The 288,358-nt window shown below is 35.5% G+C and overlaps 2 protein-coding genes across 6 annotated transcripts; one reads left to right on the top strand and one right to left on the bottom strand.

The window, feature by feature from the left end:
- Positions 1–98,655: 98,655 nt before the first annotated feature.
- On the top strand, positions 98,656–176,379 carry FANCL (FA complementation group L). 4 transcript variants are annotated; one of them, XM_025353742.1, is made up of 14 exons: positions 98,656–99,116; positions 108,210–108,268; positions 110,443–110,503; positions 113,558–113,614; positions 118,295–118,395; positions 138,238–138,334; positions 143,606–143,674; positions 169,805–169,955; positions 172,159–172,242; positions 172,595–172,640; positions 172,723–172,804; positions 174,015–174,131; positions 175,468–175,539; positions 175,836–176,379. In XM_025353742.1, exons 1-14 carry the CDS (start codon positions 99,021–99,023, stop codon positions 175,869–175,871), a joined length of 1,128 nt encoding a protein of 375 aa, XP_025209527.1. In that variant the 5' UTR covers positions 98,656–99,020; the 3' UTR covers positions 175,872–176,379. The 4 variants fall into 4 exon arrangements, with proteins under 4 accessions (XP_025209527.1, XP_025209526.1, XP_025209528.1 ...); XM_025353741.1 differs by having other exon boundaries at positions 143,606–143,689; XM_025353743.1 differs by lacking the exon at positions 172,159–172,242.
- Positions 172,442–281,652, bottom strand: VRK2 (vaccinia related kinase 2). 2 transcript variants are annotated; one of them, XM_025353739.1, is made up of 13 exons: positions 281,397–281,652; positions 278,959–279,099; positions 246,068–246,117; positions 244,945–245,014; positions 243,500–243,587; positions 241,435–241,540; positions 240,163–240,255; positions 211,690–211,822; positions 202,681–202,801; positions 199,730–199,788; positions 195,666–195,832; positions 188,933–189,094; positions 172,442–176,278 (listed from the first exon to the last, which is right to left on the bottom strand). In XM_025353739.1, the coding sequence occupies exons 2-13, from the start codon at positions 279,092–279,094 to the stop codon at positions 175,940–175,942; spliced, it is 1,524 nt and encodes a 507-aa protein (XP_025209524.1). In that variant the 5' UTR covers positions 279,095–279,099; positions 281,397–281,652; the 3' UTR covers positions 172,442–175,939. The 2 variants fall into 2 exon arrangements, with proteins under 2 accessions (XP_025209524.1, XP_025209525.1); XM_025353740.1 differs by lacking the exon at positions 244,945–245,014.
- Positions 281,653–288,358: the final 6,706 nt, after the last annotated feature.

The raw sequence follows: 288,358 nt of genomic DNA, 5'->3' as shown, positions 1-288,358 counted from the left end.
AGCTGCCACTGCTAGAGTTATAGTTCTCAAAATATGGTCCTTGGCTATCAGCACTCAGCATTACCTGGAAATTTGTTAAAAATTTAAATTCTTGATCCTACCTAGACCTTCTGAACCAGAAATTTTGGGGTTTGAGCCCAACAATCTATGTTTTAACAAGTCTGTGAGATAATGCTGATGCAGTTTAAATTGTGAAAACCAATGCAGTAGAGAAGTCTTTATGAAACTCATATGAACCCAGTTCTCAGGACACAAGAATCTACTGAATAGAAAAATATTTTCCTAGATAGGACACATCTCTGTTCTATTTGCTCTCTTCTAACTCTGAAGGTTTACCTGATTACTTTCATAAAATAGTCACACAATCTTAACATGGACAAAATGTTTAATTCTCTCTCATTCATTTCTTTCTAAGCTCTAAAATTCTTAATCTTTCTATAATGATTGCTTACCATGTCCTTTAGTGCTACTGATTTATTTAGGGTTTTTTTCCTCCATAGTTTTCATGCATCTATATAGTTTGGTATTGAAACATATTAATACACTAAAATTACTTCACTCAACATATCAAATAAAGGGCATATTAAACTGAAAAATATTTTTAAAAGATAAACCACAGTTGTATTCTTACTCTTTTAGGTCAGCTCCACATTTATAAACTTTATCTTTTCATTGAGTCTTAACGTTGGTGCAGTGAGATTCTAGTAGAGAGTATATTTAGCCAATATGCTAACATTCTGGGTTTCGAACATTTTTATTTACTAAACAAAAACAAATAAAGAAGGTTGGTTTATAAAATAGGTAAATACTGAGGATGAAGAAGTGAAAGCAGCTCAAGAAAAATAGATGCAAGTGAACAATGAGGAAATAGCATTGTTCTCTGGGTTAAATACACTTGGTTTTGACTCCCTGCTCTGTTGCCTAACAAAGATAGACACCTGGGGCATATCACTTATACTCTACATCTCAGCTTTCTTTCTTTCTTTTTCTTTTTCTTTTCTTTTCTTTTCTTTTTTTTTTTTTTTTTTTGAGACAGAGTCTCTCTCTGTTGCCCAGGCTGGAGTGCAGTGGCACTGTATCGGCTCACTGCAACCTCCATCTCCTGGGTTCAAGCAATTCTCCTGCCTCAGCCTCCCAAGTAGCTGAGATTATGGGTGCCCACTACCATGCCCAGCTAATTTTTTTATATTTTTAGTAGCGACAGGGTTTCGCCATGTTGGCCAGACTAGTCTTGAACTCCTGACCTCGGGTGATCCGCCCACCTCGGCCTCCCTATAGCGTTGGGATTACAGGAGTGAGTGGTATTAACGATGGGAGATCATTTCTCCCTCTCTTCTTCATTTTCTGTTCTATTAATTTTGCCTTTATATTATGCTGTTTTGTATTGTTAAGTGGCTCTCAAGTATCCTATAAATTCATTGAGGGCAGTTAAGGTGTCTAAGACTTACTTATAATTTGTTCAGCCTGTTGTACAAAGCTCTAAACATCTAAATGCAGTAGGCCCCCCAATTACTGAGAGATATCCAGTATGCGATGGCAGTGGAAGAGAAAAAATGCCACCAACATTTGTCCATGGGCAACTTGCTGTCATTTCTGTTATAAAGGCTCATACTTTATCTGTGGTCCCTACTCTGTGGCTTTCTGAAACAGTCAGCAGTCGTAAGGTTTAGCCACATCAAAAGACCAAGAAAGGTTTTTTCTCTAAATAGAAACTGTAACTTGGTTTGATGCTCTCATTATACTTTACAGTGGTTCTCAAAGTGAAATCTCTGGATGAGCAGGATCAGCATGACCTGCAGAACAGTTAGAAATACAAATTTTCAGGCACCACCCTGACCTATTAAATCAAAAATCTCTTACCACAAGCCTTCCATGTGATTCTGATGCACTCTCAATTTTGAGACCACTGGCCTAAAACAATGTCCCTGTTTCTCCTTCCTGGTTATCAGGGTCCTGACTAATATCATTGATGTTCTTAAGGGGATATCTTAACCGAGGTAGATAATGGGATAGCAGTGTCTATAATGTATCAATCCAACCAGTAATAGTTACATAATGAACACAGAGTATGGAATTTTTCAAAGCATGTTTAATGGGTTAGAATTCAAAATTAGTAAGTACTGTTTAAAAAAAAAAAAGTATTACTTACGCAAATAAATTTAGACTAACTAGATTAAAAAAATTTCTAACCTGAGAAATTTTCAATTTTTTAATATATTCAAAAACGTTCCAAATCTTCACAATTTCCTCAAACTTATTTGAAACCACCTTTTCAAATAAAAATGTATTTTTTGCTGATTCAAAGGCCTCTTTTTGTGGTTTTATTTCCTACACCTGGATTTTGTTATAGCTTGTTACCAAAAGGTGTTTGATGTTACATTATTTTTACTCGGAGCCTTTCAAAATTATTATTCCAGTGGTTCCCAATGGAGCAATTTTGTCCCCAGGAATATTTGGCAATGTCTGGAGATATTTTTGCTTGTCACAACTTCGTGGGGGAAGTTGCTACTCGTACATAGTGATTAGAGATTAGAGATGCTGCTAATCATCCTACAACGCACAGAACGGCCCCCACAACAAAGAATTATCCACCTCAAAATGTCGATAATGTTGAGGGTTGAGAAATCCTTCATGAGTTCTTCAAGTAGTAGTGAGCATAGTGGGCACTTTCTGTGTACCTACTTGCACATTGAATACAGATTGTCATACAGAATTGTCTTTTTTATAGTGATAATTCCAATACCTACGACATCATTTGATAAAAAAAGGAGGCATCCAGTAAGAGCATATTGAATGAGTGAATTAATAAAGTAATTAATCATTGAGAGAAACAACTATCAGGAATGAAATTAACAGCAAACCTTGGAAGTCAATGTAAAAACCACATCATTTAACACAGCAAGTGAAATCCATATCGAGGAAGGCTTTGAGGAGGGAAAATTGCAACTGATCTTGACTGATCAGAGCAGATGGGGGAGAGCAGAGAGCAGTCCAGCCAGGGGGATATGACAGACCATGCAGAGAACGGGCGCATCAGGGGCTGTCACACGTCTTGTAAGTCAATGCCTCACAGCGTCACTCATGTGAATCTACCTGCAGGTTCTACTCCCCTTCTTTGATCCTGTCCCTGTCCTACAACAGACAGGTAGCAAGTGGTAGAAATCATTAACTGATGGCCTAAAAGCCACAAGGTTTGGTTTGCATCCCAAGATTTTGTTTGTCTGTTTGATTATTTTTAGGAACTTTGTTTTCTTAACTATTTTTATGATGTAAATAACCATGCATTATTATTTTTTTAAATTTTGAAACACAATGGTTGTACACATTTATGAGGTTCCTGTGATATTTTGTAATATGCATATAATGTGCAATGATCAAGTCAGTGTATTTAGGGTATTTATCACTTTGAGCATTTACCATTTTTATGTGTTGGTAACATTTCAAGTCCTCTCTTCTAGCTATTTTGAAACATACAGTATATTGTTATTAACCAGCCACTTTGCTCTGCTATTGAACATTAGAACTTATTTCTTCTATCTAAGTATATGTTTGTATACATTAGCCAAACACTCTTTATCCTTCCTCCTCCCCACACACCCTTTCCAGCCTATGGTAATTATCATTCTACTCTCTACCTCCATGATATCAACTTTTTTTTAGCTTCCACATGTGAGTGAGAACATGCAGTATTTGTCTTTCTGTGCCTGGCTTATTTCATTGAACACAATGACCTCCACTTCCATCCATGTTTCTCCAAACAACAAGATTTTATTATTTTTTATAGCTGAATGGTATTCCATTGTGTACCACATTCCATACCACATTTTCTTTATCCATTTATCTGTTAATGAACACTTAGGTTGATTCCATAACTCTGCTATTGTGAATAATGCTATAATAAACATGGGGATGCATGTATTCTTTTGTTATATTGATTTCTTTTCCTTTGGATAAATACCCAGGTGAGGTATTGTTGGATCATCTGGTAGATCTATTTTTCGTTTTCTGAAAATCTTCATACTGTTTTCCGTAATGGCTATGCTAATTTACATTCCCACCAATAGTGAATGAGTTCCCCTTGCTCTGTATTCTTGCCAGCATCTGTTTTTTTGGCATTTTCACTAACAGCCGTTCTAACTGGGGTAAGAAAATATCTCATTGTAAGTTTGATTTGCATTTTCCTGATGACTAGTGATGTTGAACATTTTAAAAATATACCTGTTGACTATTTGTATGTCAACATTTTGAGAAATGTCTATTCATATCCTTCACATTTTTTTTTTTAACAGGACTGTTTTTCTGTTGTTGAGTTTGAGTTCCTTGTATATTCTGGATATTAGTCTCCTGTCAAATGAATAGTTTACAAATATTTTCTCCCATTCAACAGGTTGTCTCTTAACCCTGTTGATTGTTTCCTTTGCTGTGCAGAAGCATTTTAACGTAGTCCTATTGGTCTATTTTTGTTTTTGTTGGCTGTGCTTCTGAGATCTTAGCCATAAATTCTTTGCCTAGTCCAATGTCCTGTAGTGTTTCCTTTATGTTTTCTTCTAGTAGTTTTATAGTTTTCAGTCTTATGTTTAAGTGTCTGATCCACTTTGAGTTGATTTTTTTATATGGTGAGAGAGAGAGGCCTAGTTTTATTCTGCATATGGTTATTCAGTTTTCCCAGCACCACTTATTGAAGAGGGTATTTTTCTTCAATGTATATTCTTAGTGCCTTTGTAGAAAAGCAGTTGGCTGTGAATATGTGGATTTATTTCTGTGTTCTTTATTCTGTTCCATTAGTCTATGTATCTGTTTTTATACTAATACCATGCTGTTTTGGTTACTGTAGGCTTGTAATATATTTGGAAGTCAGAGAGTGTGATAGCTTCAGCTTTGTTCTCTTTGCTCAAAATTGCTTTGGCTATTCAGGCTAATTTTGGGTTCTAAAAATTAGATTTTTCTATTAAAAATTGTTTTTTCTATTTATCTAAAAAATGGCATTGGTATTTTGATAAGGATTGCATTGAATCTGTAAATGGCTTTGGGAAGTATGTTCATTTTAATAAGATTAATGCTTCTGATTTATGAGCGTGGGATGCCTTTATATTTGTCTGTGTCCTCTGCAATTTATTTCATTAGTATTTTGTAGTTTTCTTTGAAAAGGTCTTTTACCTCCTTGGTAAAATTTATTCATAGGTATTTTATTATTTTTTGTGGCTGTCATAAACAGGATTGCCTTCTTGATTTCTTTTCAACTATTTCATTATTTGTGTATAGAAATGCTACTGATTGTGTTATTTGCATCATGCAACTTTAAGGAATTTGTTGATCATATTATAAGAGTGTTTTAGTGGGGTCTTTGGTACTTCTAAATATAAGATCATACCATCAGAAAAATGGGAAAGTTTGAATTCCTCTTTTCCAATTTCAATGTCTTTTATTTTTTTCTCTTGCCTCGTTACTCTGGCTAGGACTTTCAGTACTATACTGAGTAGGAGTGAAGAAAGTAGGCATCCTTGTCTTGTTCCAGTTCATAGAAGAAAGGCTTTCAGCTTTCCCCCATTCAGTATGATGTTAGCTGTGAGTTTGTCATAGATGGGCTTTAATATATTGAGATATTTTCTTTATAGTTCTAGTTTGTTGACAGTTTTTATCATGAAAAAGTGTTGAATTTAATAAAATAGTTTTGCTGCAGCTATTGAGATAATCATACGATTTTTGTTCTTCATGCTGTTAATGTAATGTATTATGCTCATTGATTTGCATATGTTGAACCATCTTTGCATCCCTGGGATAAATTCCACTTGCTCGTGATATATTATCTTTCTGGTGTCCTGTTAGACTCAAATTGCTAGTATTTTGTTAAAGATTTTTGTATGGGATATTGGCTACTACAGGGATATTGGCCTGTAGTTTTCTTTTTTTGTCATGTCCTCATCTGATTTTGGTATCAAGGTGGTATGGGCCTCATAAAACAAGTCAGGGAGAATTTGCTCCTCTTCAATTGTATTGGAATAGTTTGAGAAGAATTGGTGTTTTTTTAAATTATGAGTATTCACTTTATTTTTGATCCTGCCACACTAAGCAACCTGCCCCAATGCATTATTCTTAAACTTTTGATAACTGTTACTGCCTTTCTTCTATTTCACAAGAAACTTGTAGTAGATAATAACACGAATGGATGAGCAGAAATAAGCAGTAGTGGAAAAATGTCAAAGCAGTATATTATCTAATGATAATAGTAACAAATATTTAATCATGCTTATGATGTGGTACTTGGATATTCTAAGCACTTTTCATGGATTAATTTATGCTTACCTTATAGCAGCATCCTGAAGGGGAAAGACAACGTTTTTATCCTCAGCTGATAATAAGTCCATATGTTTGACAGTATGCATGCATGTGCTATTTTGTAGAGGTAACCTGTGGATGTGATTTTATTTTATATACACATACAATTATTCTTTCTAACTTTAAAAATCATTCCTAGTTAATATGCTAGAACAGCACTACTAGTATGGCAGCCACCAGCCACATGTGGTTATTGAACATTTAAGGCCAAGTCTGCTCATACTTGTAATCCCAGCACTTTGGGAAGCCAAGGTGGGAGGATCATCTAAGCCCAGGAGTTTGAGTCCAGCCTGGGCAGCATAGTGAAGCCTCCAGTCTTCCCAAATAAAACACAAATTTTTTTTTTTTTTTAAATTGAGATATGACCAGTGTGAAATGAGATGGACTGTAAGTGCATAGTGCACGTAAGATTTTGAAGACAATATTTTTAAAAGAATATAAAATACTTCTTTTTTTTTTTTTTTTTTTTTTTTGATACAGGGTCTCATTTTGTTACCCAGACTGGAGTATAATGGTACAATCATGGCTCACTGCAGCCTCCACATCCTGTGCTCAAATGATCCTCCAGGCTCAGCCTCCTGAGTAGCTGGGACTACATGTACGCACCAGCATGCCTGGCTAATTTCTGTATTTTTAATAGAGACAGGGTTTCACCATGTTGTCCAAGCCCATCTCAAACTCCTAGGCTCAAGCAATTTGTCCACCTTGGCCTTCCAAAGTGCTAGGATTACAGATGTGAACCACTGTACCTGGCCATACAATACCTCTTTGATATTTGTGATTGATTAGATGTTGTGTTTTTCTTTCTCTCTCTCTCTTTTTCTTTCTTTCTTTCTTTTTTTTCTTTCCTTCTTTCTTTCCTCTTCTTCTTTCTTTCCCTCTTTCTCTCTCTCTTTCTCTTTCTCTTTCTCTCTTTCTTTCTCTCTCTTTCTCCTTTCCTTCCTTCCTTCCTTCCTTCCTTCCTTTCTTTCTTTCTTTCCTTTCTTTCTTTCTTTCTCTTTCTTTCTTTCTTTCTTTCCTTCCTTCCTTCTTTCTTTCCTCCCTTCCTTCCTTCCTTCCTTCCTCCCTCCCTCCCTCCCTCCTTTCCTTCCTTCCTTCCTTCCTTCCTTCCTTCCTTCCTTCCTTCCTTCCTTCCTTCCTTCCTTCCTTTCTTCCTTTCTCTCTCTCTCTCTCTCTCTCTCTCTCTCTCTCTCTCTGCCTTGCCTTGCCTTGCCTTGCCTTTTTCAGGGTCTGGCTCTGCCACCCAGACTGGAGTGCAGCTCATTGTAGCCTCTACCTCCTGGGCTCAAGCCAACCTCCCACCTCAGCCTCTCAAGTACCTGGGACTACAGGCACACATCACCACATCCAGCTAATTTTTGTATATTTTGCAGAGATAGGGTTTTGCCATGTTGCCCAGGCTGGTCTCAAACTCCTGAGCTCAAGCGATCCACCTGCCTTGGGCTCCCAAAGTACTGGGATTACATGGGTAATCCACTGTGCCTGGCTTGATTAGATGATTTTTAATTTGCAATTTTTTTGAGAACTAGTGTTAATTCTTAAGTTTCGTAAAATTTGGCAGTGAAGCCATCTGGTTCTTGACTGACTTTGCTTTGTTGGGAAAGATTTTGTTACTGATTCAATCTCATTCCTCGTTATTGGTCTGTTCAGCTTTTCTGTTTCTTCCTGGTTCAATCTTGGTAGGTTTTATGTATCCAGGAATTTATCCATTTCCTCCGGATTTTCCAGTTTGTAATTGTCTCAAATAATCTTTGTGTTTTTGTGTATCATTTGTAATGTCTCCATTTTTATTCCTGATTTTGTTTCTTTGGTCCTTCTCTCTTTTTTTCTTGATTAGTCAGCTAGTGATTTATCGATTTTTACCTTTTCAGAAAAGCAACTTTACATTTCATTGATTTTGTGTGTGGGTATGTGTTTTTAGTCTCCATTTCATTTAGTTCTACTCTGATCATTATTATTTATTTCCTCCTACTAATTTGGGCTTGGTTTGTTCATGCTTTTCTGATTCCTTGAGATGCATTGTTAGATTGTTTACTTAACATCTTTATACTTTAAAAAATTTGTATTTATTTATTTATTTTGTAGAGATAGGTCTCCTGTGTTACCCAGGGTGGCCTCAAACTCTTGGCCCTAGGCAGTTCTTCTGCCTAAGTCTCCCAAACTATCAGGATTACAGGTGTTAGCCATTGCCTCCAGCCAAAATCTTTCTACTTTTTTGGTGTAGGCATTTATTGCTATAAACTTCCCGTTAGCATTGCTTTTGCTATGTCCCATATCTTTTAGTAGATTGTGCTTCCATTTTCATTTGTTTCAATTTTCTTTAATTTTTTTCTTAATTTTTTCATTTACCCAGTGGTCATCCAGGAGCATGTGGTGTAATTTCCATGTTTGTGTACAGTTTCCAAAGTTCCTTTTGTTATTGATTTCCAATTTTATTCCATTGTGGTCTGAGATGATACTTGGTATGATTTTGATTTTCTAAATATTTTTGAGACATTTTGTTGCCTTCCATATGATCTATCCTAGAGAATATTCTATAAGCTAATGAGAAAAATGTGTATTCTGTAGCTATTGGATAAAATGTTCTGTAGGTGTTTCTTAGGTCCATTTGGTCTAAAGTGTAGTTTAAATCCAATGTTTCTTTGTTAATTCTTTGTATAGATGATGTGTCTAATGCTGAGATTGTGGTGTTGAAGTCCCCAACTATTATTGCATTGGAGTCTGTCTCTCTCTTTAGATGTAATATTTGCTTTATGTATCTGGGTACTCCATTGTTAGGTGCATATATATTTAGAATCGTTATATCCTCTTGATGAATTGATTCCTTTATCATTATATAAGGATCTTCTTTGTATATTTTTTCTGTTTTTGACTTAAAGTCTGTTTTATATAACTGCTCCTGCTTACTTTTGGTATCCATTTCCATGGAATATCTTTTTTGTCCCTTTACTTTCTGTCTACATGTGTCTTTACAGGTAAAATGAGTTTCTTGTAGGCAATATATAGTGGCCATATTTTTCTTTACCCATTCCTCTAATTTATATCTTTTATGATGATGATTATGATGATGATTATTATTATTGAGACAGAGTCTCACTTTGTTGCCCAGGCTAGACTGCAGTGGAGCAATTATAACTCACTATAGCCTTGAACTCCATGTCTCAACTGTTCCTCCCTCCTCGGCCTCCCAAGGTGCATGCCACTATGCCTGGGTAATTCAGCCAGTCTATATCTTCTAAGTGTAAAATTTAATCTGCTTACATTCAAGTTTTTTTATTGACTTAGGGGGACTTATTCTTGTGATTTTGTTCATTGTTTTCTGATTGTTTTACTCGCCCTTCTTTTCTTTCTCTCTTGTTGTTTATCATTATGGTTTGGTTGTTTTCCGTGGTGTAACATTTGAGTTTTTTCTCTTCCTCATTTGTGTTTTTGCTCTACCAGTGAATTTTACATTTTCATGGGTTTTCATGATGGTAGATATCCTTTTGCTTTCAGGTGTGAGACTTATTTAAGCATTTCTTGTAGGACTGCTCTAATGGTGATGATTTCCCTCAGTTTTTGTTTGGCTGGGAAAGACTTTATTTTTCCTTCATTTATGAATGATAACTTGAGTATAGAATTCTTGGCTTGCAGCAATTTTCTTTTATCACTTAGAATAAATCACTCTGTTTTCTCCTGGCCTATACCATTTCTGCTGAGAAATCTGCAGTTAATCTGATGTGGAGGTGGGTGCTTTTCTCTTTGCTGTTTTGAGAATTCTCTTTTTGTCCTTGACTTTTGACAGTTTGACTATAATGTGCCATGGATAAGACATATTGAGTTGCATCTATTTGGGATTCTCTGAGTTTCTGTATCTGGATGTCTAAATGTCTTGCTACACTTGGGAAGTTTTCAGCTATTATTTTGTTAAATCGGTATTCTATGTATTTGGCCTTTTTACCTTCCCAAATACCCAGAATTTAAATAATTACCTTATGGTGTCCCATCTGTAATGTAGGCTTTGTTCCTTCTTTTAATTCTTTTTTTTTTTTTTTTTTCTGACTGGGTTATTTAAAAGACCTCACTTCAAGTTCTTAAATTTTTTCTTTTGCTTGATCTAATTTATTGTTGAAGCTTTCAAATATGTTTTTAATTTTATTCATTGAATTCTTCAGTTCTATGATTTCTGTTGGGTTCTTTTTTATAGTATTTATCTCTTTGGTGAATTTCTCATTCATATCCTGAACTGCTTTCCTGATTTCTTTGTATTGCTTAACTATCTTCTCTCACTGAGCTTCTTTAATTGATATCATTATTTTGAATTCCTTTTCTAGGATCTCATAAATTTCTTTTTCATTGAAATCTGTTGCTGGAGAATTATTATGATCCCTTGGAGGTGTCATATTTCATTGCTTTTTCATTTTCTTGTGTCCTGATGTTTATATCTGTGTATGTGGTATAACAGTTGCTTCTTCCAACTTGTTGGATTGGCTCTCATTGGGGGAGACTTTTTGTTGAAGTTCTATCTGTGGTGTTAGTTCAGTAGGGTACTTTAGCTTTGATTCTGGGTGCATGCAGCAGTATAGTCTCCATGTTATTTTTTCACTGTAAATAGCTTCAGTGCTGTCTGTGACTTCCTCAGTGGCTTAGGCTGTGGTTATTAGTGGAGGCTGTGGTAAGGATTTTCTAGGGATGTGAATGTCAGGCCCCAGTGGTGAAAGCAGCAAGCCAACTATGCCTGTTTTTGGGTTCCCAGGTTGTATACATAGGCACTGTTGTAAGCAGTCTCTAGCAGGCCAATTCTTGGGCTTCCAAGCAGCTTGCTTGGGTGCTGACAGTGGGTCAAGTGGATGGAGGGGTCCTTGAGCCCCTGGGCAGCGAGTGTGGCATGGATTATAGTAGTAGTAGTGATGGCTCCCAAGCAGCACATACTGCTTTTAGCATTGGCTGCAATCTGTGAGGCAGCCAGTCCCCAGGTTCCCATGTGGTACATGTAGGTGGGTGCTGGCTATCATAGTGGCAGGCTAGGTGGGTCTATCCTCAGGTCTCTGGGAGGAGTACTCAGATATCAGTGGTGGTCGATGGGTTGCAGTGATCCCCAGACTCCCAGGTAGTGTGCTTGGGCACTAGGATCGGATGGTGTCCAGCCAGCTGGGCTTGTCCTCAGGCACTCTGGTGGTGTGCACAGGCGCAGGCTGCTGTGGGCAGGCCAGAGTGATGCCAGGTCCCCAGCAGAGTACTTGGGGGATGGCAGCACTGGTGGCAGAGGGTGGGATAGCCAGCCCTTTGGTATGTGCAGGTATGCAAGGCCCTGCTGCTGGTGGTGGGGCAGGGGTGTCACTACTAGTGGCATGTGCTTCTGTCCCTAGTAACAGCAGTGGGGGTGGCTGTGAGCAAGGAGACTTTGTTCTCAGGGAGTGTGCAAGAATGCAGCAGCCCTGCTGCTGGTGGAAGAAGATTGCTATCAATGGCAGTGGCCCCAGGCAGGCAGGTTTCAGTCTCTGAAGAACACATGCTTTGGCTCCCTTTGTCCCAGACACAGCCTTTCAGTGCATGGCACCACCCCTTCATTGGGGTGCACAACATTGTCTGTGCTAGCTGGGGATCCTGCTGCTCTGCTGGATGCAGCTAGTATTGTGCCACTATAGCCTTCCATGAAGACAAGAGGGAATATCAGTGGAGCTCCAGGGATATGGAGATGCAGGGGCTATTGGGTCTCATGGCAGGTTGCAGTCTGGTGGGGACTGGGCTCTCCAAATGGCACCATGCTGCAGCTGCTTAGGACTTGCGGGGTCTGTGGAACCCTGTGTGAGCTCCCTTTCTGGAGAAATGCTCTTCATCGCCCCCTGGCAGCTCCTTATGCTAATCTCAGGGCCCACAAAGATCATGAAGCTCTCCCATGGCTTGGGTTGCAGGAATCTATGATAGGAATATGGACTTCTGGGTTCTCCCTTACCCTTTCCCCACACTGGGGATTATCTTTGGGGTCTCAGATGATCCTGACTGAGTTGCTTGCTCACTTACCCCTCCTTCCATGCTTCAGTTCTTTCCTGTCATTTCTCTATTGAATTCTAGTGTTCTCTCTTAGATGCTGTATTTGAAGTACGATTATCTACTTGCTATTCTGGTTCTTTGTGGAGGAGATGAGTGCTGGATGCTTTCAGTCAGCGATCTTGAAGCCCCTTCCATCTGTGAATTTTTAACAAACAATTTAAGTTTGTTAAATAAACCCCATCCTGCTTTTCAGTGCTTGAAACTTCTTTATTGAATCTACATGCATTTAGGAGGATATTGTGCAGTTCTCTGTGACTCCACCTACTGTTTCACCCCCAGCCCTACTGCAATCCACTGTATCACCTACCTGGCCCTGAGTTCATTTGCCATTAGAGTAAAAGCGCTGTACTTGGAGTCATTAGATAACTCTTATCTGAATGAACCTTGATTAGCTACTAAGAGATTGAACTTTACTTTGTTCATCTTTAAACCCTATGCTTCTTACACAGAGATCGTCATGCGAATCAAAGCCAATTATATCAGTGAAACCACCTGACTAGCCATGCTTTCTGAGCAAAAGGTATCCCAAGAAGGAGAAAATATAATTTATAGCAACCTATAAAATCTTTTAGGCCCATTATTTGTCTGTGAAAATAAAAGTTTCAATTTCATTATAAGTGACAGATTCTATGACAAGCAATAACATATATGTGTAGCACTTAGTCATTGCCAAGACAAAAGTGATTCACAATTTTAGTCACCATTATTAATGGTTTATATAACAAATAATAGTAATAGTCCCTGTTTATTTTTACATGTTTTAAAATATTCTAAGTAAAATTGATACTACAGAAAGATAAGTCATGTTTGTCCTACAGCTTCAAATCTTCAAATACTTTCCAACACCTTACAAAACATTAAAAAAACATGAAATGTTATTATTACCAGTCTTTCAAGACCCAGCTAAAGAATTCCTTTATAAAAAATTATTTCACAACCCCAACCTAAAACTTTCCCTCTGAATTCTAGCAGTTGCTGTTTCTCTTTGGTTTTCTTGGCCATTATGTGTACACATGGCCTTGTATTGCTTCTATTGTTGTCACACTGTTATTTAAATATTTGTGGAATTGAGATTCTAGTATTTAATTGTTCATGTGTTTATCTCACCTCTCCTCAATTCAATTATAGGCTTCCTTATGTCACAGGCCATGTTCTCTGCCATACTTTGCAACACATCACATACATAGTAGGGACCCAGTAAGTGTCTTTGATTTCATTTGAAGAGAGTGTTATATCCTAGAAGTGCCGTAAGAATGTGTCTCTTAAAACTCCTCATCTATAACCTTGTCCCTTCTGGAATGTAACCAGAGAGTAGCTTTGAAGTGAGGTTATGGTGTGTTTCTTTCTTACTTGTTTCTGGGAATGAAAGACCTTGTTTTCTACCCTGGCAAAGTAAGATGATTTGAATTTCTCTAATACACAATCCAGTATATGTTGTTTTTTCTATTGAAGGTCATGTGTTGAAATGTAAAAGTATCTGTTGGCAGTAATTATTTAAGTAGACTATCTCTAATCTTAAAAACATAGCCTGTGTTTAAAATTAATTTTCTTATTTGTCTATGGTTGCAACTTAAAACACTTTTCCTTATATACACTATAAAATGTTAATAGCTACATATAGAGTGACTTTACGACTGTAGTGTCATTTTTCTCAGCTTGATCAGCTCTTTTGAATGGCATCATTATGATCAAAGTTGTTTACAGTAATAAAATATGAATAGTTTCGATAAAAAAGTAGGCACCATTACAATTAAAAAGTATCTGGCATTTTAGAATGTGATAACCACTTATAATGCTGTCTTAGGATAAGCAAGTCTATAATATAAACATAATTAGAAGAATGACCTAAACAAGTCTTTGAAGCACAAAAAGAAATACAAATTGAGGGAGGTGGTGCTGCACAGTTGGGGGTATGCAGAATATTCAACACACCGGCATTATTTCAAAGAAATTGTGAGCAGTTTAACATTTTATTCATACTTGTATCCTTCATCTAGTTCCACCTGCAAAGAACAAGCAAATTTTAAAATTAGGACAACATGCCAAACGTTTCAATAAAAATTCGGGCTTAGTAGTTTGTTTGAAAAGGTATACTCCAAAAATCAGCAAATTCACATTTGTGGGGGTATTTATTCAATTATATTACATTGCTATTGGAAAACATAACAAGGAGGATGTATAAAATAACTCTGCAAATCTTCACACCGTGAACTAACACCTCTCTAAATGATAATGTTTTCTTCATCCAGACACTGATTTTTACGTTTCTGTTTCTTTCCCTTCATCTGAAGATTGATTTACTTCTGGTTCATGCATATGCTCATGGCCACTACCATCAGAGGGGTGGCAGGTAAGAGAAATTGAATAAAAGTCTAGGTCAGTTAATAAAAGTCTAGGTCAATTAATGTTGCTATCGCTGGTTTCTGAAACCAGGTTTGGAGAAGGTAAATGATGGTAGGCTATTTCTTTGGGGAATAAAAGGAACTGGTTTCAGCAATTTTATAACGGTGATTGTCTTTGTAATGTTTATAGTGAATAAAGTTGCGAGGGCTAACACAGAGGCAGCTGAATACAATGACTGTTTTGACTCCCTTATTGAAGAATGGAAATAAGCAATTTTTAACATAATTCCTGATGCACACAGTAATTAGGAACCTGTGTACAAATAAATAAAAGAATTGTCAAACAATTTACTTAAACATGTTGCATGTGTAATAGTAATACTAAAACATAACTCAAGATATGTAATCCCTTTACTAATTCATTATTTTTGGTGAATAATGAAGGTGTGTTCTCATGCCAGACTATTTTAATCCTGACATATATCTCCACCTCCGTTTTGGAAAACATACGCCTTTTTCATAAGGGTGAATGTTATCCTTTTCTCCATGAGACTGTCTATAGAATACCGCTTTCCTCTAGCAGTACATTGGCTCCAGAGTGAATTAATCAATACAGAAAATAAATTATGTAATATTAAATATGTATGTATCTTCTTTAACTGCATAAAAACCTAGACTAAATTTAAAAATTGCTCTTGTAGGTGCTTGATTATGTTTTTAAACAAACTAAAAGTCTATCAAAGGGAGAGTAGCTAAAGAAATTATGGATGCATATAATGGAATATGTTGCTGTTAAAAAAATCAGGTAATTCTGTATGAATTGACAATAAAATGTTATTGTGAAGTGAAATATTTTAGTTAAAAAAGAAAGTTACATAACATACACAGGTATTGTGTCATTTTTTCATAAAAATACGTATATTTATATATTCTAGAAAAGAGTCTCAATAAATACATATCTTTCTTGAGGGAGGAAAAGATTCACTGTTTATTTGTATTATTTTAATTATCACAATGAGCATTTTAAAAACAGTTTTTATGGTACAAAGATCAGGGAGGGTCTCAGAAAATTTCTATAGACTTCAAGGAAAATAGCATTCCTTTATTGTTGGCTTGTTTTTAAACAGAGAAGCCATGGAAAAATCCTTGGTTTGTTATGAGGAAATTTTTTTCTTTTGGTATTTGCTATCTATTTTTATTTCCTCATTTGGAAATTATGTATTCATATTTTTTTGGTCATCTATTGGAACATTAAAAATTGATGAAACAGAAACCTATACTGGCTTAGATATTCCAACCTGAGTCTTTGATCAGTGTATGGCATTGTGTGGCCTCTGGAATCGGCTCAGGATGGATGAGCAATTGCAGCCTCCTGTTTAACAGTTGTTTGGCTCTCCCATTGGACAAAGTTGAGAAATCACACAGCTGTGATTGCTGCTGGCAGCTACTCCATAACCCCAGGGGAACTAGCCTTCAGAGAAAGCTTACTCTGAGGTTGCAGGGGAGAGAGACAGAGAGAAATTAGGCATTTGGTGACATCATTGAGTTGATGGATAGACCAACCCTGAAACCTTTCCTATTCTGTATTTTCAGGTATAGTATCCAATAAATTTCCTTTATTCTTTAATCCACTTTGAGTCAGTTTTTGTGTTAGTTGCAACTGAAGACATCCCACTAATATATTCTCTTAAGTAAATAGGAATGTAGACAAGGATTTGTGTACAATAATTATTATCACAAATATTTAATGAGTAAAAAAATAAATGATTTAAATATTAAAATATTAGGAAAACAAGTACATAGATTATGGTTGACTGATATGACAGACTATTATATAGCTACTAAAACTAATGTTTTCAAGTAGTTTTTAATTAGCAAGGCCCTTCACAATCCAGCTCCTGTCACCTCCCTGACCTTGTATCTCTGGGCTCCCTGGTTCTCTGTCCACGTTGCACTGTCTTACTTACGTGCTTTGCCTAGTGTGGTTTTCTCTGCATAGGAAAGCTCAGAATTCTCCCAACTTGTAGCTTCATCCTACTCACCCTTTAAAGTTAAGCTCAGGCATAGCTCCTCCAGGAAGCCTTCCCATAATTTTTTTTGTTGCTCCCCAAGTTCGTGCCAGCCCCCTCCTCTATGTACCTGCAATAACAGTAGTCATTTCTGTAACTGATGGTGTTTTAACTATCTCTTTACGTGCCTTTCTTTCCCATGATACTGTGAGCTCTTTGAAGACAAAGACTAACTGCTTCTTATTAGTCTGTGTATTCTTAATGCCTAGTCAAAGTTCTGGCAGAGAATAGCTGCTCTATAAATATGTGTAGACTGTGTGCATACATAGTTAGATGAATAAATGAATGAATTTTCCCCATGGATATATCAAGAATGTAGGATGGGAAGCTTTGAGAATTTTTCACTTTTTGTGTGTTTTGCATGGAAATGGGGAAATTTTGTGATAAATAAGTCCTGGAGATTTACACTCGAAACAGCATAGCGCCTATAGCTAAGAATACTGAATTGTATAGTTAAAATTTGCTAAGAGGGTAGACTTTGTCTTCAATGTTTTTATCAAAACAAAACGGCAATAATAATAAAGGTGGGGGAGAAGACTCTGGGGATATGTCTGTGGCCTTGATGGTAGTGATGGTTTCATGGGTAGATACTTATCCCTAAACTCATCAAGATGTATATATTAAATATGCACAGCTTTTCATATTCCAATCATACCTCAATGAAGTGGTTTATAAAATAAAGGAAGGAGTAATAAAGAAAAATATTGCTTCTCCTATTTAGTTTCTAAATTTATAAGACATTATCAATGAGCTTGTAATGGCTGGCTAAATGATAAGACTATTTTGGGGGGCTTCCTGGAAGATTACAGCTTTATTTCCTATTTTTCTTTCATTTATATGACAATGACTAATCAAGACAACTCTTCTGCCTAGCTCCCTTACTCTTATACACAAATATTTATTTATTTGCCAAATAAGTATTGAGTACCTAGAATGTGCTAGACACTGGGCTATAAAGAGAGCTGTGCCCATTCCCACAAGGTTAACAGTTTAAGTAAGCAGACTGTGTTTTAATAAATACACAAATAAGTTTTCTATGCTAGTGAAGACACAGTTTCCACTGAAGGGAGGTGCAATTTCCTTTACCCTCAGGTGGAAAAAGAAAAGCAGCTGGCTATTTATGTAAAAAACAAGGCTAGACTTCAAAAAAATCCATCTTTTAAACTCCTTTTGTGAGAATTTATTCAACAACATTTATTAATAAATATTTATAATTGAGACAGGTGAAGACAAGGCCCATACTGTTATTCTCTCATGAAAAATTAAACTGAGTTATTCTTTTGATTAATTCTAAAAGCTTCAGTTTAAGGTTACTGAAGTCTGACAGGAAAATTGAAACCATGATTGATTTACATGACATACTTTTAGTGGAAAATACTGTAAAATATTGCAGAGCACTTTGACATCTTAAAAGATGAACCCAGATGAGATGTGCCAGGCTTGCGGGGCAGGGCAAAGGTATTCACGAGTAACCTTCACCTCAGACCACCCCCTTCCTGAGGAGCCCTGGTTGGGTAACGTGCTTTCACTTTCTGAATGGGTATCTCTTGGAAACGCAGAAAGGCCAGGAAGAAGCACTCTCCTATCATACAAACAATGTTAATACTAAGCTTTCTAAAAAAGACTTAAAAGAGCATGAAGAATATAAGATGAATTCTGAATCTGTACATTACATAAGGCTGGTAAAATCCCTTTTCTCTGCCCTCCTTTCAGGACAGATAGTAGGTATTAGTCATTTCTGTATTTATACTGCCAGCAGAGTAGACTGTATACAATAGGCATTCCTAGGAATTCCTGAATGAAATATTAATGGTGATTCTGTGTATATAGTGCGATTTTCTATGAGTGTTGTTTTCTCCTTTGCATTCTTTAGTCTTCACATTTTCTACAATGGTGATGTACTGGTGTTGTTATTTTCATAAATTCACTGTCAATGGAAAAGAAAAGAGAAGGGTGGAAGATGTTGAGATATTGATGCTGTAATTCAGCATGCCCCTAATAATTGGTGTATTTGCTATTTGTGGCTAAGAAAGATAAACAGGTCTCCCCACACTAGCCTTTCAGATGTGCAGCATACCTGATTTTCTTTTTCTTCCAAGTATCAGAATTTTTATTCTAATATCAACCTATGTAAAATACAAACTCACAGGAAGATTACAATGAAGAAAGCTAATAGTGTCTAGTGAGTTTGATGCATAGGTTAGCCAAAAATTCTTCTGGCTAAGCCCACATCTCAAGGTAGTGCCAATGAGTAACTTGAGTATGGGGTGATTTTTAACTTCCCTATAATTTCCATCACTTCAAATATACTTAAGTAAAAACCATTTATTCTTCAAATGCTGTTTCAAGTGGAATCTTTTAATCCGTTACCAGCAAGATTGCTATCCTCATGCCACTCCTATAATATTACCATAGGTAATATTATCTGCAATTTTATTTTATTTTATTAATATTTATCTTATCTTATTTTTAGAGAAAAGGTCTCTTTCTGTCACTGTGACTGGAGTGCACTGGCACAATCATGGTTCACTACAGCGTGACCTCCTAGGCTCAAGTGATCCTCCTGCCTCAGCCTCCTGAGAGTCTGGAACCACAAGCATGCACCACCATGCCTGGCTAATTTTTTATTTTTTGTAAAGATGGGATCTCGCTATGTTGCTAGGGCTGGTCTCAAACTCCTGGTCTCCAGCACTCCTTCAGAATCGGCCTTCCAAAATGCTGGGATTACAGGTGTGAGCCACCATGCCTGGCTTATTATCTTTATTTTTAGATGAGGAACAAATAAGTAAACCACTCAGGGGCATGGCTAGTGAGAGGCAGAGCTCAGAAGAGAGCACTTGTCTTCCTTACCCCCAAGTCTGTCCTTTTCTTACTATGTACCGTGTTGCCAGAATTTCATAAAACCACAAAATGAGATATAGAATCACAAGTTTAGAATTTATAGTATGGAGACACTATAAGCTTTATTACTTAGACAACTTAAGTAAAATGATAACAATTCAGGTATTAATTACTAAATTCCTTACTAGAGGATTTAGTGAGCCATCTGTAGCTAAAATAAATTTTTCTGTTTTCCCTGGTTTCAGATTGTTCATTCTGTTCTGTTCGTTTGTTTGCTTGCTTTTCACATTAACTGATCTTCCATGACCCATGCTATTCACATATTAATGATCTCTATGTTACAATGACTATTTTCTTATTTTATGGCTTAAATGTTAATTGCAAAAAGATTTATTCATTTATTATCCTTCTGGACATGACTAAAGGCCCTCATTTTTGCTTTAATATTAATCAGCCATATTTCTCTCTCTCTAACTAGCTCTGCTATTACTAGCTAATACATAGATCCATGTAATTCCAAGACATAGAAAGATATACGTGACTTCAATTTGCTTACTTCAAATGACTTATCTTGAAAATTAAATATCTATATTTAAGCCATTTCTGATCTTCTTTTCTCTGTGTCTGGAAGGAAAAATGTGTATAATCCCTGACTTTTTGAAAGAGTGAGAATAGTCACAATCTCATAAAGGAGTCTCACCTTGGAGTTGAGTTCATTTACCATTATCCCCAGTACAGCAACCTTATAATCCTACCCTGACCACAACACCTGAGTGTGTACCGTCTCTGGCTCATGAAATAAACAGGATTGTTACATGGAAAATTGTATTTGATACTCGTGCCACTGTTCTCTGTTCCCCTTTTCACACATTGCCACCGTTAATTTCTTCTTTAGAGCCATCTTCTTACAGAAGCAATGAATAAATTGTATAAGCCTCAATAGATTTTGGTCAGGAAAAACAATCCCGGGGATTTCATCTTGGAGACTCCTTCTTTGTTCTATACATATACTTGTGTGTGTATCAGTGATCACAGTGCAGTGAGGCACATGTGGGCTCCAGATACAAATCTGGGTTTGAAACCTGGCTCTAAAATCTATTAAGTATATTTTTAAAGTTTAACCAAGTAGTATTTATATGTACATATTTGTAACTATAGGAAGAAAAATAAAAGATGAAATATTGGCCCCTAAATCTGATTTAAACTGTTAGGAAACAAAGTTTGTGGGTTTTTGTTGTTGCTGCTGTTCTGTTCATTTTGGATTTTACCCTTTCTCCTCGTTCGTGACAGAAGTGATTTTTCCCGTTACATAGAGAATTAAAATTTTAAATAAAAGAAATGTGAGGCTACCTTTTTCTTTGATGAAAGCAGATTTTGAAGATCAAATGTTTGCTTTTCTTTGGTCCTTCATGGTATCTTGTAGAAGGAAGACTCTATACCAGGTGGAAAAAAGATGCCTGTAAATATACCTGAAGCAGTGACCACTTAATATTGAATATTTATTAAAATAGGTTGTGTTCTCCTGTTCAGTTTTAATTATGTTCTTACTAAACTATTACAGAAAATATTTTTAAAAGTATGCTATGAATCTCACTTATTAGCAGATATTTAATCCATATAAGCACCAAAAAAGCAAATTTTTTGGCTTTGTGTGGGGGCCATTTATTATTTTATTTAGGCACATGTATGTGTAATAGCTTTAATTAAGTGTAATTTACACACCATAAAATTTACCCACTTTAAGTGTAAAATTCAATAATTTTTAGTAAATTTACAGAATTGTGCAACCATCACCACAATCCAGTTTTAAAACATTTTCTTCGCCCAAAAAGATCTTTCATGCCCATTTGCAGTTGCCCTCTTTTCCCGTTCACAGCTCCAGTAGCAATTTTAACAAAAAAAGAAAATCTTCTCTTAAAAGTGATCCAACTCTCCCCCATTATCTATCTATCCTAGGTCAGCAGACAAAGGGACTAAAATTAATAATTCAAAACCAAAATTCACCTCAAAGCAAGCTAGGTTACAGAGTTCAGGGCTTCCCCCAAATTTAATTATTTGTTTCTTTTAGTTATTTATTTATTTACTTATTTTGCGTGAAAATGGCACTCTTTAGGCCTAAAATATGAAAATATGTTGGATAAAAGATCTAAGAAGTGGAACCAGCAGTTATTGAGGCTGTTTCTGCTTACCCCTAATTTAAATGCAATAAAAATACACTTTGAGAGGCCGACACAGGCAGATCACAAGGTCAGGAGATCAAGACCATCCTGGCCAACATAGTGAAACTCCATCTCTACTAAAATACAAAAATTAGCTGGGCGTGGTGGTGCATGCCTATAATCCCAGCTCTGTAATCCCAGCTACTCAGGAGGCTGAGGCAGGAGAATCCCTTGAACCAGGGAGTTGGAGGTTGCAGTGAGCCAAGATTGCACCACAGCACTCCAACCTGGTGACAGAGTGAGACTCCATCTCAAAAAAAAAAAAAAAAATTATATATATGTATATATACACACACACACACACACATATTTATTTCAATATAATTGAAATGTATTGGGCTATCAAAAGACATAAATTCTGTTTTAAAGATTTTTTCAAACTCATTATTTTTTATTTAAAAATTTCTTTTTTGAATAGACCTTTTCCCCATGCCTTTCCAATTTTCACAAATGATATACATTTATTTCAGCTAAAATGTTCAATTTTGAAGCAAAAGTATCCTAACCTAAACATCAAGGACAAGTGCCATTTCCCCTCCAAGTTACACTCAATCTGAACACTGTAGATAGTTAAAACATAACCATTTGAGTGGTAGACTGTTGATCTATTCAGTAAAGTCATCTGCCTTATGAACTTTGTTGGCCAGGCAGAAGGGGTTGCTTCTCCTTAGTAGTCACATAGACTTAATTATTACCTGGAAAAAAGTAATGAAAACATACATATAGGCCTTGTGTTATGATCCATCTCATATTTCTCCCTCCTGCTCATAGGTGCTCTAAGTGATTTCACTGGGAGTAATACCTTTCTTTCATAAAGAAAAGTATTATCATATCATAATGAATATATACACATATATACTTATGTCTATGTAGGTATATATATTCATCATGATACATACACACATTTATGTATGTGCGTATATATTCATTGACCAATACATAATACACAATAAAAGAGTCCATATTTCAGAAACAACCTTGGGATAACAGAAAAAGCATTTTATAGGTGGGAGTAGAAATTTGAATTTTGTTCCACACTAGGTAGAAAGAGCAAAAGTATTTAATCCTTCTGTAATTAATCAGGTTTCAGGAAGACAAATTTCAGAAGTTTGTTATAAGTACATGATGGACTCAGATATAAATTTGGATCCTAAAATGACAACAGAGTTTTAGTAATATCTAAGGAATGGAATCTTGTTACCAATTCAATTTTAGAAGACTTATTAAAAAATGAGTATTTTCAATTCAATTCCTTTCCAATCAAGTCTACAAGTATTTATTATGTGAAAAACACTGTGCCAGAGCCACAGGCAATATATTAGGCCATATAAGCAAGTGCAATAGGAGAATTTCAGCTCAGTTAGTGATCAGCAAAATCGAGTTCTGACCTAAAGCATACTGGTAACAATGTGACCCGCATATCTTTTGGACCCAAACTTAAAATTGTACAAAGTAAAACTGCACCTAATTTTTTCCTAGGCTGAACAATCCTGTCTCCAGATGTAGATCCTCCTCCAGGTGGTACTAAAAGTAACACAAGTAGCTCTGAATTTCCCTTCCCAATCTTGAAGCTCTGCAAGGTAACATTTTCCCATCTTTTCAAACTGTGTCAAATATGAAAAACTGAGCCATCAAATCCAAATGCAATTTTGAAATGATCCATTAGGGGAATTCCATGGATAACTGGTGATTCCTCTATCATATGCATGAAAGTTGCACGGTAGCATTGGTGCTGTTCAGGAGCTTTGAGTTCAGAAATGGACGAAGGGAAGAAACTGGTAAGAAGGAACAGTTTAGGTTTCTGACTCTGAAGGTAGGTTCCAGAGGCAACTGAAAAATGTGTTTTCACCAGATTCCTTGGTAATTTCTTCCACAGTTCAAACATTTTTTAGGTTACTTTGCTTTATACAGGAAAATCCATTTGGTACTGAATTATTGGCTTATAAGCATCTCCTTTTTTTAATATGAATAACTTTTAAGAGACTAAGAGGGCTAATAGTTACTCACAAATTAATGTGAATTAATTTGAGAATATTTAATAAGATTGTTTTTCTCCTAATAACCAAAAACAACTACACTTTCAGAATGGTAACTGTTCGTTTTGAGACAAGGTCTGGCTCTAACACCTAGGCTGGAGTGCAGTGGCACAACTTCTGCTCAATGCAACCTCTGCCTCCCAGGCTGAAGCCATCCTCCCACCTCAGCCTCCTGAGTAGTTGGGACTACAGGCATGAACCAGCACACCCAGCTAATTTTTGTATTTTTTGTAGAGATGGGGTTTTGCCATGTTGCCCAGGCTGATCTTGAACTTGTGAGCTCAAGTTATCTGCCCACCTTGGCCTCCCAAAGTGCTGGGATTACAGGCGTGAGCCACCGCACCTGGCAGAATAGTAGATTTTATTTATGAGTAGTTATGAAACACCAAATATGCATACCTGTTCATATCCTTAAAATTTAAGATTTGTCACATACATTATCTAGTTTGCTGCCCATAAATGCCATGTGATATGAAAGACACTGTTGGTTGCCTAAAAAGCATTCCCTTGTTCTGTCTTGTATGTAAAACTCTGAGCTGGGGTACACCCCACACCTCCATGTGACTCAAGTTCAAAATAAGATAAATCTAATCCAATCATAGTTTATCATTTGCCCTATCAATAAGTGATTTGGGGCGAGCATGTCACTCATTTCTGGTCAATAAGATATGGGAGGCCGGGCGCGGTGGCTCAAGCCTGTAATCCCAGCACTTTGGGAGGCCGAGACGGGCGGATCACGAGGTCAGGAGATCGAGACCATCCTGGCTAACACGGTGAAACCCCGTCTCTACTAAAAAATACAAAAAACTAGCCGGGCGAGGTGGCGGGCGCCTGTAGTCCCAGCTACTCGGGAGGCTGAGGCAGGAGAATGGCATAAACCCGGGAGGCGGAGCTTGCAGTGAGCTGAGATCCGGCCACTGTACTCCAGCCTGGGCGACAGAGCGAGACTCCGTCTCAAAAAAAAAAAAAAAAAAAAAAAAAAAAAGATATGGGAGAGGCCTGTTGAAGTACTTCCGGAAAAGGTTACTTTTTGCTCTAAGGAAAAAGAAGAAAAAGAATGAATAGGAAGAAATAAGTCCTCTTTCTTCCATTAGGTATAGTTATATTTGTAAGTGAAGCTATACTTCAGAAAAGGATAAAACCAGAATGGCAGAAGTCATCTTTCAACCAGGAGCTTGCTAAGTAATCATTCTGAAATGCCTTATAGAAAGGTCAAAAGTACTAGGGTCCTTTGCCGTGTAATTTAGTAACTAATTTAAATATTCCAGTACCTGTACACTCTTAGAATTTTGTGTTATATTGATGAATAGTGAATACATCTGCATTTCTGTTTTAAAAAATTGAGTCAGAATTTTGGGTGACTGTTAACTGAAATCACAATGATACATGAGAAATGGTTAGATCCCTAAGTTAGAGATACGGAGACTGTGGATGGAGGTTCAGAAATGTGACCAAGACCACATGGTAAATTACAGGTAGTTTATATAATTAACCATTCTAATGACATAATTAACCATTCTAAGCAGACATCTCTACTTTTGCTCCATCAACTATTGTCATAGAGTAATGGTCACATTGAAACATCATGGTCACTTCTACGGTAAAGGAACATTCTCGGCCGGGCGCAGTGGCTCAAGCCTGTAATCCCAGCACTTTGGGAGGCCGAGACGGTTGGATCACGAGGTCAGGAGATCGAGACCATCCTGGCTAACATGGTGAAACCCCGTCTCTACTAAAAAATACAAAAAACTAGCCGGGCGAGGTGGCGGGCGCCTGTAGTCCCAGCTACTCGGTAGGCTGAGGCAGGAGAATGGCGTAAACCCGGGAGGCGGAGCTTGCAGTGAGCTGAGATCCGGCCACCGCACTCCAGCCTGGGCGACAGAGCAAGACTCCGTCTCAAAAAAAAAAAAAAAAAAAAGGAACATTCTCAGAGAAGGAATTGGGGCTGAGAAAGTACCCTCAATGGAGTCCAATCAGTATTTACAACTTTGTTTTATTTTGTTTCTTAAGAAATTTAAAGTCTCTAATAGCCAACTTGTCAATAAAATTTTAGACATAGTTTGATCATAAGTAATAAACTTATTTCTAGTACTGAAGGAGAAAAAAATAACCAATCATCCCTGATGATGACGATTACTTAGTGTGAATAACAATAAGTGAAAAAAACCTTAGAAGTCATAATTGCTAGTGTATGTCACCATTTTTCAAAGTGCAATTATCTATAATTATGTGTAATTTATAATTATTTATTGCATTTAATATATATATTACTAATACAAAATACCTAGGTGTTTTAGAATTCTATATATGTATTCCATATGATATATGGAAAGTACATTAAAAACTAAATTCTTACATAATTTGATTGCATTCAAGTAACTCAGCAATATGCCATAAGGATTATAGAGATAATGTTAAAATTTTTCAGAAACAAGTTATATATATAATACTGTAATGACATCAGAAAATATTATATATATTTTAAAAAGGTGAAAATGAGTAATGCAAAAGCTAGATCACATTATAGATGTCACTATACATAAAAAATGCATAATTTAAGTCAAATTAAAAATGTTCATATGTAAAATAAATTGAAATTAAGTGTAATGAAGGTTAGGAAAGTACAGGTATAAAAACTGTTAAGAACTGTACAGATTATAAATTTTAATCATTAGGTTTTTGAAAGCTGAAATTCATGTTCTATATATGTCAACACTAGCATGAATTTTGTTTATCAAAAATGTTTTTCAAGCATCACAAATTTTAGGGACACAATAACTGAAATCATAAATTCTGACATGATATGTGAATCTATGAAAAATATATATTTAGTTATAGATGTGAAAATACATTAGGAAAAACCTAGCTAACATGAAATTCATTTTGTAAATTGAAGTAGGCAATAATATAGTTCTTTATGAGAACTTTGAGAGAACTTAAAAAGAAATGCTATGTTGAGTTCATCTTTTTAACAAGTAATGACTTAAGATTTCAGAATGCGATGACAAGAAATGTCAGAATTAAATCCTGTGGATTCATCTGTTGTATGTAGAAGGGTTTTCTAGGATGTGAGCTGTTTCTGCATAAAAATGAAAGCAAAGGCTGGGTGTGGTGGCTCATGCCTGTAATCCCAGCAATTTGGGAGACCAGGGCGGGCAGATCATGAGGTCAAAAGATCGAGACCATCCTGGCCAATAAGGTGAAACCCCATCTCTACTAAAAATGCAGAAATTAGCTGGGCGTGGTGATGCATGCCTGTAATCCCAGCTACTCGGGAGGCTGAGACAGAAGAATCTCTTGAACCTGGGAGGCAGAGGCTGCAGTGAGTCTAAATTGTGCCACTGCACTCTAGCCTGGCGACCAAGCAAGACTCCATCTCAAAAAAAAAAAAAAAAGAGAAAGAAAGAAAATAAAAATCATACCACCCATTTAGAAAAGTCAGAACCTCACAAACATTTACCAATACTACAAAAACAAATACCTACTATTTTCCAGAGGATAGTGCAGTTCTATTATTTTATTAGTTTCCATTTTCACTAATCTCTGTTCTACCTGGGTTGAGTGAATATGCCAAAATACTATGCAAATAGCTGCTCCTGTTTCAGCTGAATTGGGAACCAGAAATAGAGGACATCTCAAGGGATCTCTAACTGAGCATTTCAGGAGTGAATTGTTTGGAGTGTGATGATTAGGTTTTGGATAAGATTGTGAATTATGTTTATTCAAATACCCCTAAATCTCCAAAATCAGGCAGAGCCTGCCATGACTCTGACTGAGCAATGATATTTTACACCTTAGATAAGGCTGAGTCAACTGTGGCTGCACCAGAGCACTTCCTCTGCAAGCCTGAGCCTTCTCAATACCTCAATCCAGGAGCCAGTCATGGTCATTCCTGGGCCACGACATCCTAGATGATGAACAATATACAAATTCCTCTAGCCATCTTACTTCTTCAATACATGGTTTGTGCTTCCTTTTTTTATTTTTTGGTCTTGTTTTTCTATTCTAATTTGCCTGCTTTTTCTCTTGTTAATTCCTCATATTTGTTTTCAGAAACTTTGAATTAAGTCGCAAACCACTCTCCTGCATTATTTATTAAGTTTTTCACATTTACTCTGTGAAAAGGGATAATAATTGGGTCATTCTTGTCATACTCAAATAAAACAGAGTGGAGAATCCAGGTGGGGCAAAAGCCCTCAGGGCACATGATGCTGCTCCAATAATTTAATTATCTGCAAGACTGGCTGCTGAAACTGCTTGCTGTAACCTGAAACCAGTTTTATTCACTGGTTTCTGAAATAAACTGTTGCAACTCTAAGCCTCCTTTTACCCACCACCATCACTTGCCAGCTCTCAAAAACTTTACTAGTGCCATTGAACTTTTGAAACAATATCTAACATTTCTTCTTTTTCTGGAATTTCCAACCTTCTCTTTGTTCTTCCGACATACTGAAGACCACCTCATCTATATGTATGCCCTGAATTGCAATTCTTGTATCCCAAATAAATCATTAAAGATTTATCTTGTGATATCGTTTGGATCTGTGTCCCCATCCAAATCTCATGTTAAAATGTAATCCCCAGTGCTCGAGGTGGGGCCTAGTGGGAGGTGATTGGATCATGGGGGCAGTTTCTAGTGGTGTAGCACCATCCCCCTAGTGCTGTTCTCATGATAAAGTTCTCATGAGACCTGGTTGTTTAAAAGTGTGTAGCACCTCTCCCTGCTCTCTCTTCCTCCTGGCTCCAGCCATGTGAGACATCTCGCTCCCCTTTTGCCTTCTGCTATGATTGTAAGTTTCCTGAGAGCTCCCCCAAAGCAGAGCAGATGATGCCATGCTTCCTGTACAACCTGCAGAACTGTGAGCCAATTAAACCTATTTTTTTTAAGAATAAATTTTGCTCTATCACCCAGGCTGGAGTGCAGTGGTACAATCTCGGCTCTCTGCAACCTCTGCCTCCTGGGTTTAAGTGATTCTTGTGCTTCAGCCTCCCAAGTAGTTGGGATTACAAGCACCCGCTACCACACCCGGCTAGTTTTTGTATTTTTAGTAGAGACGGGTTTCACCATGTTGGCCAGGTGGGTCTCAAACTCCTGACCTCAGTGAGTTTGAGGCCATCTTGGCCTCCCAAAGTGCTGAGATTACAGGTGCGAGCCACCACCCCTGGCCTAAACCTCTTCTCGTTATAAATTATCCAGTCTCAGGTATTTCTTTATAGCAGTGTGAGAATGGCCTAACCCATCTTGTAACCAAAAATCAAATTCTAAGTCCCACAACCAACTGAATAGACCCCTCCCCTCAGCCAAGGGGATTCCAAAGTAAACCTGAAAATCTAGTTCAGGCCATGATGGGATGTAGGGGTTGGACATGCTTCATTATACTCTCCTCCAGTTGGAATTCAGGCACAGCTGACCAGCATTAGCATTAAAACAGAGATCTTAAGACCGACAAAACAGGCTTTGTAGCAATAAGATACCAAATTTCAACCAGACTTTAGTATAGCATCCCCCAACAGATTGCAAGCCCTGAAAGAAGTTACTTTACCCCAATATATATTTATTTGACATATTTTGAAATGGCCCTGCAAAGCTTTCTCTTGTGGGGGAAATTTGCATTCTGTAGAGAACCCCCTTCCCTTTCCAGGTCTTTTTCTGATCCTGAAGAAATTAGCTGAGACTCTAACACATTTGAAAGGTTTAAATACGAACCATTTGCCACTTATTGCCTCTAAGCCACCTGGGAGACTTCATCTACTGAATAAGAACCTTGTTGTCCACAACACCTTATCATATCCCAGGCATTCCTTCTGTTGATTCCAAGTCTTTAGATAATAACACAATGCTTTCAACTAATTGTCAATCAGAAAGTCTTTGAATGCACCTATGACCTGAAAACCCTGCTTCGAGTTATCCCTCCTTTCCAGACTGAACCAATGTACACCCTACATGTATTGGCCGAGGTTTGTCTGTAACTTCTGTCCCCCTTAAAATGTGTAAAATCAAGTTTTAACCCAACTACCTTGGGTGCATGTTCTCAGGCCCTCTTGAGACTGTGATTCTGGCTCAGAATAAATCTCTTCACATATTTTAGAGAGTTTGGTTCTTTTCATCATCAATCTACATTTTTATTTTGACCTTGATAGCTCCATGGTGGTATCGCTTTCTCTCATGTATGTTTGTCTGTAGTAATATTTTGAGGTAAAACTTACATTTTACAGAAGGCTCAGATTTTAAATATAGTTTTTTGAGCTGTAAATATCTTGATTACTTCTCTAATCAAGATCTAGAACACTTCTATCATCCCAGGAAGTTTCCATACGGACTTTCTAGTCAATTGATCCCCTTTCCCACAAAGCAAAAAATTAAAAATTTTCTGTTATCATAGATTAGTTTTGGCCTGAACTTGTACTTCATGTAAATGCAGCTATATAGAGTAAATTCTTTTTCTGACTTTTTTAGTTTAGCACAATATTTTGAAATTGTTGAGAATGTTCATGTTACTTGTATCAGTAGATCATTCTTTGTATTATTGAATACTATTCTGTTGTATGAATATTCCACCTAATATTGTTTTTGAGTTTTTTTGCTCCCAGGAATAAATCCATTATCAACATTTATGTACAATTATTTTGTGTAGACATATGTTTTTATTTTTCTTAGGTCTTAGGATTAGATTGAAAAGTCAAAGAGTAGCTGGTTCTAATAATAAATTTACCCTGACATTCAGGTTTAATAAATTAGTGTGAAGAGTTTAGTTAAGGTTAAGTTCACCTATGAGAAGTGGCTCCCTTCTAAGCTTGATGATAAACAGGATTTTCAATACTGATGGCAATCCTGAATTGTGATGAATTAATCATGGAAAGCCTCCCTGAGGAGCCATTTCCATATATGAGCTGGCCTTCCCCCCATGTTTTTCTTCTGCTGTGCTGTGGATCAGGAATCTGTTTATCTGAAGCTCTCTACTGTGCAACTGCTCTCTCTGCCTATCCTATGCCACACTCCCATCTCCAGTTGGTCATTCACTGTGTCCCTGTTGGGAGAAAAAAAAAAAATTCCAACTTAGATCTAGTGATTGGGGGCCTGCAAATTAACTGACAATAGCAAAGAATGACTTGTGAATGGGTAGCCCCCAAAGCAGAAAAGGATTAGAGATGCTCCAGCACAGCCTCGTAGTCAAAGGACATTTATGAACAAAGAAAGGAAAGTGACATACAGAAAAAATGGAAGTCAGATACAGAAATATTAGATTGGTTACAGCTTAGCCTTTGTCTTATTTGAATACAGTTTGAACAGTTGGCCACCTTTGATTGGCCAAAACTCAATCAAAAGAGTAGGTTATAGTCTGTTTACATAGTCTCTTAGGTTACAGTTCACTATGGATGGAGAAACTTTTAGGTTGTATTTAAAATATGTAAGGAAGAGTGCTTTTTCTCATGGCTAATGTTGGGGCACAGAAGCCAATATTTCAAAGTAAGGTGTGGTTTGACATTCTGAGTACTTCTTTTTGTAGAAACAAGGTCCCACTGTTGCTCATGCTGGTCATCAACTGCTGGCTTCAGGCCATCCTTCCTGCCTCAGCCTCCCAAAGTGCTAGGATTATAGCAGTGGGCCACAGCACCCAGCTCTGAGCAATTTTGAATAAAAGGAAATTGGAAGACCTTTGAAACTGCCTCAAACCAACAACTTTCTTTCTCTTATTGCCCCTCCATTTCCCCAAGTGCAGGAAGGGGAACTGTCTGACAGTTTCCTTATCTGACTGAGGAAAACTTCTTCCAAAAGAAATGAAATTCTCTTAAATTCCCCTCCTTAGGAATCTCATTAAATAATCTCATAGAACAAGACAGATAAAAGTCATCACCACACCCAGACATTTAATTTATTCTTCCTAGAGCAGCTCCAAGAGATTACTTGAGGCTTTATCTTTGTAATAAGATAACCTTTGTTCATAGTGCAGTTCTGCCCCTTACCTTCCCATAACTTATTGGTCCCATTCAACTTTCAAAGGGAATCATTTACAAAGTATTGTCTGCTCTTTGGGCTTGTTCATTTTCCCTAAAAATCATTTACAACTCCTCAAAGTGCCTACATTTTCCCCATCTCCCTTTCCCCTATGAAGCCGGTATATAAGCTTCAACCATCAGACCTTTCTTTGATTTTCATATCTCATATGGATCTCATGCTTATGCACATTCATAAATTTGTGTACTTTTTCTCCTGTTAATCTGAGTATTGTCAGTTTGTTTGAATCTTCAAAGTTTGAACTTCACTACACTCCCATTGCACCTATGCTCACCTTCCTTCTAGTAACTGTCACATACCATTTGGTCAGTTTTCATAGTTTGCCTCTTCGTGATATAAATTTCTTGAGGACAGGAATTTTGTTTTGTCTGCAAAGTATTCTCATCATCTTTTGCCTTGCAAAAAGTAGATGCCCAAGAAGCAGTCGTTGAATGAATGAATGAATGAATGAATGAAGTTCTTGAGCACATTGGAGAAAAAAGTTCCAGAAATAGATGTCATACTAAATGAAAATAGCATGTGCAGTAAGTGGAGAGCTTTTGCTTGAATGGACATCCTGGTGGTCTATGTATGACAGTGCACTATTATATAATCACTTATCATATAAGCTACCCTGTCATTCCTGCCTTCAGTGTCTGAGGAGTCTGGGATGCAAGTATAAGCCACACTTCAACCAATCTCTGATACTCATCTCCAGTTGACCTATTTCAGAGGAGGGACAATGGGAACCACCTTCTCACCCTTAGAAAGGTTAAGGGTCATAGATCTGGCTAGTAACAGACAGAGCTCCAACTCTTTGCCTAGAAATAATAATACATATTTCACTTTTTTCTGATTTTTAATAAGCTCCTCTTTTTAAACCTCATATTATTTTCCTTACCACACATACATAAACATGCAATAAATTAAGTCATTAACACTATATGAAACAGAGCTAGAAAGAATCTTATAAATCATGTTATCTGCCCCCTTATACTAAAAGTGATTATTTTTCTACTATAAGAAAAACATCATCTACATCAACTCATTTACTCTGAACAATTTCTCTCCTTGTAATTGGTGTGACTTCTCCAAAGCTATAAGTAGGTACCCTTTGGTGTCACAAAATCCTTAGGAGCAAGTAAATGCACTCCTCAAGGCTATACATTCCTGGCAATGCAGCACCTTCCTCCCTGGATTGGGATTTAAAAGAAGGAAACCTCTCTCCCTATGCTCTCCCAGCAACAAATGGCAGGAGCCAAAAAAACAAAAGCCATGTTTGACAGATTTTTATGGGCTCACCCTGGCCTTGCACCCACTGAATGAGCTATTTGGGGCAGCCATTTAACTTGAGGAGTACACACCAAATGTTATCCTGTTATTCCTGCCTTCAATGTCTCAGAAGCCTGGAAGGCAAGTGTAAGTCACCACTTCAACCAGCCTCTGAAACTCATTTCCAGTTGACCTATTTCAGGGGAGGAACAATGGGAACCACCTTTTCACCCTTAGCCACATCACCTCCCGGAGTCAAATGCAGTCAAGCACCTCTCGCAGAATAAACATGTTGGCAGAATAGACATGTGGCCGTAATGGCCAGTTTGTATTGTTACCGTTGTTTTGTTTTGTTTTTGATTTTGCTTGTTGTCTCATGTTCCTTTCCCCACTGTTAGTACAATTCCAACCCAGTCATAGATTGTGGTGGCCAGAGTAAAGTGTTTTAACCCAGCATAAATCAAACAAAGTGAGCATGGGTGGATACAAGTAATCTCTGGAAAGAAACAAATACCTAAAATTAAGCCTTGAAGGGTAAACATATATTACTGAAAAAGACAACTCGGGAAGGCAATGTTATGCTCAAAACCCAGTAGCAAATTTCGTTACCACTCATGACTAGATTACGATAATTGTAAATAAATATTACCTCTTAATCAGCAAAAACATGAATTTTCTTTGTGTGTTTTATTTCTGCCCTTCAAGTTCCTCTGTTTTTTGCATTTAACATACAATGTCTACTAATACCAAACAGATTGTTATAACTATATAATGTTTGCATATATTCACTGGTTTTTATGGGCACCTGGGCTTTCTCAACACAGTGGTGAGGAGAATTTAGAGCAGAATTTGAAAATGAAACAGATATACTTGTTATACTTTCAAAAGTATAGTATACATGATTGTACTTTTCTGCAGGTGGAAAAAAGATTAAAATATAAGAAGTTTTTTTCTGATAAATTCTACCTCTGTATTATGGAAACAACAGAAAAATAATTTTTTTAATTGGTTGAATAAAATTTAAAAGTACTATTTTTATTTGAAAATCTAGGTGTGATTATTCATGATTTTCAGGAAAAAACAAAAGCTTTCTGTACTTTTTATATAAGAGAATTACTATTCTATATTCTTTAAAATATAAACATCCAAACTGGTAAGAGTTTTGAAAAAAAGAATTAAAAAATGAACCCAAGTAGTAGACAATTTTAGTATCTGAAGGCAGCCTAATTATTTATTATAGACTACAGTCATTAATTTTAATTCAAGTCTCCCTATATAATTTTTAATGTAAGTTTAATGCAAAGAACAACATTAATACAATATAACTTATTAAAGTTAATAAAACCAATAAAAGCTGAATTTGTATTTTAGACTTTAAAAACCCAAATTTATATAGAGAAAGTGATACAAAGCAACGACACAGTCATACCCCTGTTATCAGAAAACAACACAATTGAATTGCACTGGACCCACTCAAGTTGTCATATCATGTTGCTATTGTTTCTTTTGAAATAAATAGCTTTGTTTTTCATGGGCCAATGTTACATGCCAGTGCAAAAATTATATTCCCTGCCATGGCAGCAGGGAAGAGAATAGATGTCACCACTCAACTAAACCTGAATATCCTTTGGAATTCATAATTATTGAACCCACATACTCTACACCTTGTTCACGGGTCACTCTGCATCTTCTGCAGTCAAATTTATAAATATCTTCACTGATAAACCAATAGAAATGCCCACCCAGAAAAATAAAGGTCTTTCTTAAGAAATACCGGAATACAAATCAATTTCACCAGGAGCAACACAACTGCACTGGGTCATAAACATTTACTTATAATCAATTAACCTGCACTTTTGCCACCATTAAAATGCAGCATTTAAAAACAGATCCCCTCCTTTATATATAAAAGTACAGTACAGAAATCTTACAATGCACCGTTCATAATAATAATTTCATTTACCTGTTTCTCTATTAATACCTCCTCTTGATTTTTCTCATTTTCTCCCCAGCATTTTATGGCTTTTCTTTTGTAAATTGCATTATAGAACCTTACAGTGAGGGCGTGATAATAAAGAAAAACAAAACTAATGGGAAAAAATTATAATTAAGCAATCCGTGCCACATTTCTGCATGAAGCATTGGAGGCAATTTACAATATTGGTCATACCTGTAGGAAAAGCTTTTGTTGTTCTAAGTTAAATTTTTATGCTGATGAACTATTGAACATAGAGTGCACTCACAATGATTTCCTTATAATATAACTATACCCTGTGTCCTGAAGTGAAGATAAAAATTAAAAAAAAAAATCAAGGTAAATTGATCATGGGAATACTTTTTTCTCATTGAAAAATGGAAAAATGCATTTACTTTTTTGTGGCCTCTAAATAAATTGTTATTTTCCTTCTTTATTTTGTATGTAGTTTTCTGTGTACATATTTGTATATATAGTGCATACATATATTGTGTATATATTATATATATATATATACACTTGTGTGTATGTATGTAAGTGTGTGGAGGTGTATGTGTATATGTATGGGGGTGTGTGTGTGTGTGTATATATATATATATATGTCCATTTTCATACTGCTATGAAGAAACACCTGAGACTGAGTAATTTATAAAGAAAATGAGGTTTAATGGACTCACAGTTCCACACAGCTGGGGAGGCCTCACAACCATGGTGGAAGGCAAAGGAGGAGGAAAGTCATATCTTTCATGGAAGCAGGCAAGAGAACAGGTGTAGGAGAATTGTACTTTATAAAACTGTCAGATTTCATGAGACTTATTCACTATTACAAGAACACCGTGGGAAAAACTCACCTCCATGATTCAATTACCTCCCAACTCCTCCTTCCCATGACATGTGGGGATTATGGGAGCTACAGTTCAAGATGAGATTTGGGTGGGGACACAGCCAAACCATATCATTCCACCCCAGGCCCTTCCAAATCTTATGTTCTCATATTTCAAAACCAAACATGCCTTCCCAACAGTCCCCAGTTCTTAACTCATTTCAACATTAACTCAAAAGTCCACAGTCCAAAGTCTTACCTGAGACAAGCAATACCCTTCTGCCTATGAGCCTATATAATCAAAAGCAAGTTACTTACTTCTTAGATACAATGGAGGCACAGGCATTGGGTAAATACATCCATTTCAAATGGGAGAAATTGGCCAAAACGAAGGGGCTACAGGCCCGATGCAAGTCCAAAACTCAGTGGGGCAGTCAAATCTTAAAGTTCCCAAATGATCTCTTTGACTCCCTAAATTTTAAGGATATGAACATCCAGGTCACTGATGCAAAGGGTGGGCTCCCATGGCCTTGGACAGCTCCACCCCTGTGGCTTTGCAGGTTACAGTCCCCCTTTCAGCTGCTTTCACAGGTAGCCTTGAGTGTCTGCAGCGTTTTCAGGTGCACACTGCAAGCTGTTGGTGGACCTACCATTCTGGAGTCTGGAAGATGGTGAACCTCTTCTCACAGCTCCACTAGGCAGTGCCTCAGTGGGGAATCTGTAATGGAGCTCCCACTCCATATTTTCCTACTGCACTGCTCTAGCAAAAGTTCTCCAATGAGGGCTCTGCTCCTGCAGCACATCTGTGCCTGGACATCCAGGTGTTTCCATACATCCTCTGAAATCTAGGCAGAGGTTCCCAAACCTCAATTCTTGACTTCTGTACACCCACAGGACCAACACCATGTGGAAGCTGCCGAGGTTTGGTTGGGTCTTGCACCCTCTGAAGACATGGCATGAGCTCTGTGTTGGCCCCGTTTAGCCACAGCCGTGGCTGGATTGGCCGGGATGCAGGACACCAACTCCTAAGGCTGCACACAGCAGGGGACACTGGACTCAGCCAAGAAACCATGTCTCCCTCTTAGGCCTCTGAGCCTGTAATAAGAGGGGCTGATGTGAAGTTCTCTGACATGCCCTGGAGACATTTTCCCCATTGTCTTGGTGATTAATATTTGGCTCCTCATTACTTATGCAAATTCCTGCAGTTGGCTTGAATTTCTCCCCAGAAAATGGGGTTTTCTTTTCTATGGTATAGTCTGACTGCAAAGCTTCCAAACTTTTATGCTCTGCTGCCTCTTGAATGTTTTGTTGCTTCGAAATTTCTTCCTCCAAATACCCTAAATCATCTCTCTCAAGTTCAAAGTTCCACAGATCTCTAGGGCAGGGGCAATATGGGAGCTGCCAGTCTCTTTGCATAGCAAGAGTGACCTTTAATCCAGTTCCCAGCAAGTTTCTCATCTTCATCTGAAACCACCTCAGCCTGGACCTTATTGTTCGTATCACTATCAACATTTTGGTCAAAGCCATTCAACAAGTCTCTAAGAAGTTCCAAACTTTCTCACATTTTCCTGTCTTCTTCTGAGCCCTCCAATCTGTTCCAACCTCTGCCTGTTACCCAGTTCCAAAGTTGCTTCCACATTTTCGGGTAACTTAATAACAGTATTCCACTCCACTAGTACCAATTTACCAAATTAGTCCATTTTCATACTGCTATAAAGAAATACCTGAGACCGGGTAACTTATAGAGAAAAAGAGGTTTAATGGACTCACAGTTCCATATGGCTGGGGAGGCCTCACAATCATGGTGGAAGGCAAAGGAGGAGCAAAGTCGTGTCTTACATGGTAGCAGGCAATGTGTAGGGGAACGGCATGTGTAGGGGAACTGCCCTTTATAAAACTGTCGAATCTTATGATACTTTTTCACCATCATGAGAACAGCACAGGAAAAACCCACCTCCATGATTCAGTTACATCCCACCAGGTCCCTCCCACAATATGTGGGGATTACAGGATCTGCAATTCAAGATGGGATTTGGGTGCAGACACAGCCAAACTATATCTATCTATCTATCTATCTATCTATCTATCTATCTATCTATCCATCCATCTATCTATACATATGTGCATAGTATCTTGGGGAGGGAGGACTATAAGAGAAAATATATTAAGTATTGGGTTCATATTCATAGTAAACTTTCTCTGCATAAATTTCTAGGGAACTTTTAAAAGGTTAATGTTGAAAGTATGATCACTTTTTATTTCCTGATTGTAGAGATTAGAGCTAGGCTGGCACAGTATCCACTTCTTGACAGTAGCATCCCAATTCTTTGCTGTCTCCCATACCTCATTTAACTTATTATTTGTGGTACTCAGAAACCAACATGTGGGCCTATAGACCATGTCAGGTCAATCAAAATCAAATTCTTCATGAAATTGTAATCTCAAGCAGAGTGTCATCAGAATGGAAAATAGTTAGAATTGACTTCTTCTAATTACAAGACCCTGGAAAAATTGCTTACTAGTTCCTGTATACCAGATTCCCATATTTACCATGGGATCTGACTTTGCAAGGCTTGATAGTTATGCCTTTCCTCCAGTTCCATGAGCTGCCTTATACACTTCCAATAAGTTTCTAATGTTTTCTTTTGGCTTAAACTAGCCAGAATACCTTTCTGTTTTGTGCTCCCAAAGAACCCTAACAGAAATTGCAATATTTTCTACCCTGTGTACAAGTCACTGGGCTGCTCTAGAAAATTATTCTTTTCCAAAATGTAGAAAAGGCTTTCAGAAGTATAGATATGATCTAATAAATAAAGCCTCAGTAAAAAGTTATGAATCCCTATTCTGATTTTGTCTTGTTAATTCTGGACCTTTTTCAAATCATTTTATATCTCTGAGCATCAGTGTTGTTATGGGTAAAATAGAGGTATGTGTTCTATTTAGTGATGTTGAGGATTAACTGAAAAATTAATTACAGTATTTGAAGATTCTTCAGAAATTGTGAAATTCATCCAAATGTCAGCTGTTATTAGTAACTCCTTCATTACAGCTCTGCCACTTATGGGCTATGGAGCCACTTACATTTCTACACCTCAGCACCTTCATCTATCAAATGAAAAAACAACCTCATAGAATTGTTGTGTTATTAAATAATTTAATAAATGTAAAATGCTTGGTACAAAGTAAGTGTTATAAAACTGTTACCTGTTATTAACTGGAATATTATTGTTCCAGTGTAAATTCACAAAAACCTACATATGCATGTTTCAACATAGTATCTGCCTTTTTACCCTTTCCTTCTCTTTTTTCTCTCAATTATAGAATATTTTTTAATAAGCCACAGTAGAGGCATTCAGATTGGGAAGGAAGAAATAAAACTATTTTTATTTCTTAATGAGACAAAATTAATGAGAATTAATGAGACAAAATCAGATGACACGGTATTGTGTGTAGAAAATCTTAAGAAACCTACTAAAAATTATTAGAGCTAATAAAAGAATGCCATAGGTTGCCAGATATAAGATCAATATACAAAAATCAGTTGTATTTCTAAAAACTTGTAATGAACTATCTGAAAATGGAATTTTAAAAAAATTCATTTAAGATAGCATCAAAAAGAATGAAATACTTGCAAATACATTTAATGAAAAGTGTGCAAACCTTATACTCCAAAAACTATAAAACAGTGTTGAAAAAAACTAAAGAAGATCTAAGCAAATGGAAACAGACCTCATATATATAAACTGGAAGGTTTAATACTGCTAAGATCGTAATACTCCCAACACAAATCTACACATTCAGCAAAATCCCTGTCAAAATCTCAGTGGATTTCCTTGTACAACTTAGCAAGCTGATTCTAAAATTTCCATGGAACTGCAAGACACCCAAATTGGCCAAAACAATCTTGAAAAAGAAGAACCAAGTTAGAGGTTATAAAACTCATTACAAAGCCACAGTTATCTAGAGAGTGCAGTACTGGCACAGTGATAAACATATAGAGAAATGGAATGGAATTGAGAGTCCAGAAATAAATCCATGTGCCAATGGTCAATCGATTTTTAACAAGGGTCCCAAGATCATTTAATAGGGAAATAATTGCCTTTTTGACAAATGTTGCTGGGGCAAATGATGACCACATGCAAAAGAATAAAGTTGGAACCTTACCTCACACTGTATACAAACATTAATGCAAATGGGTCAAAGACCTAAATGTAAGAGCTAAAACCACAAAACTATTAAAAGAAAACATAGATGTAAATCTTAATGACTTCAGATTTGGCAGTGGTTTCTTTGATATAATAAAAATTTTGATGAAGTCCAATCTATTTTTTCTATTATGGTACAAACAAATTATTTTAGATTTCATCAAAATTAAAAACTTTAGTTCTTCAAAGGACACTACAAAAAGGTGAAAAGACCAACCATAGAATGGAGGAACATATTTACAAATCATGTATCTGATAAGAAGCTTGAAACTAGAATATACAAAGAAGTCTTACAACCCAGTAATAAAAAGATAAACAACCTAATTAAAAATGGACAAGCAATCTGAATTTCAGTTTCTGTAAAGGAGTTGTAAAAATAGTCAAAAAGCACATAAAAAGTTGTCATTATGAGTCACTGGGGAAGTACAAATCAAAACCACAATGAAATACCACATCACCCTTATAGGATGACTAGAATCAAAAAGTCAGATAATAACAAGTGTTGGCTAATATATAGAAAAATTGCTGGTGGGATGTTAAATTGTAGATCCACTTTGGAAAACAGTCTAGCAGTTTCTCAAACAGTTAAACATTGAGTTACCATAAAATACAGGAATTCCACTCCTAGGTAAATACCTAAGATAAGTAAAATATATATCCATACTAAAGCTTTTACACAAGTGTTTATAGCAGCATTATTTATAATAGTCAAAAGGTTCCCACCAATTGGTGAATAAACAAATGTAGTATGTCCATACAATGAAATATTATTTGGCCATAAAAAGTAATGATGCATTGACACATGCTACAACACAGATGGACCTTGAAAACATTAATGGTTGCTTGGAGATGAGGGAACTAAGAGGGAGTGGGGGACATATCTAGAGGGATGCAGTTCGAGGTGATAAGAATGTTCAAAATTAGCTGTGGTAATTATTGCACTTATCTGTGTGTATATGAAAAACAATTAATCATGTACATTAAGTGGGTGAATTGTATGGTGAATTAAATTTTTAAATGCTGGGTTTTTTAAGCCATTATGGAGAAAGGAGATTATGCATCTTCAGGTAGAGATCTTCAATAAAAATAAATAAAATACTTTTGGTGAAAACCCACAGTGGTGTTAGGATATATTCAATTTTATTTATATATTTATAAAGGATTTTATGCCTAAAATGTGTATATAAGTCTATAGCTTATGTATAGGGCGGTATAGCAAAGCCTATGCTCCATAACTCTGTCCTCCGTTTTGAGTATAGGACTCAATTCAGGACAGATACAGCACTCCACTTTTCTAATATTACATAAATATTTCTCATAGTGAATGGAAGTAACCAGGGAGAGGTAATGTAATGTGCTCTTTGCTTCGGGTTGTTGACCTTTCTTACTTTTTATTCATCCTCCAAAAAGAAACAAAAAACAGGAAGAATTAACTCCTGGCTTCTCTATTAAGTTTGTCTGCTTCTCCTTTATTACCACCTCCTTCAGAATTGAATATTATCATGTCTTCTCAGAGATCTTTCCATCTAACTGCATCACAGCATTTATTCTGTCCAGAATCATTTCCTTATTTTCAAGCACTTGTTATCCCCACAAGATGATAAGTACCTTGAGGTCAGAGATTATGTTTTATTTATCCTTATTTTACCACAATTATAGACCTTCGCTAAATTTCTGCAGAAGGAATGAAAATTTTACATTTGTGGATTCTAGAAGATGAGCTTTTCTAATAACTATAACATGAAATCATAAAAATTTAGAGTTGAAAGAAATCTTAGAAAATATTTGGTCTAATATATCAATAAATGTAAGAAAACTTTTCATAGCATTTCTTAAAAACACTTTATTCAAGCCGCTATTTGAATATTTCTAATGCCATGGAATCTGCCCCACAAAGTGATTCATTGCATTTTCAACTAGCTTTTATTGTTGAAAGGTTCATCATTAATGTTAAATCTAAACTTGTAACTTTCTCTCTTTGGATGGTCTAAGATCTATCATGTATGGCTATGCATTATCTAAATAATCTTCCATGACAATATATTAATTATTTAAAGACTCTATCATAACACCCTTTGTTTTCTCTGTGCCAAGCTTTCCATTTTATTCAAATGTTTATCATAGACATGATTTCTGGACCTTTCACCATGTGGATTCAGCTCCTGTGGACATCACCAGATTTTTAATATCCACTTTAATTTGTACTTCCTGGAAACGGAACCCACTACATGTGACTGGTGTCAAGTACACAAATGCCTTTTCCTTCTAATCTATACTCTGGGCTTTGTTAATGGGACTAAAGCTATGTGAGTTATTTTAAAAGCCATATCACACCAGTCTTCTACTAAGCTTGCCATAAACTGAACTCTTCTGACATTTTTTTCCATGCAAGGATCCTGTGAAATCAGAGCTCTTTAGTTCTTAAACTTGCAATTAATCTTTTCAACCTTCATACAAGATTCTACATTAATTTATGAAATAAACAAAATGCCTTACACAAACCAGGTTTTCAGCAGATGTCTGCACCTCCTTTTCACAGCACTTATTACAGAAGTAATGTTGTGTTTATTATTTGATTATTCAAGAGGAGGGTCTGTGCATATCTTTAGTCATCACTGTATTCTCATCACTTAGCAAAGTGGCTAGCATAGAATAATTGCTCAAGAATTTCCATAATTCTTTGACCACATTGCCATGATGCTGAAAACAACAGTGAATTCAGAGAACTGATTTGATTGCATTAGTGGTCAATTCAGCCAAAATAATTGAGTGACCACATGGTGACAATGTTTGAAATAATCTTCTTAATAATAAATCTATTATGGCCAGTGCCATAAAAACCCAAAGCCAGATTTCCAAAATATGCCCCATCTTACCTAAGAATCTAACCTTTGTGTCAAAAAACTGAAGTCCTATAACCTGAAAGATTATTATTTTTTGCTGAGTATAATGACTCTTCATATGCCTAGTCTCTACAACATTAGCTTCTAATTTTAGGTTCATTATACTGATGCCATTGTTGCCACATGTAAGGTTCAAAGGAAAAAGGGTAGTGTTTTATTTTCCTACTTTCACTAACTCATGAAATTTAGATTTGAGTGTGTATAATTTGTAAGATATGTAATCTTTTCTTGTTTCCTTGATTAGGTAAAGGTAAATGCAAAGACATCTCAAAAAACTCCTTTTTTTTAGAGTACAAAGATGACTGATAAATAAATCATAGGTACTTTGGAAGAGATGAGATTCTCTGCAACCTAAAATTTCTAATTAAAATTGAGCTGTCCCTATTGTGTAGTATGTGGAGGCTAAAGTTTACCTTTTATATCATACACCAACTTGAACACATTATTTCATAAATTAAGCATGAAATTCCAATTGATTTTAGAATTTGGAAAGCTTTTTGTCATTTTTGATAGCCTCCTATTTGTGGACAAATAGGCAGGCAAACCTCCCGTTCTTTAATAACATAACATTAAGTACTTCTTGGAAACAGGACACAATAGAGAGAAGGACTGTTTATGAGTCAGAGGAACATGTGCTACTATCAACTTGAATAACAGGCATCAGATATTTCTGGTGATGAAAACCTTTCAGTGAGGTGAAACAGGCCACGTTCCATTTCTTTTATTTTCAGAGATGAGATGGATTTGAAAACCATAACCTGGCTTCTTGATGCAAGGACTCGCCACATGAGATAATCTCCAGCACATTACTATTGGCAAGCAGATCTTTCACCCTTTTGTCTCCATGCATTACAGAAAACGTTAAATCAGTTTGGTGTCCATATAAACTTTTGATCCTAGGAATAGCCTAGGGTACCATCATTATCTTCCCGAGGACCATGTGTAGGCCTTCAGTAGGTAGTACTAATTTAATCTCTTTGCTAGAGGAAAAAGTAACTGATTTTCTAGATCAATATTTGATTGAATATGTTTGAAATGTTGGCAGATAAAGGCCCCTTTTCTGGTCCAAAGACTTTTTGAACCACAGAGGTATAGCGTTCTAGCTCCCCTGGGATTTGAGTGGAAGGAGGTCTCAAAGATCTGTAAGAAGCCTTCCTGCCTTTCCTTGTGTTCTTCCAGCAAGACTCTCTAAAGGTTGAGATGAGAAAAAGATAAGATCAAGAACTGGAATGTCTTTATTCCATTTTTTTAATCTTTCCTGGGGCTTCTCTTAACTAAAAATAATCGTTTATACCACTAGTTTACAAAAACCTCCTGTAATAGGATGTTAGAAAGAAAGCCCATCTGATCAGCTTTAAGGAGTTAACCCAGTGACTTTGGCAAATAATTTGACACTTCAGAGTCTACCATTCATACCACTAATTAAACAAGAATATCAATATATCACCAACAGGGAGATGAATACAAATTAAAATGCTAAGGTGTTAGATTAGAACTTTAGTTGTCTAGTTATATCGATAAGCAAAAGAGTTTTCACAAATTATACTGATTTTGAAAATGGAGACTGGGAAAAAATTCCATCCAAATGATATTTGACCATACAAACAGAAAATTTAGTTCAGAAGCACATAGTTCACTGTAATCATTATATTTGCTTTTTAAAGTTTTAGTTAAATTAGTAACTCCCCCCCAAAACAAAACATTGAAAAACAGCTTACATCTGACTGAAAAGTATTACTCAGAATAAATAGCACTAACAATACTGTTTTCTGAGTCTACATATGAAATTCAAAGAAAGATTCTTGAGGAGAATGTTTTCCTTTAATTTTCTTCTTTGCTGCAGAAATGCACATGCATTCCCTAAGCACGAAGAGAAAAAAATACTCACAAATTCCTATACTTTCTTTCTTATCATTGAACTTTTGTTTAGCTGAAGGATAAATTTGCTTTCCCCTAGCTACAGACTTTGAACACAGAAGTATGCTTTATAAAGGAGTAGCCACCGCATGCAAAGCCAATTGCAACTCCTTGGAAATGTGGACTCTAAAGAACTTATTTTCCACAGCTTAAGCTAAATCACTTCTCTAATTTTGAGATGAGAATATTATGGTCATTTAATTTTTTTTGAGAATTTCTCACAGTTTTAATCTATTTTTGTCAAATCTTCTATTCAGAGTAATGATATTCCCAATATAAACTGAATAACTCTTCAGGGCATTAGATTATATTTCTTACTGAAAACGGTAAAAATTAGCCTGTAAAAAGGGATATCGTTTTTGTATGTTTTATTTTATAACACCTTGCTCGTTGCTTGGTATGGAATAGGTATGCAACAAATACTTAAGCCAATTATGTAGATAAACTGACTTTTCAAGTTTTGTTTTTAAAGAATAATCATAATTTGAATTAAATATACCAACTTTCTATCTGCAATTACATTATGAAACATACAATGCTAATGTCATTAGAGGCTGCAATAGAATATTTCTTCACAGTGCTTATACGTCAATTGAACATAACATATAAGCTACTGCTATAGGCAGAAGGATCTTAAATGCAAACTCAGATTGCCCCTGAATCTTTGATGTAGAATCCTTGCTTCAGGGTCTTCTTGCAACCGTAACGTCCCTTGTCAACCAGAGAGCTCTGATTGTTAGTCCTTGAGAGAGTTTCCATTTTTTTCATGACCTAAAAAGAAAGAAAGAAAAAAAAACACTGAGATGAGTTATTGGATGGGAAAATTTAAAGTCATGCCAGCAAGAAATAGAAAGTATTTAATATACCTTTCCTTAACATTATCATTAATAAATGTATGACTCTATATTTTCCCAACATTTCTTGTTTTATAAGGTTCAGTTTACACATCTTTTATTATTATTACTGTAATAGAATTCCTTTCATATACAAGATTTAAGGTTTTAGATTCCCTGATAATTTTCCTAACTAAAATGATGGGCACTGGGCTAATACATCTCATTGGTACATGTGAAATCTAACCTGAAAATTCTGTCTAATTCTATAATGCACTAATACTGATTACCTATCAGATTCCCCATTCATTCAGAAACAAGAGTTTGTTACCACACATTCTCACTTATAAGTGGGAGATAAACAATGAGTACACATGGACATAATGATGGAAATAAACACTAGGGACTCCAAAATGGGGGATGGTGAAGGGAGGAGGAGGGTTAAAAATTACCCTCAATATTCACTGTGTGGGTGATGGGTACACTAGAAGCCCAAATCTCACAATTATGCTCTATATCCATTGAACAAACTTGCACTGTACCCTCTGAATCTAAAAGAAAAATAAATAAGAAATTGTGTTTGTGGGTGGGGAGGTGTTACATATCTATATAATCCTTCCCTACATAATCCTTACATACTCCTTCACTATATAATCCATAATTTTAGGGAAAGTTGACCCTCTTCCCAGTTCTGCGAGAGTCCTGTAGACTTGCTTGAAAACTTTTTCTCCCATGAATTGAAGCAGCATGGAATCCCACTAAAGCTGGAAGCATCATCTCACCACAGTGGGAAGCAGCCATGGGGTAGAGCCCTTCCTGGAACCCACAGGAACCGACTGGGGAGGTAGAAAAGCACTCAAGGCGAGCTGAAGTCTCTGGATCAAGTGGCCCTGAAGTTTGCCCTACCTCTTTTCCTTGCTTGAAGAATCAATCCTGTTTCTCAGTTAGACATTCCTGAGTTGAGTTTCCTGTTACTTGCACCTTTACAGGTGCTAACTGATTCTCTAACTTTTCATTATGTAAGTATATTTTCTTTCTTATTTTGTTATGCCACAAGAGACATAAATCATTTCTGGCAAATCCTAAGTTTTGTGTGTTTTTGTGGCAACATAGCTGTGCCCCAAATTCCACTATTTGAATATTTAAACTCCAAATTCATTTTCTCAGTTGAGTTTTCATTAGTTTTAATATCATAGTCAGTATGGAATTATACTTTTAAAAACATCTGTTTTAGACCTGACTACCTCCCAAGCAACTCTGATGTGAAGGACTCTGATGGGGATGTTAAGGTTTCATAAAAGATACAGCCCTGATAGAGAAATCCTCTAATAAGAGCAGAAGGTTTAATCCAGACCATGCACATTCTGTGCACAATAAATCCTTTTACTCAAGCAAAGAGTATAAGCAAAGTAACATTATTTGAATATTATCCTTAAAAAATTGATATATATATTATATATATATATACACACACACACACACAATTTCATTAAGGTACATTAAAAAATATATATACATGTCATTAAACAAAGTGGCATTACAAATAGCCATCTTTAAATCATTCCATTAATCATATCATAAAAACAATATTTGTATTGATAGGAATCAAGGAAACACTTTTCCAAAGAAACTGAGTGGCTATTACATTTTTTATTTTTAAGCTCCTCAACTGACTAATAACTTGGTTTTTTATATTTTTGCTGATAACTTTGCAAGCAACTTTAAGAAGACAGATGAATGTTACAAATGAAATTAACATGTGGCAGCACCGTGATGCACTTAGTATGCTTACCATTTGTTTTGATTATTTGGTTGGCATGTTCTTATTTGCCCTTACTATAATAAACAGGACATGGTTAATCACATGACTTTTAGCAACAATAAGAAAACACAACAAAAACCTGCCTCCTATTTTTTCTATATCTGTTACCGTTACCTCTAGAACTCTCTTTTTGGTGATGAGGGCTCAATGCTCTTAAAATAGAACAAAGATGAATCACAATGAATAGAATACATTTACTCCTAGCATTTGTGGTAAAGAAATAAATATAAGACTGACTGGAAAATTTTAGCAAACTGTGATATATCTATAAACTATTCTGTATTTGTACATATAAAACATCAAGTATTCTGAATAATTTTAAATAGTTTGAAATCAGTCATTCTTTTTCTTGAGATTTGCAATCTGGAATAATTACATTAGTTATCAAAGTACTAGATAAATAATCCTGAGCAAAAAATATGTCATGATTCAACATTCTGGGTGTATGTTGCCTATGACTGAGGCATGGTGATTCTCCACTTACCAGAGCAAGAAATTCCCAGGAGCACGAGGAACAGAGATATGGTTCAACAAGAGCAGAAGAGAAAAAACAGGGGACCCTTTCAGGCAGAGTTGGCTTAGAGATTGTGCCCAATGAATTAAGACCTGTGCACTGGATCCTTCATTACTCCAGAAAGCACTGCAACCAACAAGTCTAATCATGTAGACAGAGGACAGTTGCCAGAATGCAGAAAGCAACCTTCTCTAGAGTCGAGCAAAAGAAGCTGGTCATCTGAGAGGTGTCCATCCTTTATCTTGGGGATGAAGCTTCTGGATAAAATCAAGGCAGGATGACACCATCTCCATCAATAGATGAGGATTCAGGGCAGTCTTTCAAGCTAATAATAACACAGAAACTGCAGTTAGGTAATATAAAGAAAAACAGATGAGCCTAATGTCTCAGGAAATCGACCTAAAAAGTGTAACACTTTCTACCAGGAAATTAATGCTGCTACTTACAGTATAATGCTGAATGATTTCTCCAAAAACTACAAATTGAAGAATATTTTAGATAACAACCTGATGAAGCTGTATTAATAAAAGCTATGATACAGGCTTAAGGAAGCAGATGTGAATTGTGTAGTTCTTGTAGTTATCTGTGTTCACATATTATAGACTGAACATGGTATACTGAAGAGAGCACAAGTCATAGATTCTGCTTTCCAGACTTAGCTTTTGCCAGTAATTGCATTGCTTTGCGAAAGCTAGAGCCAGTATGAGCCACAATTCCCCCATTTATAAAACGAAAATGAGGAATTCAGTCAGAATGATCTCTAAGATCTCTCAAAAATTCCATGCTTTAAACATACCTGGTAGATTTCCTGAAACAATAGGTATCATCTCTATATTTTCTTTTCTCACCTATCTTGTAGTCATGTCAATATTCATTATTATATATAAGTTGATTTTCCTAAATCACTTGTCTTTTAAAGATTAGCAGCTCTCCCACTCTTTCCACAGCATCCTAAAGGAAGTTGATCATATCAAACAGTGTTGAGCCACTACGGTGATTCTAAACAAGGAGAAACGAAGCATCCAGCAGCGATGTTGGATAAGAAATAGTCTCTAAAAGGATAAAAGTAAGCCTGGCAAAATCATTGTTTTGTACCTGCCTCCAATAAGTTTGCAAGGGGGTGTTAATGAAAAATGAGAGTGATGTTCCCATCACACATTTTTGGATTACTGTGCAGCAACATCAATTGGAAACCTAATGAAACAGAGACCACCTACAGAGGAGGGATAGTGTGTTCCTCTGTCTTCCTGCATCCAATTTACCAACTGACTCTATAGAACAAGCTGCTGGTTTGTTTGTGGCCTTCATACTGATTGGTCATGTATTTAACATTGATAATTGGCAGTGCAAATTTCCACTATCTTTCACAAGTAAAAGAATGTTGTAACGCATTACAATTGTGTGGTAATTGTAACAGGTAACAGGCATATTTTCTTCTACCCAGGTGATCTTAAAATTCCAGCACTGATATCATCTCATAATGGTGGACTGTTCGAATTAGACTAAGTCCCAGATGAGTTGGTCATTCCCCCTATTTAATTGTTTTCATTGACTAAGAGAATATGCTATGTATTCATCAAATAGAACTTCTCCCAATCAGGGAAATGGCAATAAGAAACTTAGTAGGTGAGTTCCCACAAAACATATCAGCGACTACATAAAGAGCTGATGTTCCAAATGGAAGTGTTCTGTTCTTTGTTTTTGCACCTGTTCAAACTGGCATCTGGTATTAGGCTTGTGACTAGTCAAACATTACTACTTTCTGTCAAGCTGGCTGGGAGAAACAAAAGAAAGAGAATACAGTGTAAAATATTAGTTCATCCTTATGTGTTATTTTGTGACTGCATTTTCCTTGTCAGCCTCCCTCCCTGTGCTTATCATCAAGTGCAGTTTATTCTTTTTTCTTTTTTTCTTTTTTTCCTCAAATTTGACTTCTAGAAGCCATCTGGCATTCATTCTAATTCCCACATTACAGCTCTCCATAAGTCAATCTGATGACTGCCTGTCAGGTTATAGGATTAAGTTTAAGATTTTCCTAATTCATTGTGAGGTTCTTCATGGATTTGATCTATTATATCTTCCTAAGCTTGTCCAGTTGTAGATTTCTGCATGTGATTTATGTCTAACAGGTGTTGGTTTGCTACAGTTTTCTAAATATTGGCCTCCCAATGCAAGGGAGGCTTGGGAAGACACTAGAATTCAAATTGTATTCCTACACAACTGGAGAATGGCCTCCCTGCTGAAATTCAGTGTTGCAGAACCATTTATTAAGCTAAAAAGATTGATGTTTCAATATATGGAAAAGTAAAGAGACTCAAATTCCATCATCAACTCACCAGTTGCACCTATGTATCTGTGGTTCTCAGGATACAGTATATTATTTAACAGGTGGAACAAGTAGGTGAGTTTAAAAATACAGATTTACCCCTTGCTATGAGTTACTGTGAATTTGAGTGTTGTTTTCTAAGGTCTTACTTTTAAGCTGAATGCCTTTGTATAATTTTTGTTTTCCTAGTGTAAAGTTAAAATGCCTAATGGAAACCTATGCATTTTTAGGGAGAGAAAAAGAAAGATTTCTTTTAAAGACTGTATCTAGTAAAGCATTTTAAAATTCATTATTATACTTTTGAAAGATGTATATAGCGCTGAAGAAAACAGAATACGAAATAAAATTTATTTAATAATGAATGTCCACATAAGTCTGACACCATTACAAATGTTTATTTCTTATGCTAAGTACATTTTAATAAAATTTCTAGATTGAGATATGGTGATTTCCATAGTTTTCATGTTGGGCCATTTGTCTTATCTTTGTGTGAATGACATAACACTTACGTTTATTAAACCCATAAAATCTTTAGCCTCATATTGGTCTTTTGTGTGATATATATAGTGCTCTTTAATTTTAAGCTACTCTGTGCTTCATAGTTATTCCTCACTTTAGCTATAGCAAGAAAATTGTTGCATTCATATTATAGATGAATAATCCAAGATACAGGGAGATTAAGGCACTTGCCTGTGGTCACACTGAGAGTTAATCAAAATTAAAATGCACAGCTCTGAGTTCCCAGGCCACTGCTCAGCCCCTGGAGCAATGCCACTTTGCACTATAAATTGTTCCCATAATTTTAAAAATTTATAATGTGCTCATCAATTTGCATATCTGAGTATGAATTACAAACATTAAAATTGGCTACAACTCCTCATCAACCAATTACTAACAAGAAGCACCTAAAAGGTCAAAGTCATGAAATACCAAAGTAAACAGATATGTGTGCACCTTTTGCTAAGTACTAGTCATACAATCCAACATGTATTCATTATATTTTTGACACTAGGAAACAGTTTAAACCTTGGTTTATTCATTGTAGTTGACCTTGAATTATCAGAAGAAACTAAACTGATATTTTAAAATATTACTTTCATATGATTCAGACACGATATGATCTTTAGATAGCAAATATTATGGGAGTTACATATAGATGTCAGTATTAAGATATAGTGTAATTTGTCAATTGGAAATTGGTACTATTAAAAGAAAAAAGTCAGTAATATATATTTTAAAAGCTATTCAGGATTATAACATGTATTAAGTACTGACTAAGTACGTTCTGTTTGGGGAATTTTTGATTTCTAACAGCATTTCTTCTATGAGAAGAAGTTTTCTACAATTTTCCACCTTCAGCTGTTGTTATTCTCATTCTTTGTCCCATTATGTTTCCATTGTTTGGTTTCTCACAGTCAGCCTTAATGGGGCAATTAAACATATAGCATTGATAAAAATACTAACTCGGGAAAATTGTCGAAAGAACATAGAACATTCAGGATTTTTTTTAAAGGCTAGCTGTGTCACTGAAAACTGTAATTAAAGTATGTGTGATTTTGCTTGTGTGTTTGTTACACAATTCTCCTGGTCTACGGTTAAAGAAAATGTGGGCCCCTACAGTAGACTGCAATGGGAAAGCACTTTTATTCTCTAGTCAGTGATAATAAAGCATAACTCCTTGGGGAGGGACTCTTTCCCTATAGTATTTACACTACCTTTCTTTTAAATGCTGCTAGGTGTGACATTAGTGTTGTCCCTGAAAGTGCATAAGATTAATTGTTAGTAATTGAACACAGTTTGGGGGCTAATTATATAAAAATTGATATTAAAAGAATACTACCAGATTGATTGAGTTTTACAGTTTGCATTTAGTTTTCAAATTACATGAGTTGAAAGGCAGTGGTAAGAAAAAATAAAAATCCATTCAGAGCTGCTAAAGCAAATTAAGGTTTACTAGTCTTTGAAAGACAAAGGAGTCAAATGCTGTAATATAGGGAAATCAGTAAAAATGGTTCTAAAATTAACTATAGAATTAAAATATCAAAACTCCTAAGATTGTATTGGTTGACCACATTTTGTGTAGGTGACCTGACTTTCCCTGTGCACCTGACTAGGTAAGGTAGAGCAAACCAGGAAACTAGGGCCATTCCTTGAAAATATAAGTTATGATTATTTGAAAGAAAGAGAGAAAGAAGGAAGGAAGGAGAGGAAAGAAAGAAAGGAAGAAAGAGAGAAAGAAAGAAAGAAAGAAAGAAAGAAAGAAAGAAAGAAAGAAAGAAAGAAAGAAAGAAAGAAAGAAAGAAAGAAAGAAAGAAAGAAAGAGAAAGAAAGAAAGAAAGAATCGACTTGATATAGTGTGTGTTTGTCTCCTCCAAACATGTTGAAATGTAATCCCCAATATTGAAGGTGGGGACTTGTGAGAGATGTCCGGGTCATGGGGGCAGATCCTTCATGAGTAACTTGGTGCCATCCTCACAGTAGTGGGTGAGTTCTCCCTCTATGTGTTCACATGATATCCGGTTGTTTAAAAGAGTCTGAGACTTCACCATTCTCATAACTCTATACTAATTAAAACAGTAGAATTCTGGAATAAAAGTAGACAGATAAGTCAATGGAATGGAAAGACATCCCTAAAATAGAATCTCTGATGGGTAGTAAATTAATATATAAAAGGCATTTTCCAACTCAGTTAGGAAAAAAGGGCTTACCAATAATTAATTTTTAGATAATTGGTTGGCAATTCAGGAATAGGATCAATTTTGACTTTTACTTTATACCATATACCGAAAACTGTTTCTAATTTTACTTCTGAAAAACTAAAGATACCTCAAATATAGGACCATGGTTGAAAGAATCAGATAGGCTGATTGAATTTGCATTCCCACACCAATTCACTTAGACCATTCCACTTTACTTTTTTTTTTTTTTAATTTATTTATTATTATTATACTTTAAGTTGTAGGGTACATGTGCATAACGTGCAGGTTTGTTACATATGTATACTTGTGCCATGTTGGTCTGCTGCACCCATCAACTCGTCATTTACATCAGGTATAACTCCCAATGCAATCCCTCCCCCCTCCCCCCTCCCCATGATAGGCCCCGGTGTGTGATGTTCCCCTTCCTGAGTCCAAGTGATCTCATTGTTCAGTTCCCACCTATGACTGAGAACATGCGGTGTTTGGTTTTCTGTTCTTGTGATAGTTTGCTAAGAATGATGGTTTCCAGCTGCATCCATGTCCCTACAAAGGACGCAAACTCATCCTTTTTTATGGCTGCATAGTATTCCATGGTGTATATGTGCCACATTTTCTTAATCCAATCTGTCACTGATGGACATTTGGGTTGATTCCAAGTCTTTGCTATTGTGAATAGTGCTGCAATAAACATACCTGTGCATGTGTCTTTATAGCAGCATAATTTATAATCCTTTGGGTATATCCCCAGTAATGGGATGGCTGGGTCATATGGTACATCTAGTTCTAGATCCTTGAGGAATCGCCATACTGTTTTCCATAATGGTTGAACTAGTTTACAATCCCACCAACAGTGTAAAAGTGTTCCTATTTCTCCACATCCTCTCCAGCACCTGTTGTTTCCTGACTTTTTAATGATCGCCATTCTAACTGGTGTGAGATGGTATCTCATTGTGGTTTTGATTTGCATTTCTCTGATGGCCAGTGATGATGAGCATTTTTTCATATGTCTGTTGGCTGTATGAATGTCTTCTTTTGAGAAATGTCTGTTCATATCCTTTGCCCACTTTTTGATGGGGTTGTTTGTTTTTTTCTTGTAAATTTGTTTGAGTTCTTTGTAGGTTCTGGATATTAGCCCTTTGTCAGATGAGTAGATTGCAAAAATTTTCTCCCATTCTGTAGGTTGCCTGTTCACTCTGATGGTAGATTCTTTTGCTGTGCAGAAGCTCTTTAGTTTAATTAGATCCCATTTGTCAATTTTAGCTTTTGCTGCCGTTGCTTTTGGTGTTTTAGACATGAAGTCTTTGCCCATGCCTATGTCCTGAATGGTACTACCTAGGTTTTCCTCTAGGATTTTTATGGTATTAGGTCTAACATTTAAGTCTCTAATCCATCTTGAATTAATTTTCGTATAAGGAGTAAGGAAAGGATCCAGTTTCAGCTTTCTACTTATGGCTAGCCAATTTTCCCAGCACCATTTATTAAATAGGGAATCCTTTCCCCATTTCTTGTTTCTCTCAGGTTTGTCAAAGATCAGATGGCTGTAGATGTGTGGTATTATTTCTGAGGACTCTGTTCTGTTCCATTGGTCTATATCTCTGTTTTGGTACCAGTACCATGCTGTTTTGGTTACTGTAGCCTTGTAGTATAGTTTGAAGTCAGGTAGCGTGATGCCTCCAGCTTTGTTCTTTTGACTTAGGATTGTCTTGGAGATGCGGGCTCTTTTTTGGTTCCATATGAACTTTAAAGCAGTTTTTTCCAATTCTGTGAAGAAACTCATTGGTAGCTTGATGGGGATGGCATTGAATCTATAAATTACCTTGGGCAGTATGGCCATTTTCATGATATTGATTCTTCCTATCCATGAGCATGGTATGTTCTTCCATTTGTTTGTGTCCTCTTTTATTTCACTGAGCAGTGGTTTGTAGTTCTCCTTGAAGAGGTCCTTTACATCCCTTGTAAGTTGGATTCCTAGGTATTTGATTCTCTTTGAAGCAATTGTGAATGGAAGTTCATTCATGATTTGGCTCTGTGTTTGTCTGTTATTGGTGTATAAGAATGCTTGTGATTTTTGCACATTAATTTTGTATCCTGAGACTTTGCTGAAGTTGCTTATCAGCTTAAGGAGATTTTGGGCTGAGACAATGGGGTTTTCTAAATATACAATCATGTCATCTGCAAACAGGGACAATTTGACTTCTTCTTTTCCTAACTGAATACCCCTGATTTCTTTCTCTTGCCTAATTGCCCTAGCCAGAACTTCCAACACTATGTTGAATAGGAGTGGTGAGAGAGGGCATCCCTGTCTTGTGCCAGTTTTCAAAGGGAATTTTTCCAGTTTTTGCCCATTCAGTATGATATTGGCTGTGGGTTTGTCATAAATAGCTCTTATTATTTTGAGGTACGTTCCATCAATACCGAATTTATTGAGCGTTTTTAGCATGAAGGGCTGTTGAATTTTGTCAAAAGCCTTTTCTGCATCTATTGAAATAATCATGTGGTTCTTGTCTTTGGTTCTGTTTATATGCTGGATTATGATTATTGATTTGCGAATGTTGAACCAGCCTTGCATCCCAGGGATGAAGCCCACTTGATCATGGTGGATAAGCTTTTTGATGTGTTGTTGAATCCGGTTTGCCAGTATTTTATTGAGGATTTTTGCATCGATGTTCATCAGGGATATTGGTCTAAAATTCTCTTTTTTTGTTGTGTCTCTGCCAGGCTTTGGTATCAGGATGATGTTGGCCTCATAAAATGAGTTAGGGAGGATTCCCTCTTTTTCTATTGATTGGAATAGTTTCAGAAGGAATGGTACCAACTCCTCCTTATACCTCTGGTAGAATTCAGCTGTGAATCCATCTGGTCCTGGACTTTTTTTGGTTGGTAGGCTATTAATTATTGCCTCAATTTCAGAGCCTACTATTGGTCTATTCAGGGATTCAACTTCTTCCTGGTTTAGTCTTGGAAGAGTGTAAGTGTCCAGGAAATTATCCATTTCTTCTAGATTTTCCAGTTTATTTGCGTAGAGGTGTTTATAGTATTCTCTGATGGTAGTTTGTATTTCTGTGGGGTCGGTGGTGATATCCCCTTTATCATTTTTAATTGCGTCGATTTGATTCTTCTCTCTTTTCTTCTTTATTAGTCTTGCTAGTGGTCTGTCAATTTTGTTGATCTTTTCAAAAAACCAACTCCTGGATTCACTGATTTTTTGGAGGGTTTTTTGTGTCTCTATCTCCTTCAGTTCTGCTCTGATCTTAGTTATTTCTTGCCTTCTGCTAGCTTTCGAATGTGTTTGCTCTTGCTTCTCTAGTTCTTTTAATTGCGATGTTAGAGTGTCAATTTTTGATCTTTCTTGCTTTCTCTTGTGGGCATTTAGTGCTATAAATTTCCCTCTACACACTGCTTTAAATGTGTCCCAGAGATTCTGGTATGTTGTATCTTTGTTCTCATTGGTTTCAAAGAACATCTTGATTTCTGCCTTCATTTCGTTATGTACCCAGTAGTCATTCAGGAGCAGGTTGTTCAGTTTCCATGTAGTTGAGCGGTTTTGATTGAGTTTCTTAGTCCTGAGTTCTAGTTTGATTGCACTGTGGTCTGAGAGACAGTTTGTTATAATTTCTGTTCTTGTACATTTGCTAAGGAGTGCTTTACTTCCAATTATATGGTCAATTTTGGAGTAAGTACGATGTGGTGCTGAGAAGAATGTATATTCTGTTGATTTGGGGTGGAGAGTTCTATAGATGTCTATTAGGTCTGCTTGCTGCAGAGATGAGTTCAATTCCTGGATATCCTTGTTAACTTTCTGTCTTGTTGATCTGTCTAATGTTGACAGTGGAGTGTTGAAGTCTCCCATTATTATTGTATGGGAGTCGAAGTCTCTTTGTAAGTCTCTAAGGACTTGCTTTATGAATCTGGGTGCTCCTGTATTGGGTGCATATATATTTAGGATAGTTAGCTCTTCCTGTTGAATTGATCCCTTTACCATTATGTAATGGCCCTCTTTGTCTCTTTTGATCTTTGATGGTTTAAAGTCTGTTTTATCAGAGACTAGTATTGCAACCCCTGCTTTTTTTTTGTTCTCCATTTGCTTGGTAAATCTTCCTCCATCCCTTTATTTTGAGCCTATGTATGTCTCTGCGTGTGAGATGGGTCTCCTGAATACAGCAGACTGATGGGTCTTGACTCTTTATCCAGTTTGCCAGTCTGTGTCTTTTCATTGGAGCATTTAGTCCATTTACATTTAAGGTTAAGATTGTTATGTGTGAACTTGATCCTGCCATTATGATATTAACTGGTTATTTTGCTCGTTAGTTGATGCAGTTTCTTCCTAGCCTCAATGGTCTTTACATTTTGGCATGTTTTTGCAATGGCTGGTACCGGTTGTTCCTTTCCATGTTGAGTGCTTCCTTCAGGGTCTCTTGTAAGGCAGGCCTGGTGGTGACAAAATCTCTAAGCATTTGCTTATCTGTAAAGGATTTTATTTCTCCTTCACTTATGAAACTTAGTTTGGCTGGATATGAAATTCTGGGTTTAAAATTCTTTTCTTTAAGAATGTTGAATATTGGCCCCCACTCTCTTCTGGCTTGTAGAGTTTCTGCCGAGAGATCTGCTGTGAGTCTGATGGGCTTCCCTTTGTGGGTAACCCGACCTTTCTCTCTGGCTGCCCTTAAGATTTTTTCCTTCATTTCAACTTTGGTGAATCTGGCAATTATGTGTCTTGGAGTTGCTCTTCTCGAGGAGTATCTTTGTGGCGTTCTCTGTATTTCCTGGATTTGAATGTTGGCCTGCCCTACTAGGTTGGGGAAGTTCTCCTGGATGATATCCTGAAGAGTGTTTTCCAACTTGGTTCCATTTTCCCCCTCACTTTCAGGCACCCCAATCAGATGTAGATTTGGTCTTTTTACATAATCCCATACTTCTTGCAGGCTTTGTTCATTTCTTTTTCTTCTTTTTTCTTTTGGTTTCTCTTCTCGCTTCATTTCATTCATTTGATCCTCAATCGCTGATACTCTTTCTTCCAGTTGATCGAGTCGGTTACTGAAGCTTGTGCATTTGTCACGTATTTCTCGTGTCATGGTTTTCATCTCTTTCATTTCGTTTATGACCTTCTCTGCATTAATTACTCTAGCCGTCAATTCTTCCACTTTTTTTTCAAGATTTTTAGTTTCTTTGCGCTGGGTACGTAATTCCTCCTTTAGCTCTGAGAAATTTGATGGACTGAAGCCTTCTTCTCTCATCTCGTCAAAGTCATTCTCCATCCAGCTTTGATCCGTTGTTGGCGATGAGCTGCGCTCCTTTGCCGGGGGAGATGCGCTCTTATTTTTTGAATTTCCAGCTTTTCTGCCCTGCTTTTTCCCCATCTTTGTGGTTTTATCTGCCTCTGGTCTTTGATGATGGTGATGTACTGATGGGGTTTTGGTGTAGGTGTCCTTCCTGTTTGATAGTTTTCCTTCTAACAGTCAGGACCCTCAGCTGTAGGTCTGTTGGAGATTGCTTGAGGTCCACTCCAGACCCTGTTTGCCTGGGTATCAGCAGCAGAGGCTGCAGAAGATAGAATATTTCTGAACAGCGAGTGTACCTGTCTGATTCTTGCTTTGGAAGCTTCCTCTCAGGGGTGTACTCCACCCTGTGAGGTGTGGGGTGTCAGACTGCCCCTAGTGGGGGATGTCTCCCAGTTAGGCTACTCAGGGGTCAGGGACCCACTTGAGCAGGCAGTCTGTCCCTTCTCAGATCTCAACCTCCGTGTTGGGAGATCCACTGCTCTCTTCAAAGCTGTCAGACAGAGTCGTTTGCGTCTGCAGAGGTTTCTGCTGCTTTTTTTTTGTTGTTGTTGTTGTTGTTGTTGTTGTTGTGTGGCTGTGCCCTGTCCCCAGGGTGGAGTCTCAGTTGAAAATGCAGAAATCACCGGTCTTCTGTGTCGCTCGCGCTGGGAGTTGGAGACTGGAGCTGTTCCTATTCGGCCATCTTGCTCCCAGATCACTTTTTTTCTTTTTTTTAGACAAGGTCTCACTCTGTCACCTAGGCTGGAATGGAGTGCAGTGGTGTGATTATGGCTCACTGCAGCCTTGACCTCCTGGGTTCAGGTGACCTCCCACTTCAGCCTCCCGAGTAGCTAGTACTAAAGGCATGTGCCACCAGGCTCCTCCGGTTTTTAGTTTTTTTAAAAAGGGGGGTCTTATGATGTTGCCCAGACTGGTTTCGAGCTCTTGGGTTGAAGCAACCCTCCTGCCTCAGATTCCCAGAGTGTTGGGATTATAGGCCACCACCCCTGGCCAACTTTCCAATTTTTATAAATTAAACTTCCATCTAAGATTCTGTTTGAAAAACAATTTTCTACTAAAAAGAAAATAAAAAGGCTTGAAAATTTGCCAATACCAAAAATACATTTAGACAGATGAAATACTTATTATTAAAAATAAAACACTGAAAATCCAAAGGAACACGTAATTTACCCAAAGCAAACATCTGAAATAAGAAGAATTTTCCAAATATACATTCAATAGAAGAAAAATATGTATAGGAAAGACTGAGAGATGACTACATGAAATTTAAAACTTTCTTTACATCAAAATAAACCAAAGTAAAAACATGACAAAAATATTTGTATCATATATGAACTTATATGTGTCAATTCCTTAATTTTAGAAAGCCAATGAATTAAAGCTACAAACATCTTAATTTGAGAAGGAAAAAAAAAGCACAATCTTTAGGCAACAATATCCCAGAAGGAAAATCCAGGTAAATATCACCGTAATAAAGAGATAGTGGACGAGAAATTTCAACCAATTTTTGCAAAATAGAAAGTGAGTGAAAGAGTGGTTACTGATGAAAAAGCAAAGGGGGAGCCTGAACCTAGAAAGTACAGAACAGACTGACTGATCTGCCCTACTGAGCCCCAGAAAGAAGCTGGCCTCCAGGACACATGGCACTCTAAAGACAGGGATTCACAGCCAGGGTGTACACGTAATTCAGTTACTGTTGTCTCTCTCCACCCCCATCTCACCCTCTTCTTCATACACATACACATGCAAGCAGAATCCTCAGAAGTCAAGCTTCTATTTCCCAAGTTAAAATGAAAACAAAATCAGTGTTTCCTTTTCCAAAGAAAAATGAATCACTTCTCTGGGAAGAATTCAGGAGTGTGATAAGGCTGTTCCAGAGCAAAGACTTCTTTTGTTGCTTTAGGGCCTCCCAGCATGATGGCTGGCTTCCATCCTACTCACCCTAAAGCAAAGTATGCCAGTGGATAAACTGCTCATGTGCACAGCACACAGTCACTTATTTTTATTGTCGCATTCTGAAACATCAATGGATAAGAAGGAATCACTTGGAATTGAGTGAAGCATGTAATATGTAAGAGAATGGTCAAGAAGTACAAGCAGAAAGAAATGATCATCAAAGAAGAATAGGGTTCAAGCTAAAGAAAATAAATAAATAAATAAAATCTCAATAATACCTCACACATATTTCAGAAAATACTGTAACCATAAGGTATAGACAGAATGCTATTTAAAAAGGAGGGTAATTCTGAGAACAGAAAGAACTCATGAAAATTAAAATATGATGGCAAAACAAAGAACTATCACTAATAAAAAATATATGGGAAAATGAACAGCATCATGAGTATGCAAGTTATCCAAATTAACACACAAATGCTCTGCTCTGTTTCACTTTAAGCATTAACAGGAGCAAAAGAAAATGTTAATAAAAGTACTCAGTGTTGGGGAAAATGCAGTCAAACTCTGCTTGTGGTATTATAGATTTGTATGACTCTGGAAATAATTTAGCTATATGCATATAAAAAGAGAAAGACATAAAAACAAACTTTTGGCCTAGTGTAGAACAGTTCTCCAAGTGGCCGTATACCAACCGAGTTCTCCACCCTTTCTTTCTTGTAGTTCTCAAGAATAACTGTACAATGATCTGGAAATGCAACATCCTAAGATAGGAAAGGATTCACCAGAATAGCCCAAGCTCTGTTGCAGTCCAATCCTAGAAACAGGATGTCCTTGAGTGCTTTAGCCCAGTGTGTCACATGTTCCTGAGGTACAAACCCCAGGGCTAGATGCTTTCTGGAGTCCCTCAGCTGTGGCACAAGTGGGACACCTGCAGGTGAGACTCCATGCTCCCCAGGCAGCTTTCCTGAGCCTTGAGGGAATGACTGGTAATGAACCCAAGGCTTCTGTTGTTCCTTGCTGCCTATCTATAACTAATAAACCCACTTCATGTAACTTATGCGTGGTGTTCTGTCTCACTGGACTCAGACTACTTGGTAACCGGTTCACAGTGAATCTATTTCACAACTAGACATTTTTTGTTCCCAAGTGAAAGATATAAGGAAATGGAAACAAAATCTACAAGGAGCTAGGTGTGCAAATATATTACCATAATAGCATTGAAGAATAAAACACTGCTTTTGCAACAACTGTTCTTGAATGAGCCCCCAATAATCAATGCGCGTTTTTGAAACACCCACAAAGGAGCAATGAGGATATTTAAAATATTGGCCTGGGCGTGGTGGCTGACGCCTGTAATCCCAGCACTTTGGGAGGCCTAGGCGGGTGGATCGCTTGAAGTCAGGAGTGTGAGAACAGCCTGGCCAATATGGTGAAACCCCATCTCTACTAAAAATTATAAAATTAGCCGGGTGTGGTGCCAGGCATCTGTAATTCCAGCTTCTTGGGAGGCTGAGGCAAGAGAATCGCTTGAGCCTGGGAGACGGAGGTTGCAGTGAGCCAAGATCGTGCCACTGCACTCCAGTCTGGGCAACAGAATGAGACTCTGTCTCAAACAAAATAAATAAAAATAAGATAATAAAATAAAATAAAATAAAAATCACCCAACACTAGGCTTGCAGATCTTGCCCTTGGAAGTAAATCGCTTAACTTTTCCTGTTCTCAAAATCACTGGTCAATAAAAGTTGTTTCCCAGATGAAATAATGTCTGGGATTTTAAAAGATTAATAAGAACTATACAGAGTAAGAAAAGTTGGAATAGCATTTCAGGCTGTAGAAAAAGCATGAACAAGTGTCCAGATCATAAAACAACAGAGAGAACATGAAAAACTATAAGTGGATTAGAGTTCCTAATGTTTAAACCATGAAGCTGGGAGTGGCTGGAGATGGGACCAGGGAAATTGGTAAGGAAGTGCAGATCAAGGAGGGTCTCATGACATACCAGTTAAGAAGTTCTGATTTTAGGTAATGAAGGGCCAGGAAAGGTTAAGCAGAGGCATAACAAAATTAGATTGTGTTTTGGATATAGCATCATTACTGTAGACGTGGCAGGAATAAATAAGAAATATGGGGGGGGGGGTGGGAGTTGAGTTCAGTTTAGGACATGTTACATATATTGTGATTATAAGACATCTAAAGAAGTATGTTTGATAGGCAGTTGCATCTGTAAATATAAAGGGGAGGGAATAGTTTAGGATTGAAGATACATTTATTGAGGTCATTAGAATTATAAGCAAGAATTGAAGTCATGAAAATTATGAGATTGCCACAAATTTACACAAAGAATTTATAAAAGAAAAAAATAAATAACTGTGAGTAAAAACTGGAACTTTGTGGGGCATCAGTATGAAAGAGACAGGCAAGAAGAAATAATCCCAAAGAAATGAAGAAGGAATGAACAGAGGTAGGAGAATGAAATAACAGTAAAATGTCAACCAAAGGGTAGACAGTTTCAAGAAAATGTCAATAGTGTTAAATGGCATAGGGGGATTCATTTAGACAGGGAACAAACATGACCATTGGACTTGATTATCTGGACATCACTGGTAATTTTTTCCAACACTAGTCCCTACAGAACTTAATTGCAGGAAGTTTGAGTATTAGAAAGTCATAGAGGAAGCAAGAATTATGTCCTCTTTAAAAGCAGCTGATAAAGCAATACAGGAGAGTGGGAGAAGTAAGTAGGGGAGAGCATAGGATGTGGGATTGATGGTGGGGGGTGTGTAATTTAAGACTTGGAGATAGTTGAACATATTTATAGGGCAATAAAAACATATAAGAGAAAATAAAGCATGGAAATAACAAAAGAGTACAGTTTTGGAGTAGGCAATAAGTACTAAGATCTAAAGAATAAGAAATGTAGGTTTTAAACTGGGGAAGTAGACTTTAACCTTTGACAGGGTTCAGGACACACTACCCCAAATTTGGCACCCTGGCACTTGAGAAAAGAAGGAAGGTCTTTCTGACCTTCTCCTGTGGTTCTCCCCTGAAGCAGACCGTAAAAGAATTCTCTGACCATCCTTTAAAGTAGGTCATAAGACACTCATTCTAGAGGGGTCCTCCCTATACCCAGAGGAAAGAACGAACACACAGAGATACAAACAAGAATGTGTACAAATAGGCCTTGCTAAGTTCCCCATGGTTTATTACTATTAGATCATACTTCCTTTTGTCCAACCATAATTCCACTCTTAATCAAATCTAAACATAAAATAGATAGTGTATTCGTCCATTTTCATGCTGCTAATAAAGACATACCTGAGACTGGGTGATGTATAAAAGAAAGAGATTTAATTGACTCACAGTTCAGCATGGCTGAGGAGGTCTAAGAAAACATACAATTATGCCAGAAGGGGAACAAACTCGTCTTTCTTCACATGGTGGCAGGAAGGAGAAGTGTTGAGCAAAAGTGGGAAAAGCCCCTTATAAAACCATCAGATCTCGTGAGAACTCACTCACTATAATGAGAAGAGCAGCATGGGGGTAACTGTCCCCATCACTCAATTACGTCCCACTGGGTCCCTCCCACTACACATGGGGATTATGGGAACTACAATTCAAGATGAGATTTGGGTGGGGACACAGCCAAACTATATCACATTGTTTTTTTCTGTTTCTTTAGGTCTTTATTTCCAAAAGCTTGTGAATCCCATAAAATTTATATTAAATAAATTTGTAAGTTTTTTGCTTCTCAGTCTGCCTTTTATTATAGATGCCTGAACCATGAGTCTTGTGATGGGTAAGAAAAATATGTTACTTTCCCCCACTACACCCCTGAGACTTCAGAAAAGCAATTAAGAATGAATGGCAGGTATAGATCAACTAGTGGTCATGAGGGTAGGGGATGGCCAATGAATTAGTTGGGATCTCATACCTCATAGCTTTATTTTTTTCTGCAAAATAGAAGGCAAGTTCATTTGGGTAAGAAAATTAAAGAAAATGGTAAGATGTTGAAGAGTCATGGAATCCAAATGGGAAATGGAGCTGGTAGGGTACAATTTAAGAACTGTGAGATGACATTGAGGTCCTAAGCCTCAGTGGAACCTCTAAAATCTGAGAGCGTTTAAAAAGCAATACTACAGTTGGTCCTCTGTATCTGTGAGTTCCACATCTGTGGATTCAACCAACTGTGATTAGAAATATTTTGGAAAAAAATAATAATGATATGACAATACAAACTAACACAAATTTCCAAGAAGTGTAACAACTATTTACAGAACATCCACATTGTATTAGGTATTTTAAATAATTTAGAGATTATTTAAAGTGTACGGGATGGTGTGTGGTGGTTATCTGCAAATGCTATGTCATTGTATATAAGGAACTTGAGCTTCTGAGGATTTTTATATAGGGGTTTCTAGAACTAACTCGCCAAGGATACCAAGGGTGAACTGTAGTGTGCATATGCCGTATATTATGCTAACCTCTTTGTATGGTCTGGGGAAGCACTCTCATAATCAAACAAACATTTTGCTATTTCTGCAAATAAATGTATAGGTCAAGTTTTACCCCCAAATAAATTTGCACCAAATGAAAAGGCTTCTGGTTTTTAGAGTTTTTTAGATTTTATAATTGCAGGTAAGAGACTATCATTCTGCAAAGAGTAAGATGTCCACAAGTTGATAAGGGAGCACCTAGAAGCCAAAAGAGGAAGGAGTTAGGAAAAGTTTCCCAGCTATGGTGAATTTTGAGCTAAGTTTTGAAGGACAGTGAGTAATTAGCTGCGTGAATAAGGAGATAATAGTGTTCAAAACAAGAAATCTATCTTTCATCTTCTGGAATTATTCATGTATTCATAGGTTAATCTTAATTTGGGTCTTCCCTGGGTTTCCTTAGAAATCATTTTATTTACTTATTTAGAGACAGAGTCTCACTGTATCTCTCAGGCTGGAGTGCAGTGGCAAGACCACAGCTCACTGCATCCTCCATCTCCCGGGTTCAAGTGATCCTCCCACTTCAACCTCCAGAGCAGCTGGAACTAAAGATGTACACGGAGTCAGGGTCCCACTGTGTTTGTTGCCAAGGCTGGTTTCAAGCTCCTGGGCTCAATCAGTCTTCTTACCTCAACCTCCCAAATTGTTGGGATTACAGTGTGAGCCGCTATGCTCTGACTACAAAGCATTTAACAAGAGCTTCTACAATGGATCAATTTACACCTGATGTTTTGGTATTAAAATCGAGTAAAGCCAATGACTTCCGGACTCCTGATAAAAGCTATCTGAATATTAAAAGGAGTCCTCTATTTAGGAGTAAAATTCTGAGTGAGAAATGGCAACAATAGACACATTTAGATCATATACAGGTATGGATTAATTAAACTATTATTAACTCAAATATTCGAGTACCTCATTACTAGAATTTAACTGAATCAAAGGATGCTTATATTACAAACAAAGTTTTTAGCCTGGAAGAAATAACTTTTTAAGGGGAAAATTGTTTATCTATCATTTTGTACACCAGTATTAGCATTTGCTAGTTCAAATCTAATAAAGTCCTCTCCATGAATACATCATTAATAAAATCTTCAAAATGGCTTCTCTCAACATTTTCTTTTTTATTTTTCATGATTTAATTAGAAACATCTTTTAAAAGGCTGGTTTTACTATGGTAGTATCACATCTGCATTTTCAGCAGTATGCTGTTTAATCACAGTGGGTTGTAAAGTGAAACTCCCAGTACTTATTGTATTATCTAGTAGAACCCACACATTTTGTATTTTTAGTGCCCCTGAGTCATCATCTTATATTTGTTCATCAACATTTTAACTGCCCCTCTTAAAAAAATGTAATTTGATAGTTAATTTTCTAAACTTGCCATCCTTTTATTTTTTCAAAGTAATGACATTTCATATGCCTTTGATATGCTTCATCCTGCACCTGAACTCTTTTCTCTAATAAGCCAAAATTTATTTCTTTTTTTCTACCTTATATTAACTTTTGCTATTTTTGTTTCAAGATTTCAAACTAAATTCTTCTAAGGTTTTATGACCCTCAGTAAAAATGAGTTAGCTATCTTATGCCACATCACTGGATAGTTTTAGAATATATGTAAATGCTATGGTGGTAATGTTGAAATTTGTAGTGTAAGATTAGGAAAAAATGAAATATATTATACATACATATAAATGTAAATATATTATACACATATAAAGTTGGTGTTGGGTTTTTTGACAACAAAATTATTTTCTTTCAAGTTATTAACAAAGGACAGATTCCCTTTTCTAACAGAGACGAATTCTCCCATTAAAAGTACCGTCTTAAACTAACTAATAGTAATTCTATGCATTCTTAGGGTGCATAGTGATGTTTTGATACATATAATGTACAGTGATCAGATCAGGGTAACTGGCATATCCATCATCTAGTAGACTCCCTACTAGTTCTAGTTTGAGTGTATAGCTCATGTGCTGAGAACTATATACTTTGATTGTTTCTGACTTATGGGGAAGCAAAATGAAATTGTCCACAATAGTTTTAAAAGCCAATTTTAACTCTTTATCTATGGCAGAATAATAATAATAATTGTCACCACCACTTAAATAGTGCCTTTCATCCTTAGACCTCAAGACACTTCAACATTGTTCCTTTACATTATTTGAGTGAATATGTTTTGGAAGGAGGGGGCAAACTGAACAACACATAATGCATGGTTAGTTATGCTAATTTTATCCCCTCCCCTCCCCTCTCCTTCGCTTTCCTTTCCTTTCAGAATGAGTCTTGCTCTGTCACCCAGGCTGGAGTGCAGTGACGCGATCTCGGCTCACTGCAACCTCCACTTCCTGGGTTCAAGCAATTCTCCTCCTTCAGCCTCCCGAGTAGCTGGGATTGCAGGTGCCCACCACCTCACCTAGCCTTGTTTTCTTTAACAAATGCAAAATAAATAGCCCTACTAAAAAGCCAAATAATATCTTGAAGATAAACCCTTTCAAAAGTAGGTTATTCTAAACAGATGTGTTCAATGTAAGTTTTAAAATTTTTATTCACATATACACAAATCCTGAACTTGATTAACTAATACTGAATTTTTGGCTTCCATTTTATCAAATACAGAAACAAACAACTTGCTTGTACACAGAAAAATGGCTTTAATGAATAGTAAAACTACAGCTTTTTAAGGCTTTATTGCCTTCTAAATTTTATGAGTAAATTTTGTGGAACACTGTGTAAATAGAGCATAATTATTTTGAAAATAGGAGCCTTTGTTATTAGTCATCTAACTGTCATAGTATACGAAGCCCCCTGCTGAATAAACAAAAGATTGAAAAAAGTTACCTGTAGAGAGTTTTTGCTATTGAAAGAATAAAAACTAAAGCAATGGGGCGAACTTTTTCTTCTTCAAAGGTGCAAATACTGAATGCTAAACCTGGCTGAGAAAAAAATCACTTTAGCCTGATAACCGGATTACTTAGAACAAAAATAGAGAAAATTAAGAACTGAAAGCCAGAAAATTAAGGTGGAATGCAATTTAAAGAGTAAGTAGATGATGTAGGCTTTCATTTTCTTCTCCCCCTGTGTCCAACTAATTAAAATTACAATCAAAATGAAAGAGTCTAAACTTGTAAATATCTTTAGCTAATGATTTTGTCTTTTTAATCATCTTCACATTCAAAGTCTTCTTTTATTCATTTAGGTCTTCACAATAAAATGAAATTGTTTTTCCCCTGTAAAAATCCTTCTTTTAATTTGCCTTATCTGCTTCACTTTATATTATACACTCTCTAGTTCTTATTTCTCTTTCTCTCTTTATGTCATATTTTTTCAACTTTTACTTTGAACATACTTTACAGAAGGCAAAATCTATATTAGTGTAGAGTTTGTATTTTATTTTAAATTTAAGTGCTGATCCAAATACAATGCGTCTAGGCTCTGTCACATGCAAAAATACTCATTATAATGTATACCTTATAAAATTAAACTTTCAAAAATTAAGTAGATTCAATTTTCTTACTATAAATATTTCTTTATTAAACACTAGGAAAAGTCTTTATATTCCAAAGCAAAATCACAGCTAAAGAGCCTACTGATTCATGGAAATTTTACTTTATATCTATGTTTACAAATGTATATGCTTCAAGTTGTCATGGAATAAGTGTGTCTGGGGATCCAAAAAAATTAAAGGCACCTAAGAACCATGAAGTCCACCACGGTGGAATCCTTCAAGTAACCAGGTCCAGTACACATTAATTAGTCATTGCCATCCACATCCTTTATTGGAGGACTTGTGTCCAAACCTGGAGGCCAGATCTGGGCTTTACATAGCATCCTGTGTCTGTCTTGATCAGTTTCTGCTCTAGCTGCTTAGAGAGCTACTTTATTTTCCTCCATGTTAGTGCTAAAATATCATTTAAACCCTGGCTACTCAAAGTGTGGTTCTTCGGTCAGAAACACTCACATCCCCTGGGAGCTTTCTGAAAATATAGAATCCCAGGCATCTCATCAGATGTATTGAATCAGAATCATGTGCACATTAAAAGTTGAATCCCCAGTTCATGTGCATGTTAAAAGCTGAGAGTACTGTTTGATGAAATCACCTCTAAGCACTCTAGATATATTTCCACTCCTTTATTTTTTTGCCTTTGTACTTCTCCAACCTCCACCTATGAATAGACAGCATATAATGTCTAAGGTGGAAATGAGAGGATTCGTTTTCATACCTTATCAGCATAGTATTTGACCTATGATGTCATTTCCCATGACTCAGGTCCCTTCTTGATAAGCTGGCTAGAATGCCTAAACCATTCAGCCTGATTTAGGTGGTGATGATGATATGCCAACTAAGGCCAACTTGTTGGCCAACAATGCCTACCTCCTGGATAAGGAACCAACATGGGCCAGCCACACCCAAGACCAAGCACAAGGGCAATAAAGGCACATGTCTGGAGCTGAGGGTATTGTACTTCTGCTTTCTATAGCCAAGGATGGATTCTCCCAGCAGGTATAGATACCTCTATACCGTATGTGATATCCAAGTCTACTGCCAGAAATACTTTGTTTGACTGATAAGGGAGGAATCTAGCACTATGTTTCCAGCATTCTTTCTCATTCATTCATTCCATAAATACATAGGATGATGTTTTCACCCTATCTCTCTGACAACTTATTTTCAATATCTTTTGCCAGCCATTTTCTTCTCCCCAGTCTTGAAATGTTTGAATTCCTCAAGGCAACCCCTTCTTTATTCACTCAATATATTGTCTAGATTCCATTCTCTCAGCAGTCTGGTGGCTTTAATTACCATCCGTATGCCAACTACTCCCATTTCTGTCTCTAGCCCAGATCTTTCTCTGATGCTCAAAATCTGTATATCTAGTGTTCATTTTACAGGTCATTTGGATGCCTCACAAGCAACTCAATCTCAATATGTTCAATAGCGAACTCACAATTTTCCATTTCAAACCAGTTCTTTCTCTGGTGTTCATCGATGCAGTAAATAATTCAACTCTGCTTTCAGCTATGCTTATCTTAACTCATAGCCAATTAATCAGCAAGCCTTATTGATTCTATTTTCTGTCTTTTGAATCCTTCTACTCTTCCTATTTCTATTACTCCACCTGAGTCCCAGCATCAACATAGCTTACTCAGGTTCTTCAATAGCCTCTCAAATAATATTTCCGTATCTACTCTAATGTATGAAAAGCACAACTTACAGACTTAGGAAAGTTCATTTCAAAATATCACTGGAGAATTCAATGGGCTAGCTAGAAGCTAGCAAAAGTAGTTATCTAACTAGCCTCTTAACTGATCCCTGCTCCTTCTATATTTATAACACAGCCACTGAGATTTTACATACCAAGCAATGCTATATATATTATAGTAAGTGATTTTCCCCCTAAAAACTAGGATCTAATCATATCATTCTCCTGCTTAAAGTCCCATAAACTCTTCCTATTTCCCTTAGTCAAAGTTCTTTACATTGACTCATTGACTTCAGGATTCCCTAAGACCTGTCTCTTGCCTCACATATTAGAATCATTTCATTCCTCTGCATATTCCTATTCTTTACATTCTAGTTTCTTGAAAATACTGTGTGTCTTCCCGGTTGGTACTCCCATATTGAGTATCCTTTCTTACCTAGCTCACTCCTACCCATTTTTCAAATCTCAGATTAGTCACTTCCTGTGAGACTTTATGTCTTACACTTTAGACTAGGTCAGGTCAAGGTAATATGCTTTCTCATCAATTTCTATTTCTTTTTATGATAGATATTGCAATGTATGATATATCTGCCTCTTCAGTTAGATGTAAACTCCATCCCGGAAGGATTATGTTGGTTCCCTTTCGCTACTTGTCTTAGTCTGTTTTCACACTGCTCTAAAGAACTGCCCAAGACTGGGTAATTTATAAAGAAAAGAGGTTTAATTGACTCAAAGTTCTTCATGGCTGGGAGGCCTCAGGCAACTTACAGTCATAGAGGAAGGCGAAGAAGCAGCAAGTATCTTCTTCACAAGGCAGTAGGAGAAAGAGGAAGAGAGAACGAAGGGGGAAGAGCCCCTGGTAAAACCATCGGATCTCATGAGAACTAACTCACTATCACAAGACCAGCATGGCGGGGGTGGTGAACCACCCAATGGTTCAATCACCTCCCACCAGGTCTCTCCCTTGACACATGGGGATTACACTTGGAGATGAGATTTAGTTGGGAACACAGAACCAAACTATATCACTATTTTAGCTCCAGAAGTGCCTTATACAAGTAGGTTCTCAATAAATATTTCAAATGAAGAAATAAAGCACCGAATGAATGAATAAGTAGAGTATACTAGGTTCTAGGGATGCAGAAGAATCAGACATGACTCTATGCCTGGGTGAGAGGGCTTTGAACTCCATCATCCCGCTGATTGCCAAGTTTGGTATGGCTGGTGTGGCCAAACATCCTTCTCATCCTCCATTGTTCTATATGAGCCCCACATAAAGTTATAGACTTCAAAGGATTCTGGCATCTGGTGTAAATAGGTGTGTAAGAGGCCAGGTTGTATTTGTAAGTTCATGAAGCAATGGCAGGCTGTGAAGGGTTGGATAGCTTTATCAAGTAGTATACTTTGTACTTTATCAAATTAGTACAATAGGTTCAGTTGCCAATATTCCCTAAGAATATGTCATGACTAATTTTATCCAACTGATGAATGCCTTTTACATCAACTCATGACCCATGATTCAGGAAAGGTCAGAATAGTGAATGTCTAAAGCCTGCAAGTGATGAAGTCCTCAACAATGGTCACCTGCATACAGCATTCTTTTCCATGAGTGAAGGCCTGGGTTAAGTTTGTAACCATTAGGCCCAACTGATCGACCAAACTAATTTAACTTTTTAAAAATTCGCAATCATCTGTATCTGAAGGTAGTTATCTTATAGCCAGAACAATTCCCAGTTCAACTGCAGTTTGGCAAGTGTGAGGATGAATCGGACTTTCTCCCATCACCTCAGGGCCATAGGTCCTGCTCAGAATGGGTATTTGTGTGATTCGTTCTGTTGAATATGTTCCTCAAATATGTTCAAGGTTCCAATATATTACAATTTATAGGAAAATGTGGTACTCAATATTTTATAGCTCATTTATTCATCTTTTCATTAATGTTTCTGTGTTTCTAACATTAATGAAAACTGATGAAATTCGGCAAAATTTCTATATGTGATAATTCTCTAAACAATTATTTATTTGAGTTTGTATATGTTTAAGGGACTAGAATAAGTGCTGGAGATATGACAGAAAATAAAGCAGAAAAAAAATCCTGTTCTATGGAGTCTATATACACTATTGAGGGAATATAGACAATAAGCAAAAGAAACAAGTTACATTTATAGCTGTTGGAAGATAATAAGTCTAAGGGGGAAAAATCAAGCAAGCTAATGGGTATGAGGTGTGGTGGTAGAGAGCTACAATTTTAAACAGAGTTAACTGAGAGGTGTTTTGAAAAGATGACATTCATACAATGACCTGACGAAAGGCACAGAGGGAGAATCCATCTGCGAGACAAACTTTCTTGACAGTGGGAGTTACCAGTACACAGCTGAGACAGGAATATGCCTGGGATGTTTAAGGAATAACAAGGAGACCATTGTGCCTGGAACAGTGAGCAAGAATAGCAGATGATGATATTAGAGAGGAAAAAGAGATGGTGAGAGAGATCATGTGGGGCCTGTGAAATATTAAGAAAACTAGTTTTACTTGATTGAAATGGGAAGTTATTGGAGGGATTTGAGCAGTACAGTGACATCATATGATTTCCATAAAAATGATCTTAGCAGTGTCCACATTGGTAATAGAGGGACAAGAGTGGAAGCAGGAATCAGTTAAGATACTAGTTAGGGAACTATTTTTGTTAACTTCCTGGTGATGTTAAGAATTGCCTTAAGTTATTAATTTTAAAACTTATTTTTTATATAGTGATGGACCTGATAGAAATGGATTAAACATAAACTAAATAAGCTTAGCATAACTATTCTTGCCTTTCTAGAAGTGGTAGAATTTCCTTGTGGAACCTGAGAAATGTTAATAGCAGTTCTGTGGCTGGCAGATATAGGCCACTGCTGGGTTAAAGCACATAGCCATGTTTTGTACACTGCAGAAAGGCTGTCACTTATCATTCCATTCCGATAGCTTGGAAACCTATGATAGTCATTCATAAATTTATTATAGTTATTTCTTGAATTTTTGTTATTGCATAACACAGTTTTAGTTGCTTTAAGAAACAGAAACAAATTTAATACATGTCTGCAGCCTTAAGAAATGTATTTGTAACAAGCCAATTAATCAACAAGCATTATTGATTCTATTTTCTGTCTTTTGAATCTTCCTACTCTTGCCATCTGTATTACTTCACCTGAGCCCAAGCATCACCATACCTTACTCAGGTTCTTCAATAGCCTTTTAAATAGTCTTTCTGCATCTGCTCTAATGTAACGTAATTTCATGAGATAAGGTTATAATGGAAAAAGAATAATTTTTGTGGGGAATCAGAATTATTACCTACTTTATGATGACATACCACATATGTATGAGCTGATATAGTCTGATTTCCTAAAGTTTTATATGAAAAGTTAATATAATCAATTTGTTTCAGTGAATAATCTCACCAGATTTTGTGCCTAACCATTACATACAGCAACAGAAATTGACCTTCAGTGTAGATATGGATTGCTCCTGCAAGAATAAAAGGCATAACTGTTAAAAAGTACCTGCTGTTTATAGGAGAGATTAGAAATAGTCTTTGCAATGTTTTATTAAAGGTTAAATAAAAAACAAACAGGTCTACACTAACAACATAAAGTAGCAACCTGGAGCAATTCATTCATAATTTTCAGACTTCAAAGTTAAGTTCTAAAATATCTTAAAATAGCTAAAATTTAATATAAAATTTTAAATTTAATAGAAGCCAAATAATGAAAATGTTTCTAAGCATTGGTGAGTGATCTATATTTTGTTAATCTCATTTTAACACTTGATATAATAAACAAATTTATAATAAGCACCAAACCACATCATAAAAATTGATGCATGTACCACAAACATTTTTCATATATATCTATATATTTATATTTGCAAGGAAGATCATGGCTTAACCTGGGTTTCATGATGCCTAGCCTGGTGCCTTTTCTCACTTATTTATAGAACTCAAAGCACAAAAGGATCAGAAGAATCATCTATCTTGTCCTTCTTCCTGTCAATGTCACATTCCCTCTGCAAAACCCAGCATGAATGAGTAATCCATCCACAATTTATAACTGGCCACATAAATTATGTTAAATAGCTTTTCAAAAAATATTACTCTAGATCAGACTTAAATAATCTTATTTGGAAATGGTTAAAATGGTCCAGTTTCTTAAATGCCAGATTATTTTTAGACCTATACATGCTGCCATTGAACAAGTCTTGTAATATGTAATGCTCAGAATCTTTGACATCGTCCATGAAGTATATAAGGCTAAAACAAATAACATATTATTTTGAGGGTTGTTTAAAAATAGCTTATCAAGCCCTGACAGAATATTTTATGAACAGAGTAAACAAAGTATTTTTTCCAGAGGAAATATTTTCTGTGACATTACAAAACAGTATTTGTCAAAATGAAATGTATTTGAACTCAAGGATTCAGTTCATAAGAAGGCCCCATGAAAAATGTTAGTATTAAATTAATTAATAGTGTCAGTATTAAAACCATAAAACAATTTATGGTGTTAGAACTATTCCAATGGCAGCATAGATTAACTTGCATTTGTTTATTAACAATTTCAATATTTCAATATTTTTCCATATAATTTTCAATTATGGATGATATCTCCTCTAAAAAATGATTACTATTACTTCTTCTCTGGTATAGTCTTTTTTTTTTTTTTTTTTTTTTTTTTTTTTTTTTTTTTGGAGACGGAGTCTCGCTCTGTAGCCCAGGCTGGAGTGCAGTGGCCGGATCTCAGCTCACTGCAAGCTCCGCCTCCCGGGTTCACGCCATTCTCCGGCCTCAGCCTCCCGAGTAGCTGGGACTACAGGCGCCCGCCACCTCGCCCGGCTATTTTTTGTATTTCTTAGTAGAGACGGGGTTTCACCGTGTTAGCCAGGATGGTCTCGATCTCCTGACCTCGTGATCCGCCCATCTCGGCCTCCCAAAGTGCTGGGATTACAGGCTTGAGCCACCGCGCCCGGCCTCTGGTATAGTCTTAATTGAATACAGTTCATACTCCCCCACTGAATCTCAAGTTAAATTAAAGCATTCTAAAGGTGCATTTTATTGGTTTCAATGCTTCTGGGTTTTAAAGTTCATTTAATGTTCACGATTTTTATTTTTTGGCAAAAATAGCTTTTCAATATGATTCAGTTTTGAAAAAGCAAAAGTGCAAAACTAACATTTAAACTTTTACTTTTCATCTCCAATAAAAATGTAAAATTAGATTTATCAGTAAAATCTTGGATTCAACAATTCAGAACTTATCCATCCATATGATTCAAATCAAATAAAACATTTTTAACATCTCTTTTGTATCAACATGCACACTGGTGAATGCACCAAACCAGAGTACTTGCCAGCAATAGTTTAGTTTGGGTAGGGAAACAGAACAAATGAGATAGATAAAATGGAACAATGAAACAAGTAAAAACATAGTTTCATAGAAACATCAAGTCAAGTTAATAAAAGGCAGAGTCTTCATATAGTGTGAGATTAAGGATGGATTAAAACTAGGGTATAATTAGGATGATTTTGGAGATGAGTTTTAAGAATGGTTTTGAAAAGTTTTAGCATATGAATCAGCAAGAATTTCCAGTGAGAAGAGTAGGGTGAAGATATGGAATGAAACAATTGTAATACTGGTCGAGAAAATACTAACGGACAAAGCAGAGTGGTCAAGAGTATACCACTTTGACCCATGCATTGCTCTCATCTTTTATTTATTTATTTAGTCTACCACTGTTTACTATGACTATTTGGCATAGGCCCTGTAGTATAACATTGAGATCACTGTGTGGACAGAACACTCAGTGCCTTAGATCCTGTCTTACTCGACTACTCTCAGGCATGGCCAGTTTCAGACATCAGAACAAATTTTGTAGTCCTGTATGGTGGATGCTTGTGAAAAACGGATGACTAAACTTGAATTATCTTTCTAATGTGAGTCACAATCCTACTCTCAAACTACTTCCTCATGCCTTTTCATCATAATCTTGACAACTTCCAAGTCAAACTACTATCTCTACATATTTTTTTTTTTTCAAAGAGCTACCAATGTTGGAAAACAGAGGATTTTTCTCAGAGAGAGCAATGGCTCTCCTACTTGCTCTCCAACTCTCACCTCAGGCTGTGCTACTAGTTATAGCCACCTGTGAACTCTGAAATTTGGATCAATTCTGCTTTTCTGTTCCCACACTCAGGATATTGAAGAAAAAATTATACCTGCTCCTGCCATAGCTACAAATCCATCATCTCTGGATTCATCTAGGTTTTCAGAGGCATTTGGCAGAAATTCCACATGTCTCCTGTGTTTTTCAAGGTCCTCTCCCATTTTCCATTTTCTCCTTTCTACTGTCCTCAGATCTCCTATGCTAACACCACTCTATTGATGAGATCATTGATCTAATTGAGTCCAAAGATAATACTGCCACTTGATTATATAAAGTGGGCTCATTTCCAGTGGGGGCCTTCTGGTGAGTATTTACTTGAGGCATAACCATTTTTAAGCTCTAGGACAATTTTTAGAAATCCACCTTCTATATACATGTATTCCATAAGTTTGCTTTTTACTAACCCTTTGATCTTGTTTCTTCCAAATACCCCATATCATTAATACCTGCCCAGGAATCACTACATGACCTGACTTATGGGCCAGACCTCCTCCCATGAAAAATATCTAACATGTAAAGCACAAGTTCTACCTACCAAACGGATTTCTATTCTTCAATTTTCTAAGAGCCAGCAGTCTTGTTCCGTCTGGTATACGAATATTGTATGTGGAGCCATTCTTAAATCAGGCTTAAGGCTTGACATTCTCAGTCAATTGCTTGTAGGACACTGCCTTTAAGCTATAGATGTTAGTTGAAGCTAGTGTGGGAGTTTGGAGAAAGCATGGGAGTGTAGGACCTGTGCAGTTATCTAATTTTACAGGGCACCACAAGCTTTATAGCTGTGTTGATTGGGTAGCACCCAGTTCACTACTGGCAGCATAAGCCAAATGGAATCCCATGGTAAACAGTCCCCTGCAGAGATATTATCAAGTCAGGAAATGTATTAGTCCATTTTCACACTGTTACAAAGAACTACCTGAAGCTGGGCATGGTGGCTAATACCTGTAATCCCATCACTTTGGGAGGGAGAAGTGGGCAGAAACTATCTGCTTAGGAAATAAACTAAGCTTAGGAGTTTGAGACCAGTCTGGGCAACATGGTAAAATCCCATCTCCACTAAAAATACAAAAAATTAGCCTGGTGTGGTGGTACACACCTATAGTCCCAGCTACTTGGGAGGCTGAAGGGGAAGGATTGCTTGAGCCCAGGGAGATGGAGGCTGCAGTGAGCTGAGATCATGCCACTGCACTTCAGCCTGGGCAACAGAGTGAGATCCTGATTCAAGAAATAAAAATTAAAAAATTAAAAGGGAAGAATCCTCAGTTCCAGGAATTGCCCACGTTTAAAAAAAAAAAGAGGCTGGGCGTGGTGGCTCACACCTATAATCCCAGCACTTTGGGAGGCCGAGGCCAAGGCAGGAGGATCACGAGGTCAGGAGATCGAGACCATCCTAGCTAACACGGTGAAACACCGTCTCTACTAAAAATACAAAAAATTAGCCGGGCATGGTGGTGGGCGCCTGTGGTTCCAGCTACTCGGGAGGCTGAGGCAGGAGAATGGTGTGAACCCAAGAGGTGGAGCTTGCAGTGAGCTGAGATCTTGCCACTGGACTCCAGCCTGGGCAACAAAGCAAGACTCTGTCGCAAAAAAAAAAAAAAAAAGAAAAGAAAAAAAAAAGAAAAAAGAAAAGAAAAAAAAGGTGAAAGGTGAAGGGAATGCAAAGCACATCTTACATGGTGGCAGGAGAGAGAGAGAGTACCAGGGGGGATCTACTAAATATTTTTAAACCATCAGATCTCATGAGAACTCACTCACTATCAGGAGAAGAGCATGGGGGAAACCCGCCCCATGATCCAGTTACCTCCCACCTGGTCCCTCCTTCAACACATGGGGACTATAATTCGTGATGAGATTTGGGTGGAGACACAGAGCCAAACTATATGTTGCCTACTGAAGAGGGCATGGTCTTTGTCCAAACATGAGAGTTCTTCTCTTTGTATTTCCTACCTGGAGTTACTAAGTCTCCCTTCAGTATCTCAGTTTATTGCAGAAAGTTCAAGCACCATCAGAGGTCATAAGGACCAACTGACAGAGTTACTTGCACTGAAACCCTGGACCAGGTGCTAAGCTTTCTTTTACTGTGGACCTCAATTATAGATGGACAAAATCTGGATCACCTTGTTTGTGGTAAGAGTAATGCAGGCAAATATGTTGCATCTAAGATTTAGATACCATTTTGAAAGCAGGAGCCGAACATGCCACAGATCCTCAAACACCAGGCCTGTTACTGTCACATCAAATCTCTTTACTTTTACAGAATTTCATAGTCAAACCTATGACTTAAGAAGGCATTCAGAATTTTTTCTACTTCCTGATCTTCATATCCTATCAGCATGATGTTTTGTGGGTATTGGATCAAAGTAAATGGTAATGTGGTCAAGGTCTCAGCAAACTAGACTGTAGACTAGAGCCAGAAAGCTGACATATCCCTGAGGCATGACAGTAAAGCATTATGGGTTCCTCTGTCAAAGATAGCAAACTTCTGGTGATTCATGTAAATCAAAATGGGAAAAAATGTTTTAGCAAGATCAAGAACTGCACCATAAGTGCTAAAAGATACCTTAATTTATTTTAACAAGGAGGAAAAAAAATGCAACAGTAGCCACAATTCGAGCCTCAACTAATTTTGTTTCCAATAATCTGCTATCTTTCTTCAAGACCTATCAGATTGCAAAAGCCAAGCCAGCCTATTAAATTCATCACCATATCTTCCCCTTTCAGGAAGCAGCTTCCAGGGTTGTAGTGCTCCTGTTCGTTCTCTATTTTGGCAGATAAGGAGAGTCAAACGACTACACTTGGCCCTTCCTAAAACAATAGTCCTTACTTTAAAGGTCAGGGAAACTGTGTGGGTATTCAGAAAACTGCCAGTTTTCTAAAATACCAATTCCAACAATTCACTCAGGATCTGATAACATGTTTTGGAGGGTCCTACTGGGCCTACCATGAAATAAACTCAGATCAGAACTCCACTTATCACCTGAGCTCCATAATAGTCCCCAACTCTGACCTGCTGACTACAGTGGAATTATAGGTCCCTAAGAATCAGTGATAACTTTGAGCCAATAACCAGTATTTCCTAAGTTTAAGTGTTTCCCTTTCCTCAATGCACAAATATTCAGGTTAACAACCGCCAGCCCCATTAGGAAAGACAAGGCAAAAGGTTCACAGTGTGCCTGTGTAGTGTCACAGCAGGATCTTTCCTCATAGGTACTAGCCTTGCCTGCATTGGGTGGTGCCGGGTCTGTGAACCCAAAATTCTCTAGCACATTGGCTCCAGTGAGGCCTCTGTTCACCAGACCTAGAATAGCTTTGGTTAAATAAATCAAGACACACCTTAATTGGCTGTCTGTCTATTTCATTCCTGGGGACCCCATGATTAATTAACCACAGTCAGAGATTTCTGCTACTGAAGCCATTCCCTGATCCCTGAGTGTAGCATCTGGCTATTAAAACAATACCCACTTTGCTTCAGACTGTTAACAGTCATCACCTGGGCCATGCCTCAGCTGGCTTCTCACATCCCCGCTGAGATCAGGAATACAAATTTTATTGCTGCTCCTTCCACAAGCATTCCCAGCCCTGAAAAAAAAAAAAAAAAAAAAAAAAAAATTCAGCAGAGCACTTTTTAAATATTTGGGTATTTCTCTTTTTTGCTCTATTTTTACTGGCAAGGGAGAGAACTTTTTAGGGTCCTAGCAGGATATAGGTGTGAAGCACAAGACCCATTTAATCTACTTTCTTATCTCCCAAATTCTTTACATTCTTTCTTCTATGCTTTGCCAAGAACTTTCTGGCCCTTTATTTCACCAAACGAGGACAAGGGTTTGCTTTAGCAAACCAAAAACAAAACAAAACAAAACAAAAAAACCTGAAAATTACAGCCAACTGCTTGAGCTACCATATTGAATGTAGTATGTCTTATGAATGAAGCCATCATAATGATTACAGCTTATTTGTGTTCTGGGGAAAAAAAAAGAATTCTTAGATTTCAACACCATTTTAATGTGATTGCACATTAAAATAATAAAAGGAGATTTTTGTTGTTGTTGTTGTTATTTTAATATGATGCTAGTCACACTCCCCACTCCCAAAAATTTCAATAAGAATTTCTGGGGTTAGACCAAGCATTGCATTTTTTCAAACCTGCCCAAATACTTTTGATCCACAATGAGGTTTGAGAACCACTGCCATAGAAATTCTCCTTCACTCTTATTAAATCAAGTTTAGCCTAAGGCTAAACTCATTACATATTTTAAGTTCAGCCTAAAGGTTTCTCCGTTCATCATGAACTATAACATCTATGGAGGTATAAACAGACTGTAGCCTACACTTATGCCAATCACTGAGTTTTGGCCAATCAAATGTTGCCAATTGTTCAAACTGTAAGCAAATGTTGAGCTATATCCAATCCAGTTGTTTATGTACCTTACTTCTGTTTTCTGTACATCACTCTCCTTTTTCTGTCTGTAAATCTTCCACTATGTGGCCGCGCTGGAGTCTCTGAACCTATTCTGTCTCAGAGGCTACCCGATTCATGAATCATTCATTGCTCAATTAAACTCCCTTAAATTTAATTCAGCTGAAGTTTTTCTTTTATCAACTCCCAAGGTTTCTAGTACCACCTATATGCTGATAACATACATTTATAAATCCTCCTAAGATCTTTCTCTGAGCTTCACTCCTCAAAACAATACGTCTCTTTGCCTCCTCCCCCTAATTTTTCAGGAATCTGGAGGCTTACACAATATAAAAGAGATTATCAGATATTTTCACACTTACCATATGCCAGGATCTGTGCCCAAGCTCACAGCAAATAAACCAATCCTAGTCCCTATCTTCTTTGTGCTTACATTTGATTGCTTATTGAGTGTTTCCTAATTTTGGTACTATTGACATTTTGGGGTGAATCATTCTTTGTTGTGGTGACCCTCTCATGCATTGTAGGGTGTTTAACAGCATTGTAGGCATCTACCCACAGGAAGCCATTAATATTCCCTACACCCCCATTATGACAAACAAAAATGAATTGAGATATTGTCACATTTTCCCTGGGGGTTAAATTTGTTCTCAGCTGAGAACCATTGGCTTATGGCTATCTGTACATAAAGGTTTCCCAAGAACCTACATTTTAACTTGTTACATGCAAAATATATTCATTTCTCCTCCATTGTTTCTAATCTTAGATGTTTATACCATTATCAATACTTCACCAATCCAGAACTGGGACAAATGAATATTCTCTCAGAGCTGATATGTTCAAATCAGGATTCAAACAAAGTTTCTGTTATGATTTAAATGTCCCTTTCAAAACTTATTTGAAATTTAATTGCCAACCTAATGGTATTGGCAGGTGAGGCAAATAGGTCTAGAGGGCTCTGCCTTCATGAACGGGTTCATACTGTTGTCACAGAGTGGGTTAGTTATCATAGGAGTGGACTCCTGCTAAAAGAGCCCTCATTTTCCCTCTGCCTCTCCTGCTCTCTTCTGTCTTTTTTGCCTTTCTACCATGAGATGACCCTCATAAGATGCCAGTACCATGCTCTTGGATTTCCCAGCATTCATAACTGTGAAAAACTAATTTCTTTTTTCTCTCTGTTTTGTTTTTTTTTTTTTTTTTGAGATGGAGTTTTGCCCTTGTTGCCCAGGCTAGAGTGTATGGTCTCTTCTCACTGCAACCTCCGCCTCCCGGGTTCAAGTGATTCTCCCACTTCAGCCTCCCAAGTAGCTGGGATTACAGGCACCGGCACCCATACCTGGATAATTTTTGTATTTTTAGTAGAGACAGGATTTCGCCATGTTGGACAGGCTGGTCTTGAACTTCTGACCTCAGGTGATCCACCTGCCTTGGCCTCCCAAAGTGCTGGGATTACAGGTGTGAGTCACTGCGCCCGGCCAATAAATTTATTTTCCTTATTAAAATTACTCAGTCTATGGTTTTCTATTATAGCAGCAGAAAATGGACAGTTTCATATTGTTTTTGAGTCTCATGTTTCTTAAGTTTCCTTTAAACTAGAGCAGTCCTTTCCCATTCTGCTTTTTTCTCTTCATGCCATTGCCCAGATGAAGGAATTGGGTCAGTTGTCCAGTTGTATATCTGACATTCCAGACTGGCCTGATTACTTCCTCTTGATGTCATTTAACTTGTTCCTCTACCCCGCCCCCCCCTTTTTTTCCTGTAAACTAGGAGTTATATCCAAAAGCATGATTGGATTCAGGTCAAATCTTTTTTTGGTGCTGTACTTTACATTGCAGCATATCAGTTAACACATAATGTCCTGCTTTTAGTTATAGAACATTATGTCCTGATTACATCATTATAGAGTTGATAATTTTTTATCTCATATGTATATATTTCATCCCAACCTTTCATGTAATGGTTTAAGCATCTCTTGAGGCTGATTGCCTAAGTCAATTATTTCTTCAGGAGTTATTAAATGGTCATTTTCTGAAAGTTCAATTTTGACACAGACAATTTGAGATGACAGTTAGACATCTAAAGTAATACCTAAAGTAAACCTTAAAAACCATGTACGATAAATAAAAATTAAAAAAAAAAATTTTCCTCTTGCTCCTTCCTCCTAATTTTCCAAGGTTCCAGAGGCTTACACAATCTAAAATGGGTAACCAGAAAGATATTCACTTTACAATAGTCATTAGAGCTATTAACCAAAATACTGGTTCTCCACAAAGGAGTATGTACTTTTCTGCTCCCCTAAAGAAAGAAGTGGCTATAGTGCTTGATTTGATCAATGAAATGTGAGCAGAAATGACATGTTTCACTTCCCTGAAGAAGCCTTTAAAGCCTACTACTTGATTTGTACTTCCCTGCCCTCTGCTGCTGTGGTGGTGTTTTAACCTGTGTTGGAATGCAGCATGAGCAAGAGATAAACTTTTGTTGTACAAAGCCACTGAGATTTAGAATTGTTTGTTAGCACTGAAAAACAGAGCCAATCCTGGCTGACATACACACCAAACAGGGAGAACCTAGAGTCTGATGATTGTCGCGAGTAAGGCTAGTGACCAAGCCTGGCATCTGGAGAGTCTTAATGTACATCCCTATAGTGCAGGGTTTCTCAGCCTAGGCACATTTGACTTTTTGGGGGGATTATTCTTTGTTGAGGGAGGTCACCTTGTGCATTGTAAGATGTTTAGCAACATCTTTGGCTTCTATCACTAGACACCAGTAGTACCCCCCCCCCACATAAACTGTGATAACCAAACTGTCTCTAAGCATTTCCAAATGTCTTCTGGGGGTCAACATTGCCCCAGTTGAAAACCATTGTTTTAGGGCATTCAGGTCTGCTGTTGTTGAAACACTGTACACAGGCTACTATAGATCCTAGAGAGAGAAATATCACCCTGTCAATCCTGAGTTCTGTCAGTGTGCCTTTGATTGGGTTCCCAGATTCAGAGTTTTTAAGGTGTGGCTCTTCCAGTCCATGGGGTGAAAAACACTCCCTTCCCCCACTCCACCCACCCCAGAATCGTGGCATTAAAACTGGTTCTTCTGTCTGCTTCTTGTGATCCTGTATCTACTACCCTTAGAAATACATATCATCAGGGATGCTGTATTATTCTCACACTGCTAGTAAAGACATACCCGAGACTGGGCAATTTATAAAGGAAAGAGGTTTAATTGACTTGCAGTTACACATGGCTGGGGAGGCCTCAGGAAACTTGCAATCATGGTGGAAGGCACCTCTTCACAGAGTAGCAGCAGACAGAATGAGTGCCAAGTGTAGGGGGAAGCCTACCCTCATTAATCAAACCATCAGATCTTGTGAAAACTCACTATGACTAGAACAGCATGAGGGTAATCACCTCCATAATTCCATTACCTCCAACTGGGTCCCTCCCACAATGAACACGTGGGGATTACAGGAACTACGGTTCAAGATGATCTGGATAGAGATGCAGCCAAACCATATCAGATGGTATAGATATCATTTTTGACTCTGAAAAAAATATCTAATTGATGTATATCCTTTTCAGGAAAGTAGATGTACCAAGCCATTTTTGACTTAGCTAACCTTATGCGACTCCAGATAAGTCAAACACTTCCCTTTGAAAAATGGAACTAATCACAATACCTCAGAGTGACTTGTTTTCTGTGGGCATCTCTCTCAATGGGAAAGAAAGAAGAAACCTTACAAGTTTAATTTCTGGTGGGATATCCTAATAAATATAATAACTATAATAATACTAACATTATTTTTAATAATTGCCAATATCTCTTGAGAGCTATGTACTAAGCCATGTTACATGTATCTCATTAATCCTCCCAACAGTCCTGAAGGTATATATTTTGTTATTCCATATTTTAAATATAAGAAAATAGGGGGACAGAGGAGTTAAGTAATTTTCCCACAATAACACACTAGTAACTTTCAGAGTTTGGACTCAAGTCCATTCATTCAGTTTGACTTCCAAGATCCCCTCTCTGAACTCCTTACATTAAAAATATAATCAAGTGAGAGTTCCATTTCTGGAAAAAAAGGCAGGAGAACATGTTGGGGACCATTCCCCAGTGATACTACCACAACTGGTGAAAATTATTTTAAAAAACAAATCATTTAATGTTTCTGGAAATTGTCTTAAGGGTATACAGTTTCCTCTTAAAGTAGGAAACAGTTATTCAAGAAAATCTACTAAATCTCAACAATGATGGCATCCGTGTTACTTGAGCCATAACACATTGTTTCTCTCCTGCTTTCTAGCTCAGCATGACGGATGTTCTACTTTGGATGGTTATCACCAAAATGGTGCTCCTTCTCCCCTCAGTTCACAGTTATGGTATACAAAATCTCACTGGGAGAGGTAGGCCACCGGCATTTCTTTTTTTTTTCTTTTCTTTTCTTTTCTTTTTTTTTTTTTTGAGAGGGAGTCTCACTCTGTTACCCACGCTGGAGTGCAGTGGCGCCATCTCGGCTCACTGCAAGCTCCGCCTCCCGGGTTCACGCCATTCTCCTGCCTCAGCCTCCCGAGTAACTGGGACTGCAGGCGCCCGCCACCACGCCCAGCTAATTTTTTATTATTTTTATTTTTAGTAGAAACGGGGTTTCGCCGTGTTAGGCAGGATAGTCTCGATATCCTGACCTCGTGATCCACCCGCCTCGGCCTCCCAAAGTGCTGGGATTACAGACGTGAGCCACCATGCCGGGCCGCCACCGGCATTTCTTACCCCCTCTAGCTCCAAGCTGCTGAGCTTAGATTCTGGTGAGTGCACCTAAGAAGTCAGACTCCCTTCCCACATCCAGTCCCTACTAATAGGGTAAAGGTCCTACCCTAGCTACAGCATGGCAAGGAATACTGGGGTCTCTGATCATGCACTTCAGCTTGCTTATACCGTGTAGGTCTCATAATGGGAGCCATAAGCTAAAAATAAGGTATACAAATGCCTAATAAGCATATGAAAAGATGCTCAATATTAGCCACTGGGAGAATGCAAATAAACCACACTGAGGCATCACTTCACGCCAACGAAGATGACTATAATCAAATAGGGATATAATAACAAGTCTTGAGGAGTAGGTGAAGAAATTGGAACTGTCATATATGCTGGTGAGAATGTAAAACAGTGCAGCATTTTGGAAAACAGGATGACAGTTCTTTAAAAGGTTAAATATCTCCACAATTACTTTATGACCCAGCAGTTTACATTCTAGGTACATACTCTAAAGAAATAAAAACATATCTACATAAATCTTGTACATGAATGTTCTTAGCAGCATTATTCTTAATAGCCCAAAAGTGGAGACCACCCAAATATCCATCTACTGATAAGTGGTTAGTATATAAAATATGACATATCCATACAATGGAACAATATTCAATCATAATTGAAGGACTGATAGAAGCTACGACATGAATGGACGTTGAAAACATTAAGCTAAGTGAAAGAAGCCAGTTGCAAAAGGCCACTTATGGTATAATTCAATATATATGAAATGTAGAGAATAGACAAATCTATAGAGACACAAAGTAGATTATTGGTTGCCTGGGGGTGCAGGTAGGGGAAATGGGGAGTGACAGTTAATAACAATGGTGTTTCTTTGGGGGGATAAAAATGTTCTAAAATTGATGATAGTGATGGTTGCACAACTCTGTGAATTAGTTAAAATACTTGAATTATACAATTTAAAGGGATGGTTATATGATGTATGAATTATGTATCAATAAAACTGTTATAAAATACAATCAAGTGTTAGAGTGTCTTCCTGATATAGGAAGACATTATATAGTATAGTGAAAGTAGGAGTATAGTAGAGTGTAGTTAGAGAGTAGAGAGTAGGAGCTACATCTTATTTATCTATTTTCTTGTATCATAGAGGTCTAGTACAGAGGCAGAGAGCATGGGTTTCGGAATTAGATCAACCTAAGTTTAAGTTCCAGTGTTGTGACATACTAGTTGTGTGACCTTGGGAAAATCATTTAAGTTCTCTAAGCCTCAGTTTCCTCATTTATATAATGGAGATGATACAACTAACATCAAAGAGTTGTCAACAGAGATTCAATGCGATAATGCATGAAAAGCATTTACTATAGTGCTTAGCACATAGTAAGTTCTCAAGAAATGTTATGCTGCATTTATAGCAGTTGCTTAATAAACATATGATAAAAATAAATGGAAGAGGGCAATGTAACATATGTGGACAAATAATTGGGAGTAAGATCTTGAAAAAATTCAAATACTGTTATGACATTGAATTTCATACTTGCCAGCATGAGTAGGAACTTACGATGCATTCTTGGGTTGGGGAATATGATAAGAAATTTTGAGCTAGAGTTTTACAACAATTAGGAATAAAAGTCTTTTAGAGAAATGGTGTTATAGGCAAATAATAAAACTAGGAGAAAATAGAAATTATGTCTGCCTGGAATCAAGAAGCCACTTCTCTCCAAGCTTCAGTTTACAAAGCTGTAACATGTATAGTAATCTTTGCTCCAGCTACTTCACAGAATAATTGGCAAGCCCAAATTACATGATGTATATGAAGGAGTTTTGAAAAATATACAAATGAAAGTAATTAGCCTTATTAAATTATTAGTCTTAAACAATAGCATCAGCTACCCTGCACATATGTTTATTCAAATATTATTTTATGATCGTCACTAGTTGGATTGTCTGTGAAGCAGACTGTGAGAGAGAATGTTCAGGCCAGGTGTAGTGGTTCACACCTGTAATCCCAGCACTTCGGGATACTGAGTTGGAAGGGTTTCCTTGAGCCCAGAGGTTTGGGTTAAGCCTGGGCAACATAGTGGGACCCTGCCTCTACCACAAATAAAACATTAGCCAGGTGTTATGGTGCATGCCTGTAGTCCCAGCAACTCAGGAGGCTGAGGTGGGAAGATTGCTTAAGCTCAGGAGGTCGAGGCTGCAGTGAGCCATGATTGTGCCAGTGCATTCCAGCCTGGGTGACAAAATGAGAACCTGTCTCAAAATAAAAAAAAAAAAAAAAAAAAAGAGAGTTTCTTAGAAGGAAGTTTCTTGGGAGCGCTGGTGGAGTCAACACCTGTGGGAAAAGGGAAGGAAGCAGGGTTGGGTGGAGGGAGAAGCTGGACTGGGATTTAGGCACAAAAAGTCATCATCCGATTGTAAAAGGAAATCTGAAGCTGAGATAGCCCTTCAGAGTTATTCTCTATTGGAAGGAGGGGGCAAGGCCTTCTTACTCCTGCACTGGCAACCATTAAGTAAGTGCCAACCTGGGAACAGTGCATGACTTTGAGCCATTCAGCTCATTTTTCAGCCAAGGGCAATTCACAGAAAAAGCTGACAGCTGAGCACTGTGGGTGGACAACCTTCTCAGCAGGTGAGGCAATGTCAATCAGTCCTGAGGAGAATTGGGGCAGCACAGCACCTCATCCTTAAAAATAATAAAGTAGAAGTTTGCCAGTCATGAGGTAAATTCTACCAAAAAATTTCCCATTTGGATAAATCAGGCCAATTGGTGCTGTTTTTTTCTCAATTATCTAACTCAGAAAAAACCCACCTTCTTCTTATGTAACTCAATGACTAAGATCATTTTAACTATGTCCATTTTTGGTAATGTTTTGAATAGAAAAGACTGGCCCGGCATGGTGGCTCATGCCTATAATCCCAGCACTCTGGGAGGCCGAGTTGGGAGGATTGCTTGAGCCGGGGAGTTGGAGACCAGCCTGGGCACCACAGGTAGACCCTGTCTCTACAAATAATAAAAAAAATTAGTTGGGCGTGGTGGCCCACGCCTGTGATCCCAGCTACTCTGGAGGCTGAGGAGGGAGGATTGCCTGAGCCTGGGAGGTTGAGGCTGCAGTAAGCCTGATTGTGCCACGGCACTCCAGCCTAGCCAACAGAGCAAGTCTCCGTCTCACAAAAAAAAAAAAAAAAAAAAAAAAGACGATTATTGAAAAGATAAGTAGTCAAAATATCTAAATGTAGTCATTAGATCATTTTAGTTGCTAAAAAAAGAATTTCCTGTCATGAAATAAGTTCATTAGGAAGATTTGGAACAGAGAAATTATTGATTGCATCAGATATATATTTTTATTTTACCGGCATTAAGTTACTTTGATGTTCAAGTTTTGTATACATCTGGAAAACAATATCCTTTAAGATCATTAGAATAGCAAAATAATGTGGGTTTTAAAATACTTCGATAATAAACAAATCTGAGGCACATAGAAAATTGATTATATCATAAGATAAATTAATTTACTTTTAACACAAAAGCCTTTTGCCTTTTTCTTAAACAATAAAAGTATGCTAACATATTTGTCTGTTGGAATCATCCACTTGCACTGCTGTTGCAAAGATTTTAAAAGTCAGTTTAAAATGCGTTTTTTCCCCAAAAGCTTAAAAACTTTTAATTCTTGATAAGTTTTTTTCTCATTTTAATGACTTTTTTCTACCTTCTGGGGTTTTTATTTTTTATTTCATTTTATTTTTATTTATTTTTATTTCTTTGAGACAGGGTCTTGTTCTGTTACCCAGGCTGGAGTACAGTGGCATAATCTTGGCTCACTGCAACCTCTGCCTCCTAGGCTCAAGCAATCCTCTCACCTAGCAGAGTAGCTGGGACCACAAGCATGCACCATCACGCCCAGCTAATTTTTTGTATTTTTTATTGAGGCAAGATTTTTCCATGTGTCCAGGCTGATCTTGAAATCCTGGGCTCAAGTGATCCATCGGCCTCGGCCTCCCAAAATGCCGAGATGACAGGCATGAGCCACCATGCCCGACCCTTTCTGAGATTTTTAAATGTTCAGAATTATTGACCTTAGAAATAAGGAATAAAAAAAGCAAGAGCAAACTTACGTGTAATAAAATATTCTAGAAATTCAGCATGAACTTGTTACCAGTCTAGTAATTAGTGATCTTAAAGGTATTCAGTTTCATTACTCCACAGTAATAAGAGGCTAATGAAGTGTTTTCAAATGGAAGTTCAACAGAAAAAAACTTTGATAAATAGACAATATTATTTATAATTGTTTATCTCAGGGTAGTTGTTTCAGACTCATTGGATGTGTTTGAGTGTGCATCCTTAATCTGCACTATATCATTCAGGCTTTCTCACAGAAACAAATTGAAGAATAATTATGGTGCATCAGAGCAGTGGTCTTTAAATGTTTTCAGTCACATGAAAATTGAACAAATTTTAAATGTAGAAAATAACTTCATATTAATATGTTACTAGATTTTATTTATGTTTGTTTACTAGAATAAATATCAATATTCTAAGAGTCCTAAAACTTGTATGATTTTATCTTTTATCTTTGTCGGTCCGGTTTTAATTTAGAAGCCCAGCTGTAAAACTTGGACTAGTCAGCCTTGACATGTGATATGTTTTCCTTTGTGCCTTTTTCCTTTCATAATATGTTTTTCTTTGTGCTTTATTTTTTAGGCCATAAAGGAAATGAGATTAAATTGAATCCTCCTCAAGTGGACTATTTGAAGAATAACCATTTGTCTTTTTAATAAAACAACTTTATATACTTAGGAAGAGTTTAAAGAATATTTTTAAATTCCTGTTAATTTTCAATAGTTACTTAAAATGTTTTTGTCACTTTAAAATGATAATATATAATCATTTTTGAATGATATAAACCTACAGAAAGGAAATTATCTGTATCTGAATTTGTAAGGTTTTTATGTTCATAATTTGAATATAAGCATCTAATAAATTTGGGAATTCTCATTTCATCAAACAAAATAGTAAAACTTTATGTAAAGATATTTTGCCTCAATTGCTTGTTGCTGCTCACTCTATACTGAACTGAACTTCATCTTCCAGTGCAGTAATTGGTTCATAACTTTACAACATCATTTCCCGTAAGTACTTATTTTCCAACTGAAAATGTATAAGGTTAAACTTTCTTCTCCGTTGTTGACAAAATAATAAAAATATCCAATGTTGGCATTGCACTTTAGATTTCACAAACATTTTTATTAAACAGAGTAACAAACAATATGAATAACAATTTCAAAGTAAGTTCTTTTTTAGATTTATCTTTCAGATAATTCCTATTTAACTGTAATTATTTTGTAAAACCATTTTTCACAAATGCATTTTTAGAGTTGCAAACAACCTTAGAAATCATTAAGTAACTTTTCCAAAGTCAAGCATTCAGCCACATGTAGTGGCTCACGCCTGTAATCCCAGCATTTGGGGAGGCCGAGGCAGGTGGATCATTTGAGCCCAGGAGTTCAAGACCAGCCTGGGCAACATGGCAAAACCCCATCTCCACAAAAATAATACAAGAATTAGTTGGGCGTGTTGGTGGGTGCCTGTAGTTCCAGCTACTTGGGAGGCTGAGGTGGAAGGATGATTTGAGTCCAGAGAGGTTGAGGCTACAGTGAGTCATGATCTTGCCACTGTACTCCAGCCTAGGCACCAAAGTGAAATCCTGTCTCAAAGAAAGAAATAAATAAACAAAACTCCCCAAAACTAAAGTCTAGCATTCATGAAAAGAAGGCCAACTCACAATAGAAAAATGAGCACCCCCTCAAAAAAACTATGGATAATTCAAGAGAAGGAAATATTAATGGATCTTATATAAAAGATACTTGGCTTTATCATAATAAAAGAAATAAAAATTTAAACGATAACACAATGCCACTTTCACTTACATATTGGTAAAGATCAAAGCATTTGATGACACATTTGAATTGATAAGGCTATAGAAAAGCAAGTACTCATAAATTGCTGTGGGAGAGTGAACTGGTACAAGTTCTCAAGAGGGTAATTTTGCAGTATCAATAAAAATTACTGTTGAATGCATACATTGGTCAAAATTTATGCACACTAAAAAGGGTAAAATTTATGTAAATCATACCTTAATTTTTTTAAATGAGAAAAGTTAGTATTAGTCTTCTCAAAATAAACTTTATATTACCTTTAGAGAGAATGAGGTTGATTTATAGTTACTGGTGTGCAATAAACTCCACGATACATTAAGTGAAAACAGTAAAATCAACTATTTGAACCCAAGTTTTTTATTCTCTTTTCATGTTACTGTGCTTTCTTTAATTTAATAGATGATTTTAATTCTGACAGCATTTAGATATCTAAAACTCTTTGCTAATGTCTTACTTTTAAAAATTCATTGAAATGTTAAGTAACTTGCTTTACATAGAAAAATAAGAGATCCTTAACTTTTAAAATATCAGCTAATTATATATCCTTCTCTTCATCTTGGCATTGTTTTGATCTTTTTCACACATTAGTATCTTATACATACTTTTTATGTACCAATATTGTATGCCTATGTGTAATTTTAATGGCTTTTAGACATTCTACCATATTACTATAACTTAGCCATTTCCAACTTATTGGATATTTGGTTGTTTCCTATTTCTGGGAACATTTCTGGATTATTTTCTTGGTATATACTTCTATATGTGGCACTTGCTCAAAAGAAAATCATTTTTCTTTCCTGCTATATTTAAATAGATTGCTTTTCAAAAAACCTTTTGCCAATTACTCATAACCATCAGCAAATGCATAATTTTATCTGCTAATAATGACTTTTACATACTTAAGATTTTGAAGAATATAAGAAAGTTTTGCTAAGATACTTGAAATATTTTTGTTATTTTGAAATTACTGTATGCTTATAAAAATCCATTTTAAATTTTGGAACAAAAGTTAATTAGCTTTTATTCATTTATTTAACAACATTTCATAAAGCCAGGTATTTTCACATTACAGGTAATATTGTTATTTTATTTGTTCTATTTTGTTCATAGATAGAAACAAGCAACATTAAATAGAAACCAAATTGTTATTTCAGCAAATCCTATCCCAATTGACAAAGGATTGTTTAAAAGAAATGGCATAGACCATAACCAAATCTTATTTATTTTTCATAGATGAAGGACATTTTAGGATTAAAAAATTATAATTTCATTACCTCCTTATTTATTTGAGTATATTTCATTACTGTATAGATCATACATTCTCTAAAATGTAAAACTGGTTCCTTATTGCTTCTTATAATGTTACCCATCCATCTTTAGTATTTTCAAAGATGATGTTCACTTTGGTTAAGCATCAAAATATAAATTAATTTTAGTAGTCTCACGAAAGAAAAAATTGTTTTGAAAAAATAGAAAATAACCGGAAAGCATACTGCAATATCTTTGGAATTGCAGTGATCATATTGGATCTTCAGTCTGAAAATTTGTCATATAGGGTATAATTTTATTAGTAATGCTATGCCAAAAAAGTTCTAATTTTTGTGTGCGTGTTAGAAGGATTTCATAGTGTTGCAGAAATGGAGAGTAGTGCATCTCGTAAACATTCTCTTCTTTATTCTTACTAACAGAACTTTAGGTAAAAAACAAAAACAAAAACAAAAACAAAAAAAACCACTGCATTTCCCAGCCCCTTTGCATATGAGAATGGTCAGTGTTCAAAAGGACCTCTGAGAAAGCTATTATTGTCCTTCCCTCTAGTGATGGTTAGAGTTCTGGCAGCCATTTGGGACTGTAACGGATGGGTCAATAAAATTTCAACTCCCTAATGTCTGATCCAAATTGTGATTGATTTTTTAGCTTTAAAAAAAAGTTTATCTGTTTATAACTAAATAATTTTTACATAATTTTACATAAGAAGTTCTTTTAAATAACGGTTCGACACTAACAAACTACATTCATTTAGCCGATATCCTCTAAGCCTTAACTATGTGCCAGGCTAACTCTGAGTTTGGCACTGTAAAACTTCTGTCTGAACAATTATTCATTTGATTAATGCAATGACTTTCAATTATAGCAGCACAATAGAATCAGATATGAGAATTTAGGTTTACTAAGTCTAGGGTAGTGGTGTTAGCTTGTATCAGATTTGCCTAATTAAAACATAAATTTTTATTTTGTTTTGTTTTTTATTTTTTATTTTGAGACAGAGTCTCACTCTGTCACCGAGGCTGGAGTGCAGTGGTGTGATCTCGGCTCCCTGCAACCTCCGCCTCCCGGGTTCAAGGGATTCTTGTGCCTCAGCCTTCTGAGTAGCTGGAATTACAGGAGTGCACCACCATGCCTGGTCAATTTTTGTATTTTTAGTAGAGATGGGTTTTCGCCATGTTGGTCAGGCTGGTCTCAAACTCCTGACCTCAAGTGATCTGCCTGCCTTGGCCTCCCAAAGTGCTGGGATTATAGGGATGAGCTACCGCACCTGGCCCATGAATTTGTTACACACATACTTGTTAAAACAGATTGTTGAACCCTTCTTCCTGAAATGAGAGATCCAGTAGATCTGAGTTGGTGTGTTCTTTTAAGGTGATGCCGATGCTGCTGGTCCAGAGATCATACTTTTGATAACCTTTCAGCATCATCTAGGCACCTATATATTAAAATATTTTAAAATGATTTTGATGGTTTAGGGACAGTATTGAAAACTTTTATTGAGAATGAGTAAGATTAAATCTGTTTCCTCTCATTCATTTTGATCTATTAGCTCGAGTTTTCCAGAGTAAAAGTGAGGGATTTGTGCATCTTCTTTCCTCTTTGGATGTAGAAAGTCCTTTTCTCAGGGATGGAATTGCTTTCCTTTTGGAGTCTTCGGGCAAGTGGGATTGATTAGCTTCAAGCAGAATTTCAAAATAAACATACAGTAATTTTTCCCTTTGATTTCTCTTGCTGCATCCTTCATCCTCCTCTTAACAACTACTCTTCTCTAATCCTATGTACTTATTATTCTCTTTTTTCTCCTAACCTCTACAACTGTGGCCTTTTCAAGTTTGCACCCCCTGTAAATAGGTCTCTTCTATTCTGCCACTGTCAACTGCAACATTTATTTCCTGAGTTGTAATTTTTGTTAGATGCTAGTAATCTGAGGACATTTATCCCAGTTGCTCATTAAAAAGTACAAAAATACACTGATTAATCTCTCTAATCAGTGGCTTTCGCTGGGTGTGGGGATGATGTTTCCTGGGAAGAGGGTCCTTGTACTTTGCTAAGAAGAGGGTTGTTTAATAATCTGGATTCTTCTATACTTTTGAACAGCCTGTTTACCTTCTTACGCTTTCTTTAGATGATGACCCTATAAATATTCTTCTGATTCCAGGCTAATCTTTGTAACCCATCAACTCTTTTAGCAGACTTAACCCTTAAATGGTCTTTTGTTTACCTGTAGTTGGGTTGTGGGTATCATTGCTCCTCAAGTCTACAGCTCAGAGTGAAGCAGAAATTGTTATTCTGTACCTGCAATGGATCTAGACTCATTGTCGGTAAAACCTACCTACCACGGGAGTGTGCTCCAAAAGAGTTGGGGTAGGGTTGTAGGAGCCAGATTATCTTCTTCATATATCACTGTACCAAACTTTGGTCACATAATTAAGTCTTTGTAGTTTATTTCTTATGAATATGCTCTTCTCAAGGCTGAAAAATTATTCACTACATCACAATTTATAAACTGCTATTTAGTGTCTTGATAGAAAAAAGCAAGAGCAAACTGATCTTTCAAATTAATAAATGCTTTTGCATGATCAAATCCAAAGGCCTCTCTATAATTCTCAATTTTTTCAACCTTTAGGTAGCATTTTACACTCCTGATCATACCTTAATCTTGAATATCTGCTGTCTTTTCCATTCTATGACACAGTGTTGTAGAGAATAGGATATTATTGGCTTGCTTTTCCAGTTTTTTTGAAAACTTTTAAATGGCTATTCTTCCTCCACTTTCTCCTAGTTTTCATTTTCCCTTGATTTTCACATTTCCTAAGGTTCTCCCTTCATCTCTCTTCTCAGCAGACTCAAACAATTTCTCCCTTATTAATCTTATTAATGTTAATGGCAGGCATCCTATCTTCTTCCATTACTAGTGGGAACTGGGAGAAGAAACTCTTGGGACATAGCTGAACATTTGGGCTATATAATAGGGATAACAGATGCTAATTGGAGTGGTATAAGCATTTTAAATTTTAATTTTTAATTTTAAGACTAATAATTCTCCTTTAAAAAATTAAAATATAAAAGTCTCCAAGGGTCATTATCCCCATTCTTGGTTCTCATCTCCATCCCCCAAAGTAACTATTCGTAGTAATATAGTGTGACTTTACTTATTTATTTGATTATGAATGTTGTAATAGTAAGCATACCATTCTGGAATTTGTGCTGTTTATTTATCAAAATGTTTGGATATTTTTCTGTGTTAGAATATACAGTTCTTCCTCAGGCAATAGCATTTAAATAGTAGTAATTTTGGTGGCAAAGTATATAAATGAAATCCTGTCTAGCATATCTTGTGGAACTTGAACTTTAATGAGGGTCGTTGTGCAGTTTGTCAGAGTGATTCCAAAATGGAAATCATGCTGATGGTGGTAGAAGTAGTTCCTTGGCTTTCTGATCTTTAAACATATTGAGCATTCTTTTTTTTTTAATTCTGGGGCGGCTGACTTCAAATGGGCTATATATAGACAATGGTTCCAGCATACCACATATGAATTGATGATGGTAGTGAGTATCCAACTTTCAGTCTTGAACACCTAAGGATAATAGTCGAGTAATTGAATTAAAAAGTCTTTATATGGTATCTTATCTTGTTCCCTGGTCATTGGATTTCTTCAATTATAGATTTTATTGATAAGGAATGCTCATTTACAAGTTCAATTACCAATAACAGTGACTTGGATATCTTTTCTTTAAAAACTAAGATGATAAATTAGCAATAAATATTCTGGAAATCTTTAAGTCTAATAACCTAGTTATGGGGATTCCGAATCAAGGAGTCAACTGCTTTTGGCAAGTGATTACACTGTGCAGACTATCAGTGGTAAAGGTGAGTATGATGTAAGGTCACAGCCAAAAGACTGTGTTCTAGGAAATGACTCCTCACCGGACACCAAATCTTGTCCTTGCATCTTGATTTTGAACTTCTCAGTCTCCATGACTGAGAAATTAATTTCTGTGGATTACCTATCCAGTTTATGGTATTCTGTTATAACAACCCAAATTAAGATATTTAGTAAATAATTTATTAGCACCTACAATGCAACAGGAAATATGCTAAATGATTAGGGAGAACAATAATTTTCAGAAGATTCAAAAAGATTTCCAAAAAGACATAGCACTTGAGAAGAACTTTCAAGAAAGGGTAGAAGTTCCAAGGGGGAAACTGTGGTGGTGGGGAAGTTTAAGGTACTGGATACAATAAAGGTCTTAATTTACAGATAAATTATAAAGTGCTTAAAGTAAGGGACTATATGTCCTCTTAATCTTTGTGTTGATTCCACTTTTGCGCAGCCTTTACTTTATTCTTATTAGAGAAAATGTAGCATTGCCATCCTTAATCACCAAGTTGCAAAATAAAGCAGGTGTTATGTCCTGACCCTGCAGAGATACTCAAACCTTAGCATGCATCAGAATCACCTGGAGAGCCTGTTAAAACACAGACTGCTGGGCCCTATTCCCAGAGTTTGGGATTCCCGAGGTTTGAAATAGGGTCCTGTAGGGAATGAGAAACATCTTTCTTTCCTGTAACTAGATTCCTGTTTGAGTCCCTTATAAGAAAAGACAGATTAATAAGAGAAAAGCATGCAAATTTACTTAAGTTTTATGTGGCATGGGAGCCTTCAGAAATGAAGCCCAAAGAAACAGAAAAACCCGTGCATTTTTTTTTTTTTTTTTTGAGATAGAGTCTCGCTGTGTCTCCCAGGCTGGAGTGCAGTGGCGTGATCTCGGCTCACTGCAAGCTCCGCCTCCCGGGTTCACGCCATTCTCCCGCCTCAGCCTCCCAAGTAGCTGGGACTACAGGCGCCCGCCACCACGCCCAGCTAGTTTTTTGTATTTTTAGTAGAGACGGGGTTTCACCATGTTAGCCAGGATAGTCTCGATCTCCTGACCTCATGATCCACCCGCCTCGGCCTCCCAAAGTGCTGGGATTACAGGCTTGAGCCACCGCGCCCGGCCAAACCTGTGCATTTTAAGAAGGAACAGTGGACAGTTGTGGGGAAGTACGGTTGGACAACGCAATAAACTGGGGTAAGCTGTCAAAAGTCTTTTTGTTCAGATTCTTTTCTATGTCCCTGTTTCTTTAGAGATAAGGATATTTCTTTCCTGTGGGTATAGGAAGAGCACCTCTGGATTGAGGATCCAATAACCTGCCTCAGGGCAGAAGGATGGGAGAAGGTCAGAGAGTGATCTTAGGTTTTGCTGTTTTTCTCAAATGTCAAGGAGCCATATTTTGGGGTAGCATATCCTGAACCCCATCAGCAGTGAAAACTTGTATTTCTACATAGTCCCCAGGTGATGCTGTTGCTAGGTTCTGGGATCATATTTTGAGAACCACTGCTTTAATGTAATTTATATCTAACCACTGCTGCAGCATTCTTTTCTGTAAGCATCCAGAATGCTGTGACAATTCTTGTCAAACTTTAAGAATCTTCAGGATATCAAATTCTGTCTTGAGGGCAATAAAGATGGGTAGGGGACAAAACGATCTTTGCACAACCTTTGGCACATTACAATGATGTTTTCCAAATAGTAGGGCTCAAACACGTGATGCATTGGAAAATTGGAAAATCAGGTAATCATATGGTAAATATTTTAGTAAGTTTCTTATTTAATCAGCTCTCAATAAGATGGGACGGATAACATTCCTGAGTTAGAAAAACGTATTGCACGGGCTGTCAGAGGAAAATTAAGTTCAAGTCCATCAGCAGTCTTCACTCATGTTTTGCTTTTTGTATTTGTGAGTGCCATACACAGAACTGAGTCCACTGTTGACTTGAGTCTAGTCAATACATATATATACGTATATACGTGAGTGTGTCTCAAATATATCTGATTAAACTTAGTAAGCTACAGAACTGTAATGTATGATATAATGAATGTGTTATAATACATATTACTATAATGATACACAAAATAATACATTATTCTGTATGTTAAGGGAGAGAGGACAACAGCAAAGAAGGGGGTGCGAGAGGTTTAAGACAGAAGTGCTACAATGTCCAGGCTGTAAAAGTCATTTTATTCTGGAGGAAATGTAACACCAAAGTTGTAAGTCTTTCAACAAAGTCAAACAGAATCATCAAAAGGGCTCCTGGGACAATCGAGGTTAGAATGACGTTGGTCAGTCAGTCCTGCGGACTTGAGCGCAATCTTCCCTCCCACTACCGGTTGGGGAGCCCCCATGTTGCCTCCGGCAGAGCGCCATTTGGCCTGGCCTGCGCTTTACCTTCATTTCCGCCCGCGGAATCCTCCAGGATCTTCCCGCCAAGGCTCGGGTTTCCGCTCCGCGGCGTCTAAGCGCAAGCGGACTGCGCATGTGCAGGACCCAGCAGGTCTAGAGCTTCTCTGTGTCTCTCCGGACTTGGAGCCATGGCGGTGACGGAAGCGAGCCTGTTGCGCCAGTGCCCGCTGCTTCTGCCACAGAACCGGTCGAAAACCGTGTATGAGGGATTCATCTCAGCTCAGGTACCCGCCCAGTGGTTGCTCTGTAGCTAAGAGAGCCTCTTGCAGCGTAGCTGCGCGCAGAAGTCTGTGACAGGCTAGGAGGTTAGGGGCCCAGACTTGTGGGGATTGAGAAGGGCGGCGCGTGACGGCTCTTGGGAGACTGAAGGTTTGAGAAACGCCGCTGTCGCCGCTACCCCTGTGGTCTCCGCGCGGGATGAGGAGCTAGGAGGCGCGCGGCGTGGAGCGGGGCTGGGGCCACGCCTCCTCTCTCCCTCGCCCTTCCCTGAGTTTGGGCTTCCTTCTTCGTTGTGTCCCGTAATTGACTGTTCTTTGATTTTTTTTTTTTGGTGGTAAATTTTGACCTAACTCGATTTTAACATTCTTCACCTCCACGGATGTTGATGAGTTCACTCGGGAATCTGGGCTAATCATATTCGTGTTTCCTGTAGAAAGAATATTTGGGAAGAAAACCTTATTTTGGCCCTTTGCCAAGTCGTATGTACCTGAACATCCACAGTTACAGTATTTTTTAGGAGAAGCATGACAGCAATGGAATTAATTACCATTGCTGATTCCAGTGGCCTCTCTTACGGAGTTTATTACACATACTAACACATGTGTAGGGTTTCGAAGTTTACAAAACTCTTTCCAGGTAAATAGCTCACTTAATCCTCAGCCCTTTGAGGCAGAAATTTTTAAAAGAATCATCATTCCCGTTTTCTAATTGAAGAAATCAGGGTATGGGAAACCGGAGACGTTATTTGCTGATAATGACATCAGAATCCCTTAAACGCAGTTCAGTCCTGGATTTTTTTTCTCTCTACATTGCACCAGGGTACCTTAGGTTAGGATTTTGAGTGTAGACTTTTCCTTTCTGACCATTACACCAAACTTGTGCCCGCTTCCCGACATCACGCATAGTCTTTGAGTATATGTGGAATTACCATATGACCATCACAGAAAGTAGAGGTTAAAATTCATTATTCCATATGGAAAAAAGTTAATCCACCTTTCCCTCTCCAATTAGAAGTATTCTTCTTGAATTACCTAGCTGAAAATATGATTCTCTTTTAGACAACATTTAGAAAAGTGGAAAAATTATTAAATTATATATATATATTTTTACAGGAAGCATGTTATACCTAATTTTAGGCACTTTAAGGCAAATACTATTATGTATGTCTATGTCTGCTAAGGCCTCTTAGAAAGCAAGTGCAGCCGTTAGAATTGAGATTAGATGAAAGTTTTTTATGACCATTGCTGTAGCTACAGTTCCAATTTGTACCTGCCTTAGCAGTTTGTTTAAATCTTAACCTGAACATTGTACGTGTCTAAAAATATTTTGTGTGTATTTCAAATTTACAGAAAACTAGCAAGGATATACAGCACAAGTAATTCCAGTATACCCTTTACCTAGATTCACCAGTTTACATTTTCTCCATTTGATTGATCGTTGTTAAGTATATGTATGTGGGTGGGCGCGTGTACACATCATTTTCCTGAACCATTTGAGGTTAAATCAGGCATAGTTCCCTTTTATCCCCAAATACTTGAGCATAAATTGCATAAGAACAAGGACACACTCATACATAACCACAGTACAATGATCAAAATCAGGATATTTAATGATATACTATTGTCTAAGAGTCCATATTTCAAATTTTGTTTATGATACAGTTGTATGTTTTATACCCCCTATCCCCTACCATCTGTCGTTAAGATCCCGCGTTACATTTAGTTGTCATATCTAACCTGGAACAGTTCTCAGTCTGTGTTTTTTATAAGCTTGACATTTTTAAAGAGTACAGGTTGGCTATTCGGTAGATTGTATCTCAATTTGGGTTTGAATGATATTTCCTCACTATATCACATAATGCATTTTTGGCAGGGAAACTACAGAAAGATTGTTTTGTCCTTCTTAAGGCTTGTGAAGTTACCTGATTGGTTCCATTATTGATGATGTTAACTTTGATCACCTGGTTAAGGTGTCATCTGCCAGAGGCTCCTTTTGTAATTCGTAAGTATTTTTGGGGAGGTACTCTGAGGCATCAAACTTTCACACACATTCTCGAGTTTTAGCATCCATTGACTTTTACTTGAGTCGACTGTTACTATCATGGTTGCCAAATGATGATTTTCTAACTCTTGTCATTTCTGTATTTATGAAGTGGCAATTTATTATAAGGAGTAGCATTGCCTGCTTTCTCATTTATTTAATTATATTAGAATGGATGCATGGACTTTTTAAAAAATTATTTGATTATAATCATTATTTTGATCCTCGAATTGTCCCAGATTTGGCCAGTGAGCAGGTTTTATGTATATAAGTTTTTAAGGCTTTGCGTTTCCTCTCATCACTGTTTCAAAAGTATCCTATAGATGCTGACATGTAGTCTTGTCACCACCTTTCTTAGAAGCTATATGATGTCAATTTACTATGCACCTTAATAGGTTTTAAAAATTTTCTCGTGGAACGTCCTTTTTGGTTTTTAGTTTTGTTGCTGATTTCTAATTTTTCTTGTATTGTAATTAGACAGTATTGTTTATTAAAAAAAAAAGTCTCCATGGAAGTTACTGGTATTTTTTCCTGTGACCTAATATATAATCAGGTTTAGGTGTTGTCTCTATTACCAGATTTTCTCTTTCCTTTGAGTGAGCTTTGGTAGTTTGTGTCTTTCAATGAATTTGTTAGTTTCATCTAGGTTTCTGATTTTATTGGCTTAAAGTTATTTATAATAGTCCCTTATTATCCTTTTAATGTCTTTAGGGTCTGTAATGATGCTCTCTATGTTGGTTGTCTTTTGCTGCTATTTACTTCAAACCTTAGTGGCTTAAAACAAAAACAATTATTGTCTCACCATTTCTGTGGATTTGAAATTTGAGAACAACTTGGATGGTAGTTCTTGATCAAAATCTCTCATGATTTTGCAATCAAGATATTTGCCAAGACTTTGATGATCTAAAACAGGGTATCCAATCTTTTGGCTTCCCTGGGTCATACTGGAAGAAGAATTGTCTTGGGCACACATAAAATACATTAATGATAGCTGATAAGCTAAAAAAAAAATCACAAAAATCCCATAATGTTTTAAGAAAGTTCACGAATTTGTGTTGGGCTGCATTCAGAGCTGTCCTGGGCTGCCAGCTGGTCAAGCTAGAGGTGAAGGATTTGCTTCCAAGATTGCTCACTCACGTAGCTATTAGCCATGAGGCCTCAGTTTGCTACTGCTCTTAACAGGAGGCCTTAGTTCCTCACTACATGGATCTTTATAGTGTTGCTTGGCTGTTATCACAACATGGCAGCTAGCTTTCCCTGAGTGTGTGATACAACAGAGAGATCAATAAAGATGCACATTGTCTTTAATCCCTTAGCCTCTGAAGTCACGCATATTTACTTCTGCTTTATTCTTTTAGACGCAAGTTTCTTAGTCTGTGTTCAAAAGAAGGGAAATTAGGCACCAACTCCTAGAGGTAGGAGTGTCAAATAGTTTAGGGATATAAGTAAAAAATGCCTTTCATCCTCATCTGATATAGGTAATTTATGTCTCCTTTTTTTCCCCCGATACATCTAGATAGAGGTTTATAAATTTTACTGATTTCTTTAAAGAAGCTGCCTTTAATTTCGTTGATTTTTTTTCTATTATTTTTATGTTTCTACCTGGATAGTTTTTTGATCTTAAGTTTCCTGATTTCTTCAGATGGAAGATAATTGATCTTTCTTCTGTTCTAGTACAGATATTCAGTGCTTTAAATTTTCCTTTGAATACTGGTTTAGCTATGTCACACAAATTTTGGTGTGCTATAGTTTTGTTTTTATTCAGTTCCAAATGCCTTTTAATTTCTTCTTTGATCTATGGCTTACTGAGAAATATGATTATCTTTCTCAATGTTGAGGATTTTCTAGATATCTTTTTGTTATTGATTTATAATTTAGTTTCATTTTGGTCACAATATAACTTGTATGATTGAATTTTTAAAATACTTATTGAGCCTTAATTTTATGACCAATAATATAGTCTATCTTGGTGAATATACTGTGTGTACTCTAAAGAGTGAATATTCTGTTGCTATTGGGTAGAGAATTATATATTAGGTCAAATTGTTTCAGAGTGCTACCCAGGCCCTCACTGGGTAGCACTATGCTCACTGACTTTTTGTCTGCTTTTTCTATCAGTTAGTGAGAGGGGATGTTGAAATCTCCAACAATCATTGTTGATTTTTCAATTTCTATTTAATTTCTATCAGTTTTGCTTCATATATTTTGAAGTTTTGTTATTAGGTGCATAAACTTTTAGAACCGTTAAGCACTCTTGATGAATTGACTCCTTTAGGATTATGAAATGACCTTTCTTATCTTTAGTAATAATGTTTTCTCTGAAATCTGTATTTTCCAATATTAACATATAGATTCCAACTTTCTTTTGATTGATGTTACCATAGTTTATCTTTACTTCTTTGTTTTAAACTTATTTGTGTTTTACTATTTGAAGTGTGTTTCTTCTGTGCTTTGCTTTATTATGCAATATGATAGTCACTGCCTTTTACTTGGGGGTATTTAGACTATTTACATTTAACATGGTTATTCATATGGTTGGATTTAAATCTACTCTTGCTGTGTGTTTTCTGTTTGTCTTACATGTTTTTAATTTTTTCCTATTTTTCTGTATTTTGTATTATTGGAATTCTTTTTTATAATTCTGTTTTATCTCCTTTGCCAGTTTATTGGCTGTGTGTTTGTTTTTTGTTTTTTAACTAGTTGCTTAAAGGGTTTATAATACACATATTAAATCTATCATGATCTGCCTTAAAATAGTATTAGGATTCCATTTTTTATGCACTATTGGTTTATCAGCTATACAATTTTGTCTCTTTTGATACTGTAAAGATGTTACTCCACTGTCTTGCACTGTTTTCTATGAGAAATCTCTGCTCTTTTCTTTGTTCCTATGTAAATAGAATATTTTTTTCCTCTGGCTGCTTTTAAGATTTTTCTTTTTGTCCTTGGTTTCAGTCACTTTGATGTGTGTTGTACCTTGGTGTAGCTTTTTTCATGTTTTTCCTCCATAAGGTCTGTGGAGCTTCTTGGATCTGTGAGTGTATATTTTCATTTAATTTGGAAAAACATCTGCCGTTATTTTTTCTTTCTTTTCTATTCTTTTTTTTTGTTGTTCCTCCTTTTCTGTCCTCTGTGTTGGGGACTCCAAACATGTGCTTTTAGGTCACTTTAAGTTTTCACAACTCACTCATGGTCTGTTCACTTTTTTTTCCCTCAGTGTCTTTCTCTTTATTTGGGATATGTCTTCAGGTATACTAATACCTTCTTTTGTAAGGTGGAATCTGCTGTTGATACTATGTTAAAAAAAAAATCTCAAACATTGTGTTTTTTGAGGGAGTCTTTCTTTAAATTTTTCCTGTCTCTATTTAGTACACTTGTTTTCCTTTACCTTTTTGAACGTATGAAATATAATTGTTTTAATTTTTAAGATCAAGTTTATTATCGCTGCCATTTTTAGGTCTGTTTCTCTTGATTTTTCTCTTCATTGTGGGTATTGCCTTGCTTCTTTGCAGGAAATGTATTTGCTTGGTATATCTTGATTGTATACTAGACATAATGAATTCTACCTGTTGCATGCTAGATGTTTTCATTCTCTAAGTATTCTTGAGATTTGTTGTGAGCTACAGTTAAATTACTTGGAAACAGTTTGATCTTTCCAAGTAATTTTAAGCTTTAAGCTTTTAAGCATTGCTAGGTAGACCCAGAGCAGACTTTATTCTAAGGTAAATAAGCTCTACAAGTGAAGCAACACCTTCTGAGCACTCTATTTAATGGCTCTTATATTACAAGGTTTCCACGCTGGCTGGTTGGAACATGGCTATACCCAGCCTTGTATGAGCTTAGAGATTGTTTTGCAGACTCTGTTCCTGTACGTTCCCACCTTTGGATGTTTTCCTCATATCCATGGAGCAAGCAGTACTCAGCTGAAGACTCCTTGATGAAGACTCCTTGTCAGGAATCCTCTGAAATTCGCTGGAGTTTCTCTGTATTTTTCTGTACTCTCCATGCATTTCTCTCCTGCTTGGTAGTATACCTTGTGAATTGTACAATTGTTGGCCTCTGCTTGATCACCCGTTTCTTCCCAAATCAGGGAGAATATTATGCTCTTATTTGTTTGTCCATCCCTATCTTGCAGCCTGAAAATACTCCCATCATAGACAGATAATTTTAGGCATTTTTACATTTGTTTCCCTTCTTTCAAGTATCACTGTCTGTTTAATATCTGAAAATCATTGTTTCATATGTTTTGTCCCATTTTTAAATAAGGAGGGAAGATAAATCCTGCCCCCTTTACTCCATAATGGCTAGAAGCAGTTCTCTTCAGTTTCTTAACATTTTCTATTTCATTCTTGCTTCGTTTTTTAATTTACTTTAAGAAGTCTGTTTCCGATTATATTTTGTTTCCTATATATTCGATCTTTTACCTGGAGACTTTGGACTTTTTTCTTGTTTTGGAAGTCTGTTAATTAAGATATATCTCAGAGTTGATCATTGTGAGTCACTTTTATCATGTGGCCTCTTACCCTTTTGGTATGTGGATCTCTAGGAAGTGTACTTGGATTATATTTTTAAATATTTTTTTCTACTATTTTATTTTTCTTTCCAAGATCTCCAATTATATGTAGTCTGGACTTTTTTGGGTCTGTTTTCCACTTCAACTCCTTTTCTCTGATGGTCTTTAGTTTTTTTCTCATTTTCTCATTTGGTAATTTTCTTGCTTTTTCTTTGCCCTTTATGACATTTGTATTTAATTTTGTTCTTCCTTGGACTCTTTTAAAATTTATTCCTTCACTTTCACATAATTTTGTCTTTTTCTTTATTTTCATTCCACCCTGAGTTTATTCAGCTCATTCATTTCTTCCTTTTCATTTTTAAAAATATAATTTCTCATTTTCATTTGAAAATGTCTGATATAAATGCTCATTTATTTCATTTATTATTATAATTTGTTTATGGTTTCTGGGTTTTGTTTGCATGGGATCTGTTATCACCTGAAATGTTGTGAGTCTCTTTTTCTTTCTTTGTTTCATAGTAGCTTTGCATTGATGAAGACAGTATCTTTGTATTCATGGACATTCTGGCTGTTTGCAATAGTTTATAAAATTCCTAGCTTAAGAATACCCTCTTCTGTTGGGGAAGCAAAGTGTAATTTATTTAATGGATGACATGTTGGTGAGTGCTGGGTGGGAAGGAGTTGTTTTTTTATTTACTCATATAAGAGCCTAAGTTTCCTACTCTTCTTTTACCTCCTAGTACGCAGTTTCCAAAAGGTGTCTCTACCTATTTTTTCTCCTATCTTCTACCGCTAAAGCATTCTTTCCCAGGACTGGCTCCTTGACTTTTGTGTTCACATTAAGTCTTCTCTTTGTAGGTCAGTGTTCTGATTTACCAGAGCTTGTTATTTATTTATTTATTTTTTTACACTTGTTCGTTCCTCCCAGTCTCTCTCCCATGCATTTTTTTTTTCCTGACCTTCCTAGCAGTCTAAAAATAGTTGCTATGGGAGTCCTAGAGTAGGTTCTGTTGGAAAGTGCTTTATATTTTTCTTCCTATAGCTAATTTGAGGTTTATAGTGTACCCTGTCTTTTGGCTGAAAACATGGGATTTTTGTGGTTTTATTTATTCTTAATATGTTAATTAATGTAGCTTTTCTAGATGATGTGTGGGGAGATGGAGGTTTAGGCAACTGTTAGTATTTCTGTTCCCTGAAAGCCTGGAAAATCCGTCTTTTGAGAACAATTAATATTTCTAGATGCTTTAACTAAAAGGCTAATTTTGGACATTTTCTTGAATCAGGAAAGTATTGTGGCATGTGACATGTTATTTGACCTTTTAAAATGGCTGGGCTTTGCAAATAAGGGACTTTGGAATTTTATTCTTTCAGATAACAGCACGGATTTCTATAGTAGAATAGTTCTTCTATTTTTCATGTAAAGTGTGAATTCCAAATTGTTCTTACACCTATGTGTGGGCTGTCTATAACGTTAGGTTAAAGTTACTACATAATACCTTTTAGTGCTTTAATGAAATAGTGAATTATTGTTACTTGACCTTTTGAAAAGGTCAGTAGTACATTTTGTTTCATTTTTTTTAAAGGACATTTAAATGTAATGAAAGTCAGAACTGTAATATTACCATGAAAGTAAAGGTTATGGGGTACATTTAATTGTGTTCCTCTGTTTTTGAAACTGCTTTGAGGGAGACTGTGCTAAAATTCCACATGGTAATTGTTTTTTTTGAGAATTTTATTACTCTTTTTCATTTTATTCTGTTGGAGGAAAAGATTACATTTCTGTTTGTCTTTTTCTGCTATTTTTGCTCAAATTTCATGTGTATTGTCCTATTTAAGTTACAAAGTTTAAACTACTTACCCGTTCACTTTTCCAAGAAAGTAAAATGGAGTAAATGTCTCAGAGGTCTTTCTTAGACTCTTGAGTAAAATTCTGTTTGTTCAGATACATAGTTAATATGTTAAGGATTTCAGAAAAATTAGAGGCCCACTAATGGGAGAATTAAATATACTCTGATTTATGAAAGTATTTCACTTATGTCTCTATAGATTGTGTAACTAAATATATTTTCATTTTATTAAAATTTAGAAACTAAGCTGCAAACATGAAGACTATATTATGTTATATATCCTTATTTTATATTGTGATGTTTTTCTTCCATTTTAAAGCAGTTTGAAGGAATTTCTTTTTTTTTTTCATAAATTTATTTCCTAAGAAATAACACTGAAATTTCTTCTATGGGCCTGTATTAATAATTTTGTATTATTTCTTGTATTTATGAGTGACTTTCTCTTTAAAAAGAAAGTCTTACCTGAGTGTTTTGATTTCCCAGTAACTACAAAGCTTCCGTAAGACAGTTTTGAGTTATTTTCCCTCAAATGCAATATTCTGTTGCATATATTTTAACAATTATAAAGATGTGGATCAAGTTGATACCTTTTAGAAAATAAAGGAAAGCATTGTCTTTTCTATGTGATTCTGTTTAACTTCTCTTAGCATTAAGTGAAAGATAAAAATTTGAGTGATCCTTTTCAATATTTTCCACAGGGAAGAGACTTCCACCTTAAAGTAGTGTTGCCTGAAGATTTACAACTGAAGAATGCAAGGTGATACGGTGTTTAGTTATAAACGTGCATTTTTGCATTTTGGTGGTACAGGCAGTACGTTTGGTATAAATTGATTCTAGTGACTAGAGTTTTGCCTAAAATGCTTATTAGTCATTTGCCCCAAAAGAAACATCTCTGATTTTTCCAAACCAATGTGGCATTTGTAAATATTTAGCTGTTACTAAAGTGCTTTTAAACATTACTTCTCTCATTTTTTTTTTTAATTTAAAGCAGTAAACAGCAACTGTGTATACTTCCCAAACAAATACTGAACAAGTATATAAAGGGAGAGTACAAAAGGATTAGAAAACATTTTTTCCAACTTTTGACTGATATTATTAATGTGTATATTCATTATATGGGAAGACTCACATCAGTTCAGTCCTGGCATAAATTAGGCACCAACATTGGGTGTTGGTAGATACAACTAGTCAGGATATGAGACTGAAAATTTAGGTACCACCCCAAATCTCAATTCTTCCTCTAAATATTTCTGAAGAAGAATGGAGGGAAAGGAATCCAGAGATATTTGTGAGTAGAATTGAGAGGATTTTGTGACCACTGGAAGTGTAGGTAAGAGGGAAAAAGGAATAGAGGATGCTTTTCAAATTCCTGGCTCAGATCACTAAGCTAGAGAAGAGGTCACAGATGGAAAAGTAGAAGAGAGATTGTTTTAAGTCATATTGGGTGTGAAATATCAAGAGCAGCTATTTAGTAGGTAGTAATATGGTGGTGTGGAACTAGGGTATGAGACCTGGAGTGCAGATGTATGTGGAAGTTACAACAGATGAAAGATTTGGGACCTTGATTATGAATAGGCTTTTTGGTGCTGTGTCTGGCGGGGAGTTTTGGTGGGGGTCGTAGAAGAGAAAGCCAGTGACGAGACCTTGGGGCATACCAACATTTAAAGTACTGGTCACTAAAGAGGAACTTAGAAGGAGACTAAGGATTGACCAGAAAAGAGGAAAATTTGGATAGTAGAGTCTTTCAAGCCAAATAAAGAAGGCCTAAGCAAGGCATGGTTAGCATTGCTGAGGACTGCAGAGAGATAGGTTAGATGCAAGTAAGTTTTGTGTGGTGACAGAAGCCATTTGTGTTGGATTTTGGACTGGATGAGTGGGAGGAAAGTATAAAGTATTTTGAAGAAAAAGAGGTGGTTAGAGAATGGTATGCATTCAAGGAGGAGTTACAGTGTTCTTTAAAGATACACGTATTTGAACAAGTTAATTCATTAAGTAGAAAAAACTAGCAGAACATAAATTAAGGATACCACAATAAAGGGATAATTAATTGAAGTCACCAAGTTGATAGCAAGGGAGAGAAAGCACATTTCGAGCAGGGGTTACCAATGGACGTTTGAATGAACTACCAAGAATGGAGAGAGTTGTGCTGGTTTGAAAAGGCCATGTGGGGGAAAACTCAGAGAGGCTTCCTACTTGTAGGTAAGTAAAAGTAATTCCTTAGAAGAAGAGTTACTTAATAGTATCAGGAGCACAGCAGAGGTTAGCCAGTAAATGGATGAACATTAACTTATCACTTCTTATACAATTAATTAAAAGTATGTATCTTTATAGCCGGGCTTGGTGGTGGGTGTCTGTAGTCCCAGCTACTTGAGAGGCTAAGGTGGGAGGGTTTCTTGAACCCAGGAGTTCAGGTTGCAGTGAGCTGCTGTTCTACTGCACTTCAGCTAGCCTGCCTGACAGAGCGAGACCCTGTCTCTAAAAAATAAAAAATAAAAATAAAATGTATCATTTTAGTTATATTAATCAGGAATTTGAAGGTAATACTGCTACACATGCTTTTTCAAATACATGTTTGATACATTATATTGGATGATACATTGTTATCAAAACTGTTGGTTTTATTTAACCTATCTTGGAAAAGAATCTACTTCAGTGGAAAACTTTGCTTGGGATGTGTTAAAGTTAAAAAACAGGATGTACTGTTTGCCTGTCATTTACTGATTGCAGTTATTTATATTTTGGAATAAAATTAGTACTGACAGTTTGAAGACAAGACTTTGAACAGTATCAATGGTAAAAATTTTATTAACTTGTCAAAATTATATTTGTCCTTCTTTTGTATGTACATGCATATTTGTGTTAACATACAAATACGTTTTTCCTTTTAATTCTGAGCAATGAACAAACCATTTTGTCTCATTAAAATTTTAGATTGTTATGTAGTTGGCAGCTGAGAACAATACTTAATGGATACCATCAAATAGTACAGCAGGTAAGTCCTGTTTAGAAGGTTTATATTTTAAGTGAAGATAAGAAATTACTAAATTTATTGTTCTTCAAAGACCTACTTTGTAGAATGTGGTAACAAACTGGTTTAATAGTTGTTGAGTTTTGTAGGTTTCATCTCTGTGTGTTTTTAAATCTCAGTGTCCTCAGGAGATCTCCAGGTAGCCTTTGTGTTGAAACCGATTTCCATACTTGAGACTTTAGGTTCTTCAAATGAATTCACCCTTATCCATATCCATCACTACTTGAGTGATTTTTCTTCTGAGACTGAATGGTGGTGATAGGGAAAAAAAAAATCAGACCCATTTAGAGCTGTGGGATATCTGTGGCAAAAATGGGATTTTAGTCCTAGATTAGCAACAGAAAAGATGTAGTAGAAATAATTTAGGATCATGTGTACTTGCATAATGAGGGGAGATAAAGGTTGCTTAGTGTGTTAATAGGCAGGATTAATTTCTTTATTCTTAATGTTTAGGTTCCTCTACCTGAAAATTCCTTTAAAGAGTAGGAAAAAAATCAGTTACTGAAGCAAAATAATGACATAATACAATTCTTCTTTTAGGAAAATAGTTGTTAGAATTGCGTTTCTTTTGATCCTTTATGCGTTTATGTGTTTTTTTTCCTGATTTTCTATATTTCTGTATCTTAAAGGCAGGTTATTATCTATGATAACTGATAGTCACAGTCACTCTCCCATAAAGCATTAAAGCTGCAAAGAAGTATAGGAGATAAACTATTTGATTTATAGAATGAAGGTTGTCATCCTGGCAATATAATTACAGAAGTTTTTTAAGGATATGTTCAAATTATTTGTCTGTTTTCTTTCTATCCCTGTCTCCATCCCTTTTACTTTTTATATTGTACACTAAACTTTAAGAAATGCATCTATTGACATATTGAGATAGCATGGGAAAAAATGGTTTATGTAGTCTAATATTAAGATCTATTACTCTGTTTTTCGCCAGCAAGTTATCAAGCGGATTCCTAGAAAAAAGTCCCAATTATTTATTCTTCCTTGCCCTCTGATTGGTTAGGTAGAACCCAGTGTTAGTTTAAGTCTTCTTTTTATTTTACAGTCCCAGTGAGTATTACTATTCTTTTCTTGTATCATGTTTAATTTTAGTAAATATGGGCCAGGGAGTCAACAGACTTTTTCTGTAAAGAACCAGATAATAAATTTGTCCTGCTTAGTAGGCCGTCAGATCTCTGTTGCAACTACTCAACTCTGCCCTTATAGCAACCATAGACGAGGTAAGTGAATGGGTATGGCTATATGCCAATAAAACTTTGTTTACAAAAACAGTATTGAGCTGGATTTGGCCTCTGGGCTTTAGTTTCCAGACCTTTCCAGACCCTGTCATTTATTGATCATCTGTTATAAACTAAGCGGGGTGGGGGAATACAATGTAGAAGAAGGGATAGTCAAGAATTTGCTCTACATAGACCCACTCAAAGCTAAGTTAAGATGTGAATCATAATGTGTTCATGCATTATTGAAAACAGTGTAAAACTTGAGAATATTTTTTTCTGTAGTTATTTTAAGAATGAAGGATTTCTAGGAAATGGAATCGTAACTCTTAAATATTTATTCTACTTTAGAGATTATTTCCTTTTTGCCGTTTTATTATAACAGGTTTTACTTTAATGAATGACTGTCTCCGTTTTGACTAATACGGATTAGTTGTGAGAGGACAAAAATCACAATTGTAGTAGTCTTTAAGGTCAAGGGAAAAATAAAAAAAGACTGTATTGTTAATTAATAATTGTTAATTTATTGCTCTAACTAGATTTTACAAATTATATAGAGTTGCCTGATTTTTATATTTTATACTCTTCCCACTCACATCACTCCTATACCTCTTCTTTCTCTTTTTTTTCTCTTCCTCCTCCTCCTTCTCTTTCTCCTCTTCTTTAAAAAAAGTTATGATTAGGTTGCTAGATTTGCTAGACATGGTAGTGATACAGAAGGGCGGCAGAGAAGTGCTGGGTAGAGAAGGATAGGTCCTTGGTGAGGGCTCCACCCCTGGGCCTGTGCCCATGGACCTAGGTGAGGACAGGCACCCCTGCCTTCATGCTCAAATGTTGCATTTCCCAAGACCACCATGGCCTGCCATACCCCTATCTTGTGCCTATAAAAACCCGAGACCCTAGCAGGCACACACACACAAGCGGCTGGACGTCGAGAGAAATATATCAGTGGAGGAACACACAAGTGTCCGGATATCGAGAGGACATCGAGATCGTGTCAAGAGCACACCGATAGGCTCCAGCAGGCCGGCAGGCCATTCACCGGCAGAATGATGTGGAGTTTGGCCGGGGTGGTTGTAGGAGAGCCTGGGCCACTGAACAGCCCGACTCCAGGGGAAAACCATTTCCCTTCTGGCTCCCACATCTGCTAAGAGCTACTTCCACTCAATAAAATCTTGCAGTCATTCTCCAAGCCCACATGTGATCCAATTCTTCCAGTACATCAAGGCAGGAACCCTGGGATACGGAAAGTTCTCTGTCCTTGCAATAAGGCAGGGGTCTAATTGAGCTGGCTAACACCAGCTGCCAATGGATGGCTAAACTAAAAGAGCACCTTGTAACACACACCCACTGGGGTTTAAGTAGCTGTAAACATTCACGCCTAGACACTGCTGTGGGGTTGGAGCCCCACAGCCTGCCTGTCTGTATGTTGCCCTAGAGGTTTGAGCAACAGGGCACTGAAGAAGCAAGCCAGACTCCCATCGCATGCCCTGCAAGGGGGACAAGGGATTCAATAGTATACAGTGCTCAAGAAACAGAGTAGTGTGAGGTTTTAAGTGACATTCTAACACAGTTTAATATATCTCAACAAAGTAGATTTGAGGACATTAATTACTCTTTCAAAATGAAATTGATAGGAGTAGTAAGGTTGATGACCAATACTTCTTATACTTTTCAGATGTAGATATAGCTAATCTTTTTTTCACTTCACTTGGACCTACATTTTATTACAGTTTTAGTGGATGGAATATTTATTGTGCAAATGAAATTAATTGGAAATGTTTTGATCTAGAGGATGCAGCACTCTCCTGATCTAATGAGCTTTATGATGGAGTTGAAGATGCTTTTGGTAAGAATTTTTTTTTCTGACGCTGTTACCATACTGGAAGTTTTTATTTCTTTTCTGTAACTCCTTTAAAAACTGACATTATTAGAATTTGTCTTCTTAACTCCCAGTCATTTAATGTTTTCTTTTACTGTGTACATAAATATAGGTGATGCATTTCTTGAACTGCATGAGGGACATAACTTTGTGAAGGAACCACTTTGATTGTATCATAAACTAGGTATTCTTGACACTAGTTTTGGGCAGGTGGTGAAGAAATAAAATGCACTCCTGGCCTGTCAGCAGGGAGTTTAACATCTAAGAAGAGATTTGGTAGTCCTACTTAAAGATATAATATGATGTGTAAATAGTTTTGTCTATAGCTACAGATATCTGAAAAAACGTATTAGGTTTCACTTTATGTGTACTGTTACATATATACTGTTTAATCAGCGTTGCATAAAATACTTGATTATTTAGTTTATCCTGTAGACATTTTTCTTAAAACCTAAGTTCATTTTATTACCCAATTTTCAACATAAACAAAAGAAGAGGGAAGATTATAGTAAATACTGCTGGGCCTGACCAGATTTTAACATTTTGCCAGTCATAGTTCCTCTTCTACTTTTTTAGAAGAAAGACACTGTAATATTTTAAAGGAAATTCTGGACATTGTATGTATCCCTCTGTAAATAGGTCAGTGTGTATCTCTTTAACAGCTAAGTGCTTTTTATCTGTTTTTAAATATACTGTTATAACCTCAACAAAGTTAATATTTCTTATAGCTGCTTTGTTTGTATTAGCATGCAAACAAGGTCCACACATTATATTTAGTTAATATGTCTCTTAAGCCTTATATAAGACTTACAAGGTACTTACGTATAACAGCATCTCCTCTTTACCTCACCCCTTTTATTCATGCCATGTATTTGTTGAATAAAACAAATTGGGTGTCCTGTAAAATCTTCTACATTCTGGATCTGGCTTGTAAGATATTCCTGGTTTATCTTTTAACATACTCTACTTTCTTTGTAATCTGGCATTTAGATCTAGAGGCTTCAGCAGATTCGGATTCATTTGTTCTTACGAGATTACTTGGTGCTCTGTATTTATTATATTACATGAGGATGCACGTGATGTCTGATGGTTCCTCTTTTAATAAATTTAAGATTGATCAATACGTTTAAATCCATTCAATATAAAGTTCCCCATCAGCCTATCACCTAATGATTTTAGCCTCTAATAATAATCATTGACTATATCTAGTGTTTCATTAGGATTTACAAATGGTAATTTAAAAAATTCCATCATCTGCATTTCTTAGTTGAAAATCTTCTGTAGAGAACTTCTCATCAGTTTTTTGGTTAATTTGAGGTACAGCTCATAATGGAGAGACTGGATAAGTGCTTGTTTCTTTTCCTTTTAAAACAGAAACCAATTTTTAGAATAATGAGTTGGTGCCTAGCAACTGTCACAGAGATCTAAAGTGATTTTTTTTTAAGTATCTTTATGAACTCATAGATTTTTATATATTTAATTTTTATTTATCGTAGTCATTTTCTTTTTGATGCTTAAATTGTCCCATTTTTTGGTCAGTACAAGCCCCTTCATGTTGGCTCCTGAGTTCTTTTAATATAACCCAAGCTTCTTTGCCTTCTGATACCAGTTGCTCCAGGCTCATTTATTCATTTTGTCCCATAACTGTAATCAGCCATTTCTCCAAAGAATCATGATTTCTTTTTAGGAAATAGTATTTGGATGCCTCAATCTGGAAACTTGAGTGTTTATTGCTGTTACTTCTAGGTTTTTTTCAGTGGACAAAGCTAGAAATGCTTTTTGGAAAGAATGTAATTATGAGTTTGTATTGATATTTACAATTCAAATGGGCATTATAGGGTTTTTACTTCTTTGCTTATATCACTTTTACTCTGAAAATGCTGTTTTCTAATGTTAACATCATTGTAGTATGGTTTTTTGTTATGTTCTACTTGTTATATTTCACTTATGCTTTTCCTGTCTACGTGTTTATGTTAGTTTATATAAAAATTACAATACTAATATTGCTAACAATGGAAAGTTTTGATATTTCTTTGTAATTCTTGTTGAGACCATTTTGTTCTTAGCAGCAACTACTACATATTGATAACTTAGTTGCTAGATTTTTTTCCTGAGTCCCTTTTCAATGCTAATAAGAACCTTTTAAGGTAGGACTTTGATTAAATGTGTGAGATTAGAATAATAGTTTAAAATTAATTTCTAAAGTTTGCATTTTGATTTATGAGTTTATAAAACCTAATTAATAAAGGTTATCAAAAATTGATTACAAATTACATCAAAGGGCTTAATGTAATAACCCTAAAAACATAAAGTGAACAAGTGAAGCATATTTGGTTTACAACTCCTTGACATTGGAGAAAAGTTTGAAACATTTATCTTTTTATTATAATTTTAATAAATCATACAAATACAAGGAGAGACTAAGGGAACCAGAGTAAAAGTGTAGGTATCATGTCCCATTAAACTCTTCTTATCAAAAATAACTTTATACATTGTAAGTCACGGCTCTCTTGGCCATTTAATTTTGAACAAACACTTACTAGTTTAAAATAAAATTTTGAGATCTCTGATTTACAGTATCTATTTATAGTACATTTATTCCATTTCTGAATAAAAATGAAATCCTGTATTTTAGCTTTCTTCAGAAATTACGGACAAAGTTGGTGATTTTATTGCTCATTTAAGATAGTATACCTAAAAATATAAGAATTATTAGTGTACTGTTAGGCTGTATTGTTAGTAATAGGGTTCCTATACTATAATCACCAATAACTATGTTGAGAGTGATGCTCACATGAAATCAGTAGTTATTGAACTTTTTCAGGAAATGTTGTAAATCTTCCATGGAGTTGCCTAGTAATAACTGCATATAGTGGGAGTTCAGTATATATTTAATAAGTGAACAATTACCTATATTTTAAAATAATCCTATGTGGTAGGTTATTTTATTTCTATTTTGGAGCTGAGCCACTGAACCCTAAGGCCTCAAAATAGGAATTGTTAAAGTCAGGATTTAAAACTTCTGTTTGTGAAGCCTTTCTGCTATGTACCTTTCCCTCTTTTCTGTGAAGAATGTGTTGCTTCTCTGCTTTTGCCTTTTTACCTGTTATGGTACTAGAGTAGGAGTAACTTGTCTGACTCAGAATAGAAGGTAGAGTGTATAAATGTCATAAACCTAGGATTGAAAAATGTTTTTACTATTATCCAGGTTTATTTTTACCTTCAATTTTTGTGGATAGCAATAATTAATATTTCAGAACAAAAACAAATTTCGAAAGAAGTACTATACTACATTAACGCATTTTATTTAATAACTAGTAGAGCACAATCTTCATAGTATTAGGTTGGTGTACAACCGTACAACCTAAATACGAATTTATTTTGGTGGACCATCAGTCTATTTTTAGTCAACATTAAGCATTTATATTATAAAAAAGGCAGCATATACCTTGTCTTCTAGGCGCTTACCCTCTAATTAAATCCATATTGATATTCTCAGCTATATGGATCTGCTTTCACAGTTTTGTTTTCATCATAAAGCAGATTCAGAACTAAATTGAAGTAGTTCCAGTTAATAGTTTTGATTTTGAAGTGCTGTCTTGTAGTATATATTCTTTTTAATATGATCTCAATTTAATAGTATCTTATCCTTGTTAAAAAAATTAATATATACTTAAAAATTAAGATTAAACATATACTTAAAAGAATAAAAGTTGCAACCTTTTATTAGGATTATATTTGTCAGAAGTGTTTATAATTTTCAACTTGTCCCTATCTACTTCCGTGATTTATTGTGGCTTATTTATTTATTTATTTATTTACTTACTTACTTTTTGTAATACCGTTTGATACTTCAGACCATATGAACATCTAAGTAATTTGTAGATACATTTATTTTTACTTTCCATATAAGCTGTTTGTCTAGGTTAGTAACTTCAAAATAATGGTAATTTTAGCTTCAGCAATTCTAGTGATATTTTTATATATCTTGTAAAAGAATTTAGTTTTGGTTGGGAGAACATAAACATTGTAAAGCCGTCATAGATAGGCCTAGCAAGGAACGGGACTGTAATCTAGCCAGATGGATGGCATAGTACTCCAACTTACCTGGTTGAAGAATAGTACAGAGTGTAAGTCAGTAAAAGAAATTAGCATGTAGATATTTGTTCTGATAATGAGGGGTTTTTGTTTGTTAAGATGTGGTTCATAATGGTGTACAAATATGTTAGTTTAGGTAATGTACTTAGAGTTCAGGCCTTTCTTTAGAGGTACTTTTTGAAAAACGTATATATCAAACATCATATTCATGGGAGTAGAGAGATAGTGAAGCCTTGAGGATGAATATAATAAAAAGTTTTTTTTTTTTTTTAAATCTCCAGTAGGCATAGTAGTCCAGGAAAATATTAAAATCATAAGTTCTTTTCATGGCATAAAAATTGACATTTTGCATGACCTTCAGTGCAGTCCTTTTAACTTTTTCTTGTTTCTTTTTCATGAGCAGGAGAATGAGTCAGCCAGATTTTCTTTAAAACAATGGATACTTTTATTAGGCACTAAGAAGATAATGAAATTATGTTTTGCAATCAGGTATTAACAGTTCATTGTCTTGCATTCCACAGCCAATTCAGGTTTTCTTCTTTTAAACAGGAAGTTGCCTTAAAGAATAGACAAGAGCTATATGCACCACCTCCTCCTCCCCAGTTCTACTCAAGCCTTATTGAAGAGATAGGAACTCTTGGTTGGGATAGGTATGTCTGTTTTAAAATATATTTTAAATGCCTTTGTTTTATACATTTTAACTGAATATATTTCTAGTTTTAGCAATTTATACCTGATTGTAGTCAAAGTGTTTCATTGTAACTAGAGTATTTGATCCTTATTGTTGCTGTGAATTAAAGAGAGGAATATCATCATAAAAAATTGACTTACAAAGTAAAACGCTAAATATAATTTGGAGAAAATGACATTTTTATGTACATAGTAAGATGTTACCGTAATAGATACTTTCACTGAACATACAACTGTATTCTAAATTTTCCATATTTGAAGAGTAGTGCTTGGACACAGGAAGGAGACTGGAAAAATTGCAGTATTTTTGAAATAATTGTAGTTATTTTGGTTAATATACAATTTGGCATGTCTAAATTTACATATATATAACATTATAAGTGCTTTTGTAATTTGAGTAGTAAATTTTAGCAACTAGGGTTTGGAAGAATCATCTAGCTTTCTTTGAAAAAAATGATTTTTTTAAAAAAAACTGATGCATAAAGAAACTTAAGTTCAGTAGACATGTAAGAAGGTTGTTAAAACTTAATCCACATACCACCTGGAAAAAGTATGTGATGATTTGCTTGCTATTCAGTTTCTGAATTTAGCTTCCTTCTTAGTGTGGATACTTTGAAACATTACATTTATTATTAGGTGTATTATAACCTTTCTACTTTGAGCTAAAGCAGCAGTAAAGATATGCCAATTTAGTTCTTATCACTTCTTAACCAGTATCAATAGTATTTTAGTATTCATTTGTTATTTCCATTTAGGTTGCTCTGTTACTAAGATAAATCAAGGGCTAACTTAGGTACAATGTGAAAGGAATGTGCAATTGTTCACCACTAAGTTTTTCTTATTGTGTTTAAACATCTTATTATTCATCTGTTTTTTAGCTATTTTCAATGAGTTGGCCTTTTGATAACTAACGTAAAAAACCAGAAAGTCAAATCGCCATTTGAAAGAGAACAAGGAACATATCTTAAGTGCAGAATATGTGTCCTTTAATATGTTTTATACCATTACGGATAACTAAAGAAAAACTAAAGACTTAAACATATTTTAGAGTTCCAAATTATTCCCATGTAAATAGTCTAAAATCGCCATTAGTTACGTGATTATTAGAGAAAGAAGAATTATTTTATTTGCCTTTGCCTTCTGCTTTCCTTTATATTCCTTAAAAGGCTTTTATTTAGAAAGTTTCTCTTCTTATGTATAGATCAATATTTTCCCTTTTGTTTTAACCACGAAAATTTGACTGAGTAGGCCATACCGCTTTTGGTGCACTTATGTGCAGAGATAGGTTAGCCATTCCTTCAGTCGTGACTTTATTTATGTAGACTTAATTTTTTATGAATACTTCTTTATCTTACCACCTCCCTGATTAAGAGTCAAAGTGTGTATGATCTGTACTTGAGCCAAGTTATTTAAATACTGGTCTTGATAAAAATTACAGCCTCAGATTTCAACTTAAAACCTTACTAAAATCCTGATTGCACGTAATAGTGTTTCACTGTAGATGGACTGCTTAAAGTCTCTAATCTTATTTTATATATTTTCTCAATTTTACCCATCGATCTTAGAACCTAACTACTTTCTTTTGCTCTCTTGTATAGTTGCTCTTGAGGATGCCACTGACTTGGATTAAAGGATGTTGTATGAAAGAGCCCTAAGAAATGCAGTAGGAATTTTAATTTTGGGTGTCTTCCATTTTATGATATAGCACTATCTTTATGAGAAGCCATGAGAGAAGTTTTATTCTGTTTCAGATGCTAGAAAAGTCGTGCTTTGCCTGACTATCCAACCTGCCACTTAAAGAATAATGTGAACTGTGTAATTGACTATGTTCTCTTTGACTTGGCCTCTAGGAAAGTTAGAGTCAAATTTTTGACATACTTTTTAGAGCCATGCTGGATATAGTATTTATATTTCTGTATGCTAATCTTATCCTGGCTTTTGTTCTCCTGTGATTCTTCTCTTCACATCAAGGGTACATGTTATCTATGTGACTCATCACTGTTGATTTTGATCTTGATTACCTGGTTGAGGTAGTATTTGTCAGGTTTCTGCACTGTAAAGTTACTGTTTTTTTCCCTCTCACTATACTGTACTCTCTGGAAGTCACTATGCGTAGCCCACACTTAAGGAGTGGGCAGTTACACTCACACCTCCTTTAGGGCAGAGTATTTAATAGATTTGGAATTTTTCTGCTCAGATTTTGTTCTCTCTCATTTATTTTTTCAGTCATTTATTTGAAATACTATGGACTCAGGGATATTTATTTTATACTTTGGGTTATAATCTAATACTATTTTACTTTCTTGTTCAATTTGTTCTAGCTTTGGCCATTGAGAGCTCTTTCAGTTGGCTCCTGTGTGCTTTTGACAGGCCCCATCATTGTGGATATATTTATATTTTTGAGCATTTCCTTACTTTCTGGCACTGAAAGAAATTTTGTGTATTTCCTGCCCTTGTCCTAGAATCGACGATTTTTCCAAGGAGTCCTGGTTGCTTTTATTAGTGAGTGGTATTAGAAACCAGGATGTGGGCACTATGGGTGCTTGTTGCTATTGGTGTGTTGTTGTTTCTAGACCTTCTTAGCTGAAAAACGGAAAAAAAAATGTGTTTATACTAACTTGTGCATACATATCTGTGAATGTTTTTGTATATAACCATTTGTGTCTCTATTAAGGTAAACATGATTTTATACTGATGTCTGCAACTCCAGTCCATTACCATATGTAGTTTTCTAGCCCACTCACTTGGTATATCTGAAATCTCATATTCCAACAGGGAGAAACTGAGCTCCCATTATCTGTTACCCATTTACTTACTTGTTCAGTTGCAGTATACATGGAGAGCACTATCAGAATTATTAATCTGTACCCCTGTGGGTAACAACTTTATCAACTATGCAGTGCTTGCAGTGCTTATTTTTATAAATTGTTTTTGTTTTTGTTTTTTGCTTTTATAGGCTTCACTCATTTTCACAGTTACTTAGGTTAGAACCATTTCCTCCACCCTCTTCAATGTACTTCTTTCCTGTATTTGTAACACAGATTGTTTTGTCACGTTCTCCGTTTCATCCTGCATTCATTTTAAAAAATGATTTTAGGATCTATAGTGATGCTGCCTTTTTCTTTCCAGATGAGTTTTTTGTGCCTTTTTAATTTTTCTTAATCAGTTTTGCAAGAGCCATATGAATTTTTTTTTCAAAGACCCAACTTTTTAGCGTTGTTAATTTTCTCTATTGTATGTTTTTTATCATTAATATCTACTTATTAAGAATTTATTTATTTTTTTTTTTAGTTTTGCTTCCTTTGTAATTTCTTGAGATGGATATGTAGGTCATTGATTTTTTTTCCAATTTATCTTATGTTATTATATATTAATTTAAGGCTGTAAATTTGTAAGCAATCTTAGCTAGATTCCATAAGTTTTGATGTTACATTATTACTGTCAGTTAAAAATGTTAATTTTCATTGTGATTTCTTTTGGCTTATTTAGTATATCTCTTAATTTTCAAACAACTGGAGATTTTTGGGTTATTGAGTTCCAGTTTAAGTCTGCTTTTATCAGAAATTATCCTTTTAATTATCTCAATACTTTGAAGTTTACTGAGGCTTGCTTTATCACCCAGCATCTTATCAATTTTGGTATGTGTTCTGTTTCCACTCAAAAAGAGTATGTAATCTCTTGTTGGGTATAGTGCTTTACTTTTATTCATTCCTCACATTTATTATGTGTGTCAGATATCCTATATGTTTAATGATTTATTTGTTTTTTTGTCTGCTTGTCCTAAGATCTCTGGAGAGAGCTGTGTTAAATTTTCCCAATATGATTGTTAATTTTTGGAATTGTTTTTGTTCCCCAAAATTTGCTTTATGTCTGTTTTCAGTCATGTTATTGGGTGCATACAGATTTATAATTGCTCTATCTTCCTTGTTGGTTTTCCCTTTTATTATTAGGACATGTTTCTTTTCTTTTCTGGAAATATTATTGTCTTAATGTCTACTTTGTTATAACTTCACAAGCTAATTACATATTTTAAAACTACTCTTTACCATTTGCATCTTTTAAAACAGATTTTAATGCTTTGTTGAAATTCTTCGTCTTTTTCTCTATTTTCTTTCATAGTTTTAAAATATTTTTCTTGCTGGCAGCCACCAGAAACTGGAAGAGGCAAGGAATAGATTCTCTCCTAGAGCCTCCAGAGGGAGCACATCTTTGCTGACATCTTGATGAGAGAATAAGTTCCTATTGTTTTAGCCAAATATGTGTGTGTGTGTGTGTGTGTGTGTGTGTGTATTTTTTTCCTAAGTCCTATCTTCTGGATTCCTTTTTGTTGTTTTTATTTCTCTTTATTTCAGTCCTACAGAGTCTGCAATTCCTTATTCCCCTCCTTAGTCTCTGCTGCCAAGGGTTAAATAATTTTTTTTTTTTTTTAATACTTTAAGTTCTAGGGTACATGTGCACAACGTGCGGGTTTGTTACATATATATACTTGTGCCGTGTTGGTGTGCTGCACCCATCAACTCATCAGCACCCATCAACTCGTCATTTACATCAGGTATAACTCCCAATGCCATTCCTCCCCATAATAGGCCCCGGTATGTAATGTTCCCCTTCCCAAGTCCAAGTGATCTCATTGTTCAATTCCGACCTATGAGTAAGAACATGTGGTGTTTGGTTTTTTATTCTTGCGATAGTTTGCTGAGAATGATGGTTTCCAGCTGCATCCATGTCCCTACAAAGGACGCAAACTCATCCTTTTTTATGGCTGCATGGTATTCCATGGTGTATATGTGCCACATTTTCTTAATCCAGTCTGTCACTGATGGACATTTGGGTTGATTCCAAGTCTTTGCTATTGTGAATAGTGCCGCAGTAAACATACGTGTGCATGTGTCTTTATAGCAGCATGATTTATAATCCTTTGGGTATATCCCCAGTAATGGGATGGCTGGGTCATATGGTATTTCTAGTTCTAGATCCTTGAGGTATCACCATACTGTTTTCCACAATGGTTGAACTAGTTTACAATCCCATCAACAGTGTAAAGTGTTCCTATTTCTCCACATCCTCTCCAGCACCTGTTGTTTCCTGACTTTTTAGTGATTGCCATTCTAACTGGTATGAGGTGGTATCTCTTTGTGGTTTTGATTTGCATTTCTCTGATGGCCAGTGATGATGAGCATTTTTTCATGTGTCTGTTGGCTGTATGAATGTCTTCTTTTGAGAAATGTCTGTTCATATCCTTTGCCCACTTTTTGATGGGGTTGTTTGTTTTTTTCTTGTAAATTTGTTGGAGTTCTTTGTAGGTTCTGGATATTAGCCCTTTGTCAGATGAGTAGATTGCAAAAATTTTCTCCCATTCTGTAAGTTGCCTGTTCACTCTGATGGTAGTTTCTTTTGCTGTGCAGAAGCTCTTTAGTTTAATTAGATCCCATTGATCAATTTTGGCTTTTGTTGCCATTGCTTTTGGTGTTTTAGACATGAAGTCCTTGCCCAGGTCTATGTCCTGAATGGTATTCCCTAGGTTTTCTTCTAGGGTTTTTATGGTATCAGGTCTAACATTTAAGTCTCTAATCCATCTTGAATTAATTTTCGTATAAGGAGTAAGGAAAGAATCCAGTTTCAGCTTTCTACTTATGGCTAGCCAATTTTCCCAGCACCATTTATTAAATAGGGAATCCTTTCCCCATTTCTTGTTTTTGTCAGGGTTGTCAAAGATCAGATGGCTGTAGATGTGTGGTATTATTTCTGAGGACTCTTCTGTTCCATTGGTTTATATCTCTGTTTTGGTACCAGTACCATGCTGTTTTGGTTACTGTAGCCTTGTAGTGTAGTTTGAAGTCAGGTAGCGTGATCCCTCCAGCTTTGTTCTTTTGACTTAGGACTGTCTTGGCAATGCGGGCTCTTTTTTGGTTCCATATGAACTTTAAAGCAGTTTTTTCCAATTCTGTGAAGAAAGTCATTGGTAGCTTGATGGGAATGGCATTGAATCTATAAATTACCTTGGGCAGTATGGCCATTTTCACGATATTGATTCTTCCTATCCATGAACATAGTATGTTCTTCCATTTGTTTGTGTCCTCTTTTATTTCACTGAGCAGTGGTTTGTAGTTCTCCTTGAAGAGGTCCTTTATATCCCTTGTAAGTTGGATTCCTAGGTATTTTATTCTCTTTGAAGCAATTGTGAATGGAAGTTCATTCATGATTTGGCTCTCTGTCTGTCACTGGTGTATAAGAATGCTTGTGATTTTTGCACATTGATTTTGTATCCTGAGACTTTGCTGAAGTTGCTTATCAGCTTAAGGAGATTTTGGGCTGAGACAATGGGGTTTTCTAAATATACAATCATGTCATCTGCAAACAGGGACAATTTGACGTCCACTTTTCCTAACTGAATACCCTTGATTTCTTTCTCTTGCCTGATTGCTCTAGCTAGAACTTCCAACACTATGTTGAATAGAAGTGGTGAGAGAGGGCATCCCTGTCTTGTGCCAGTTTTCAAAGGGAATTTTTCCAGTTTTTGCCCATTCAGTATGATATTGGCTGTGGGTTTGTCATAAATAGCTCTTATTATTTTGAGATACGTTCCATCAATACCGAATTTATTGAGAGTTTTTAGCATGAAGGGCTGTTGAATTTTGTCAAAGGCCTTTTCAGCATCTATTGAGATAATCATGTAGTTTTTGTCTTTAGTTCTGTTAATAATTTTTAAAAATATTTAAAAAGCTGTAATAAAATAACCTCAAAGGAAATGGGAAGAAGGATTGGGGGGGTCAGGAATCATGAAGGAGGGTAGAGAAGAGAGCCTCTTCTCACCCCCTTTATCCCCGTACTTGGATTCCAACCTGGGCAGTAGGGAGAACTACCCCATATCTCTCTAGGTACATCCCAGTTGTAGGTGAGGTCAGAGGTCAGGGTATGAAAGTGCCTGTATGTGACTGGGAAGATGGACAATATAAGTTCTGTTTTCATTTTTTTGTGTATGGTTTATTGTCATATGATCTTATATTTTGGCATCCCTAGTACTTTTTGAAAACTAAAGGGTTTTTCTCTACTTTTCTTTATTTTCATAACTGGTTCAATACAAAATGGAAATTTTCTGTAACAAAAAATGTCAAAATCTTAAATCTTGTCTCTGCCCAATAAGGTAACTATTCTTTCTTTCGAAAGAAACTGGTTAAAGGAGATAAATGAGGAAACTGGCTTAATTTGCAGCCTTTCTAGTTAGTGCACCTTTTCTCATTGCCCCTGCTGGCTGTTCTTCAGCATTTGCCCTTGGCCATTCAGACGTCAGTGCTATGTAGTGGTATGTTGACTGTTGGATATTGCACATAAAATAGTTTAGAGGCCCCAGATGATATTATTTTCTTCTATACAGGGTTTAGCTTTTCTCTTCCTGGGAAGATAAAGTGGGAACAGATTGGCAAAGGGCCCAAGTGGGTTCAGGGTGGGTTGTAGTTTTCATAGAGGTCAGTCTACCTCTGATTGCTGCCCTTCCTGTCCCAAGCTATAACTCTTCAGAGCTTCTAAGCAAGAGCCAGGTATATTCATTGGGATTTTCCCCTTGGTAGATCCCAAACTCTAACCTTTGTGTCTCCACAAGACCTCTCAATTAGAATCTGGTGTTCATTTTTGACAAAGCTCTATCTACTTTTTGTTTGCCTTGCTTTTAGGAGCACCTTTCAAGAGTTCCCACAGAGATCCTGGGGTATTCACTGAGACTTTGTGTCACTGGTAGGCCCTGAATTCCAATTAATTTCTCCTTGTATTATGAGATTTCTAAATAATCTTGTTTTTCATTACCTTTCTGCTTGACTTTTTATCTTCTTATTCCCTACAGTTTAAGGATTTATCAGAAGTTTTGAGGGAATATTGGCAGAATGTTAGGCCAGGTTCTGGGCCTACCTTTCCCCAGATTCTGGCCTTTCAAGTCTGTTATTTTTATCTCTCTATCCTCAAGAGATTGGCAGAAGTGCTGCTTTTGTTTTGCCACTTAATAGCAGCTCTCTCTCTGGGCTCTTTGCCCAGATCCTTCTCTTGCCCTGTGCCAGAATTGATAAATATGTTGAGGAAAATGGCTTCAGAATGTTGGCTTACTTCACTTCTGTTCCCTCTTCTTTAGGACTTTGGCCCTTCAGGGCCTGGTCAGTTTAGCAATTCTTTGATGCTTTCAACTTTTTTCCCCCCATTTTCCTTTTATCAGCCTACTTTAGTTGTTCACTGTAGAAGTGTTGGTCTTTAGCAAGCTATTCCATTTAGGCCAGAAATAGATGTTACATATAATTTTAAGAGTACTATATTATGATATTGAAGACTGGTTGATATTTATTAATGAGATCAGGCTTTATTTGTTAAGACATTAGTCTTGAGTAGGATTTGGGATGGTTGGAGGCTTTTAAATAAAATTAAGCTTAACAATGGTGAGGAGAGACAGGGAAGACAAGCAAAAAGTTGAGATGGACTAGCAGCAGTTCCCACTGAGGTTGTGATTAGTTTTGAGACATTGATGTCATGGACCTAGTCATTCTTTAGATATAGATTGATGGAATAAAGAAATATTATTTTGACTTATTTTCAGATGCTTAATGTTAATATTTGGTTTTTAGAGCATAGTTGGAAATGTAGAAAGGATTTGGCAAGGACAGAGGACAGTTTTATTTCTGTTGTATTGAGATAGTGAGTTTGAGGCAGTCTACCTAGTGGATCTGACATTGTTGAGAGAAGTCCAACAACAAAAATCAGTTAAAGCATTAAGGATGTGATATGAGATTTTTTAATCACTCATTTTTTTACCCAGCTAATAATATTTATGGACTTCCTATAATATAAGGCAGGAAGGATACATAAGGCAAGACTTAAGATTCCTCATGAACCAGGTGTGGTGGCTCATGCCTGTAATCCCAGTGCTTTGGGAGGCTGAGGTGGGGCAGATCACTTAAGCTCAGGCATTTGAGACCAACCTGGGCAACATGGTGAAACCCCGTGTCTACAAAGTGCAGAAATAAATAAATAAATAAGCCAGGCGTGGTGGTATGCATCTGTAGTCCTAGCTACTCGGGAGGCTGAGGTGGCGGAGCCTGGGTAGGTCGAGGCTGCAGGGAGCTGAGATCACACTGCTGCACTTCAGTCTAGGTGACGGTGCGACCCTGTCAACAAGAACAACAACAAAGATTCCTCATGGAACTTATATCTAGTGGAAGAGTCAGAATTTAGGTAGACGATCATAGTACTGAATTATGACCACGATAAGAAGGGTAGAGTATAATTATAGGATTCTTGAGAGTTAGAAATAGTGCAAGTATATAAAATATTTTATGGAGTAAGTGTTTTGTGAGCTAAATAGGAAGTATTGCCTTTGCTTTGTATTATACCCATTGTTCTAATGTAGGAGAAAAAGGAGTAGATTTCTAACTTTGATAATAGATGAAAACCAAAAATGAGGGTATGAATGTCTCTCTACCATGTCATTTATCACAATATTATTGCCTCCTTTTTTCACTAAGATTGTTAAATACAGGGACTGTCGTTCACGAAGTTTCTGTTGTGTGCCACTGACTGTGCTAGGTGCTTCATGTATTCTTATTTAATTTCTCAGGACAAATTTTAAGATAAATATTTTTATTTCCAAATTTTTCTGTAAAACAAGTGTATATAGACAGGGCTGGGTACATAACACCACTCAGGCATTCTGTGTGAATGATGCTCCCTGGAGTTGTCCCATAGGGTGGCTCCGATATGGAGCCTTTAATAGAGCCTTTAATAAATTCTCCCCAACTACTTGGAGATAGTCACACATTGAAGGTGAAACTAATAAAAAGTATCTTACCACGAGTAAAATGGACGATTTGCAAAATTAACACACCCTTGGAGAATTTCAAAATCTGTTGCATAGATTTGTGAAAGATTATAGTTTAATTATAGTTACTAAGGTGGATGAATGACTTTTTTTTCCGTCCCTTTTTTTTTTTTCCCCTCTTTTTTTTTTTTCTTTTTTTGGAGATGAGGTTTTACTGTATTGCCCAGGCTAGTCTCACACTCCTGGGCTCAAATGATTCTCCTGTCTCAGCCTCCCAAAATGCTGGGATTAACAGGTGTGAGCTGCCATGCCTGGCCTAGAATGGATAAATTACTTTTGATTTAGCTGCTGTTACTTAATCATTTGTTTTATACTGTTTAAAAATAAAGAATGTGTTAGCAGAAGAGAAGTGGTGTGTATGGATTGCGAGAAGCCAAAGAAGATAATTCTGTTAGTGTTAATCCTTTACTGTCTGGTAGAGTGACAAAACCTATCAACTTTATTTTTATGACTTAACTCTTAAATTAGGTCTGGTACACAGATACACTGATAAAATTGGGTTTCAGAACCTGCTGATCTAAAGCTGAGACCGGAACTATGCTGTCCACATACTAGAATTGCTACTGTTTAAGGCCCTGCCTGAGGAGCTGGCTAAATTCTTAATTTAAAATATCTTTTGAAATGACACACACAATGATTTGCATGACAGATTGATTTAAATGTATTTTCAGAATCTTAATAATTTCTAGACTCTGTCAATAAGTCTATATTTTCCTTATATTCTAAGTAATTTGTAGATTTGTCGGTATAATCATAAAATCTGATAAAGAAAAATCGTTGTTAGGTAATGCTGGCCTTGCTGTGTTTTTTAATTTCATGTTTGGCATTTCTAATCAACTCTATAAGATTAGACGTTATAAAAGTTCTAAATTGGAAAAGAAAAAAATATTTAAAATAAGATCAAAGCTTCCCTTTCTTTCCTTAGAAAGAAATATGGAAATAATATTGAGAATGAGTAGCTGACCTTAAGTTTGATTGCTATTGTTATAATTTCTGTTCTTGTTTCAAGTTCTATAAAAACACAGTCAAAATAGCAACTTCCCCAAAGGTTAAGATGAAGATGGTATGACAGGTCTGGGTTATTTTGGGTATAACACTGACTCACAAAGGTAAGTGATACAAAATGATGTCTTGGTGGGTTTCTGTTAACTTCTGTCCATGTTGTTTTACAGAATGGCCTATTAAAAAAATAAGAATTAAACAGTCCTTTGTATTTAACAAGATTTTCTGTTTCGTATTAAGAGTATCCTAGAGTTGAAAGTACCAAATATTTTTGCTTTAAGTAGCTTATCATGCCTCCCATTTTGCCTAGGACAGCCTTAATTTATTCTTTTTATCTTGGCCTCTGTCAGTCTCAAAAATGTCCCAGACAAGTGAGAGAAATGCATATCACTTTATGATATGGTTTGGTTCTGTATTCCCGGTGTCCCCACCCAAATCTCATCTTGCATTGTACTCCCACAATTCCCATGTGTTGCAGGAGGGACCCGGCAGAAGATAATTTAATCATGGGGGCAGTTTCCCCCATACTGTTCTCATGGTAATGAATAAGTCTCAGGAGATCTGATGGTTTTATCAGGGGTTTCTGCTTTTGCATTTTCCTCATTCTCTCTTTGCCTGCTGCCATCCATGTAAGACAGGACTTGCTCCTCCTTGCCTTTCACCATGATTGTGAGGCTTCCCCAGCCACGTGGAACTGTTAAGTCCAATTAAACCTCTTTCTTTTGTAAATTGCCCAGTCTTGGGTATATCTTTATCAGCAGCATGAAAACAGACTAATACAGTAAATTGGTACCAGTAGAGTGAGGCACTGCGGAGAAAATACCTGAAAATGTGGAAGCGACTTTGGAACTGGGTAGCAGGCAGAGGTTGGAACAGTTTGGAAGGCTCAGAAGATAGGAAAATGGGGGAGAGTTTGGAACTTGCTAGAGACTTGTTGAATGACTTTGCCAGAAATGCTGATAGTGATATGGACAGTAAGGTCCAGACTAAGGTGGTCTCAGATGGAGATGAGGAACTTATTGGGAACTGGAGCAAAGGTTACTCTTGTTATGTTTTAGCAAAGAGACTGGTGGCATTTTGCCCCTGCCCTAGGGATTTGTGGAACTTTGAACTTGAGAGAGATGATTTAGGGTATCTGGTGGAAGAAATTTCTAAGCAGTAAAACTTTGAAGAGGTGACTTGGGTGCTGTTAAAAGCATTTAGTTTTAAAAGGGAAACAGAGCATAAAAGTTTGAAAAATTTGCAGCCTGACAATGTGCTAGAAATGAAAATCCCGTTTTCTGAGCAGAAATTCAAGCCAGCTGCAGAAATTTGCATAAGTAACAAGGAGCCAAGTGTTAATCCCCAAGACAATGGGGAAAATGTCTCCAGGGCATGCCAAAGGTCTTCACGGCACCCCCCCCAACCCCCGCATCACAGACCCTGAGCCCTAGGAGGGAAAAGTGGGTCCAGGGTCCTAGAGCTGTGTGTAGCCTAGGGAGTTGGTGCCCTGTATTCCAGCTGCTCTAGCTGTGGCTGAAAGAGGCCAATGTAGAGCTTGGGCCATGGCTGCAGATGGTGCAAACCCCAAGCCTTAGCAGCTTCCACGTGATACTGAGCCTGTGGGTGCACAGAAGTCCAGAATTGAGGTTTGGGAACCTCTGCCTAGGTTTCAGAAGATGTATGGAAATGCCTGGATGCCAGGCAGAAGTTTGCTGCAGGGGTGGGGCCCTCATGGAGAACCTCTGTTAGGACAATGTGGAAGGGAAATGTGGGGTTGGAATCCCCACACAGAGTCCCTACTGAGGCACTGCCTAGTGGAGCTGTGAGAAGAGGGCCACCATCTTCCAGACCCCAGAATGGTATATCCACTGACAGCTTGCACACTGTGCCTGGAAAAACTGCAGGCACTCAATGCCAGCCCATGAACTCAGCCAGGGCAGGGGTGCCATACCCTGTAAAATCACAGGGGCGGAGCTGCCCAAGGCTGTGGGAACTCAACTCTTGCATCAGTATGACCTGGATGTGAGACATGGAGTCAAAGGAGATCATTTTGGAGCTTTAAGATTTGACTGCCCTGCTGGATTTTGGACTTGCATGGGGCCTGTAGCTCCTTTGTTTTGGCCAATTCCTCCCATTTGGAATAGCTGTATTTATCCAATGCCTATACCCCTGTTGTATCTAGGAAGTAACTAACTTGCTTTTGATTTTATAGACTCATTGGTGGAAGAGACTTGCCTTGTCTTAGATAAGACTTTGGACTGTGGACTTTTGAGTTAATGATGAAATGAGTTAAGACTTTGGGGGACTGTTTGGAAGGCACGATTGGTTTTGAAATGTGAGGACATTTGGGGAGGGGTCGGGGTGGAATGATATGGTTTGGCTCTGTGTCCCCACCCGAGTCTTATCTTGAATTGTACTCCCATAGTTCTCATGTATTGTGGGATGAACCCAGTGGGTGATAATTTAATCATGAGGGGTTCCCCCATACTGTTCTCCTGATAATGAGTAAGTGTCATGAGATGTGATGGTTTTATTAGGGGTTTCTGCTTTTGCATCTTCCTCATTCTGTCTTTGCTGCCATCCATGTAAGATGGAACTTGTTCCTCCTTGCATTGCATCATGATTGTGAGCCTTCTCCAGCCACATGGAACTGTGAGTCCAATTAAGCCTCTTTCTTTTGTAAATTGCCAAGTCTTGGGTATGTCTTAGCAGCATGAAAACAGACTAATACACTTTGTAAGATACATTTATTTTAATAATCATATGTTCCTAGATAATTCAGAAGTTAAATGGTTCTAGTAGAAATGTGCTGATACTTTTGTCCTTTTTAGACAACATATATTATTTATCATTTAGAGTGAGTACCATTCAACTAGTTGAACTTTTCAAGTTTGTCTTGGGAAAGAGCTGAGTTTTATTAAATCTGATGTGCAAACTGGGAGATTGTCAACATATATCGTTAGGTTTTTGATTAAGCCCACTATCTTAGAAGCTGATTAATGGTGATATTTTGTATAATTGTTAATGCACTTTGAAGATTTATAACATATTGGGGAAATGGAGATTTCTTGTTCATACTAAATTCATTCCAATAATTATACCAGAGCTTTAATTCTGGCTTATCTGCTGTGTGATCTTGGGCAAACTTAATCTCTTTAAGTCACATTTTTTCATTTTTTAAAGGAAGCTAATAATGCCTAATAATAAAGATTTCAAAGAGGCATGTTATGTGACTCATACAGTTCCTAGTGTAAAGTAGGTGTGTCAGGTTGTTGAGATACTAGTTCAACTAACAGTGTCAGATTGTGTCTGAGTTTTATAGTACTTAATTAGTGTTATGACTTAATTACAACCAATAATGATAATTTTGGTTGTGTAAAACATAAGAGCATAGACATTAAACTGAAAACCTTTATAAATAGGATGATTTTTCTTCATACATAAATCCATGTCATTGAATAACTGCAAATTATCTAGTAGTAAAAAGAAATCATGTTTTTATAGGTTGGTAATATGTTTACAATATTTAATTAAAACAGTTTGCATTCAGCTGTTGTTTAAAACTTACACATGATTCACTAAACGTGAACCAGTCTGACAACATCTTCTGCATTTTCATGTATACATGGAACATGGTATACTGACACATACATAGAAATATAAAACTTTCATATTATTAAAAAGTTTATTATGTGCTTGGCAAGCTAAAACTTACATGAAAAGGAGCAATATAAGTTTGGAGAAATTTGAAGTATTTTGGGCTACAAATAATTTAGGAGTGTTCTTAGAGAAAATGAATGTTGGGATAAGCTTTGAAGGAATATACAGAGCCTTTAAAGGGAAGGAATGGTGAAGGCAAGGTTGTAGCAATAGAAATGTGCAATTTATTTTTTGACTTTGGAGTATATCAGTTGCTCACGTAAGGGGATTAACATATTAGGGCTAATCTGAGGGGTCTTCACTGCTATGCTAATGATTCTCTATGTGCAGGTGGTAGGGACTCATTGAATATGTTTGAGCAAGGGATTGATATGATTAAACAGGTATTTAGGAAGATTAATCTAGACACAGAAGGCAGAATGGATTGGTGTACAGAGAGGAAGTAAAGACACCCATTAGGAAGATTGTTTCTAGTAATCTAGATATGAAGTAGTTAATGCTTAAACTTGAGAGTGGCAATAAAAATGGAAACTTGGATGCTTTATTAAAACACAGAGGTCTTCGGTCTGTCTTTTGAAGCAGTCTGCCTGTTGATGTTAATACTACTTAAATGCATCTAGTTGACTAAAGAAAATAAAAGCTAAATAACTTAAACTCTTGGTCAGTATTCAATATTAGTATTTTAAGAGCTATAAAACACACTTCTTCTGCTTTGTTATACTTGATAACATTCAGCTATTAACAGGGACAACAACAAAACATTACTGAAGCTTTATTATTAACAAATATTTTAAATGTTTAAAAAGCGATTTTATAAAGTATAGCAAATGATAAATACAAAGTGGAGTGCCAAAAGTAAAATATTTTATTTCTTTAGATTTTATACTTCAGTTTTATATTTTCTTTGTCAATTTTAGAATATGCTTAACTTAGTGATAATACCTAAACTCCTTCTAAATACAAATCTTAATTCTTATTTTGTGGGCCTTTTGCTAGCATTTTATTTAAAAGTTTGAGCTTTCCACTGGATAGTTTCCTAAATCATTATTTGAATGATTTATATTTCATTTAAATGAATACAAGTTATTTATTCCCTGTTGTCTAAGGTGAGATGTCCAACTTAAAATAGACTGAAAAAACGTTTAGTGACATGGTCTCTCTCTTTTACCAAAGAGTGCAGTGATGCCATCCTAGCTCAGTGCAACCTCAAACTTTTGGGATCAAGCAATCCTTCTGCCTCAGCCTCCTGAATAGCTGGAACTACAGGTGCATGCCACCATGACGAGGTAGTTTAAAAAAATTTTTTTGTAAAGATGAGGTCTTGCTGTGTTGCCCAGGCTGGTCTTGAACTCTTGGGTTCGAGTGATCCTCCCCTCAGCTTCCCAAAGTGCTGGGATTATAGGCATGAGTCACTGTGCCCGACATGAAATAGATTTTCTTAGACAAACTGATTTGATTTCACTTGTAAGAGTTTGTCACTTTTTTTTCCTTTAAGATCTCATCCATACACCAAACACCAAGATACTTTTTTCTGTCATAAATTGATATAAATAGTCTCTATTAGTTATATCATATGCTAGGCTGCTATTAACAAAGAGAAATGTAAATCCTCAGTAGTTGAAACAAGGTAGAATTTTATTCATCTCTCATGTAACAATTCAGAGGTAGGCAGATGGTCAAGAGTGGGTTGGTGCCTTTGTTCCACAAGGACATTCAAGAATCCAGGTTTTCTTTTGTTTCTCAACCATCCGTTGTGACTGCATTGTTCAGTAGCCACGTGCGTCTATTGACATTTACATTTAAGTTAACTTAAATAAAAAAACCCACTAGCCACATTTTAAGTCCGTTATAGACACGTGGCTGGTGGCTACCATTTTAAACAGTGCAGATATCTCATACCTCCATCATCACAGAGTGTTTTGTTGGTTAGTGCTTTATAGAGTGTTGTTCCTGTCCTCATGATCTTTGCTAGCTCGTATTGGCCTGTCCAAGTTCTAGTCTAAGGGAAAGGGGAATAAGAGGAGGGAAGAGAGGATAGCATAGTTCTGTTATAAATGATCCCCCAAAAGCACACATCACTTGTGCTTGTAGTCCACTGGCCAAAATGTAGTTATATGCCAACACCTCCCTGCAAGGGCAGCTAGGACAAGTCACTAGCTGGGTGAAGTGGATCCTGCTAAAACTTGGTTCTGTTGGGAGTTGGTTGGGGGTAGGGATCCTGTTACCAAACTGGAGAAGTTGAGTTAAATACTAGAGGGCAATTGACAATCAAGGTCACATATACTCAATCTATTAATAATCACAGCAAGGTTTCTTTCCATCCCCCAAAGTGACCAAGAAGCACGCTGAGTAAAATGTACTTTGATTTTAAATGGCCATGCTGATATTAACGTGGAATTATAAATGTTTTTTACTGCTTTATTTAAATTACATCTTAAAGTGTAACAAAATCTACCTCATGGCCAATTTGGCTTACAGGCCATATTTTTGAGTGTGACACTTTTTCTGTAATGTATTACCTCTCTGACTTACATTGTGGGATGATGATAATTTTATGTTATGTGATTACAAAGAACTAAAGAGCTTTTATTTCTGTGTTATTTTATAGATGTTAAAAATGATTTTAAACATTGTGAAGGTGAGCAACAATGTGAAGTACAGAAAGTAGTAGGTGGTGGTTTAGTTTTTTCTTCCACCCATCTTAAACATGCATGCCTTCTCTCTCCCTCTGTATGTGTTCATCATGGTTATGAACTATTTAAGGCTTGTAATGAAAAACAGTCTCCCATATCATTTTCTATCCCCAGTCTTATTCTTTGAGACAAATACTTTGAAATATTCATATTTACAACTTCCATGTTTCAAAATAATCTGCCTACATGCAATATTTCTTTATTTTTTAGGAATTATGAACTGATTACTATAATGAAAAAGAATTTAGCTAATGTATTATTTCTTTTTTCCTTCTTTTTTTAAAAATTTTTCCATAGCTTTACTGTTTCTTAAACCTCTTTCACATCCATTCAATTAAAGATGGTGTCTCTTGACTTTCAAATTAGCAATTACAGATTTTATTGTTTCTAATTTTCCATTCTGGTATCTTTCCCATTTCTATTTCCCAATTTTTGTCAGTTCTTCATTTTAAATTGCAGTAGTCAAATATATTTACATTAGTCTCTATAACTATAATTAAGTCTTTTAGCTTTGTGTATTCCTGGATTCTAAAAATCGTAACTAGTAACAGTTTAATTTTTTACTACTACATAAATATTTTTAACTGAAAAGTTAGTGGCAGAGTAATTAGAATTTTTTAACGCAGTTTTATTGTTGATAATTTGGTTTAAAATTTCTTCTTCCCCCTTTTATCATGCACTTAAAAATTCCTGTAATTTCAGCCAGTATGTCAGTCATACTGTCTATCCTGAACACTGCATTTTTGCAAGCTGTTTCTGCCTGGAGTCCTTGTTCTCTCCCTTCTTTTCTGTTTTGTCAGCCAGTGCTCTTTTAACTACTCTACATTTTCCTAAAAGTTGTTGAAAATTTGCTTTAATTAATACTATTCCTTTTTTTTTTTTGTAACTGTAGTTTATACCTTTTAAATATTAATTTTTTAAATGATTAATTTTTTAGGAAGTAGAGACTATAAATGCATGTGCTTAACATCTTGAATCTGAAGTGTAGAAGTTTTAAGAGTCTGGTATTGATATATCTGAACTTTAGAGACATATGGTAAAACATGATAAAGACTCATGCTAATTTTTTTTGTAGGTGAAGTGTTTACAGATACAGCTGAAAGAAAATATACTCATTGTTATTTTCATGTGTATAAAACACTTTCTAGAATAGTTTTACTTTTGTTTTCTAAGACCCTAGACTTTTTACAGATTAGGATAAAATTTCCATTCTGTTATTGAAGATAGATGTCTTCAGATTTAGATATATTTTTGTTATAGTGTTTCAAAACTTCATTGTGCATTTCTTGAAATTAGCCCATTTTATCATCATATAGTACCTGGTCAGTATCTAAATGGCATATAGTGATATTAAAAAATGTATTTCCTAAGTTAGGAGGTTTATATTCTGAACGCCTATGGGTCTTAGTATCAGCCTGGGTAGTAAGTTTTGCAATGCTCCTAGACTGCTTTTTATCTTTTTTTTTTTTTTTGAGATGGAGTTTCACTTTTGTTGCCCAGGCTGGAGTGCAGTGGCGCAATCTGGACTCACCACAACCTCCACCTCCCGGGTTCAAGCGATTCTCCTTCCTCAGCCTCCCTAGTAGCTAGGATTATAGGTCTGTGCCACCATGGCTGGCTAGTTTTGTATTTTTAGTAGAGACAGGGTTTCTTTTTGTTGGTCAGGCTGGTCTCGATCTCCCGATCTCAGGTGATCTGCCCACCTTGGCCTCCCAAAGTGCTGGGATTATAGGCGTGAACCACTGCGCCCGGTTGGCTACTTTTTATCTTTACAAGAAAATAGTATTGTAAAAATGTCAAAAATATCCATATGCCCAGTTCACTAGTAAATATACTGCTAAATTTGAACCGTTTTGGCAGTAGTTTATGCTACTCAAGGGACGATATTTTTACGGAATGATATATTTCAAAGGGTATTGGTTTCCATTGTAGAAAATTCATGCATTTAGAGTAACTTAAAGCCAAAACAGTTGTGCTTGTGCTATATGTTTAGAAGATTAGTCATCTTGAATACATGCATAGGTTAAGTGTCAGAAGCTATATATCATGCAAAAAGAAAATTTATTGTTAGGAGACCAGGCTGTACCTGTGCTTATACAGGATTTTCCTTAGAGGATCAATTTGAGTATATGAACAAATATCAGCTAGATTTTTGTACGGTAACATTATTGATAATATAGGAGAAATTCATTGAGGAGAAAAACAAAGGAAGCATAAAAGTCTCATACTGTATGAAACTACAGAAATGGATCAAAGAGTTTGACAGGAAGTTTAATGTGTACATAAGTAGAGGCTGACAGGAACATGCTGTGTGTGCCAAAGGTTCCAGTGATGGAAAACTGAAACATAGTGCTCACTGACCACAGCATGAGCCTTGACACACATTGTAAATAATCCAGAGATATATGACTGCATTAAGTGCTAGGCTGGTGTATGAACGGCAGTAAATCTATAGCAGCAGAAAGGGTTGGCATGCAGAAATTCTTCTGATTAATTTTTATAATGGATTAATAGGAATATAGCAAATATTTTCATTTCAAATTCTGCCTTCTCCAGTTCCCCTCTTCAGCTCTCCCCGGTGTGATCATTTTTTATTCTCCTCTACTCACCAGACTTGTGTATGTGGATACCTGCTTCAGTACCATCAAGTTAAAAGCAGAAGATGCTTCTGGTAGAGAGCATTTAATAACTCTCAAGTTGAAGGCAAAGGTATGTGCCTCGTTAAACTGTTATTGTGATCAGGAAATACTTTGTGAAATGAACTCTGTGAATGCTCTCAATGTAAAGAAGTGCTAGTTGCATCTAAAAATACATATATCATGCTTTAAAACATTGATTTTGGAAAGCCTCAAAGAATTTATTCACCACGTTTCCAAAAGCCTAGACAGTTTCATGTCATATTTTAGTCCAAATTTGATCAAAATATAGACTTTATGATAAATATTACAAATACAATTTTATAGCCTCAGAGTACCATGATGTTAATTTTGTAACATCCTGTGTAGAAGACAGTGGACACTTCCACTATCCGAAGTTGTACTGAGAAAATCTTTTGCATTCAACTGTTAGTATAAATTTCTTTTGTAGTTCTTATTCTTACCTATGATTCCCACTCCCTAACACAGACAACATATATGCATACTTTTTTATAGTTTGTTTGCTTTGGCTGGGTTTTTTTGACTTAAGTATTTTAAGAATTTGCAGAGGTTATGCCTCTGTTTATAGATCCCTTATAGGATAGTGATATATAATCACATATTTTATTGGCACAAAACATGGTTGTTTCATCTTTATTTTTTAGTTCTGAATTGTGAATTTGGACAAATAAGTAAAATAAACAAGTTCAGCATATTGATCATTTACTTAGTAATCACTGGGGAAACATGAGAATCTGAAGAAAACCAGGACGTCCAACTTTTTTTTTTTATTGTTCCTAGGAATCATCAGTCAGCTCTTTCAGAAGATTGTAGTGATGAAAAAAGATCAATTGTGTTTGTCCTTTTTAAAAATGTGTCTGGCATTTAAGCTTTCCACAAGAGAAAATTAATATATAAAGCTGTACTGGATGACACAGAAAAGTTGATATCTTATAATGGTTCTATAACAGACAGGTTGAGAAATAACTAATTATCTCTTTCACACACAGAATGTGTAGGTCTAATTTTAAGATCCATATGTGATAAGTCTTGGAGAAAATTAGTGGGATGGAAATCTTGTTATTTGTAAAATAAGTTAGATAATTATTTTTATTAAATTGAAAAAATTTTTATTTTCTTTTTTAGTTTGTAAAGGTGTGCTTTTTTTTTTTTTTTTTTTAAGAGAAATTTGCCTTTATCCTTCTGAAGGGTCACATGTTGCCAGTGGCAAGGGTTCTGTCATTTCCTTCAAAGCTCTATTTGTTTATATTTTGTACCTTAATAAAATTAGCCATTTTTCTATGAAGACCAAAACTAAAGATTTTAAATACATCCTGTCCTCATTTTTACAAGCTCTTCTACTTCCTAAGAAGATGATGCTGTAAATTTATGCTGCCTTTAACTATACCTACAAGATTATTAATCAAAGTTGATGACATTTAGTTCATTTATTGGTAGTATGCAGAGTGAAGATGTGACAATTTAATGTGGTCCATTTTGTCTGCTTTTTTCTATACTTTTTCAAGGTAGATAAGATGATGCTTTTAGTATTTCTCTGGAGAATATTTTCCAGGGTCAGTTTTGCAACATCTGTAGTTATGAAGCACTTTTATGGATACTCTGGCAAAAGAGAAGAGAAAGCTTTATTTAAGCTGGGAAGGAATTTGGCCAAAAAAAAAAAAATCTGTTTTGGAAAAACAAAAAAAAGCATGTAACTGAATCTTATGTTGGTATGATTTATTTGAATTTTATTTCTCAATGTAGTTTAGCTTTATATGTATACCACAGTTGTCTTTGAGATGTGACAATTTCTTTTTTTTTTTTTTTTTAGGAAAAAAATGTTAGTTCTAGATTGTGAATTTGGACAAATAAGTAGAATAAACAAGTTCAGCATGTTAATCATTTACCTAGTAATCACTACGGAAATTTGAAGAAAACCAGGATGTCTTTTTTTCTTTAGGAAAAAGGTATAGGTATATATAAAACCACCACCAACTAATTGTCAAAATTTTTACTTTCAAAAGTAATGTACAACAACAAAAGCTCCACATATAGGAATATTAACTGAAAAATATTTTAGGAAAAAAAAATTTTAGGAAAAAAGAAAAAAAGAAATTGGGCCTGGGATTGTTAGTCAACTACGTTAATAGCTGAAACGTTAACTGTCTATTAAGAGTATATGATGCAAAATCTTAATCCAAACTAAGTTTTAAATGGAATGCTGATTTTTTTTATTAATAACATACCTCAAAGCAGACTTTTCTCATAAATACACAAACCTTTATTTCTATTACTTGATTTTTTTTAATATACAGTAAATAAATGCATTTGTTTTATTTATTCTGGAATACATACTCTCCCAATTCTACCACTTCCCCTCACCATCTCCAAGAAACTCACAAAGAAAACAAATACACATTTTGACTAGATGTCCTTTATTAAAAATATATATGTAAATAAAAAATAAGTAGAAGTAAACCAGATAAATTTTGCGGTTTTGATAGGTATATTTTTATGCACTACTTACAATGCATTCTGTACTGAATTACCTTTGCTTTACAAAAGAAGTAGCCCAGGGCTTCCTCAGCTTTGGTCAAGATCACTACTACTTGAAAAACAAATTACAAATATGCGTCAGAGGGTGGGCACTCCGTCTCTGCTATAATTTGTATGTATTCACTTGGGGGTCAGCCTTACTGCTTAGGTAGTCCAATCGTAGAACAGACTTGGTTTGTCTTATATTAATACTATAGAGTCTGAAAAATATTGTGTATGATGAAAATATGTACTTAATATGTAATCATTCTATTTTTTTAGTTATTGATTTGATTTTCTGCAAATGAGATTTAGAGAACTATGTTTTACTTGAAAATAATTAAATACTATATTTATTTTTCAGTTAATATTCCTGTATATGGAGCTTTTGTTGTTGTAAATTACTTTTGGAAGTAAAAGTTTTGACAATTAGTTGCCAGTGGTTTTGTATATACCTATACAACTTACTATTGAAAAGTATCTTAATTTTGATCAAGTTACTTTGTTATATTGTAGTCCATCTACATTGTAGTTAATACTATTATAATTCAGAAGCTATTCTGAAAATGAATATCTAGTATGCTAGTTTATATTTTAATATTTATGATAAATCATCCAGACTTATGTAAATGTTCTTTTTAAGTTCTGTACTATTATGTGAAGTTTGTTATATAAACAAAATTGATTTTGCGCATGAATGTAATTAACACATGTAACAAGTATTCATTTAACTCAGATATGAAGTAAAGCCACTTGCATGAAGATCAGTCTAATTTATTATATACATATTGTATTACAAATATAAAAATATATTTGAAAGATGTTATTATCTCAGAAACTACATACTGCACTCATTTATATATGTAGAATCATATATTTACTCTAACTTGCTTTTTTGTTTAACTATTTGTGGATCTCTTTCCATGTCAGTACACTGATACCATTTACTATTCTGAATCCTACTTGAAGGTAGTATCTTACTCTTTTAGCATAATGAGCTGTGTATGTACTTAATGGGGCCACAAATACTTTACTTTGTGTATCTACTCCAAATACAGTAAACATTTCATTAATTTCTCTATCTAGATTGATGAATCATTTAAGTTAGAGAGTTGATATTGTTCATTGTCAGCATCACCAAGATAAATAGCAGCAACTCAAAATGAACTGAATTTTCCATTTTTGACCCATAGAGGTTTCAAGTGCACATTATTATTTTTAAAGAATTCTGACATTTTAGAAAAAGAGATTTTGTACACTTTCAGTTAAGTTTTGTCATTTTTACATGTCAAACAGCCAGAGAAATTAAATGACTTGTTCAAGATCGTACAAGTTAATTAACAGAGGTGGAACCAAAGAAAGCTGAGGTCTTTGTCTACATTTACTTTGAGATAATCATGATTTTTAAATATGGTGTACAAATTGTTTCTCCAGTGATTACAGCAATGATACTCTGAAGTATATCATCTGATGTTTTTAATTGTCTGAAATAGAACTTCCTCTTTTAATTTCAGCATGATCTTTTTTTCTTTTTTTTTTTCCCCAGAAGTAGGTCACTTGAATATTTTTATATGATTTCTTATATATTTGCCTTTGTGTTTAGTTCTACATAGCCAGATACCATTAGTCAGAGTGTATATTGATAGTCAGTCTTTTTAGCCAACTGATCATTGTAGCTAAATGTTTGAAAGTGTTGATTTCAAGTGTTTGTTAAATACTATAGTGATTTTTTTGTTCCCTTTTGCTTACCCAGCAGAGTACTGAAAAATAAGAGGCTGAAAAAAGTGAAAGCCTAAAACTTGTTTTAAATATTTTGTCAAATGAAAGTTTTCCTAAAATTAATTTTCTTTCAGTGCATTTTAGCTTTTTAATGGAAAGAAATGGGTATTTTTAATTACATGTGACTTTGAATAATCAGAATTGGATTATAGAGAAATCATTAAGTATGATTCTCTAATAAGGAAACTGATTTTAAGAAATTTTACCTTTTGCCTTTGTTAACTTAAAAACTTGGTTTGTCCTCATGACTGCCACTTTTGTATGACTAGTTGAAGAAATAATTTTGTATTTACCAATCTTTCAAAGGTATTTCTTGCTAGAAAGTATGTTTTATTTTTTCTTAATAAGCCAGAAGATATTTTATCTTCTTGCTAAAATTAATATCCTTAATGTAGAAAACAGATTTTTACATTGTCAGCTGTATGTATTCATTTTTGTGTATTTCTTAATTCCTTTAACTGATACTGCCTATTTAAATAGTGACTGATGCTATTTGAAATTAAATTTAGGACTAGGAGAAAAGTAAATATCAACTAATTTAACCTCTTATTTTAAAGATAAACAAAGATCCAGTTTAGTTCATTCCTCAAATCATAACTTCAGCGGCTGACCCAACACTGACTTAATTCATTACCTTTTACTCAACACTGATTGCTTTGGCAATTCCAAATCACCAAAGTTGCACCTCCATAGGTTGACTATAAATAAGCTCTTAACATCACTATGAAAGTGGAGCAAAAATAATTATATGTAATACATTTGCAGTTACAATAATATGTTTTCCCCTAATATACCTGGTTTTTCTTTTCCCTTTCCGTTCCCCTTCCCCTTCCTTCTTCTCCTTTCCTTTTCCTTTTCCTTTTCTTGATCTCCTGACCTTATGATCCACCCGCCTCAGCCTCCCAAAGTGCTGGGATTACAGGTGTGAACCACCGCGCCCAGCCCCTAATGTATCTAGTTTTTCTAAAATACCTCATGTGATATTAACACGCAGAAGCAAAAATGGTCTAATTTTATGCTTTTTAAATAGTATCCTGCAGAATCACCAGATTGTTTTGTGGATTTTCCTGTTCCATTTTCTGCTTCCTGGACACCTCAGGTAAATTCTCCTCAGGTAAATTCTTAAATTTGTTTTAAGTAATTAAAAAGTACAGTTGTCCCAGAGTATCCATGGGGGATGGATTGTTGGACCCTGTGTAAATACCAAAATCCATGGATACCCAAGATATGAAATGAGACTTTGTTTATAGCCTGTGCACAATCTTCTGTATACTTTTAAGTTATCTCTAGATTATAATACCTAATACAATGCATATGCCATGTAAGTAGTTATTATACTGTATTTTTAAATAGTTTTATTGTTATTTATTTATTTTTGAATATTTTCTATCTGCAGCTGGTTGAATCTGCAGATGTGGAATCTGTGGGTAGGGCCAACTGTAACTCTTTTTACTCAGGTAGTCTTTATAGGTTATGAAGTAATCTTTTTTTTTTTTTTCCAGTTTTCCTTACGCATTTATTTATAAACACACCTTCTATAATGCTTCTTTTATATTTCCTTACAGTTAATGTCCATTTTCTTTCTCCCTCTCTACACGCACACACGCACCCACTCACACCCACACCCACGCATACACACACACACCCCCACCATCCAGCCTGTAGATATTTATGCTTCATTTTCAGTAAACATGCAGAAGCACTTTTGACAGACATTTTCCTTTAAATTTAAATTCTGAAGAACTCTGTAGAAAGCAGTGAATGGTAACTGAAGAGTTGAGTGAAATTTTTCATATTGCTAAAACTTGTAACATTGATTACATATCAGAGAATCCTTTTCAGAGGAGAATGAATTGTGACTGAAAACATAAACCTTGCCATTTCGACTCCATTTTTATTGTTTTAAAGTATTTGTCCTTAGTTCATCTTTGAACTCGTATTATATTCTCTTATTTTGTGCTTTAGAACATTCAATATTTTGTGTAAAGAATACAGAAGATTCTCCTCTTCTGTCAGTTGAATTTCACAGTACATTGATGATATTAGCAAGATAATGTTTTATAGAAGTGCATTGTAAACTATAACATATAGATATAAGGAGGTATGATTATCAGTAGTACTATCACCATTTCATGTGTGTGATTTTTAAGGATGTGGCACAGTGTGATTAGTTAGGACATAGTTCTTCTTTCACCAAGTAAATTGTGGCAGTTGGTAATAAAAATGTTCTCTCCGATAAAAATGGAGAGAACATTTTTATTCTTAGACAAAGAGAAAAAACATTTCTAGTGACATTTTACAAATATTCTGTAAATAGAGGCTACTCATTTTGGCTATAAAATTTTGGTTAGATTTAAGTAGAAAATTATGCTTTTATTTTAAAATATAAATACATGAGTAAAGTAAATATATAAGAAATTAGTAAAAAATAAAAAGCCTAACAGGATTTAAATAGTCTTGTCAAGGCCAAAATGCCATTTTAATTATATATTGTATTTATTCAAAAATTATTTTTCTCATATTCTTTTTTTTGTTTTTTTTTTGAAGTCCCAATCTCCCCACAATGGAAGTGGAGAAAACATAGCAAAATAGAGAAGAGAGAGCCTGTAATTTGCTTTTGGTGTTTTGATGTATACAATAAGTAAGATACTATGTTGATTTTTTTTCTGTTAAAGAATTGGAATTATGCATACATTTTATAGTGTTCTTTTATTTTAAAAAAATTTTCATTAAACCCATGTCTCTTTTTTTAAAATATACATTTTCTATTGGCTCTGGAATTTTAATCTTGATGTTTTAAGTGAGATCATGAGAAAATATAGCTAGGTTGTGTTGCTCTTTCCAGGTGTTATTTCTAAATTATACTTTAATATTTATCACAATTCCAAGGTTGAAAAATACACCGTTTATGAGTTTCTTTGTGTTTTAGATGTACATAATTCGAGAAGTTTCCCCAGGCATTTGTCTGTGGAAAAGTTTGCAATGCCATAAAAAGATTGTTTAGTACTTACTTTATTTTGCTATTTAACAAAATTAGTTGGCGGCTGTCTACTAGACTGGAAAATCTTTGAAGGCAGTTTATCTTAAGTTTTATATCCACATGCTCAGTGCCTTATTCATATAAACATGGAATAAATATTATATTAGTAATATTAATTCAAATTTAAATTTCAGGTTTAATTGGGTTATACAAGTTTTCTGTTTTGTAGTAACTCTAAGAAAATGTAGAATTAGTAGTAATGAGTGTTATAAAATCTTTATTTGTGGAATATACTGAAATTCTTAGCGAAGTACAGATAAATTATGCAACCTTTTATCACAACTCAGATTTGACAAATGTTAATATTTTGTCATATTGGTTCAGATATGTCTATATTTCTCTTTCTCTTAAAAATAAAATGTTTTAAGAATAGCTAAGACCTGACCCCCTTTTCTGTCCCTCCTTCCCGTCTTTCTTTTCTTTGCTTCTCTCCCTTTAGTAACTGTTTACCCAAAATTGGGTTAAAAAAACAAAAAAAAAAACAAAAAAAACCCAGAAAAATAAAGATCTTCCAAGTTTAAAGTTTAAACATATATTTTGATACTAATTCTTTGTTAGTTATATGGGATATAAATATCCCTGTGGCATGTCTTTTAACTTGGTGTATATTTTGTCATACAGAGTTTAACTTTCAGTCTGGTCACATCCTTCTCTTGTGGTTTCTGTTGTGTTTCAAATAAGAATCTTTCATATATTTTTCTGAAAAAATATTCTGCTATAGTTCAGAAAGTTATTTTTAATATTTAAGTATTTAAGTATGAGATAGCGCCTATTTTCTATATGCTTATACAATTTGAGTGTGTCTTCTTCATTTATGCGGGTTGGGGGCTGATTTCACAGTTTTTTTTACACATGCCATTAATATTTAGAAAGTTTAAAAAATATATCATTTACGTATAAGATTCTGGCTGTACATCATAAGGACTTTGGATGGTACTAGCAGTGTGAACTCTGAGTCTTTTAGACATGGTAAGAGTGTTGATAGTTTATGTTTTGAAAATAAGAAGAAATGTGAGACTTCTTTGTTATATGTGTGATCCTTTTTAATTGGCTGACTCAAACAATTCTGCTTGTGGGAATTTTTTTTTTTTTTTTAATTTTTAAACAGTTGTCTCTCTTAAGCAATAAAAATGTTACTGTTGTAGTTTAGTAGCAGAGTTAGATTTAAGAGATGGTAAATAGATTTCAGATAATTGATTTTTTAAAAATCCCTTTCTGCTTTTGTGTATTTCCTCTTTGGTTTCAGTGTTTCTGAACTTTAAACTTGGAAGATCTTTATTTTTCTGTGTGTTTTTTTTTTTTTTTTTGGTAATATAATAGACATGGCTTTGTGGCATCCATATTAAAAATGGGTAATTTTCCTTATGGTCCCTGTCTTCCTGCTGGGTTGATAATGTTTTGATGTATTTTTCTTTTGCTCTGATGAGAGGTCTGCTGCTGCTGCTCTGACATATTCATTTGGATGAATAATTATAACTTGCACAATGTCAAGCTGAAGATGGTAGGGTTTTGTGCGTCATGACAAGCCTAGTAGCCAGTGCAGGTGTCTCACAGCATGATCAGCAACAGCCAGTGTATTCTGGCTCAGAGGAGACATTTAGAGTAGTAAGAAATCAGCACCAAGGGCAAGGCTGCTGCTACTATTGCTGCCATGATACGTGCCAAAGGAACACAAAGTGCTTCTCAAAGACAAGTGTCTAAGCACCTCTTTGTAGATATTTACTTTATTTGTTTGCTCAGTTAATCTTTTATAGATTTTAGCATAGATGGTAAGAACATCTCATGATTTTATTCTACTTTCTAACATCACAGATGTTCCAAAATATATCTTTAATAATTGTTTTAGACTTTTACATACAGGTCACATGTGTAAATACTCTTGACTGAGACTATAGAATTCCCTACTGTCAGATTTTAAGTGCACTGATATTATGATTATAAAAAAATGAAATTCCTTTTGTCTAGATCACTGATCAAGCAAAAATGGATGTTAAAATTGCAATTTTGCCTGAAAGTGTGCCACTAAATGCAGGCTTGGTGAAGTATTCTTGCCATGGGCAGTTGGAATCCTTAGGTTCGGTGTGGTGTAGTAAATAGTGGTCTTTATATTTTTTATCATGGAAATCTTATATTCTTGGAATAATGCCATGGATGCAAGAAGAGCAAAACTAATGATAAAGCCTCTGGCTGAAAATCTGATGGTGAAGGAAGAATTTGTAATTAAAGGAAGCAGTCCTATTACATAGCAGGGAGCATGATCCATTAGTTAGAGCAGCATACTAGCAGTTGGGTATTCTAAGTTCTGTTTGCAGTTCAGCCATTAATTTAATTGTATTAGTTCAGACAAGTCACATAACTGCCCTTTGCCTCAGTTCATATGTACTGTGTATGGAAATGGTGAACCTTTTTTCTTTTATGGATATGTAAAGAAAAATAATCTGGTTTAAAACAAACGCAGTGTTGGGGCAAATCCCCCCAGTTTTTCACCCTAATGATCCTGTGGAAGTTCTTTTGACCAACTGGATTTTTTTTCTTTCCATTTTTTCTCTGCTGTTTTTGTTGGAGGACTTAACAATAGTAGTGGAATTTTTTTCACTCTTAAATTGGTTAATTTCATATGCTTTTTCTTTCTTGGCAGTCTTACTGTTGCCACAGTGGTATGACTAAAAGGACATCAAAAGGATCAAAACAAAGAAAATTTATTATTGAGATTATGTGATATGGTAGAAAAAGTATCAGCGTAGGAGTCATTTGACCTATAGACTTATCAGCTGCCTTTCTTTTATTTTTCTTTCTTAATAGCTAATTATTTATTTAAAAAGTAGCCTGTATTGATTCTAAAAAAGAAGAGAAAGAGGGAAAATACAAGCAAGTAAAATTAAAATGTAAAGTTACCATCAATGCTTTTATTTAGGCAGTAGTATTGAGGTGTCATTGTATAATGGTTTTGAAACTATGCTTGTCACTTAACAAAGTTTCATTAAAAAATATCATTGATAATACTGTGCATTTGTTATTCCAAATAATTCTTAGAATTACTTGGGTTTTAGTTACAATTGGGTTTACGTTTATCCAGCAAATTAAGAATTAATATGGCCAAAGTCTAGAAAAACATTATCTCTACATTTACTTAGGTCCTTCAGTAAAGTAGCAATGATTTCCTAATCTACATGTTACATATTTTTGTTGAATTTTTTCTTAAGTTTTTAAAGATTTTTGTTATTTTTAATGTAGTCTTTTTAATTGTATTTTTTAGTTATCAGAATGTGGGCAAGCTATTAATTTTTTTAATGTTTTATTTTGATCAAATATGTGAACATAGCTTCAGGAGTTAAGTTTGCATGGTTTTTTTTGTTGTTGCTGTTTTTGCTTTCTTCTTTTTAGAAAAAACAGCATAGCCTCCATCTCACCTGTTTCTCCAGGGGCAAACACTTTTGACTGTTAGCTGTTTCTTTCAGTAGTTGTCATTACATGCTTTTGTGTTTATACTACTTTTTGTTTTGGGCATTATCTATTAACTTCCACTGTAGATAATGAGGAGTTTGTTGTTTTCTCTCCCTACCCTCACTCCATCCTACCTTCCTGCTTTCCCCAAATAACTATATTGTAATTTGGATAGTAATATTCAGTGTTTACATTATAATGAAGATATTTGTATCCTATGTAGATATAAGTAATGTGGTTATTTATATCTAATGTAATGTAGTTAACTATGATTAATTTTCCTTTGTCATCCTGGTGTTTATCATTCCTAGAAGTAACTTTTTTTTAAAACTTTTCCATTTCTTTAGTTTTCTAAGTTGTTATAACTCATTCAACCCCCATATACTAAAATACCAATGGTATTTCTAAGTAAATGTGTTTTATGGGCAGTGGGATGGATATGTGACTTTGAATTTCACTTACTTGCCAGATTAAAGAAGATATTATATCGCTATAGTTTCAGTTGATTTCTAAGATTATAAAAATTGGTTTAAGCTTTGTAGAAGATTTGAGATCTGTGCATTGTGAGCACATGAGATACTTGTGGAATGGCAAAGCTCTCCCATGAATTTAAAGACCCAAAGAGACTAGTTATATGGAACAGGTTTTTTTTAATCAAACGCCTTCATTATGAGGTACATTAATTGATTTACTTGCTGATGTTAATAAATATGACTTTATTATAGACCTTCACAGTAGGCTTCATATCTGCTCAGCCACTGTAGCATAGTGTAAAGAGAATACAGAGTCTAAAAGTCTGGGTCACATTCTGGCTCTGTCTTTACCAGTGCATGACCTTGTGTAAATCACTTATTTATAAAAAGAGAGAAATAATATCTGTGTCATAGATTACATATGAGAACAAATTGAGGTGTTGTATATGAAAATCCTTTCGAATTGTAAAATGCTGTACAAATGTACACAGTGATGTAGGGAGTTAATGCAGTTTGTAAATTGGTGAACTCAATATAGTGAGAGCTACTGTGGGCAAAGAAGTGATCTCATGTGTAATGATATTTGTGTATTTATACACACATACCTGTCCGACAACAGTTACTATCTATATATTGAATTACATATACGTTAAAGACTTTAAAGACAGCATTTTATTTATATGCAATAAACAAGGAGTTTTCTGTGTTCAAAAATGAAATAGGGATGATTAATGAAAAATCATGGTCAATCTCACCAGGCTACGTGGATGTGAAAGGTGACTACATATACATCGTACTATAAATAACAGAGAAAAGAGACGTTGAGAGAAATACTGTTTGGTTTCACAGTTTTATTGGTTAACATATTGTGAGTACTTCGATGAACTTAATGCTTAATGTTACGGTTTGGAGTAACTCAGTAAAATATTCTTATATAGCAGGTGTCAAGTAAGAGAAAACATATGAGTATCAGTCTCCAAATGACTCCTTTAATGTTGTGATCTATATTTTAAAATACTTTTGTATAAAAATTATTTTAGGTAATATCAGTGAAGCAAATTTATTTTAATGTGAGTATAATTTATTAACATTCTTTCTCTCATATTTTGTTCCTGACAGGGACTCTGGTATTTTGATACACTATGTCTATATCTATTTAAATTTTTTTTTAATAATCCAGGGGCTAATTTGGAATATATGGTTGTTTATATGCTTGTGCATGCATGTATGTGTGTATATGTTTTAAACCTTCATTTCTGAAAAACAGATGCCCATTGAAGAATAAAGATCTAATAGGTTGAAGACAGAAATGATAGATACTTCAGTGACAAAAAGTGTTAATTCAAATATGACCTCCTAGCAATGCTAATAAGTAGAGCTAGAAAATATTTCCCCCCATCTTGTTGTGCCAAGATAAAAGTTGAATATTAGAAGCCCAACCAATTTATTAGATAGCTACAGAGTTGGAAAATATTGGAGTTTGTAAATAGTAGAGACACTGAGACAGTATTAATTAATTAATTAATTAAATGATGTCACTGTTAGCAGTTAGTTCCCTGGCTCTGGCTATGAGAATAACATTGGCAGCTAGCAACAAACTGGTATTCTTTCTATTAGTTTTGAGCTTATCTGATGTAAAGGTTTTTATGATCATTTATTTTTTTATTTCATTGATTTTACAATGATGAAAAATTAGATATAGCTTACTTTTTTCTTTAGGGATGGTAACACTCTTTTGGGTATAACCTAACTGGAACAAAAAGCTAGTCTTTTTTCTTTTTTTTTTCTGGTCCACTAATTGGCTTTTTTTTTTTTTTTTTTTTTGAATAGTTCACAATATAGTATGCTAAGGATAAGATTGAAAGTACCTACTTATTTTCAACATGTGCTTGAGGAACTTTCTTTCGCTTTTCAAAAGTGGAATTGCTACAGTTACTCTGTGATGACTACACATAAGGTGACTATGTTTTATTTGGTCCTGTGGGCAGATACCCTTTTCACATGAATGAAAAACACTTGCAAATGTTTTAAATGATCAGTGATCAGTTATAGTCAAAGTAACTTAAGTATAGAAGAGGTGATATGTTCTTTATGGATTGCTTGACGGGTAACAGTATTTGACCAAATTCAGTTACAGATAAACCTGTAGAAAGAGTTGAAAACATCAATGAAGCATGTAAGTAATTTCAAATGAACTGAATATTTAGATTTATCACCTCTTTAAAGATACCTGATGGACATATTACAAGTAATACTAAAATTAAATTTCTTAAAAAGCTTTATTTCTTAATATTCTCTTTTTCTATTTATACTTTTGGAATCGCCAAAGATGAAGGAAAAAAAAGGATTATTAGAATATTTATCTGCAAGTATTATAGGGAAGAATAAAAAAAATCAGAATTGAAAGCAACTGTTGCAAGTACCAGAAAATTATGCTATTAATTTAAGTGTCATCAGAGCACAAAAGATCACATTCTGGCACTGTGTGGAAATTATTAAAATACTGGAAATAATAGTACTTAAGATGAAGATATTATACTCTAAGATCTGCTTAAGTGACATTATTACTTCACTTCAGGTATTATGAAAGTAACAAAATGCTTTTAAAGATAATAAGCATTACATTCTGAGATTGGCAGTGTTCATACTTTTCTGCTTAAGTGCTTTCCTTGCTTAACATAATTTAATAACCGTTATGGGGAAGTAGCTAACATCTTAGTTCCCACATGTATCTTCCCCCCTTCTCCAATATATGCACATTTATATATCTATATATACATATAGAAGTAATACAGTTTTATTCTTTTTAAGTGTTGGGTGTGTGAACTCTTCTGCATTCTTTGTCCTTACTGTGAGGAGTGTTACTATTTTGTGTTTTTTAAGTTCCTAATTGTTGAGAAAACTAACGAGAAGCTGTTAGTTTCTACACATCTACTGCTGTGTAGATCCGTTACTGTTCAGAAATCAGAACGACTGGTTTTTTTCAATAGCTTTATTGAGATGTAATCAACATACAGTAAACTGAATGTATTTAAAGTGTATGGTTTGCTGAGTTTTGACAAATATCTACACCCATTAAATTGTCACCTCAATCAGGATAATAAGCACATCCATCATATCCCAGTCACCTCCTTCCCCATTGTTGTCCCTCCCTTTAGTCCTTCCCAACCTTCCCCCTGGGCCTCAGGCAAGTACTGATCTGCTTTATGCTACCATTGATTTGTTTGCAATTTATAGAATCTTATATAATTCTGTGTACTTTTCTATACCAGTCTTTTTTTCCTTAGCATAATCACTTGGAGATTCAACCATGTTGTAGCATGTAATATAGTTCATTCTTTTTTTGCTGAATATTGATGGATGTGCCACATATTGGCCATTCACCTTTTGATGGACATATGGGTTGTTTTCAGAATTTGGCTAGTAAAATTTTCTCCAAATTGATCTAAAGATTCAATGCAGTCGCAATCAAAATCCCAACAGCTCTTTTTTCTTTTTTTTTTTTTTCTAATTTAAGAAATTGACAAAATTATGGCTGGTTGCAATGGCTCACACCCATAATCCCAACACTTTAGGAGGCTGAGACTAGAGGATTGATTGAGCCTGACAGTTGGAGACCATCTGGGCAACATGGTGAAATCTCGTCTCTACAAAAAATACAAAAATCAGCTCGGTGTGGGGGCAACGCATCTGTAGTCCCCCAGCTACTAAGGAGACTGAGGTGGGAGGATCAGTTGAGCCCAGGAGCTCGAGGTTGCAGTGAGCTGTGATCATGCCAATGTACTCCAGCCTGTGTGACAGAGAGACTCTGTCTCAAAAACTAACAAAAAACCAAAAAAACAAAATAAAAACAAAAACATCCTGAAATTAACAGAATTATTCCAAAATGTATGTGCAAAGGCTGCAAAGGTCTTATGATAGTTAAAATAACTCTGAAAAAGAATAAAATGAGAAGACTAACACAACCTGATTTAAATACTTACAACTCTAGTTTTTTTCAGGATAATTTGGTATTTTCGTAAAGGTAGACAAGTAGATCACTGGAACAGAGAATTCAGAAATAGACCCATACATATACAAACAGCTGTTTTCAACGAAGGTACAAAGATAGTTTAGTGGAGGAAGGACAGTCTTTCAACACATGGTGCTGAGACAATTGGATATCTGTAAGTGAAAATGAACTCATTGATCCATATACAAAAATTAATTTATAATGAATTATAAACTTAATATAAAAACATAAATATAAAGCTTCTAGAAGAAACACAGGAAAAAGCATTTGTAACTCTAGGCTAGGCACATATTTCTTGGTATAACACCAAATGCAAGGTCCAAAAAAGAACAAATTGATAAATTGGTCTTCATCAAAATTGAAAATTTCTGTTCTTGAAAGACATTCTTAAGAGAAATTAGAAGCTAGATTAGAAAATGTTTGCAAATCATATTCTGATGTATTTAGAATATATAAAGAACTCTCAAAGCTCAATAATAAAACTCAAAATGGACATTGTTTATGTACACACATTCTATATTTTTCAAGGATAACACTTTCACTACCATTGAAGCTGTATATAAATTTATTTCATGTGAAAAAAGTTTTCAAAATGTATTTACTAACTCTTAGAGAATTGAACTTACGTCAGTTGCTTATCTGTTTTTGCCTAGGAATCAGGTAATTCTTGCTTCCATCTTCACTTTCTTTGCAACAGTTTTTTTAAAAATTATTATACTTTTAAGTTTTAGGGTACATGTGCACAACGTGCAGGTTTGTTACATAGGTATACATGTGCCATGTTGGTTTGCTGCACCCATTAACTCGTCATTTGCATTAGGTATTTCTCCTAATACTATCCCTCCCCCATCCCCCAACCCCACGACAGGCCCTGGTATGTGATGTTTCCTGCCCTCTGTCCAAGTGTTCTCATTGTTCAAATTCCACCTGTGAGTGAGAACATGTGGTGTTTGGTTTTCTGTTCTTGTGGTAGTTTGCTGAGAATGATAGTTTACAACTTCATCCATGTCCCTACAAAGGACATGAACTAATCCTTTTTTTATGGCTGCATAGTAATCCATGGTGTATATGTGCCACATTTTCTTAATCCAGTCTATCACTGATGGACATTTAGGTTGATTGCAAGTGTTTGCTATTGTGAATAGTGCAGCAATAAACATACATATGCATGTGTCTTTATAGTAGCATAATTTATAATCCTTTGGGTATATACCCAGTAATGGGATGGCTGGGTCAAATGGTATTTCTAGTTCTAGATCCTTGAGGAATTGCCACACTGTCTTCCACAGTGGCTGAACTAGTTTACACTCCCACCAACAGTGTAAAAGTGTTCCTGTTTCTCCATGTCCTCTCCAGCACCTGTTGTTTCCTGACTCTTTAATGATTGCCATTCTAACTGGTGTGAGATGGTGTCTCGTTGTGGTTTTGATTTCTGCAACATTTCTTACTCAACCACATTGCTTCAGTCAGCTTCATGGTGGTGTATGTTGATGAAACAGTTCACGCAGTTCTTCCACTTCACTTCTTTTTGCCCCAGGGATTTTCTAATGCTAAGACCCAGGGATTTTCTAATGCTAAGACCAAGGATGCTTGTGGGAGCCACTAGGCATACATACATATCCACACCTGTAAGTGTGAGAGACTGAATCCCCATTAGGGCAATTCAGCCAGTGGTGTGGAAGCCAGAAAAAAATGCTCTTGCATTCTGGTTCTTGGACAGGAATTCTAAGGAACTTTCTCTACAGCTTCTTACAGAGCTACCATCGACTACAATAACCAGCTTGAAAGCACATCCTTATTTTGCATTCCCTACTGTGTTTCACTCTTTTCAGTTCCCACTCTTCATTCCCTGAGTTCACTTCCAATAAATTTTCCCCATACATGTCCTTGTCTCTGGTTTTGCTTTCTGGAGAAATTTTAAGCTTGGGCCAATTGTCATTGTTATATGCTACAGATGAAGATATGTAGGACAAGGTCCAAATATACCAAGCATACTTATAGCCCAGAAATTTACCTTCTTAGAGAAAATTCTGATGTTTGCTTTTTGATTATTTGACGTATTTTTCAAGATTGAACAAAACCTATGCAATTATATATGACCTCCTAAGCAGTATAACTTGGCAGGCCTTCTTTAAAATCAATTTATAAATCAAAGGCTGCACTAGGCTTCTTTCAAATTATTTCCTTGCCTCTAGAAAATTGTAATCTTCTTCACAGTTGCTGTCGGCTTCCTTTGACTTGTCACTATTTGAAAAATTTTCTGTGACTTCTATATAACTAACAGTGGGTAATAGGCACTGACTTCTTAGCTGCACTTGTACCTAATTTGTAGAATGTAAGAAAAGTGTTTCTCAATATTTCAGTGATAGGTACTAATACGTTTTTTAAAGTGTTTAGACCTAAGCGTACAAGTAATTCGGCAGTAAAAAACTACTGATTCCTTGACTAAAATTACATTCCCTAGTCATGGAACTAATAAAATTTTTGTTTATCTCCTTATTCATTGACTTGTGCTTCTTAAGCAATAGTTTTAAAATGAGATACATTTTAAGACTTTAGAATAATGATACCCAGTTTTTGCATGGTTTATTTCATTTATTAAACATGAGCAAGAATAACCAACCCTGTCCTTACTCTGCTTAATTATCGGGGTCTTTGACTCATTTATAACTTCCAGTATTAAAATTGGCAAGAATTGCCGAAAGCAAGTGATGGTGCTTCAGTGTTATAAGACTATTCAGGAAATAGAATAAGCCATTTAGTTTTTTTGTAAGGTCATGATTTGGTGACCTTTGAATGGAGTAACTTTCTAATGGTTCATGATCTCAAGGTTTAAATGTCAGATATGCTGGTTGGGTGGTTTGTTCAGAAATCTTTTCAGTATGTGTGTTCGGAAACTTTCAGGTGCATTAACACAGAGATCCCAAATACAGATCTTTTCACGGATGAGCCCTTATACGGAACAGTTCAGGTAATTCTGATTTAGGTACAGAGAATTTCATTAAGTGCCTTAGGAGAACTTATATTGGATTGATCTCTTAATATCTTTATGCCTGCTCTTTTCAAATCATGTGGAGATGTCTATTTTTTCCTTAAGATTAATTCTTTTTTTTATTCTTCTGACCTTTGGTTTTTCACCATAGGAAGATTAGACTCCATATCAGGAAATATTTCCCCGTTAAACTTAGCTTCTGTGCTCCTTCTGCATATAGTATTATAGAGGTAGTTTTCTAGTTTCTCTTTTGGCCTGTGCCTCTTTTTTCTCCTACAGTCCTACCCCACGTTAAGGTAGACCAACAAATAGATTTTTTTAAAGTCTGTGGTGGGTTGGTGTGCCTTCAGCATGGACCTTTGTTGCAGACCTTTTGTGGAAGGTGAAGTAGAATGTACTTGGCTGTTATTTATTCTCACCTTGTTTTATGTTTCCTAACTTTCTCACGGTGTTTCCTCCCCTTTTGGGGGACTTTTTAAGGACAAGATGGTGCTGAGAATCGTGTTCTTTTCCTTCTCATACCATGATAAGGCTTAGCTGAGAGGCGTCTGCATTATCTTGATTTCTAGGATACTTTTCTTCTCTGTAAGACAGTTACTGCTTTTGGGGCATGCAGCCTATGTATGTATGTTTAAGGATTGTTTTCTGTTGCTAATTTCTGTTGTCTTTAATTTTTTCTCTTATATTTTTATTCTTCATTTCCTTATTATTATTGTATGCATGCACAAAACAGATGGCATTTTCCTTTGATTAGCAGATCTGAAGTTCTGGGTGTAATTTTTGGATCTTCACTGTGTTTAAGCTATACAGTTGTTTTGCTATTCCTGTTAAGAATTTATGGTTCAAAACCTATTCCAAAACTCAAGAGTTTTTTGACTGTTGCAGTTTTTCTCCTATATTTTAGGCAATAATGGTAGATTTATAATGCATTTTTTACTTCTCCTTTAAATACATGGTGATATAAAGTATAATGTAATCCAAATATTTTGATTGTCATATAAAAGATTTTTGATTCTGATGTGAAAATTATTTTGATCAAAGTAAATTGTTATTGTATATTAAATCATATAGACATTTGTATTTAATGGATATATTCATATTTATTAAAATCCCTTTATAAACAATAATTGGTAATAAATGAGATTACATTGTAATAATTGGCATCTTGAAAGGGGATCTCGGTACTTTTAAGGGGAAAGCAGTACCTACTTCATGGATTTTCAAACAGTTATATTTAGAATTCTTGACTTTTATGCCTGGAAGTCACCTTAGAAGTTACCTTAGAAGTTGTCTACTGTACCATCCACAATTATAAGTACAATGTTAAAGCTTAGAGAGGCTGAGTATGTCTTGCTTAAGATCAAATACCTTGTTACCATCAATATGGGAGCTGTGATTTCCTTGCAAGCTGGGTACTTTTAACTTTATATTGGAGAAGCCAACATAGTCCCGTACATTGCTAAAACGTTAATTTCACTGAATCAACTTTAATGTACTTTCTGCCATACTGTGAGTATCAGGAAATGAAAGGATGGATAACAGATCACTTATTTTTATTTCTTTGTGTGCTTTTCTAGGATTATAAAAATGTTATAGGAAATATGGAAAGGTACAAAGAAGAGAATAAAAAATTGTCATTGTCATAAAAGAGGATTTTTAAAATGTAACCACACTAACTGGGGACCAGTAAAAGATTAGATTAAAATCACTGAAGCAGAGTGAGAACAAAACCACTCTTGATTATTCTGGAATGGATTAAGAGCATGGATAAAGATTCCATAGGACCTACAAAATGCTGACCTCTTCACTGAGGTTTGGTAATAAAAGCAGTAACTAATAAGGGGAGTGCTGTAAGAGAGGAGCCAAACCATGGGATTAAGCTATCTTGGTTAATGAAGGAAAAGCTACTTTGGAGAATTCAGACCTACACCCATATACTTAATTTTTTTTCAATATCCTCTAACTCTGAAGCTTTGCAATTTGTGAAATAATATCTAAACTTAAGAGTTTGGATATTTTTATTTGATCATGTATGTACTTTTTAGGAAATTATGTCTTCATTTTTTCTATTCTTTTTTTAAAAATATTTTTTAGTAACCTTATATAAAGGGTATTAATCCTTTGATATGGTACAGATATTTTGCTATTATTTCATTAGGCTGTGAACTTCTCTAGGACAAGTACTATAATATGTCTTATAATAATAGCTCCCAATTTTTAAACATTTAAGAAGTTAGCATTTTATCCACATTATCTCACTCAGATCTTGTGAGGATTAACACTATTTCCATATTACAAATGCCAAGGGAGGTAAGTAACTTGCTGAAAAGATGCAACTAATGTTAAGTGGTAGAGCTAGGAATGAGACTTACTTGGCTATAGTTTGTGATCTTAATCAGCATACTCTATTGCATTTTCTGTTTGCTTAGTATCACCAGTATCTAGTGTTGATTGTAACACTCAGTAGACACATTATTCAGATTTGCTGGATTGAGTTGTATTAGGATATCATTCATTTATGTAGTATTTATTTACTTAATTTTGTATAACCTGATGTGATGTAAGTGAGGACTTGCATTCTTCAATGCTTGACCCCTATAGTTTGTTAAATACGGTTACAAATTGACTATTTTAAGTTGAAGATAAAACTGTTTCTTCCATAGGTTAGCTGTATAAAATGGGTTTTATTTCTTACAAATTTATTGTATACCCCTCAAAAATTCCAGAATTTATCACAGGAATAAAATAGAATGTTATTTTAAACCTTAACAACAAAAGTCAAAGTTATGATGAAAATGTTCTTAAGGATGCCTTTCTTTTTGTGAATTGTATGGAAGTATGACTCTGGTAATAGGTGGACTGAAACAAGCATGGCTATTCTTCATTCTTTCACTAGTGGTTTCTAACCTTATCTGCACATTAGAATCACTTGAGAAACTTTTTAAAGTCCCAATATAAAGGCTGTATTGAGCTAACATCAATTAAAAAGGAATGGGTAGAATAGAATTTTTATATTAATATTTAAGTTCCTTAGGTGATTCCAGTATGATTTTTATTGTGGAGAAAGTTACGGTTACTGGTAATATTTCTGTGGTTTCTTATCTATATCCATAGTTGAAGGAAATGCTAAATTTTACTTAGAAGGTAAGATGTATTTTTTTTAACCTATTTAAGATTCTGTGGTTCAGAATGCTTATCATAGACATTTCAAAGATTATAATCTGTCTTATATAGTGAGCTTTTTTCTGAGAAGACATTTGTGTGTTTTAGAGAGGGTTTTAAATATATTATTTAAATGTATAGATTTGAAGATTAATTTTTAAAGGCTAGTTATTAAATATTTTTTAAAATGAAGCAAATTAGTCTATATCCTAATCCAGAAATAATAATTTGGGTCAACCTCCTCAGTTATGACAAGTAACTCACACATAATTTATGTCATTTATTTAATATTTTTGAGATTCATTCCCCCCTCCAATGTTTTATTACAAATTTTCTGACGTACAAGAAACATTGAAAAAGTTTATGGTGAATACCCATATATCCACCATCTAAATTTTATAGTTAATCGTTCTTATATTTCGTTTATCATATGTTTTTCCATTTATTCATCCTTTCTTCCACCCATAAATCCAGCCATTTTTAGTTCTATCCAAAGTAACTTGCAGGTATCTGAATACTTTCTTTAAAATATGTCATCAGCATGCATACATTTAACTAGAGTTCAGTTCTTTGTAAAATTTGGAAACAGTAAAGTGCATAAATCTTAAGTGTTCCGTAAGTTCCAGTAAATGGATACACCAGTGCAATCCACAGTCAAGATGCAGAACATTATCATCACAGGGTTTTGTCTCGTCCTAGTAAATCCCCATTATGTTGATTGTTTTCCACCTAAGTTTAGTTATACCTATTCCAGATATTATAAACAGAGGCATACAGTATGTACTCTTTCCTACGTAGGCTTATTTTACCCATCAAATTTCTGAAATTTATCCATGTTGTGACATGGATCAATAGTTCATTCCTTTTTATTCCTGAGTAGTAGTCCATTGCATGAATATACTGAGGTTTGTTTATCCTTTCGCCTGTTGACAAACATCTGGACTGTTACCAGTTTTTGGTGCTTATGAATGTAGCTGCTATGAGCATTCTGGTAATGGTATTTTTATGGATATATCTTTTCACTTTTTTTGGAGTGGAATTGCCAGGTTATAAGGTAGGAGTATATTTAATTCTTAAAGAAATTGCCAAATCTTTTCAAAACAGTTGTGCCATTTACATGCCCACTGACAGTATATGAGAGTTCAGTTGCTTTGCATCCTTATTAACATTTACTATTTTAATGTTATCTCATTAATATTAGTACTCTCACTTTTTTTTCTGAAAAGTTTCGATATCTTTTTTGATTACTTTGCACATTACAAATGGGCAAAAAAAAAAAAACAAAACAAACCCTTTAAACAATGGCACAGTAGCTCTGGTGAGATGTGAGACTGCTTATGTTAAAAAATGAGAAGATGGCTATTTTTATTGTATTTTATTTTATTTTTAAATTATACTTTAAGTTCTGGGATACATGTGGGGAATGTGCAGGTTTGTTACATAGGTGTATACGTGCCATGGTGGTTTGCTGCATCCATCAACCCGTCATCTACATTAGGTATTTCTCCTAATACTATCCCTCCCCTAGTCCCCCACCCCCCGACAGGCCCTGGTGTGTGATGTTTCCCTCCCTGTGTCCATGTGTTCTGATTGTTCAACTCCAACTTATGAGTAAGAACATGCGGTGTTTGGTTTTCTGTTCCTGTGTTAGTTTGCTGAGAATGATGGTTTCTAGCTTCATCCGTGTCCCTGCAAAGGACTTGAACTCATCCTTTTTTATGGCTGCATAGTATTCCGTGGGGTATATGTGCCACATTTTCTTTTCCAGTCTATCACTGATGGGCATTTGGGTTGTTTTCAAGTCTTTGCTATTGTGAATAGTGCTGGAATGAACATGTATGTGCATGTCTTTATAGTAACATCATTTATAATCCTTTGGGTACATACCCTATGATGAGATTGCTGGATCAAACGGTATTTCTGGTTGTAGATCCTTGAGGAATAGCCACACTGTCTTCCACAATGGTTGAACTAATTTACACTTCCACCAACAGTGTAAAAGCGTTCCTGTTTCTCCACATCCTCATCCTCTTCAGCATCTGTTGTTTCCTGACTTTTTAATAATCACCATTCTAACTGGCATGTGATGGTATCTCATTGTGGTTTTGATTTGCATTTTTCCAATGACCAGTGATGATGAGCTTTTTTTTCATATGTTTGTTGGACACTTTTGAGAATTGTCTGTTCATATCCTTCACCCACTTTTAGATGGAGTTGTTTTTTTCTTGTAAATTTGTTTAAGTTGCTTGTAGATTCTGGATATTAGCCCTTTGTCAGATGGATAGATTGCAGAAATATTCTCCTATTATGTAGATTACCTGTTCACTCTAATGATAGTTTCTTTTGCTGTGCAGAAGCTGTTTAATTAGATCCCATTTGTCAATTTTTGTTGCCATTGCTTTTGGTGTTTTAGTCATAAAGTCTTTGCCCATGCCAATGTATTGCCTAGGTTTTCTTCTAGGATTTTTATGATTTTAGGTCTTACGTTTAAGTCTTCAATCCAGCTTGAGTTAATTTTTGCATAAGGTGTAAAGAAGGGGTCCAGTTTCAGTTTTCTGCATATGGCTTGCCAGTTTTGCCAACAGCGTTTAATAAACAGGAATCCTTTCTCCATTGCTTGGTTTTGTCAGGTTTGTCAAAGATCAGATGGTTGTAAATGTGTGGCATTACTTCTGAGGCCTCTGTTCTGTTCCATTGGTCTATATATCTGTTTTGGTACCAGTACCATGCTGTTTTGGTTACTGTAGCCTTGTAGTATAGTTTGAAGTCAGGTAGCATGATGCCTCCAGCTTTGTTCTTTTTGCTTAGGATTGTCTTGGCTATATGGGCTCTTTATTGGTTCCATATGAAATGTAAAGTAGATTTTTTCTAATTCTGTGAAGAAAGCCAGTGGTAGATTGATAGGTATACCATTGAATCTATAAATTACTTTGGGCAATGTGGCCATTTTCACAATATTGATTCTTCCTATCCATGAGTATGGAATGTTTTTCCATTTGTTTGTGTCCTCTCTTATTTCCTTGAGCAGTGGTTTGTAGTTCTTCTTGAAGAGGCCCTTCACGTGCCTTGTAAGTTGTATTCCTAGGTATTTTATTCTCTATGTAGAAATTGTGAATGGGAGTTCACTCATGATTTGGCTCTCTGTTAATGTGTATACGAATGCTTGTGATTTTTGCACACTGATTTTGTATCCTAAGACCTTGCTGAAGTTGCTTATCAGCTTAAGGAGATTTTGGGCTGAGACGATGGGGTTTTCTAAATATACAGTCATGTCATCTGCAAACAGAGACAATTTGACTTCCTCTCTTCTTATTTGAATACCTTTTATTTCTTTCTCTTGCCTGATTGCCTTGGCTAGAACTTCCAATACTGTGTTGAATAGGAGTGGTGAGAGAGAGCATCCTTGTCTTGTGCTGGTTTTCAAAGGGAATGCTTCCAGCTTTTGCCCATTCAGTATGATATTGGCTGTGGGTTTGTCATAAATAGCTGTTACTACTTTGAGATACGTTCCATTAATACCTAATTTATTGAGAGTTTTTAGCATGAAGGGTTGTTGAATTTTATCGAAGGCCTTTTCTGCATCTATTGAGATAATCATGTGGTTTTTGTCTTTGGTTCTGTTTATGTGATGGGTTACATTTATTGATGTGCTTATGTTGAACCAGCCTTGAATCCCAGGGATGAAGCCAGCTTGATCATGGTAGATAAGCTTTTTGATGTGCTGCTAGATTAGGTTTGCCAGTATTTTATTGAGGTCTTTCGCATTGTTGATGTTCAGGGATGTTGGCTTGAAATTTTCTTTTTTTGTTGTTCCTCTGCCAGGTTTTGGTGTCAGGGTGGTGCAGGCCTCATAAAATGAGTTAGGGAGGAGTCCTTTTTCTGTTTGAAATAGTTTCAGAAGGAAAGGTACCAGCTCCTCTTTGTACCTCTGGTAGAATTTGACTGTGAATCTGTCTGGTCCTGGGCTTTTTTTGGTTGGTAGGCTATTAAATACTGCCTCAATTTCAGAACTTGTTATCGATCAATTCAGGGATTTGACTTCTTCCTGATTCAGTTTTGGGAGGGTGTACGTGTCCAGGAATTTTTCCATTTCTTCTAGATTTTCTAGTTTATTTGTGTAGAGGTGTTTATAGTATTCTGTGATGGAGGTTTGTATTTCTCTGGGATCAGTGGTGATATCCCCTTTATCATTTTTTTTTAATTGTATCTATTTGATTCTTCTCTCTTCTTTATTAGTCTGGCTAGCAGTCTATTTTGTTAATCTTTTCAAAAAACCAGCTCCTGGATTCATTGATTTTTTTGAAGGGCTTTTCGTGTCTCAATCTCCTTCGGTTCTGCTCTGATCTTAGTTATTTCTTGTCTTTTGGTAGCTTTTGAATTTGTTTGCTCTTGCTTCTTTGGTTCTTTTAATTGTGATGTTAGGGTGTCAATTTTAGATCTTTTCTGCTTTCTCCTGTGGGCATTTTGTTATAAATTTCTCTCTAAACACTGCTTTGGGTGTGTCCCAGAGACTCTGGTACGTTGTGTCTTTGTTCTCATTGGTTTTGAAGAACTTACTTATTTCTGCCTTAATTTTGTTATTTACCCAGTAGTCATTCAGGAGCAGGTTGTTCAGTTTCTATGTAGTTGTGCAGTTTTGAGTGAGTTTCTTAATCCTGAGTTCTAATTTGATTACACTGTGGTCTGAGAGACTGTTATGATTTCCATTTTGCATTTGCTGAAGAGTGTTTTACTTCCAATTTTGTGGTCAGTTTTAAAATAAGTGCGATTTGGTGCTGAGAAGAATGTATGTTTTGTTGATTCGGGTGGAGAGTTGTGTAGATGTCTATTAGAGCTGCTTGGTCCAGAGTTGAGTTCAAGTCCTGAATATCCTTTTTACTTTTTTGTCTCGTTGATCTGTCTAATATTGACAGTGGGGGTGTTAAAGTCTCCCACTATTATTGTGTGTGAGTCTAAGTCTCTTTGTAGGTCTCTAAGAACTTTATGAATCTGGGTGCTCCTGTATTGAGTGCATATACATTTAGTATAGTTAACTCTTCTTGTTGCGTTGATCACTTTACCATTATGTAATGCCCTTCTTAGTCTCTTTTGATCTTTGTTGGTTTAAAGTGTGTTTTATCAGATACTAGTATTGCAAACCCTGCTTTTTTTTTTCTTTTTATTTGCTTGGTAAATATTCCTCCATCCCTTTATTTTGAGTCTGTGTGTGTCTTTGCACGTGAGATGGATCTCCTGAATACAGCACAGCAGTGGGTCTTCACTGTTTATCCTTTTTGCCAGTCTGTGTCTTTTAATTGGGGTATTTAGCTGGTTTGCATTTAAGGTTAATATTGTTATGTGTGAATTTGATCCTGTCATTATAATGCTAGCTCGTTATTTTGTCCATTAATTGATGCAGTATCTTCATAGTGTCGATGATCTTTACATTTTCGTATGTTTTTGCAGTGGCTGGTACTGGTTATTCATTTCCATATTTAGCACATCCTTCAGGAGCTCTTGTAAGGCAGGCCTGGTCGTGACAAAAATCTCTCAGGATTTGCTTGTTTGTAAAGGATTTTATTTCTCCTTCGCTCATGAAGCTTAGTTTGGCTGGATATGAAATTCTGGGTTGAAAATTCTCTTCTTTAAGAATGTTGAATATTGGCCCCCACTCTCTTCTGACTTGTAGGGTTTCTGCAGAGAGATCAGCTATTAGTCTGATGGGCTTCCCTTTTGTGGGTAACCCAACCTTTCTCTCTGGCTGCCCTTAAGATTTTTTCCTTCATTTCAACCTTGATGAATCTGACCATTATGTGTCTTGTGGTTGCTCTTCTCAAGGAGTATCTTTGTGGTGTTCTCTGTATTTCCTGAATTGGAATGTTGGCTTGCCTTGCTAGGTTGGGGAAGCTTTCCTGGATAACATCCTGAAGAGTGTTTTCCAACTTGGTTCCACTCTCCCCATCACTTTCAGGCACACCAATCAAATACAGGTTTGGTCTTTTCATATAGTCCCATATTTCTTGGAGGGTTTGTTCATTTCCTTTTATTTTTTTTTCTCTAATCTTGTCTTCACACTTTATTTCATTAAGTTGATCTTCAGTCTCTGATATCCTTTCTTCTGCTTGATTGATTTGGCAGTTGATACTTGTGTATGCTTCACAAAGTTCTCGTGCTGTGTTTTTCAGCTCCATCAGGTCATTTATGTTCTTCTCTAACCTGGTTATTTTAGTTAGCAATTCCACTAACCTTTTTTCAAGGCTATTTGAGGCTATTAAATACTGCCTCAATTTCAGAACTTGTTATCAGTCTATTTGTTCAAGGTTCTTAGCTTCCTTGCATTGGGTTAGAACATGCTCCTTTAGCTCAGAGGAGTTTGTTATTACCCACCTTCTGAAGCCTACTTCTGTCAATTTGTCAAATTCATTCTCTGTTCAGTTTTGTTCCCTTGCTGGCAAGGAGTTGTGATCCGTTGGAGGAGAAGAGGCATTCTGGTTTTTGGAATTTTCAGCCTTTTTGCGCAGTTTTTCCTCATCTTCGTAGATTTATCTACCTTTGGTCTTTCATGTTGGTTACCTTCATATGGGGTTTTGGTGTGGATGTTCTTTTTGTTGTTGTTGATGCTGTTGCTTTCTGTTTGTTAGTTTTCCTTCTAATGGACCCCTCTGCTGCAGGTCTGCTGGAGTTTGCTGGAGGTTCACTCCAGACCCCATTTGCCTGGGTATCACCAGCGGAGACTGCAGGACAGCAAAGATTGTTGCTTGTTCCTTCCTCTGGAAGCTTTGTCCCAGAGGGGCACCCTCCAGATGCCAGCTGAAACTCTCCTGTATGAGGTGTCTTTTGACCCCTGCTTGAGGAGGCAGTCTGTCCCTTAGCAGAGGTCGAGTGCTGTGCTGGGAGATCCGCTGTTCTTTTCAGAGCCAGCAGGCAGAAACATTTAAGTCTGCTGAAGCTGTGCCCACAGCCACCCCTTTCCTCAGGTGCTCTGTCCCAGGGAGATGGGAGTTTTATGTATAAGCCCCTGACTTGGCTGCTGCCGTTCTTTCAGAGGTGCCCTGCCCAGAGAGGAGGAATCTGGTGAGGCAGTCTGGCTATAGAGGCTTTGCTGAGCTGCAGTGAGCTCTGCCCAGCTCAAACTTCCTGGTGGTATTGTTTACACTGTGAGGGGTCAACCACGTACTCAAGCCTCAGTAATGGTGAATGCCCCTTCCCCCACCAAGCTTGAGTGTCCCAGGTCTACTTCAGACTGCTGTGCTGGCAGCAAGAATTTCAAGCCAGTGGAATTTAGCTTGCTGGGCTTCGTGGGATGGGATCCGCTGAGATAGACCACTTGGCACCCTGGCATCAGCCCCCTTTCTAGGGGAGTGAATGGTTTTGTCTTGCTGGTATTCCGGGCGCCACTGGCGTATAAAAAAACTCCTGTAGCTAGCTCAATGTCTGCCCAAACAACCACCCAGTTTTGTGTTTGAAACCCAGGGCCCTGGTAGTGTTGGCACTGGAGGGAATCTCCTTGTCTGTGGGTTGTGAAGACAGTGGGAAAAGCATATCTGGGCCAGAGTGCACCATTCCTCATGGCACAGTCCCTCATGGCTTCCCTTGGCTAGGGGAGGGAGCTCCCCCAACCCCTTGTGCTTCCCGGGTGAGGCGACACCCCACCCTGCTTCGGCTTGCCCTCTGTGGGCTGCACCCACTGTCTAACCAGTCCCAGTGAGATGAGCTGGGTACCTTGGTTGGAAATGCAGAAGTCACCTGCCTTCTGCCTTGATCTCGCTGGGAGCTGCAGGTCAGAGCTGCTCCTATTTGGCCATCTTGCCAGCCACCGAGAATGTCGGCCATTTTTATTTTTAAAAATATTTTTTAGAGAACTCATCTCCCTGCAAGATACTTATTGAATTTTGATTTTAATTTTGGCCATATTATTCCTTGGTATTTGTGGTGCTGTATAAAGTATTTAATTTCATTGGTAATATTTAGAAATAATGTATTTTTTTTCAACTTGGGGAAAAAATTCAAAATAAGGGTTTTTAGTGATTTAATGGACAAAATAAGCAGTTTGAGAAAAAACTATTAGTTAATCACATAGCTTACTGATATAATAGTTTTGATGTCTATCCCTTAAGTTCATTGAAATCGCTAAGAGAAGTGTTTCTGTGTCGAACTTGTTACATTTTTGGTCTTTCTTTTCCCCATCTGGAATGTAAAAATACTGTTTAATATATATACCTCAAATGGCTAGCTAGTAAAATCATATAATGACTTTTAGGGTTTAAAATTCACTTTTTCTGTAATTACCAAGTAACTTCTAGTTCCAGGGATGTTTTGTTTTTGGCTGTTTTCTTAATTAAAAATGTATCTTTTTCTGTTCAAAATGCAATTAGGATTTTATTTGCAGTTGTGCATAAGAGAAATGGATAATGCCATTGGAAATAAATAAAGGATGCCACTGTGAAAATATTTTGTAACCTTTTTTTGGCAAAGGAGTTAACGTTTTCTTGGGTGTACAAAGGAATAGGTAGTTATGGATTTTAAGTACATATGTAGAAACAGATGGAGAGAGAGAGAAAGGAGAGACAGAGATACACTATTGTACTGATTTTAAAACTAGCTTCTTGGGAGTTCAATTTTCTGATTTCTGGATTCTGTCATCTTAACTTTTAGATAAGTAAAGCATACTAGAAGACAGCAGACATTATACCGTCAAGATCCTCAAAGGTTATCAGGTATTAGGCTTTACTTCCTACTTCGCACCACTATTTTTTTTTTTTTTTTTTGAGACGGGGTCTAGCTCTGTCACCAGGCTGGAGTGCAGTGGCGCGATCTTGGCTCACTGCAACCTCTGCCTCCAGGGTTCAGGTGATTCTCCTGCCTCAGTCTCCCAAGTAGCTGGGACTATAGGCGTGTACCACCACGCCCAGCTAATTTTTGTAGTTTTAGTAGAAACAAGGTTTCACCTTATTGGCAAGGATGGTTTAAGACTATCTCTTGACCTTGTGATCTGCCCACCTCAGCCTCCCAGAGTGCTGGGATTACAGGCGTGAGCCACCGCACCTGGCCCACTTTTTTTTAGTATGTGTAGAAGGTTAGGACAGTTGAATCCAGCTCAGTGAAACTGAGCCATGAATTCATCCAAGTGTAAACCTTGACTGAAATGACAAAATGGGATGGGTTTTCCTTAAGTATTAGGTATAAAATACATGTTTAAGGAAGTGGCTAGTTTCTTTTCATCTTAGGGTGTATCATATTCTTAAATTATTTGTGTGGCCTGTTATTTCAGATTGAAAACATTTGTAGTATGTGACTTTACATTTTGCTTACTTGAAACAATAACTAAACCCTGAATTCTTATTAAACTGTTATGATTGATTTTATATCAAAAGTATTTAGTAAGCAGTTGTATCTTTTAAACATACCACATTGTTTTATGGGAAACTCATTTGTTTAAAAATTGTTTTTCAAGTCAGTTTTGACATTACTTAAAATTTAGTGAAACTATATTTAAGCTAATTCCTATAGAGAGGATTAAAATATGAAATGCTGAATTTAGAGATTGGCTAAAAGTTAAATGTGTAAAAACATCGTTTGTACCTTCTGTTTTAATTCTTTAAAATTGTGTAACACCTTTTCATATTCTTTGCCTGATTAGGTCTCCAACGTTTTTAATAATATTTAAAGATAATCTCACTAAATTACAAATAGCACTGCATTTAACTTGATTGCTGCAGCAAACATGAAATTAAGATTTTCATACTAAAATTGTATAGACACTTTGTACAGGTCCAATGTTAGCTATATCGTGTACATTAATATTTATTAAAGTGTGTACATACATCTTGTAGTACGCATTACTATTCCATACATGTAATATATCAAGCTTTATAATAAAAATAATTATGATTTTTTAAAAAACCATTCTTTCTCAGGTGTATAGTGTACTGTCAATAAAAAATAATCCTGTTAACACTATAGGAAGAGATGTGAAGCAGGGAGAGTTGACTCCTGTTTACTGGAGTCTACTTTGTAGCTAAAATGAAACAAAGCTTAAAATTTCTAAATTGAGTGTATTTTAAGTAAAATATTATCTGCTGTTGGTAGAGTGCCATATAACTTATTCAACTTTCATTTTTTTACAGAGCTCCTTAATAAGCATTTATAGTCAGTTTTTGGCAGCAATAGAATCACTAAAGGCATTCTGGGATGTTATGGATGAAATCGATGAGAAGACCTGGGTACTCGAGCCAGAAAAACCTCCACGGAGTGCAACAGCACGTAGAATTGCATTAGGTAGGGACAAAGAGGAATAAGGGCTTGTTTTTAGGTGTTTATTTTGTATTACTTATGAAAATAAATCTAACAATGACAGTTGGACCCAGACTTCTTTATATGAAGTCAACTATTAAAATTTTCTGATATGAACTTTTTTTTTTTTTGCTACACGTTTAAATATAAATATTTTAGGTGAAAAGAAGTACTGAGGTGTTTCATTATAAAAGGTGATGATCCAATGGAGGTAACATTCAGGAGTAGTGTTTAATTAGCTGTTAATTAGCACAGAAATTGTGGAACAGGTAATTCAAAATTTACATTACTTAGAACAAGAAAAAAAGTGTTAGAATAAGGAAGTCTTCATTTGTGAAACTTAGAATCTTCTAAGATTAATGTGCTCAGATCTGGGAATATTTTCTGTTAGAAATACAGAGGAAGATAAAAGAACTTGCAGTAGACCATGCCACTGGAAAGAATTTGTAGTTTTATGTATTTTCTTCCCTACAAATACATGAAATTTATGAGTGAGATATGGTATAATCATAAATACCTGTGCAGTGTTATCATATTCTCTTGACTATAAAATGGTTATGTATTTTCTTTATAAGCAAGCAAAACATAAAGTCACTTTTAGAGTTCAGCCTCTCAAGATTTTAGATAAACTATGTTTAAGCTCACATGAAATACCATAGCTAGTTTTAAGATACCCATTTCTTTCTTTTTTGATAAATAGATACGTTGTTCAAGGGTATTTTGAAATTCTGATGTGAATCACATCCAAGTTAGTGAGCAATTTTTATACTTTATACCTAGGTATAATATAGATTATCTGGGGGGAGAATGTGACATGCATGGTATTATGAGAAGAAAGTATACTTGTACAGCAATTCTACAAATAGTATTGTTACTTTCCTGGTTTCAAAAAGTCTAACCATATTTAATTTGGAATAATTAACCAAATTATGCTATATTTGTGAACAAGTAGATAGTAAGAATGAAAATATTTTCTTCAAAGAAATGTAGTTATTCATTTTTTTCGTGGCCCCATTAAAATAATTATCAGGTTATGATTAAATATATTTCTCATTCAGCATAAATCGCCTAATTTTTAATTCATTCCCTATTTACCTGTTAGCTTCTTTTTTCTCAAACTCCAGGCATGACTTGCCTTCTTAAGACCCAGTTTTGAACAGTGAATGGAAAAATTAGTTAATATGCCCATATTAAATGAAAATACTGTCTGGAGCCATTACTAGATGACATTGTTGAGGGCTAGTAAGAGATTTATGTTCATAGTAAATAATGTGTTACCAAATGAGATTATAACTTTTTGTATTTTTATTTTTCTCATTGAATGGCTAGTCATTTTTTTCCATTAATGACCTCTTTTTGCCAGATGTGCAGTAATTGCATTTATGTTGATGTCAGCCTCAGTGAAAGGCTTATTTTACTGTATAGAATTTATCAAGACATTTTTTTACCATGAAAATGAAATCCAAATTGATTTTAAGCAATTACACTATGTACCTTCAAAAAATAGAAGTAAAATTTCTGAAACTTATGCTGTAGTCCAGTACAGTTAAAATTTATAAAAGAATCTAGTGCCAGTTTTCTTAGGTCTTACGAAATTAGGTTACTTATTGTTTTGGTTATTAATGAACAGTTGCCAATGTGAGTGAAATATTTTGTTAAAGTATAAGGGAGAGTTTCACATGCAGCAAAATAATTCAGAAAATGCTTTTATAAATTTTTATAAAACTTGAATCTTTAATGTTTGTTTTTACCATTTACTGTATTGCTGCTCTTTTTACATTTGGCCATAGTTCTATGAAATGTAAACTTTTTCAAGAAAGCCATGAAAAGTAATTTAAGTAATTATTTCTTAAACATGTGACTTGTGATAGTTTTGATATTAAAGACTTTTATCACTCCACAGAACATTTTTATTTAAACTTAAATACAGTTGACCAGAACTGCAATCTCATTAAATATATCAATTTGTTGATTGGCTGAAATTTAAGATCCCTTTAATGATAATCATATCAACATTACTTCTTTTGGTTAAATTATAATATTTACCATTACAAAAACTACAAAACATTTGGTTAATCTTTCCGTGGGTATACAGTGAAATAGGTAGCCAGACCAACACCTTTATTTTGTATTGGCTTGTTTGATGAGCTGTTCTACTTCTAAAAGATTTAATCTTGTTTCATTCCAGGGAATAATGTTTCCATAAATATAGAGGTAGACCCCAGGCATCCTACTATGCTTCCTGAGTGCTTCTTTCTTGGAGCTGACCATGGTATGACATCTGAGACTTAAACGTTTTTTAATAGAGTCATAAAATCCTTGCCTACCATTGTTAAATTATTAGACAATATTAGTATATTAATGGTAGTTTTTATTTTTTGTCTGAGACAGAGTTTTGCTCTTGTTGCCCAGTATGTAGTGTAACGACTTGGCTCACCGCAACAATGATAGTTATTTTAAATGAAAATGTCTCAGCGTTGTGAACTGTATAATTTTTTTAACATAATACATATAATTTTGATTTTTTAATCAAGTAGTTAAGAAACATTCTGTATCAAATGTGGCTTTACAAACCAAGAGTAGAGCATGCAATTATTAAACTTTTTTTTTTTTTTTATCTGAAGTGGTAAAACCCCTGGGAATTAAGCTGAGCAGGAACATACATTTGTGGTAGGTACCTTGGCAATATAATTTTTACTTTTTGGTGATTTTACAAAGTTCATAGCATAATTTTTTTTCCCCATGCTTTCAGGGATCCAGAAAATAGTGTGCTACAAAACTTGAAAGATGTTTTAGAAATTGATTTTCCAGCTCGTGCTATCCTGGAAAAATCTGTAAGTTTTATCAGTGCTTTGATATTCCAGACAGTATTGTATAATGAAGTTTAAATGCTTCTCTTAGTGAAAAATGATACTGAAGAAGGAGGGAATTGGAAAAATATTATAACGCAGACTTCTGAACTGCATCAAAAAACTTGTTTACCTTTGATTGGTTGTTAAGTACAATTGTCTCTTGGAACAGGGGGATTGATTTCCGGGCTGCCCCAAAATCCAGATGTTGAAGTTCCACAGTTACCCTGTGGGACCCATATATACAAAAAAGTAGGCCCTCTGTGTACACAGATTTCAGATAAACACAGGTTCTGCATCTTGTCAGTACTGTAGCTTTGATCGGCATTTGGTTGAAAAAAAAAATCTGTGTATAAGTAGACCTGTGCAGTTCAAACCCATGTTATTCAAGGGTCAACTGTACACTTTTTTTATGGTCTTCAGTAGTGAAGTCATTAATGACAGTCATTTATTAAAAATAAGGGGAAAGGTCCAAAGTAGCTAATGAGATGTTTGGCTTTTCTACACAGTCTGTTTATGGATGGCTGAAGTACTGATTAGCTTGATATAAGTGTTTGTGAAGCAGTATAGTTTCTCAAAATTGAATAGATACCACTATATTGCAAAAATAATAAACTTAGAATTGATTTTTGACAAGGCTGCTAAGGTTGTAGACTCCTAAATGGTGGTGAGTTTCTTTTTCCTTTAGTTACAGAATTGTGCTGTTTACTAATTACTAGCTAATGTCAATTCCTATCTTTAAATACTATCAGGGACATTATATCAATGTATGATATGGGAAAATTACTAATGCCCAAACATCTTGCCAGCCAAAAATGGATTCTCTTTTTTAGCCTAGCTGTGTATATGTGAGTGAAAAAGGAAACATTCTACAGTAGCTTTGCTAGGTGTTAAATAGTAATGTAATTATATTTCCTATAATACAGCAATATAGTCATAAAAAAGTGTATTTATACAACATTCTTCCTGATCTTACCTTGTGTTTTAAACACATAGGTGACTTCATATTCTAAAATAGGAGAATTGTAATGTTCCCAACATAAAAGGTAAATGTTGAGGTGATGAGTATCTTAATTATCCTGATTTGATAATTAAACATTGTATACATGTATCAAAATATCACACATACCCTCCCAAATATGTACAACGAATAAGTGAGACACATATGCTTTTTATAAATATTTTTCTTTTGAAGGATTTTACTATGGATTGTGGAATTTGTTATGCTTATCAACTTGACGGTGCCATTCCTGATCAAGTGTGTGATAATTCCCAGTGTGGACAACCTTTCCATCAAATATGCTTATATGAGGTAAAAAATAAAAACATTGTCAAGACTTTCTTCAGTTAACACAATATAGGATGTATTCCTGTTTGAAATACACAGAATCTAAAATCTGTTTAGTCAATAGTGACCCTCTCTTTTGCCATTAACTCCTTTTACCAGTTTATTCCAGATGCTTATGTGCTTCATTTCTTCATCACAGTTACTAATGAGTGGAGAAATGTCCTGAAGTATCCAAGAAGGGAGAAAATCTATCCAGAATATATTCATGGACTAGCTTATTAACACACAACAAATTAAATTGATGGTACATTGGAATCTTTCTATAAATACCTTGTTACCACAGTGTAAACTTCATAGATTTACCCAAGGTGGAGGTGGTTGAAAGTGGCAGCAATAAAGTGAAAATGAAATTAGCACTATGTAGTACCTATTACTTTTCAGGCTACATTTAAGAATAGAATATATCCAATAATACTACTTTTCATGTTGAGAAGAATGCCTTTTGTGATCTGAATATCTCACAGCACTCAGGCAATGCCACTTTATTTACTATATGTGAAGTCTACTTTCATTCCTGTCTTTAGTCACTTGCTTCACTTTAGGGCCTAGTTGATAGATGATAAATTGTGTGCAGCTATATACAGAACACCGTGCAATTGTATGTTGCCTTCAGTTTCAGCCTTCCTTTATATCATATCTTTACTTTTGTGATTAGAGGTAGCAGTTGGTGCCATCTGTACTTTGCCAATGGAGAACTGAGGCAGAGACATCTATTTACCTTATATAAAATCATAAAATATCAGGTCAAATTACAGAAATACTCTAAGGGAACACATGCTTTCTTTTGTAATTATGAATATTCATTTAATTTTAAAAAATTCACTGGCTCATGCTTGTAATCAATGGGTTGAAAATTAACCTACTGTTAGTGATTAAGACCAGAACTAAGAAGGAAATTTTCAAGAGCCTATAGTATCTTTTAACAGCAGGAGTTGTTAATTTGTGATTAATGGGTTTAGGGAAGGTCTATGAACACCAGGAAGTTGTATGCATTATTTTTATGTATGTCTATTCTGGGGATAAAGAAAATGCATAATTCTCATCAAATTCTTAAAGGAGCCCATAATCTGGTTATAAACCAGTGGTTTAGACCTTCAATTCCATGTTGATTTCCCTTGTTGTTCAACATATCAAAGTCTGCTATTGGCTCAGGAAATATACCCCTTACTCCTGCAAAACAAAAAAGCAAAGTCTTCTGGAATAAAAATATAATGCACTTTAAAACAAAGGGAATGACATTTGGAGTATCTGTAATTTGTAATCATGCTGACGCTTCTCCTTTATCTTTTAAAATTTGCAGTGGCTGAGAGGACTACTAACTAGTAGACAGAGTTTTAACATCATATTTGGTGAATGTCCATATTGTAGTAAGGTAAGCAAATTGTTAATCACATCTCATAAAATGTCCTAGCTTTCAATAATATGTTCTAGAATACAGATCTATATAGTATATCAGCTTATCTAAAACTTTTGAAACTCATTATTCTTTATTTTTATTTTTCAAATTCTCAGATCAAAAACATTACACTCCTTTTCTAGATTTCCTAGGTGATCTGAAACTTCAGAAAAGTGTTTTCCAAACTGTACTGTGACACTATTTCCAGTATAAAGCAATTTTATTTTTTAGAGTGTCCATAAACTTTCTTAAAATGTGTTCTCTTTTTAAAGCCAATTACCTTAAAAATGTCTGGGAGGAAACACTGAAATAAGAATATAACATTTTGATGAAGAGCTGGAAACTTAAAAAATTATCAAAAAGAATTTTGATATCTTCAGAGAAAATATAAAGCAAGCAATACTAACATCAAAAGGACAGGTATGATGATGCCATAATAATAAATATCTGTGTTTGTCTCTTCACTAAGAGTAAACTGGGAAATTGTAGGCCAAAGTCCAGTTGAACTTTCTGTGATCCCCGTGCTGACTGTAGAAGTGTATTTATACCAAGATGGAGATCTTGACTTCTTGAATATATCTGGACTGGTAAAATCTTGATGAGGTTCATAAAATGAGTTTGGGAATTGTCTATAATTGAGTTTTTGTGGGAAACTGTTTGCTTCATTCAAAAGTTCTTGAGACTCTTGATATTTCTCTCTTGTCCTTGTGCTTTCCTATGGAAAAAATACATGTATAGTTTGTTAGATGTGAGTTATCCAAGTATTTATTTTGTGTAATGTATAAGAATGCTAAATAAAATGTTACACAATATCAAGTTTTTGCGTGTTATTTTTACTGAGAAGTAATTTTTAGGTAAAGATCTTAGATTTTAAGATTTACACTTTTTGAGAGTTTATAAACATCCAGCAAGCAAATCTGGATATAATTTGAGTGGTTCTTTTAAACCACATAAGTGAGACATCTCTTAAATAATTTATAATCTAAAAATAGGATAGAATATGAAAAATGAATTTCCTTGGCAAAACCAAAAAATTGGGCTTAATCTTAAAGGTGTAAGATAGCCATAATTAGAAATATTTTGGTCATTAATGTGATTCTTAACCTTTTGATTCCATGGCAACTGAGAAGTGATGTCTGCTGTACAGTGAGTAAAGGATGAGGCTGTACATAGCCAAAGAAAACTGCCTCAGGGTAGATATAGTGTTATGTCTCTTGGAAAGCTATACAGACTAACCACTATAGACTGAATAGATAATAATATAAAACAAATTAAGTGATATTAATATAAAACAAATTAACTGGTTACTTATGCAAGTTTCGGGAGCTACTTCTATGTTTTCATCATTCCTGTTGGCCAAAGTCCCAGGAATCGGTTTCCTGATCACCACTTAACTGGCTGAAAGTCGGGTTTTTCTGCTTCCCTTTGGTGACCTCTGGCATGCCCTCTCAGCACCATTTATCAAGAGGAGAAATTTATAAAATAAAGCAAAATACTTTAAGCTTGTTCACTGTCCATCATTCTAATAGCTACTACCTTCTCAACCTTTAAACTGCCACCCTTCAAACAGCCCTCCTCTTTCTACATACAGGGTTTTCGAAGTGTCAGAAAGGAGTCCTACATAAAACAAAGGATGTTTTAAAGATTAGCTTTCCTATGAAAAAGAAATAAATTGAGAGTTAAATAACTCACTTTAAACTATTCTTTCTGAGCTAACAAAGTCACATTAATGCAGTTTTTCATAAGTTGGTCAGCTTTATTAACTAAAGCAAAAGAAGTGAATAATTACTCCAGTGGGCCTATTAAAGCATAATACAAATAAAAATAATTATGCTATCAAATAATGTATTTCTAAAGGGTAAGGTAACAAGAGCAGCATTTACATATAGCTCACATGTGGAAGGTTGGAAGATATCTCCACTTAGGTAAGGATAGAAGTCAAGCTACTGTAATTTTCAGAAGCATCTACTGTGTAACCTATACACTTAATCTCTCTTGAACATCAGCAAATGACATCATATGGGAAGGCACTCATCAAAGAATTTAACCACCTGTTGTCTTCAGTACACTGAGAGGTCTGATTGGGAGTCTATAACAGGAGTCGACAAAATTTGGCTTGGCTAGTTGCCTGTTTCTTGAATAAAGTTTTATTGGAACACAGGCACATCAATTTGTTTATGTACTGTCTATATGGGCTTTTGCACTACAATGGCATTGTTGAATATTTCTGACAAAAACTGTATGGAAAGTAAACTGAAAATATTTTCTTTCTGGCCTTTTAAAGAAAAGGTTTGCTGACCCCTGGTCTATGACATTTTGAGTATTAGAAAGCAAACAGATCATCATAACTTGTTAAAATGCAGATCTCATTCAAAAGGTCTAGGAGTATGACCTGAGATTCTGTATTTCTGAGAAGCTCCAGATGATGCTAATACAGCTGGTTTGCACACCCCACTTTGAGTAGCAAGGGCTCAAGGCAATGCAATATTCTCGATAGAGCATTGGTTCTCAGCCTGGGTTGATTATGCCCCACAGAGGAGACATTTTGGGTTGTTACAACTAGGAGGAGGTACTAGTGACACCTAATAAATACTAGGAATGATGCAAAACATCCTACATCACAGGACAGCACCCCCACAACAAATAACAGCCCAGCTCCCAAATGTCAATAGTGCTGCTGTCAAGAAACCCTGCATTAGAATAGTTATTAACTTTGAATGCACATCAGAATCAACTGGGAAGCTATGAAAAATACCAACACTACTTCCACTCTGGCCATGAAAAATTGATACCCGATTTCCCCTTCTGTTGTGACAACCCATAAATAAATACAAAACAAAATTAGTCAAAATATATGAAATAACTTAGGAATCTAAAACAAGGCCATGGTAGTGGAGGAAAGGAAAATAACACAGACCTAAGAAAGGCCACAATTTAAGATTTACTGCAGACTAGACCAAAAAGCCTGAACAGAAGTTATGAAATGATCAAGTTAAATCACCAGTAAGTTAACTGTCTGCCAGAACTAAACTCAAAATTCTTCAAAGGAATGCAATAAAATCTGGAGTCTAAAGACCACAGCATCCACAATTCTTCAGGATACAATAAAACTACTACACATGAGATGCAGAAAATATGACCCATAACCAGGAGAAAAAATTGAGATTCAGGGCTGATCCAGATGGTAAAATTATCAAACAAGGACTATAAAACATCTACATAAATATGTTCAAGGAATTAAAGTTGAACATAATTAATGAACAGATGGGGGAGGGAGGTGGAATCTCAACATACAAAGAAATACACTTGTGGAACTGAAAAATACAAGGTATAACATGAAAAATTCATTGTCTAGGTTTAACAGCTGATGTGATAATCTACTAGAGGTCAGGCAAAAAACAAAACAAAACAAAAAACCAACCTGAGGTACAGCAACATAAACGACTGATTTTAAAAAATAGTTATTCAGCTGCCTATGAAAAAGGTAAAGTATTCTAACATGCATGTATTTGGAACTCACAAATAGGGATTAAGCAAGAAACAAACTGATGAAATCATACAAAAGCTTTCCAGTTTGAAGATAAATAACCCATAGATAAAAGTAGCTCAACGAACCCAAAGCACAATAAACAAAGACAGCCATCCTTACAAAACCAAAGATAACAAGCAAATCTTGAAAGCCACATAAATACATTATAAATGGGTCAATAAGAATAACTGCTAACTTCTTAGCAGAGAAAAAAAAAAACACCAGACCTATGAAGATGGAAACATCCTTCTTAAAGTTCTGAAAGAAAAGAGTCCATATTCAATGAAGCCTTCAAAATCAAAGTGAGGGGCATCCAGTTCTAGACAAGAAAGAGTAAGCATCCTACCTTATTCTATTAATTAAAGAGTGGACAAAAAGCACCTATCAAAACACTGAAAATTCTAAAAATGACCCTCCCTTGAGTCTCCACCCACCATGTACTTTAGTACCTCCTATTACCCCAGCCTGGGCCATAAAAGAGCCTGCAGTGTGAAAACAGCAATATGCACAGACTGAAGAAAAAAAAAAAGCCATAAAAAACATGCTCTAACCAGTAGCCCTGGGGGAGGACAGGTCTACAGGACAGAATCCTTTTATACCTGCTGTACCCTAGGTGAACACCATGAAAGAAGCTGCAGCTTACTTCTCTCCAGGTGCTGTGGAAATGGGGCGGGGAGGGGGACGAGGGCGGAGGGGAAGAGGGAGGGTACAGTCCAGTTGAGTATCACCACTGTATATTAACCAGGGAGCACACCTACCCTTACCCTATCAAGCACTGTGGAGACAGGTAGAGCCCTGTTGACCGTCCCCACACTAACAAGGTGATACCCTATGCCATTGGGTGTTAGGGAAATTGTGAGATAGAGCTCTGACAACCTTTCCCAGCCTGTACCACTGAGATGGTCTCCCTTCCTTCCCACCAGAGACTACCAAAACTGTAAGGCAGAGCCATATAGCCTGTTCCTCCCCACCAGACACTGTATATACCGTAGTATAGTCCTACCAACCTTCACCTTGCATTGAGCAAGCATCAGAGCAACAGCAACCCTCCACACTGGCCTTAGAAACGAGAGGTGCTTGCCCTTTTGACCATGCCTGCTGTGCATTAAACAAACAGCAAAGAGTTGGCACTGCACATCTCCCTAACTAGAAAGCTCTGTTCTCAGTAATTGATATAACTACTAGACTGAAAATCAGCAGGAATATAAAATAAATTAGTAACATCACAAGATAATGGGATCTAGCTGATATTTATAGAGTACTTCATCCCAAAACAGGAAAATACATGTTCTTTTCAACTGCAACTGGAACAAACAGGTAGACCGTCATATCCTAGCCATAAAACCCTAACAGATTTACATTGTCAGACCACAATATAATTAAACTAGAAATCAATAACTGAAAAAAAATAAGATACTTGGAAATTAACACATTTCTAAATAATTAAGGTATTAAAAGTCTCAAGGGGAAATATAAAATATTTTGAACTGAACAAAATTAAAATGTATAAATATTTACAGGATGCAGTACTAACAGGGTTTAGCAGGACATTTATAGCATGGAATACGTACATTATAAAAAATAGTGGGTTCACATCAGTAGTCTAAGCTTCTACCTAAACTGGAAAAAAGGGAAGAAAATAGACCAAGATCAAGCTGAAGGAAAGAAATAATAGGAAAATCTCCAAATGCTTTAAAATTTAAAGAATGCTTTAAATGAGTCAGAGACACCAGGAAAATTAAAAAATACATTGAAGTGAATGGAAATGAAAATACAACATATCAAAATGTGGGACATAGCTAATGTCATGCTAAAAGGGAAATTTATAATACTAAATACGTATATTAGAAAAGACAAAAAGTCCCAATTTAATAATGTTTCCACCCCAAGAAATTATAAAAAGAAATGACAAGTATGTGACATGATGGATTTGTTAATTAGTGTGAGTTAAACATTCCACAATGTAGACATATATCAAAGCATCACATTGTACCCCATAGATATGATATATACAATTATATTTGTCAAAAAAGAATTTAAAACAATTTAAAAGAAATCCAAAGCAAGCAGAAAGAAATAGAAATTAGAGCAGAAATCAATAACATTGGCAATTAAAAAATACAGAAGAATCAATCAAAAGCTGGTTCTGTGACATGACCAATAAGAATGATAAATTAGCAAGACTGACAGAGAAAGAAAACACAAACTACCAGTATCTGGGAAGAAACAAGTATCACTACAGACCCCACAGGCATTTAAGGGATTTAAAGAAAGGAATACTATGAATAATTATACCAACAAAAATTTGATAGCTCAGATGAAATGGACCAATTCCTGGAAAAATCACAAATTACCAAAACTAACTCAAGATGAAATAATAAAAATGCAAGAGATAAATAGTTGTGACAAGAGTCCATATGACCTGCAAAACCTAAATTTTTACCATCTGGCTCTTTACAGAAAAGTTTGCCTACTCTTGAAATAAATATCTGAATAGTCTTACTAAAGAAATTGAATTCATAGCTAAAAAGGAAATCTCCAGACCCAGATGGTTTCACTACAGAATTCTGCAAAACATGTGAAAAAGAAACAAGTTCAATTCTATACATTTTCTTCCAGAAGTTAAGAGGAGGAGGAAGGCTTCCCAATTCATAAGGTCACCATTACCCTGACACCCAAACCAACAAAAACAGTAGAATAAAAAGAAAACAACAGACATCAGCTCTCATGAACACAGATGTAAACTTCCTCATTAAAATACTAGCAAATTAAATCCAGCAACATATAAAAAGAATAATATACAATGACAAAGTGAGGTTGATTCAAGGGATGGAAGACTAGTTCAATATTCAGCCACAAACCAGTGCCATCCACCATGGTAACAGCCTAAAGAAGAAAAATCATATGATCATATTGATACAGAAAGGGCATCTGACAATATTCAGCACCTATTCATGATGAAAACTCTCAGTACATTAGAAATGGAGGGGAGCTTCCTCAACTTTATAGAGAAAACATCTACAAAAATGTCTACAGCTAACCTACTAAACAGTGAATGGCCAAAAACTGGAAAGAAACCAAATGTTCTTCAATGGTATATCCATACTTGAGATTACTACTGAGCAATAAAGGAATGAACTGCTGATCTACACAGAACTTGGATAGATCTCAAGGGCATGATGACGAATGAAACAAAGTCAGTCTGAACAAGTTACATATCATAAGATTTGAGTTATATGATATAATCAAAATGATAAAATTATAGTGATGCAGAATAAACCCACTGTTTTTTGAGGATTAGGATTGGGAAGAGGGTGTCACTATAGCATGAGCAATTCCTACGTGGTCATGGAACAGGTCTGTAGGATAATTGTGGTTACTCCATACATGTAATAAAATCTCTAAGGAACACAGACATGCACGAGTATGTGTCAAAATTGGTGATATCCTAATAAAGTCTGTATTTTATGGTAGTATATAAATATCAATTTCCTGTTTTGTAAAGTTATGGTTATGTAAAATGTTTTCATTTGCAGGAGTTGGGTGAAAGTGTAGGTAAGGGTATATGTAGGCTGTATGTATTTTTGCAGTTTTGGAGTCTACAATTACTTCAAAATAAACTTAAAAAAAGAAATGCGGGAATAAAATATAAATCCACTACTACTACAAAAAATGTGAAGGTGAAATATAAATATTTTCAGACAGACAAGAGGTGACAGAATTAGATTCCAGGAAATATATACTACAATAAATGTTAAAGGAATTTGTTCAGGCTGAAGAGGAATGATACCAAACTAAGATCTATTGAAGGAATAAAGAATTTCAATAACTATAAATATTGGGGTATGTTAAGACTTTTTTTCTTTTTCCTTTCTTAATTGTTTTAAAAGGAAAAATAACTCCTTAAAGCAACAATAACAATGCATTCTGAAATATATTACACATGTAAAAGCAAAATGTATAACAACAATAGCACAATGAGGGATAAAGGGAAGTATATATTGTAAGGTTCTTACACATTAAGTCAAGATAGAATGTAATATGATTAGTTAAATGTGCACATGGTAATTTCTAGAGCCATGCTGTCTAATATGACTTGAGCCCTTGAAATATGGCTAGTTATAACTGAGATGTGCTATTACTATAAAAGATGTAAAATATCTCAGTAATATTATTCTGATTATACCATTGTGGATATTAGTTTAATCAGAGGATGTTATTAAAATAGATTCTACCTGTTTCTTTTTACTTTTTGAAATGTGGCTAGTATAATTTTTAAAATTGCATATGTGACTTGTATTATATTTCTATTAGGCAGAATTGTTCTGAGCAGGGATTTGTAAACTTGTTTTGTAAAATGCCTGAGAGTAAATATTTTAGGCTTTTTGAACCATACAGTTCTGTTGCAGTTACTCAGCTCTGCCACTATGGAACAAAAGCAATCAAATACAATATGTAAGTGAATGAGTATGGCTATGTTCCAATAAAACTATTTACAAAAATAGGTGGTTGGCTGAATTTGGCCCATAGGCTATGGAGTTGACTGACCCCTTGTTCTAGAGTGATCACCAAAAAAAAAAAAAAAAAAAAAAAAAAAAAAGAACAAGCACAGTCGCAGTTAAAAAAAAAATTCTCAATTAGTCCAAAATAAAGCAAGAGGGAGGTAAAAGGGGACAAAGAACAAATGGAGCAAAAAGAAAGCAAATTGCATAATGGTAGATTAAACCCAGCTATATCAATTGTTACCTCAAATGGAAATGGAGCAAATATAGTTACATGAAATAGAAATGGAGCAAATAAAATATAGTGTTTGCCAGATTTTAAAAATAGCAAGACTCAACTATATGGTAGTTACAAAAGCCATAGATAAAAAGCCATAGATAAAAAGGTGGATTAAACAAAGGATGGAAATGGATACAATGTATAAATATTAATCATAGGAAGGCTGGAACTGTTAAAAGTCAGATGAAGTAGAATTCAAGATAGAGTATTTAACAGATATAAAGAAAGATATTTCAGAATGATGAACAGGACAGTTAACCAAGAACATATAACTACTAAATCTCCATATACCTAATAACAGCATCGAAATCTATGAAGCAAAAATGTATAGAAGAGACAAATGGATAAATTCACAATTACAGTTGGAGATTGTAACATTCCTTTGTCATTAAATGATAAGAGGACAAAATAAAACAGTAAATATATAAGATTTGAACACTATTAAACAACTTAACCCCCAACTTCGTAAGTATACAAGGAACATTCACTAAACGAGGCCTTGTCCTGGGTGACAAAATAAGTTTCAATGAATTTTAAAAGATTGCAATAATACAGGATGTGTTCTGATGACAACAAAATTAAATTAGAAATCAGTGACAAGAAAGATACCTAGTAAACCTTAAAAATACTTACGAATTAAATAACATACTAATAAATAACCCATGGATCAAATGAATCAAGGGATATTAGAAAATATATTGAACTGAATAATAATGAAAACACAACATATCAAAATTTGTGAAACACAGACAGCCAAAGCACAGCTTACATATTTATAGGTTTAACTATATATATTAGAAAAAAAAATGAAGGAAGAAATTAGTGATTTAAACTTTCACCTTATGAAGCTTGAAAGAATAAATTAAAACCAAAATAAGTAGAATAAAGGAAATGATAAAGAATTAGTGAAATAGAAACCATATCAATGGTAGGATTTAAAAAAAAAATCAACAAAACCAAAGTTGATCTTTGAAAAAAAAAAAAAAAATACCAAAGCTGGTCTTTGAGAAGATCAATGAAAATGATAAGCCCTTAGCTAGACTATTAGGAAAAAAAGAAATAAACCAAAAGTTACCATTATCAGGACTGAAAGAGGGAACATCAATCTAGATATTGGTGATGGTAAAGGGATAATAAAGAATATTCTAACTTAGTGCTGATAAGTTTGAAAACTTAGATGAGATGGACAAATTCCTTGAAAAACACAAATATAAAACTGACACAAGAAGAAAAAATATCTAATGATCACTCTATATATTGTAGAAAGTAAATATGCAGTTAAAAAATTTCCTACAACAAATTATCGGCCCCGATGGTTTTCTTGCTAAATTCTATCCAACATTTAAGAAGGGCAAATCTTACAAAAACATTTTCTGAAAACAGAGGGGAACACTTCCAACTTGTGTAATTCATAATGACCCTGAAAACAAAACCATACAAGGATATTATGAGAAAAGAAATTACAGCTGCTCTATGAAGTAGCCATCCTTTTATTCCTTTACTTTCTTAATAAACTTGCTTTCACTTTGCAAAAAAAAAAAAAAAAAAAAAAAAAAAGAAAATTATAGACCAGTATCTCTCATCAGTCTAGGCATAAAAACCTTCCATGGAACTGAAATTCAGCAGGAACTGAGTTGGAATTCAGCAAACAGAATTCAGCAGGAAAACACATCATGCCTAAGTGGGGGTTTATCCCAGAAATAAAAGGTTGATTTAACATTCAAAAATCAATGTAATTCATCATACTAGTAAAGGGAAAAAATCATATGATCATCTCAAGAGATCTCAAAACAGTATTTAATACTCATTCATTATTTACATTTATTTTTCAACAAATACGGTGAAATTTCCTCAGCCTAAAGGGCATTTAGAAAAAAGCTAACAGCTAACTTAATGGTGAAAGAATGAATGCATTCCCTCTAATATCAGGAACAAAGCAAGGATGGCCACAACTTCTATTCAATGTAATACTAGAGCTGCTAGCAGGTGTAATAAGACAACAACAAAAAATAAAAGACATATACTGGAAAGGAAAAGGTAAAAACTGTCTCTATTCATAGACATCATTAACTACGTAGAAAGTCCTAAGAATCTATCTAAAAAATAATGAAACCTACTGGAACGAATATGTAAATTTAGAAAGATCCCAAGATACATGATTATATTGTATATCAAATATTGATAGAGAAAATAAATTATATTTCTATATACCAGCAACAAATAACTGGAATATGAAATTTTGAAAATTAGTACTTAAAATGGGATCAAAATATTTAGAGATAATTTTAATGGAAGATGAATAAGACATCTACACTAAAAACTACAAAACATTGTTGAGAGAAGTTAAAGAAAATCCACATAAATGCAGGGAAGTTCCACATAAATGCAGAGAAGTACCAGGTTTATGCACTGGAGTTTTCGACACTGTTGGATGCCAGTTCTCCATAAACTGATCTTTAGACTTAATGTACTCCCAATCAAAATCCCACTGTGCATTTTTTTGATGGAAACTAACAAGCTGCTTCTTAAATTTTATGGAGGAGAAGACCAGGACCTAAAATGGCCAATACATTTTTGAAAGAAAATAAAAGGATTAAATCAAGAACTATTCTAATTTCAGAACTTGCTGTAAAGCGACAGTAATTGATGCAGTGTGGTGATGGTGTAAGGAGAGACAAGTAGAAGAAAATAGAGCCCAGAAATAGGCCCACACTTACACTGTTAGCTCACTTTTGAAAAGGGCTCCAAAGAAACTCATTAGGAAAATCTTTTCAATAAATGATGGTGCAAGCTACATGAAAAAGAGAATCTCAACCCCCACCTCACAGGATACACATGAATTGATTTGAGATGGCTTGTAGAACCAACAATGAAAGCTAAAACCATGAGCCTTCTATAAAAATATATAGCAAAATAGCTTTGTGACCTTGAGGTAGGCAAAGGTTTCTTAGGTATCTTTACAGAAAAAAAAAAAACACAAACTATTAAAGAAAAGATTGATAAATTGAACTTCAAATAAAAATAACAAATAATATAAAAAGTTTCTGCTCATCCTAAGACACTATGAATTAAATGATTAGGCAGGCCACATGCTAGGAAAGGATGTCCATAATACAGATATCTGATAAGGACTCTATGGCTTAACAATAAAAAGACAAATATCCAAGTAAAAATTAGAACACTCAAAAAAGAAACTTTATAAGAACAGATATATGAATGGTCAGTAAAAACATGTGAAAGTGCTCAAACTTAAGTAGACATTAGGTGAATAATTGGAACCACAATAATACACTAATACACATGTTAGAATGGCTAAAATTAAAAAGAGTGACAATACCAAATATTGGGGAAGGTGCAGAGTGGCCAGAACTCTTGTACATTACTGGTGGGAGTACAGAATGGTACTTTCAAGAACTATTTGTCAGCTCTTTGTAAAATTGAACATACACCTGCCCTATGACCCAACAATTCTACATCTCAGGAGAAATGAAACACATTCATAGAAGGATTTGTGCCAGAATGTTCGCAGCAACTATATTTGTGATGGCCAGAAATGAGTAGTAGCCCAAATGTCCATTAATAGAAGAATGAACTTGTGAATTATGATGTCGTTATACAATGGACATGTGAACTATGATACAGTTATACGATAGAGTACTAATCAGCAATGGAAAACACAGATTACTAATACATGCATGAACACGGATAAATCTCAAAAAACACACTGAGTGAAAGAAGCCAGGCCCAAATGAATGCATACTATATGACTGCATGTTTATGAAATTCTAGAAGAGGCAAATCTAATCTAGTGACGAGAATCAAAATGGCAGAACATTCCCTGGGGGAAGAGGACTGACCGGAGAAAAGAACCAAGAGTTTCCGAAGTTATAAAATCTATATATACATATCTCATTGCCACCACAGCCAAAAATGAATCAATTTCTTTGCATCAGTATTTTAATAGTGCCTCCCTATCCCTGTACACCAGGTGATTTTGGTGGACTTAAGTAAGGGATGAAAAAAAATCTCTCAACCAGAGATTTTTAGAATCTCTAAGTTTTGTTACCAAGCACGATTTGCCTTTAATTTTACAAATAGGAACTAAAATATGCCTAAGTGAAGTAGTTCTTTACATAAATTTAAAATGAAACAACAAATAATGCCACTATTTTATACTAGAATAAATGTAAAAGATTGCTATTAGTACTAAAAAAAGCACTTCTGTCTCTGGATAAACTTGTAGGCTTGCTGGCTGGCTGAAGAATGCATAAATACTATGCTTCTAATTTTTGCCTCGGCTGTCAAGAAGTTCAGAGCCAAATTCAGTGCTCAGTTTAGTGATTAACATCCCAGCTGCCTGATATATCAATTTTTCTTGTGGTAGGGTATACAAGGTGGGGTATTAAATTATCCTGTTTCATACTATAAACTACCTCAAATCATTTGTGGGAAATGATGGTATATAAATCATAAAATGTTGGTCATTTCGACAAAATTAAATATTTTTTCACTGCAGATATAAATGCATTGTATGCTTCTCCTTGTTGTCAAAAAAGGTTAGATTAGGGAGGATTTTTGCTGTTACTTGAATGAGTCATCTGCTAAAGGTGAGTCACTATCCGCCCAAATGATTGAGTGATGTAAAAAGTACATCATTTTAAAATACAACCACATTGACAGGGAACACTTCACTTATATTTGATTATAAGGGTGAGACTTGAGGAACCAATGTAAAAGTATAGAATACGTTAAGAGTCCCTAATGGATCATAGATGGCAAAATAAATTTAAGTGCACTTCATTACATTCTTAGGATAAAGAAATCAGATCTGTACGCAAATGTGGTTACTGCTATTCTGTTTCTATGATAACTGGTGTTGGCCGCTTTAATTTTATCAGCTGGCTAGGATATTTTCTGTCCCTTCTCATTTAACAAAACCATATAAACTTGGCCCTCAGGAGAAAATAAGATGTTTTTATTCCCAAAGGGTATATTCTAATGTAACATTAAGTTAAAAAAAAAAAAAAAAAAAACCACACACACAAACAACCCTCTCACCTGAGCTGCTTCATTGTTCATCAATCCAATCAGCTTCTCCTCTTTCTGCACTTTTTTCCACGTTGTACAGGGCTCAGTGCTTCTCTCACTGTGGACTTTTTTTTTGATTAACCTATTGTGTGCCTCGTTGACTTGCCTTGTTGCAGCCTTTTGTGAATCAACCTGTTGGTGTAGAGTAAGTAATACTATATATAAAGAAAACTTTTGGTATTTCTTTAAAAAATGCATATATATCCAGATTCTTAAAAATTCTAAACTTGCCAAGCTTTAAAAAAGGAAATAAAGAAGAAAGCAGCAAATGGACATTACAGAAAAACTATAGTCATTGGCAAGATCCAGACCCTTTCTCATCAGTGGGACAAAACCAATTAAAATTAGTGTCACTGCATGCACACATATGTTTATTGCGGTCCTATTCACAATAGCAAAGACTTGGAACTAATCTGAATGTCCATCAATGATAGACTGGGTTAAGAAAATGTGGCACATATACACCATGGAATACTATGCAGCCATAAAGGATGAGTTCATGTCCTTTGTAGGAACATGGATGAATCTGGAAAGCATCATTCTGAGCAAACTATCCCAAGGACAGAAAACCAAACACCACATGTTCTCACTCATAGGTGGGAATTGAACAATGAGGTTACTTGGACGCAGGGTGGGGAATATCACACACCGGGTCCTGTCATGGAGTGGGGAGAGGGAGGAGGGAGAGCATTAGGAGATATACCTAATGTAAATGATGAGTTAATGGGTGCAGCACACCAACATGGCACATGTATACATATGTAACAAATCTGCATGTTGTGCACATGTACCCTAGAACTTAAAGTGTAATAAAAATAAAATAAAATTAGTGTCACTGTTATGTACTCTTTAGAAATTATCTCTACAGATAACTTGCTTACTGAAAACAACATTTTTAGAGAAAATTGTCACATTTTAAAATTGCACATGAATTCATTATTAACCTTTGCTGGGAGTGTATCCAGTATATCTTTGTAGTTTAAATTCTTATTAATTAAAATCTTAGTTTTCTATCATTGAAGTGAGCCTAATTAATGTGAATATATAAAAGGAGCTTGTGATGTTGCTTGTATTTTTGTGCAGGTAGTTTAACCTTTGAGCAAGATGAATAACAGTTCATGTCATCGAATACTGTGTACCAGTATCAGAGGTTAAGTTCTACAACAAGCTTGCTGTCTCTAAGGTTTCTTTTTCACACCATGGTGATATCTGAGAGATGCCTGACTGTCAATAACCTTGAAGTAGACTCAGAAATAGAAGGGCAGAACCCACAACACTGTTGGAAGATTGAAAGCTACAGTGAAGGTCCTTACATGAAGTATTTGTTCAGCAGCTTCATGTTTATAGCAGCAGAAAGTGCCATCACCTTTTTTTCATGAGTTAAATAGGGGGCAGAAGATAGGAAGAGCACAAAGGGGAAATAATGGAGGAGTCAGTGCCAAAATAGAGAATGAATTACATTGGCTGGGCAAGCAGAGCCTTAATTTGTAGTCTCTCAATTTTTAGCTTTTATCGCCAAGTGTGTTCACTCCTTCCCTTTAAAGAATGCTGGTGTTTTGTGGCTAAACCTAAATTGTCACAACACTACTCTATTCTACCCTCCTCCAGGATCCCAGCTTATAAAAGGATGGCAAAACCACTGCCTTTCAGTAACCTGAAAGTTGGAAATGTTTCTTAATCATGCAGGGATTCTTTATTTTCACCACTCAACCCCCTCAAACTATTGGGAAAATTTATGTCACCATCTTCTGAGCCACTTTCCGCTGAAGTCATCGTGGTAATAAATGTACCTGATACCATTAGTGTGAAACGAAGGGTCTCCCATGGTTCTTGCACACAGTTTTATCCTATTAAAACATTGACTTACCAATTATTGTGAAAATGTGTTCCATGTTATAAAGGGTTAGATGAGATTTGCCCTCCCAGCTTTATTGAGATATAACTGACAATAAAAATTATATATATTTAAGGTATACAATGTGATGTTTTGATACATGTATACATTGTGAAATGAATACCACAATCAAGTTATTAACACATCACCTCACATAGTCACCATTTTTTTGTGTGTGGTGAGAATATTTAAGATCTACTCTCTTAGCAGATTTCAAGAATACAATACAGTATTACTAACTACCGTCACCATGCTGTATATCAGATCCCCAGAACCCATTCATCTTATAATTGAAAGTCTGTACCCTTTGACTACCATCTCCCCATTTTCCCCAACTCTCATCCCGACAAATACTGTTCTACGCTCTGCTTTCATAAGTTTTTTTTTTTTTTTTTTGATTCCACATATAAATGAGATCATACGGTATTTGTCCTGTGTCTGGCTTATTTCACTTAGTATAATGTCCTCCAGATTCATCCATGATGTTGCAAATGTCAGGATTTCCTTTTTATGGCTGAATAATATTCCATTGTGTGTGTGCGTGTATATATATGTATATATGTATATGTGTATCGTATGTGTGTATATATGTATATATGTGTGTATATGTGTGCATATATACATATATATGTATATAAATATACATACACACAGACACAATATATATAAATAAAATACACTTTGTGGATAAAGAAAATGCATTCTATAACCACAAATAATATTGTGGTTATGGATCACACTTTATCCATTCACCCACTGACATACACTTAGGTTGTGCTGTATTTTGATTATTGTGAATAGTGTTGTGATGAACATGGGAGTGCAGATACCTCTTTGACATATGGTTTTATTTCCCTTGGATACATACCCAGAAGCAAGGTTGCTGGTAGTTTTATTTTTAGCTAAGATATTATTGAAGTTTTTAGTGCCTCCTAGATGCTAGGCATTTTAGGTATAAGAGTTTTTGCCCTGGAAGCCTCTGACGTATCAGCAAAATTTGGTATAATATATTCACTCCTCTGTGAAGGTTCCTGGAAGAGATGGTGCCTCCTGGATCTGCTGTTAGTTGGCTGAATGGTTAGGTTGCACTGCCGTGGGCACTTCTAGCTACTAAACGAAATGATAGCCAATTTATGGAAAATTCTATTTCTAAGGAAACTTTTAAAATTGTAAGAGTGAAGTGGATGACAGTGAACACAGTGAAACTTTTTCTCAAAGACAGAAAAGTAAATATAGAAAACACCCTGGGCATCCCTTATAATAGAAGGATACTATACAAATGTATGACATTTTCAAGAAAGTAGCTATGAAAATGAGGTAGTTTTTATTTAATTTTCCATTGGAACTTCACACTGTTCTATAAAATCAAGAACACCTTTGGACTCCTAAAAATTAATAAATCAAAAATGTGCTTCTAATTAAGAATCTGTATTTCACTATCCTCATATACAGAAAATAAGGAGAAGTTCATAGAATTATTTTGAGACTTAAAGCTTAGGAAAAAATTTTGTAAACTGTTAAATTCTATACAAATAATACTACTACCAATAATAACATACTCAACTCTAGATATGCTATGGAAGCCTCAGATGTAAGGTAAATGAAGGGACAAACTTTTATTGTCTGCCATGCAGTATAGCTTGAACATTTTAGCTCTGACCTGCAGCTACTTCTCTGCCTAGGTAAAGCATTTAGGAAGGATGGGAGGGCTCATTATGCCCAAGTGTCTGCACTATTACAACATATTATAGTATATGACTGTATATTGTATATATGACTCAAGCACCATAATAAGGTGGGAGTCATTGATAAATGGATAAAAGGACCCTCTGGCTCTTGAAAAGTAGCTTTTTCAAGGGTTGTAATGGGGCCTTTAGTAATGCTCTTTTCCAACTTGGCTTTAACATTCCCATCTGGGAATTCTAGAGCTTTAGCTCAGCTCAATAAGCATTCTTACTGAAATATTGTTTCTTTCAGTGAATTTTAGAAATTAAATCCTAGTGGGTGGCATAAAGAGACTGTGATGGTCTTGATGAGACAGTCTTCTAATTTGATTGGCGGTGCTAACTCAGGAGCCCCCAGAACTACTAGCAAGTTACTTCAGTTTTACATCCCTCATTTTGATTCAGGCAAATGCCCCCAAAGATTTGTTTTTCATGAAGAAATATCAGTATCACTACTCTCTTGACAAAAATTCATTTCCAATTTAACTCCAATAACAGTATTTGAGGACTTCCCTGTTCAGGTTTACAGAGAACAGTTTATAATGTCTAGTAAAATCTAGTATTGGAAACAAAGAAAAAAGCTTTTTCTTTTGCAAAAAGGTGATGTAAGTTTGGTGAGATTCTTATGGTAATGTGCTACCTTCTAATACCTAATCAAAATATGTTTTTCTTAAAAATACTATATTTCCCTCTGTATAAGTTTCACTTGTTATTAGCAAAATAACATTTAAAAATGTAAACAGTTATAACTTTTTTCCCTTGAATACTGAATGATGGTAACATTTTATTTACTTATATATACCTTTTCTGGTCCAATGTCTTCTTTTAAAATATCTTTTTCCAAAAAATATATTAGTCCAGAGTTCATTCACTAGTCTGTTAAATATCTCTATAAACCAAATACTTAACTCCATATAACTATAAACCCATTTATAAAGTAACAAGAAATGATTTTAGTTACTAATAAGGGGATTCTGTCTGTGACTAAAAAGAAATTTGGAGCCATGTGATTGATATGCATTTTGGAATGATTTTTGTTATGGAAGCAATCTATTGTGGAAATCATCCTATATGTGCATCATTCAGGGGAACTGGGAACAGGACAGTTTATACTGTCATACCTTGCATTTGAACATTTTCGGGTTTGGTTTTTGTAGCATTGCAAAATCTGTAAACTTTGAAAATTAAGATACTTAAAGTTTAGCCACATATGGTAAGCCCATATCTTATGCTATCATTATTAATGTGTGCACTTAAAATACTAGAGAAATAAGTAATAAATAAATATTGATCTGCTGCAAAATATATCCCGAAATCATCTTCCTGTCTACACATCCAGGCTGATCACATTTCTTAGCAGAAATTAGCATAGGTCTTAAAAGCATATATTATTTTTAAGTGTTTTACTCATAAGCAAAATTCTCCAATCAAAAGGAGTAAAATATTCTTGATGGAGGCTCACTGGAAAAAAGTGTTTTATGTTCTATTCTCTACATATAAAAATGGTTGCACAACAAACACCCTTTGAATTTGATGAAACTGAAAATTCTGGTGGATAATAATTAGAATTTTATATCAGAGGATATAGCTATCGGTTTTTAAAATGGCTTTTATATTTCAATTAAGTTTGTGAAACTGAAAAACTACAAAAAGGGAAAATCTACTTAAATTAGCATAGATTAAGTGGTGACCATTATTGCAACGAAAATACTATGTCAAGGAAATGGCTCTCTGTTTTGTTGCAAAAGTGATAAAAACACGAAAGTCAATAAAACTGTTAAAGTAAGTCTCAGTAATTACCAAGATCAAAATCCAGTGGCTTTTTATTAAACATGAACTTTTGTTCTGCCTTCTGCAATACGTAAATAGTGCTGACAATTGGTTTGTGAGGCACTTGCTACAATAAAATCTAATTGTATCATGAGAGAAAGGTGACAATCAGGAGATCATGAAAAAATTACATATTCTCACTGGTAGTTAATTAGCCATGCAAAACCTCCTCAAACAGATATTCTCTTCTATTAGGAATGATTACTATGCAGGCCTACAGATGTCAATACCACAGTCATTCAAATACTTCTTTTCCTACTAATTGAAGGTTGTAAAGCTCTGGTGCCAAGGTTTTGCTTCCAAAGAGCTAATTTATGACTAGAAGGATATTTTATGTCTTCAGTTGCAGCAACTACAAAATTCAGCAAATCAGAACCATCTGTGCACTGATACTTGACTCACCATTCATCTAGCAGCCTATCAGTCACATTAGTTTGCATCCCGCATTCTTGGCTCATGAACACATGTGATGATCCAAAGTTCATAAGAAATATTAAAAATGAATGGCATCCTGACCCTATCTTATTGTACATGCATCAGGAAAAAAATGCCATCCACACTTTATTTTTGCATATGGATAGTGGTCAAGGAAGACATGGATGCTGCGTTGCCTGTCCACTAATCTTGCTAATAATGGCAGTCTAAGATTTCCACCACCTGCTTAAAAATGCTCGAAATCTTAATTCTTTTTTTTTTTTTTAAGTTGGTATCGGTCTTTTGGAAGATGGCAGACTAAAAGAAGAGGTGTAACTTTTAAAAAATGTTTTTTTTCTTAACGTGGATCTCTGGCATAAACTCTTTTATTTTCTGTAAAGAATTGTTTCCATGGATTGAAATATCAGCACATACAAATAATATGCTTAAATCTAAGACTATTATCACCACCAAATTATGGCCAAATTGGTAGGCAAAAACAGACGGCAATATCTATTGAAAACCTGGAGAAAAAAAACAAATCATGGCTTTCTCATGAATAACATCAGATTAGCCTTTACGCTAGTCACATCTCTATGACAGTAGTGACTGCTTGCTTTCTTTCACAATACATAGTAGGCCACAGATCCTATTTTTCTCTGTGAGACAACAGGTCAAAATAACTTGGATCAAACTTTCTTGGTGCTGAGTTAGGGGAAATGGGAGTTAAATATAAGGAAGAAGAAAGCTGTCAGACTCATTTTGAGACCTAAAACAACTTCATTCGATAGAAAAGTATCATAGAAGGTAATCATAGGATAGCAGGGATTATGTTACTTACTTTTTGACTGTTTGGACTATGGACATTTATACTCTGTCCTTTTGTGGAAAAGTCCAGTGATCCCAAAGGTATTCCATCAGGGTTCAAAATTTTCTTGAGCGCTTGATAGTTTGGCTTTTCATCATAGGCTAAACTATGAGCACATACCAAAAATTGGGCTATTTCACCTGTGAATTAGTAAATTTTTTACATGTTATTCACAATTGGCAAGAATTGTCAAGACTCCAATAATTTCAAAATCTTTCTGTTATCTCTTTGTCTTTTACACATTTACATCTCCTGAAGAAACCAAAAATGAACAATTCAATGAAAATAACTTTTTAAATGATATTCAAAAATGACTGAAATATAGCGACCTACAGAATTGATGAAACTAGTAATGTTTTTAACATATTTTTGTTGATACGCTTACAATTCACTGATCTTATGAAGTCTATTTTAATAATTATAGTGATTATGATTTATGAGGTGCAACTAGTAAGGACTACATAAATAATACAATCGACCATACTTCATACTTTATGTTGAACTTCTAAAAGTTCAGTTAAAGTGTTACTATAAACCTCTTTACTTCAAAGGAAAAAAACCTGCAAATTTTTATTAAGGCTTTGATTTTGGGATTATAGCAGTATATTTAGAAATGACCTTGAATTCCATGTTGTTAGCTAAGATTGACTTTAGAATGCATGAAACCTCCCTCATGTCCTCCATACCTAGCTAGCCTGGTACACAGCCTTGTGTTTTTGATTTTAGAGCAGTGGGAGGAGAAGTTGCCATCTTTTATTTTTTCCCTAGTATAAAGAAATGTTCCCCTAGAACTACAGAGTAAACCCCGTTCCCCCAAAAAGGTTAAGAACTACCAACTTCTAAATACAAACAGAATTAGTAACCAACAGTTACAAACATCACTGCATTAAAATATTTGCAGTTTGCATTTCTTTTTCATGTTGAGGTTCAACCTAAAATTGGAATAGAAGTGGTGATAATACCAAATACTATTTAAAAACTGGCATGTTTTCATTTGTTCACAGAGATGTTTAGATATGCCTTTCCTTTTCAAAAATATATTACTGACTCAAACTCAAGTACTTCTTACTTTCTCACTTGGTTGCCTATATCCATGGTGGGAAAACCTGGGAAACTTCATGGGTTGGCAGGAGTGACTTCCTAATCCTTCACTTCCCCTCCAGGCCTACCTCCACTAAAAAGAAAGGAAAACTGCAGAGGCACTGGGTTTCACTCCCTATAGAGAAAAATTCCAGAAGGAATAGTCATCATCGCTTTCTCCCTATTAAAGTTAAGAGTGATCACTTTCACCATATAGTCCAGAGCTATTTCCTGGGAACATGAAGCTAACATGATTAAAATGTGAACTCTTGGCTCTGGGCTTTTTTTCCTGGACACTGTAGCAATTATGCAACCTATTTTTTCATCTCTGATTTTTTTTTTTAATCAAATTCTGTTATCTAGCATTCGGTCAACCAGATCTCTGTTAACTAGCAAGTGCTGCTATTTTATCACGATATTTATAAGTGATGCTTCATGCAGCCCCTTCACAGGGGCTGGGGGCTATCCAATTTCTAAAGGGATGATTAAAAAAAAGATTAACTTCACTACTACTTTAATATAAATATTGTTGTTTTATGGTCCTTTGAAGATTGGTAAGTCAAGTTTGGTACATATTACAATTCCATTAACCAGAATATCCAAAATGAGGAAGAGTTGAATGTGTTGGGAACAAATCACTGTTACAAGACAATGGAAAACTCCTGGCACTCCACCAACTGATAGCAGCTGTGCTGCAAAGCCTTCATGGGACTGGGGTTTGGAAAAATGAGGTACCAGTGAGGTAGGAGGGGGAGAAAATAAAAAGAGCCATTTCCATTATAAATTTATTATTACAAACCTGAAGCTTTGACTATTGTGATGTAATACTGGTTTAAATGTTAGTCTTTCAAGATCTGGATTTATTATATTAAGTACATTTTAAAATTTACGAGCATATTGCCAGAACTATAAAGCAAAATGCCTTGAGTATGAAATTACGATATTTTTAAATCATCTGCTTTTTAAGCCATTGAAATATTAAGTACCATTACTATCAAGAGATAGAAACTTTTGAAACTATTATTATTATGCTTAGTTGGACATGTATGCTGCAAATTTCTTGGCTGTTTTATTTCATAATGTTTCAGTAATAAACTTTTGTAAATCAGTTCCTTCATTTTCATGGTTTTCTTCCTAAGTACAACCTCCTAATTTAAGAGACCTTCATATAATATTAAAGTTTCAACACTTTTTGCTTTAGAAACAGAAATCTGCATTTTATAATTAATAGTACGGATTCAGTAAAATGGTTTGTACTGAGAAACAAAAACTGGGCGTGTCTCCCATCTAGATTACTCATCTGTCTCAAATCTTTTAACAATAGAGTATGACAGAATATACACTGCCCAGAAGCATTTGTCTTTTACAATTCAGGACAAAATATATATATATTTTTAATGACATCTTCCCATCTCTTTCTGTCCAGTTGACTAAAACATAAATTATACGACTTGGTAAAAATGCCAATAAAGGCCAGGCGCGGTGGCTCACACCTGTAATCCCAGCACTTTGGGAGGCCAAGGTGGGTGGATCACGAGGTCAGGAGTTCGAGACCAGGCCTGGCCAATATGGCGAAACCCCGTCTCTACTAAATATACAAAAATTAGCTGGGCGTGGTGGCATGTGCCTGTAGTCACAGCTACTTGGGAGGCTGAGGCAGAAGAATCGCTTCAACCTGGCAAGGGGAGGTTGCACTGAGCCGAGATCACGCCACTGCACTCCAGCCTCAGTGACAGAGCGAGACTCTGTCTCAAAAAAAAAAAGCCGTTAAGAATATTAGCCAAAAAGGAGTATTGCCATTTTGCCAAGTTATTGACAGTTATGAAAACAAAAATTTCATCTTGCAACCCATTCCCACAATGAGGATCTCTGTGTGTCTCCCTCAATCAGATGAAAAGTACTAGAGAAAGAGGAAAACAAAAGACTCACGTGAGGAAGGGCTTATTGGACTTGCAAATGGAGGGGGGAAGTAGAACTGGCTTATTCTTTCCTTACCTACACAAATGAAAATTTTGGTTTCTAGTGAAAGAAAGGCTGCGAATATAAGTTACTTAACTCTCAACTTCTCAACCAGATGGAAACAGATGCTATTTGACCTTAGCTAGAGAGGTCAGTGTATGTATCTACTTTCAGAAGTCAGCTAAAAGCTAACTTTGAGATTGCCCAATGTAAACAGAAAACAAGATTCACTCTGATTATCTGTCTTTGAGAAAAAGCAAGACTGATAGTGGGCACTGGCTTTTTCTTATAAGACAGTCTAACTCAATTGTTAAATTAGTGTTGAATAACATGTTGTGTATGCACATAAAAATGACAGGAATGTGGGTAATTACTAGTTGACATGCTATTTTATACAATATGTATTGATAACATTGTCAATTAAAAATTACGTTGTATACTAACTTGAAAATATGAAAATACAAAATATACCTCCAAATCCCAAAATTATATGCCTTTGCTAATAAAAAAATTTTTTTTTGCTGGCAGTTCAGTCAGCATAATACTGTTCTAAATAGCATTCAAGTGTTTAATGATTTGGTTTTTTAAATGACTGATTAAAAGTAGTTTTTCGTTAGGTCAACTTTATCTTCTTTCAACAGTATATAGATGAACAAACCAGGAAGTCTTAACTCTAGAAATACCAGACATAGTTGACTATTAAACCTGTGCATGATTCTCAAAATAGATATCTTTAAAAAAAAAGAGAGAGAGAAATGCACTAAGCAGAACCTAGAATTTTCCACCTCAATATCTTCTTTTGGGGTTCTTGTGTTCTAATGTTAAAGATGATCTAAACATTGTATTCTTTAGCAACTTATTTGCAACATGAAGTGTTCCCTCCTTTCCACCCTGATGGGAATAAGAGCAGGTGGGCTAAGCAAAAGCTACCAAACGAGAATGACAAATGTGGTGACCTGTAAATCTTAAGAGAAGGTTGAAGTTATTATTTGACTTACAGCAACTGCTTCCAGAAGGAGCCCATTTAAGCACTGACTGGGGAAGCTCATCCAATAGACTAAAACAAAATAAAGTAATGCACAATGAACATGTTTTCAACCCTGTGACTATTTTGACTAGAAAACAAAACTCTAACTCTGTGTTGGTAGCTTACCAAAATTCTGACTTTCAGTGCTTTTTTTTTGGTCATCCAACTATAATGGATAGGAAAGTAAGCAGAAGTAGAGAACCCTCAATGCCCATAAACTAATTTTATATCAATAACCTAGACTAATGTAGGGGCAGAAAGGTGTGATCTTTTTCCTCACCCACCATAAGGGTTGCAGCCAACATTCCTATAACAAAAGACAGGTTAACAGGAGAAAGTATAACAAATTTATTTAATTAAAGTTTTATATGATATGACTTCAGAAATGAAGACCAAAGACCCAATGAAGTCTATCTTTATGCTTAGGTTTGATGAAGAATAGTCAGCTGTGTAGGAATGTGACTGGACAAATGGGTATGTTCTAATGATACTGAACTGGGGCAGGGGGATCCAGCAAGGCCTGTCCATATTCTTGTTGATGTGTGTAGCATTTATTCCTCCTGGGGATGGGGCAGGACCCCTTTGGAATGAGGGTGTTCAAGGGAGAAGGGAGAGGGTGACCTTTCTAGGTTTAATGCCTTGCTTGGGGTACAGGGGTTCTAGTTTCTATAACCTGCTTTGGTAAAGAGGAATTCTGGTTTCTATGACTCTCTTCTTGGGAGGAGAAGGGATGGGAGACAAGAGGGCAAGAGAAGGTCAGAGAGAAACTTGGCTTCTGAGGTGGCTTCTGGGGCCATCCAGTCTTTCAGTTCAAAGGTCTCAGCATGCCAAAGCACCACACTTTGTGGTATTGTTCTCTAAGCCCCAATATTAAACAAAATGGAATTATAGGAATTATGAATGCTTTAACTCAAAGTTTATATATGCAGAAACACAGAAGAAGTAATATTTACCGTGATTTTTTTTCTCAAAAACAGCAATAAAAATTCATGCAAACATTGTATCTGAAGTATATATGTGCATTGTTCTCCACTGGGCAATATTTTATGCTGTCCCATGGTTAAACAGGTTTGTAGGATGCTCAACTGGTAAGTATAATGCAAATATTCCAAAATCTAAAAAAATCTGAATTCTGAAACACTTCTGGTCCCAAGCATTTCAAGTAAGGAATACACAACCTATAAAAACATTCAACTAAAATTATTTATGTGTGTGAGTGAGTCACCACCTCTGGCATAGGCAGTAGCAACAATACACACATTGATCCAGTAGCACGCTATGTCAGGAAAATCAAAGGCATAGGGAGATACAGTGTCTTGGTTGAATATACAATCACGCCCTTATGGGGAATTTCAGTGTCATACCTTCTCAGCAAGTTGAATAAATTATGATTATGTATTATGTACTATAACAAGTTTGAAAATGTCTATGGTTTATCTGAATTATAAACTTCATAATATGATACTGGCTTTACTAGTCTATAGGTTTATATTATTAATCAAGTCAAAATGAAGATATTAACATATGTAGGAGTCCCCAAAATGTAAACAGAAGTTACGTTTGATGTATTAGTATTATATTTTATTTTACATGACATCCTATTATACATAAATATGCATAAATAGGTATATTCATTATAGATACCTACAATGAATGTATCTATATATGCATATTGATAAAAAATTAAAGCAAGTCATATTAGTCTTATTAAAAAAACAAATATACAATCATTAGAATTAAAATGTTAGTTTTTTAAAATAGCATCATTACTTTGTTACATTATTGTAATTAGGTAAACTGAGTTGGAAAATTAAATACAAAAACTGTTTATATATTCCCATCACTGTGTTTTGACTTGACCCATATTTCGAAATGTTACATGAAAGTTAATATAGACACATCAATTACTGCAGTAAATAACTGATTTAGTTCTAATATAGACTTATATAAATACGTTTTAGTTTTGGGTAAGGGACTAGGATGATCAAAATTCTGAGTGGAGAAATATTTCATATATGTCAGTATTTACAAACGTAATACATATTTTTCTGAATCTGCAGGCTAATCTTTCTCATTATTAAGAACTGATGCTACACTGAATTTAAAGATAGATTTCTATGAATCAGTTAATTTTCCCCTAGCTTTGTACTCTTCTGTTGAGATTGTCCTACTTAAAACTTAGCTTAGCTGCTGCTTTTGCTACCTGTGGATAACTACTGTTAAGCATATCTTGGTATATAATGAAAAACTGGCTATTCCGTGCTCTATGCAATTGACTTTTTCTTATGCCTGATCAGAGAGAGAATTGTAGAACAGTAACATACTCTGTTCTTAGTCTGACCTAATTTTTATGCTAGCCAAATCCAGGTAATAAAAACTGAATGTAGAATATTAAAAATGTTTATGTGGCTACAAGATTATCTCATGTAAATAGCTCATGTAAAAATTTTCTTTCTTAAGAAAGAAAACTTACTTCCTCCAAGACAGAAATAAGAGGTATGTTGCTCTCACTTGAAAAATATAAGCCCCATTTGTCCCTTTTCACGTTGCTGTTTTACATAGTTAATATCAATCATACCCGGCTCAGACTACTTCAGCATACTTGTACAATGCTAATTTGAAAATACTCTTCCTTGAAAACACTACCACCTAGAATCTAAGCTTTGGAAAATACCATGTAAAGGAACAGATATTTCACTTTATATTTTGCACTGTAATTCAAGTACATATCTTTTTATAAGGTTATCTTAATGGATTTTATGTGATAGTTGTTTGGTTTTTTAAAACATATTTTTCAAACTAACGAAATTTGCTTTGGTTGTCATGTTGGGAGAATGCCAGTCTTCTCCATGTTGTTAGCTCCCTTTAATGTATCCCTTCAGACCTGCTGCAGTACATGATGAAATACTTGAAAATCTGTACTTTGTTTTAGCAGTCTGCACAGCCACAGGGTCCTTCAGGCTCTGTTCCCAGGGAAGTTTCCCACACAACCACCGCAGCATGCAGTAGCCAAGGATCTCAACGTCACTTCGTCTGGACAGGGCTATAGGAGTAAGCATTAGAGAAAGATGAGGGATAAGCAAGTCCTTGAAAAATGGAGAAATCTTTGGGTGAACTACTATTGATGAAATATGAAAAAGCCAAATAGGCAAAGTGTTTTATTTGTTCAGCTGGAATAAAACTTAAACGCCCAAGCATTTGGCCCCAGTCCACAGACAGGCAGTGACTGGTTGCTGTTGAAAGTAAGGGTCAGTTTCCTCACCTCCTCCAACTTCATCTTTCCTTAGTCTGGCCTGTCACATGAACTTGATCCCCATGGCCTCTGACATGATCCAGACAACCCATAACCCAGCACCAACACTTTCTCAAAGAGCCAAGCAGTAAAACAAAGAAATAAATGTCTGCAGCTAAATTGCTAACATATGTTCCAGGAAGTCCATAGGGTCTGCATTGGTCATGCAGAGACCCTCTGAGTGCAGACTAAACATTGATGGCCTTTCCTGTTCCACTCACACTAGCAGCATTTTCAGTTGGAAGAATATGACAAAACTGCCATCTAGTGTGCAGTATTAAAAAATGGGGTCTTTCTGAAGATTTTTCAATCACATGAAAATACAATAAAAATATGTCTCCTGCTTTGGATACAGGGTTCTACAATTTTACAAATATTATTTTTAGATATAAGCAGCAGCAAGCTAAAATTCTGGTCCCATATCTATATAAAAGTGAGGCAACGGTATTGGAGGCTGGGGGGAGAGCCAAATAGAGGCTTTCAAAATTTAATATAAGATGGCTTTTCATAAAAAGTACATTAAAAGCACATTTTCAGGCCCTTGTATCATTTGTATCAAGCTATTAAATGCTGTAGACCAATTTAATAATTTAATATATATTTGTAAGTACCTTATTGAGAAGATGGACAATGAAACCTAGGAAATGTATGAAATATAACTGATACTTATTAACAAACACTGAAATAAGGATTAAAACATTAGCAAATACCCATAAAATAAACTCATTTTTATAGTCATTCAAAATTGTTATAAAACAATAGGCTGGTATTTACATTTCTATCATTACTCGAATGTTCATCTGTGTAGGGATATATAATCTCCTAAGAGCAGTAAGTGGCTGTTAAACCTGCTATAAACAGGTATCCTATTTTATTATCTTTCATGAAATAAACTCTGAAAAGTTACTCAGTGAACTTAGTTTTTAATTTAAAAAGTCATCTACTAAGAACAATGATGCCAGCACATTGTAACTACTTTTGGTTACCATGTATAAGTTATTATAAAAGCAGAAGACATGATTAGCTCTTACACTCTAACTGCTATTAGCGTATTGGATTATTAAAGGCCCTTCAATCTAGCAGAATGCTACAGTCCCATGGGTGCCATTTACTTTCCGCACAAGCTTCAACAATGTCCTAATGCAAGACTTGGCTCTCACGTTAAAATAAAAACACAATCTCTACCACACTGTTCTGTAGTGATTTCTTCAGTAATAAATCTCCCATTAATAATGGAATGGTTCCATTTGTACAGATGTGTTCACAAGTCCCCTTTCTATTATGGCAATTCCTGATTACCATCACTTAAAAAAATTCATATCCTCTAATTTTCAAAAACTGATATTCTGGCACCATGTTTGGATGATATAAGCTACCCACAAGAGGCCCTTTGAGGAAAAACAATCAGAATTAAAATAGATTGAACTTTCCTAGCCATTTCCCCCACCCCCCAACTGAGGGATTAATTGATATGAAGCTGTAAGTAATGACAAGTCATTTAGATTTCTGAAGCCAATCTTTCATAAACTGGTCTTCATTTGAAATAGCCCTTTGAGAGTTAACTTTACTTCACCATTATAGTTTGGGCTTACCTAATTAAAATACATTATCACATTTTTCAATCTTTTATTTTCTTTTTTGCACATATGTATTAATAACTATGGTTAGGTGAATGTTTTACCACTGTTTACATCCAATAGTCACCCTTTCCTTTCCCCCCACTGAAGAGTGAGGGACTAAAAATGTTTCTAACTACATACCTCTACCTGAAATTCCCTCTCAGAAAAACAAATTGAAAAGTTTGACTTGTTTAGTGAAGTTAAAATCTTAGACTTTGACAATGATTGTCTTCTTTCTATCTACTGTACACAGAGGAGTAATTTTAATACCTGTTAATTAAAAACAAATATTCTGGATGACAATATTAAAATATATGTGTCCATGTATAGTTTACACAAAGAACTGATTATAGTCAGAGACTATTAGTGTCTAACTGTAAAAAAAAAAATTTTAATTTGAAAGTTGTTTCTTTAATTATACAATTTTCAAATTCATTTTAAAACATGTTAAGTGAAGCAGTAAATAGAGCTCTGGACTAGGAATGAGATCCAATTCTTGCCCTGCCACTAATATTTTACATTTTCAGCTCTAAAATCAGATGATACTGTGCAATATATTTCTTTTTAATATATTTTCATTCATTTGAATAGACAATACATTATGCATTGTTCTGTTTCTGAGTCACGTATTTGCATAATTTATTGTAATACATAGGGTTCTTCAGTGGCATTTGGTAATTAATGTAATTACTGACAGTATATTTTCATATAGATGTCCTAAAATGAAGTGTTTACTTATCATTGCTTGGAACTGTAATGAGATTTAGTTATTTCTAAACTTTCTCAAGTTAGTTTCTAAATATTATTAATAGCATCTAACTTATATTGAGCTTACTAAGATGGAGTAATATACATCACTCTTTTTGTTGAAAGCCTGTGGTATTCTTAATTGTTCAACATTTCTAAATTATAAAGTACTGCCAAAGTAAAAACAATTAGAAAGAAATAGGCACAGGTGGGGATTTAAATTCTATTTAACTAGAAAGAAAATTTTAGAAATGGCTGATAGTAGAATGCATAATTAAAATAAAAACAATTGACGTGATTTATGGAGAGCTGCTACTGTGCCTGCTACTGTGCCTGGCACTCTACCTTTTTATTATTTCATCTAATGTTTCAAACAATTTAAAGTAAGTATTAGTCCTACTGACAACAATATGGAGACTCAGAGAGGTTAAATAATTTGCTCAATATCACAGAGCAAAAATTAATAGAGCTCGTCACTGAAATCCAAGTCTTTCAAAAACCAAAGCCTGTGCTCAATCTTATAATTACTTTGCTGATGGGCATGGTGGCTCATACCTGTAATCCCAGCACTGTGGGAGGCTGAGGTGGGCAGATCACCTGAGGTCAGGAGTTCAAGACCAGCCCGGCCAACATGGCGAAACCCCATCTCTACTAAAAATACAAAAATTAGCCGGGCATGTTGGCACACACCTGTAATCCCAGCTACTCAGGAGGCTGAAGCAGGAGAATTGCTTGAACCCAGGAGGTGGAGGTTGCAGTGAGCCAAGATAGCACCACTGTGCTCCAGCCAGGGTGACAGAGACAGACTCCATCTCAGAAAAAAATAAAAACAAACAAAAAAAATAATAATTACTTTGCCTCCATCATTAGTTTTAACACCAAACAACATTAAACATATGACTTCCATAGTGAGGAAGGTATTTGAAGCAGGCATTTAAACTTAAAGCACCAATACATACTGACACAAAAATAGTGGTTTTGGCAAGGAATAAATAAGTGGAAGATCTGGATATCTAAGCTGCATCACTGACCAAATTTTTCATGTTACTATCCTTTCATGAAATTATTTCTTTTAAGTTATTTCATTCCAATGAAGAAGGATTAGTTAAAATATTTAACTATAAAGTGACAAATGGTCCTTCTGAACTGTTATAAGAACAACAGATAAGTTATCTTAGTGAACTAGTCCTTGGTCTAAAGACAAACTGGAATAAAACTAGCCCAATTCACCAAATGGACTGAAAGAGGAAGTGGGAGAAAAAGAAAAGTCTACATATTAATTCCAAGATTTATCTCCTTATTTGCCTAAAGTGTTTTCTGTTTCATTTTATTTCTTATACTGAGTAACATGGAGTATGAAGAAAAACAGGGTTCAGTAGGAAATAATAAAGTGAACTTGAAAATTTCTGCATCAAGCAGAGTTCAAATGCCCAAGATATTAATACATGTGCTCAGAACGACAGTAAGAAAGCAGAAAACATCTGAATAAGTGAAACAATCTGACAAAGTGAATGGTGACTATCTGCAGAACAAATTTAAAGTTTATTCGCAGTTTTCAAACTGGTAACCTATGCAATTCAGTATTTTGTCAATTCTGGTGTATAAAGATCCAGAATATTTTATGGTGATCATGACTTAACTGCAATTTCAAAAAGGATATTAGGAAATATTAGGATGTAATGTGTCATATTTCAGATAAAATATTAAACCCAGGCCTCTCTTATTTTTTCAGTACCTTTTAAATTTTAAGCCCTAGTTTTGTGGGTGTGAAACTTAGGAAAAGTCATTCAATAGAGCAAATGTATCTTAGACTTGGCCAATGTAAGTATTCTTAACCCAACCAAAAGGCCAAGACATAAGTATTGCGTAAACCATGTCATTTCCCCAAATTTGGTAGCATGAAAATACATTCTCAGTTTATTTCACATACATTTTGTAAGTCGGAGTGCTAGATTAGAGGGAAATGAAACCATGAAAAAATAACACAAGACTTGGATTTCACATATTGTAGCAATTGGCAAAAATAAAAAAAAAATATTCAATATATTTATTTCTTTGATACTAAATATATTGGATAAACAAATGGACATTTAAAATACAATTTAGATATATTTTATGGTCATCAAAGATGTCAAATTAAGATAGGTATTATAGACTCAATGCACAGGTCTGAAGTATTTAAAAAAGCTCAATATGTTAAATGCAGTGTATCTCTAGAGAAATTACGTATTGACTGCATGCCTCAGTGAGTAGAAAAATCTACAAAAATCTATACCACACATTGATTCAAATATTGCTTTTTAACATTACTAAGAATGTAACAAATTTTAAAATAGTATATTTGACACAAATATAATTCTCTTTAAATATCAGGCAATAAGCCCAAAATATGTCAGTGTTTATACATGTTAGTTTTTATAAAGAATAAAAAAATTAATAATAGAAAAAATAAGCCCAACATATATTACTCTAATTTTATATTAAATGAAGCACTTTAGCCACTTACAAAAGTGACCTAAAGGTCACACAAGAGAATTGAGTTTGGAAGAATAACCACATTTAAAAAAAAAAAATACAGATATGCAGATGTATAGGAGTTCTAGGAATAGTTATCCATCTATTCATCCATCTGTCCATCCATCTCTATACATCTCCATGCATATCTTTTGGTTTGTAATAACGTAATAGCTAATTTTTTTCCCTTTTAACTACCCTCCTTTTACGTAAATTTGAATTAGAAAATGCTTAGATGTAATGGCTGATTGGCAGCTTATACAAGTTCCTTCATTATAAAAACTCAATCCATAGAAAAATGAGATTTAGCTTGAGTTTTTTAATAACCTGCTACAAAAAGTAGCACAGAACAGATAGTCTGATCTGGCTAATAGTAGTCTCTATTGAGTGGCTAACTCATAAGTCAGTTTTACATTGAAGCTTGAGTATTTCTCTTCAGGTCTCTTGGTCTGACCAAGAGATAAACCTGACACTTGGCAAATGCTCTGGCACCTATAAGTTCTATATCCTAGTGAATTTTTTTTTTTTTTTTTTTTTTTTGCTCTTTATACTTTATTTTGCACTATTTTTCCTCAGTATTTGATCTCATAGTTGGACTGAAAAAAATTTTTTTCTAAGATTAAACTACATCGTGGCTGTATTGAAAGTAAACACATGAATATTTATGAATCTGACCTGCATTTTCCTATAGGCTTTATGGCATTGTTTATTCTGGTTTCTAGATATGGCTAAATGATTATTTATTTTCTAATAAAATCATCAACTGAAATGTTTTACTTTTGAAAATTAAATGTAAAATACAGGAGTGAACAGTATTCAGACATTTGAGGATATCATACCTTCCATTTTATATCCCAGACTAAAACGTCACATTAAAATGTCAGCAAATATATATGTGGGGGTGTGTGTGTATATATACATATATATATATATATCAATATGCCTAGAATTTTAGTGTAAATCCTGTTTAAAATACATTAAGAAAATCTGGCCGGGCGCGGTGGCTCAAGCCTGTAATCCCAGCACTTTGGGAGGCCGAGACGGGCGGATCACGAGGTCAGGAGATCGAGACCATCCTGGCTAACACGGTGAAACCCCGTCTCTATTAAGAAATACAAAAAACTAGCCGGGCGAGGTGGCGGGCGTCTGTAGTCCCAGCTACTCGGGAGGCTGAGGCCGGAGAATGGCGTGAACCCGGGAGGCGGAGCTTGCAGTGAGCTGAGATCCGGCCACTGCACTCCAGCCTGGGTGACAGAGCGAGACTCCGTCTCAAAAAAAAAAAAAAAAAAAAAGAAAATCTACTATTTTATAGGAATCTGGTGAAACCTTTGATAAAAATGAATATCCATTCTATCATATAACTTTTCAGCAAATCCCAAAAATATTTAATGTAGGTTCTTCCCTGAATATACCTCCCAGGGATGTAATACCATCTTTCTGTGATCATTCTCAGTTCAGTCTTCTCCCCAAAGACCGAGGGTGGTGAAATCTTACCAACATATTCAACATGCATTAAGATTTTGGAATGAAAAATAAAAGTAGACTAAAAAATGAAAATGTGTTCATATCTTTCAAGAAGACAACACAATGAAAACGACACTTAAGCAATGAAATTAATTGAATAGGTCTTTCAGATTTACCACAGTCCAAACACTGACCATACTAACACATAACAACTCCACTTCTCCTTCCACAATCACAGTGGTTTCTTAGCAATTCCACTACTCAAAACTAGATCAGAGCAGTATTAGAACTACCAGTTTAAATAAATGACTCAAACATAAGTTGGTATCATTATTAATATAACTGGACCGATGCTTAAGAACATGTATGATGAATTTCCAGTTATACCATTATCAAAAAAGTACTGTTCCTAAAAATTCTATTAGGTATAACAATAAATCTGGCAAAGATGAAAAACAAAATTTCACTGAGAGTGAAAGAACTTTAGATTGGAAAAAAACCCCACTATTCATGAGCATTTAATTCTTACATTTCTTGAGTACTTAATTCTCACATTTCTTAATGTAAGATACGTCCTATATTATCTTTAAATTCTCACTAATTTATGAACAATGTGAATACTGAAAAATCATACAACACTGCAAAATTTCTTACTGATCATTACTTTTCTAACCAAACTATACTTGAAAAAAAAAGTAGTCATTTTTTACTTTGATCAGAAATATAAAAGATAATTTTCATTTCAGAAAATTCAGCCTATGAATCTTTCTGAAAGAAGTTATACTTGTTTTAGTTTTGCATTGGCCTACCTTAAGCTAGTATGGGTTTTAATGCTCTGCAAAATGATCAAGACCCTCTACATTACATGGTCAATGGTCCTTTTAATAGAAAAGGCAATAATATACAGTTGTTTTCAACAACTAAAACTTGTTAGAAAGCATCAGTTTAGGGTAGCAGTTCAACAACCATTAAGAATTGCGAATATCTAACTGTCTTTTAGTGAAAACGTGGCCCTTTCAAAGCTGTTTAAAAATTATTTGTTTGGTTTAGCATATTTGAAAATACTTTGTAAACAAAGTTTACAAAGAATATAATTTTGAAAGCCAAAGTTTTTCAATAATCACCATTTTTTTCACTAGCATAACATTAGAATTGACTTTTTGTCTTGCTGACAGAGCAACTAAGAAAGTACAGTTGCATTGACCATATTGATTGTGAACAAAGCAACCATCAGTGGGACTCGGCACCATATATTTTCAATATTGACCTCCTACTTCCTTTTCCATGGCTTTCTGGGTCGGCTATTGGATTTGGACTGCAGTGTAATAAACAGCTAAGGTTTAATTAATGGTAAATGAATACAAGACATAGGTTATGACTTTAACTAATTAGGGAATTGTTGAATTAAGTCTGCCTTGGAATGCAAGGCAGTACAATCAATATCCAATAAAAGGACTATGTATGTAATTTACCTGCAAATGTGTTTCCAATACCATCAAAGTGAGTTTAAATAAGTAAGATATATGAAAGGCGACTGGGAGATTTCCACAAATTAACACTTTATAGTTTCAGAAAAAATATCCTTATTGTTGAGAGACGGTATCTTCTAAAGCTTTCGTAAAGGTACAATGGAAAAACAGGAATAATTATTCACATGTGCAATTTTTTTTTTTCTCTGAGGGGTCTTGCTCTGTTGCCCAGGTTGGGGAGCAGTGGTGTGATTATGGCTCACAGCAGCAGCCTCAACCTCCTTGGCTCAAGTGATCCTCCTCCCACCTCAGCCTCACAAGCAACTGGGACCACAGGCAAGTGCCAACCCTTTTGTATTTTTTTGTAGAGATGGGGTTTCACCATGCTGCCCAAACTGGTCTTGAACTCCTGGGCTCAAGCAATCCTCCTGCCTCAGCCTCCCAAAGTGCTGGGATTATAGGCGTGAGCCACTGCACCTGGCCCACGTGCAACTTTACCAAATCTGTAATATTCACTTCAGTATAAACATTCAGTGCTGACCTCCAAGTTTTACCTATACAAACTGAGATTTTCTGGCCAAAATGAGCAAGTTTTGCTTACTTGACACATTTTTGCTCCTTTATCACTTGTCATAGTCTATATTTCTTTCCACTGTTAGAAGAAATATTCATTGGCATAACAGGAATTCATTACTTTTGATAAAAAATCTCACCAGTGCTCTTATGCTTCAAACTGACTATGCAAAGGTCATTTCATGCAGCCTCACTACCCTTGTCTCTAACCATTCTTCTGAAATAAAATAAGAAAAAGAAAAAAGAAACCCACCTACTCCCTTGTGGGCATCCAAGCTGGTAAACTCTATTGTCCCATTATGGCCTTTTCTAGGATTTTCCTGATACTGTTTGTGGTTCCCATTGGGACAATATCTGTAGGAAAGTCCATAATCTGCAAGATAAACCTGGAAGACAAGCACAGACAAATGAATAATGCCTTTGTCCTCTGAAAACATAACCTTTATAATTAAGTCTTAAGAAACTGATAGGTTAAGAGCAGCCTCAGATCTACATTTTATTAAACCAAATGGTGCCTTAGGATAAAATATGTACAGCTGGGGGCCATAATAACTAACTTTCCAACTTAAATCCTTTCTTCATCATTGGCATATCTTATTTCTGAGTTGACTTAGATTTTTAATCTTTTTATTTTGCTCCTAAATTTCCTTCCCTCCAGGTGGGCATCTAGACATCATAAACCACAATATGTCTTTTTATTTGTATTCACACAGTTGAGGAGGCTCTGCTTTTCCTGTAACCCCTCCCTGAAACATAAAACTATTTCAAGCAGGAAGAGGAGGTAAGAGCAAACATTCTAAAAAGATAAACTTGATTTTGAACAACATGGGTTTGAACTGCACAGGTCCACTTATATGCAGATTTTCTGCTGCTTCTGCCATACCTGAGATGGCAAGACCAACCCCTCCTTTCTCAGCATACTCAACGTGAAGACGATGAAGACCTTCATGATGATCCACTTCCACTTAATAAATAGTAAATATATTTTCTCTTCCTTATGATTTTCTTAACATTTTCTTTTCTTTAGCTTACTTTATTGTAAGAATACGCTATGTATAATACATAGAACAACAAAATATGTATTACTCGATGTTTATGCTATCAGGAAGGCTTCTGGTAAACAGTAGAATATTAGTAAAGTTTTGGAGTCAAAAATTAAAATTACGCAAATTTCTGACTGTGCAGGGGAGCAGGGGTCAGCACCCCTAACCCTGGCATTGTCATAGGTCAACTGTAAACCTAATGTTATGAGTCCCCTTTAACAGGAAACATAATGATAGTGAAGAGACTGTAGGAGGTAATGACTCGACCAAAACACAAGAAACCCTATTATGTTATCTGTATTTATGAATGGAACATCGATGCAGAACTTTTGACCTTTCACATGAATCCATATTATCACTGTTATCTTTCTAAGTCAGTCAGAATTGCAAGCAGGGTCGCCAAACAGAATGCAGATTGTTAAAAGTCAGATAGCAATTCAAGTGAATTTACCTCAGATTACTTTTGGAGAGAAAAGGAAGGGGGAGAAGCAGTTTTACAGACAGAGCATATATTGAATGGAGAAGTGTTTTGACTAGACATTTACTGTGACATGTAGTCAGAAAATAGTAGTTCCCAACTGTGGTTACCATTCCCCCTCCCCAGAAAAAGAAAGCAGTTTCAACTTGGAAAATGTATCATTTCTTACACATTTCTTTTAAGATTAAGGGATTTAGGCAGTGTTTCATAATGCAGCTTCAAGACAATAGAGTATTTACCATATAATCTGCACTTTAAAATGTATCTATTAAGAGGAAATTCTGCATTTGAATTTTAGTTTAAGTTTTTGGTTTTAGGATAGGCTCAGTAAGAGATATTTTAAACTTTAAAATATAAACAGCACAGAGTTTTCTTCATTTGTTGGAGTAACTTGCAAGGCTGTCTGAAAACAAATATTTCAGTTTCTCTCTCTCTCCCACAGATGCTATCCCACAGATGCTTTCTTAACATGGCCTCAGAAGTAATTGACCTCTCTGCCCTAACTCAACTAGACACATCAGGATCAGATATGGAACAGGTTGCTTGCTTTCATTGTGTCTGATGCATTTTTGTCTTTATTTCAAGAACTAAACAGGCTTCACATTACAAAGCTGATATCCCAAAAATGAACATATTGGTAATTACACAAATGGAATTGTATTTTAATAGTTTACTATTTTAAAAAAGAGCCATCAAGCTTTTTTTATGTACTCACCAGTACAAAGAAATAAGACTTAAATTTTACGAGGTGCCTACTATGCACCAAGCAGTATGCTAAGTGCCTTACATCTACTGATGCTGCAAGTCCCATTATCTCCATTTTATTCATCTAGAAACTGAAGTTTAGTGAGGTTATGTGGCTTGTGTAGTAAAATGAAGTCAGGAATTTATTGCAATTCTGACTCTAGAGCTCTTACTCTCAATCACTGTTAAAGGGAAATAGTACCAGACGAGTTAAAAACATAAGATTTTATTCAAGACTATTGCAATAGGAGAGAGGCGAGTGCAATACGGACGAGAGTTTGAACTAAACTTCAGTGAAACAAAAGGTGGGAGTTTTAAAGCACTGGGGTGAGACAGCAGAAAAGTACCAAAGGATGTTACAGCATGGCTGGTCAAAGTGATCATGCCATCTATGTTTGCTACTTGGTACTAAGGCTCCTACCTACCACAATGATTAATACCCTGCAGAGGAATGACCATCTTGGGTTATACAACTGGCAGGTGGCTGATAGAAAACTTATTATCTCAAAGGGAAAGAAAAGAATTTATAATTTCAAGTATTCTTAAGTTAATGCTTTAAGAAAAGACATCAGGGGCCTATAGTCAGGAAGAAGCCTGTCAAGTTGTGTCAAGCTAAGGGGAATACTTAGGCTGTCTCTGTCATCACTAAGCTACAGACCTCCTTGTGCTAGGTTGCTCAAACATTGAAGGGCAGTATAGGGTTTACATTTAATATAAAGATGAAAAACTGGCCAGGCATGGTGGCTCATGCTTGTAATTCCATTACTTTAGGAGGCCAAGGTGGGCAGATCACTTGAAATCAGGAATTCAAGACCAGCCTGGCCAACATGGTGAAACCCCATCTCTACTAAAAATATAAAAAATAGCCAGGCGTGGTGGCATGTTGGCATACGTCTGTAATCCGAGCTAGTCAGAAGGCTGAGGCAGGAGAATCGCTTGAACTGAGATTGAGTGAGCTGAGATTGTGCCACTGCACTCCAGCCTGGGCAACAGAGCAAGACTCTGTCTCAAAAAAAGAAAACAACAATTAAAAAAAATTAAAAAAATAAAAAATAAAAAATAAAAAAAAGACAAAAAGCTGACAGTACAATAAAGAAGACTGACTATTTCAGTCCATGAGTATTTCAGACCTAAAAACATTTTACAACATGCACGGGTGCAACCTTGAGGAGCACGCACTCTAAGAAAGAAATCTCTCCAACAACACTTGTTGTTTGCCAATCAACGAGAAATGTTCTTGGAGGTCTTCATAGGAAGTTACAGGTAGGATTCAAATAATCATGAAAAGCTATTGAGCAAAACAGTAGAGTTAAGACTCCTTTAGCAAAATGAACAACCATCCATCTCTACCCTCAACCTTCGTATAAATCTTTTTTTCCTAGTTTGGACTTTTATCCACTGGCTTATCATACGGTTCAAAGTATTTATATAAATATAAATATAAAAGGATATAAATATCCTTTAGAAAATTCTAGGAAATATTCTCTAAGATTCTCATGGAAGTTTTGTCATTAGTATATATTAATATATTTTTAAAATATAAGATTGTGGGGCACTACGAAAGAGATCTAGGAATGACTGCCTTTGGTGAGTAGAAATTGTATGTAAGAATGCTGGGCGCGGTGGCTCAAGCCTGTAATCCCAGCACTTTGGGAGGCCGAGACGGGCGGATCACGAGGTCAGGAGATCGAGACCATCCTGGCTAACACAGTGAAACCCCGTCTCTACTAAAAAATACAAAAAAAAAAAAAACTAGCCAGGCGGGGTGGCGGGCGCCTGTAGTCCCAGCTACTCAGGAGGCTGAGGCAGGAGAATGGCGCAAACCCGGGAGGCGGAGCTTGCAGTGAGCTGAGATCCGGCCACTGCACTCCAGCCTGGGCGACAGAGCGAGACTCCGTCTCAAAAAAATAAAATAAAATAAAATAAAAATAACCTGAAATTGTATGTAAGAAGAAATCAAGTCAATAATCTGTCCCAAGTAATCAAAATATTGACAAATTAATTTGACTTGTTGGGGCTCACAAAATAATGTTCCAAATTATGGCACTTTGGCATGCTAAAAACTTTTTTATTTTTATTATATTTTATTTTATTTTGAGATGGAGTCTTGCTTTGTCACCCAGGCTGGAGTGCAGTGGTGCGATCTCGGCTCACTGCAACCTCTGCCTCCTGGGTTCCAGCAGTTCTCCCGCCTCAGCCCCACGCCTGCCTTTTTTTTTTTTTTTTTTTTGTATTTTTAGTAAAGCTGGGGTTTCACCATGTTAGCCAGGCTGGTGTCAAACTCCTGACCTGAAGTGATCCACCCACCTCGGCCTCCCAAAGTGCTGGGATTACAGGCGTGAGCCATGAGCCAGAACTTTGAATTAAAGGAAACTGAAAGGCCTCAGAAATAAGCCTCAGAACCAAGGTCTGTGTCTGTACTTCTGCTCGCCAGTCTCTGTGGTCCTCTTTCTTTCCAGAAGCAGCAGGAGGGGCTCTCTCTGAAGTTCCATCATCTGATTAAGGGAAGTTCTTCCAGAGGAAACGCAACTGTCTTTTTTCTTTTTTTTCTTTTGAGATGGAGTTTTGCTTCCGTTGCCCAGGCTGGAGTGCAGTGGCACAGCCTCAGCTCACTGCAGCCTCCACCTCCCGGGTTCAAGTGATTCTCCTGCCTCAGCCTCCTGAGGAGCTGGGATTACAGCCGTGTGCCACCACGCCTGGCTAATTTTTGTATTTTTAGTAGAGATGGGGTTTCACCATGTTGGCCAGCCTGGTCTCGAACTCCTGACCTCGTGATCCGCCTGCCTTGGCCTCCAAAAGTGCTGGGATTACAGGCATGAGCCACTGTGCCTGGCCTAGAAACGCAATTGTCTTAAAACTCCTCCCTAGTAATCTCATCAAATAATCAGGAAAGATTAGTCACCAAAGAGAAGACTAAAAGTCATAACCACACTCAGACAGGTTTTTAGTCTTCTGAGAGCAGTTCCAAGAGATTACCTAAGAGACTTTACCTACATATTAAGACAACTTATGTTCATAGTGAAGTTCCACCCTTCAGCTTCCCACAATGTGCTGCAATGTCCCCCAGAGCTCAGAACAACTTTGTCCAAGGCCAGTAGTCTGTTGTTTGGGTTCATTCACTTCCCCTAAAAGTCATTTGCTTCTAAAATTGCATATACTTCCCCACTTCCCTCTTCCATATGAAGAGGGTATTTAAGCCTCAACCATCTGGACCTTCTTTGAGTCTCGTATTTTCAGGACTCCCGTATCCATATACATAATAAATTTGTAGGCCTTTCCCCCCCCCCCCCCCCCCCCGTTACTATACTGTCAGCTCATTTCAGTGACCCTTCAGAGAGAATGGAAGAGAAGTTTTCTATCCACCCCTACAGACTACAATTAGGTCACATTGAGAGTTCTACTGAGATAACTTAGTAGAGAAAGACAGTCTAGAATTTTGCTAGAACAAAGGAGGTGTGGGGGAGTGAACACTAGAAAATACTATCAAATAAGTAAAGGAAAGGAAGAAATGAAGTAATATCTTTTGAGGTTCTATTTAATAATCACTGGGTAAAGTACCTTTCTCAAATTATTTCATAAAATCCAGACAAACAAATCCAGTCTGGTAGCACTGGTTTTATTTTACATACAAGAAAGCTGAGCATCCCAGCAGCTAAATAACTTGCCCAAGTCACAGAGCTAGTAAAGGATGAAAGCAGGATTTGAAACCTGGCTGATATGACTTCCAAATTCCATTCTCTTTTTTCAAAAATACAATATAGAATTGAGGGTTCTGTCAACTTCTGAAATTATGTTGAAGTCAAAAATGAGTTTGTGCAGAACTAAATCTATAGTAGGGGTCACAGTCTAGGTCCTATTTTTATACACCCTAAAGCTAAGAATAATTTTTACATTTTATGGAATTGTAAAGGGAAAGAAAAAGAGAAGAAAATGCAACAGAGAACCATATGTGACCCACAGAACTCATAAAAGCCTAAAATATTTGCTATCTGGCTCTTTACAGAAAAAGTTGCCAATCTCTAATCTAAAATAAAACTTGTTTCAGTTTAACTTTTTGAACATACTACCTTTTTTTCTTTTTCTGTGAAATCAAAAACAACTGGCTAATTTTTTCATTTTAATTGTAAATATATGTAATACCCCTAGTTTTAAACAAGCCTGTCTAGGGAACTCAAGATTTATACCCGGATCAGGGAGGTGTGATTATTTGCGTTGTAGTACGACTAGCCATAGGAATATATAAATAGTTACTCCCTATGCATTTATTTTTATTTTTATTTTTTAAAAATAGAGATGGGGTCTCACTTTGTTGCCTGAGCTGGTCTTGAACTCCTGGGTTCAAGCAATCCTCCTGCTTCAGCATCCCAAAGTGCTGGGTTACAGGCGTGAGCTGCTGTGCCCAGCCTCCCTAATGCATTTCAAATGATTGTCCTTTTATGCACTTTTTCTGAATGTAGCAATCATTTCCCCTCTCCATGAGTACAAGGGACAGCGCTATCTGCATCCCTTCACCTTGACACAGGGATTTTTCTATTACACTATATTGACTCTAACATGGTTTTCTCGCCTTTCTTAGACTTTTTTTTTTTATTACTTTGTGAGGTAGATAGGGAAGATGGATGTCATTATTGACATTTAACAGATGAAAAATATTATATTTCCAAATGATGTAAGCCACCCAACACTCACTAAGGCCAGCCTGTCCAAGGGTTTTGTTATTTTAGTGAACTTCTCAACTCCTCCAATAAACAACTAATTTTAACTAACGCTTTTATGGGCTTTCAATTTTGATATTTTATGATTGAAAAGGTAGTGTTGCAGCCACTGAGGTGTAATCCCATCAAGAAAGAAGTGGCCCTTTACTTGTGAGGAATGCAGTAAGCTGACACCCACTAGGGGGAGGACCACTGGGACTACCACAGCATGTGCACCAAGGCCACACTGTTCCTGGGCAGTTGATCATGGAGAGTGTGTGACTATTTCTGCATAGCTGGGGTCTCTCCTAATGGATAAGCTTTGCTTTGAGCTCCCCAGTGTTGGGAGCGAGCACTGAGATTTTGTCAGATCTGCATCATGTCTGAAGCTCTCCCTCCTCAATTCTGCCTCTTGTTCCCTTTCCTTTCACAAGTGTCAGATCAGCATCCCACTCTGAAAGCCTTCCCTGTTCAATCCTGCTTCCTCCCCTTTTATCTTTCATGGGCATTAGATTTCCTGCCTCCGAAAAGCCCTTGCCCTCCTAATTCTATCTCAGTATTGGCCTCCCCGAGAACACCATTCTTGGTAAACAAGGTAGGGAAATTGAGGAGAAACAAAAAAGTACTATATAATAATACAAAGCACAAATTTGTACCAAAACACAGTAGCATCTGTGAGGCTACATGTATGTTTTAACAGATATGAATGATTCCGGTGAACATAAACATGCTGCTGCTTCATTCCATGTTTCATTCTCTTTTGGTCATATAGTTATTTTCATAAATATGCATTTGATTTATTGTGAAGATTTTTTGCATTGTGGTATGTTGTTGGAAAAAATTAGAATAATTATGCCCTTTAAAATAAGATAAATGATTGCTTTTTGTTCTAAAGAAAAGCCTTTAAAGTTGCTGAATACATGTATGTACATGTTCTCCCCAATTTATGACAGAGGGGTCAATAAATCACAGCCTTGATTAAAGAATGGAATGAAGATGAAAAGCAAATTAGCCTTTGAGTATGATCATGAAAAATACAAGTTTCATATACTCAGCAGCCTGTCTAGAAAATCACCTTCCTATTTCACCTGGCCAGATTTATACACAGGTACAGGTATGCCATATTCTCAAGTTCTATACTTAGTTAAGCCTGTATTTCCAGTCTTCTTTGCTTCCTGATGCTTGTAGGCTTTTACACTGCTTTATTTTTCCAGATGGATGGGTAAAGCTAATGTTTAAAAAGAACTCTGTGATTTTGTGGGCAATAGAATAAGACCCCATCTCAAAATAAATAAATAAATAAATAAGTATATGTATATGTATATGTATATATAGAAAGAACCCTGTGAAATCTCTCTCTCTGGTGAGTTGCAAGAGAAGGGCCTTTATATGTAGAACCTGAAATGGTTTAGCTGTGTCTCCACCCAAAATCTCATCTTGAATTGTAATCTGAATTGTAATCCCCATGTGTTGAGGGAAGGACCTCCTGGGAAGTGATTAGATTATGAGGGCGGTTACCCTCCACTGTTCTTGTGATAGTGAGTGAATTCTCCTGAGATCTGATGGTTTCATAAGGGGCTTTTCCCCCTTTCCCTCTGCACTTCTCTCTCCTGCCACCATGTGAAGTAGGACGTATTTGTTTCCCCTTCTGCCATGATAGTAGTTACCTGGGGCCTTCCTAGCCATGCAGAACTGTGAGTCAATTAAACCTCCTTTCTTTAGAAATAATTAAACCTCCTATCTTTATAAATTACCTAGTCTTAGGTATTTTTTTTTTCATAGCAGTCTGAGAACAGACTAATACAGATCCTTTTAAGCACAAGGCAATTTACTGGATTTTCACCTTGTACACATGAATTTGCTATTTTAACAATGTACAAAGTTATTTAGCTTTTTTAAATTTATGCTTTGGCTCCACGTTTAAAGGCTGTAGGCTCCTAGGGGTTGAGGGACCAGGATAATGTCGTATATACATTTTTGTATCCATAATAGCACCTACTCTAAGGCCTTCTGCACAGTTGGTTTAAATAAATTTTTATTGATTTGAATTGATAATAATTAGACAAACTGAACTAAATTTTTTAACAGATACCTGAGTGCCAAGCATAATAAACAGGAAATGTACACTTCAAAAAAGAAAAAGAAAAATGAATGCATACTTATTGAATACTTGCTGTCAGAGCATTAAATACTTTACATAAATCAAATCATTTAATCCTCATGACCCTAAGAAGTTATTTTAAGATCTTTTGAAAATTAGAAAAAAAGGATGAGTAAGGCTAGGTTATCTATATAAAACAAATAAATTCTAGTAAATGGCAAAGCTGAGATTTGAACCTAAACCAATCTGACCACAAGTTCTGAGTTATTTTCCATATGCCTCATATAGCAGAAAGGGAGATGGCATAAGCACATCTACAGGCCTAGAGGTAATGTGTACTCTGACACAAACATAAAAGTCTATGAAATTGTACAGCAAGGAAAGGCTATTTCTAATAGGGAGACTCAGAGAAAGAAGCAACATTTAAGTTGGGTACCGAATAATTTCTAAGATTTCCACAGATGGAGGCAGGGAATAAGAAACACACAAGAGGGCAACCAGAGCATGTGTCAGTGTGTGTTGAGGGCACAGAAGTTGGTGGAAACACAACACAAGCCAGAAACAAAAAACAAACAAACAAACAAACAAAAAAAAACAAAAAAAAGGGAGAAAGAAAGAAAGGTTTGCATCAGTTTCCAGAGAGCCTTGGAAACCATGCTAAGAAGGTGGGGCACAATTTTTGTAAGCAAATAGATGTCATGGAAGGGTTTTTTGGCAAAGAATAATATTATCAGTACTGGCAGCATCATAAGAAGGAAATGGATGCACAGAGTCCATTTAGGAGAATATAACAATACAGGCAATCAACGGGAAGTCGGACTAGGACAGTGGTGAGCAGAAGGGAGACAAAGAAGAGATTCACAAGTTACTGGATAAGAGGGTTGAGAGAAAGAGAGTCAAAGACAACTCTGCAAACAGTGTAACTGGCTGGGTAAGTGAGGATTCAATAGAATAGAGAAAAAGAGAGTAAGAAGAGGAAGGGGAGACTTGGTAAGAAAATGATTCAATCACTTTTGTACCAAAAGCAAAGTAGCTGACTGGTGACTAACACCCTAATCCAACTAGTTCCTGGTTTGTCCGTTTATGGAGGACTGAGTGACAGAGTAAAAGTTGATGGAAAAAAGTAAAGGACCTCTTTCCCATCAAGGGTAAAATCTGCCGCTCTCCTGCTTCTCACGCAACCGAGAATCCTAAGTAGCAAGCAGCCAGACTGGCTCAAGTGGAAGCATTTCTCAATGCTTGATATGATGTTGATATAAGAAGCAGAAGAATGTAAGCTGAAGACAGGGAGAAAAACATTTGGAGCTGGCAAAGAAGCAGGACACTGATGTGAACAAATGTCATTGTCCACTGGGATGTGACCACACATTAAATCACATTTGTTCACTGTTTTATGTCCACCAGGAAGATTCATATGAGAGAATAGATGCATATACAGCTCTCAAAATGAGGTCACTTATGAAGAACAATATTAAGTAGATAAACTAATTTTTCCTGTTGTACAATATAATACCTTATAATTTAGACAATTTTGTACAATTAAATCTTTTTAATTAGCACTCCTTGCTGTAATGAGAAATGTGTCCATTAAGGTCTCATAATGGGAGACTGATGAAAATTATACTAGGCAGAAAGTCACTCATCATGACTTTTAAAAATGGCAAGCTAGACACCACTTTTAAAACTCCATACATTTTTCCAGAAAATATCATGTGTAAAGAGAGAAGACCTTGAAATTGAATGGATTAATTCACAAGAAACTGAAAAAGGCCAGTTACTTTGCAATATGAACAGCATTGTAGTTAACTGGTTTACAAATAAATAAAAGGTCTTCAACCAATAAAAAAGAAAAACCCACTGGGAAGAGTATATACATGTATTGAGCAACTTTAAAGCTTTTCTTTAAAACAAAAAGCCATCATTTATCTTATTTGAATAGGGAATAATATTTTCCTATTTTTCTACAAGATACCATAAGGCAAAAATCTTCACAATAAATTACATGCATACTTATGAAACCATTATATGACCAAATGAAGCAGCAACATGTGTATGTTCACAAGAATCACTCGTATCTGTTAAAACATGGATGTAGTCTCACAGATGCTATTATGTTTTGATGCAAATTTGTGTTTTGTATTATCATACAGTACATTTTTGTTTCTCCTCAATTACCCTGCCTTGTTTGCCAATAATAAAACCCCACAAATGATACTAGTGCTTTATCACAATTCCATCTAGACAAAGTAACAGAACCTTAAAGAGGTGCTGGCTTACTTTTCAAATATGAGGTTTATTAGAATAAGCATGAAGATACAGTTTTCAATCTATAGTTTACCCTTTATCTTTTAGTGAGCTGTAAAGAGCAGTTTCTGTTTTCTGATGGAAGCAACATGTGCTTATTCTTAAAAATAATCTGCTTTGTATGCTGGATCATTTTTTTCCTCCTAGATCTTATATCTATTCATATTTACAAACTGAAAATTTTATCCTTTCATATTTTTTGAGAGTGAAAGACTTAATGACATGCTCACGAAGTCATTTTATTGGATAACAACCAGAAAAGCTGTGCTTCTCTTACTGCTTCATTCTATCTTCTGCCCCATCAGGACCAAGACTACGACTGCCTTAAATACTACCATAAATTCAAGTATCAAAACAAAACCTTGATGTATATTTAGTAATATTCTAAATGATAATAGCATTTTGACCTCATGATCTGCTTTTCTATTCTAACCTGGTTCTTTTAGGAAAACATCAAAGCCTGTTTGATTAAACAGGACTGTGACTTAATAGGCTTCTCAGACTTCTGGGGAAAATTCCCTCAACAGTTCATAGGCTAGCAAGTTGCCTCTTTACTAAAAATACCTTCACCTATTATAGAAAGTCTTTCCAATTACAGGCTATTTCCAACTTGTTCTTTTGACACAAGTTCTCAAGGATTACAAGAAGAAACCTATGATACCCTTAATGTCTAATCAAGACACACAACCTGTGTTTGTACATTAACAAAATTTAAAAAGCAATGGAAGAGGGGAATCTGGATTGCATTGGCTTAATGGTCTTCCTCTTTGTCTGATTCAAATCTGAACCTAATCAAGACTTTTCAGTATATCAGTAAGCATTATCAGAGCTTGGCATACCTGTAAACAGCAGACACTCACGAAATGTTAGCTTATATAATTCGACTGCCATTGGTATATTATAAAAAGGTTCAACATACATAGGCTGTGTCTACATAAAACACAACTATCCAGCATTGGAAGTAGCCTACTTGGTTTACACTAACTACAAATTCTATTAAATTCAAAGACAGTATTTGAGGTCGCCAGCAATAGTGCTACCTGCATAGCCCCTTGGAGTTCCATGGTTTTTAACAGCCACTAATAAAGGACACCTTTTAATTCGTTTAATTTACACAGTTCAAGGAGTAATTCAAAATCAGAAATGTCATTTTCCCACATTAACTGGAAAAAAAAAAAAGCCTATATGTAACACTTTGTGAAGCAGGATGCTCAAATATTTTGGTCATAAACTGCTCTTTGGTCATGTATGCATCTGGCTTTTAGAAATAGAAGTATAACCACTGGACTCAGTGGACACTCAATAAACAGGTACTGAGTGTAGACAGTTAAACATTAACTTTTGAAAGCACTAACTTTCTTGGCAACTACATTTTATTACTGGGGATAGGTGATTTAAGTAGACCACAATCTACTTAAAGTACACACATTACTAAAATGTAAACACATTTCCCCTTATGATAGAAATTAAACCCTTATAGTTCTATTTCCTATAACTAGAGGGATATCTATCATCAAATCATACACCTGGGAAAAACTATATTTACTAAGTCTAGTAAATTACCATTTTCTTAATCTAACCAGAATATATGTCTTGTTTCATAAATCTAAAGAGTTCTTATAGGGCAAAATAAGAAAAGGTGTCTTTTGTTACCAGGATACCAATCATAAAAATATATTGTTTTCAATATATTGCTGTTACTGAGTGCTTACTACGTGCCAGATGCTGGTCGAAGACCTGTACATGTTTAAATCATTTGATTCTTCTAATGCCACTTTGAGTGAGATACTATTATCCTTATTTTTAGATGATGAAACAGATCAAAGAGGTGAAATAACTTGGCTAAAAACACAGGGGTAACAAGAGGTAGTAGAGCCAGGACTTAGATGCCATGACTTAGATCAGACGCAGGGAGTCTGATTCTAGAGCTCATATCCTAGACTGAATCCTGAAAGTTCAAAGTTACATAAAATACGACTCTAGAAAATAGTCCCAACCTTCTTCTATCAAACCTTTTGCCTGGGATTAAGAGAAGGTAAACACCCTTCTTCTTATATCTTCTTTCTGATACTGTATAAGAATACAACTTTAGAATAAATAAGTAGACTATATAATAAAGAGAAGATCCCAACACACATGTTAAAGAACTGCTTGCAGGCCTTATGTGTAAAACAAATCATTTCAGAAACACTAACTGGTCTGGTCCCACCTGGAGTGGCTATAGGCAAAATAAAAGTAGATCCCTATTTCTGCCCTCTGTTCTCACCTCTCCCCCTCCTTTCTCTTTCCCTATCCTAGTGCCCACAGAGTGTGTGTGTGTGTGTGTGTGTGTGTACACACTGGTATTCATGCTAATGTGTGAGGAAGTTTCATGGAACAGAACATTATCCTGAGATTTCTATTAAAATTACTTGGAAATTTTATATAATAAAACCCAAAGACTTCTAAGTTCCTGTATTAATTTTGCATGGATGCTGCAACAAGGTATCATAACCTCGTGGCTTAAACAATGACACTGTATTGCCTCAGAGTTCTGGAGTCTAGAAGCCTGAAATCAAGGTGTCAGCAGGGTTGGTTCCTTTGGAAGGCTGAGGGATGCTCTTTTCCATTCCTCTCTCCTAGGTTCTGGTATCTCAGGAATTTCTTGGCTTACAGATGGTACTTTTCCCACCTCTTCACATTGTCTTCCCATGTCTGTCTCCGTGTTCAAATTTCCCCTTTTTATAAGGACACAAGTCATACTTGTACCCAAGAAGTAATTTCTCATCTCCTCCTCTCTACCCTCCCAAATCTCTAATGACCGGTATTCCACAATCTATGTCCATGTGCAATATTATTTTGTATTTGACTATGTTTCTAAGTTGCTTCACCTGACAATAGTATCCAGTTCCATCCATGTTGCTGCAAATGACAGGATTTCATTCTTTTTACGGCTGAATAATATTCCATAGTACATGCATATCACATTTTATCCAATCATCCACTGATGGACATTTAGGTTAATTCCATATTTTTGCTATTGTGAATAGTGTTGCAATAAACATACAAGTGCTGGTATCTTTTTGATACAATGATATCTGCTCCTTTTGGTAGATACCCAGTAGTGGGACTGCTGGATTGAATGGTAGTTCTATTTTTAGTTCTTAGAGACATCTCCACACTATTTTCCACAGAGGTTATGCTTATATTCTCACCAACAGTGTATAAGCAATCCCTTATCTCTGCATCCCTGCTAACATGTTATTTTTTGTCTCTCTCATGATAGCTACTCTGACTGGCATCAGATGATATCTCAGTGTGGTTTTAATTTGCATTTCTCTGATGATTAGTGATGTTGAGCATTTTTTCCAGATAATTACTGGCTATTTGTATGTCTTATTTTAAATGATATCTGTTCATATCTTTTGCCCACCTTTTAATGGGGATTTTTTTTCTTGTCAAGTTCCTTACAGATTCTGGATATTAGCCCTTTGTCATATGCATTGTTTGCAAATATTTTCTTCCATTCTGCAAGTTGTCTGTTCACTCAGCTGATTGTTTCTCTTGCTGTGCAGAGGCTTTTCAGTTTAAATCCCACTTGTCTATTTTTGTTGCTTAAGCTTTTCAGGTCTTAGTCGTTATTTGCCTAGACCAAGGTCCAGAAGAGCTTTCCCTTGTTTTACTTCTAGTATTTTTTATAGTTTCAGGCCATACAGTTAGGTCTTTAATCCATCTTGAGTTGAATTTTGTATATGGTGAGAGGTAGGGGTCCATTTTCATTATTCTGCATATGGCAATCCAATTTTCCCAGCACCATTTATTGAACAGGGTGTCCTTTCCCCAGTGTACATTTTTGTTGACTCTGTCAACAATCACTTGGGTGTAGATATGTGGCTTTATTTCTCGGTTCTGTATTCTCTTCCACTGATCTATGTGTCTATTTTGATACCAGAACCATGCTGTTTTGGTTACTATAGCCTTGCAGTATAATTTGTGGTCAGGTAATGTGATGCCTCCAGCTTTGTTCTTTGGGCTTAGGGTTGCTTTGGCTATTCAGGCCCCCTTTTTAGTTCTATGTGAATTTCAGGATGGTTTTTGTCTAATTCTGTGAAAAATGATGCTTGTATTTGGACAGAGATTGCATTGAATCTGTAGATGGTTTTGGGCACTGTGCTCATTTTGACAATTCTTCTGATCTATAAGCATGGAATGTTTTTCCATTTGTTTGTATCATCTACAATTTCTTTCATCACTGTTTTGTAGTTTTCCTTGTAGAGATCTTTCACTTTCTTGGTTAAATATACTCTTAGGTATTTTATTTCATTTCTGTAGTTACTGTAAATAAAATTGCCTTTTTGATTTGGTTCTTAGCTTCATTGTTATTGGTGTATAGAAATACTACTGATTTTTATACATTGATTTTATACCCTCAAACTTTACTAAATTCGTTTATCAAAATTAAGAGGTTTTGCAGGAGTTTCTAGGGTTTTCTAAATATAAGATCATATTGTTGGCAAATAGAGATAATTTGATTTCTTCTTTTGCAATCTGGATGTATTTCATTTCTTTCTCTTGCCCGAATGCTCTAGCTAGGATATCCACTACTATGATAAATAGGAGTGGTAAAAGTGGGCATTCTTGTCTTATTCCAGTTTGTAGGGAGATTGCTTTCAACTTTCCCCCATTTAGTATGATGTTGGCATATATGGCCTTTGTTATTCTGAGGTATGTTCCTTCTATGCCTAGTTTGTTGAGGGTTTCTATCATGAAGAGATGCTGAATTTTATCAAATGCTTTCCTTCTGCATGTATAATCATACAGTTTTTGTTTTTAATTCTGCTTATGTGATGAATCACATTTATTGATTTGTCTATGTTGAACTATTCTTGCATCCCTGGAATGAAACCTATTTGATCATGGTGTATTATCTTTTTAATGCACTGTGGGATTTGGTTTGCTAGTTTTTGTTGAGAATTTTGCATCTATGATCATCAGGGATATTGATCTAAAGCTTTTTTGTTTTGTCCTTGTTTAGCTTTGATATAAGGGTCATACTGGCTTTGTAGAATGAACTAGGGAGGATTTCCTCTTCCTCGATTTTTTGGAACAGTTTCAGTAGGATTGGTATCAGTTATTCTTTATACTTTTGGTAGAATTTGGTAATGAAGCCATGTGGTTATGGGCTTTGTTTGTTGGAAGATATTTTATTATCGATTCTATCTCACTGCTTTGTTATTGGTCTGTTCAGGGTTTCTATTTCTTCCTGGTTCAATCTTGGGAGGTTGTATGTTTCTAGGAATGTATCCATTTCCTCTAGGTTTTCTAGTTTATAAGCATATAGTTGTTCACAGAAGTCTCTGATGCTCTCTTGCATTTCTGTGGTAGTAGTTGAAATGTCTCCTTTTTAATTTCTGATTATGTGTATTTGGATCTCTATTCTTGGTTAGTCTAGCTAGTAGTTTATCAATTTAGTTTCTCTTTCTAAAGAATAAACTTTTCATTTTGTTGATTTTAATTTTTAATTTTATTTATTTATTTATTTATTTGTCTCAATTTTACTTAGTACTGCTCTGATCTTTGCTATTTATTTTCTTCTGCTAGCTTTGGGTATGGTTTGTTCTTGTTTTTTTAGTTGAGATGTGATGTTTGGTTAATTTGTGATTTCTTTTTTTGAAGTACACACTTAGAGATATAAAATTCCCTCTTAGCAGTGCTTTTTTCTGTATCTCAAAGGCTTTGGTACATTGTGTCTCCATTTTCATTCATTTCAAAAAATTTTAAAAATTTTATCTGAATTTCATCATTGATCCAAAGATCAGTGAGGAATGTGTTGTTTAATTTCCATGTATTTGTATAGTTTCAAGAACTTTCTTGGTATTAGTTTCTAGTTTTATTCTACTGTGGTCTGACATGACACTTGATATGATTTTGATTTTTTAAAATGTATTGAGGCTAGTTTTGTGGCCTAACATACAGTCTATCTTGAAGAATGTTCCCTGTGCTGATGAGTAAAATGTATATTCTGCAGCTGTTGGAATATCTGTTTCATCCTTTTGATCTAATATTCAATTTAAGTCTAGAGTTTCCTTGCTGATTTTCTGTCTCAATGATCTGTCTAGTGCTGTGAGTGGGGTGTTCAAGCCCCCCATTATCATTGTATTGTTATCTCTTTCTTTAGGTCTCGTAATATTGTTTTATGAATCTGGCTGCTCCTGAGTTTAGGGCATGTATATTTAGGACCAGTATATCCTCTTGTTGAATTGTGTTATCATTATACAATAACCTCCTCTTTTGTTTGTTTGTTTTTTACTGTTTTTGATTTAAAGCCTGTCTTATCTGATATAAGCATGGCTACTCCTACTTGCTTTTGGTTTCTGCTTGTGTGGAATATCTTTTTCAATCCCTTGACCTTCAGTCTATAAGTGTCCTTACCAGCAAGATGAGTTTCCTGTAACCAGTATATAGTTGGTTCATTTTTTTAAAAAATCCATTCTGGTAATCTGTGTATTTTAATTGCAGTATTAATCCATTTATATTCAAGGTTAATATTAATATGTGAGGGCTTTTTCCTCATAATGGTTTAACAGCTTTTGAGAAGGTACAACTCAACCCACAGCAGTTCCCATTGTTGATTTCTCTATGTGAATGTGCTAATAGAGTTTTCTGCAAGGAAACAGTCATAGTGGCTATATTAAATAGTAAAGATCTTTTGACACATTGGGTAGATCTTTCCCAATGGGAATTTAAGAAATTTACAAATGACTTAGTTACTATACCTGGCGATCACTATATCCAGCTCTACTTGGTTGGCTTGACCTGTTACTCCTGAACATTGATTAGTAAATTCATTTATGCATTAATCTATTTAATTTCTCATTGTGCCCTCATCACTTACTGAGTGCTTATTATGTTTCATGCTCTATACCAGCTTCTGGAAATATAAGTTGAAATAAACACAATCCCTGCTTTCCTATTTATAAGATAAGAAACATGCTCTCCTGATGTACATATATATCAAAGAAACCACATTCACCTGGTTCTATACCAGTCATTTCCTAAACCAGATTTTAGCTAATAACCAGTTCTACCCAGTGAGTCAGAGGCTATGAGAGATAAAAGGGATCAAAGAAATCACATGGACTAGGCTGCTGGATTTACAGAAAAGTGTGGCACAGAGAAGTCCAGTAAAAAAAGTCACAAAAGAAAGAAAAAGAGAGCTTAAGTACAATTAGAATAATTATCTGTATTTCTATATTCTCATATTTTAGGATAAAGAAGAAAATGGGAGATAAAACTGTACCTGACATTAAGGAGTGACTGTGAAGTCTGTTACGAATAGTAATCACATTCTGATAATATAGTGAATTGTCCTTAGTTTTTGGAGCTGCATACACTCTAAAGTATTTAGGTAAAATGTAATGACATCTATAATTTACTTTAAAATATTTCCATCAAAAATAGATAAAACATTTAAAAGTGATAGTCATATGTAGTTCTCTATTTTTAAATAGTTCTCTATGTTTTAAAATTTTCAAAATAAAAGACTGAAAAAATCATATTTTTCTACAGGGAAAATTATATATCTAACAGCTTCTTACTTGCCTCAGAATCTTACAAGCACTGGAAAACAAGCCTCACAAAATATTTTAAATATCGAAACCATGAATTCTAAATCATAATTTTTATGCTGTTTTCTTCAATATTTTCCATCCATCACTACCTTCCAATAATAATAAGACTCTAGTAGCTATATTCAGATAGCTATCATTTACATAAGATTTCAAAACAAGAATTTTTTAATATGGCTCTAAACTGGTTTGGCTCATGTTAAGAATATATTTGAACAATAGGAACACTATTAAGCTAAGAAATGCATTTGATTACTTAAACAATTTTAAAATACTTTAATAAACAAATTGATGTTTAGTAAAATAGCAGTATTAACACATTACACAAAGTTAGATGGAAATAAAATTTAGGACAGAGTTTATTTTTATTTGAAAAATAATACTGAGAGAACCTTAAAACAGCTTATAGAACTGATCCATGAAATCTAGATATATAGGAAATTATCAAAGTTCAAAAACAATGTATTCATATGACAAACAGTTACACTGAAACAAAGAAAAATTCAGTGAAAGTATATATTTTTAAAATAATCCTATTAATGTAAAACTCATAAAATACTAATTTTAGAAGTCCACATAATTAAATTCACAGGAACTATTTCCAAAGTCTCTTTGCTTATCTGAAAACAAACAGCAGAACCTCACTAGGAAGGAAAGAGTAACATGCATATTGATCGATACTATAACCCTATCCACATAAACCCTATCCACTTTAAAGGAGTCTCACCAGCTATACCACCTAGTAATATTATAGTACCATTAAACTAAGATATATAACACTATTCTGGAGATAATAAAATATAGAGATATTACTGTAAGTAAATTTTATATTGTCTATATATAGAAGTGACTAAAACTAAATTTTACAGATGTTCAGCACAGGAAACACTACTTCTAAATAGTGACCATATTATATGCACATTCCATGCAAAATTCTTACATTCACACTCCATTTTACAAGCAACCTTGATTGATAAATGGATTGTGTTAGAATTGCCTTTAGCAAACAGTAAACAAGCAGATTTAATGAGGCTTATGACCCTGCCCTATGAATATCCTAGGAACTCTGAAAGTAAGTATTTTGCCAGCAGATACAGGTTAGGTATTACAATTGCTTCTTCCAGATCACTAAATTTCAATTTTTTTTTCTACTTTTCAATTTCCTTAACTGTACAACAATAGGTGAGACACTTTGGAAACATAAGAAACATTACCTTCTGCAATGAGCTTTAAGTATTTGGAGAACACATTTTCATAAAATCATAGAATTTTAGAGCTAGAAGGAACCTTTGCGATCACTTAGTTGAAATCTCCTATTTTATACACTAGAAAGCCAAAGCCTATACAGGTTAAGTAATTTGCAATTCTGCTTAATGGCAGTGCTGAAACTAGAACCTAGTCTCTTGACTCTTAGTCCACCACAATTCCCAGGAATCAAGAAGGCACTGTCACAAGCATCTTTAAAGAACACAGGTATACTAACGTCCACATATTGACATGAAGAATTACTCTCTACCTGTGAAGGCCATCCTCTTTGACCTAGTAGGCAGCTTTAGAACAGAAACACATGCAGCATAATTGGGCAAGGAGCTCTACAATCAAGGTACTCCTGGCACTGAGATGACAGATACCACATCAAGACTGGCCTCATGCCTTAAGCAGTCAATAAAGTATTTCTTGAAGGGTTATAGGAAAGGAATACAAATATACATGCTGTGAGGAATATAAAAGAAGTATAACTCAAGGAGTTCATTCTAGTTCAGAATGTAAGACAACATGAAAGCAAGTGAGACCTGAGCATTCACAGGCTTAAAATATACATTAGGAACTATGGGAAATTAGAAACAGGAAAAGCTCAGTATAAACCAGAATCATTAAGAAAGGTTTCATATAAGCTGCTGCATGAAAAGAATGTATCTGATAAACAAAGAGGTGCCTTTCCAGATGTAAGGAGAGCCTCTGCACCACTGAAATAAAAGTTGTAATCTCAAACTGCATCAACTTCCTCCAAATGACACTGGGAGATACAAGCAAGTGGGCATTACTCAAAACACCACTATCATTTTTGGTAATTCCATTGTAAGTGAGGAAATCAGAAAGATACATTTGTTTTCCAAATACTAGATCAGCACTCACAAGACTACCTTTGGAGCTATCAATTGTGCAACACCATATCATCAACTTCCTTCAAGTCATACAGAGAGATACAGGCAAGTGGGCATTACTCAAAACACCACTATCATTTTTGATAATTCTATTTTAAGTAAGGAAACCAGAAGGATACATTTGTTTTCCAAATACTAGATCAGCTCTCATAAGGCCACCTTTCTAGTTATCAATTGTGCAACACCATATCATATTCCAAAATCAGCAAGGTTTCAAAGAGAGTTTAAAAATTTAGGTTAGGTGGTCCAAGAGGATAATATCTACCTACCTATCAATGAAGCACAAATTTATAATTATAAACATAGTATTATTCAAGCATACAACATAATGCCTAACACAATAAATGATCAAAAAGTCAGTTAAAATGGATTTTTACTGTCTTTTCTAAAGACGAATCACTTCTGTAAGGACACGTTTCTTAATATAGTCATATATTGCTTAATGATAGGGGTATGTTCTAAGAAATGTATTGTTAGGTAATTTCATCATTGTGTGAACATCACACAATGTGTGTACTTACACAACCCCAGATAGTACAGCCTTCTACACACCTAGGCTATTTATGGTACAACTTATTGCTCCTAGGCTACAAACCTGTATAGCATGTTACTATAGTAAATACTGTAGGCCACTGTAACACAATAGTGTTTGTGTATCTAAATGTATCTAAACATAAAAAAGGTACATTAAAAATAAAAGATCTGAAAATGGTATAACTGTATAGGGCACTTACCATGAATGGAACTTAGAGGACTGGAAGTTACGCTGGATGAGTCAGTGAGTGAGTGGTGAGTGAATGTGAAGGCCTAGGAGGTTGCTGTATGCTACTGTAGACTTATAAAACACTCTGTGTACACTTAGGCTACATTAAATGTGTTTAAAAATTTTCTTGGCCAGGCATGGTGGTTCAAGCCTGTAATCCTAGCACTTTGGGAGGCTGAGATGGGTGGATCACGAGGTCAGGAGATCGAGACTATCCAGGCTAACATGGTAAAACCCCATGTCTACTAAAAAATACAAAAAACTAGCCGGTGGAGGTGGCAGGCGTCTGTAGTCTCAGCTACTCGGCAGGCTGAGGCAGGAGAATGGCGTAAACCCGGGAGGCGGAGCTTGCAGTGTGCTGAGATCCGGCTACTGCACTACAGCCTGGACGACAGAGCGAGACTCCGTCTCAAAAAAAAAAAAAAAAATTTTTCTTTCTGCAATAATAAATTAACCTTAGCTTGCCTTATCATATTTTATAAACTAGTTTTAAAAAACTTTTTGACTCTTTTGTCATAACACTTAAACACATTGTATAGCTGTACAAAAATACTTTATATCCTCATTCTGTAGGCTTTTTCTATATTTATTTTCTTTTTTATTTTTTAAACTTTTTGTTAAAAAATAAGACACAATCACACACACATTAGCCTAGACCTACACAGGGTCAGGATCATGACTATCACTGTCTCCACATCTCATCCCCCTGGAAGGTCTTCAGGGTCAACAACATGCATGGAGTTGTCCTCTCCTATGATAACAAACAATCTTCTGGAATACCTTCTGAAGGGCCTGTGTGAGGCTATTTTACTGTTAACCATTTTTATATAAGCAGAAGGAATATACTCTAAAATAATAACAAAAGTATAGTATAATAAATAAATATATAAACTAGTAACATAGTTGTTTATTATCATTATCAAGTATTATACAGTGTACAAAGAGCAGCAGAGGTTTGTTTATACCAGCATTACTGCAAACGCATGAGCAATGTGTTGCCCTATGGCATTACTATGGCTATGATATTACTAGGCAATAGAAACTTTCCAGCTCCATAATAATCTTACAAGACCACTGTTGTATATGTGGTCCGTTGTTGACTAAAACATCATACTATGGTACATGATTTAATAAAATTGAATAATTTAATTTTAAATTTTAATTTATATTTTTAACCAAACCAGTATAGGGGACAAACTACATTTCCTCTACTAAATACGACATGACCACTGTTGTTGTAGCAAGTACTACAATAAAAATTACAAACTTTCATAAATAGTCCCTCTCCCCCTAAAAAACTTGGAAAAATATAAGATTTTAAAAAAAACACATAAAATAAGATGAAAACACAACAAATATAGTAACAAATGTATACCAAATAGCACAGGAATAATTTTTATTTAAAAAAAAACTATAGGAGAACAAGGAGACAGAAACACATTACTAAGAGTAGACGTTTAAACACCTCTCTTAGCACAAAACAGCTTAGGTGGACAAAAAGTAAATAAAGATACAGATGACATAAACAATATAGTGAATAAGGTAGATCTTTTGGATTTTTGTTGCATTTTACACTCTGAAAATAAGACTACCTTTTTCTCAAGCAAACATGGAAGACTGACAAAAAATGATCAGCTTTTAAGTCACAATTAAAGCATCAGAGGATTCCAAAGAGTAAACTTATTATAAACAATATCATAATAATATTGTGATAAGTCTAGGCATTAATAAAAACAGTATTTAAAGGCCTTTCCACATACAAATTTAAGAATTTCCTACTGAACTACTTTTTTGGTGAAAGAAAAATACAACCTTTCCAAAAGAATAAAGAGAACAAAAGCATTATATATCAAAATCAATTAGATATAATATAAAACAATAAGGGAGGAAAATTCATAGCCTTAAACTCTTATAGAAGGATACCCAATTGGAGAACTAGAAAAAGAAGACAAAGGTAAAACTAAAAGAGTACATATGAAGACTTAATAAAGGAAAAATCAGAAATTAATAATTAGAAAAAAGAAAAAAATCTCATTAATGAATCAAAATTGAACTTTGTTGAAAAATTAACAAAAGGGACTACTACTGGTCACCTTCACCAGGATAGAAAAAGGAAGAAAACAAAATAAAATTTAAAATAACTAGAGAGAAACAATCATTGAAGTAGGAAAAATTTAAGTCATAAGAAACTACAATGCAGACCACCGCACGAATAAATTTGAAAAAACAGAAAACATGTATAACTAAAACAGACACCCAAATAGAGATAAAGAACTTAAACAACCAATTTCCATAGAAAAAAGTAGAGAATCACAAAGAATTACCTCACAGAAAAGCAAAAGAATCAAATAGTTTCACATTCAAAGACCAGATGGTTCCAATGTAACAGAAATAGTTCTAAAACACAGAAAATAAAAGCTCCAAATCCTTTACATGAACAAAATATATTGGTAGCAAAATATGATAAAAACAGAACAAAATTAGAAAACTATAGATCAATATCACTTATGAATATCAATATGAAATCACTTCATAAAATGTTAGTGAACTTCAACACTATACTAATATTATGCCATAACAAATTGAGATTTATTCCTTAAAAGTAAGGTTGGTTCAATATTAGAAGCTCAGCAATATAGCACATTAAAAGATTGGAGACAAATATGATGATTTCTATAGATGTTAAACAAAACTCTGAAAAAATTCAATACTCATTCCGTAAAAATTAAAAACATTCAAGAACATAGGAGTTGACAGATATTTTCTACACTTTATAAACAGATACACACACACTCATATTCACACATATATTCACACACATATACACAAACCTTAGCCTAAAGCCACCATCACATTTAATGGGGTTATACTTCAGGCATTTCCAATAAGATTAGGACGAGTAAAAGATGATTACTACCTTTCTTACTATTTAATACTGTATTGAATGTAGTAGACAATGCAATTAGACAAATCAAATACAAGAACTGTAAAAGAAGAAAAACTACTGTATCTACTTGCATATGACAGTTTTCTAAGAAAACTCTAAAGACATTACTAAAACTACTCCGAACCACAAAATAATGCCGTAAATTAACAGGATAGAAAATTAATGCAGGGAAATAAAATTTTTCATATATATAAACAAAAATCATAAGAAATAATAGAACAAATCCATTGACAATATCAACAAAAAGGTGTATTTTGAAACAAACATAATAAGAAATATGCAAAACTAGTAAGAGGAAAGCTTTAAAATAATCCTAAGGACCTAATGCAAAATTGATGGAAAACAAAAACATTCCTTGTTGTTATATGAACAACTATACATCATAAAAATGTCAGGTCACCCCAAATTAATTTTAAAACTTAATGCAATTTCAATGAAAATGCCAACAAGTATTCTTTTTAAATGAAACTAAACAAAATAATACAGAAAATCCAGTATAAATAGCTAAGATAACACTGAAAAAGAAGAACTACAGGGAACTACTAGTCCAATCCAATGTTAAATTACATTATAAAGCTTCGGAAATTAATGCACCAGTATTTATGGCTGGTATTGTTATATAAATAGACAAATCAGTGGGATTCAACAGAAAGTACAGAAATAAAACCAAGTACATGAGGAAACTGAGTATATAATAAAAGCAGCAACTAATATTACTGAAGCAAAGATATACTTTAAAATAGTGTTGGAACAACTGGAAAACCACTTATAATAAACTCTAATGAATAAGAGAGCTTTAAGTTTAAAAAATGAAACCAGGTGGAGCAAATGACATATCACACATTGCCGATGGGAATGTATAACGGCACAATCACTCCAGAAAACAACTTTGCAGTTTCCAAGTTTCCACACTTTCATATGACCCAGAAATTCCACTCCTAGTTATTTACTGAAAAGAAAATGAAACATATGTCTCCACAAAAGCCTGTATGTGAATGCTTGGCTTATAGCAACTTTACTTATAATTGTCAAAAACTGAAAACAACCCAGATAGCCATCAACAGGTGAACAGAGATCGTCGCAGTTTTCAGTAGAATACTACTCAGCAATAAAAAGGAATAAACTACTAATGACCTACAAAGATAAATCTCAAAAGCATTATGTTAAGTGAAGGAAGACAGACATACAACAGTACATACGTTATAATTCCACTTACATACCATTCCTGAAAATGTAAAAATATAGGGACAGAAATCATCTCCAGGGGCTGGGAGCAATGCCAGGAGAAGGGAACTAACAGGAATGAGAGAACTTTTGGGAATGAAAGAAATGCTCTACATCTTGGTGGCAGTTGTGGTTACATGATATATACATCTGTCAAAACATACCAAACTGCACATTTAAAAGGGTGACATTTACTGTTTGTAAATTATATCTCAAAAAACCTAATCTTTAAAAAGTATGGAAATATTGCCAAATTTCCCTTCCACTAACTTTATTTTCCTATACCCATTTAATTTCAATTCCCAAAGGGCAGTCTAAAAGTGCTGGTACCTTTATCAGCCTCAATATTATCAGACTATTATTTTAGACCTCTCCAATTTGATAAGTCCTTTAAAAAGGGTGTCTCGCTGTTTTGGTCCCCTTATCTTTTCATTTTTTGCAAAGGTGGCCTTTTTTCCTGTTTCTAGGACAGTCATATTTCTTCTCTGTTCTATTTATTCATTCCTTTCGATCACTGCTTTAACAAGGTATTTTGTGTTTTTCTTCTTATCATTTTTTTAGTACTGGCTAGATATTCTCAAATATTTGTTATAAATCTATTTTCCAGTTTCTCATTCACCTTTCATTTTGAAGAAATTTTAAATATACAGATATCTTAAAATTTTAAAGCTGTCAATATTTTCAGTTAAGATTTTTGTTCTATTTTTATTTAGAAATTTAACCCATGCAGGGATTAAATATTCAATTACATTTTTTCTAATTTTTTATAGACTCATTTAACTCTTTAAACATGTGATAATATAGTAACAACTAGGTATATTATTTAAATTTAAATTAAGTTAAAAATTCATATAAATATATAATTCATATAAAAACATATTAATATAAAATATTTAATATTATATTAATCATATTAATATAATAAAATAAATAAAAATTCATATAAATATATTAATATAAAAAATATTAATATTTTAATATTTAAAAATATAATCTATGTTTTTTAAACAGACTATATTTTTTACAGAAGTCTTAGGTTTGATTTAGGTGAGCAATGTAGGTAGAACTGAGTGGAAAATACAGCGAGTTCCCATATACCTCAATCCCACAATGCCTCTCCAACTATCAACATCTCTCACTAGAGTGGCACATTTTTTACAGTGAATGAACCAACCTACAATGACAATCATTATCATCCAAAAGCCACAGTTTACATTACGTTCACTCTTGGTCTTGTCCATTCTATGGATCTTAACGACCAAATGATGACATGTATCCACCATTATAGTAGCATACAGAATGGTTTCACTGACCTAAAAATCCACTGTGCTTCACTCATTCATCCTTCCTCTCCCTTCTAACCCATGGAGATAGTAAAAAATTGATCTCTTTACTGTCTCTATAGTTTTGCCTTTTCCAGAATATCATATAGTTGAAATTATATAGTAATGAGTCTTTTCAGATTGGCTTCTTTCACATAGCAAAATACATTTAGGTTTCTTCCATGTTTTTTCATAGCTCAAAAGTTCATTTCTATTTAGCAATGAATTTGGATGTATCAGTTTATCCACTCACCTATTCAAGGATATGTTGGTTACTTCAATGTTTTGATGAGTATGAATAAACCAACTATAAGCATTCATGTTCAGGTTTTCGTGTGGATGGAAGTTTTCAACTCATCTGGGTAAACACCAAGGAGCACAATTGCTGCTTGGTATGTTAAGAGTGTCTACCTTTCTAAGAAACTGCCCAACTGTCTTCCAAAGTGGCTGTATCATTTTGCATTCCCATGAGCAACAAATGAGAGTTCCTGTTACTCCAGATACTCATCAGCAGTTGGTATTGTACTGACCACGTTTCAAGTACTAAGCCGCATATTGCTAATGGCTACCATGTTGGACAGTCAAACAGAGTATTTTCATCATTACACAATGTTTTCATAGAAAACCTTCTCTGCTTAAAACCTTTTTTTTTTTTTATTTTTCTTGAGACGGAGTTTCTCTCTTTCCCAGGCTGGAGTGCAATGGCGCCATCTCAGCTCACTGCAACCTCCGCCTCCCGGGTTCAAGCAATTCTCCTGCCTCAGCCTCCTGAGTAGCTGGGATTACAGGCACCTACCACCACACCTGGCTAATTTTTGTATTTTTAGTAGAGACGGAGTTTCACCATGATGGCCAGGCTGGTCTCGAACTTCTGACTTCAGGTGATCACTCACCTCGGCCTCCCAAAGTGCTGGGATTACAGGCATGAGCCACCGCACCCGGCCTCTCTGCTTAAAACTTAATTGGTTATACAGTAGGAAATGATGAACTAATGTGACAGTGTTTTAACCTCTACATAAATCTATCTCTACTCCCACTGGATTTTGATGCTTCTTTGTTTATCTGTATTTGCTCAGAAATTCAAATTCCTGCTCAGCCACTTCTTAACTATGTGCCTATTAACATATTATTTAACCCCTCTGACTCTCAGTTTCTCATCGTAATTATTCATTAGTTTGGTACAAAGATTAAATTAGATAAGCAGGTAAGATAAATTACAACATTCATCATGTTACGCCCTCATTTGTAAACTCTTCTGGGTTAGAAGTTTGTTTTCTGAATGTTTCAGTTTCATACATTAAATTCCTTTACTAAAAGCAAAGGTATGTATTTACCCGGTCTGGATTTTTGTAACCCAAAAGTAGATTTGCTGCTTTTATATCACCATGAACATATTCATTTTCATGTATATATTCCAGTACATCCAACTGTGAAAATAAATAGATAAAATAAGGTTATACTGCTATTTATTTAGAACTCATGATCAATTCCAACATTTTGAATATAGAATAACGTAGGTTTTTTTCATATTAACAATGACAGAGCGATGTATTTCACAATTACTGATTATTCTAAAATATCACATCTTCTGGTTGCTCATCCTAGAAAAAAGTAAAATGATCCTCAAAAATCAAGTATTTTAGTTGAAGTTCCGATGGAAGAAAATCAGGATTCAAAAATGCTTATGCCTAATTCCTGATAGCCCAGTAGCCAAACCGCACTGCACAAAGAGGAAAAACAGCATAAAATCAGAGATCTATGGTGAAATAATATTGAAGCCCATTCAGCAATTCCTCACCTAAGAAATAATTATAAATCAAGCCTTGAGAATCTCAGGACAAAATGTCATGTCCATGAGCAAAGGGAAAGGTATTCTTCCTCTGTATGGTAATAGAAAACTCCTTAGCTTCATCTCTAAAGCCCTTCAGCCTTGCATGTTACATACACTTAGTACTAAATAAACATTTGCTGGCTTGGAGGATGGATAAACGAGAAAATTAATGCATTGTATTTGCTGCATCCCAATCTGGCATAAGCAGCTTCATGCTACTGAAAGTGAAAAAATGAGACTTAAACCAAATACAAACATATAAGACAAATATGTAGCATAAACAAATGTGTGCCTGAGTGCTACTGAGAGTGCATTGCTTTTGATTTGGCAAAGTATATTTTATTCATTGCCACAACTAATTATTGCCACCATCCCAAACTCATAATAAAAACTTTATAGCACCCCCCTACCATCACATGTTTAAAATGGCTGACAATATATTTTGCCATAATTTGCACTGTTATAACTGACAAAAGAAAGGTTATTCTTACAGCAATGAAAGCTTGTTCTGGTATGTAAAACAAAGCTCTGAGGAAAAAGAAGATCAGACTGGAGAACCAAAGCCTAATTGAGTTTGCAGTGCCAGACACAGCACATTCTGTCACTTACAGAGCCCATTGTTATCAATTTCACCAAAATAGCCTCTTCTCCTAACAACTGATGTCTCTAGGGCAATAATCCTTCATTCTCTAATAATTCCACAAAGGGAAAAGATTTCTATATTGTAAGAAGTAAATAATTTGGAAATGGAGCATGTGAAATAAGTAATTCTTACCATTCGGATACCTAATTGCAGGACAGTTGACTTTTTAAAGGCACCATTCTGGCCTGAGATCTTCTGTAAATCTATTCCTAGTCTTTCTATTACCATAAATCTGTAACTGTAAGAAAGAAGCATCAAAAAGAGATCATCCTGAGAAAGTAATGCTTGAAGCTGTCTATTTAATTTGAAACAAGAAAAATCACACTCAACCTAACAACTAGGTATAATGCAATCTAAACCCATTAGAGAATGAATGCACATTCATAATTCTGCTATTCTTTTGCAGAAACTGCTCAGTATTTACTTTGCAGCTGGTTTTATAGAAGAGAAGGCTGTACTGAACCATTCACACTGTTTTACATAATGAAAAAATCTTTTTAAATTAGAAAGTACTGAATGCAATTCATTTTGACTCCATGACTTTCTTGTCATATGGCCTTGAACAAATTACTGTCCACACATGATTTTTTTTTTTTTTTTTTGGTTTTGGTTTTTGTTTTGTTTTGTTTTGTTTTTTGAGACAGAGTCTCACTCTGTCACCAGGCTGGAGTGCAGTGGCACAATCTCAGCTCACTGCAACCTCCACCTCCCGGGTTCAAGCGATTCTCCTGCCTCAGCCTCCCAAGTAGCTGGGACTACAGGTGTGCACCACCACACCCAGCTAATTTTTGTATTTTTAGTAGAGACGGGGTTTCACCATGTCGGCCAGGATGGTCTCGATCTCTTGACCTCATGATCTGCCCGCCTCAGCCTCTCAAAGTGCTGGGATTACAGGCCTGAGCCACTGTGCCCAGTCACATGAATTTTATATTTGTTTCTTGATAAGATCATGTTTACCTTTTCTATACATTTATAAACATGTCTTTTATTAAGTGCACTTCTTCCTTTTCTGTTCTGTTTGGCACCTTCCATACCTTCTTTCCTTCCCTTCATTTATATATCCACATCAGCCCCTATTCTATATTTATGTATGCATACACAAACACACACATTTAAGAATTTGGTTTACAAAAATGTGATCATATTATAAGTACTTTCTCCATCTTACTTTTTTCAATAGTATCTCATATCAAAATCCTTCTAAGGCAACTAGTATAGCTCTAATGGACTTCTTTAATGGGCTACATATGACATGATATGGGTGTACCAAGATTCAATCAGTCATTCAGTCCCCTAGTGGCAGTCCTTTACTTCAAGATTACTGCTTGCTTATTTTTTTTATTTAAACCATTTACAGACCATTTGAACAAAGTACTGACATCTGAGCTTATTTTCTCATCTATGAAATAAAAACAATATCACCTATTTTAATAGGCTATTCAAAGGACAAAAAATAAAGTATATAAAAATCTCTGGCACAAAAGGGTAAATAAAAAATGACAGACTTTTTTTCTTCTTTCAAACACTATTAATAAATTATATACAGGACTAGCCATATTTGGTGGTTTTAAAGATACTTCTATAACTTATTTGTTGTGCTTCTCTTCAAGAGATAGAACTTAATTCTCCTCTCTCAGGACCAATGGATCTATCTAGTGACTAGCTTCTAGCAAAGAGAATAAAGCAGAAGTGATAATATCCCTTTTAAGATTAGATTACAAAAAAACGATGACTTCCTTCTTGAGTACACTTGTGTGCATGCTCTCTCCCCTTCCCCCCATTAATTGCTCTAGAGAAAGCCAGCTCTTTTTCATAACACTCAGGTAGCTTATGCAAAGACCCACATGGTCAGGAAGTAAGAAGGCCTGCCAACAATCACATAAGTAAATTAAAAGCAGATCTTCTTAGGCCTACCAGTAGCCACATGAGTAAGCTTGAAAACAAATACTTCCCCAGATGAGCCTTGAAATGAATGTAACCCAGCAGACAGCTGACTATATATTCTTATTACAGATCCTGATCTAGAATCATCCAGATAAGCCACTTGCAGTCTCCTCACCCACAGACACTAAGACAATACAAGCTTGTGGTTATAGGCCAATATGTTTTGGTAATTTGTTACATGGCAACAGTTAACTCATAGACCACATAAGGAATAGTTATAAAGAAATATTTGATTATAATAATTCCATTTTACCTTTTTCCCTTGAATTCAGTCAGACCAGATCCATAAAACAGAGGAATTCCCAAATAATCAAGTTGTTTGCGTTCTATCCACTTTTTGACTACAAAGACAAATTTATTTTTAAAAAGATTCATGTTATTTCAAAAGATACTTCTTACCTTTCTACAAATTTATTTAGCTAACCAAAAAAGTAATTAGATCTTCCTAGAATATAACTTTTTTTTTCAATCAAACATCTCTAATAGGCCCAAACTGTTACCACTATAATTAACAAAAAATTAGAAATTTTTAAATTAAATCAATAAAAACAAGTCATAGTCTTTGTATATTGATACCATATATATTAATGTTTCAGAAAAAGAATTCATTACCTTATATGCTAGCTAAATTTCTAAACATAACATATGTTAACTGCCAAAGATCAGTAGACAGATGGCTTTTTCTTCCCTATTACTTCAAAATCTAAAACTATAATGGACAAACAAACAAACAAAAAACAAATTGGGCAGAAAAACCATCCTACTTTGAAATTATTTTATACAAAAACTGGTTTTGATTAGTTTACAAAAAATCAAATCCACTTAAATAGTTAACTTTCATCATTTTTTCATGACTCTAGCCTATGTTTTTATGTTTAAGACAGGTCTACTGAAAACAATCAAGTTGAATGGATTCTATTTGTCACTCTGACATAGTTTAAGCAATTAGTAAAGACTACAGTCTTAATGTTTAGAAGACTTTATTAAGAAAAACTAAGTTAAATATTGAGGCCAGACCCATCATTCTTACTCTTAAACATGATGTAAAGGACCTTGACATCATGTCTACTTCATTACTCCTGTCTACTTCTTTAATGTTTTTCTTAGCCCATCCATATCACATGTATAAAATGCTGTTATTTTTCCTCTCTGCTCATATTCATTTCCCATTCAAATCTTCTAACTGGTCATTCTTAAACTTGGTATCCAGCTCCAATTAATTTTCCAACATTCAAGTTTCTAACATTTTCTTAAACATATTAAAGTTTAATCATTTTCACACACCTTGCCCCAATCCATTCTACAATCGTTCCTTTTTTTATACATTTATCTGCTTCCCATTTTAATGTATTTTCCTTATAGTCGTCCTATCCAAATGGTTTACTGTAAAAGAAATAATTTCATTCTACTATCTTTTACACTTAGGGAACTCTTGGTAGCTTAGATTAACAACCTAACATTTTATGTAAAGTAGTAGAAACAACTTTGACTTAAAATATATAACCCATTATGTATGTCATGTCAAGATTTGTATACCATCTGTCTTGCTTTTATATGTTGTAACAGTTAACTGTATCACTTTACAATAAAATTTCTATTGAAAAGAATTTTCCAGAAGGCCAGAAAAAGACCAAAATATCAACACTCACTTTAGCAAGCACATATATGGAAGTAGCTTGATTTGCTAATTTTACTTACTATAGTCTTTTTTTGCAACTCTCTGATAAAATTTAAGTTCTGAAAATAACGGGCCATTTTCTTGATATTCCTATAAAAAAAAGAATAATTAATTTTACTAGAAAAAAATAATCCTAAAGAGGGAATTGTCATTTCAACTGTGAAAATATGAACATATATATGTAGTATATAATAGTACTTGAATCACTTTTTATAAAACATAGGCACCAGATTTCCACTAAAAATCTCAGAAAACACTAAATAAACTTGAAGAATCTAATTTTTAAACAACATATTGTACAACTATCCCTATACAGTCTTACACATAAAAGTAGTTTTCTTACAGAAAACACTTATTAAAAGCACTGAGAACTGTATACATAAACATACACAGACACTCACTGTATACCAACATATACATCCGGGTGATACACAGCAAACTCTCCTTGCGATCCACTCACACATGATACCTTTACTGAATGGTCTACTGTATTTCATTCATTATACTAGGTACAGGGGACACAAAGAGAAATAAAATCCTATGCTTGCCTTTAAGGACCTTACCATCTTGATTAAAGCGGTGGAGAGGGTGGGAGGACATTTGGGAGGGAAAGAGAAAGAATAGCTAGATAGGTAACACACCAGGGTAATAGTTGGCAATACAGAAAAACAAAGGTTCTCCAGTGTCAATGTTTTAACAACGTGAAAATAGATCATAACATTAGGTTTACTGATAAGGCAATAGTTATAAAAATTAAGGTGAAAAACATTCTTTTTGGTGGGGGCGAGGGGGCAGGACAGAGTCTCACTCCGTCACCCAGGCTGGAGTGCAGTGTCACCATCTCGCCTCGCTGCAAGCTGTCTCCCGGGTTCACGCCATTCTCCTGCCTCAGCCTCCCGAGTAGCTGGGACTACAGGCGCCCACCACCACGCCTGGCTAATTGTTTTGTATTTTTAGTAGAGACGGGGTTTCACCGTGTTAGCCAGAATGGTCTCCATCTCCTGAACTTGTGATCCGCCCGCCTTGGCCTCCCAAAGTGCTGGGATTACAGGCGTCAGCCACTGCGCCCAGCCAAAATATTCTTAAAGCAGAAAAGGAAAAAGTCAAATATATGTGAAATACAAATCTATGAGCAACACTTACCACTTTTACTACATGTCTTGCATCTTTCTCTGGTTTATTTGTGGGGAAAGCTGCAGGAAAAAAAACACACACATACACACACAATGGAGAAAAATAGTTATTCCCAATTACTGAATACCTACCATATCCCAAACACTATGCAAAGCACTTTACATATGTAAGTTTATTATATCATCCCAACAACCTTTTATGGTAGTAGGAATAAATCATCTCCATTTTATACAAGATGCTACTGAAGTTTGAGACATTGAATGAATAAATTGCTCACTAAGATGAAATACATTAGAGATAGAAACTCAAAACTGCCTGACATCACAGCTGATACACTTTATCATAAACCATATTCAAGTATTTAAATACAGAATCAATAGCAGTATGAATCATATAGATCCAAAATGTGGGGGAAAATATTTTATACATATATGGCATTAAACCCAATATATAATACACAGTAAAATCCATTGATTCAATTGCACTAAATTAGAATCCACAATGATTCAGAAATAAAAATTGATTCAATTTAAGTAGAAAGTTCAAAACAATTTATACTTGACAAAATTCTAGAATAAGCAAAGTTAAAATGAGAATAAAGTCTTTAAAAATATCTTCTGAACCTACCAATCAATTACTTTTACATTAAAGAATACATACCTCATAAATTCATTTCAATTTCAAGTTAACCTTACTTCATTTAATTCTTATTTTCCATTTGTAGTTCAGATGGTATAATCCCTACTTTTAAAATCTCCAGTGTTCACATTTTAAAACGAATTAATCTTTTCCTCTATATTACCTAAATTATTAAAAGATTACCGTTTTCATATCTCAATAAGAGAAATTTACACTTATATTTATTTGTACTGCAAAAGACTAAAACTTTGTCATTCGTTCATTTGTTCACTCTCCATTCATTCATTCCTTTACTCATTCAAATAGCTAAAATATTTATCAAGAAGCTAGAATATGCCAGGCACTGTGTTAAGTGTCCAGATGATGTTTGAAGGAAAGAGAAAGGAAAAAAGGTGGAACTAGTATTGTTTACAATTGAAAATCAGTAATAAACAGACTTGAAAACAGGATCAAATTCTTGAGATACAATATATTTATATATATTAAATATATTTATTAAAATGCTGCGTCCTATCATTAATATTATCCTTTTCTTTTTTCTAATTCTATCAGCTGTTCCCTTTTTTCCAATAATTCACACCTTAGATATACATATGTCACAAATTTAATAAAATATATAAATTGTACATTACAGTTGAGCCAATCATATACAATTTTTTTAACCGTTCTCCAAAGTTTTTAATATCAGTAATGCTACTAGCCAGTTGAAGAAAGTATTATTTCAAATTCTAGCTAATATTAAATTGTAAATCCAGACCTCTTTACAATAACAAAGAAACTAAACTTACTTATAGTACTTAAAATTATCATTTCATCTTCATTCATGTTATTTCATTTTTACCCATGCAATAGTCCCAAGGAAACTGCAGGAAGAGTGGATTAGCTAGACCTACTTTCTTCTAAGAAGAAAAGTTAAGAAAGTATATACAGGGGACAGAGTCAAGTCTTGGTATAGAAGAAGTGGTGAGAAAACCTTTGTTCCCACCCTATGACAAACTATTTTACTAGTATGGTTCCCAAGGCTAAGGAGAAATACCCTGTTCCAACCTTGGCCCACATAAAACAGTACCTACTCTAGGCAAGTGTCTTTGCTACCTGAGGTAGATGTCAGTAGAAACTTTTGCCTCTTGTCTAAAAGCAAGTGACCACAGCAGCAATAAATCTTTAAGCCCAACAGAATGTAATAAGCTAAAAAGTACAGAAGAAAATTGGGAGTTTCACACAGATAAGTAACAGATTATGTTACCATAGGAAAAAAGAAAAAGATGTCCAACCAGTCCAAGGCGTGACTCCTTGCTGATTTCAATCATTGTATCCCTAATACTTTATAATCTGAATTTTCCTTTCACAATTATTTCAAGTGAACATAGTCATGTGTTGACACATACTTGAAAATCTCTACGGTCATCATTTGATAGCTACACAATAGTCTCTATAAGCTTCCACATCAGGTTATATTGGAGGGTCTAAATCTAAAATCAATAGACTAGAAAGCTCTTAGAGACGGGTGCTTCATATGAACAAAGAGATTGTTCTGGTCACCACACGGGTCTTTTTATAGTAGAATAAGTACTCAATTAACAAAACAATTATTTTCTACTGTAAGCCAAGCCCCATTATAGCTAGTGAAATTAAATGATGAAACACACACACGCATACAGGGACATGGTATATGCTTTTGCTGCCTGGTGGAGAAATCTAAAATGTCTTGGATTATAAGATGCATCATTAAATACATATATGCACACCCATGCTCATAGCAGCATTACAGACAATTAGCCAAAAGTGGAAGCAACCCAAATGGCCATGGACAGATAATTAAACAAAAGGTGGCATATACATGGAATGGAACATTAATCATCCTTAAAAAAGAAGGAAATCATGTCACATGCTACAACATAAATGAACCTTGAGGACATTAGGCTAAGTAAAATAAGCCACACCACACACAAAAAGACAAATACCATATGATTCTACATTTATGAGGTATCTAGAGTACTTAAATTCATAGAAACAAAAAAAGTAGAATGTTGGTTTCCAGGCACTGAGAAAAGAGGAAAATGGAGAATTACTGTTTAATGAATATAGAGTTTCAGTACTACAAAATGGGAACATTCTGGAGATCTGCTGCACAACAATGTGAATATACTTAACACTACTGAACTGTATACACAAGTGCAGTTTTAAAAATTCTGCAGCCTTATGGGCTACCAAAGACAAGGATTCTAAAAGAGGGCAACCTGAGAAGCTATCAGGTTGGCCTGAGAAGAAAAAGAGTTTTGTCCAAGAAATGACAAAACTATGTTGCCAGCTATCTCTTTGCCGGAAGCATAGAGACATCTAGGGAGTTAACAGTACTTAGACTAATTTGCATGCATGAAGAAGTAAGGGCGACAGAATTCTATATGGTGTTGTTGGCCTTATCCCACTAACAACAGAACTCTATCGTAAATTGTGGCAGTACACATATTTTTTTCAATAGGAAGAAGAATCACAGCAATAAGTTCAAGAGAACTGCTAGAGAGGGTATGGAAGGATATGACGAAGTGAGAAGTCTCCCAGAAAATTACTATGCTTTGATTATTATGGAAATATCTTTAGTTTAAGAGTGGTCACTTTTGGGGGCCAGATGACACTTCTAATCCCATTTAAACACCCAAAAATAAGGTAAAAAAAAATAGAGGAAGAGCCTTAGAGGTATGGGTTCTTTGCAGCCTAGTCTCACTTTCTCTAAGAGACAGAATAATTAACCTACGCAGATTGTGGGTAGGGGGCAGGAATTCTTCAGATAAGACTAGTCAATCAATTAGGATTTACGAAAAATATCCTGAGACAACGCACGCCTAGGATCAATTCAACAAATTAAGAATCCAAGGACTTGGGTGGGGGAAATCACGATTCAATGAACTGATAGGGTGTTCTAGGTTCTACACAATGTTTGTCCTCTGTATTTCAAGCTCTGTTTACACTAAGGTATTTAAAGTCTATAAAGAAAATATTTCAATAAATAATTTAGAGGAAAAAAAAAAGAGTGCTAAGCTCATAAAAGACAAAGAAAGATTGAAGAATTTTCCCAGAGGGAGTTACAGAGAAATGATAACTACACATATTGTGTCATCTTGGATTTTGAATCAAAAAAGGACATTAGTAGGACAACTGGCAAAATTTTAATGCAGTATATAAATAGGTTAATAGTATTGTATCAATGCTAATTTTCTGGTGTTGATAACTATGTAAGGTATTATGTGCTATTTTGTAATATATTACCATTTAGGGAAGTTGAGTAGAGAATATGGGAACACTCTTTGTTTTCAAACTCTCTAAAATTTAAAATTTAAAAGTTACAAAATAAAATTTTTAAGTATAAAAACTAAACAAACAAAACAGGTGATATTTAAGATTTCTCTTAAAAAAGGTAACAATCCTCTTACAAAATTATGTAAGCATTGGAAAGAGAGCAAAACCATAAATATGCATGAGATTTTGAAACAGATAAACTAATATGATAAACACTATCATCAGTAAACTTAAAAATTTAGAAAAAAATGACAATTTCCTAGAAAAAAAAATAATTTACCAAAATAATTCAAAAAATGAAAAACCTAAATAGAAACATAATCATTAAAGGAAACAAATCAGCTTTTCAAAAATCAGTATTTCAAAAAAATGTGGACAGTCCTCAACTTACAATGGTTCAACAGGGTGTTTCAGCTTTACAATGGTGAAAAAGCACTGTGCATTCAGTAGAAATCATACTTCGAATTTTTAAATTTTGAACTTTTCTCAAGCTAGTGATATGAGGTATGATATCTCACATGAGATATTCAATACTTTATTATAAAATAGGCTTTGTGTTAGATGATCTTGCCCAATTGTAGGCTAATAAAAGTGTTTTGAGCACATTTAAGGTAGGCTAAACTATGATGTTTAGTAGACTAGATGTATTAAATGCCTTACTGACTTACAATAATTTCAATTTATGATGGACTTATCAGGACATAACCCCATTGTAAGTCAAGGAGCATCTGTACATATAAGATGGAGGAGGAACACTCAACTGTAGCTCTCTCATTGAAAATAGCTATAAAATATAGACAAAAAAAAGAAGACAGTAGCTATTAGAAGGCTCTTAAAAAGTAAAGAGAGGTTTCTACTCAACATATTAAGAGCTTAGAGGTCCTTACTCCTGTCTTCTCAAGGGGGGGAAAAAAAGAAAAAAATTGAACAATCTGAAAATCAACAACTTTTCTTTAATCCATCAGAGACCTGAGGTTACAAGGCAAATCACTGCCCAACAACTGGAAAGAGAAGTGAATACGGAGAATCACATCTTCTTGGGGCAGAGTTTTACTATAAGCCCTCCATGTTCTCACAGTGAATATCAGAAAAATCTCCTGTTTCCAGCAGGGGAAGGGGAAACTACTTTGCCAGAACCTAATCAACATGGGAGAAGAAAAATAACCACTCCAGCCTCCTCTAGCTTTCCTATCTCACCTAAGTAGGGTATAGGACGCTGAGAAATACTGGTGAAGGTCACATCCTAGGGCACAGCCCCCCCCAAAAAACAAAACAAAACAAAACAAAAACAAAAACAAAAAAACAGACTTACACTAATCATTAGGTAAATCCAAATCAAAACTGCAAGATACCACCTTGTACCAGTCAGGATGACTATTATTAAAAAGTCAAAAAACAATAGATGTTAGCAAGGTTTCAGAGATAAAGGAACATTTATACACTGCTGGTGGGAATGTAAATCAGTTCAGCCACTGTGGAAAACTATATAAAGAAAGTGTGGTACATACACACTATGGAATACTACACAGTCATAAAAAGAATGATCATGTCCTTTGCCACAACATGGATGCAGCTGGAGGCCATTATGCTAAGCAAATTAACACAGGAATAGAAAACTAGACACTGCATGTCCTCATTTATAAGCAGAAGGAAAACACTGAGTACACATGGACACAAAGAAGGGAACAAAAGACAATGGAGCCTACTTAAGGGTATAGGGTAAGAGGAGAGTGAGGACTGAAAAACTACCTATTATGCTGATTACCTAAGTGACAAAATTATCTGTATACCAAACTCCCATGACACACAATTTACCCACGAAAGAAACCTGCCATGTACCACCTGAACTTAAAATAAAATTTGGGTTGGAAAGAAAGTAAATAATAAAAATAAAAAACAGATTTAGTCATAAGATTATAAAAGGCCTCATATTCTCCCACACCTTACCAGCACATCAACAGCAGACCCACCTTGCAAGAAATGTTTTTAAAAAGCTCTTGAGAGAGAAGGAAAATAATATATGTGTTATTACTCAGATCTGCATAAAGAAATGAACTGTGACAGAGAGGAAATAAATGAAGGTAAAATAAAAGCTTATTTTTTACTTTAATTGGCAAAACGTTTGTTCAAAATAACCATGTGTTGAGTTATTATAGCTTATGAATAAGTGAAATGAATTACAGCAAGAGATAGGAGAGAATAATTATAAGGTACCTGCACTAATTGTGAAGTAGTATAGTGTTATTTGAAAGTAAGCTTTGACTAGTTGTAAATGTTGCCCTGTAAACTCTAAATCAAGCACTAAAAATTTCTAAAGAAGAATTGATATACCAAGAAAGGAGAGAAAACAGAGTCATATAAAATGCTCATTTAAAATCAGAGAAGGCAAAAAAAAAAAAAAGATAAAAAAACAAGAAAGAACAAGCATAACAAATAGAAAACAGTTACAAATACATCAGATAATAATCCAAATACACTCATAATCACTTTAAATATTAATGGTCTAAATATATCAATTAAAAGATAGTGACAGAGTAGATTTAAAAAATAAGACAACTATATGATGTCTATAGGAAACCCACTTTGAATATAAAGACACAGATAAATTAAAAGTAAAGGGACAAAGAAAGATATATCATGCGAACACAAATCAAAAGAAAGCTGGACTAGCTATATTAATATCAAACAAAGCAGATGTGATAGTTAATACTGAATGTCACCTTGATTGTACTGAAGGATAGAAAGTATTTATCCTGGACCTGTCTGTGAGGGTGTTGCCAAAGGAGATTAGTATTTGAGCCAGTGGGCTGGGAAAGGCAGGCCCACCCTTAATCTGGGTGGGCCCAATCTCTAATCAGCTGCCAAGGCGGCTAGGATAAAAGCAGGCAGAAGAACATGAAAAGACTACACTGGCTTAGCCTCCCAGCCTACATCTTTCTCCCGTGCTGGATGCTTCCTGCCTTCAAACATCTAACTTCAAGTTCTTCAGCTTTGGGACTCAGACTGACTTCCCTGCTCCTCAGTTTGCAGATGGCCTACTGTGGGACCTTGTGATCATGTGAGTTTAATACTCCTTTATAAATTACCCTATAAGTATAAATATAAATGTATCTCCTATTAGTTCTGTCCCTTTATAGAAGCCTAATACAGCAGACTTAGAACCAGAAAAATCATCAGGAATAAAGAGGGATATTAAATAATAATAAAGGGGTCAATTCCTCAGGAAGACATAATAATCCTTAGTGTATATGTACTACCAACAGAATGTTAAAATACGTGAGGCAAAACCTAAGAGAACTGGAAGGAAAAATAGACAAATCCACTGTTGTAACTGGAGACTTAAACACACTTCCATCAGTAATTGACAGATGCAGCAGGCAAAAAGTCAGTAAGAATATGGTTGAACTGACAGCACCACCAATCAATGAATTCAACTGACATTTATAGAATACTTCATCCAACAACAGCAGAAGATACATTATTTTTTTTTATTTTTTATTTTTTTTTTTTTTTGGAGACGGAGTCTGGCTCTGTCGCCCAGGCTGGAGTGCAGTGACTGGATCTCAGCTCACTGCAAGCTCTGCCTCCCGGGTTTATGCCATTCTCCTGCCTCAGCTTCCTGAGTAGCTGGGACTACAGGCGCCCCCCACCATGCCCAGCTAATTTTTTGTATTTTTAGTAGAGACGGGGTTTCACCGTGTTAGCCAGGATAGTCTCGATCTCCTGACCTCGTGATCCGCCCGTCTCGGCCTCCCAAAGTGCTGGGATTATAGGCTTGAGCCACCGCGCCCGGCCAGAATATACATTCTTATTAAGCTCACAGAGGATATTCACTAAGACAGAAAACATTCTGGGCAAAAAAACATACCTCAGTAAATATAAAATAATAGAACTCATATAAAGTATGTTCTTAGACCAAAATGGAATTAAATTAGAAATTAATGACCAAAAGTCAAAATCTTTGGAAATTAAACAATGTATGTCTAAATAACACATGGATCCAAAAACTCAAAGTATATTTTAAAAAGTATTTCAAACTAATGAAAATGAAAATATAATTTCTAAAAATGTGTGGGATGCAGCAGAAGTAGAGCGTAAAGGGAAATTTATATCATTGAATACATATATCTGATTAGGAGAAAGATCTAAAATAAATTATCTAAACTCACATAGTAGAAAACCTAGATGGGTGGGCCTAGATGGGCTAACTGGTGAATTCTACAAACATTTAAAGGGGCAATAATACCAATTCTCTACAATCTCTCCTAGAAAACAGAAGCAAAGGAACATTCCACTAATTCTATAAAACCAGCATCACCCTAATAACAAAACTAGATAAAAATATTAAAAGAAAAAAAAAGTACGAATCAATATCTCTCAAAAAGATAGATACAAAAATCCTCAACAAAACGTTAGCAAATCAAATCCATCAAATTGATGGATTTGCGTTGCATATAAAAAGATTTATACACAACTTAATGGGATTTATTCCAGGTATACAAGGCTGGTTCAGCATTTAAAAATCAATTAACATAATCCAACACATTAATAAGCTACAAAAGAAACATCATATGATCACATTATAAAACATAGAAAACCATTTGGCAAAATCTAATTCATAATAAAAATTCACAGTAATGCTAGAAATAGATGGAAACTTTCTCAACTTGATAAAAAAAATCTACAAATAAAACTACAGCTAAAATTAAACTTACTGCTGAGAAATTAGATGCTTTCATCTTAAGACTGAGAACAAAGCAAGGATGTCTCCTCTCACTTCTCCTATTTAACATCATACTGAAAGTCCTAGCTAATACAATAAGACAAGAAAAGGAAGTAAAAGGTAAACAGATTGCAAAGAAAGATATAAAACCATCTTTGTTCACATATGACATGATCTTATACATTGAAAATCCAGAAAAATCAATGAAAAAACTCCTGGCCTTAATAAATCAGTATAGCAAAATTGCAGGATATAAATTTAATCTACAAAAGTCAGCTTCTTTCTTTTGTAACAGCAATGACCAACTGGAATCGGAAATTAAACACAATACCATTTATATTAGTGCCAAAAAAGAAATACTAATACTTAGCTATAAATATAACAAAATACATACAAATGAGGAAAACTACAAACATCTGATGAAAGAAAATCTTTATCATGATATGGTGAGATATATCATGTTCATAAATAGGAAGACTCACTCATATTCTGAAGATGTCAGTTCTCCCCAACTTGATATATAAATTCAAAGCAATACTAATAAAAACACAACAAGTTATGTTGTGGATATCAACAAATTGATTCTAAATTCTGTACAGAAGTGCAAAAGATCCAGAACAGCAAACACAATACTGAAGAACAAAGTCAGAGGACTTGCACTATTCAAGTTCAAAGCTTTCTATAAACAATTTTTAAGAAACCATGATACTGCAAAAAAAAAAAAAAAAAAAAAAGACAAATAGATTAATGGAATAGATAGCCTAGAAATAGACCCTATATAGTCAAATATATATAGCCAGTCAATCTTTACAAAAGAGCAAAGGCAATTCAATAGAGGAAGGGTAGTCTTTTCAGCAAATGGTACTAGGACTGGTCACTCACATGCAAAAATGTGAATCTAGACACTGATCTTTCATAAAAATTAACTTACGATGGATCATAAACCTAAATGTACAATGCAAAAATGATACGCTTCTGGAAGGTAACACAGATGAATATCTGGGTGACCTACGGGTAATGAGTTTTTACAGATATACCAAAAGCATAATCCATGCAAGAAAAGAACTGTTAAATTGGACTTCATTAAAATTAAAATTTTTCTGCTCTGTCAAAGACACTGTTAAGAAAATAAGATAAATCACAGTGTGGGAGGAGATATTTGCAAAACAGCTGACAAGACATATCAAAAATATACAAAATATTCTTAAAACTCAACAACAGGCCAGGCGCGGTGGCTCACGCCTGTAATCCCAGCACTTTGGGAGGCCGAGGCGGGCGGATCAGAAGGTCAGGAGATCGAGACCACGGTGAAACCCCGTCTCTACTAAAAATACAAAAAATTAGCCGGGCGTGGTTGCGGCGCCTGTAGTCCCAGCTACTCGCGAGGCTGAGGCAGGAGAATGGCGGGAACCCGGGAGGCGGAGCTTGCAGTGAGCCGAGATCGCGCCACTGTCCTCCAGCCAGGGGGACAGAGCAAGACTCCGTCTCAAAAACAAAAACAAACAAACAAACAAAAAAACCTCAACAATAAAAAAATGAACAACTCATCTAAAAGTGAGCAAAATATTTAACAGAAACTTCTAAAAAAAGATGTAAAGGTGTAAAATAAACACACGAAAAGATGCTCGACATCATATATAATCAGGAAATTGCAAACTAAAACAATGAGATACAACTACACATTGATTAGAATGGCTAAAATCCAAAAACACAGACAATGTTAAATGCTGGCAAGGATGTAGCACAACAGGAATTCTCATTCATTGCTAGTGGGAATATAAAATAGGACAGCCACTTTGAAAGACAGTTCAGCAGTTTCTTACAAAGCTAAACACAGTCTTACTCTACAACCCAGGAAATGCACTCCTGGGTATTTACCCAAATGAGTTGAAAGCTATGTTCACACAAAAATCTGCACATAAACATTTATACCCGCTTTATTCACGACTGACAAAAGCTGGAAGCCACCCCGAGACATACTTCAACAGGTGAATGGGTAAACAAACTGTGATATTATTTAGCCACAAAAAGATATGGAGGAACCTTACACACATACAGTTTTGTGAAAGAAGCTAGTCTGAAAAGGTTACATACTGTATGACTCTAACTATATGTCATTCTGAAAACGGCAAAAGTACAGAAACATTAAAAAGAGGGCCGGGCCCGGTGGCTCATGCCTGTAATCCCCAGCACTTTGGGAGGCTGAGGTAGGCGGATCACGAGGTCAGGAGATCGAGACCATCCTGGCTAACATGGTGAAACCCCGTCTCTACTAAAAATACAAAAAATTAGCCAGAGCGCCTGTAGTCCCAGCCACTTGGGAGGCTGAGGCAGGAGAGTGGTGTGAATCTGGGAGGCGGAGCTTGTAGTAAGCCGAGATCACGCCACTGCACTCCAGCCTGGGCAACAGAGTGAGACTCCGTCTTAAAAAAAAAAAAAAAAAAAAGAGAGAGAAAAAGAGAAGTGGTTGGCTGAGGTTTAGGGCAGGAAGGAAGAGGAATAAACAGGTGTAGCACAAGGCAATCTCAAGGCAGTGAGATTAGTCTTATAAGACTGTAATAGTGGACACATGATATTATGCATATATCAAAACCCATAAAACTATATAACATAAAACCTGGGCACAGTGGTGCACATCTGTAACCCCAATTACTTGAGAGGCTGATGTGGGAGGATCACTTTAGCCTAGGAGTTCAAGACCAGCTTGGGTAACACACCAAGATCCCATCTCAAGAAAAAACAAACAACAAAAAAAAATTATACAACACAATTAATGAGCTCTAGTTTAAATTATGGACTTTAGCGAATAATAATGTATCAATATTTGTTAATAAATTGTAACATATTTACCACACTAATTCGAGTTGTTAGTAATAAAGAAAACTATGACAACAGTGGGAGAAAGAGGTAGTATATGAGAGTTCTGTACTATCTGCTCAGTTTTTCATAAACCTGAAACTGCTCTAAGAGAGTCTCCTGATTAAAAATAATAAAACAGCAGGTAGATTATGAGAAAGGGTCACAATTCACAGTAACATCATACTTGAATCAGATATTCCACTTCTTCGCTTCTGGTATCCTTCGGTCAGAACTCAAGGAAGCCCAAACCTTGAAAGCTGACATTAGGGCAAACAAAAAATGCCCCAGTAGCAGCTCTCTAGTTAAGGATAGAAGAGTAGGAAATGAATATCCTAACACTCAGAGAGTGCAGAAAATGCCATTATTCTTTTTTCCTATTTTTCACCTTTTGGTTCTTTCCCATCCCAGCACCCAAACAATTCTGTGGTGATGACAGTGGCAGCAGCAGCAGGGACACACAGAGATCTGAAACTCTCAAGGAAGGAAACTTTCCTCTCCAATCAAATGAGTTGTGGTCTCAAAAGAGAAGGGTATCCAATAACTTTTTATACTCTACACCCTCTTGCCATTTTCCCTAGACACAGGTGCATGGCAAGACAGGGTAAATAAAAGCCCAGATTTCTGGTCAGAGAACCTAAAAAGGAGATTCCAGAGAATAAATACCAAGGAGATCATGGAGGAAGAAGAGCTTGGGAACGTCATCACAACAAGTTGTTTATAAACTCCTGGACTCATTCACAAGCTGTGTATACGTGGAGCTAACATTAAACAGCATATACAGAGTTCAATAAGTAAACTACCAATACCCAAGTCCCAGGCTGGTCACTGAATGGAACACACATGACCTGAACAATACTTTTGCTATTGAAAACTAAACGAACACTGTACCCCAAACACAGACCAGTCAGAACTTGAAGCCTGAATGCAACCAGGAAGATTACCTGCTAAAACAAAATATCAATGTTCTCCGTTAGAAGAGACCCAAATTCTTGTAACATAATATTCAACATATCCATGATATAATTCAGAGTTACTAGGCATACAAAGAAGCAGAAAAAAAACTCATATATGAAAAGGCAATGAATAGATAATGGCAAAATGACAGGGATGTTGCAACTATCTGACAGACTTTAAAACAATTATTATTAAAATGCTTCAACAAATAAAGACAAACACTTTCGAAACAAAGGGAAAAACAGAAAAATGCAACAAAGACAGAAAATACAATAAAGAATTAAATGATGTTTTTGGAACTAAAAGATACATAACCGAATTTAATTTTTTTTAAGTTCCTGAGGGGGTGCGATACAATTAGGGAGATGACATAAGAAAAGTCACTGAACTTGATAGATCAAAGGAAACTGATCCAACCTAACCAACAGAGAGATAAACTATGAAAAAATTGAACACTATCTTAGAAACTTATAGGCAGTAACAAAACATTGAACATGTGGAATACCAGAAGAAGAGAAGGAAGCTTGTGATACTGAAAAAACATTTGATGAAATAATGACTGAAATTTTCCAAGTTTTATATACACATAAGCCTATAGACTCAATAATGTCAAAGAACTCTCAATAGGATAAACCCAAAGAAATCAATGCCCAGACACATTACAGTCAAATCTAAAATCTAAAAACAAAGAAGAATCTTGAAAGCAGCCAGAGTGAACAATGCATTATGTGTAGGGGAACACTGACTCAAATGATTGCAGATTTATCATCAGAAATGATGAAGGGGGAAAAAAAATTATCAATCCAACATCCAGCAAAAATATCTTTTGGAAAAGAAGACTAAATGAAGACAATCTCAGGCGAAGAAAACTAAGAGAATTGATGGCCAGCAGACTTGCTGTGTTAAGAATTGTTAAAGAAAGGTATTGAAGTAAAAAAGCCTGTAATCCCAGCACTTTGGGAGGCCGGGGTGGACAGATCACTTGAGGTCAGGAGTTTGAGACCAGCCTGGGCAACATGGTGAAACACCATCTCTACCAAAAATACAAAAATTAGTTGGGCGTGGTAGCATACGCCTGTAGTGCCAGCTACTTGAGAGGCTGAGACAGGGGAATTACTTGAACCCAGGAGTTGCAGGCTGCAGTGAGCCAAGATTGTGCCACTGCACTCCAGCCTGGGTGACAGAGCGATACTGTCTCAAAAAAAAAAAAAAAAAAAGAAAGATATTGAGGTAAAAGAAAAGCTATACAAGGAAATTTGGAATATTAGGAATAAAGGAAGAGAAAACACGATAAATAGCTGGGAAAATATAATAGATTAGGTGTCTCTTCTTCAGTTCTTCAACATATATTTAACAGATGGAGCAAAACGTGTGACATGAACTGATGGGATTTTCAATGAATCGAGATATAATACATAAGACAACCACAATATAATACATAAGACAACCACAATATATAAAAGTCTGTGAGATACAGGCTAAGCAGGACTTAATGGAAAAAAATTATAAAGAAAATAACCAGAAATCAATGAAATGGAATAGAGTAAATGAAACCAAGAGCTATTTCTCTGAAATGGTCAATAAAACCTATAAACTCGTATCAAGACAAAAAAGAAAACACGATTTGAAAGAGCAACATCAAAAATGAGAGACTATCACTACAAAACCTAATTACATTTAAATATAATAAATATTAACAACTCTATACCCATAAATTTGACAACTATATTAGTTAGGGTGCTCTAGAGTGACAGAATTAATAGATGTATATAGATGTACATATGAAGGGGAGTTTATTAAGCAGTGTATTAAGGATTCACATGATCACAAGGTGAAGTCCCACAACAGGCCGTCTGCAAACTGAGAAGCAACAAAGCCAGTCTGAGTCCCAAAACCTCAAATGTAGGCAAGCCAACAGTACAGCCTTCAATCTGTGGCTGAAGGCCCGAGAGCCCCTCGCAAACTACTGGTGTGAGTCCAAGAATCCAAAAGCTGAAGAATCTGGAGTCTTGATGTCAGTCAATCTTCAAGAGCAGGAAGCATCCAGCAGGAGAGAAAGATGAGGGCCAGAACTCTCAGCAAATCTGCTCTTTCCATCTTCTTCTGCATGCTGATTAGACGTTGCCCACTCAGATTGAGGGTGGGTCGACCTCTTCCAATCCATTGACTCAACTGTTAATCTGCTTTGGCAACACCCTTACAGACACATCCAGGGACAACACTTTGCATCCTTCAATCCAATCAAGTTGGCAATATTAATAATCACAACTGATGACAAAATGGAGCAATTCCTGAAAAACCATGAACTACTAAGTTATCTGAAACAAATAACCAGATTAGTCCTAAGTAACTACTAAAGAAAGTGAAACCATTGTTTGTTTGTTTGTTTGTTTGTTTTTTAAATGCCTTTCTAGGCCGGGTGCGGTGGCTCACACCTGTAATCCCAGCACTTTGGGAGGCTGAGGCGGGCGGATCACAAGGTCAGGAGATCCAGACCATCCTCGCTAACAGGGTGAAACCCCGTCTCTACTAAAAATACAAAAATAAATTAGCCGGGCGTGGTGGCAGGCACCTGTAGTCCCAGCTACTGGGGAGGCTGAGGCAGGAGAATGGCGTGAACCCGGGAGGCGGAGCTTGCAGTGAGCCGAGATCGCGCCACTGCACTCCAGCCCGGACAACAGAGAGAGACTCCGTCTCAAAAAAACAAAAAAAAAAGCCTTTCTGACCTATACAAAACATTTAAAAAATGAATAACACTAATTCTACACATTCACTTCCAGAAAACAAAAGAAAGAATACTTCAGAACTCATTTTATGAGGCCAGAATTACCCTGATACAAAATTAGACAAAGATGGTAGGGGAAATAAATAAATAAATAAATAAATAAATAAAAGTATACACTGATAGTCTCCTTAACAAAGATGGAAAGATTCTCAAAATATAAGCAAGTGGAATCCAGAAATATATAAAAATAATAATACACCATGATCAAGTTAATTTGAGGAATGCAAGAATGTTTCAATATTCAAAACTCAATGTCATCTACCATATTAATAATCTAAAGAAGAACCACCTGATCACATCAATTGAAGTAGAAAAGGCAATTGACAGAATTCAACACCCTTTTATGATCAAAACTCAGTACATTTAACTTGACAAAGAACAGGTATGAAAAACCTACAGTTAACATCACACTAAATGGTGAGAAGCTGAATACATTCTCCCTAAAAATGAGAACAAGTCAAAAATGAGCACTCTTGCTATTTCTATTCAATAAATCACTGTAAGTCCTAGCCAGTGCAATAAGTTAAGAACATAAATGAAAAGCACACATTTGGTAAGAAAGTTTTCCCTATCCCCAGATGATGTGATTGTCTACGTAGAAATTCCCAAAGAATCTGCCACAAAAGAAAATCCAATCCTAGAATAACTGGGTTTACCAAATTCATAGGATATAAGGTCAACATACAAAAATCAATCATATTTCCATATACTACTAATGTACAAATGGAAACTGAAATTTAAAAACCAAGAACATTTTCAATAGCTCCAAAAAAATGTATATATTAATATATACCCAACAATATATGTATAGGACTAGTATGCTAATAACTACAAAAAGCTGATACAAGAAATCAGTGAAGACCTACAGAAATGGGGACACATGCTGTATATATGGTTTGGATGACTCTACCTAGTAGAAATGTTAATTTTCCCCAAATTAATCAATAGATTTAGCTCAATATCAATTAAAATCCCAGAAATTTTTGTTGTCGTCGTTCTGGAAATGTAAGTTAATTATGTATATGGAAAAGCAAAGGAATTAAAATAGCTAAAACAATTTTGAAGAAAAAGTTGAAGGAATCACACTACCCAAATGTCCTTCAGTGTAGAACATACTAACTCTGATACATTTATACAACAGATTACTACTTGGCAATAAAAAACTGCTGACACACAAAACAATTTGAGTCAATCTCAAAGGCATTATGCTAAGTGGAAAAAAAAAATTACAAATGACACATATCACCTGATTCCACTTAATAGTAATCCCATACATTCCCCAAAAAGCACATCTATACTGATGCAGAATAGATCAATGGCTGCCAGAGATTCGGGGTAAAAGGAGGCTATGGTCACGAAGGGATAGTATAAGGAAGATTTTAGGGGTGATGAATCTGTCCTGTATCCTAATTATGTTGGTGGGTATGTTAAAATTCACAGAAATGTACAAAGATTTTTTTCTCTTTATTTTTATAAGAAAAAAGATACAAGTACATAATCATAATACAAAATAGAATATGCTTAGTTATAAAATAGAAGCAAAAATATTGCAGAAAATAAATACACAATATAAAACTGTGGTAGAAAATGCACAAAGAAAAGCAGTAGGCTTCAAGGGAAGGTGGACTTGACATGAACACAAACTGAACATGTAGAAATGAGACAGAATGTAAGTGATAAAGAGAAAAACAGAACAAGCAAAGTCATACTGGTATTTGTTTCTAGGATTAGATTCCAAAACTATGACATGTTAAAAATTTTTATATTTTCTAAATCACATATATTTTTAAAACAAATTATTGTGTACTTGAAAAAAAAAGTATATTCTCTGTAACACTGTTAAAAACCCTCCAAACTAAAACTTTTTCTATTACATATTTCACTTTATCACTTATTATTATAGCACAATCAGTTATCTTCAAACTCTTAGTAATAGAATGTTTCTTGGGATCCTGATATTTTGGAGATACTGCAGGTTCGGTTCCACATCCATGCAACAAAATGAATATTGTAATAAAGCAAGTAGTGTGAATTTTTTGGTTGCCCAGTACATATAAAAGTTATATTTACACGATACTGTAGTCTATTAAGGGTACAACAGCAGTATCTTTTAAAAAACACTGTACAAGCCTTAATTTAAAAATATTTTATTGCTAAAAAATTTCAGCAATCATGTGAGCTTTTAGCAAGTTATAATCTTTTTGTTTGTGGAAGGTCTTGATGTGGATAGTTGCTGACTCATCAGGGTAGTGAGTGCTGAAGACTGGGGTGACTGTGGCAATTTCTTAAGATAGCAATGAAGTTTGCCACATCAATTGACTCTCGCTTTCACAAAAGATCTCTCTGCAGCTCACGATGTTGTTTGTTAGCATTTTATCTACAACAGACCTTTCAAAATTGAAGTCAATCCTCTCAAACCGTGCCACTGCTTTATCAGCTAAATTTATGTAATACTCTAAAACTTTGTTGTCATTTCAACAATGTTTATGGCATCTTTACCAGGATAGATTCCATCTCAGGAAACCACTCTCTTTGTTCATTCTTAAGAAGCAACTCCTCATAAGGTGTTACCATGAGATTGAGCAGTTCAGTCACATCTTCAGTTTTCACCTCTAATTCCAGTTCTCTTGCCATTTCCATCACATCTACAGATGCTTCTTCACTGAAGGCTTGAACCCCACAAAGTCACCCACAAGGGTTGGAAACAACTTCTTCCAAACTCTTGTTAATATTGCTATTTTTATCTCCTTCCATGAATCATGAATGTTGTTAACGGCATCTGGACGGTGAATCCTTTCCAGAAGACTTTCCATTCATTTTGCCCACATCCATCTGAGGAATCATTATCTATGGCAGCTGAAGCCTTATTTACTTCTTAAATAGTAAGACTTGAAAGTTAGTTACTCCTTTGATCCATGAGCTACAGAATGGACACTATGTTAGCAGGCATGAAAACAACATCACTCTCCTTGTACATCTCCATCAGAGTTCTTGGGTAACTAACGTGCATTGTCAACAAGTAGTTATTTATTTTGAAAGTAATTTTTTGTTTCTGAGAAGATTTCAACAGCAGGCTTAAAATATTCAGTAAACTCTTTATTATTCGTGCAAATTTACGGGGTACATGAGAAAATTTGTTACAAGCATACAACACATAGTGACCAAGTCAGGGTATTCAGGGTGCCCATTACTAAAGTACAATACATTTTTGTTAATTATAGTCATCCTACTCTGCTATCAAACACTGAATTCATTCCTTTTAGCTCACTGTATGTTTGTACCCTTTAATCTACTTCTCTTCATCTCCCCCTCTTCTCCCAAAACGGGTGAGGGACAGTTGTTCTCACTCATATGTTTAAAAACAAAACAAAACAAAAAAAACCTGTGACATATGCCTTAAATATACACAATTTTAAAATAAGAAAAATAAAACTAAAAAAAAAAAAATCAGTAAACCATGCTGTAAACAGACGCACTGTCATCCAGGCTTTGTTGTTCCATTTACAGAGTACAGGCAGAATAGATAATAAACATAATTCTCAAGGGCCTTAGGATTTTCTGAATGGTAAGCACTGGCTTCCACTTAAAGTCATCATTTGCATTAGTCCATAAGAAGAGAGTCAGCCTGTCTTTAGAAGCTTTCAACCCAGGCACTGACTTCTCTCTAGCAATGAATGTCCTACACAGTATCTTCTTCCAATAGAAGGCTGTTTCATTTACACTGAAAATTTGTTAGTGTAACCACCTTCACCATTGATCTTAGCTAGAACTTCTGGATAACTTGCTGCAGCTTCCACATCAGCACTTGCCATTTCACCTTCCATTTTTATGTTTTGGAGATGACTTCTTTCCTTAAAACCTCATGAACCAACCTTTGCTAGCTTCAAACGTTTCTTCTGCAGCTTCCTTGCCTCTCTCAGCTTTCCCAGAATTGAAGAGTTAGGAGCTTGCTCTGGATTAGGCTTTGGCTTACGGGGATGTTGTGGCTGGTTTGATCTTCTATCCAGACCACTGAAACTTTCTCCTTATCAGCAATAAGGCTGCTTCACTTTCCTATCATTCGTGTGTTCACTGGAGTAGCACTTTTAATTTCTTTCAAGCACTTTTCCTTTGCATTCACAATCTGGCTAACCGATGTAAGAGGCCTAGCTTTTAACCTATCTGAGCTTTCAATATGCCTTCCTCACTAGGCTTAATTATTTCTAGCTTTTGATTTAAAGTGAGAAATGCGTAACTCTTTCTTTCACTTGAATACTTAAAGGCCACTTCAGGGTTATTAATTGACCTAATTTCAAAATTGTTGTATCACAGAGAATAGAGAGGTCTGAGGTAAGGGAGAATGATGGGAGCATGACTGGTCAGTGGTGCAGTTAGATTTACCAATTAAATTCACCATCTTGTATGGGTGTGGTTCATGATTCCTCAAAACAATTATGATAATCACAAGAAAGCTCATTGATCACAGATCACCATAAAAGATATAACAAAAAAGTTTGAAATATTGTCAAAATGACCAAAATGCGACACAGACATGCATGAAGCACACGCTGCTGGAAAATATAGCACTGACAGATTTGGTTGATGCAGGGTTGCCACAACCCTTAGTCTGTAAAAAAACACAGTATCTGCAAAGCACAATAAAGTGATGTGCAATAAGACAAGGTAAGCCTGAATATGAAACAGATAAAGCAGAAATGCTAAGGTTGAAACATGGGATGGGAGACCAGAACCCTTACCCCTTTCACCTCTACACCTGGGTGCCACAGAGACCAGTGTGAAGACTTAGTGGTAACTGGTTTGTCATTTTCTGAATTTATTTATAGTATCTCCAGTCATATTTATAATAATTTCTTATTGAATGTCTGCTACTTTCTCTTCAAGGATAAAAATAAACAATAGCATTCTCATTATATTATATTCTATCATTACATTTTCACTTTGTTCTACTAACCTTTTACCCTATATACATCCTTGTTTAGCTCTCTTAATGATTTTTACTGTGGAATATAAAATAATAACAGATCCTGCTATTGCTTTACTGTTTAGTTACATGTGCATGAAAAACCTTAACCTTTTAGTGTCTTTATATCTTATCATTTTAAGTATTTCTCTTTTGGCAACTGATTATGAAGTTCTGTCAGTGATCTTCTTTAACTGAGGCTCACAGACTTTTTTCAAATGTAGTTAACTGACAATTTTATTATAATACACTAATTTATATAATTGTCATTTTTCTTTGCTGCCTTTGGCCAGTTACTTACAGGTTGTGGTATATATTACATATTTATTTCATTTTACCACAAATTATATCTTCCAACCCATTTATCTATTTCTCAAACATTAACACTAATAAACTCTAACTTAGCTGTTTTTATTATTATTAACTAAATACATTTTGAGCTTCCCTAAAGGGTTGATATGTAACTTAACTGTTAACCCTATAATTTTGAACTACAGTTCATCAATCTAATTGAGAAATTTGAACTTTGTTATAAAATTCTATATTCATAACTTATAGTTCTTAAAAAAAAATCCCCCAAGTTTTACTGAACTGGTTTTGCTTTATATCATCAAATCTTTTCTTAATAGTTTAACTCATTTATCTCTTGTAAGTCATTTTCAATCATACACTACTTTCAAGCCTATTTTATCTTAGTGATAATCTATTAAGAAATAATTTCAGGTTTACTAAGACCTCAAATGTTTCCTTCTACCTCCTAAGAGATATTCAATTTGGCCATACAATAGAATGAGAGCTATTATTTTTCTTAGCCATCATAAATCCTATTTTCAAAGTGTATGAAGTGAGGGCTGAAGTAGTTCTTGACCTCTCTTCCTTAAATAATATTGTCAGTTCTGTAATTTAGGTTTAAAAACCTATTATGTAAGAATCTTTAGCCCTGTTCCTGCTTTTTTGAAGCACTTTCTAATATTTATGCTGAAATCAGGCTGCAAATAAGGGAAATCTTTCTTATGTTTTTCATTATGGTCTTTATTTTGCATGTCTTTACATTTTCATGTGATCTTCTTACTATCCAAAGATACACTACATAAACAGATAATATAGCCATTATTTTTTCTTCTTGATGGTCTCTTTATCTCATTTTTCTGTGACTGAGATTTGCTTCTTTACCAGCTGCATTCATTATTTCCTAAAGGCCTCTATCCATGTGCCAATATCAACAGATCATTTATAAATTTAACTCTATCTTTCAGGATTTAACAGGTTTTCACAGTCAGAAGGAACTTAAAAGTGCTCCACCCGAAAAAAAAAATACTTATTTTTTTACAGGAATTCTTTATTATAGTCAATCTACATTAAACTAGTTAATTTCAGAAGATTTATCTTGCTCAAAAGCTTTCTGCTAGAGTAGACATTCTGATTATTGTGGAAGACTATACACTTTTTTTCTTCCTCTTTTCATCACACAGCAACATTTACCTGTCAGCTATACAGATTTGTTTTTTTTTTCTTCTCACTTTGTCTTATGTGGGATTTTTTTTTTTTTTTTTTTTTTTTGGTCAGTTTTACTACTTTTTCTTCTACTATCCTCCTAATACTGTGTAGAATAAAAGGTTTACATAACTAATTCTCCATTCTCAATTATAATACTCACATTTGATACTGGAGATGTAAGATAGAACTGTAACACATGACTTTTTAATAGAAATAAGACCAAGCATAATGAATAGCTTTTCTTTACATTCTCCAGAATTTGAAATTAATAATCCCATATCTCTGTAAGTGCTCAAGAACATGTATTTAATGTAGTAACTTGCATTTGTTCATTCTTTTCCTTGTTAAATATATATACACCAAAGTAAAAAGTATTCTAGTATAAAATCTTGCATTGCAATAGCTAATATCTCTTCTTTATTATAAACACCCCAAGGTTTACCGCTACATGTTCTAACTTCTTCATGAAATCACTTGTGAGTATGTAATAATCATTACTACTGTATAATATCTTGAAATAACTAATTTTAGTTATTTAAAAATAATTTTTCAAAACCTAGACTTTTATTATAAATAAAATATATTGGTAACTGAAACAAATTCTGTAAAGGGATATGTTCTTTAACACAATCCTATTTTTCTTATTTTCTGTTTGTTTTACTCTTTAAAAGACCTAGTTTTCTAAGCAGTGTATCTTTAAATTATTATCCAAGGGAAAAAAATATGGTCAAGAATCATTCAATATTTATAAAGGTATCCATTTTTATATGGTGCTTATTAAAATCATATCATAGGGATTTAAACAGGTCTATTTGGATCTTCCTGTTACTTATTTGACTCAAAACAAATGTATAAAATGTATAAAACTAGATAAATGTATTCAGTTTTGCAAAGGCATGAAAATCCAACAAATCTTTCTCATCAGATTGCATGAACTATTAGATGACTATTCGCACTTTTTTCCATAAAAATATTGTTTGAGGTATGGTACATTTTTAATGTAATTTTTCCAGTGCCTAACATTAGGTTTACTATAAATATCAGATGTTCTTTCACAGATTTTGAGATCTTAATAATATCAAAAACATATCACTGATGCTCTATGCCTTGAGTTGTCAATCTGAATGAAAATGACACCATTATTAGCATCATCACTAACAGATTTCTTAAATTAGCTGCCAATACTATCAATTACATATTTTGCTGTTACTTTAGAAATCAGCTTGTCATAAGCATGCCATTTGCCACTGTTTTATCTGGCTAACAATAAATTCAAGTGTTCTTTGACAAGGGACATCAGTAGGGCAGGGACTGGAGCTCAAATATTTTAATATTTGAGACATTTTAAAAATTGTGGCCAGAAGGTAATTTACGTATCCTCTTTAGGCCTCAACGTCTTCCTTAGTTAAGCTGCTGAGAGGATTCAATGAAATAATTCATGCAATGCACTTAACACAGAGCTTGGCACACACTAAGTGAAAGATTTTAGTAGTTGATAATAAAGATGATAATTTCCTAAAAAAAGAATTCAAAAACTAGTCCCAGCATTTATCAGATACTACAGACACATTTGACACATCTACTACTCTTTACCAGACTCTTCTTTCATTCTTTTTTACTTTCCTGTGTTCTATGTTCACGGCCTCATCAGTGAGGCTTTAGTAACATTATCTCTAAGAGGTTCATTAGGTGGCACTCAGAATACCTGAAATGGAAGCTATGTTCTCTGTGCGCCTCTTTCACACATGTTGAAGCTTCCGATTGCTCTTGCTTGAAATAAATTTGCGGGAAGCTGCCTTTACTCCACACTAAGCATTGGAGAGAGAAAAATGGCCAGTGTCTCTGGGGAATAATTAACAAAAGACAGTTTGTTTCATCTTCATGATAAAATACAGCATCCCTATTAAAAGGCAAATTCATCATTTCCAAAAGTTAAATAGAATGACACTTTTAAAGTAATTCCAGCTGATTAAATTTAGGGCTTTGAAAAAAAAAATTAATTCATGAATATACTCTGAATCTTTCATTTGATTTTAAAATGTATAAATGTTCATTTAACTTTGAGCCCTTGCCTCTCAGTGTTCTATTCTGAGCTAGTCAAACAAGTGGTAGCAGGCATGCTGGGCTCAATAATACTGCCTCTCATATTTAAATACTCTATTTCACTTGGATTGCAAATTAAAGACAGTCTCCTGAATGCTGACACATTTTCAATGATTGATTTTGCAAAACGTGTTGATTTTTCCTACACTGTTTTGCCTCTCTGTGTGTCAACTTTGGCCTTCTTTTCTTGCTCCTTTGCAGCACTGCTGTCTCTTTGAAGACATTGTCTGCCTGATATAAAAAAAAAAATGTACATTAAACCTCATGACTAATTATGTGGATAGAAAATTCCCAATCTCAAACATAAAATACCCCTGCCCAGAAACCATAACAAAAGCTTCTGACTATGTACAAAACCCTTAATCAAACCTTTCACAGACTTGGATTAAAAGAAATCCCAATAATTTATTTTCTGTAAATGTTGTGTTTACATTCTTTGAAAACTTGATTTCTTATGCATGTTACATGCCTGTAAGTCAATCCATTTAATAGTAAACACCATGCTTTTCCCCACAAAAGTTTACACTTGCTATTAGTTCTACTTCAATTAAATACTACTCAGAAGAACTGTTTTATTAGAAAGACAAAACTGATTTGTCTTGACACAATGTCCATTTTTTAGTCCCTTCTCCATACTATGCATTAACAGAGTAGACTCTTCACAATAAATTCTACAATCTATGGATTAAGTACACAGCTTCTTTGTATTTTAAAAATATACTTGAAAAGAAAATAAACACATACTTTTTGCCCTTCAAATTCCCCAAAAGATACAAAAGAATTTCTCTAAATCTGAAAGTACAGTGCCTTACACACAGGTCACATATAGGATAGAGCATGGAATTTTTTGTCTCAGACAACCTATTTGCTGGGAAAATCATAATAGAACAGTTCTAGAGTTAATTTAACAAATCACTTTTTAAGAACAGTAACATGCAAGGCCATATTAAGCACTGTCAGTGACTGCCTGTAAGCAGTTTATAATGTAGTGTCTGTGTGCACACATGTTGGGGGAAACAGGTAAAAAAGACAACATACAAAATAGTGACCGTCTGAAATGATGAGGTGAGCATCGTGTGAAAGCACACCACGGGAACAAAGACAGACAGAAGTTATGAACACTCCCCAGCGTGCCTCTTTAGCATGTCGGAATTTCCATAAAGCCTACCAGTCATCATTTGTTTCCACAAACAGTCCTAGCAGCACACCTTCCTTGCTTCCAGTCTACCAAGTCTAGGTACTCTGCTATTTGGCTGTTGCTTGCCTTTTTGTTAGACCAACTCTCCTCTACCTCTAGTTGTACATCTTCCACCATTACCAAGTACAATAAAAGCATCACATGCCACCACTTTCCCACTATTTTGGGAAGCCCTGCAATGACTACCAGTGTACCAATTAACTAGTCCAACCCTGGAGATAAAATGATAGTTCCTTAAAACTGTGTTCCAGAATGGGAAGATGAGAGGAGGTGGGGTGAGAGTAGCCACATTAGTTACTCTTCAGAAATAGCCACACTACCTAAGCAGACCAGGTTGGATTAAGGTCTGCACATGAGCCAAAGCTGAGAATTCATTGCCTTTGTTGGCTCATGTCACTTCTTTAATTAATGTCACTTTCTCTGGTTTAATATCAGAGCAAGTGACAAGAGTGCTTCTGGATGAATTGTGTTTTCCGAGGACTGTATGGCACACTCTCCTGCAGTCTGACAGAGGGACGTGCCAGTTTTACTTGGCAGTTACAATGCACCAGCTTTAGTTTTAGTAGTTTAATTTGTGGCAGTTATATGTTTTGAATACGTTGAAGTATTCACAACGGTCTCATGGAATCTGTTCCATAGATAAAGTTTACACAGTGAAAAAGCAAAAGCAACGGCTATAAGGCGATTAGGAAAAGCTTCTCTTGGCCACAGCTGGTCTTACAGGCATTCCTGTAAATTTTAGAGCATTTAGAAGATATGATTAAAGTGATCAGAAGGAAGAGTGCCCTCTTTCAGGGGGTGGGGGAGGGGAGTTCTGTAGTGGGTGTGAGACAATCAGAAGGAAATATGATGTTTAGAACTCAATTTTATGCAAAATCCATTATTCAAGAAGCAAAGTTTATATACATGATAGACATGCAATGAAATAAATGTAAAAATAGAAAGTTTTGTTACTTATGCATTAAGTTGGTTCTAACATTTTGGTTAACTAAGTTTTTATTGATAGAAAACTCTGAAGATTTTCTGCATTGAGGAGAAAGGACTAAACTTTTTCCTTTGGTTTATTAAAAATCTTTCTGTTTCAGGATGACATTTTTTGAAGGTCTTTTATTTGGAGTTTTCTCTTCATCTCTTTTGTACAATTTTGTGAAGCTTCATCAGTTCATAGTGAAAAGAGCTGCCTGCCACCAAGGAGTTCTTCTAAACTTTGCCTGCCCTTTCTAAATTTAGGGTTCTTTACTGCAGCAGGTTGAAGATCTGGCTTTGATTGCACCTGGCTCTGCTGGAGAATAGAAATATTCATCTCCACTGAATGCATGCTGCTTAAGTGCTGGAGGCACTTGCAGGAGAGTAACTCTCATTGGAAACTTCATTACAATACTTTCTCTTCCCTACATGAAGTAGTAATTCTCATTCACCAAAGATAGGATTTTGCCTGACACAGCCACAGGAGCTGCTGTTTGACTTTCAAAATTAATCAACTTCTAAGCTGGAGTAGAAATGGCATGTCCTTTAACCTTAAGCACAAAAAGCTCTCAACAGACTGTAGTTTTTATATCCCTGGATGGGAATTTGGGCCCCTGATACTTAAACTTGATTCACATACTGGGTTTCTGGCATGCTTTTGCCCATACCCATCTGCTAGCCTGGCACTGTGCCCATTCAGAAGGTGTGATGCCAGTTTCAATAGGGCATAGGTGCCAATCAAAGATGGGTTTGGAGGGGCAGCATGCAGAACGCAGCAAAAGTCAGTTCTTCTGCCAGAAGATCCTCCTGTTATCATATAATGCCAATGAAGGGCCACATGCTTCATTGCTTGGGATCACATTGCATCTGTAGATGTTTCTGGCCTTCAATGGATGTCTTTCTACAGAATATTTCCCTCAAGTATTACTTGATAGAAGATGTTAAAGAAAAGATAAATCCACTTGGCTAACAAAAGGCCATGCTTTTAAAAGAGACAAGGGAAGTCCTCAACAATTATCTTGAAATAATTGCTGAGTTTTCTCTTTTCTCCTTAAAATATTTTTTCATGGAGCATACAATAGAGTGTTCAGGAATAACTCAGTCCATGTGATGGAGCTATCAGGGACGAACATTCTAAAGAAATCAAGTATCTAAGCAGTATAAAACCCAGAAGTGCCTTTAAGTGTAGATGATGAACAAATTTTCATCATCCAAGTAGCTAATTTCTAATGAGCTCTCTCATTTAGAGCTTTAAAGTTTCTTAATTTTCTTCTCATTTATCTGATATAGATATTCCTGTGTCTTAAAAGAAGAAACACACCTCATACTATTTATTCCTCTTCTTCCTTATCTAAAGAAAAAAAAAAAAAAACCTAAAACACTTCAGAAGCAGAAGTCTATCCATATTTCATAAGGAAGCCAGAAGCTCTCAAAAGCTGAGAATTCTTTTATTGTGTGGCAATAGAGGTGAGCTGATTTCAGAAAGAAGAAATTTCCCCATAGCAATAGGCTTCAAATTAAAAAAAAAACCTTGACCACTGTAAACAGTTACAAGATAGTAACAGATGCAGTGGAAGAGACATAATATATAAATGCACTGAAGGACAGAGTATTTTATAAATCTTCCCTTAAGGCAAAAGAATTTGACAGTAAAGTGTTGAAAATGAAGAAGAATCATAATATGAAATATGCTTAAAAAATGGATATTTTAAAAAAATGAAGAAGCCAAGTCTTATAAGTCTCCATTTTAATGGAAGGAACCCAAACTTTCTAAACACCTAGATTTCTTAACTGATAGATAATTGGGTACTGCTATCTCTTTAAAAACTCAAAATTTAAATATAAACAAAATTAAAATACATCTTATAGAGACTTTTATTTCTTGTCTGTCAGTCCAACAAACACATTATATTTACAAAATTTCAAGTGATCCCTTCCTCATTTTGAGTTTATATTACCTATTATTTACACCTTCTGGAAACTAATTTATCATAAATACTATAGTTTCTAGTACAAATTTTTCTCATTTTCACATTTATTCAATTCTTTTCTTCATTCCCACAGTATCATTTGCAAAATTGCCTAATAACAATTGCAGTGGCACCACAATGTTGCACTGCGTCAAATAAGGCTATTTATCTCAAAGCTCTCTCTATAAAACACTACCAAAATAACATTTAATAACGTAATATGTCATGAAGCAATATGTATTTCAACACACTACTTTGTTGCTAGCATTATCATTGTACTCTTCTAAACTTTATTCTGCATACCTTAAAATCAATCTATTATAGCTCACTATAAAGATAGTAAAAAATTATTTTATGAAGAAGTAAAACAAATTCTATGTATGTGGTTTATATTTACTTGTTAAAAATATGTGTTTCCTTATCAGTAAAATAAATGAGTTAAACTTTGATAATTTTTAAAAACCTACCCCCAACAAAAAATTCCTTCTATGTTTCTAAAGCACAAAATTAGGCTAATCTGACAGCATGATCCAAAAATGTCTGGCAGTCACTTTGATGAAATTTAAACATCTGTCCATGGATAAATGATCTGATTTTTAGGCTTCACCACAGTTAACTTTAGTTATAAAAATATGTTATTCTTTATAAAAGCTTTGAGATAATATCTAAAAGATATTGCTACTGATGCCCTGTCAATAAAGCATATGCACATTCTTTTAGATGATGTCATGATAGTTGCCTTGTCTCAACTTTCCTGGTGACTAAGGATACTCATCTGTAGGAGTAGACCAAAGTTAAGAGTGACATCTATAATTATGGAAGAGAACAAAGCAAACTAGCTTGTGTGGGTTAAGTACTCCAATCTCAGTCTCAATTTCTTAGGCAAATAACTGTTGAACATCTATTCTGTGCTTGACACTCCAAAGATGCTAAATGGTCATCACCGTGCCCACCTTCAAGAAACTAAAACTTCTACAGATAAATCATATCTTTTACTTATATAATCGGCCTTCAAAAGAATATGGCTAAAGTTTATCCTGTAATTCTGTTATTCTCAATTTTGAATAATTTCTAAAACCAATAGCTTTCATATCTGAAGCAGATAAATACAGCTTATATGAGAACTTTTCACTACTATAGCAAATTTTAGGGGGAGCTTTTTTCAGTAAAATGTCATAAAGTCTTCTGTTGACATTCTCTATGTTCTCAGTTTTACCACATTAGTAGTTAAATCCACCAAAATTCATAGAATAAATAGAAAATTCACCCTTCCAATGGAGTTCTTTGTTATCGTCTTAACTATGGCAGCAACTTTTTTTTTTTTTTTTTTTTAAGACAGTCTCACTCTGTCACCTAAACTAGAATGCGGTGGTGCGATCTTGGCTCACTACAACCTCCTCCTCCCAAGTTCAGGCAATTCTCATGCCACAGTCTCCTGAGTAGCTGGGACTACAGGCACACATTACCACAACCAGCTAATTTTTTGTATTTTAGTAGAGATAGGGTTTCACCAAGTTGCCCAGGCTGGAGCATAGGCAATCCACCTGCCTGGGCCTTCCAAAGTGCTAGGATTACAGGCATGAGCCACTGAGCCTGGCCCCACTATGGCACCAGTATTAAGAATGGGAATGTCTAAGGAAATAAATAAATAAATTACATTTATTAAATGCTTATCAAGTTCCTTAAAAACAAAATCATTTAATTCTCCTCACAATTATTGTTATCACAATTATGCAGAATAGAAACAAAGAACCCAAAGGATTAAGTAACTAGATGAGTGAGTGGCTTCATCAGGTCAGGATTCAGGTCATATATGCCTAATGCCAAAACCTCTGCTATTATTTACGCAATTCTCCCTTAATCTACTTGGTTCTATGTTATACCTAGCATTATAATTAAATTCTAACCCTCAGTTTTCTCTCCTTCCTGAAGTTTAAAAAACGTTTTCACTTATTTGATACTAAAATGATAGCAATTTTTCCCATCCCCAAACCAGCTTCCTTTCTTCTTTTTTCCTCCCCTTCTGTTTTCATATTCAAAGAAAGAACTTTGACTTTGTTCTTGTATTCAGACTTCTTTTCACTCTTCTAACTATTTATATTAATGCCAGAGGCACACTATTTCTCCAAGTCAAGAGTAAATACCAAACTTCTCTGCCCCTTCCCCTTAACTGTAAGCTGCTGATTACCAAAAGGCCCTGGCTACTGATGTCAAAGCTAGAGGACAGTTGTACATGCACAATGAGCTAGACAGAGCGGCTAGTTTCTTCTCAGCCTTAGGCAGTAAATGCTGATCAAGTGTCTGCTGAAAGGGGGTATCTGGAAAGAATACCTGAAATGAATGTAGCTGGACACAAAGGTATTCAGGAAAATTTGAATTTTACTGCTTCTTCTCTTCATTTATATAGAGGAAGTGATGAGAACCATGGTAAAATGCAAAAACATGATGTAATTTCATGTTGATTTGTTTGTATAGCTTTGAAAAAAGTAAAAACTAAGTTTAGTGAAGTTAAACTGATTCTACGATTCATTAGCATCACTTTTAATGGAACAGTTACAACATTTGGAACACACATCTTTATCACAAAATCTGAAGTATCAGAGCCTTTTTTCTGAAAATAGCTAAATATTTCTTTAAAGTCCTTCCTCAATGGTGTGCACTCGCTAATCTTCCTAGGGTCCAGGTTTTAAAGTTCAGATACTAGAGAATGTTCCATTACATACTGAACCCTGAAATATATTATAAAACAAATAGTATTATTTTAGTAATAAAAAAAATAAGTAGGCTGGGCGCAGTGGCTCACGTCTGTAATCCCAGCACTTTGGGAGGCCGAGGTGGGCAGATCACCTGAGGTCAGGAGTTCAAGACCAGCCTGGCTAATATGGCAAAACCCCATTTCTATTAAAAATACAAAAATTAGCCGGGCATGGTGGCAAGTGCCTGTACTCCCAGCTACTTGGGAGGTTGAGGCATGAGAATTGCATGAACCTAGGAGGTGGAGATTGCAGTGGTCTGAGATTAAGCCACTGCACTCCAGTCTGGGCCACAGAGTGAGATTCCATCTCAAAAAAAAAAAAAAAAGTAAAAGTATGTGACACTGTACTTAGACTGAAAGAAGCAAAGATTTTTCTGCATTTGAATAGGGACAAGTAAGTCACATGCCTATGCAAGTATATTCCCTTATCGTAACAGTAACAATAGTGACTATGTGTATACATAAATACATACAGATAAGCAGACATACACTAATTAATCTTAAACATTGATTTGGATTTAAATACATATAATATTTACATTTCAAAAAGAGAAAAGAGGTAAGATCAACATAGTCAATGTTTTTTTCTAGTTCTTTGAAATTACTCAAATAATACAAACATTAGAAAACCAAAAGTGATAAGCTATGGAATCCAAGCCTATAGCTCAGCCACATCAGAAATAATGTATTCAACACTGTATCTCGACCTTCAGTCAAGATAGTATACTAGAGATCTTAATGCTTTGCTGTAATACAGAATTCACTAAGTTCAAGTTTCAAACAATACTCATTCTCACATAGTCTTCATATGTAATATTCTATACAGTAGCCACATGTAGTTACTGAGCACATGAGCCACGTGGTAATTGGGCTCTTGAGACTAGATAAACCTTAGATTTTGAAGACTTTCATTTTAAAAAGTAAAATATTTCATTTGTTTATGTTAAGAGCATATTGAAATAGTATTTTTGATATACTGCATTAAATATTATTAAAATAATTTCACCTGTTTCTTTTAATGTATTTTAATGTGGCTCCTAGAAAATTTTAAACTACATATGTAGCTTGTATTACATTTCTATTGAACAGTGTTGACTATGTCACTAAATCTAGCACTTAATAATCACAGCATTTTGCAATTTCAAGCAAGTTCAAACCCTTTAAATGGGGTAATTGTCCTTTACTTGGCCCATACAATTTTTTGTGCTGGTCTTGTCTTTCCAACTAGATTAGACACTGAAGTATTTAATAAGCAGCTACTTATTGACCAAATTTTATTCATTCATTCAAAACTACAATCTTAGTTTTATCAGAAGAGGATCTTTATGTTTCAGGATCCATGAAGCATGTTTTTCTGGAAATATTTCATGAGAACCCAAGATTCCCTCAAAGGAGGTATTTTATCAACTCCTTAAACTCCTGTGGAAATAGATGTGATTTCAGCCAGTACATTTAGGAGAATTTATTCTTGAGGGTATATTTTTAAAAATCATTAACATTTTCCTTATTTTATTCATCAATCTTTTAATGGATATCCCTTCCTCAACACAGATTTAAGATAGCCTTGAATGATTCATTAAAGTTCAGTGTAATTTTTAAATGCTTAAATGCAATGTAAAGGCCTACCCAGCCCATGGTTCCTTACTGTACCACAGATCACAGAAAATGTGTTTATTTTTTCAATTATCCCAAGAATGGCACATCCCTAGGACCACTCTAGATGCACGAGAAGTTAATTTATTCCATAGAATAGATGCCTTAAGTTTTATCTATGAATTCTCCAGTAGAGCCCAGTTAAGAAATGACTAGACCTTTGCTTTGCCTAAATATTAATGATTAAGATTCACAGAAAGTATTTTTATCTATACAGTTGTGGTTTCTCATCTGAAAAAAGCATGTTTCTAAGAAACCAAGTTCTCAAAAAAAAGAAAGTTAGCATTTTGTCTGGCATATTGTAAAATTATGCTCTAAAAAGGCTTCTAAGAGTTATTTAGAAAAACATGGACAACAAGGAGTGGGTCAGTGATGTCTTGAACCCAGACACTGTACTATATTATTACTTAATCAAGTACAATTATGAATTTTAATAAAGTACACATATGAATTCCATATTTCCATTCTTAAAATGTCACTAAGTAATCACCGCTACAGTCACAGAAATAAGAATAATTGGTAATTTAAGGTTTTACTTTACCTAAATATATCAATCCAAATCCTCCAGAGCCAATCTTCTTGCCCAGTACCCACTGATTGCCTTCCATATCATCCAGAACCTTGCCTTCTGGAAGTGGAATAGGAAGTTTGTATTTTTCATTTCTTTTTGGTGGCATCACTTCTGTTGGCAGAAGGGGTGAGATAAATGGGTAAAAATAAAAACAAATAAAACTCTTTAGAGTTAAAATACATTTCCCAAAATGTCTTCAATGGGGAACTTTCCCAGGTTCCTAGAAATTAGGATTCTAAAGTTAATTCAGTTTGGAAAAGCCCACACATTATATTCAAATTAGAAATTCATATACATTACAATATTGAGATCTAAGAGATACGGATATTTAAAAAAAACAGAAGCAAATTAATCAAATTTCATTTAATACAACACTTCCAAAATTCATTTCCGGGGTCTATAGCACATATTAACAGTGCAGGATACACCTTAAGCAACAAGAAATTAACAATTTCCAATGAAAAAATAAAATAAATTTCATACACATAGAAATACTGCTTTCATTGAGAATGTAAAATGTTAAAAGTGAGAAGGTCTTCAGTCACTAGAACACAGAACTGGATTGGGAAGACACAGTCAATGGCAATGGACATCATCACCACCAAGCAAAGCATGTGACACCGAGTAGGTACGCAGTAAACATTTGTTAAATGAGCCAGGGATTTTCATGGATATGTAATTTAGCAGAACACTAGGCCATCGGGTAGTTCCCGGGCTGCCAAAATATTCTCAGCATTTTGTCTTCTTACCCTCTCTCAGTTCATCACAGTGAAAATAGTCCTGCCTTAGAGATTACTGCTGTGCCACCAACAACAAAAACATAATCTCCATAGCACAGCCATGCAACTTTAATCAACTAATTATAATTGTATATAGGTTAGCAAATTTCTCAATGGGAAATTCTGAGTAAAAAAATTTCTTAGGGGAAAAAATATATATGCCAGCATATATGCCTCAAAATAATTTAAATGTGAAGGTTAACCATGATCCTCTAAGTATTTCTGAAGAATTTTTTAAAACTATTAAGAGTTTCTGGCCGGGCGCGGTGGCTCAAGCCTGTAATCCCAGCACTTTGGGAGGCCGAGACGGGCGGATCACGAGGTCAGGAGATCAAGACCATCCAGGCTAACACGGTGAAACCCCGTCTCTACTAAAAAACACAAAAAACTAGCCGGGCGAGGTGGCGGGCGCCTGTAGTCCCAGCTACACGGGAGGCTGAGGCAAGAGAATGGCGTAAACCCGGGAGGCGGAGCTTGCAGTGAGCCAAGATCCGGCCACTGCACTCCAGCCCGGGCGACAGAGCGAGACTCCGTCTCAAAAAAAAAAAAAAAAAAAACTATTAAGAGTTTCTGACATGAAAGTTATTTATAAACATATACACGTAAAGTTTTCTTAATATAATCTTCCTATCTTCCATAAGTGTCTGTTTTTCCTCCTTCACTTAACTGCTTTTTTACCTAGCAGCATCATCCCAGGTAGAGTCGCTGCGTGTATCTTTAACAATATTCACCTGTCCTCCTCCTGATAGGCACACAAGGGAAGCTGGGAATTTGGATGGTGAACCATGCCTGGAGCATTGATTGTATCATAAAGTAGGAAAAGTTTTGTGGAGGTTTCCCTCGACCAGTACATTATAGATGCTGGTACCTATTACAGATTTACTGATTTAAAACTTAAAAGTCTCCGAAGTGTAAAAAACTACTGATTAAGGCATAAATTCTAAATAATTATAAAGAGGATAAACATATTTTGGGGCAAGGCAGTGGCTTCAGGGCTTGAGGCGGTAAAGGAGACCCTGACTACGAAATGCACACCCTGGGGGCGGGTCCCGAGTTCATCTGCTCGGGGAAACGACAGCCTCCTCTCAGGGCCAGTCCCTATCAGGGGTGTCCCTTTGGCTTCTGGGTACATTCCCAAGGCTAAGATGAAGTCCTCAACATGAGTTTCCGGGCAAACTGATACACAGAGTTTAACATGAGCCAGGGCTGACCTCCAACCCCGCCGCGGCCGCTGACCCTGCGGGAGGAATCGAGAGCAGCGCGGCCCAGCCGCCTCGTCCGTCCGCCCTTAGCGCGCCGGGGAGCCACGACCAGCCTTCCCGCCCCAAGTTCTCTCTGCACCGGCAAAAAGAGAAACGCCACCCTCTTTTCCACTGACACCTCGGACCCCGCTTTTGGCCAACGCGAGTAGAAGGGGACGCCTGGTTCTCACCCCCAGAGGGGAAAAAGGAACCAAACGCGGAAGCAGAGACCAAGCCCAGGGCATGACTAAGACGCAGCCCAGAGTCCCCGGCGTCTCACTCCGACGGCAGCTCTTTCCCGGGCGGGGCCGCGGCTCCGGCGGTGCAAGCGGAGAGCGGAGCGCGGAGTTGCTGCACCCCCACCAAGACCCCAGAGCAAAAGACTGACCGGGCCTCAGTGTCCCTCGCCGCCGGGCCGCGCGCACCGCCTCCTGCCTCGGGACCAGGCGGAGCCCCCGGGCCTACAATCCCGCGGGAAGGCGGGCCCAGCATCCGAGCCGGCCCGCCTTAGGGCCTTCTTAACTTCTCACTAGCTGCCTTGGCCTCGCAGTGCAGCAGCCCGCGGAGCCTGGCACAGGCCGCAGCCGGTTCTTTTCAGCGGCCTGTCCACGCCCCGGAGACGCCCAGGGGAAGGAGAGGGCGCGGCTACAAGTGTTATTACCTCCACCCTGGCCCGCCAGCGTCTGGACGAAGAGCCGCCGCCAGACCAGTTTGGTACGAAATAAGCACGACCTGCATTTGTGTAGGAGGAGTGTTAGGTCTCTACCACAGCCTGAGTACCACGAGCTTCCAAATGGCCAGTACTTACCGAGCTCTCGCCGAGCAACTAGTGGTACTAGCGAACACTCCAGTTAGGAGGGCCTGTATGTAACTCACCGCGTTTAAATTCTCAAAGGCATATTGGTTCAGGACCTATTTCTGCCATTAATCGTTGGATAATTTTAACACCGTAATTACTTAACAAACTTCAGATTTTTTTTTTGTCTGTGAAATGAAAATAACCATAGTTATTAGATTATAAGGATATTGGTTATGATTATGATAATAAAGTGAGGACTTTATTAAGCAGTTTTCTAATACATAAAGACCCATATCGGCCAGGTGCGGTGGCTCACTCCTGTATCCATCACTTTGGGAGGCCGAGGTGGGTGGATCCTCTAAGGTCAGGAGTTTGAGACCAGCATGGCCAACATGGTGAAACCCCGTCTCTACTAAAAATACAAAAAATTAGCCAGGCGTGGTGGCGGACGCCTGTAATCCAGCTACTGGGGAGGCTGAGGCAGGAGAAGCGCTTGAACCCGGGAAGCGGAGATTGCAGTATGCAGAGATCGCTGCACCCAAGCCTGGGCAACAAGAGCGAAACTCCGTGTCGAAGGAAAAAAAAAAAAAAAAAGACTCATAGCTTATATTTTAGACTAAACCAAACAAATGCTTAGAAAAAGATTATTAATACTTCAGCCTTCTGCATAGGAACCACCAATAATTGGTTGGGATGCAAATACTGAAAGGAAAATTGGAGCCCTTTAATGAATTTGATAGAATAAGGAATCTTTCAGACGGTCACCAAAATGAAAGATGGCATGAGAAGGCGTTTCTAAAAACAAAAAAGTATTTTTAAAGAAACTTAGTCCATAGAATAATTGTGCCCTTAGTCATTCACTGGTCCAACAGTGTGCTTTCTTATTTTCGTAAGATATATATGTAACAGATGCAATTGGTTACTGATCCTAATATCCATATTGGGTACTCTTTCCTCCTTTCCAAATTTGTTCAGCTTTCCACCACTTCCCCGGGTCCCTTGTGGGAAGACACAACTCCAGCAACAGCCACAGCAGATTACTTGTAGGTGGTTCCTCTCCCTACAGGCATGTATCCAGTGTGTTAGTAAATCCTGTTGGCTCAACCTTCAAAATACATTCAACATCTATCACTTAGCACCCTTACCTGCATTCTGGCCCAAACCATATTTTTTCTCTAGGTAATTGTATTACCCTGCTAAATATTTTATACCCTCTTACCCCTTTAGTCTGTTCACAACAAACAGCCACATGATCCTTAAAGCTTAAATAATTCCTGAACTTAAAACAATTCAGTGTCATTCCAATTTACTCACTGTTAGCCAGTCTTCACTATGACTTTAAACAGCATTTCTCAACCTGGGCACTATTGACAGTCAGCCTGGATAATTCTTTGTTGGGGGTATAGAAGGAGGAGGATGATTGAGAGGTAAGCTGTCCTGTGCATTGTAGGGTATTTAGCAGTCTCCCTGGTCTCCTCAGCACTCCCTCCCACACAAGTTATAACAACCAAAATGTCCCCCAACATTACCAAATTTGGCAAAATTGTCCCTCGTTGGAAACAACAGTGATCTACCTGTTATGCACTCCCACTCCCCAATCTCCTATTACTCTCTTCAACCGCAGTGGCCTGCTGTTCTCAGGAACGTTGCACATTTCCTGCCACTTGGACCACTCTTCAACCTGGTATCTATATGGCCTACTCCATCACTTCCTTCAGGTCTTTATTTAAAAGTCATTTCAGTGAGACCTTTCGTAAACATCCTATCTGAAATTTCAAGCCACCCACAATATCTCATAGCCTCTTTCTCTGTATTTTCCCCTAGTACCTACTGCTGTACAGCCATATATTATACAGTTTATTATTTATTTTGACAAAAGACAATCTTTTTCAGTAAATTGTATGTTTCATGAGGTCAGGCAACATTTTTGCCTGTTTTCGTTACCACTGTATCCCCAACCCCTAGAAAGGATATAGACAACCATTTCCTTCTTGAATGAATAAATGAATCATGCGGGCCCCATTCCAATTCCCATGATTGGTTTAGACAGTATAAAATAAATATGTGTTGAGTCTAGATAACAAGAGGTGAAAAGAAGTTTCCTGGACACATTCTTGGAAGAGATAGTCTGTGATATGATGGTTAAAATGGCTGCAGTCATCGTGTGACCATGAAGGTGGGGAAAAGTACTAATCTAAAGCCCCAGGAATGGCAGAATATTCAACAAATGTTAGAACAGCTAGACATCCATATATACAAAAACAAAGAAAGAAGAAAGAAAAAAAACCCTTAATTCATACCCCATGTAAAAATTAACTTGAAACTGATCATACAGCTAAATCTAAATACAAGATGTAAATCTAAAACCTTTTAGAGAAAACCTAGCAGAAAATCTATAATCTTTAACTGTGTGTAGTTATAAAGTATAAAAAATTTAAAAGCTGGAAATCTAAAAGAAGAAATTGACAATTTAACTTCATCAAAATGAAAAACTTTTGCTTTTCAAAATATACTATTAAGTTACCAAGGATTTGGAACAACTTGGAACTCTCTTATATTGCTGTTGATGGTACAGCCACTCTGGAAAACAGTTTGGCAGATTCTTATAGTGTCAAACATACAATTAAAATACAACCCAGCATTTGCATATTTACCCAAGATAAATCCAAACCTGTATCCACACAAAGAATTAGAGCAGCTTCATATATAATAGCCAAAAACTGGAAATAAATTTCCATCAACTGGTGAATGAATAAGCAAATATACAATGAACCATCACTCAGCAATAAAAAGGAGCAAAGCACCAGTAGTCAACAAGCTGGATGAATATCAAAAACACAATGCTATGTAAAAGAAAGAAGACACAAAGGAGTATATACAATATAATCCTTTATTCGAAATTGAAGAGCTGGGATTGACTGCAAAGAGCTGAAACATTGCAAATGTTAAATTTCTTTACTGTGGTAGTAGATACATTATTATACATTTGTCAAAATCCCTCTAATTGTACACTTAAGATTGAATTGTATATAAATTATACCTCAATAAAATCGATTTAAAAGAATGGCAAAAGAGAAAGATAGGAAGATCCTGAGTCTTTGAGGCCATTATTGAACTACTAATTCAACTAATCGTGAACCACCATATTTTCATCTTCATCCATGAGATGTTAAGTGTTCTTATTTAAACCACTTAGCATTGGTTTTTATATTTCTTGCAGCCAAAATCTTCCTAACAGCAAAATAAAGTTTCAAGTTTCATAAGTGCCAATGATTTTTAAATGTTAATAAATTTGTACTAAATAAAAATGGCAACAGAGGAGCAGGTAAACCTATATTGAGAATATGTGTTTTTTTAAAGTGTTGGGATTTAATGCAGAATTTTATGATTCAGAGCATATTGCTGTGTGTATGTTTCAAGATGAAAACTGACAGAATATAGAAATACAAATTTTGGAACTAGTGAAAGAACATCTTCTGAATGAACATGATGAGAAACAAGAAAGAAAAGAGAATCTAGACATGAAAGCACTGAAGTGTGAGTCATCAGAAAAAAATATGGGGAAAACTAGGTTTTCAAACAAAGCTATTTTGATAGATCTTACAGGCTATGAATGATTCACCACAAATACACACGCACACAAAAGGACTTTCTTGGCTGTATGCCAACTTGTAGGTATGGCATGGGTTCTGCTTTTCAAAGAACCAGGTGCTATAAAATGCTCACACTGGTTAAAAAGAAAAAGAAAAACCCAGCCATTTAGTAAGCATACTTTACAAGGCCAGGATCATTTCAAATCAATTAAAGTGTTAAAGATGATGCATAGACAAAACATTCAGAAAAAGCCAATTTTTGTTACTTAAAGTGAGATAAGATCATATCAGTGGAAACGTTTTGCCTGCCAAAGAAGAGCTAGTTTTTTGCTTTATAAAAATCAGGAGGCCATTTGCACTCATAAACTTACAATCTCTAAACAGCTAAGCAGTTCCTGACATAGAAATTTTGAAAATAATAGAATTCAGGTAAATGGAATTCCAAGCCCATTAGGTACACAATCAGACCAAATACCTATGTCCTCTGCATTCTTTACATATAAGATAATTACAAAGTATAAACTTAACCATCCAAATGACATAATTCTTGATTGTCTATATAAATGAAGGATTAGAATATTAAAAATAATTTAAAATGTCGTATCAGTATGTCATGTAAACCAAAAAGTATCTGAGATAAGTCTCAATCAATTTAGAAGTTTGTTTTGCCAAGGTTAAGGACATACACGGGATACAGCCTCAAGAGGTCCTGAGAACATGTGCCCAAGATGGTTGGTTTTATATATTTTAGGGAGACAGAAGACATCAATCAATACTTGTAAAATATACATTGGTTCAGTCTGGAAAGGCCCGACAGCTTGAAAGGGGGGTGGGATGAGGGAGTTCCAGGTCATAGGTGGATTCAAAGATTTTCTGAGTTTATCTAAAGACCTGGAATCAGCAGAAAGGAATATCTGGGTTAAGATAAAGGACTGTCGAGACCAAGGGTATTAGTTTACTGATGGAGCCTCCAGGTAACAGGCTTCAGAGAGAATAGACTTTAAATGTTTCTTATCAGACTTACAAAGATGCCAGATTCTTAGTTTATTCTCTCCTGGATCAGGAAAAAGACTCGGAAAGGGAAGGGGATTCTCTACAGAATGTAGATTTTCTCCACAAGAGAAAGGTTTGCAGGGCCATTTCAAAACATGTCAAAGAAATATATTTGGGGGTAAAATACTACATTTTTTTTTCAGGGCCTGCTATCTGTCATATTGGTATCTTACTGCTATGAAAGGTCTGTCTTGTCAGTGTTAAGGTCTGTGCTTTAATATTAATGCTGGTCAGTTGTGTGGGAATTTCAAAGGGAAGAGGGTGTAATGAGGCATACCCAAACACCCATTTCCATCATGGTCTGAACTGGTGTTTCCAGTTAACTTTGGAATGCCCTTGGCTGAAAAGAGGGGTCCATTCAGTTAGTTTGGGGGCTTAGAATTTTATTTTTCATTTATAGTCAAAAGTCTCAATAAAATTTTTTTAAGGATATTAATTTGTAGAACCTTGCTGCAAACAATGTAAATGTAAATATGTATCAGATTGTCTCTCAAACAATTGAGTGTAGTAAACCAAATATTGACTAGCCAAAAGTGGTATGATTCTTATCCTGTCCATTCCCCAAATACAAGCACCATAAAAGGTTAATTATAAGACTATATTTACACTCTACATCCTTTTTTCCCCCAATTAACATCCCTGCAGTAACCAAAAACATGAGCTGGATAAGGAGGAGAAGAGGAGCTGGCTGAATGATTTTTAAGTAGAAGCTGAATGTTCAGTAAGAATAGAGTTGTTGAAGCATTCGGAGGAGAGGTAATAGTTTCCCTGTGTGTCATGTAAGCCATGCTTTTAGGCTTTCCTTTCAGGCGATTGCAACAACATCCTCCAAGGGACTTGAAAGAACCTTCTATTCCCCAAATATTCCTGGCCATTCCCAGTGACTATCTCAGATATGCTCCATCGCTTTCTCTCTCCTGCTGTGAACCTTTTGGTTGATATCTACTGTTGAGACATAGTTTACCCAACAAATTAGGTGGAAGTACCTGGCTAATATTGCTAGCTGCCTTCTTCCACTCAACTCTATCCCTGACGTTCTGTAGCTTGTAAGACATCAAAATGGACCTGGGTTTTCTGCAGCCCTTAAGACACTTAAGTTGTGGTCTACACAGAAGCAAAGGCTTCTCTTGTCCCTTTGGGTCACAATTTCTCTTACTGCTTTACTACTTCCACTACAGGGGCTAACAAATGTTTTAATGTAAACAGTGTATTTAGGTTTTCTTCTAAGTCTCACTGCCAATTTCAGGACCTAAGCATGCAGTTTGGAGCTAGTAGACACAACAAGTGAAAGATGTTATGTTCAGATTTATTTTCCTTTAGATATCAGAAAAGTTATTGGACAAACCTAGTCTTCCTGACTACCCCTTCCGTTACCTGTTACACTAAGTTATCTCACTGAAGACTCCCTGTTATTTCAGGCAAATAAACTCAGATGTCTCTGGATCTAGAAATGAGTGAAAAATATAGATTCCATCTGAGACATACACAATTATCAAATTACTTAAGATATACCAATATTTAAATCTATTTATTATAAAATACATGCTTACCAGGGCAACATAGCGAGAACCTGTCTCTACCAAATTTTATTAATAAAAAGTAAAAAAAAAAATTAGCCAGGTGTGGTAGTGTGTGCCTGTATTCCCAGCTACTCAGGAGGCTGAGGTGGGAGGATTGGGAGCCTGGGAGATTGAGGCTGCAGTGAGCTATGATCACAACGCTGTACTCCAGCCTGGGCAACAGAGTGAGACTCTGTCTCAAAAATAAGTAAATAAGTAAAAAGAAAAAATAAATAAAAATAAAATACATGCTTATAGTAAATATTTAAGAAAATATCAAGAAGTAATTATAGAGGGGGAAGTTGCCCATAAAAAATTTAAAAAATAATCTCTGTTAACATTTTAG

This window comes from Theropithecus gelada, chromosome 13, assembly GCF_003255815.1.
Source record: "Theropithecus gelada isolate Dixy chromosome 13, Tgel_1.0, whole genome shotgun sequence".
Taxonomy (NCBI): Eukaryota; Metazoa; Chordata; class Mammalia; order Primates; family Cercopithecidae; genus Theropithecus; species Theropithecus gelada.
The sequence above is the reverse complement of the archived record's forward strand: the minus strand, read 5'-3'. Positions and strand labels throughout refer to the sequence as shown.

Bases quoted from the DNA above. Each gene is read 5' to 3' on its own strand.
- VRK2 (XM_025353739.1), bottom strand. From the start codon at position 279,094: ATGCCACCAAAAAGAAATGAAAAATACAAACTTCCTATTCCACTTCCA. The intron at 211,823-240,162 runs GTAAATACATAC...CTTGTCTTCCAG, and splicing joins GTTACAAAAATCCAGACCGG to GTTTATCTTGCAGATTATGG. The intron at 195,833-199,729 runs GTAAGTCAAATA...ACTAATTCACAG, and splicing joins TCCTTCTGGAAGCAGTTGCT to GTGAAATAGCCCAATTTTTG.
- FANCL (XM_025353741.1), top strand. From the start codon at position 99,021: ATGGCGGTGACGGAAGCGAGCCTGTTGCGCCAGTGCCCGCTGCTTCTG. The intron at 113,615-118,294 runs GTAAGAATTTTT...TCTTTTAAACAG, and splicing joins TGGAGTTGAAGATGCTTTTG to GAAGTTGCCTTAAAGAATAG. The intron at 172,805-174,014 runs GTAAGTTTTATC...TTTCTTTTGAAG, and splicing joins GTGCTATCCTGGAAAAATCT to GATTTTACTATGGATTGTGG.